The sequence below is a fragment of the Equus caballus genome, chromosome 13 (assembly GCF_041296265.1).
Source record: "Equus caballus isolate H_3958 breed thoroughbred chromosome 13, TB-T2T, whole genome shotgun sequence".
NCBI classification, from domain to species: Eukaryota; Metazoa; Chordata; class Mammalia; order Perissodactyla; family Equidae; genus Equus; species Equus caballus.
The window spans coordinates 30,165,905-30,369,081 of record NC_091696.1 but is presented as its reverse complement, the minus strand read 5'-3'; the positions used below and the strand labels follow the sequence as shown (position 1 = coordinate 30,369,081).

General features: G+C 47.4%; 12 protein-coding genes and 2 long non-coding RNA genes across 38 annotated transcripts; 6 read left to right on the top strand and 8 right to left on the bottom strand.

Moving 5' to 3' along the window:
• The first annotated feature begins 4,632 nt into the window (after positions 1-4,632).
• Positions 4,633-7,142, top strand: C13H16orf54 (chromosome 13 C16orf54 homolog). Its single transcript, XM_001501595.7, has 2 exons — positions 4,633-4,775; positions 5,307-7,142. Exon 2 carries the CDS (start codon positions 5,307-5,309, stop codon positions 5,979-5,981), a length of 675 nt encoding a protein of 224 aa, XP_001501645.4. The 5' UTR covers positions 4,633-4,775; the 3' UTR covers positions 5,982-7,142.
• A 14,764-nt stretch (positions 7,143-21,906) lies between these two features.
• Positions 21,907-36,502, bottom strand: QPRT (quinolinate phosphoribosyltransferase). Of its 5 annotated transcripts, none has more exons than XM_005598783.4 (5): positions 36,383-36,502; positions 35,728-35,782; positions 23,119-23,654; positions 22,408-22,539; positions 21,907-22,334 (listed from the first exon to the last, which is right to left on the bottom strand). In XM_005598783.4, the coding sequence occupies exons 2-5, from the start codon at positions 35,738-35,740 to the stop codon at positions 22,116-22,118; spliced, it is 900 nt and encodes a 299-aa protein (XP_005598840.2). In that variant the 5' UTR covers positions 35,741-35,782; positions 36,383-36,502; the 3' UTR covers positions 21,907-22,115. The 5 variants fall into 5 exon arrangements, with proteins under 5 accessions (XP_005598840.2, XP_070088042.1, XP_070088043.1 ...); XM_070231941.1 differs by lacking the exon at positions 36,383-36,502 and adding an exon at positions 27,962-28,054 and having other exon boundaries at positions 35,728-35,797; XM_070231942.1 differs by lacking the exons at positions 35,728-35,782; positions 36,383-36,502 and adding exons at positions 27,962-28,054; positions 30,091-30,146.
• A 3,646-nt stretch (positions 36,503-40,148) lies between these two features.
• Positions 40,149-45,076, bottom strand: SPN (sialophorin). The gene is made up of 2 exons (XM_005598780.3): positions 44,971-45,076; positions 40,149-44,585 (listed from the first exon to the last, which is right to left on the bottom strand). Exon 2 carries the CDS (start codon positions 44,567-44,569, stop codon positions 43,178-43,180), a length of 1,392 nt encoding a protein of 463 aa, XP_005598837.2. The 5' UTR covers positions 44,570-44,585; positions 44,971-45,076; the 3' UTR covers positions 40,149-43,177.
• Positions 45,077-72,174: 27,098 nt separating this feature from the next.
• On the bottom strand, positions 72,175-77,216 carry CD2BP2 (CD2 cytoplasmic tail binding protein 2). Of its 4 annotated transcripts, XM_001501545.6 has the most exons (8): positions 77,081-77,169; positions 76,582-76,717; positions 75,960-76,063; positions 75,591-75,726; positions 75,310-75,467; positions 74,766-75,201; positions 74,577-74,683; positions 72,175-74,491 (listed from the first exon to the last, which is right to left on the bottom strand). In XM_001501545.6, the coding sequence occupies exons 3-8, from the start codon at positions 76,035-76,037 to the stop codon at positions 74,381-74,383; spliced, it is 1,026 nt and encodes a 341-aa protein (XP_001501595.1). In that variant the 5' UTR covers positions 76,038-76,063; positions 76,582-76,717; positions 77,081-77,169; the 3' UTR covers positions 72,175-74,380. The 4 variants fall into 4 exon arrangements, with proteins under 4 accessions (XP_001501595.1, XP_070088036.1, XP_005598835.1 ...); XM_070231935.1 differs by lacking the exon at positions 76,582-76,717 and having other exon boundaries at positions 77,081-77,216; XM_005598778.4 differs by lacking the exon at positions 77,081-77,169 and having other exon boundaries at positions 76,149-76,650.
• Positions 76,699-78,457, top strand: LOC111767510 (uncharacterized). Its single transcript, XR_002799226.2, has 2 exons — positions 76,699-77,355; positions 77,670-78,457. It is a non-coding gene; the product is annotated as an uncharacterized lncRNA (long non-coding RNA).
• On the bottom strand, positions 78,448-89,217 carry TBC1D10B (TBC1 domain family member 10B). Its single transcript, XM_014730018.3, has 9 exons — positions 87,964-89,217; positions 84,880-84,979; positions 84,458-84,565; positions 84,256-84,362; positions 81,124-81,238; positions 80,932-80,997; positions 80,554-80,743; positions 80,063-80,217; positions 78,448-79,968 (listed from the first exon to the last, which is right to left on the bottom strand). Exons 1-9 carry the CDS (start codon positions 88,914-88,916, stop codon positions 79,336-79,338), a joined length of 2,427 nt encoding a protein of 808 aa, XP_014585504.2. The 5' UTR covers positions 88,917-89,217; the 3' UTR covers positions 78,448-79,335.
• Positions 89,218-91,645: 2,428 nt separating this feature from the next.
• MYL11 (myosin light chain 11) lies at positions 91,646-94,839 on the top strand. The gene is made up of 7 exons (XM_001496195.6): positions 91,646-92,681; positions 93,323-93,418; positions 93,664-93,739; positions 93,924-94,028; positions 94,124-94,202; positions 94,508-94,556; positions 94,641-94,839. Exons 1-7 carry the CDS (start codon positions 92,679-92,681, stop codon positions 94,743-94,745), a joined length of 513 nt encoding a protein of 170 aa, XP_001496245.2. The 5' UTR covers positions 91,646-92,678; the 3' UTR covers positions 94,746-94,839.
• Positions 94,840-95,003: 164 nt separating this feature from the next.
• Positions 95,004-98,913, bottom strand: SEPTIN1 (septin 1). Of its 2 annotated transcripts, none has more exons than XM_023616881.2 (11): positions 98,589-98,913; positions 98,327-98,417; positions 98,147-98,233; positions 97,778-97,901; positions 97,325-97,459; positions 97,110-97,227; positions 96,367-96,468; positions 96,147-96,246; positions 95,786-95,951; positions 95,458-95,548; positions 95,004-95,353 (listed from the first exon to the last, which is right to left on the bottom strand). In XM_023616881.2, the coding sequence occupies exons 1-11, from the start codon at positions 98,589-98,591 to the stop codon at positions 95,267-95,269; spliced, it is 1,104 nt and encodes a 367-aa protein (XP_023472649.2). In that variant the 5' UTR covers positions 98,592-98,913; the 3' UTR covers positions 95,004-95,266. The 2 variants fall into 2 exon arrangements, with proteins under 2 accessions (XP_023472649.2, XP_070088035.1); XM_070231934.1 differs by having other exon boundaries at positions 98,744-98,867.
• A 6,636-nt stretch (positions 98,914-105,549) lies between these two features.
• ZNF48 (zinc finger protein 48) lies at positions 105,550-110,354 on the top strand. Of its 3 annotated transcripts, none has more exons than XM_003362739.5 (3): positions 105,550-105,690; positions 106,230-106,323; positions 107,484-110,354. In XM_003362739.5, exons 2-3 carry the CDS (start codon positions 106,245-106,247, stop codon positions 109,283-109,285), a joined length of 1,881 nt encoding a protein of 626 aa, XP_003362787.3. In that variant the 5' UTR covers positions 105,550-105,690; positions 106,230-106,244; the 3' UTR covers positions 109,286-110,354. The 3 variants fall into 3 exon arrangements, with proteins under 3 accessions (XP_003362787.3, XP_023471761.2, XP_023471763.2); XM_023615993.2 differs by lacking the exon at positions 105,550-105,690 and adding an exon at positions 105,733-106,062; XM_023615995.2 differs by lacking the exon at positions 105,550-105,690 and adding an exon at positions 105,853-106,026.
• Positions 110,355-113,106: 2,752 nt separating this feature from the next.
• ZNF771 (zinc finger protein 771) lies at positions 113,107-123,687 on the top strand. 2 transcript variants are annotated; one of them, XM_003362744.5, is made up of 3 exons: positions 113,107-114,217; positions 114,879-115,031; positions 122,613-123,687. In XM_003362744.5, the coding sequence occupies exons 2-3, from the start codon at positions 114,888-114,890 to the stop codon at positions 123,423-123,425; spliced, it is 957 nt and encodes a 318-aa protein (XP_003362792.2). In that variant the 5' UTR covers positions 113,107-114,217; positions 114,879-114,887; the 3' UTR covers positions 123,426-123,687. The 2 variants fall into 2 exon arrangements, with proteins under 2 accessions (XP_003362792.2, XP_023471764.1); XM_023615996.2 differs by lacking the exon at positions 113,107-114,217 and adding an exon at positions 114,391-114,516.
• Positions 116,843-119,536, bottom strand: LOC138917133 (uncharacterized). Its single transcript, XR_011424660.1, has 2 exons — positions 119,404-119,536; positions 116,843-119,198 (listed from the first exon to the last, which is right to left on the bottom strand). It is a non-coding gene; the product is annotated as an uncharacterized lncRNA (long non-coding RNA).
• A 2,116-nt stretch (positions 123,688-125,803) lies between the features above and the next one.
• Positions 125,804-128,660, bottom strand: DCTPP1 (dCTP pyrophosphatase 1). The gene is made up of 3 exons (XM_001501399.5): positions 128,440-128,660; positions 127,609-127,719; positions 125,804-126,659 (listed from the first exon to the last, which is right to left on the bottom strand). Exons 1-3 carry the CDS (start codon positions 128,643-128,645, stop codon positions 126,362-126,364), a joined length of 615 nt encoding a protein of 204 aa, XP_001501449.3. The 5' UTR covers positions 128,646-128,660; the 3' UTR covers positions 125,804-126,361.
• Positions 128,661-128,823: 163 nt separating this feature from the next.
• On the top strand, positions 128,824-202,814 carry ITGAL (integrin subunit alpha L). Of its 14 annotated transcripts, none has more exons than XM_070231912.1 (33): positions 128,824-129,108; positions 132,891-133,044; positions 166,130-166,250; positions 167,365-167,467; positions 168,114-168,208; positions 168,321-168,388; positions 169,610-169,727; positions 169,852-169,982; positions 170,425-170,570; positions 173,960-174,092; positions 174,254-174,404; positions 176,518-176,591; positions 176,670-176,802; positions 179,693-179,844; positions 180,185-180,322; positions 181,039-181,236; positions 181,397-181,527; positions 182,684-182,844; positions 182,950-183,101; positions 185,195-185,284; positions 188,163-188,216; positions 188,307-188,380; positions 188,735-188,876; positions 190,758-190,868; positions 191,296-191,375; positions 191,486-191,572; positions 193,231-193,306; positions 197,760-197,873; positions 198,111-198,167; positions 198,255-198,362; positions 199,002-199,097; positions 199,838-199,948; positions 201,321-202,814. In XM_070231912.1, exons 3-33 carry the CDS (start codon positions 166,196-166,198, stop codon positions 201,492-201,494), a joined length of 3,513 nt encoding a protein of 1,170 aa, XP_070088013.1. In that variant the 5' UTR covers positions 128,824-129,108; positions 132,891-133,044; positions 166,130-166,195; the 3' UTR covers positions 201,495-202,814. The 14 variants fall into 14 exon arrangements, with proteins under 14 accessions (XP_070088013.1, XP_070088010.1, XP_070088014.1 ...); XM_070231909.1 differs by having other exon boundaries at positions 188,160-188,216; XM_070231913.1 differs by lacking the exon at positions 132,891-133,044 and adding an exon at positions 160,626-160,674 and having other exon boundaries at positions 128,878-129,108.
• SEPHS2 (selenophosphate synthetase 2) lies at positions 136,839-139,103 on the bottom strand. Its single transcript, NM_001170339.2, has one exon. It carries the CDS (start codon positions 138,946-138,948, stop codon positions 137,596-137,598), a length of 1,353 nt encoding a protein of 450 aa, NP_001163810.1. The 5' UTR covers positions 138,949-139,103; the 3' UTR covers positions 136,839-137,595.
• Positions 202,815-203,177: the final 363 nt, after the last annotated feature.

Here is a 203,177-nt window from a genome sequence, read left to right as displayed (position 1 = left end):
AAGTAACACAGTCTCATGTTCCAAGGAGTGGCTCCATCCCGTGGAAATGAGAAAATCATAAAATTGCTAATTACTGCTCATGTTTTAGTTATAAACCTAAACATATATTCCTAGAATTCCATACACATGCTTCAGTTTTGTTCTTTTCCTTCCCAATTGAATACACTGCACACCAACTAAAACCCGGTGTGTGTCCAGACTCACTGATTTTAGCATCCACAGTGCTTCTCAACTTTGTCCCTATTGTGCCAAGTTTATGAGGTCTCACATCTTTTCTCTAGTCTCATCACTTTTACATGTCCGCTCATTTTATAAAAGAATAAGGGCAAAATGCTCCACTAACCACAGAGCGCTGACAAGCAAGCAAAGATAGCTTGAACTTCATGTAACCAAAAGCGTTTATAGCGGGCGCTTGGAAAGTGGAAACGAAGTTTCCTGCCTAGGAGGGGCCCACAGCCTCTTGAGGGGCAAATGTCAATGAACACTTCCTCACTGCACATCTGAGGTGTCAGTCTAGTAACTCGAGGCCAGGTGGAGGGATGACACTGTAGGAACGTGACAGCTCTTACTGCAACCATTCAGAAAAGACAATTTCTCAAATGGTGGCATTGGTCAGATAATCTAACAGGTGCCCACTACAGAGAAGAAGCTCTTGGACCCCCCAGAGGATATGGACTAGAGCAGTGGTTCTTAACCTTGGCTGCACATTGGAATCAGCTAGAAAACCTTAAAGACGACTCATACCTGGGTCCCACCCCACAGACTCTGATTTACTTGGTCAGAGGTGCAGTGTCAGCATCAGGCATTTTAAAAAGCTCCCCAGCTGCTTCTAACAGACAGCCAAGGTTGAGAACTTCTGGCCAGTGCAGTGCTTTTCAAACATTCATGTGCCCACAGATCACCTGCGTAACCTGAGAAGATGCAGCTTCTGATCCATGGATATGGGTGCAGCCTGTGAGTCTGCATTCCGATGCACTCCTGGGTGATGCTGGCCTTGCTGGTCCTCAGCTGACTCCGGGCAGCGAGGTTCTAATGCAGCACTGTCCAATAGAACTTTCTGTGGTGGTGGAGATGTTCTGTAGCCACACTGTCCAATACAGTAGCCACTAGCTGCATGTGCCTATTGAGCACTTGAATTGTAATTAGTGAGACTGAAGAACGGAATGTTTCATTTTATTTGAATTAATTTGAATTTCAAGAACCATATGTGGCTAATGGCCACTGTATTAGACAGAGCAGGTCTAGAGGGATTTCATAATCCACTCAATGCTCTTGTTACTGCCACATCCTTCCCCACCCTCCCGAATTCAGGCTGTAAAACAGTGTAATAGAATGGGGTGGGGCAGAGGGAAGCTTAGGAATAAAGAGTGAACTCTGGGGAAGGCCCCACAAGTGGCTCTGAAGCACTGTCCTTACTCACCTAGTGAAAATCATTGACAGAGTTTCCAGATATCTATTTCTGGATATAACGTCGTGACCTAAGACAGTAATTTATTTTTCTCATGAATCTCTGTTTTCAGCAGGGCTCAGTGGGGATGTCTCATCTTTGCTCTGCCTGGCATCAGCTGAGGTGGCTTGAAGGCTGGTGCTGGAGCCATCTGAAGAGTTACTCACTTATGGCTCAGATTGTTGGCGTTGACAGGTAGTTGGGACCCTAGCTGGGACTTTAACCAGAACACCTACATGTGTCTTGGGTTTCCTCCCACACAGTGACTGCGTTCCAAGGGTGAGGGGAGAGAGGGAGCAAGGAGGGAGAGAGAGCTCCCAACCAGGTGGGAGCTCTGTCCCTTGTTTTTGACCTAGCCTTGGAAGCAAGCCTGTCACTTCTGCTGTGTGCCATTCGTGAGAAGTGAGTCACCGAAGCCAGTCCATATTCAAGAGGTGGGGGATTAGACTCAACCTTATGATAGGAGTGTCAAGAAATTTGCAAACAGGTTTTAAAACCACCGCATAGACTTAGGAGCAAGGAGCACCAAGGACAGAACTCTGCATATAGGAGCCCACAAGCCAGCTGCCTCGTCTGTGAGAAGTCAAGTTTTCTTTTGCTCGTTCCAGGCCCAGTCAGGCTCATCCCTGAACACCTGGCCGCAGGAGCACCCCCAAACCCAGAAGACACCCACCAAAGTCCTGTTTTCTACATTTCTGACTCAGAGACTTCTCTTCTGGACACTCTCCTTCAGTAACTTCCTGACTCCTTTTTTCAGAAATTCTAGAGTGGTGGAGTGGGAGGAACCAGGGAGTCAGAACACCTGGGTTCTGATCCCCACTCTGAAAAACCTGTGAAAAGAATGCAGGTTTATTTGGGAGTGAGGAAATTACATGGAATAATTTTCTTGTCTATGTCTCAATTTTCTATTATTTAAATTTTTTATTGTGGTAAAATATATATCACATAAAATTAATCATTTTAACAATTTTTAAGTGTTTAGTTTGGTGGCATTAAGTACATTTACATTGTTGTGCAACCATTACCATCATCCATCTCCAGAACGTTTTCATCTTCTCAAACTGAAATTCTATACCCATTAAACAATAACTCTCCATTCCCCCCTCCCCCATCCCCTGATAACCACCATTCTTTCTGTTTCTATGAATCTGACTACTCTAGGAACCTCATTATAAGTGGCATCATACAGTACTTGTCCTTTTGTGACTGGCCTATTTCACTTTAACGTTTAATGTTCAATGTTATGAAGGTTTGTCCACGTTGTAGCATCTGTCAGAATTTCCTTCCTTTTTAGGGCTAAATATTATTCCATTGTATATATATATATATATATATATATGCCACATTTTGTTTATCCATTCATCTATTGATGGACATTTGAGTTGTTTCCACCTTTTGGCTGTTGTGAATAACGCTGCTATAAACATTGGTGAGTATCTGTTTGAGTCTCTGCTTTCAATTTCTTTGTATATACATAGAAGTATAATTGCTGGATCATATGGTAATTTTGTGTTTAATTTTTTGAGGAACCAGCTAAAAATATTTAGGCCTTTTTTTAAGTGATGAAAGATAGTTAAGAATCAAAACAAGGGGCCCCAGGGCCGAGTGGTTAAGTTCTCACGCTCTGCTTCTGTGGCCCTGGGTTTTGCCGGTTTGGATCCTAGGCGCGGATGTGGCATCACTCATCAGCTGAGGCAGCGTCACATGCCACAGCTAGAGGGACCCACAAGTAAAAATATGCAACTGTGTACTGGGGGGATTGGAGAGAAAAAGCAGGAAAAAAAAATAATCAAAACAGCCGGTTTGATACCTTAGGAACAGAATAGGCATGTCTGATATTTCTGGTTTTTAATAAAGTTTACTCTTCTAGTGTTTTTTTAAAGCAAGAGTAATTAAAAGAAAACATATGTAATTTTCACGTTTTATTTATTTGGTTTTTTTATGCAATAGTTTTTTTTTTTAAATTAGGATTATGATAGATTACAACCTTGTGAGATTTCAGTTGTACATTAGTGTTCGTCATGTTGTGGGTACACCACTTCCCCCTTTGTGCCCTCCCCCCACCCCCCCTTTGCCCTGGTAACCACCGATCAGTTCTCCTTGTCTATATGTTTTATTTGGATTTTTTAAATAAAATTTTTTTATTGTCATAAATGCATATAACTAAAATTTACCATCTTAACGATTTTTAAGTGTGTGATTCAGAGGTACTAAGTTCAGGTTTTCTTTCAAGGTTTATAATCTCATCAAATTCTAATCTCATCAGATTTCTGCATATGTCGAAAGGCCCAGAGCCTCAAGACTCTCCATTTTCTCCTACGCCCACCCCATGCCACACTTGGTGCTCCTTCTGGCCCTTTCCTCAAAACCACCAGGACAGAGCAATCTGAGTCAGGCTGCCTTGTGACCATATTTTGTAAGATGCTAACATTTCAACATATTTTTGGAGCCTTTCACATTAAAGGGCTGCCATCCTGCAAAGCAAAATACTAATACGTAGTAAGAGTTGTGCTGTGTTCAGGTTACTTGCCAGATGGGGAATTCATATCAATGCTGCCCCGTCCCTCCCACACACTTGGGTTGTTTGACTTTGAGCAAGACACCTCCCTTATTTAGAGCTTACTTGTCATCTGTCAGTGAGTGAGTCAAACTAGACCATCTCTGACAGAACTCCATCACACCCTGCCCCCGGGCTCCTCCGCCCCTCAGCATCAGGAGAAAGGATCGAGATGGCAATGTTCCAGACTTAAACCTGGTTTTTACCCTGGACTCTTCCTAGAGGCCTCACATGCTGGCTACCAGGCCTCACCACACAGATATTTTCCAACCAAAATCAGGGCTGAATGGTGTGAAGACAAGGAGACATATGTTCATCAGAAGGCTGGGTCAAGCAGGAGGGCATGTGGGGGCTGGATGGCAGGAGTGGGTTTGACGGGGCCCAGGGAGCAGGACGGGGACAGAGCAGCCACCAGGGAGCAGGCAGAGCGAGGTGCCTTGGCACTCTGGGAACTGACAGGCCAGAGTGTCTGTCTCCTCTTTCTTGGCCTCCAGGTGAATGTTCTGGGCCTGGTGCCTGGCTATAGGGTGAGGCTGAGTTGAATAGAACCACTGCCCATTCCGGCCCCACCTCTCACCAGGAAACGCCCTCACCGCAGTGACCACATCCCCCAGGTTGCCTTGGAAACACTCCCCAGGCAGAGGGAGCACGGTTGGTGGTGCCTTCCCTTCCGCCTCATCTGCCTCATCTGAGGCACCGGCCCTGCGGCCTCCCTACAAGCACAAGGAGGATCAGCTCCAAAGGGAGAGAGGAGCCCAGGACTGACCCAAGGTGAAGTGAGGCATGCAGGAGTCTCCTGCAGGTTGGGGTCCTGGGAGAGAGAGACAAACAAGGCAGATAGAGTCGGGCCAGAGACTGGGCAAAGCCGGAGAGGTGGGGACAGGGGCAGAGATGGCACCTGAGACCTGGCAGGACAGCAAACTCGGTGGACCCTGCCGAGAGCAAGACCAACTCCAAGGAGAGTTGTGTGGGCAAAGAAGCAGCCAAGAGGCCAGCAGAGGCCACCGGGAGGGGGCACACAGGCCGGAGAAGGGCAGGGAGGGGACGTTCTCATTTCCTCACCCAGCACTTCCTCTCTAGGTCTGAGCAAGATCTGAGGGGGCCGAGAGGGAGGCACCCTAACATCTGGGAGGAAAATGGGGCTTCAGGAAGGGAGCTGGGATTCTGAGCAGGAAAGCCTGGCTGCAGGCCAAGGGGGCCCAGAAATGGTGAGAGGGCATCAGAGAGAACTTGCTGCCTCTCTCTCTCTAGATTGTGCCAACCCTGTCTCATTTGTTCCTCTCCTGACCCCTGTCTCTCCAGATGCCTTCTACTCCAGGGCAGCCCTCTGAGCACATGGAGGGGCCTCCTGTGTTGGAGGCAGCCTCATGGCCTCCGCTGCCCTGCGGGCCCTGTATCCCCATCATGCTGGCCCTGGCCTCTCTCTCCGCGCTCTTCCTCCTCACAACAGCTGTGCTGGCCGAACGCCTGTTCCGCCGCTCTCCGCAACCAGACCCCAGGCACCAGGCGCCCACCCTGGTCTGGCGCCCTGGAGGAGAGCTGTGGATTGAGCCCACGGGAACCCCACGAGAGCGCTCAGAGGACTGGTATGGCTCCGCGGTCCCCTTGCTGAGGGACCAGGCCCCAGACCCTCCCACCCCTGGAGGCACCTTGGAGGCCCGAGCAACAGCCCCACCTGCCTCTTCAGCCCCTCACTCCCCTCCCAGATCCTTGGTCCCCCAGACACCACCCAAGGTCTTAGCCCACAGCACCTTTTGGGGACCCCAGGTCGGGGAGGAGAGACCCCATGCCCCAGGCCTAGTGAGCTGGGCTGAGCCTGAACAGGGACCAGTTGCCAGTGTGTACTTGGGGAGCCCCCAGTCCAGGAGGCAGCGGCCAGGAAGCCCTGATCCTGAGTGGGGTCTCCAGCCTCGGGTCACCCTGGAACAGATCTCAGCTTTCTGGAGGCGTGAAGGCCGGACAAGTGTTGGGTTCTGAATCCCCAGCGCCTGGAGGACTGCCCTCCCGGAGACTCTGAGGAAGGCCCTACCTCAGAGGGACCTTAAGACCCTGGGGCTCCAGCCTGGGAACCCGAGCTGGTACTGAAGCCCCCCAGAGAAGAATGCCCCTGCCAGGCCTTTTACCTCTGGATTTCAATTCCCCTGGCTCTAGGTCGGGGCAGATTGGTTGCCCATAGAGCCTGTGCTGCAGGGGAAGCCGAGAGGGGCTTCTGCCTCGCTGCCTGGGGCTGTGGCGCAGACAACTGGAGGTGGGGCCGACTCTGGGCCAGAAGCCACCAAGATCACAATCTGGATTAAGAACTCAAGGTACCAGACGGGCAGGAAATAGCATCAATGCAGTGGCTTCCACCTTCCTTCAGTGTGCACCTAAGATGTCCATATCAAAGTGGAGGAGTCTCGTGGATGTGGAAGGACAGACTGAGGGTGCTGATGATGAGCGTCAGTTGTGCCAGCAGGAGATGACAGGAATCCAGCTTCCCAGAGCCACAAATCATCCCTCCAGGAAAACATACAGAGAGGTCAAGACCAGGCAAAGGAGCGTCTTACTACATACAGACTATGGCTTTGACCCCCAACTGGCAACAGGGAACTTGGTTAGCCAACCTGCGGAGCCCCTCTCTTGCCTGCAGCTGGGACCTAGAGCCAAAGAAGACCGATGGGTGCCCTGTCCTCTTAAGGCCAACACACCTCAGCTCTCTGAATCTTAGCCCTCGACAGCGAGGGAGGCTGGGGCCAAGGAGAGGTGAGTTTGATCCAGTGTGGAAAGGAGCACTGTCCCGGGGCAGGGTAGCTCCCAAAATGCAGCCGCCAGCTATCTTCCTCCTGGCTTGCTGGCATGGTCCAGAGAGACAGATTTTCTCCAAGACAGACTTACTTATAATGCTCCATCCCAGAGAAATGGAGTCTGGAAATGTCCTTGGCCCTATAGTCACCTCTATCAGCTGACCTCACTTTGGGAGCAGAGCCAGGGGCTGGGGAGAGGGAAGGAGTTTCTGTTCCCTGGGGGTCTGATTTCCCGAACTTCAGTCGTGAATGTTAGGATTTTTGCCATACCAACTTACCACCTGTACTATTATTTACTTTATATTTTTCTTTACATTGGTTTACTATTTGCTTAATAAATTTATTTTAAAAGGAATCTTTTTTGTATCACTACTGTAAATGGAAAACCAGTATCACTTGCCAGAAATAGAAGATAAAATATGCAAATAAATACAATATAAACAAAGATATTAAATTCTGGGGGTCGGCCCCGTAGCCGAGTGGTTAAATTCACGCACTCTGCTTTCGTGGCCCAGGGTTTCACCCAGTTCAGAACCTGGGGGTGGGCATGGCACCGCCCGCCAGGCCATGCTGAGGTGGCGTCCCACATAGCAGAACTAGAAGGACCTACAACAAGGATATACAACTATGTACTGGGAGGGCTTTGGGAGAAGAAGAAGAAGAAAAAAAGAAAGATTGGCAGCAGATGTTAGCTCAGGTGCAAACCTTTAAAAACAGAAGATACTAAGTTCTAAGTAGACATTGTTCCCTGCTGGACACATTGACCCAAAGATCTGCTCTTTCTTTGTTCAGAGAAGGGGGATGAATGGATCAGCAAGTATTAGACATTGTAGCGCCACCCTGAGGCCTTCCCCAGAGGTCCTGAGACAGCCAGAGAGCCCTGCCCCGGGATCAGCCGTCCTCTGCTAATTGATGCCAGCCACAAACCTCCTGAGCTCACCCACACCCACACCCAGGAAATCCTTCCAGGCCGAGGCCAACACTCAGCTCTCCCTGCTCAGGAGGGCCGGGGAGCATTTGGGCCTTGACCTCCCCTCTAACCCCTTGGATGCCAGAAGTTGAAGGAGCAGTCGGGGAATGAGAAGTCTTCAGGCTGAGGGACCTCTCCCCCGGTGCACTCATCCAGCAAGCGTTCAGAACATCTTCCCTGAGCCAGACCCCGGAGTTGGAGTCTTAAGACCTGGTCTCTCAAGGAGCTCACAGTTTTTCTAGTGGCAGGAGTCGGGGGTGGAGGCGGTGAGAAAAGACAGGGACATGTAACTGATACAAGGTAGGGATCAGGCCTCCTATCCCATCTCTGTCCCTCAGGAGCTAGGTAACTATGTCACTTCTCGTTGTCACCATCATCTGACTGGACTGGGTTGTGAGGACTCTGGCCACGAGGAGTGACCAGTCTATCAGGGAAACAGAACAGAGATACAGTGTTCAGAGCTTAGATGTCCGCACTCCAAGTGCTCAGTGGAGGCAGGACATGCAGAAGGGACACCAGGGGCAAGGCCCGGGCTCTCGCTCTGGCTCTGCCACCCACTCACTTGGAGACTTCAGAAAAGTGAGTTTTGTGTAACTGGGCCTCACATTCTTACTCTGTATGGCAAGAGAGTAGAAAGCTGAACAGGATGCTCTATTGGGACTTTTCTAGCTGTGACATCTGAGGATGCTATAAAATGAAAGATGGATGGATGCGTGCATGGATGGCTGTGATCTCCCTGAGGCAGAGTCCAACTTGTCCGCAAAGTCGTCTTTATATTCCCAGACCCAGAACATGGTCTAAAACATAATAGGAGCCCAAGGAAAGGGGAATGAATAGGCGAATGGATTAATAGATGCATTAATTTTTACCCTTTCTCCTTTCTCTTTTAAACCTCTCCCTCTCATCCTTACCACCATCTTATCATTTTCTAACGTTGAGTCCTTCTTTTATGTCTTTAGGCATTTAAAACATATTTACTGTATGGTTCTTTACTCAATAATTCTGTCGTGGTTCTAGGGTGCTCACTCTCATTCATGACAGATGGCTTCCTCTTAGGTTTTCTAATTTAGGGTTGTGACCTCAGCTTTAGCAGAGCTGTAGCAGTGGGAATCCGTGTGACTAGGTTTGAGGGTATGTCTCTCTAGAGAAGTTTTGTGTTTGCTCCTGCCAAGGATGCTTCTGGGGTATTACCAACCCTCAACCACATTATTTGTTAATTTTATTTGGGCTTCCGAGACCATGCAGATGGTGTAAATTTGAAACCCAAATCTAAATGAGGGCAAGCCTTTGGTTATGAATTTTCTGGGGAGACTTTCTATTGCCACCAGATCTCAGGGTGAGACAGACAAGGTTCTTTTGCGCTCCCTGAGCTGATAGGAAGAGTTTTTTTCTAGTCTTCTCTTTCATTGAGGGTATCATCTGTTAGGGGGCTGAGCTTTATGTGAGGGTCTCAGTTTTCAGTGCCTCCGGCAAGGCTTTATCTCCAATCTCTAGGTGGGTGTAAAACCCAAGTCCCTTCATTGCCGAGATCTACAACCTGCCAGCAACTCGCACATCTCTGGTTTTCAATTTCCTCTTTGTGTATGGCTCCTGGGGATTCCCCTTACTTTCTTGAAAGCCATCAGTGCATTTTAACGCATATTTGTTTGATTTTATGCAGCATTTCTAGATGTTTCATGGTGTAAATGTATTACTGGGTCATACCATTCACAATATCAAAAAACCAGACTATTTCCTCTATAAACGAGTTCAAACTCTCCCACCGGAAAACAACCAGCCAACCGAGAACTAATTCTCCATCCTTCACCATGTAACATGACCTCTCACCTTCTTCACAGCCAACTGTTGGAAAGAGCTGTCTGTCCTAGCAGTCTACATTTTCTCCTCTCCCCATCACTCTGCAACTGGCTGCAGCTTCTGTGTACTTCCAGCACTGTACAGGAACTGCTTACACCAAAATAATCATCTGCATATCTTTTTTTTTTTTTTTTTTTTGGTGAGGAAGATTGGCCCTAAGCTAACATCTGTGCCAATCTTCCTCTATTTTATATGTGGGATGCCACCATAGCGTGGCTTGATGAGCAGTGTGTAGGTCTGTGTCCAGTATCTGGACCTGCAAACCCAGGCCGCTGAAACAGAGTGCACTAACTTAACCACTAAGCCACCAGGCCAGTCCATGCATATCTTAATCAAAGGACACTGTTCAGCCTCCTATAGGCAGCATTAGACGTTTGATTCCCTTCTTGAAACTTTCTCTTCCTTCAGCTTCTGACTCCACAAACACCTACCCTCTCTCTGGCCATCCTCTCTGATTTTTTTGCTGGCTCCCTTCTCCAGAGGTCCAACCGGGACTAGTTTTGCTCTCTACACAATCTTCCTGGGCAATCTTACTCATGTGCATACCTTCAACAGCTCTCATGCCCTGATGATCCCCAAGTCTCTACTTCCAGCTGTGGTGGATCTGGTTCTCCTGTATATATTCTCCTATTATTCTAAAGTAAATAGTACAAGCTGGAGTGAAAACAAGATGATCAACGAAAAGGTTGTCTCAGAACCATTCCACGGCCATCCCTGGGTACAGTCAGTATTTGTCCCCAGGATAAAACCAGCCAAAAGAAAAAAAAAAACAAACGCAGGGGTCATGAACTCACATGCACAAAGATGCCAAACCACGGACATAAGAGAGTGATGTGAACCAGGGAACAGAGACAAAAAGAGACCACATGCCCATCTGTAGGGGCAACTGCCACTGAGCTCTACCAATTGTGTCCATCCTTCTGACTTTCCAGCTAAAGCTAGAAGTCTGGGTTTTTAGGTAAAATCAACCAAATTGTTGACCACTGTGTGAGTATGTGTGGGTATTAATTTGTATACTTATAAAAGCCGAATGAAACAAGTCTGTGGGCCACATGTGGCTCATAAACCATCAGTCGGAGATCTCTTCTAAACAAACGAACAAATTCCTGGGAACGCTCCTGAAGTGGGTGTGCAGAGTTCCTCCTTGTCTTGGCCTTTGGCAGTAGTTAAGTGGGGCAGCGTGCTCTCAGGTTTTCCCCACTTTCACACTGCTGATATTTGGGCCAGATAACTCTTTGTTCTCAGAGACTTTCCTGTACATTGCAGGATATTTAGCAGCATCTCTGGCCTCTATCCACTAGGTGCCCGTAGCATCCCCCTAGTTGTGACAACCAAAAATGTCTCCAGGCATTGTCAAATGTCACCTGGGTTGGGGGAGAGGAACAAGCACATTTGATCTAAGTGAAGCATTTTTATCAATTAACACACCTGTCACAGAGCTTGCAGCCTGTTCAGGGTAGGGCCTACTGGGGAACCAGACCCACTCAGCTGCCAAGGAGAACCATGGGGGCCTCCTCATACTAACTTTCAGTGGTTCCAAAAAGGACTAAGATGAAGAGACAAAACAAATAAATAGAAGAGGAAATAAATAAATAAGACAATGCACGGCACCACGAAACAAAAAGAGGCTTGTAGGAAGACATTGCAATTGGAGAACAAGAGAAAGTTCTGGAAATTACAAATCATATTTGTAATTAAATTAAAATTAAAAAGTTAATCAAAGGAAAGTATGAGAGGAAAACGTTTTTAAACACGTCTCAGTACGTAGAGTAAAATGGCAAAGAAATGGAAAATATGAAAGAAAAATTAAGAGATGAAAGATCAATCCGTTCACTATTTGTCTAACAGAAGTTCTAGAAAGAAAGAATAGAGGGGCTGGCCCCGTGGCCGAGAGGTTAAGTTCGCGCGCTCCGCTGCAGGTGGCCCAATGTTTCATTGGTTCGAAACCTGGGCGTGGACATGGCACTGCTCATCAAACCACACTGAGGCAGCGTCCCACATGCCGCAACTAGAAGGACCCACAGCGGAGAATATACAACTATGTACCAGGGGGCTTTGGGGAGAAAAAAAGGAAAAAATTAAAATCTTTAAAAAGAATCTAATAGTCACAGCTAACATTTAAAAAAAAAACCGAAAGAATAGAGGAAACAGAGGGAAGGAAATAATCAAAGATTCTATTTGTTAGAGAAAAACATTTCAAGCAGAGAAAAGAGGTTTGTGCAAGTGGCTCTCACCTGGCTGTGCAGCGGACTCACCCGGAGAGCTCTTAGAAACATGGATGCCAAGACTCCTCCTTCTCCTTCAGGTGGAATAACAGGGACCAGGTTTAACCTTCCACCTGAAACAACCACTACCACCACAACAAAACCAGATAAAATACATGAAACAAGTTTCAAAACACTGGACACCAAGCAATGAAACCCCAGAGAAAAGAAAACAAGGAAGGCTAGTTCTTTTAGGATTGTCCAACTCACTGTTTTGAGAATTTCCAAACTGTGGGTGGAGGAGGTCAGTGAAGTGGAGCCCAGAGGACTTCCTGAGTTGAGGGAATGGAGCTGAGAGTCCAGAGAGACCACAGCAGCTAGAGCTTGGAGAGCAGAACACAAAGACGAGATAACTACCCAGAGAGAGAACCCAAGATCTGCAGAGGGGCCCCTCGAGTATTCAGCAGAGAAGTGATCAGCCAATGTGTGTGAAGAAACCACCCGTGGCCAGGTGAAGGGCCATCTGAAAGGATTAGAGGAAGCAGTGCCCAGGGTCTTTTCCCATTAGCCAGACTGGAAAACATCAAAGGGCACTGGGCAGAGGACTCAGGAAGGTCTTGGCTTAGTAGTGGGGAATAATCAAGCCTAGATGAGCACTGCTCTGGACCTTCCTAACAAATCATACAGATTACAAAAACATCTGGCACTCAGCAAGGTAAAATTCACCATGTTGGTCAAGCAATCAAAGGTTACCAGGCATGCAAAGAGGCAGGAAAACAAGACCCATAATGAGGAGAATAATCAATCTAGTGGAACCAACCCAGAACTGACACAGACGTTAGAATGAACAGAGAACGACAATAAAACAACTACTATAACTGTATTCCATAGTTCAAAAACTTAGGCAGTGACATGGATATATAAAAAACATAGGTCAAACTTCTAGAAATGAAAATTACAATGTCAGAGATGAAAAATACACAGAATGGGGTTAACAGTAGATTAGACAGTGCAGAAGAAACGATTAGTGAAGGTGAAGGCATACCAACAGAAATTATCCAAAATGAAACTCACAGAGGAAAAATAAGTTTGAAAATGAAAAGCTCATTAGTGAGCTCTGGAACAACCTCAGACAGCCTAATATGTGAGTAATTGGAGTTGAAGGAGAGGAAAGACAGAGGCACAGAAAAAATATTTTAAAAACGAATGGGCTGAAATTTCCAAATTTGATACAAATTATAAATCTAGATATCGAAGAGCTCAACAAATCTCATGCACAAGAAACTACAGCAAAACACATCATAATCAAATTGTTCAAAGTCAGTTATAAAGTGAAAATCTTAAAAGTAGCCAGAGACAGCTCAACATCACTAATTATCAGAGAAAAGTAAATCAAAACCAAAATGAGAGGAGCCAGCCTGGTGGCATAGTGGTTAGGTTTGCCCACTCCACTTCAGTGTCCTGAGGTTCACTGGTTTGGATCCCGGGTGCAGACCTATGCACTGCTCATCAAGCCATGCTGAGGCAGCATCCCACATAGAAGAACTAGAAGGACATAAACTAAGATGTGCAACTATGTACTGAGGCTTTGGGGAGAAAAAATAAAAGAGGAAGATTGGCAACAGATGTTAGCTCAGGGCCAATCTTCCTCATCAAAAAAATGGCATACCTTTAAACAACAACAACAACAACAAACCACAATGAGATGTCATCTCACAGTCATTAGGAAGGCTACTATCAAAAAAACAGAAAATAAGTGTTGGCAATGATATGGAGAAATTGGAACCCTTGTCTACTGTTGGTGGGATTGTAAAATGGCGCAATCATCATGGAAAATAGTATAGAGGTTCCTCAAAAAATTTAAAATAGAACTATCATATGAGTCAGCAATCCCACTTCTGCATATATATCCAAAAGAAGTGAAAGCAGGGTCTTGAACCGCATGCATGTTCACAGTAGCACTATTTACAATAGCCAAGAGGTGGAAGCAACACAAATATCCATCAACACATGAACGGATAAGCAAAATGTGGTGTATACATACAATGAAATATTATTCAGCCTTAAAAGGAAGGAAATTCTGACACATGCTATAACATGGATGAACCTTGAGGACATCATGCCAAGTGAAGTAAGTCAGTGATGAAAAGACAAATATTACATGATTCCACTTACATGAATCACCTAGAGTGGTCAAATTCATAGGGACGGAAAGTAGAATGGTGGTTACTAGGGGTTAGGAGAGGGAGAAAAGAGTTGTTATTTAGTGGGTATAGAGTTTCAGATTTGCAAGATGAAAAAGTTCCGGAGATCTGTTTCACAACAATGTGAATATACTTAACACTGCTGAACTGTACACTCAAAAATGGTTAAGGTGATAAATGTTACGACTCGTGTTTTTTACCACAATTTTTTAAAAAATAGCCAGAGACAAATCCAAAGAGACAGAAAGTAGATTAGTAGTTGTCAGGGCTGGGAGATGGGAGGTGGGAACGGGCAGTACCTACTAATAGGTACAGAGTTTCTTTTCGGAGTGATTAAATGTTCTGGAGTTAGCTAGTGTTGATGGCTGCACAACTTTGCATACTAAAAATCACTGAACTGTACATTTTAAGTATGCTTTTTTTTTTTGGTGAGCAAGATTGGCGCTAAGCTAATATCTGTTGCCAATCTTCCTCTTCTTTTTTTCTCCCCAAAGCCCTAGTACATAGTTGTATATCCTAGTTGTAGGTCATTCTAGTTCTTCTATGTGGGATGCTGCCACAGCATGGCTTGATGAGCGGTATGTAAGTCTGCGCCCAGGATCCGGACTGGCAAACCCCGGGCCGCTGAAGCAGAGTGCATGAACTTAACCACTCAGCCACAGGGCTGGCCTCTGAACTGTACATTTTAAAAGGGTGAAGTTTAGGGGCTGGCCCCGTGGCTGAGTGGTTAAGTCCGTGCGCTCCACTGCAGGCGGCCCAGTGTTTCGTTGGTTCGAATCCTGGGCACGGACATGGCACTGCTCATCAAACCATGCTGAGGCAGCATCCCACATGCTACAACTAGAAGGACCCACAACGAAGAATATACAACTACGTACTGGGGGGCTTTGGGGAGAAAAAGGAAAAAATAAAATCTTTAAAAAAAAAAAAAAGGGTGAAGTTTACAGTATGAAAATTACACTCAATTTTTTAAAAAGCAGTAAGAAGAAATACATGCTACTACAGAAGAACAGAGCTAAGGATGCCATCAGATTTCTTGTTGGAAACAATCCAAGTGAGAAGGCAGTGAAGCAACATCTTTAAGCATTGGAAGAAAAAAAAACGTCAACCTAGGATTCTATACCTGGCAAAATATCTTTTAAAAACAAAGGCAAAAAAGAGACATTTTCAGATTTACAAAAGCTGAACCAGCAGACCCACACCAAACAAAAATGTTAAAGGATATCTTTCAGGCATCAGGAAAATAATCCTAGAAGGAAATCTAGATTTACACAAAAGAATGAGGAGCATCAGAAGTAGTAGCTATCAGAAATACATGTCAGAAATATGTAAGATTGTTTTCTTATTATTTAAATACCTTTAGAAGATAATTGTTTCAACAAAAATAATAACAGTGTACTGTGGTTTACAATGTTTACACACGTAAATGTTAAATGCATGACAATAACATAAAGGCCAGGAGGGGAGAAATGGAAGGATACAATTGTAGGGATTTTATACTACAGATGATGAGGTATAATAGCCCTCAAAGGCAGACTGAGACAAGTTAAAGATGAATACTATAAACCCTACAGCAACTACCAAAAAAAAAAAAAAAAAAGTAAAGAGGAAAAAGGGAACAAAGAACAGATAGGACAAATAAAAAACAAATAGAAAGATGATAGACTCAAATCTAACCATATCAATAATCACATTAAATGTAAATGGTCTAGAAAAAAATGCAACCAGATTGGAAAGGAAGAAGTAAAACTCTATTTTTCAGATGTTATGATCTTGTACATAGAAAATCCTAAGGAATCCACAAAAAATCATCATGAATTCAGCAAGGTTGCAGGATACAAAGCAATCTACGACATATAAGCACATGAAAAGATATTCAACATCATCAGTTGTTAGGGAAATACAAATCAAAACTGCAACAAGACACTACTCCACACCCAGTGGGATGGCTATAATCAATAAGACAGACAATAACAAGTGTTAGTGAGGATGCAGAGAAATTGGAACCCTTGTGCATTGCTGGTGGGATGTAAAATGGTGCAATGGCTTTGGAGAACAGTTTGGGAGTTCTCCAAAAAGTTAAACATGACCCAGAAATTCTATTCCTATGTATATACCCAAGAGAAATTGAAAACATGTGTTCACACAAAAACTTGTACATGAATTTTCATAGCAGCATTACGCATAAAAGCCAAAAAGTGGAAACAATACACATAACCACCAACTGATGAATGGATAAACAAAATGTTGCCTATTCACGCAATGTAACACTCAGCCATAAAAGGGAGCGAAATACTGATACATACTACAACCCGGATGACCCTTGGAAACATGCTAAGTGAAAGAAGCCAGACATAGCAGACCACGTATTGTATGAATCTGTTTACGTGAAATGCCCAGAATAGGCAAATCCATAGAGACAGAAAATAGAATAATGGTTGCCAGTGTCTGAGGGGAGAAGGGAACGGGCAGAGACTGCTAATGGGTATGGGATTTCTTTGGGCGTTATTAAGACGTTCTGAAATGATATAGTGATGATGGTCTCACAACTCTCTGAACATACTAAAAACCACGGAGTTGAACACTTTGAAAGAGTTTTATAGTGTGTAAATTATATTTCAATTTCTAAAAATTAATGCATCAAGAAGAAGGGACTATACATATTATTTAAAGTTATAATGACAGCCAATAGAAAGACTACTAATAAAAATATAACTAACAAAAGTAAAGAAAAAGTGTGAGTGAGCTAGAACCTTTGTCCTTCACCTAGGGAGTCAATAGAACTCAAAGCTATAAATGGCCACCTTGGCAATTCAAGAGGGAGCGCCAGGAAGAATTAAAAACTACTACTTAAAAACGATTACCTCAGGAGGATGGGAGTGACTGGAGATTTTTACTTTTTCGTTTTATACCCTGATAACTAAATTAATTAACAACTGAAAAATGAAAAAGGAGAGGATAAAGGTCAAAGGTAAAAAGGTATAAAAAATCTTGTTCTCTTGTCAAGTCTTTTTGAGGCTCTAATAGTGCTTAGTTTCTTCACATGTAAGATGGAAATGTTAATAATGACATCAGTAATAATAATGAGAGTTCTCACTAATTGAATATTTACAATGAGCCAGGCACTCTGCTAGGCACTTCACATTAAAAAAAGAAAACAGAAGAGAGAGAGAGAGAGAGGGAGGAAGAAAGGAGAGGATAAATTTACTGTCAGAGAAGATGTATGGATCTTTTTTGGGATCTATTTTAATTATTCAAGGCAGAGCATCGTCGAATTGTTGCCACACAAAGGTCACGGGAACACTTCTTCTGCATCTTCTATGCTTTTCCCAAACACAGGGAATGGACTTTTCACCCACTGGAATTAATTAGATTGGAAACAAAAATGCAAGGCTTGGTTTAACCCTTGAAATTGTTCATGTATTTGGGAAGTTACTACATCAATAATACAAAAATGTGTTTAGGACAATTCTTTACCTAAGAGACTGCCAAGTCTCAATGAATTACACTTCTGGCTCATAACATTCTGAGCAAACAAAGCAACTCATATAAAAAAATAAAATTGAAATATTTTTGGTTCTTGGTGAGATTACAGTTAAGTGGCTTTTATTGCTGTTGGGTTTTTTTAATGTGGGAAGCATGATTTTATCCAGCCTTTAAGAAATCAGCATTGTCCTTTATATTTTGATATATTATTCCAGCAAAACTGCTTTCCTTTGGTGAAAAAGTAGCCAAATATCAAGAAGCAAGTGACTTGCGGGCTAAGTCTTTGTTGGTCCTGTCTAAGGCTTCTGCATCTTTCAGCTGCAGAGCTGCGAGGTAGGAAAGAGGTCACCCAGTGACCCACCAAACTAGAGGTATATACAAGGGTCTCTTTGCCCCTTATCATTTTCTGGGTGTGCTGTACAGATTCCAGTGATTGAAAGAGCGCCACTACCTGAAATAAAGAAAGCCCCCATTGTCTGGGGTAAATCTGACATGCACAGCGATTGATGGAGATGTTATTCACAGACTCATGGTCAGATCCTCTTCAGCACTTTGTTGTTTGGTCTTACAAGCTCAGCTACTTGGGGCCTCAGAAAGCAGGTCTTCAATGTTACTGAGTAACTGCCAAAATGATCTGTTATTTCTCAAGAAGTGATTGGAACAAAGCTCAGAGGTGCTGACACATTTATGGAATTTTACATACTGTATTGTCTTGAAGGGCTAGCAGTAAATTAATATACGTATCCACACCGCATAATACCACAGTGGGATTTTTTAAAGATCCAAAGTTGAATTGTTTTTGGATACCATTTGGTTTGCTGATGATGTCTTGCCATTTTTAAATGCTTTCAGCTTTCACTGGCCTTGGCTCGCTAAAACTCACGCCCATTGAGTTCACTGGCTCTGTCAACCTGGTCTGACCTCTTGCCTTCTCTGCCCTCTAGACAGAGCGCCCCAATGGTGGGTGGGTGGAGGGTGGGAAGAGGGATGGGTTGACGGAAAGGGGATGCATGGATCGGGTGGGTAGGTGAGAAGGAGGATAGATAGAAGCTGAGTGGGTGGATAGGGTAGGCGGGTGGGCAGGTGGGTAAATGGAAGGATGGGCTGGTGAGTGAATGTGAGTCTTGGTGATCTCTGGAGTACTCAGGGCCTTGAAAAATCACTGAGATGCCTTGGGCACTTAGATGGGGATCTGATGAGGGAATTAAGCTGGAAAAGTGGGTGAAAAAAGGAACTGCTGCACACCCGTCCTCAGCTTGCCTTCTTAAGCTGATGCTACTCTTAGCTTTCACAGCCTCCTGGGCTGTTATCTTTGGAACCCAGAAAGGGAGATGGACTTTAGAGGGGAGTGGAAGCTGGTGTGATTGCAGTGCCCTCTGGTGGCCAGGAGAGGATTTGCCATTTAGTATTAGGTATTTTTTCACTGTTTATTCTCCCGACCGCCACCTCACCCCTGACACTAGAATATAGACAGGAACTTTTGTCTGTTTCCTCCCTGTTGTAAATCTGACATCTAGAATAGAGCCTGGCACATAGTAGGCATTCAATAAATATTTATTGAATGAGTGAATGATACAGATTCAAATTCTGCTTTACTGCTCTATTGATATGTGATCCTGAGCAGCTCTCTTAACATCACAAAGCCTCAGTTTCTTATGCGTAAAATGGAGATGCTAACACCCACTCCCCAAGAGTATTAATTGAGGGACAGGGACCTACACCTGCTGAGCAAGGGCACTCAGTCAACGCATGTTCCCTTCTCACCCACCAGCCAGCGTTGCTGATGCATTATATGCTGACAGCAGCACCCGATTTGTTCGGCACATTTGCCGTAATCGGCATGGGCTTTAAGCTGGGTGTGGGGCAGCCTAGAGAAATCATTCAAGCCTCATCCCAGGCTGGCCAGGCGGGGAGGAAGTGTAGCCAGATAGATAGGGCGTTACCAGGTGAGGTATCAGATTCCTCTTCTGCCTTCCACACCCCTCTCTCTCCATCCCCACAGCCATACCCAACTCTTCCCACTGCCCTGAACCCATCAGGTTCCAGCTGTGCTCGAAGCCTTTGCAGATGTTTCCTCCGCCTGCATTCTCTTCTCTCCAACCCCACTGCCAAGACCCACATTCAACCCTCTGAGTGGCTGCATCAGCCCCCTCCTGGTCTCTCTGCAGCCACTCTGACCCCCTCAAATACATCTTCCTGGAGTGGACTGGACCTAAACTGCAAATATGCTTATCTCACTTTCCAGCTTCAATCTGACTGTTCTTGGGACAGAGTCCGAGTCCTCTGACTTACCATTTTGTGGTCTGGACCCAGGCCAGCTCCTAGCCATCTTGCCTCTCCTGATCCCAGCTTCAAATCAAACAATCCAAGCCATTTCCTACTTCTGAGCCTTTGCCAATGCAGTCTCCTCTGCCTAGAAATCCATTCCCCAGCGAGGAGGGCACGTGTTGCTTTTGCCTGACCAGGATCCATCTCCTTGCATAATGGAATCACCGCCCAGCTCGCAGATCTGGAGGTTCCTGTAGGGCTAACCCATTTCTGGGTTCGAGGGTGAGCTTGAGACTCAGCCTGGTAGATTTCTTTCCTAATTGGAATACTGTGGGTGCAGCATACATTCTCCAGTTGGCCACAGCCTGCTCCCCTTTGTCTTATTCTGGCTTCCTCCATTTATTTTATCTGCTTGGGTCCTGGAGGCATTTGAGTTTGTGACTCCTGGTACACTTCTCCTTCTGGTCTGTCAGCCTCTGATTCCCTCCTAGATCCCAAGTGTTTCGCCTTCCAGTTCCCAGCTCATCCATGGGTCCCAACTTCCTTGTCGTGGCATCCAGAAGTGCCCCTCGTTCTATGGGGGTTCAGTTTTCCCCCTTCAGGTCTGAGGAGCTGCAGCTCGGAGATCCAAGTTCCCTGGAGCAGGGAAGGCTGCCTAGCTGAGTGTGTCCGTGTTTTCCCTGGAGAAAAGGCAGAAGGACGCAGGGGTGGAGGTGCGTATTAGAGAGAACAGATGCAGCCCCAGGTGGCACCGCTAGGCTGTGTCCTGTGAGAATGGCCTCTTTAGTTCAAGGTATCACCAAAAGCGGCATCCACTTCTGCTTGGCACCTCTGTTAGATGAATCTCTGCTGTGTGCTCAGAGCCTGGCCGTGGCAGGTGCCCAGTGCATGTTTGGTGCATGAAGGACAAAGGCCTTGGCCTGTCTGGGGCTTTGACATCTGAGATGAGCTTGTTGTTTTCTTGATCTGCCCCGTCCCAGGCCCCTTGCTGGTCTCCAGGGTTGGGGAAGGAGCAAAGGAGTAGGATACCTCCCTCAAGGCAGACTGGGACCCTCAGAATCCTCCTGGGGAAGGAGCCTTTGTGGAGGAGAGTTGTTTTTCTCTCCTGCTGGCAAAGGACAGAGAAGAAAGTGGGTTCTCAGAGGGGAGAGGCAGCTCCAGACTGGGCCCTTCTGAGAGGAGCCCTTCTGGGAGGTGAACCTTCTTGAGTCACCTTGGGGACCACCTTTACCCTAGGGAACCCTCATGTCCTGGTTCCTCTCAGAGATACCCAGGAAGGGTTAGAGAGTGGGCCCCCAAGGCTTGAGGTGATGGTAGGGGCAGGTGAGTGAGACCTCAGGTGTGTTTGGGGGACTGAATTTAAATCCTCTCCTTAGATCCCTGAGTCCTGACTTAGCATGGAAGGAAGTTTGACATCTGAACCTGGACCCCCAGCCACTCATCCCTTCCTCCCTCAACTGAACTTTTCTCTGGTCCCATCTGCTCTGTACCTACCGTCCTCTCCCAACTAATGAGAGCCCCATGGAACCAGACCCAAAAAGGATTTCAGCACCAAGCGGAGGTCTTTCATTTTGGGGAGGATGCATAGTGGAGTCTAATGGGGACCCCAGAAGTGAGGAACGGACAGGTTCTCGCCTCTACCAAAGAGGTATAACAGTAGCCAGAGGTGAGAGGCAAAATACTTAAGAATCGGTACAACACAGGCATCGACCAAGTGCAATGTTCCAGCTGAATATCAAGGCTGATGCCATATATCCTCAAATATAAGATGCCATTGACTGTAACACGCATACCATTACTCGAAAAGAAAACTGTCAAACTATGACCGATGCTTTCTTATCACTTACAATTCCTATTTTAAGCTTGTTGAAAGAGCTCTTTTGGACTTATCTCAACATAGATTGTTATCATATTTTATCTACAAGCTGCATGCACAGGCCGTGATGGCTACATGACCACGACCAATGCCTGGCTGACGGTAACCATTAGACACCATTGACTAAAGACCTGGACTTCAGAGAAGGTAATGTGTGAAAAAAAAGTGCATCTTAGAGTAGATGAACCATATATGGCAATTTCTAACTCTTACTGAGCACTTACTATGTGTTAATTATCACTGAAAGAAATTCATTAGGTCGATCATTTATTAGGCTAATTTTACAGATTAGGAAACTGAGATGAGCAGAGATGAAGCCAGCCCTTTGAGGTCACATGAGCAGCGAGTGGCAGAGCCTGGACTTTCGCCCAGGCTAATGTCGAGAATGTCCTGTTGGCCACGTATAACCTTGAGGGTCCCAAGGAACTATGTTATCCCACTGGCAGGGTCATCTTCTTTGGCTTTAGGTCCGGTGGGTGTAGGGCACTGGAGTGGCCCCTTCAGCAAACAGCTTGAGGGAGAAATCGAGGGCCGGGGCAGCCTGGGTCAGCATCCCCAAAGAGATGACATCGATGTGGGGCCCACAGAACTGAGGAAGGTTGCCCAGCGTGATGCCCCCGCTGGCCTCCACGCCCACACCTGGGAACCGGGCCTTCAGTGCTGCCGCCGTGCGGTGCAGCTCCTGCGGAACACAAGCCAAGGGAAGGTGAGAGCCACCCACGTGGCCCCTTCCCAGGAAGCGGACCCTGCCTCACCTCAGGCCTGAAGTTGTCCAGCAAGACGAGGTCCGCACCTGCTTCGGCCGCCTCCACAGCCTCCTGCAGGCTGCTGCACTCCACTTCCACCTTCAGGGCAAAGTCGGCTGCCTGCCGGGCCCCTTGCACCGCCTGTCAGGCAAGCCGAAGGGCGAGAGTGAGACAGGTGGCACCTGGCACAGCGTCACAGTGAGGGGCACAGGGGACGGGCATTCGAAAGGCTCCAGATGGATAACAAGCTTGGGGTTAATGAGGAAACCAGGCATCGGATGGTTTCTTTCATATTAGGTGAAACCACATGAAATTACTACCTCTGTGGGTCAAAAAAATGGCCAAATATCAGCAAGATTTGGCATTTGGACCTGAGTTCAATTTGACTCAGAATCTTAAAACTGGAAGGGGTCTTCAAGAACATTTTCACAGATGGGAAACAGGTCTGAGGAGTTAAAGTGACATGCCCAAGGTCGCAAAGCCATCAACACTGGCTCCCCATGGTTTGTCCTTTGCTTCTGAACGTCATACCAAGAAGAACGCTGGTAGGAAAGCGATCCAACCCCTCGTTTCACAGATGGAACGTCTGAGGGGTGGAGGAGTCTTGCTTCTCCTGACATCACTATTCGCCAGGAGTGGTTGGGGGTCTCTGGTAGAGGAGAAGGGCTGTGATGGCGGGGTGGGAGCAGGGCCAGGGCAGGGGCTCAGTCAGACATGCACCTTTTCCACACCACCAGCTGCCATGACGTGGTTGTCCTTCACCATCACCAGCCCTCCCAGGTCATAACGGTGGGAGGCGGCCCCGCCCACTAGGAGCCCATACTTCTCCACCAGCCGGAAGCCTGGTGTGGTCTTCCTCGTGCCCGCCACGTGCCCGGCCCAGCCGGTTCCCCTGGCAGCTTCCACAGCCGCAGCGGCAGCACTGGCAACTCCACTGCAGCGGGCCAGCATGTTCAGGGCCACCCGCTCCCCCAGCAGCAGGCAGTTGGCAGGGCCCCGGACCTCTGCCACCTTGGCCACAGGCACCAGCTTTGATCCCTCGGGGAAGAGCCAAGAGACCTGGCAGTTGACGTGGGCAAAGATGGCATCAAAGAAAGGCCTCCCAGCCAGTATCCCTGGGGACTTGGCCCACAATGCTGCCTGCGAGGGGGCTGCCCCCGTGACCAAGCCTGCATGATTGAAGCTTGGGCAGTCTTCTCGGAGCCAGCCATCCACCAGGGTGGCCAGAGTGGCAGGGGGCAGCAGGAGTGCCAGGCCTGGGAGGGAAAGAGAGACAACAGCATTATATTTGGGCTGCCTTTCTTTTCTTTTTAAACATTGGCACCTGAGCTAACAACTGTTGCCAATCTTCTTTTCTTTTTTTCCTTCTTCTTCTGCTTCTCCCCAAAGCACCCCCAGTACATGTTGTATATTCCAGTTGTAGGTCCTTCTGGTCATTGGCTACCTTTCTTATAGTCAGGGGTGATTGTCAAAATATTTAACAACCAGCAAATTGGGTACTAGCCAATCAGGGTGAAGATCTGGGGGGCCAAGGAGAGGGGCTGGGGTGCTGGGTGGGCCCTGTGGGCTGGACAAGGTTGCCAGATTGAGCAAATAAAAATACAGGAGGCTTGAAGCCGGCCCCATGGTCCAGTGGTTAAGTTCACGCGCTCGGCATTGGTGGCCCAGGGTTTCACTGGTTCGGATCCTGGGCGCAGACCTAGCACCATTCAACAAGCCATGCTGAGGTGGCATCCCACATAGCAGAACTAGAAGGACCCACAACTAGAATATGCAACTATGTACTGGGGACTTTGGGGAGAAGAAAAAAAAAGAGGAAGATTGGCAGGACGCCTAATTAAATTTAAATATCTGACAAACATCATAGATATTTTTAGTATAAATATATCCTAGGCGATATTTAGAACATACTTATACTTAAAAATTATCTGTTGGGGTCGGCCCGGTGGCGCAGCGGTTAAGTGCACATGTTCCGCTTTGGTGGCCCGGGGTTCGCCAGTTCGGATCCTGGGTGCGGACATGGCACCGCTTGGCAAGCCATGCTGGGGTAGGCATCCCACATATAAAGTAGAGGAAAATGGGCACGGATGTTAGCTCAGGGCGTCTTCCTCAGCAAAAAGAGGAGGATGGGCAGCAGATGTTAGCTCAGGGCCAATCTTCCTCAAACAAAAGAATGTTATCTGTCGGTTACCTGAAATTAAAATACAACTGAGTGTCCTGTATTTTATCTGACAAACCTAGTGCTGGGTCAACAGTTATTTACCAGCCAGAAGAGACATGCACACTGCCAGAAAGGCACCCTGCAGCCTTTCCAGTTGGCCTGGCACAGGATTAGTTATTTACGAGCTGAAGCCCCCAGTAGAATGTGAGCTGTGTGTCTTTTTCATCCCAGTCTTCTCTCTACCACCAAGTACTTTAAAGCTGGAAGTTCAACTTTTCACAGATGTGGAGACTGAGGACCAGAGAGGAAAGGCAAGCTGGCTGAGGTCACACAGCAAACGGGTGGCAGAGTTAGATTGGCCAGGCCTTGTGGTCATGGCCATCTGTCCCTCTGCCTTTGCCCCCTAGCTTGCAGACCCCTCCCACAGCGGATGGTTCCACAAACTGTCCTCTCTCCAGAGATGGGGGCTGTACAGGAAGGGAAAAGCACCCAGAAATTGGGTCTGAGCCCCTGCTCAGAGAAACACAGCTTCAGGAGTATGGGCGAGTCCTTCACCTGTAAAATAAAAGTTACAGATGTGATCTCTAAGGTCCTTCCCACCAGCGTGTAGCGCCTAATGGGCCACTCAGCACTCAGGCCTGGCGAATGAATGGGGTGACTGCAGAGGCCCCGTTCAAGCACAAGTACTATATCGCCATCTGTCGGTCAAGGGAAGACCTGCAGCCTCTATGGCGCGTGCCACAGATGGACTTAGCTTCCCCCGGGGAGGGAGGAGACACTTCCACCGCATGTGAGGGGTTTTTGTTTTGTTCTGTTTTGTTTCCCCCACTTTTGTTCCAAGTTGAAGTTAAGGCCAGACTCTCTGGCTTGCTCTGTTCTCAGCTGCAGGCCCTTCTTCTCCAGCCCTTCTTCCCCAAAGCCAAGCACCCAATTTTCACCCCCTACTGCCAGACACAGTCCTCAGGGAAGGCACGTGGCCCTCCTTCTCCACATTGTCCTCCACAACCGCTCCAAGTGGCTCCCATTCCTCACTCAGAGCCAGCTGTGTCCTGGCTGGGTGCCGAGAACAGTCAAAGGACAAAGACATAGTCTTGGTCTCCACCCTTCACAGTCCAGCCAGGCAAAGACCTGAGAGCAAATGGCAGGGATGCGAGGCCTCCGCTCCGTTTAGACTAGGAGCATGATGGGGTGCTTTTTAACATGAATTTGGACCCTTCAACTGGTGAGCGTGGGATAAACAAACTGTGGCTATATGATAGAATTCTACTCGGCAATAAAGAAAGGAACCAATTACTGACACACACGATAGGGACGCACTGCAAATGGACTATTCTAAGTAAAGAAGCCAGATTCAAAAGGCTACATGCTATTTGAGTCCATACATATGACATTCTGGAAACAGCAAAGGATTGCAGCAGAGAACAGACGGGCGGCTCCCTGGGGGTCAGGAAGGGGCTGGCCACACAGGGGCAGCAGCGGAGTTTTGGGATGTGGTCAAACTGTTCTATATCTTGTCTGTGATGGCGGCAACATGGCTGACGCATTTATCAAGACTCGTAGAACTGTACACAGAAAAGGGTGAATTTTACTGTCTGTAATTATAACTCATTAAACCTGACTTTAAAATAAAAGAATAAAAAAGTAAATTCGAGCAGACCACTCTCCTGCTTAAAACCTCACTTTCACTGTATTAACTCCAGCTCTTTTGACTTCTTTCTGTTTTGCATTTATTCTCTTGACAAATCCTTATCGAGCACCTGCTCTGTGCCAGGTACTAAGTTCTGGGTGACAGAGTGGACAGCTCTTTCTCTTGGCTTTCAGGCCTCAGCCTATGCTGTTCCAAGGTTGCGTGGAAGTCCCTTCCCTTAACCTCACCTCCAAACTCCCCCTTCGCCTCTCACTCCTCTTGCACGTCTTCTCCTAGACAGCACTTCCTCGGCAAGGGCTCTCACAGACCCGCTAACTCAGGTCACACACTCACTCGACTCCTTGTTCTTCCCCCATCGTCACACTCTACTGTTGTTTCCTCTCTGGAGGCAAAGATGTGTCTGTCCGGTGAGTTTTCTGCTGTATCCCAAGTGCCAGGACACTGAACGACACAAATGCGCTGCTTTTATAGGTCAAAAATGGTCAAATAATGGTAATTTCATATTGTTTAGCTTAATACTAAGTGTTCAATGACACTTATTCAAGCAGAGAGGCTGCACAATGGGATGAATCAGAGCCCAGACTCTGGGGCCACTCGGCCTGGGTTCCAGTGCTGGCTCTGCCACCTTTAGCTGAGTGACCTTGGGCAAGAGACTCAACCTCTCAGGAGCCTTAGGTGCCTCCCCTGTACCAGGGATAATGAGAATAATCACCTTGGGGCCGGCCCTGTGGCCGAGTGGTTAAGCTCGCACGCTGTACTTCAGCAGCCCGGGGTTTCGCCGGTTCAAATCCTGGGTGCGGACATGGCACTGCTCAGCAGGCCACGCTGTGGTGGTACCACACATGCCACAACTGGAAGGATCCACAGCTAAAAATATACAGCTATGTGCCGGGGGGCTTTGGAGAGCAAAAGGGAAAATTTTAAAAAATCTTAAAAAAAAAAGAATAATCACCTCATTGGTTTGTTATGAAAATCAAGTGTGTTAATATTTGCAAAGTGCTGGGAACACTCTCAGGCACGTAGTAGGCGTGTTTGCTAAAGGAAAGACTGAGGCATCACCACGAGTCATGGGAGCTTAGAGGGAGAAGTGACTACATGTCCCTGAGGAGGGTAGTTTTAGTGGCCTTGAAAGATGACTAATGTTTGCCACGCAGAGGTGTGGGGGGCAGCGGAGGGGGAAAAAGACATTTCAGGCTGAAAGAGCAGGTGTTTGAGGCTTAAAAGCAAGAAAATAGAGAGAGAGGTGAGGGAGGGCTGAGCAGGATTCACCGGAGAAATGGCGGGAGGTGAGGCCAGAGCGAAAAAGAAAGAAACTATATGGCTGAAGAATTTGGACAGATCCTAAGAGCTATCACAGAATTTTAAGCAAGGGAATGATATGACTATGATTTTGTTCTAGAAGGGTCACTTCAGCCACCACGTGCAGACAGGTTGGGAGGCAAACGGAGGCTGAGGCGATTGGCCAGACATAAGCTGACGAAGCCCTGAATCGGGCGGTGACTGTAGCAAGAGCGAGTAGGAGATGTGTGAGCTGTTTCTGAGGCGGGGCTTACCGGAATTAGCAGCTAATAAGATGCAGAAGCCTTGGGTTTGTGTCCTGGGTGGCTGAAAACTGGCATAGGAGTTGTTCAGGGAGAAGTAGGCTGGGTGGAGGATGGCGACAGAGGAAGGCAGCAACCTGCACTGCCTGAGTGCCTGTGGTGTGCCTGCCATGGGCACCACAGCTCTCTCACACTCGCTCATCTGAAACTCACCACAGGGGCTCATTCCCACGTACAAGTACAGGAACTGGATCTCAAACATGTTCCTATATCGCGCCCTGGTGACACAGCTTATAAGCAGCAGAGCTGGGGGGAAAAGAATAACTTTGGTTTTGCAGATGTTAAGGTTGAGATGCCAGTAGGAAATGTGGATGGCCATGTCCTGATGGTGGGTAGAAGAATGGTTCTGGAGTTTGGAGAGATATAGGAGTAAGAAATGGAGATTTCAAGCTGTCAGCATAAATGGACGAGCACAGCAGTGCATAAAGTGACCAGGGACGGGAAGAGGAGGCTCTGAGAAACAGCAGTATTCAAAGGCCACAGAGGCATGGCTGTCAAAAAGAGAAACAGCGGGGGCCGGCCCTGTGGCTGAGTGGTTAAGTTCTTGCACTCCACTTTGGCGGCCCAGGGTTTCATCGGTTCAGATCCTGGGCGCGGACATGGCACCGCCTGTCAGGCCATGCCAAGGTGGTGTCCCACTTAGTACAACCAGAGGGACCTACAACTAGAATATACAACTATGTACTGGGGGGCTTTGGGAAGAAGAAGAAAAGAAAAAAAAAAAGAAGATTGGCAACAGATGTTAGCTCAGGTGCCAATCTTAAAAAAAAAGAAGCAGCATCAGAAGGGAATGGGAGTCTGGAAGGAGAAGCGGGTTTCCAGAAGTAGGTGTGAGCAGAAGCAAGTAGAAGGAAGGCTGAAAATGGGCCTTAGACTTAGCAACTGGGAGGCCTTGGCCAGAGCAGTCTCAGTGCCCGTGCTGTGGGGGCAGAAGCCGCATTGTCAAGATCAGGGAGTATATGGGAAGTGAGGAAGTGGAGGTGGTGGGTGTGGACCACTCCTCTCAGCAGACGTTGAGAAAGCAGGGCCCTCCACCTGGGCTGCACAACCTGGGCTGCACATTGGAATCACATGGAGAGATTTTCAGACTCTCTGCTGCTCAGCCCCGTTTCAGATCAACGCAATCAGAATCTTTCAGAGGTGGTTCCCAGGCATCCAGGCACTGGAAGAGGTCCCCCTGTACTCAGACGCACATGAGGGTTAAGAATCAGTGCTCATACCAGACCACATGGTGTATGTCTCCGTTTATATGAAATGTCCAGAGAAGGCAAATCGAGAGAGACAGACATCAGAATAGTGATTGCCTGGGGCTAGGAATTAATTCTAAACAGCACAGGATCTCACTGAGGTAATGGAGATGGTCTGTGGTGATGACTGCACAACTCAGGAAATTTACTAAAAATCACTGAATTGATTAAAACCGCTTAAACAAACAAACAAGACCCAATGCTCTGCTGAAAGGCAGGAACCATTTCTGCAACCCTCTTGAGCCTGTAGGTCCAGGTATTGAGCATCAAAAGCCAACATCAAGAAGAAACACAACCAGATGCTGGGCACCCCTGACGGGAGAACTCACCGCCACTCAGGCAGTACTCTTGCCAAAGCAGCTGACCCAGAGTCAGATCAGACTTCTAGCTGAAACCACCAATTTACAAGAAAACCAGAGGACACAGGAATGTGTTAAAATGTACCACGGGTACACAACCAGAGAAATTCTGACCACAGGAAACTCTACCAGAAGATAACCTAATTTCTTCAACATATACATTGCACAGAAAACAAAAGATTAAAAGAACCTGAAAATACATACCAACCAATCACAATGTACGGATCTTATTTGGATGCTAATTCAAACAAACAAGTTGAAAGCAAATTAGAACATTTATGAGACCACTGAAGAACCGACTGCCGACTGGATATTTGATCACATTAAGGAAATTTTCAAAAATTTAGCTGTTGATCATTGTATTGTGGTTGTGACAAAAAGAAAAGTCCTTATCATTTAGAAAATAAAAAAAAATAATAAAATGGTGAGACGTTCATGTATGAAAAGATTTGAGAGCTGGTTTTACTTTAAGGTAATCCTGGAAAGTAGAAAGTAGAAGGGGTGTAGATGGGGCTGGACTGGCCAAAAGTTGATGGTTGCTGAGGCTGAGTGATGGATGGGTCCATGAGGCTGCATCATACTTTTCTATCTACTTTGGTGTATGTTTGAAATTCTCTATAATAAAAAAGTAAAAAAAAAAAAAAAAAACAAATAAAGGGAGAGAGAGAGCCCTTACCTGAGATGGGGTCGAGGAAAGTTTTTTCAGGATGGTAGAGCCGTGGTTCTCAACCTTGGCTGCACAGTGGAATTATCTGGGGAGCTTTGCCAAACTCTAATGCCTGGGCCCCACCCCCAGAGATTCTTACATAACTGGTCTGGAATGTGGTAACATAATTCTAATTTGTGGCAGGGTTGAAAGCTTCTGAACCGCAGGAAGAGCATAATAGCTACCACACCTTCGTGCCTACCGTACGCCAGGCACTTGCTATCCATTGTCACAAGTCCTTCCTGCACTTCTTCAAGGTAGATATCATTTATATTTAGAGATGGAGAACTGAGACTCAGAAATGAACAGGGAATCCCCTAAAGAGCGGAGCTAGAAAATGATCAAGCTGGAAAATGATCAGTGTGAGCCCGGGTCCTCCCTCCCCAAGGCTGGATACTGCCTCCAGGGCAGGGAGACTCCCTTGCCCCCATCCTTGCGATCAGTTGTTCTGATTGCCTATTGTAGACGCAGAATGTTACACGCTCCACGTTCCACTTGTCAAAAATAAATAAATACGTCTGGTTTTCTTTAGGCCCCAACTCTCCCATGCATTTCCAACAAAAGGGATTCCTGCGGGTTGTTTTGAAAACGCGGGCTCTCCTAACTAGCAGCTGTTACTGAAAGGAATTTGAGAGAGGGAGGGCTGTTTTTGCAGCTGCCTGAGGAGAGCTGGTTCAGAGAGCCTGCCAGGAAGCTGCTGCACCTCGGGAGCAGCTGGAACGTCCTGTCTCTTTTGCATCCTCGCAATTGTGACGTGTCAACGTTCTCTCAAGATGCCCGCCTTCAGAGAGTATAGTTTCATCCTGTGGAGTGTAATCTTGATCTCTCAAGGCAATGCTTTCTTTTTTCTTTTTTACTTTTTATTGAGATTATGATAGTTTACAACCTTGTGAAATTTCAGTTGTACATTATTGTTTGTCAGTCGTGCTGTAGGTGCACCACTTCACCCTTTGTGCCCACCCCCGCTTCCCCTGGTAATCACTAATCTGTTCTTTTTCTCTACATGTTTAACTTCCACATATGAGTGGAGTCATACAGAGATTGTCTTTATCTGGCTTATTTCACTTAACATACACCCTCAAGGGCCATCCATGTTGTTGTGAATGGGACAATTTTATCCTTTTTTATGGCTGAGTAGTATTCCATTGTATACATATACCACATCTTCTTTATCCAGTCATCAGTTGCTGGGCACTTAGGTTGCTTCCACGTCTTGGCTGTTGTAAACATGCTGCAATGAATATTGGGGTGCATGGGACTTTTGGAATTGCTGATTTCAGGTTCTTAGGATAGATACCCAATAGCGGGATGGCTGGGTCATATGGTATATCTATTTTTAATTTTTTGAGAACTCTCCATACTGTTTTCCATAGTGGCTGCACCAGTTTGCACTCCTACCAGCAGTGTATGAGGGTTCCTTTTTCTCCACACCCTCTCCAACATTTGTTACTTTTTGTTTTGGTTATTTTTGCCATTCTAATAGGTGTAAGGTGATATCTTAGTGTAGTTTTGATTTGCATTTCCCTGATGATCAGTGATGATGAACATCTTTTCATGTGCCTATCGGCCATCCGTATACCTTCTTTGGAGAAATGTCTGTTCATGTCTCCTGCCCATTTTTTGATTAGGTTGTTTGATTTTTTGTTGTTGAGTTGAGTGAGTTCTTTATATATTATGGAGATTAACCCTTTGTTGGATATATGACTTGCAAATATTTTTTCCCAATTAGTGGGTTGGTTTTTTGTTTCAGTCCTGTTTTCCCTTGTCAAGGCAATGCTTTCTTAATCAGTTATCTAGAATTTCATTAAAATTGGCATCTTTGTTTTTGAGGGGACCCAAAGCATCTTGGGAGATTTCCTGCACATCTCTCTTTACAAATAATGTAAAAAGATACAGATAAACTGAAGATTATGACAGAATATATGGAGACCTCCTCCCCGCCCCTGGCACTTTTGTGATTCTCATCTAGATTGTCAACTGATTTTTACTGTGTCTCTGTGTTGCCCTCACTAGACAGGGGCTCCTTGCTGGGAAGGACTCGCCAGAATCAGAACCTGCATCCCTTCTTTCCTTCAATAATTGGACACGCACTTGTTCATGCCTTTGATGGATGGACACAAAGGGAGGCTCTTTGAATGCACTTAAATTAATAGAACAAGCCTTTGTTCTTCATTGTATGTGTAACGACGTGGCTTGTGCTGGCAGCAACAGTGGTGTACATGAGGCCGACAAAGTCTTCCAGCTAAAACCAAGTCATAATGGTTTCCCCAATTTACAGGAAAAAATTAACTTAGAAGTTGTCAATTTTAAAGGTTTTGCCTTTATAAATTTTTCTTAAAACGCTGGTGTCTACTACCACTTGTCTATAATAGAATCTGGAATGACATAATGTGTAATAATAACTGTTGAGGGGCCGGCCCGGTGGCGCAGCGGTTAAGTGCGCACGTTCCGCTTTGGTGGCCGGGGTTCGCCAGTTCAGATCCTGGGTGCGGACAGGACACTGCTTGGCACGCCATGCTGTGGTAGGCGTCCCACATATAAAGTGGAAGAAGATGGGCATGGATGTTAGCTCAGGGCCAGTCTTCCTCAGCAAAAAGAGGAGGATTGGCAGATGTTAGCTCAGGGCTAATCTTCCTGAAAATAATAATAATAATAATAACTGTTGACACTTTTACAGTCCTTCCTAGGCACTGTTCCAAGCATTTTATAGACATTAACACATTTAATCCTCACAACAACCCTAGGGGGGGGTGCTATTATTATCCCTATTTTACAGATAAGGAAACTGAGGCACGGAAAGGGCAAGCAACTTGCCCAAAAGTCCACATAGCAGGGAAGTGTGGAGAATCATAAGCCCAGGCAGGCTGTCTCCAGAGTCCCCTCACTTATTCTATCCCACCACACTGCCGTTTAATCAAGCACTAAGTTGTGTCTTTAAATTATTATATGTTTACTATGTTAATATTCACAGAATTCTGCAAGCCACAGTCGCTTCCAGGGCTCTGTCCCTGGCATAGTAGGATCAGCCTGGATTAGGAGTCAGAAATGCCTGGGTTTGAATCCTGTCTATACCACCTACACGGTGGGTGACCTTAGGCAATTTGCTAACCTCTCTGAGAGTCAGTTCCACAAGGAAATCACAGGGCTGCAATGAGGAGGGAACAAGATGCCTGAGCCAAGGCCTGGCCGCGTGCCTTTGAACCCAGGGGTCAGCCTCTGGCAGCTTTGTTCTTCCATCTATTTATTCGTTGATCCATTGGGCAAACACCAGATGGAGACAGAGGCTGTTTAGCGGCAGCTTCCAGATAAATGTTCTTTCTTTCCCCCTTCTCTCCCTAGAGAAGAGAAATTACCTCTAAATAGGGCCAAAAGTGATTGCTCATCACACAGGTGGTAAAACAATCTACAGAATTTCAGGGCGGGGAGGCATGACCTGTCCTTAAGGTATGAGAGCAATTGGAGAAGGCTCAGAAAGGTTGGCTCTGAGAATAGGTTGGCACTGGACAGGAGAGCAAGGTGTGCCAGGCAGAGAGAATGGAGAGAGTGAAGGCCTGCCAGTGAGAGGCACTGAGCATGTGCGGGTGAAGGTGCACAATCTCAGACACGCAGAGTAGCAAGAGAAAGGGCTCATTGTAGGATGGGGCCAGACTGAGCAGTCCTTGAATGACAGGAAAGAGTTAGGGTTTTGTTCAATAGGCAATGGGAAATCACTAAAACTTTTGATCAGAGGTCATCTGATCAAAAATGCACTTTGAAATTTAGATTGTGTCTAGGGTTCTTGAAAGATATAAGTTGGGAGACTGTTGCAACAGCCAGGGCAAAAAGCAGTGAGCCAGGGTGAAGTGTAATGGGAAGGCAGCCCTGCCCAGGCTGTAAGAAAAGGGCATACGACCTCCCCTCCACGCCACAGACTTCCTGCCCTGGCCTCACCCCTCACACCCTGGCCAAGGCTGACTGCTCGGCCTTTGCCCACCAGCCTGCCATCTGCTTCTGCCTCAACTCTGTCCTTGTCCCTTCTTTATTCCACCTCCCCAGGCTTTGCCTCCCAGCTTTGACGTGTCTACTCCACCTGGCTTAATCCTGTGTGGTAGTGATACCGGTGCCAACCCTTCTGGCTTGGCCCAGAGTTAAACATCCTGCCTTGTCATGCACATAAAGGCAGCGACACAATGGCAGCCTCGACCAGGCTGCTCCCCAGAGGGTGGTGGGAACAGAGAGGGAAGAGACTCAGGTGACACTGTGAAGGTAAGTCCATAGGATGTGGCAACTGTCTGGATATTGGGGTGCGAGCAGCTAAGGTGACCCTGAGGTTTCCAGTCTGAGCAGGAGGATGGTGAGGCATGAAGAGAAATGGCGCTGGTGTAGGGGAAAGACTTTGAGTTTAGCATAGGGAGATGTCCAGGTGGAGATGGACCCACAGGGCTTCCAAAAATGGAACTGGAACCTGGGGAGGGCTCAGAGCTGGAGAGAAAGATGTGAGGAATCAACTATGTCACCAGCATAAATCACCGCTGAGGGGTTTCTGTGTGCAGGCACTTCACACATACTCTCTATTTAACCCTCACCACAACCCAAGGAGAAGGCACTGTTCTTACTTTATCAATGAGGAAACCAATGAGGAAAGCACAGCAAGGCTAAGCATCTTGTCTGAGGTTACACAGCTAGCAGGCTGCTGGGATGGGATTTGAACCCACGCTTTGACTCTGAGGTCATTGCTAAACCAAGAACTGGTTTGGGCACCTAAGAGCTGGTTCCATGGCCAAGACAGAGGGGCCGAGTGCGTGGGGCCAGCAGAAGCCCCAAACTGGGAGAGGGAAGTGGGAGCTCAGGAAGAAGCCCAGGGAAGGGAAAGTGAAAATGCAGAGAACTCAAGGAGGGGCCTCCTGTGCTCCAGGCACTAGCTGGGCATCTTCCGTGCATCCTGTCATTTGTTCTCCCCACAACCTTGTGAGTAGGGAACTGTTAGAGTCATTTTACAGATGCAAGGAAATGAGGCTTTGAGAAGTCAGGTGACTTGCCCAAGGCCACACAGCCTGTTCCTGGCGCAGCCGAGATTCAAACAGGAGCCTGTTGATTCCAGAGCCTGGCCCCTATCATTCTGCATACTGCCTCCTCAGCGACCTCATCCCTCATGCCTGGCAGAGAATCATCGGACTCAAGCCCCCTCCCCCGCCCTGCTCAGATGGACAGGACTTTGCCTCTGCTCTTGCTGAGCTGCCAGCCAGAGGCAAAGTCCAGAGCTACTCCTCATCCAGCCTCCCACTACCTGTCCCCTTAGCCCCCAGGAGGCGCACCCTCCTCCGGGCCACCCCTGACCTTTCCTGGGGCTCAAGCCCCTTTCTTCCCACAGAGCTCACTGGGGACCCAACATAGAAGGAGAAAGAAGGGTGAGAAGAGGCCTTTAGGGGACAGAAAGGAGTGTTTGGGGTTCAGAGAGGTTGGAGGGAGATGGGGGAGGTAATAGAGTTAGATGGAGACCAGAGGACACTTAGCCTTTTGGTGGGGGTGCGGGATAAGGGACTGAGAGAAGCTGGGATGGAGAGACGAGCAGGAGAGGGCGGGAGGGTGGTGCAGGGACACCGAGAGAGGTCCGGGAGGCTCCTTTACCTTCAGGGTCCATGACAGCTCGCAGCTGCGGTGCTGGTGTGTCCACTGCTCAGATCTAGTGTTTGAAGAGACCAGGGGTTGGGGGTGGGGCTCCCAGACGAGAGGAGGAGGGGCCAGTCTAGCTGGCCCTTCCCAGGTTCTCTGGGGCTCCCTCCTGCCCTCCTCCAGGACCCCTGGGGCTGTGCCTACCTCATCTGCTTTCCATCGTCAGAGGAAGTGCTCTCAGTTCCCTAACTCGGAAGCCCTCTCCTCTCTGAGCCAGCAGCCCTGTTCTCACCATATCCCCAGCCCTCCTCAGTCCTGCCCCAGCGTATGAGGCTGTAAAAGTAAGAATGTGCTCCCTTGTGGGGGCTGGAAAGCCTCTTTGATGGTAGGCTGGGAAAATCCTAATTCTATCCTTTTTATCTCAAGCACCTTGTTCTGCGCCTCAGTTTCCTTAGCTGTGACGTCAGATAAGACCTACCTCGTAGGTTCAACCGAGAATCAAGTGAGAAAACTCTGCGAGTTACACAGAGTAGAAACTCGACAAATGTCCGCTTCTCTTCCCTTCCCTCTTCCCAAGGTACTTTAAGGGCACAAGCAGATCAGAACCGGACTTCTGAAGGGGAAAACTGGGAGGCTGCCAGTAACCTGTACTGGGATGTCAGGCAAGTACCCGTCCAACTGCCGAAGATTCCATTTCTTCCTGGGAAACTTTGCTTGCCGGAGTGACTGCCTGCCAAATCCGCTGGCATCTTCCCAGCCTTCCTCCATTTCTTTCTCTGCAGCAGGTGACCTTGCCAGAAATGGGACTCAGGTGAGGCAAGCAGGGCTCCTGGGGTGCAAAATTTAAGGAGGCCTCTCTCTGAGCTTCCGTTTTGCACCTCGGCGCCTTGCTCGCCTCCCTCTAGTCCGGGACTGCTCTTGACAGCCATTCGCCAAACTGTGTTCTCCCTTTCTTTCCTAGACATCATTTTCTCTTGATTCTCTCTTAAAGGCTCTTTCCTGCCTCTTGCAGGTCCTTCTTCCTACATCCAACCCTCAAATTATGGTGTTCCCTCAGTGTGACAGGATTGTTTCTCTTTTTCTCCTGGGCACACAGCTAAACTACATTTCCCAGCTTCCTTTGCACTGAAGCTACCACATGACAGAATTCTGTCCAATGGGAGGTGGACAAAAGTAATACATGTCAATTCCAGACCTGGCCCATGAAAGTCTTCCCATGACCCCCTCCACTCCCTCCTCCCTAGAAATTGACAGAGCCACAGAATGGGCGCTGTGTCCCTGAACGACCTTATGGGAAGTCACCCTCCAAATGCCAGCATTGAACTGTTACATAAGCAAGGGAAAAACTTCTCTTGAGTTATACCCCTGAGATTTTGGGGTTGTTTGTTATAGCAGTTAGCCTGCCCTGACTAACATACTAAGTTTCTCTCCACAGCTCTCTCCTTTCTCATTCTACACAGTAAATGATACAGTTTATGCGTTTATCCACCTACACCATTATTTAAATTGCTATCTAAATCAGATGACTCTTAAATCTATATCTCCAGCTGTTTTGTGTCAGTCTCAGCCCATCAATAAGCAATGTCGTGGCTGGACCACCCCCTGTGGTTCTTAGTATGATTGCAAGATGTCCTTTAGCAATAACCATCAGGAAACTTTGAAAAAATAAAGGTTTATTACTTACAAGACCTGGAAATTACATAGCACACCTGGGACCACACAGCAAGGTTGTGAGGGGAGAGAGAAAGAATGCAGAGGTCCAGGGTCCTGCTTTTACTGAAGTTGAAGGTGGAGGCCTAGGGTTTTGTGGGCTCACTCTTTATTGGTGCATTTAAAACGTAAGAGCGGGAATTTAAAGCACAGGAAGAGAAAAAAAAACAGCACCTGATGATCAGTTATTGAAATTAACCGAGACCTCTAAAACAAAGGAGCCTCAGTGGGCGGAGGTGGCCTGGTTCTTTATCTGGTTGTGTGACTGGCAGCCTGTTTATTTGAGATAGCCCTCTTTGAAGTGGATGTCTCTTTGAAGTGAATGCCTTGGCAATCAAAGCTTAAGTCAGGCTCTTGCATTACAAAAAAGAAAAAAACAACAATTGTCAGGGCTTACACTACAACAGTTCTGACCTCCCTCCCAAGTTCCAGGTCTCTACTCTAACCATCTCCAAAATGTCCCTCCAGACAGTTCTAAAAATGAGCTCATTTTGTTTTCCCCCAAAACTGCTCGTCTCTCTGCATTTCCACATAATGATGTCAGCATCTCAATTTCCCAAGATAGAAACTTTGAAGTCTGATCTCATTTTCCCCCCAATCACCTCAACAGCCAATTAGTTCTAAAATCTTATTCTCTGAAAAAGAATTTTTTAGTACATAAAATAAAATAATATGTAATTTTCAAAAAGTCTTATTCTCTGAATAAATACATTTCAAATCTGACCTCTTCTTTCACCTTAGGCCAGACTCCCACTATATCTAGAATGACTCTCATCTTGGGCCACACTGCTGGATGCCAGGTTCGCTCAAAAGATAGATCTGATCTTGTCATACGTTTACTTAAAAAACGTGGTTTGTTTATTCATTAATTCATCTATCCCTCCATTCAGTGAACACATATTAGATAGATACTCTGTGCCAGGCCATGGACTCTGGAGCCCCAGGGGTGACACATGTACTTGGAGGGGCTACACTTTCACATAATTGCAGCCAGTTGTTCTGTCACATAAGGCACTGTAGGAGTGGACAAGAAATGTTTGGGGTGGAGGCAGCAAGGGCAGCTTCTCAAGGTAGTGACATTTGAGTTAAATCTTGACTGTTGAGGAGGAGTTTGGCGGGACGTCAAGATGTGTGTGTTGTAGGGCAAGCTGAGGGTGTACTAGCTTCAGGCAGAGCTTGCAAAAGTGCAGGAAAGACTATGTGACCCTCTCTATGGCCAACACCTCTTGGGATCTGGGCCATGGTCCAGCTTGGATGTCTAGATGCCACAAGCTAGGCAGGCAGGTGCTGACCACCCTAGGGGGCTGAGATGCACGGGCACCCATTGGCAGCTCACTGTCGGGAGCAGGTAGATTGTCTCCAAATTATCCTGGGTTTCTGACGTCTAATGGCTCTACCCCAAGCCACCCCAGAACAGGACAGTCACCCACTGTTTGGGCTCCTCCACCAATACCCTCTTGGAGTTTGAAAGCTTTCTCTCTGGTTTTGATTGGGGTCTACTTTTGTTACTACTTTGGGAATCTTCCAACCTTCTGATTGTATTCCTCTCTTGTCCTGTTAACAGTCCTGGCTTGATCTGCCCTCTGGCACAGCGGCTGAGCTTGGGGCTCAGGAATGGGGTCTGTTTCCCATTCCCTCAGCCCAAGTGGTCAACTCTGCCTATGGCCCCCAGCTAGCCCTTCCTTCACAGGTTCTTCCTGCCACACTGAATGTGAGTAAGGTCAGAAACGGGGATGCAGAGGAAAGTTAGATGTAAATGTCCATTTTTAGAAATGAAATGTCCTTAGAACCATGCCTGGAGGCCCTTTTCCTGTCTGGAAAAGTGAACCACATTAATAGATTTCTCAAGGCCTCCCCTGTCCAAATCCTTCTTCCATCTGGAATTTTCATTTTGGATGACAAAGCTTTACTTGTAACCATGATCTCAATGTGCGCTTTTGAGAATAGAATGGAAATATATATTTTAAAATGAAAGATGAAGTATACTTCACTGTACATGCTTGTGTGTGTGTTATTTAAGAAACTAGAATGTGCCGGTAATTAACTTTTGCAAAACAAGTAATTAACTTTTTATTGTCCAGACAAGATAAACATTTTCAACTATACTCCTACACACACACCAAGAAAAACACATGGCATGTTCAGGAAGCCTACATGGAATCCGATGAGGGTGGAGGGCGTAGAGCATTTGGGCCAGGGCCTGAGCTGGCGGGCCAGGTCTGGAAGGGGGTCTTATCCTCCAAGCTAAGGAAGGTGGGCTCTATCCTGATGGCCTTGGGGGCTGCAGGGGTAATCTGGACGGAGTGGTCTTTTAGAAGGGGCACTGGGACCATCATGGGCAGAGGATAGATCGGATTGGGGGAAGGAAGCTGAAAGGGAAGTCTCGGCAGGATCAGGCAAGGTGTGATGGGGCCTGGAGAGAAGGAAAGACGCCCAGGGGCTGTGGAAGAAAAATCAGCTGAACTTGGCATCCAGGGAGCGAGGACAGGGGAGAGAATGGGGCTTGATGGTGGTTTTGACGTGTTTTGCCCCATGATAGTGTCTACCACTTGCTGAGACCCGGGAAGAGAGGAGAACAGACATGGTTTGCTGACTTCCCCACTGCTGTTAGAAGGGAATTCAAACTCTGGAGCTCTCATAGCATGGCTCCCATCTGCCTTTCCATCCTCATGTCCCACATCCCTCCTGGAACCGGACACACACCCCCGTTAATACTTTTGTTAATATTTTTTCTGATTGTAAAAGTGGTAGATATTTATTTTATAAAATTTGGAAAATACAGAGAAGTATAAGCAAGATAAAAAAATAAAAATCACCTGTATACCTATTACCTTACAGACAATCACAATAAACATTTGGGATATTTCCTTCAAATCTTTTTTTCTATAAAAGTCTAAGGTTTTGCATTTTTATTACAAAACTAGAATCATATGGATTTGTAGATTAGTAACTAACTAGCTTTTTTCCCACTTAACATTATATTGTAGACATTTTTCAAAGTCATTAAATAGTTTTTGAAAGCATGACTTTTAGCAACTACAATAAGTTTAATAAGCCATTTACAATTATTTTCATAACTAATATGTTTGGTCCTCACCATATTTTACATTTCCTTATTGTTTCTCTCTGGCCTTTTATTTTTCCTTTTGGTCTTACAAAATCTACTGATTTCTTTGCTTTTTTTCCCTCTAGAGAATTGAAAGGCATCCATTCTGTGTTTGTTCAAAGAAGAATCTACATTGAATTGCTTGTTCTTTCCTCACTGGGCCTACGCAAATCCCCTCCAATGAGGGTGCCCTGCCCCCCTTTCAGCCTGACAAAGTCCTTCTCAGCCTCCAGAATCTCTGAGGAGTCATCTCCGTTCATTCATTCATTCATAGGAAAATTTACTGAGGACCTTCTCCATGCCAGGCACCACAGCCACCAGCACATCAGTGAATATGACAAAGACCCTGTGCAACTTAAACTCTTGGGGGCAGCCTCCTACCCTATCCCCAGGAGCAGTGCAGCACTCCCTTCTCTTTTTTTTTTTTTTTGAGGAAGATTGGCCCTGAGCTAACATCCGTGCCCATCTTCCTCTACTTTATATGTGGGACGCCCACCACAGCATGGCTTGACAAATGGTACATAGCTCCACGTGTAGGATCAGAACCAGTGAACCCCGAGCACAAAGCAGAGCGCACAAAATTATCCGCTGTGCCACCAGGCCACCCCGGCACTCCTTTCTGTCGATGCACTCATAAAATTTTTTTGGTGCCTCTATTTGAACACTTTTCACATATTTTGATATTTTCCGGGCTATGAGACCCCTAATGGATGCCTTACCCACTCCCACCCCATTTCCTTCAGGATTCGCCCAGGACCCAGAAGCCAGTCATAGTTCAGAAAATGACTGCATGCATCTATTGAGGGGGAAAGGAGGAGCTGATGGCCTCTGAGATCAGCAACAATATTTTCTATGCCTGAAATTAGGGCACTTGGTCTGACAAATCTAAGACAACACTTGTGGTGTCCACAAGGGACATTTGGAACTCACTTGTGCTATGCCGAGGCCACAGTTAGCCCTAACAGTGCCTTGTGAGAAGTGGGAAAAGGTGCCCACACATGCCCCGTGGGTGCCTAGCCTGGCTGGTGAGAGCTAGACTTTCACACCAGCTCAGCCTGTCCCACAGACCAGGCACAGGTGGCACAACTGCATGGTGGCCAGGTGGATCTGTGGCCACTTTCTGCCTCTTCTGTCCCTCATCCCCCACCATGAACGGACTCACTTGGGCCCTTCGCCTCTCTCCTGCCTCCCCACCAGTCCAGGCCACACGGCAGTCACACTCATGCAGTTCCCATTGGCCTCTCTTTTTGTAGGTCAGTCTGTCTGCTCTTGGCCACTGCACCCTCTGACTCAATAACTTCCTCTTTGCAAATTTCCTCTTTGCCTTGAGGAAACACCAACTGCCAATGGCCCCTGTGGCCCCCTGGGCTCTGGCCCGGGCTGGGCTCAGAGACAGCGCAGTTGGGTCTTGTTCTCTCCATCCCAGAGCCTGGAATATGGAATATGGAATATGGAAGTGTCTGGTTCTGCAAGCCTGTCACTGCTTCTCATTTAGCTCACTCACTGATTCGCCTTAGAGAACGGAAGAGGAGATATAGACAAACAGATTAAACATGTCACAGCGTCAGAAAGACCCTGCTATTGGGTCTCCCCTCTTGTGGGTGCTGGGGTGGGGGAGGTTTGAGGGAGGGACATAGCGGCTGAGCTGAAGAGCCACACTCAGGTCACACATGCAGTCTTTCTGTCAAACTGGCATTCTTTATTGGGCTGCAGACAGAGTTAAATGCGCTACTTCTACCCCAGCTGAGCAAGGATGCGGCACATGCTTTCTCAGGAGTTCCTCAAGTCAGCAACTGCTCAGCCTCTGCAGCCCTTCCTGCCCCCTCCCCCATACCGTCTGTACTCACCACTGCCCTTCACAAACATCGCTAAATCCTTGCCTCTTGTGCACAGACTGCACCCATGAACGGACACATGCAGGTGCTGGGGCTTCTGAGAACTAGACCTGCCCAGAAACTCTTCTTACCTCTGCCCTTGGGAGGAGAAATAGCTGAAGCCTCTGGTTGCCTCAGTCCATAGGTGGGGGAGAGTGTGGTGGCTTGGGCTGTGGGCAAGCCTAGAGTCCACGCGCTCTCACAGGCACATCCGAGAGCACACCTAGAGATGCCACTCAGCCCATGCTCCAGACTGGCGTGGCACAGAGCACTGGGGGCCAGGGTTAAAGGAGGTTCATGAGCTGACCCAGTAGGACTGTCCTAACCTATGGGGCCAAATGCACTTTCCAGAGTAATCCTAGAAGAGAGTTTGCTGGGTTGTCATTTCCTTCTTCTTCCCAGACTCTGGTACCCCTGGGGAATCCTCTGAGAAATCATAGGTCAAGGAAGTTTGGCATAATGGAAACTCAACTGCTGGTTTCAGAGACAAAAACATGGAGAAAAGGCGATTGGGAGAAGTAGTGGTTGATGAGGCAGGTTTGCACATTCCGTGGGTGTAGGCCCTGACGTAGGTGGTGGTTCAGATGCTGGCTGTGGATGCTGGCTGGAAGGTCCAGGGTCAAGAAGCTGGATGAGGATTCAGCGTGAAGATGCTGGGTGAAAATCCAGAGGACGCTGGGTGACAGTGGCTTGGAAGTGATGATAGGAGGGAAGGTGATGAAAGCTCAAATGATTCTGGCCTCCGGTCTTGTTATTTGCAAGCTCTAAGAGGTTTCTACAACTCCTGCTTCTGCCCATCAGAAGTGGGGGCCTCCACAGCCCCATCTTCGCTGCCCACCAGTGGCTCCTCCTCTCCCTTTAGGCTGCAGGCTGACCCAGCCTGGAGCTCCTCCAGTGCCAAGGAGCCCTGATGAGACTTCTTCCTACCGAAGAAAGTGGTGAGTGTGGGCCGCCGGCTAGATCCCTCCCCTTCGGGGGCCACAGAGCCCTTGTCCCCCTCAGATACTCCTGCTGTTGCTGTCATGGCCTCCTCATCATTCACCCGGGCTAGCCCAGCCCAGGCATCCATCACCCCATTGCGCTTTCCACTGCTGCTCAGCATCAGCTCCCCTGTCCTCCGCTTCCGCCGCTGGTGCCACAGCACAAGTAGTGCCATGAGGACAATGACCACCAGCAGGGCCACAAGCGCAGCCACCAGCAGGGTGCCATTTTTTCCCTGACTTGAAATTGGCGGGGTGCTACTGCGTGTGCTTGTGGAGGTCTTTGGGGTAGTCGTGGTGGATCTTTTTACCCTGATGTTGCTGGTGTCACTGGTCCCCTTGTAGGTCTCCAGAGACCTAGTTGTCGTGGTGACAGGAAGTCCACTGGTTTCCTTGGAGGTCTCCAGAGAGCTAGTTGCCATGGTGACATGGGGTCCTCTGGTCACACTGGGGGTCACCAGAGAGCTAGTGTTCATGGTGACAGGAGCTCCACTGATCACATCAGATATCTTCAGAGAGCTAGCTGCTGTGGTGACAGGGGGTCCACTGGTCACACTGGAGGTCACCAGAGAGCTAGTTTTCATGGTGACAGGGGCTCCATTGATCACACTAGATATCTCCAGAGAGCTAGTTGCTATGGTGACAGGGGAAGCACTGGGTACACTGGAGGTCTCTAGAGGGATAGTTGCCATGACAGGGAGTCTACTGGTCCCACTGAAGGTCTCCAGGAAGCTAGTTACTGTGGTTCCATCTGTCGTAGCATGGAATCCCAGAGAGTTCATTGCTGAGACAGCAGGGTTACTGGCTGCATTAGAGATTTCCAGGAGCGTTGATGACTTTTTGGTGGAAACTTCATCGGAGGTTGTTGGCTCAGGTACAGAGAGGCCACTGGTGGCAGCAATGGAAGTCTCAGGAGAGGATACTTCATTGACTGTATAGGGAGTTGAGGAAAGAGGAGAGCTCTCATGCCTGGTGCCGTCACCTTCATCTGGGTCCCTCGTTACTGTAGTGTTGGAGGTCACTGAGTTGAGTTTTGGGGCCTCTGTGTTATCTGAGGCCAAAGAAACAGAAGACTGTCTGGGTGCAGATGTCTGCAAAGTAGTTGTAGTCTCCAGAGAGTTCACCTCTTGAGTCCAGAGGCCCCCAAGGAGGAGGAGAAGCAGGATCATTTTCACAGCAACAGGCATGAGCAGGAGTTTGGACCTGAGGGTGAGGAAGTTGGAGAAATAGAACACGCAAGGACCTGGGGGAGGATCTAGCCGGGCTCTCCCCTCCTGCCCACTTCCCTGCCAACTGCCGGGCCCAACTTGAGGTTTAACGGCTTTTTCCACCCTTGCTTTTTACCATTATCAGAAATAACAAGGGAACAGATGCTGGCAGCTCCCCCATCAATTCTATCCCATGGCCCCAATTTAGGCCTTGACAGCTTGGACCCCAGCAATGGCCACCTCTTCTGGCCTTCCCTGACCCTGTTCAGCCCTGGTGGCTCCTGATCCTCTTTTCCCATCACCTATCAGGGTCTTTCCAAGCCATAGGCACATTCCCAGGTTTGCTGAAGCCCTTGCCCCACCAAGCTGGACCCACTTACCAGCTCACTTGATAAGAGCACAGGGCTGGGGCCAGGTCGCTCCAACTCTTTCTGAGGCTAGGGCAGGAGTGGGGAGACAGGGCCCCAAGGGTAAAGGAAGTGGCCCTGGCTCCACCCACCCCACCCCACCCTAGCATCCTGCTCTACCCGCCCTGCTCCCACAGCTGCCATACGATGAGAGCACCATTACTATCTCTTTCCGGGGTCTGAGATGGTGCCAGGGGCTCTGGGGTCCCAGCTGAGGCAGGTGGGGGTGGGGGGGTCTGGAATGCGGATTCCTGGGTCTTAGCTGGGGAATGGAATTGCAAGGGGTGAGGGTGGGTCAGAACAGGGGTGATGAGAATGTATGCTTGAAAACTAGGGGGTGTGGGGGAGGAGATGGGAGGGGAGAGTGGTTTCCTTTGCATTTGCCATCCCCAAGCTGTTAGGCCAAGACCCAAGGTGGCACTGCCCCAAAAGTTCCCCGGAAGTCCCAGTGCAAGAGGAAGCCCCCGACTCTGGCTGGGGGCAGTGAAAGCCTTTGCAGGCTGCATGTGATCCCTGCTGAGTTCTTCAGGACTTCTCAAGGAGCTGGGGGTCACCACAATGGCCCCCAGCTGTGAGCTGCTTAACTAAGTGAAGGTGGTAATTAAACAGTGCATACACTATGATCTTATTTTTGTAGAAGACTAATAAAGATGTGGGAACCTCTATGGAAAACAGTCTGGAAAGACAGTTCCCAATCCAACAGACTAGAAAGATGGAAACAGTCTGAAATTAACCAAGTTTCTTTGGATAAATATGAGTAGTTCATTGTCTTTTTTGGATGGCTGCTGTTTTCTGACTTTCTTCTAATTTGTAAGCTATGACTTTTGGTGCATGTGTGGTTTTTTGGTTTTGTTTTATTTCGTTTTTTGCCTTTCCTTAAAAAAAACCAACGAACTGATTTTTGTATTGTAAAAGTGATAATACATGTGCGTGATGGAATACTGAAACACACCAGCGTCGGGGCCCGGGCTCGTGCCCACACACAAGCCAATGAGTTAGTCTGACACAAAGATGTGAGACCACAGGCCAGGGAGGCAGGACACCATTACTCACCACACAGCAAGAGCAGTACGAATGTTATGTTTGCATCAATTCTCCCTGCCCTCAAGTCTCACAGGGGCGACACAGAGGGGCTTGTCCTGCAGGCGAGGAACACTGAGCTTGGGGGACTCCCTCTTTCAAGCAGGTGGTAAGCAAGCCTACTCTTTGTCCTGAAGGGAGGCATTACTTCATCCCTCACCACCCTGAGAAATAGCCTGGATATAGAGTGGTCAGGACCTTCATTCTTGGCTTATCAGCAAGTTGCGCCAGGATGCTCAGGGCCGTGGGTAGACACCTCTCCCAACAGTCAGGAGATATAACGGGAAAGGCTTTGTACCGCCACCACCAGATAGACACACCGTAACAATGGCTGGTAGACGCGTATATGCATGTATTTTATTATATTAGATTTTATTATCCATACTGTTCTGCACTTTTCTTTTTTGAGGAAGATTAGCTCTGAGCTAACATCTGCCGCCAATCCTCCTCTTTTTGCTGAGGAAGACTGGCCCTGGTCTAACATCCCGTGCCCATCTTCCTCTACTTTATATGCGGGACGCCTACCACAGCGTGGCGTGCCAAGTGGTGCCATGTCTGCACCCAGGATCTGAACCGGTGAACCCCGGGCTGCCGAAGTGGAACGTGCACACTTAACCGCTGCTCCACCGGGCCAGCCTCCGCACTTTTCTTTTTTTACTGAACAAAAGAAAGGAAGAAAGGAAACCACTCCATTGTCAAATATTTAGGTTGTTTCAACATTTTGCTATCTCAAACAGAAAAGTAGGAATAATTGGCTGCAAAGTAATTACAGGGTAAAACAATTTTTTTTTTTGGAGGAAGATTAGCCCTGAGCTAACTACTGTCAATCCTCCTCTTTTTGCTGAGGAAGACTGGCCCTGAGCTAACATCTATGCCCATCTTCCTCTATTTTATATGTAGTACGCCTACCACAGCATGGCTTTTGCCAAGTGGTGCCATGTCCACACCCAGGATCCGAACCGGTGAACCCCGGGCCACCGAGAAGCGGAACGTGCACACTTAACCGCTGCGCCACCGGGCTGGCCTGTGGGCGTTTTGGATTAATGCATTGAATAAAGAAAGAACCTATGGGTTCATACTGATTCTGAAAATATTAGAAAGAGACAAAGAGTGAAGGAGGAAGGGAGAGGGTGGGAGGGAGAAAGAAGAGCCAGAAATGTTCTTTTATATTAGGAAAGCTAACTGACAATTGTAGAAGGAATGTAGAGTTTTAAAATGACCAATTTGCAACCACCATAATAATCATTTATTCAGATAAGAATGGATGTTAAAACCATTGGGTGAAATTGGGGTGACGGGGAGGGGTACAAATAGGATATTTTTATAGTTTTAAACTATCTCCCCACAAGGTATGTATTCATTACCAAGGAAAGGCAGCAACTTTTCAGTGGAGAAATCTAACAGACACCATCTTAACCAAGTGATCAATTAACATCACCAGTAATGGGGCAAGCCAACATCAGGTGGCTCCAGATAGGACACACTGAGAAGAACATGACATCGCTTTTGTGGTAATTTTAGCAAAAAATGCAGAACCTGAATCTAACTGTTAAGAAATAGGAGGCAAACCCAAATTGAGGGGTGCTTTACAAATTGATCTGTACTCTTTAAAAATGTCAGAGTCAGGAAGGACAAGGAAAGTCTGAGACATTCTTCCAAATCTTAAAAGAGTAAACAGATGTGACAACTAAATGCAATTCGGGATCCTGGATTAGATCCTGGACTGGGAAAAAAGTGCTGGAAAAGATACCATGGGAATAAGCGGCAAATTCGAATACAGACTGTACAGTAGTTAAGAGTATTAACGTTAACTTTCCTGAATTTGGTGAGCATATTATGGTTATGAAAGAGAATGTCCTGGTTCACAGGAAATGCATGTTTGAAGTATCTAAGAATGAAGGTGTACAATGCGGCAAATTCCTCTTAAACAGTTCCACACAAATAATATCATAAGAGATAAAAATAAAGCGTATGTGGCACGATGTTAACAGGTAGTGAAGGAGCTTCCGAGTTGGTGGACCGGTGGAGATGCGGGGGGAGTGGCGCGCTCAGAGAGGGCATGGAAGCTCTGCATACCTTGCCCTGTACCTTGCTCTCTCCATCTCTTCCATCTGGCTGTTCCTGAGTTATATCCTTTTATAAAAAATCAGTAATCTAATATATTTTAACATTTTCCTGAGCCACCATTTCCCTCTATTTAGCACCTGAGCTGATATTTGAGAAGAGCTCAACCATAGAAGGGAAAAGCAGGAATGCATGTCTTGCAAATCTTAATTCTCTCCTCAGGTGCTCATAAAAGAGAAAAAGGCCTCTAGTTACTGACCATTAACAAAAACACCGAATGGAGTCATCCGTTTGGCTGTTTCCCAAAAGCCAAGAACAAAGAAGACCCAGACAAAGCTTCTGAGAACTAGTTTTTAGGATGTATCCAGATGCCATACTGAAAATGTAATTCTACCACCCACCTATAACTTGTTTCAGCATATAACCACAGGACACAGGACATGTTTGGCATTGTTTTTTTTTTAAAAAAAAAAAGGTAGTGAAGCCATGTAAAGGGTCTATGTGTGCTCATGGTATTATTTTTGCAACTTTTCTGTGTTTGAAATTTTCAAAATAAAACAACATACGAAAAAATAGAAAGATCCAGAATCTGACCACTCTTTCCCACCTTCACTGCTACTCCTCTGGCCCAAGCCTCCTCTTTCCTCACCTGGAACGTTCACCAGTCCCCTCTGTGTGACCTCACCTCCTTCAGGCTCTTTTCCACAGAGCAGTCAGAGGGGCCTGGATCAAATATCTGAGCCTATCCCTTCTCTGCTCTGAACCCTGAGACAATGCCCACCTTACTCAGAGTGAGAGCCCAAGTCCTCAAAATGGCCAATAAAGACCCCCAGGATCGGACTCTCCCTCCCTCTCCTGCCCTCGTTCCCTTAGCTTCTGCCACCCAGGCCTCCACTTCGTTTCCAGAGAATGCAAGCCTTGGGGCCTTCGTGCTGTCCATGGCCCCCTCAAACGTTACCTGCTCAGTATGGCTTTGCCTTCCCACCCTGTTTAAAATTGTACCTCGTCCCCCTGGCCTGCCCGCCACATCCCCCACCCCTGCTTTCTCTCCATCACTTCCCACCTTCTCAAAAACTGTGTCATTTACTTTCTTATTCTGTCTTTCTGTCCCCACTGGAATGTAAGCTCTGTGAGAGCATGAGTGTGTGTCTGCTGGCCGCTGTACCACCAGCATCTAGAAAGTGCTTGGTACACAGTGGGTGCTCAGTCGTGTTTATTGGCTGAAGAGGGGTTCTCTGGCTGAAAAAAGGAAGAGGGTATCAGGCTGAAGAACTGTACCAGCGCCAGAGAAGGCAAGGAGGCCTGAGACGGAGGAGGCAGTGGTGGGAGGCTTCCAGCACTGGGTGTGCCCTTGAGCTGTGAGGCGCCACCCAGCCCGCAGACCTCCAGGAGGTCATCAGAGGTTTGCATGTTCCGGAGTGATACGACCAACTTGTGTTGCCTCTCCAGGCCCCGCCCCGCACCAGGGTTCAGACTTTCAGCTCTGACCTTCTGCAGATCTTTGAGGAGCCATTTCCTGCCAGACACCAAAGCACACAGGAGCTGGCAGCTGGGAGCCTGCCCCTCCTTGCCCCTGTGCACAAGCCCCGGGAAGCCACAGAAGAGGGGTCAGGGCTACCTGAGCTGTATCACCTACTGTCCATGTGGCCTTGGGTTGGTCATTTCATCTCTCTGCCTCAGTTTCTTCATCTGTGAAATAGGGATAGTAATATTACTTTAAAAGTTCTTGGAGAATTAAATTAGGTAGTGTAGGGCCCGTAGTAAGAACCTAATAAGTAATAGCTGATGTAATAAGAGACTGCTTGTTAAGCCCCATTCTGATCCTTCAGGTCAGAATCCAGGGCTACAGGGATGGGCTGGCTTGGAGGCCTGGGGCCCCTTCTTCGCATCCACAACCCTCTCCAGGAACAGGACTGACAAGGCAGGCAGCCCTGTCCTCTGGGGAATTTCCATCTAGTCAGATGTTTTTGTACAAGTTTATTCACTGAACATAATTTTATCAAAGTAACGCATATTATGAGCACAAAGGGCTCATCATGAATGGTAATACCCCTCCCTTCTCCCTCCCAGGTCATGCTCCTGGAAAGGAACCATTTTTAATTCTTTTAACTTATTCTAGTTTCAGTTCTCCTGGTGAGTCCGTAAACAAGATGCTAATTATGCTATTTCTCGATGTATTCATTTTGTTCTGCCGTAAGCTACTAGCCTCCAGCTGTAATAGAAGAGCACCTGACCCACTCCGCCCATCCCACCTCCCAGGTCAGCTACCTCTCTCTTTTTAAGCCCTTGTAACTAAATTTGCTTTTGTTACTTTAAAGATTGGCACCTGAGCTAACAATTGTTACCTATATATATATATATTTTTGTTTTTTCTCCCCAGACCCCCTAGTGCGTAGTTGTACATTCTAGTTGTGGGTCCTTCTAGTTGTGGCATGTGGGATGCTGCCTTAGCGTGGCTTGATAAGCAATGCCACGTCCATGCCCAGGATCCAAACTGGCCACACCCCAGGCTGCTGAAGCGGAGCGCGCGAACTCAATCACTTGGCCACAGGGCGGCCCCTAGCTTTTGTTACTTTAAATAATAGCTGTCTATGGTCGTGTTCAGTGTCAGTCGTCAGGCACAGCCAGCTGCACAGTAGTTGAGGGAGTAGACTCGGCAGCCAGGCTTCCTGGGCCAGCCCCAGGCTCAGTCACTGACTGAACGTGTAACCCCGGGCAACAAATGTAACCTTCCTGGGTCTCTGGCTGCTCATCTGTGAGGAGAGCTTAACACTACAAGTATCTGCCAGGCAGCCTTGTCCCAAGATTGAACGATCTAGGCCAGGCAGAACAGCACCAGAGCCCCAAGTGCCAAGTAAACAGAGGTGGGCGGTTGTAAATTCTGACTGTCACTTTGTGGCTTCCCTTCCTTTATCTCTCTTCTGCCCAATTTCTGTTATGTGTACATTTACTTGTATAATGCTCAAGGTAGCTAACGCTTGCATTCTCTTCTTTGCAGTGTCTAGAGCTGTACTGACACAGCAGCCACTAGCTACATGGGACTATTTTAAATTTAAATTAATTAAAATTAAGTAAGATTTAAAATTGAGTTCCTCATTTGCAACTAGCCAGCCACATTTCAAGTGCTCAAAACCACTTGTGGCTAGTGGCTGCTGTACTGGATAGCACAGAAGTAGGATATTTGCATCATCTCAGAATTCCGAGATCAGCACTGTCTGGTCTGGAGTTTGAGTCTGAAAATGGAAAACAAATAATTTTCTTTCTTTTTAAAAATTACATAATTTTGTTCAGTGTGCAGCCAATAATCTATTATGGCTATCTATACTTAATTATACATCTTTTATTTTTTCCTGGAGTTTCTAAATGCTTTTCATAATTCCTTCCTCTGAGTGCCTTACCTGTCCCCTGTCTCTCCCAGTTGCTACACAGCTTCAACTTGGGACTGCTGGTTATTTTGCTCCCAGATGAGGTCCTCTATTTCTCGCACCCCACATCCTCCTCTTTCATGGCTTACCCCCTCATTTTTGCTGGAGCACATCCTCAAGTCACTTCCTAAGAAAGAGACCTTCCTGAGAAGAAGGTAAACTTTCTAAATAATCTTGCACCTAAATATGTCTTTATTTCATAATCATATTTGCTTGATATAGAATTCTAGGCTAAAAATAATTTTTCCTTAGAACCTAGAAGGCATATCTCAGTTTCTAGAATCTGGATACTTGATTTTGCTGATGAAAAGTTTGATGCTAATCCAAGAACTTTTTTCGGGAAAAAAAGGAAAAACTTGAAAGTCCAGCCTTCAAATTGGAAAGCCCTACACCAATACCTAATGTCCCAATTAGCTTTTTATTAGCTCCCTCTAACGTACGGACTTTAAAGAAATACCAGACATTCAGAAAAGCTCTGCAGCATGACAGGAAAGCACCCAGATAAACCTACCCCATCATCCATTCTGACTCCCTCCTTCCTAACAGAACCCCAGTTTGTTCAGAGGCCCACCCTCCATGTGCATCAGGGACACTGCCTCCTCCTTAGCTCTAGGAGAAAGTCTGATTACCCCAAAGTCACCATCCCACCCCTGTCCAGGATTGGGCCCATGGGATCCAATTCCAGCCACTGAGATGCAAGGCTTCTTGGAAAGTTCTTTCTTACTTTTTTTAAAAATTAAGATTATGACAGTTAACAACCTTGTGAAATTACAGTTGTACATTATTGTCAGTCATGTTGTAGGTACACCACTTCACCCTTTATGCCCTCGCCCCACCCCGCCTTTCCCCTGGTAACCACCGATCAGTTCTCCTTGTCTATATGTTAACTACCACCTATGAGTGGAGTCATACAGAGTTCATCTTTCTCTGTCTGGCTTATTTCACTCAACATAATACCCTCAAGGTCCATCCATGTTGTTGTGAGTGGGACAACTTTGTCCTTTTTTATGGCTGAGTAGTATTCCATTGTATACATATACCACATCTTCTTTATCCAATCATCAGCTGCTGGGCACTTAGGTTGCTTCCACGTCTTGGCTATTGTGAATAATGCTGCGATGAACATAGGGGTGCATGGGACTTTTGGAATTGCTGATTTCAGGTTCTTAGGATAGATACCCAGTAGTGGGATGGCTGGGTCATAAGGTATTTCTATTTTTAACTCTTTGAGGAATCTCCACACTGTTTTCCATAGTGGCTGCACCAGTTTGCATTCCCACCAGCAGTGTATGAGGGTTCCTTTTTCTCCACAGCCTCTCCAACATTTGTCACTCTTGGGTTTTGGATATTTTTGCCATTCTAACAGGTGTAAGGTAATATGTTAGTGTAGTTTTGATTTGCATTTCCCTGATGATTAGTGATGATGAGCATCTTTTCATGTGTCTATTGGCCATCCGTATACCTTCTTTGGAGAAATGTCTGTTCATGTCCCCTGCCCATTTTTTGATCAGGTTGTTTGATTTTTGTTGTTGAGCTGTGTGAGTTCTTTATATGTTATGGAGGTTAACCCTTTGTCGGATAAATAACTTGTAAATATTTTTTCCCAATTACTGGGCTGTTTTTTTTGTTTCAATCCTGTTTTCCCTTGCCCTGAAGAAGCTCTTTAGTCTGATGAAGTCCCATTAGTTTATTTTTTCTATTGTTTCCCTCGTCTGAGGGGTTATGGTGTCCGAAAAGATTCTTGTGAAACTGATGTCAAAGAGTGTACTGCCTATATTCTCTTCTAGAAGACTTATTGTTTCAGGCCTAATCTTTAGGTCTTTGATCCATTTTGAGTTTATTTTTGTGAATGGTGAAAAAGAATGGTCAATTTTCATTCTTTTACATGTGGCTGTCCAGTTTTCCCAGCACCATTTGCTGAAGAGACTTTCTTTTCTCCATTGTAGGCCCTCAGCTCCTTTGTCAAAGATTAACTGCCCATAGATGCGTGGTTTTATTTCTGGATTTTCAATTCTGTTCCATTGATCTGTGCACCTGTTTTTGTACCAGTACCATGCTGTTTTGATTACTGTAGCTTTGTAGAATACTTTGAAGTCAGGGATTGTGATGCCTCCAGCTTTGTTCTTCTTTCTCAGGATTGCTTTAGCAATTCGGGGTCTTTTGTTGCCCCATATGAATTTTAGGATTCTTTGTTCAATTTCTGTAAAGAATGTCATTGGGATTCTGATTGGGATGGCGTTGAATCTGCAGATTGCTTTAGGTAGCATGGACATTTTAACTATGTTTATTCTTCCAGTCCATGTGCATGGAATGTCTTTCCATCTCTTTATGTCGTCATCAATTTCTTTCAGGAAAGTCTTGTAGTTTTCGTTGTATAAATCTTTCACTTCCTTGGTTAAATTTATCCCAAGGTATTTTATTCTTTTTGTTGCAATTGTGAATGGGATTGAGTTCTTGAGTTCTTTTTCTGTTAGTACATTGTTAGCGTATAGAAATGCTACTGATTGATGTATGTTGATTTTATATCCTGCAACTTTGCTGTAGCTGTTGATTGTTTCTAATAGTTTTTCTATGGATTCTTTGGGGTTTTCTATATATAAGATCATGTCGTCTGCAAACGGTGAGAGTTTTACTTCTTCGTTGCCTATTTGGATTCCTTTTATTTCTTTTTCCTGCCGAATTGCTCTGGCCAACACCTCCAGTACTACGTCGAATAAGAGTGGTGAAAGTGGGCACCCTTCTCTTGTTCCTGTCCTCAGAGGGATGGCTTTCAGTTTTTGTCCATTGAGTATGATGTTGGCTGTGGGTTTGTCATATATGGCCTTTATTATGTTGAGGTACTTTCCTTCTATACCCATTTTATTAAAGGTTTTTTTTTAATCATAAATGGATGTTGGATCTTGTCGAATGCTTTCTCTGCATCTTTTGAGATGATCATGTGGTTTTTGTTTCTCATTTTGTTAATGTAGTGAATCACGTTGATTGACTTGCGGATGTTGAACCATCCCTGTGTCCCTGGTATAAATCCCACTTGATCATGGTGTATAATCTTTTTGATGTATTGCTGTATTTGGTTTGCCAAAATTTTGTTGAGGATTTTTGCATCTATGTTCATCAGTGATACTGGCCTATAGTTTTCCTTCTTTGTGTTGTCCTTGTCAGGTTTGGGGATCAGGGTGATATTGGCTTCATAGAGTGTGTTAGGGAGTGCTCCATCTTCCTCAATTTTCTGGAATAGTTTGAGAAGGATAGGTATTAAATCTTCTTTGAATGTTTGGTAGAATTCTCCAGAGAAACCGTCTGGTCCTGGACTCTTATTTTTGGGGAGGTTTTTGATTACTGTTTCTATTTCTTTACTTGTGATTGGTCTATTCATATTCTCTATTTCTTCCTGATTCAGTTTGGGGAGGTTGTAAGAGTCTAGGAATTTATCCATTTCTTCTAGGTTGTTCAATTTGTTGGCATATAGTTTTTCATAGTATTCTCTTATGATCCTTTGTATTTCTTTGGTATCTGTTGTGATTTCTCCTCTCTCATTTCTAATTTTATTTATTTGAGACTTCTTTCTTCTTTTCTTAGTGAGTCTGGCTAAGGGTTTATCGATTTTGTTAATTTTTTCGAAGAACCACCTCTTTGTTTCATTGATCCTTTCTACTGTCTTTTCTTTCTTACTTTGGAAAGAAAATCAGGGGCAGTGACTTCTCTTTCCCATCAGACATGATTAAGGACACATCGTGCAAGTCTAAGAGGAACCAGCCATAGGATGATGACAACAGTGTGGGTGGCAGAGCAGGGAGACAAGAGGAGGGGATACCTGAGGCATTGTAAAAGCTGAAATCCCACTTAGCCCATTCTGTGAGTGTCCTATAAGCTGGATCTTTAGTTTTTTGTATCCAAAAGCATCATAAGTACATGAACAAAAGGAAAAGCAATTCTTGAGGAAATAATAGAATTTGTATAAGGAAAAAGAAAAAAAGAAAAATCTGATATTCTTAGAGAAATTTGAGAAGATATTGCTTCCTTAAAATAAGAACAGGATGCTAAGAAAAAGAAGAAGTACAATACAAGACCAAATTCTTAGGAATTAAAACCACGATACTGAATTTATAGAAGTGTTAGAATATAAAATCAAGGAATTATCCTAGAAAATAAAATCCCCAAAAAGTGGAAGACGGGGGAGAAAATATGAGAGACAATATATGAGACTGCATTATTTCAGGTAAAGCTATACTGCTGTAACAAAGAGATCCAGTAATGTGGCCTAAAGAACAAAGTCGATTATTTCTCTTTAATGGAACATGTCCAGGTTAAGTGGCGGTAGTTGGTGAGGCAGCTCTGCATCTCACATCATTCAGGGACCCTGGCCCTTTCCAGGTCATTGTTCTGCTATCCATGAGGATGAATCTGCTGTTTTAAGTTCTAGCAGAAAGGAAAAGAGAGCATGGAGGAAGCACGCCTTGTCCACTTCTTAGGCCTAAGACTAGAAGTCCTAAACACCAATTCCATCACATTCTTTGGTGAAAATTTAGTCAGATGACCATGCCTAACTGCAAGGGAGGCTGGGAAATGTAGTTCGGCCATGTTCCCATGGGGAGAGGGGATCACTGGATTTTGGTGGGCAGTGAATAGCCTGCAACACAGCAGATCAATCCAAGAGGCCCAAGCCAGCAGTGCCAGGAAGAGAGAACCAAAAGAATGAAAGGGGAAATATTATCAGAGAAATGACGTCAGACACTCTCCTTCACCTGGAAAACATGCATCGTGAGACTGAAAAGCCCAAGTAGTGCCTTCCCAATAAGAGAAGACACATGCCCAGGCACACTGCACCCCAAAGATGTCATTTATGACTTACCTCTTTCCTAAGGAATAGGAGGCAGCTGAGTCCAAAAAACATACATGAAATCAGAATGAAAGAGGGGGTGCCACAACTGATACCACGGAAATACCAAGGATCATGAAAGACTACTATGAACAATGATATACCAACAAATTGGACAACCTAGAAGAAACGGATAAATTCCTAGAAACATACAACCTACCAAGACTGAATAATGAAGAAATAGAAAATTTTTTTTTTTTTTTTGAGGAAGATAGCCCTGAGCTAACATCTGTTGCCAATCCTCCTGTTTTTGCTGAGGAAGACTGCAGTGAGCTAACATCCGTGCCCATCTTCCTCTACTTTATATGTGGATGGATGCCTGCCACAGCATGGCTTTCCAAGCAGTGCCACGTCCACACCTGAGATCTGAACTGATGGACCCCGGGCCTCCAAAGTGGAACGTGCGAACTTAACCACTGTGCCACCAGGCCAGCCCCAGAAATAGAAAATTTGAACAGGCTGATTGATTACTAGTAAGGAGATTGAATCATTAATCAAAACCTCCCAACAAACAAAAGTTTAGGACCAGATGCCTTCACCGGTGAATTCTACCAAACATTTAAAGAAATATTAATAACAATCCTTCTCAAGCTCTTCCAAAAAGTAGAAGAGGAGGGAATATTTCCAAATTCATTCTACGAGTCCAGCATTACTCTGATACCAAAATCAGACAAGGACACCAGAAGAAAAGAAAATTACAGGCCAATATCCCTGATGAACATGGATGCAATAACCCTCAACAAAATATTAGCAAACCTAATTCAACAATGTGTTAAAAGGATTGTGCGCCATCATCAAGTGGGATTTATTTCAGAGGTGCAAGGATGGTTCAACATCTGCAAATCAGTCAATGTGATATGCCACATTAACAAAATGAAGGATAAAAATCATATGATCATCTCAATAGATGCAGGAAAAGCATCTGACAAAATAAAGCATCCATTTAAGATAAAAACTCTCAACAAAGTGCATGTAGAAGGAATGTACCTCAACATAATAAAGGCCATATACACAAGCCCACAGCCAGCATCATACTCAGTGGTGAAAAGCTGAAAGCTTTTCCTCTAAGATCAGGAACAAGATAAGGATGCCCATTCTCATCACTTTTATTCCACATAATATTGGAAGTCCTAGCCAGAGCAATTAGCCAAGAAAAAGAAACAAAAGGCTTCTAAATTGGAAAGTAAGAAGTAAAACTCTCTCTATTTGCAGATGACATGATATTATATATAGAAAATCCCAAAGATTCCACCAAAAAACTGTCAGAATAAACAAATTCAGTAAAGTTGTGGCATACAAAATCAATACACAAAATTCAGTTGCATTTCTATACACTAACAACAAACTATTAGAAAGAGAAATTAAGAACACAATTCCATTTGCAACTGCATCACAAAGAATAAAATACATAGGAATAAATCTAACCAAAGAGGTAAAAGACCTGTACACTGAAAACTATAAGACACTGATTAAAGAAATTGAAGATGACGCAAATAAATGGAAAGATATTCTGTGCTTATGGATTGTAAGGATTAATATTGTTAAAATGTCCATACTGCCCAAAGCAATCTATAGAGTCAATGATCGCACTGAAAAATTCCAATGGCATTTTTCACGGAAATAGAACAAACAATCCTAAAATTTGTATGAAACTATAAAAGACCTCAAGCAGCCAAAGCAATCCTGAGAAAGAAGAACAAAGCTGGAGGCATCATGCTACCTGATTTCAAATTATATTATGAAGCTATAGTAATCAAAACAGTATGGTACAAGCGTAAAAATAGACACACAGACCAGTGGAACAGAATAGAGAGCCTGGAAGTAAACTCACATATATACGGTCAATTAACTTATGACAAAGGAGCCAGAATATACAGATGGGGAAAGGATAGTCTCTTCAATAAATGGTGTTGGAAAGAAGGGACAGCCAGATGAAAAAAAAATGAAAACAGACCCCTGTCTTACACCATACACAAAAATCAACTCAAAATGGATTAAAGACTTGAATGTAAGACCTGAAACCATAAAACTCGTAGGAGAAAACACAGGCGATAAGCTCCTTGACACCAGTCTTGGCGATAATTTTTTGAGCAGAGACCTGAGGGAAGTGAGGGAGCCAATTAGGCCACCCCCAGAGAAGGGAATTCCAGAGGAGGACAAAGCCAAGTCAAAGGCTCTAAAGCCAGATCATCCTTCTGGGAATCTCATGGAGGCCAACGAGGCTGGAGCAAAGCACACAACAGGCAGAGGGAGGGAGGGGAGGTCACAGAGGAAACAAGGCCAGAGTCTGTGAGTTGATCTTAAGGCCTTTTGCTCGGAGTCCCTGGAGAGTTGTTGAAGAGTTTTCCTTTGAAAAGGCTCCATCTGGCTGCTTTGGGGAAGACAAACTGTGGGGCTGAGGGTGGGGGCAGGGAGACCAGTGAGGAGGCTCCTGCTCCCAGGCAGGTGAGAGATGACCAAGTCTGAACGAGGATCATGGGAAATGTGGTCAGTTGCTGAATATCTTCTGAGGTAAAACCAACATGGTTTCTTAACATATTGGGTATGAGGTATGAGCGAGAGGATGGAGCACAACACCAAGGTTTTTGGCCTGACTAACCACAAGAACTGAATTGTCATTTTCTGATATGGGGAGGTTGGGGTGGAGTAGGTTTGAGGGAGCAGATAAAGAGTTCATCTGGGAACATGTTAAGTTTGAGATGCCTATTAGACACCCACGTGGCGGTTTCAAGTAAGCAGTACTGAAGCTCCTAGAAGAGGTCCACACTGAAAATGTAAATTTGGGGGACATCAGCATTTGGATGGTGTTTAAAGCCATGAGTCTGGATGAATTTACCTCAGAATGAGTGTTCATTAAGGGAAAAGTTCCAGCACTGATATGTGAGATGTGTGCTACTCCAATTAGAGAGGGCCTTGGTGGCTCAGAGAGGTTAAGTGACTTGCCTTAGGTCACACAGCTGGTAAGGAGTAGAATCGGATTCTAGTTCAGGTCTTTTTGTGCTCCACAGAGTCGTCTCTGTAGGCTTCTGTTGATCTGATTTGACCCATGACTATCATTTAAACTACTTAGAGAATTTAACTAGCTCTCATTCAGGCTCTGAAGCCCTAGGTGGTTTCTGAGCTGAGTGTTGAGAAGATCTGGAGAATCAGGAGTCCAAGTTTGGCCCTGGAGCTCCGACGGGATTCCCACACACTGAAACAAGGCAGATCTGTGTGCTTCGCAAAGCCAGAGGTGGCTGTTTCCTGCTGGGACTGACCAGTACATGCTCCCACGTCCATCAGCACCAAGGAACTTTTATCTGGTTTACATATCTGGGAATCCAGTTTAATCTGTCATTGATCTTCAACTGTTCTAACAGGCACTCAAGACATAACGTTTAACCCACATACACTGCGGATGGGAACATGTAATACTGCTGTTGCTTTGGGAAAGTCTGGCAGTTCCTCAAAATGCTAAATGCTTATAACCATATGACCCAACAATTTCACTCCTAGATATATACCCCAAAGAACTGAAAACATAGAAATTTATACACACGCAAAAATTTGTTCACGAAGCAATATTTATTTATAATTGCCAAAAAGTGGAAACAAGTTACGTGTCCATCAACTGACAAATGGATAAAAAAAATGAGTATATCCATACAATGGACTATTATTTAGCTCTAAAAAAGAATGAAGGATTTGTGCTACAGCATGGATGAATCTTGAAAACATTATGGCATGTGAAAGAAGCCAGGCACAAAGGACAATAGATTGTATGATTCCATTCATTTGCAATTTCCAAAAAAGGAAAATCCACAAAAAAAGAAGTAGAGGACCAGCCCTGTTGCCAAGTGGTTAAAGTTCCATGTGCTACACTTTGGCAGCCTGGGTTCAGGGGTTCGGATCTCGGACACAGACCTACACCACCCATCAGCCATGCTGCGGCAGTGGCCCACATACAAAATAGAGGAAGATTGGCACAGATATTAGCTCAGGGCTAATCTTCCTCAAGCAAAAAAAGAGGCAGGTTGGCAACCAATGTTAGCTCAGGGTGAATCTTCGTTAGCAAAACAAAAACGAAGAAGAAGAAGTTATTTAGTATCAGCCCCCTGGGTTTGGAGGCCTATGTACTCAAGACACTGATTTTCATATAAATAAGCTGGCTGAGGCAGTTGTCTGCCCTGCTTCCATTGAGGGACAAAAACAGTGCTCCATGAGCCCAAAAAAGGGTCAAATCAATCCTCGTGGGAGGGGTGCAGAGGGAGAAGAAGTGGGAAGGCTCTGTGGAGGAGTCTGGAGTGAGTGTTCCAGGAGGAGGGGACAACCCTGAACTACAGAGAGGCAGAAAGGAGCCAGGGCTGGCTGGGCGTGAGCATCGGATAAGAAGGTAGCATAAAGAAGAAAAGGTTGGAAGCTAGGGCGGGGCTCCTAACTCAGGCGTTTGGAACAGGAATAGTCTTGTTGAGACCCCATTGTACCCCAATTCTCAATTTGTCGAGGTCCCTTGGATCCCAGTTTTCAACTTCTTCTCTCCGACCATCATCAATCCGCTGAGACCATGGGGCTCTAGCAGGCCTGACCTCCATCTCAGATCACTCTTCTAAACCCTTTGCAACAAGTATTTATCGAGTACCTGATGTGTGCTGGGCATGGCCCTCAGTGCTGGGGATACACGGGCTCCCCATGGTTCCCACTGTCATGGAACCCACCGCAACATCAATAAGGGTTATGAAGGGGAAGCACAAGGACCTATGGGACCACATTACAGGAGCCCCTGCTGAAATCTGAGGGGTCAAGAAAGGCTTCCTGGAGGAAGTAATGCCTACGCAGTTACCTAAAGGATGAATAGTAGAAGTTAGCCAGGCAGAGAGAAGAGGGAAGAGAACTCCAGGAGGACGGAAGAGCTTTAGCAAAGGCCTGGAGGCAGCAAAGAGCTGTGGTGTGGAAGTTGATGGGAGGAGCTCAACGTGGCTGGAGTGTGGGGCCTGAGAAGTGGTGACAGAAGTAAACATAGGCCTGTAGGCCCTTGTTAAGAAAGGTGATAGCAAACCTGCCAAGCTTCCTATTCTGTAGCAGCCTCAGGGTCCACGTACAGTCTTGACCATAATGGCACCACCGGAAGGATCATGCTGATGCCCTGCCACCTACTGCCCATGCTAGAACTTGCAAAGACCATTGTCTCCCTGACATCCTTATAGGAGTCAAGTTCTGCCGGCACACATTGGTACAGCTGTCCCAGTTAAGATATTGAAATAGTTCTGGCTCAAGCAATCCCTGCAGTACCCCCCATGCCAGTCACTCTGGCCACTCCTTCAGGAAACCTCAGAAGGCCCCACATTCCCACTACTGATGGGTTTACACCTAAATAACAATAGTAGCCCCCCCCCTCCGTGTTATCTTGAGGACTAATGTATACGTCGACGAAAATAATCCACAACCAATCTATAAATGACAATTGGGGTGAGTTTATTATGAGCCAGATCTGAGAACTAGCTTAGCCCAGGGCTTTCCTTCCCCAAGGAAGGAATGGCACCAAAGAAGCAGGGGTGTACAGAGTGGTTATATACCATCAAAGAGTATGTATCACATATGATTGAAATGTCCCTTTTACAATAGTCACGAGATTGCCCTGTCGGCACAGCGATTGATGGACACGGCAGGTAGTAGGTCTGCTGTCTTGGTGGACACAGCAGGTAGCAGGTCTGTTGTCTGGAGCTGGGTGGTCACAGGGTGGGTGCAGGAATCAGTTCCTAGTCTAGGAAGAGATGCTTATCCTTAGGGAAATGCCAATGTGGGGGAAGCTGCACCTTTATCTTAAGGGCATTTCTTCTTGTCTTTGGGACACAGGAAATGCTTAAAGCAGATATACAATGCATGCTCAACGGCCAAGGCAGTGCCATTTGGAAAAAAAAACCAAGGTTGGGCCAAATCAGGTTTACACCAAATGGCTTCCTCATATACTTCAATATCCTATTGCTTGCCATTTGTTTATCATATATAAAATTTAGCCTAGTGCCTAAATGCACTTAATAAATGTTAGATATTATTGTTGTCACGAAGGCAACTTAAGGAACAATCAGACCAAAGTTCATTTCCCAGAAGACACACCTCCATAGACTTCAGGTAGATGTCATATGTCCTACTCCCCATGGATCTCAGATTAGTTGGTGGCAGTAGGATCACAGGGAGCCCATGGCCACGACATTCAAGGCCAGGCTCTTTCCACCACCCTGATCCTCCATGCCTGCCTCTGGCCAACATTTCATGAATGCTCATGAACACATTGCTGACCTCCATGGAAAACTTTGGGGACAATTGTGGAAAGCTAGAAGCTGCCCTCTAACGTCTATACTGCCAACTGATACTAGGGCACATGTAGGTCTGGTTTAGGATCCAGCATAGTGTCGACGAAAATAATCCATAACCAATCTATAAATGAAAATTTGGGTGAGTTTATTCTGAGCCAAAATGTGAGGACCATGGCCTGGAGCCTTCCTTCCCAAAGGAAGGAAGAGCACCAAAGAAGTGGGGTGTACAGAGTGGTTATATACCCTCAAAGAGGATGTTTCACGTATGATTGAAATGTCCTTTTTATAACAGTCGTGAGACTGCTCTGTCGGCACAGTGATTGATGGACACAGCAGGTAGCAGGTCTGTTGTCTCGGTAGACACAGCAGGGTAGAGCTGGGTGGTCACAGGTGAGGTCAGCAATCAGTTCCTAGCCTAAGGAAAGATGCTTATCCTTAGGCAAATGCCAAATTGGGGGCGAATTTGCACCTTTATCTTAGGGGTCTTTGTTCTCGTCTTTGGGACATAGCAAATGTTTAAAGCAGATATACAATGCGTGCTCAATGGCCATGTCAGACCCTTTTGGAAAAAACAAAGTCAGGCCAAATTAGGTTTACACCAAATGGTTTCCTCATATACTCCAATATATCCTATTGTTTGCCATTTCTGTTTGTCACTAGTGTCATCAAAGAGCCTGACTGAGGCTTCTGACCAGAATGGAGTAATAGGGGCCAGATGGACTTGCCTATCCTTAAAAAAGAAAAAGCCACACAAAATCTAGGATTTTCAAACATTGGACAACACTCAGTGCAGGACAGTGAGCCCTAGGACTGCCCTAGCTTACTGCCTGGAGAGAACTTCCAGGGAGCACAGGAAGAGAGAACCCAAATAGGCTCCAGTGGTCTCTGTGAGTTAAGCAGACAGAATTCAGAATCTAGGGAGGCCAAAGCAGTCAGCATTCACGGGGCTGAGGAATGAGAGGAGAGAACAGCATCAAGAGAGAACTCTAGACACAGGGAGAGGGCTGTCACAAGTCTTCAGCTGAGTGCTGAGCAGAGGAAACAATCCCCAGGGCTCGCACAGGCAGGGAGTACCTCATGGTTCCTCCAGCCAGAGTGATAAGACCACCAAACACACGGGCATCTAGTAGAGGACTCAGAAGGGTGTTGCCTCAGCAGTGGGGCCAGATTTACCTTAGACTAAAGGCTATTCTGGTCCTGCCTAACAAAGTGAAAAAGCAAGCCTTGAAAGAATCAAACTGCTTCCAAGGCATTGTTGATGCAAACAATCCATAACCAACCTATAAATCAAAATTGAGGTGAGTTTATGTGAGCCCAATCTCAGGACGATAGCTCGGAGCCTTCCTTCCCCAAGGAAGAGGCAGCAAAGAAGTGGAGCGTACAGAGTGGTTATATACCATCTTGGAACAAAGAGCACACATCACATATGACAGGACTATCTCTTTTACTACTGTCACAATAGGTTGGTGGTCACAAGGTAAGCATAGCATGTTGGTAACTAATCCTTAGTTCCCAGGAAGAGACACTTGTCCTTAAGGAAATGTTGATATGGGGGGAAGCTACATCCCTATCTTTAAGGGCATCTTTCTTGTATCTGGGACATAATAAATGTTTAAAGCAGATGTACAATGCAGGCTTAACAGGCCACGTCAGGCTCTTTTAGAAAAACAAGCTCAGGCCAAATTAATTTTAAACCAAAGGCTGCCTCATATACTCCAATGTACATTAATGCTTTTCATTTATCAGCATTAAGACCCCCCCAAACTTCTCAGCCAAGTAACGTAACTATTTTCCAGAACAAAGTTCAAAACATTTAAAGCAGATTTCCACCTATGGTTGAGTGAGGAAGTCAGCAAATCTTTTTCCCAGAAAGCAACTATCAAGCTGAACAAAACAGTCATTTCAGTGCTCTGAAATCTACCAAACACATACCACAATCCAAGAAGCATATTGAGGTGAAAACTGTTCAACTTTGAGTTAGGACAGTGGGAGCCCATGGTGTTCTTGCTTGGGGCTGCTCCATCTCTCCCACTTCCCAGCTCATTAGGTGCAGAGGTTCTGCCAAGGTGGGGCAGACCTTAAGGACGAGTAGCTTCATTGCTGAAAGGGGTTCATTTGACTTGGAGATGCAGATGATGCCCATACCCAGTGATGTTGCCAGTGGAAGTAGTCATCTTAGTGGCAAGCAAGTGAGGAGAGCCAACGGCTCTACTAGCCTGATGCTGTAGTTGTGGTCGAGGCAAGCATATTCCTAGCCAAGGCTGCATGGATTTACAGCAGAGAGAGCCCATGTTACTCATATACTCTTGGCCGACCCTGGGGCTACACGCATAGAGAAGACTGAAAAGGGCTCAGTGAAAAGTAAAACTGGGGCTGACTTGAAAACAGCCTGAACTTTGTGCTCTTCTGCCCACACTCAGATCCATTGGCAGAGGACAGAATTCTCACTGGCTCAAGGTGACTGATACAACTTCTATCCAATAATTGGCTGACGATTAAGCTACACAGACACAGGGTAATTCCCAGGAACCCAAGCTTAACAATGAAAATGAGAATTGTTAAAAACAGGTGGAGACATCAGTAGCCACATATCACAGGAGAGGCAGATTTCACGTGTTTCGCCTAGGCAAATCATTAAACAAACAAAAAGTAATGAGCAAACAGCCTGTACGGGGCATTGGAATCGAGTCCAAATTCAGGAAAAAAAGTAATCAGGAGAAACCGAGTCTCCCCAGATGTTGGATTTAGCAGACAAAGACTTTGAAGCAGCTAAAATAAATATATTCAAATAACTAAATTAAACCATATTTAAAGACTCAAAGGAAAGTGTGTCAACAAAGAATCAAAAATTGATCATCTTGATAAGGGGATAGAAATCATTTTTTTAAAAAGGAATGAAGTTCTGATACCTACAGCAACATAAATGAACTTTCAAAATGTTATGCTAAGTGAACTAAGCTGGACGCAAAAGGACAAATATTGTATGATTCCGTTTATATGAGTTACATAGAATAGGCAAATTCATAAAGACAAAAAATAGAGGTTACCAGGAGCTTGGGGGAGAAAGGAATGGAGATTTATTCTTTAATAGGTACAGAGTTTCTGTTGGGATGATAAAAAAAACTTCTGAAAATGGACAGTGATGATAGTTATACAACATTGCGCATGTACTTAAATGTTACTGAATTCTATACTTAAAAATTGTTAAAATGGCAAAAAAAAAAAGCAAAAGAAAAAAAGGAATTCTGGAGTTGAAAAGTACAATAACAACTGAAACAAAAAATTAACTAGAGGGGCTCAACAACAGATTTGTGATGACAGATGACAGAATCAGTGAACTTGAAGATGGGTCAACAGAAACTATCCAATCTGAAGAACACAGAGGAAAAAAGGCAAAGAAAAATTAGTCTTTCCTCAGAGACCTATGGAACAACATCAGATGTCCCAATATAAGCATGATAAGAGTCTTAGTAAGAAAGGAAAAAGAAAAGGGCAGAAAAAATATTTGAAGAAACAATGGTAGAGCTTCCATAGTTGGTGAACGTATCCATATACTGGGAGGGTGGCATGCCCCAGTTTCATGGGGACAGCAGCTCCTGTGCTCAGGACCCTTCCAGACACTGCCCTATGTACTGCTTTATCTGCCTGTTCATCTGTATCCTTCATAATATCTTTTATAATAAACTGGTGAACATAAATCGAGACACAAAGTGATGGTGTGACTAAAGGGCAGAACTAGGATTCAAACCCACGACTGTCTGGCTAAGACACAAAAATCTTAACCTTAACCATTTTGCTCACAGAATATGTCCTCACAGGAACTAATAGCATAAAGTACTTTATCAGGGAAAAGAAAAAAAAGAAACAATGGCCAAATCTTCCCAAATCTGATGAAAAACTAATCTACATAGCCAAGAAACTCAATATATACCATGTAGGATAAATACAAAGAGACCCACAGTCAGACACACTGTAGTCAGCTGTTGAAAGACAAAGAGAAGATCATAAAAGAAGCAATGAAAAAAGGCTCACTATGTACAGCAAAACATCACTACTGATATATGCTGCCTTTGCACCTGAAACAATGGAGGCCAGAAGGCAGGAGAATGACTATCCAATGTGCAACCAGACAAAATGAAATTAAGAGAGCAATTTCATGAACGATGTTGTGCCAGTAAATTCAACCACGTAGATGAAATGAACAAATTCCTTAACAATAACAAACTACCAAACTTACTCAAGAAGAAATAGGACACTTGAATAGCCTTACATATAATTAATGAAACTGAATTTGTAGTTAAACCTTCCTATGAAATTAATTTGAATTTTGTGCCTAAAATAAAAGCTTTATCTTTGAAACTAGCATGTACCTCTAGGCACTGAAAGACAAAGTCTTTCTTTTTTATTCCCAGGAATAATCTTTCTCTATACGATGTTTCAGTGTGTTTTTGGTTTTTTATTTTTTTGGTCTTTACATGAGCTGACTTTCAAAATATTTGGAAGCAGAAAGGATTCACTCTCAGATTTCTCACCTTTCTTTGCTGTGACCTTGACAAAGTCAATTGAATAACTTTACATTCCTCATAAACTGGAGGTAATAAATGGAAATATTCAGGAAAAAAAACTTTCCTATAAAGAAAACTCCAGGTACAGATGGCTCCATTGGTCAATTCTACCAAATATTTAAGGAAGAAATAAATAATATCAAGGAGTATTATTAGAATAAATAAATATCAATTCTACATAGATTTAACATTATCCCAATCAAATCCAAACGTTTTTTGAGAAATTGACAAGCTGATTCTAAAATTTATATAGAAATGCCAAGGACATAGCCAGAACAATTTTTTTAATGCTCCTAAAACATTTTTTTATTTATTTCATCTTATTTATTTATTTTTAAATTTATTTAGTTGACATACAATACCACATTAGTTTCTGGGATACAATATTTGATATTTATATACATTACAAAATGATCACCTTGGTAAGACCAGTAAGCATCATCAAGCCATGCTGAGGCAGCGTCCCAAATGCCACAACCAGCAGGACCCACAACAAAGAATATACAACTATGTACCGGGGGGCTTTGGGGAGAAAAAGGAAAAATAAAATCTTTAAAAAAAAAAAAAGAAAGTTTGTACCTCTTAGTCCTCTTCACTTATTTTACCCATCCCCCCATACCCTTCAAAACAATTTTTAAAAAGAAAAAAGTTAGAGGATGTACAATTTGATGTCAAGACTCACTATAAAGCCACAGTTATCAAAACATAATGGTATCAGTGTAGAGATAAATATATAAATCAATGGGATAAAATAAATAATTTGGAAATAGATGAACATAGGGCCGGTCTGGTGGTGCAGCGGTTAAGTTCGCACGTTCTGCTTCGGCGGCCCGGGGTTCACTGGTTCGGATCCCGGGTGCGGACATGGCGCCACCTGGCAAGTTATGCTGTGGTAGGTGTCCCACATATAAAGCAGAGGAAGATGGGCACTAATGTTAGCTCAGGGCCAGTCTTCCTCAGCAAAAAGAGGAGGATTGGCGGCAGATGTTAGCTCAGGGCTAATCTTCCTCAAAAAAGATTAATTAATTAATTAATTTTTTAAAAACTTTTAAAAAAAGAAGAAATAGAGGAACATATATGTGGTCAGTTGATGTTTGGCAAAGGTGGCAAGGCAATTTGATGGGGGAAAGGATAATCTTCCCAACAAATGATGCTGAAACAATTGGATAGCCATATACAAAAAAAGTGAATTGTATACAAAAGCTGACTTGAATGTATCATACACCCAAATGTTAGAGCTAAAACTATAAAACTTCTGGAAGAAAACATAGGAAATCTTAGTCATCCTGGGTTTGATGAAGCTTTCTTAAGTAGGACACAAAAAGTACAAACTATAATAATCAACAAATTGAACTTGATTAAAATTTAAAACTTTTTTTCAGGGGGGCACAATTAGCCCTAATCTAACATCTGCCTCCAATCCTCTTCTTTTTCACTGAGGAAGACTGGCCCTGAGCTAACATCCATGCCCATCTTCTGCTACTTTATATGTAGGATGCCTGCCACAGCATGGCTTGACAAGCGACGCATAGGTCCACACCCGGGATGTGCACCAGCAAACCCTGGGCTGCCGAAGCAGAACGTGAGAAAACTGCTGTACCACCAGACTGGCCTCTAAATTTAAAACTTTTGCTCTTCGAAATACGCTGATTTAAAAAAACGAAAAGACAAGCTACAGCCTGAGAGAAAATATTTGCAAAATATGCATCTGACAAAAGACTTGTATCTGGAATGTATAAAGTTCTCTCACAACTCAATAATAAGACCCAATTTTAAAAATAGGCAAAAGTAGTAACAGACATTTCACCAAAAATTCTGGCTGGACTTTAGAACCACACAGACCTGGGTTCAAATCCTGACTTTACAACTTTCAAGCTGTGTGACATTGGGCAGGTTACTTTGCCTCACCTCTCAGCCTCGTTTTTCTCATCAGCAAAATGGAGAAAATATGTAACGAAATAGTAGGTAGTCTGGAAAATTAAACATAACATTCTTAACTTGTTTAGATACTTAAGACATTCCAGTTGCCTCCTCTTCTCTTTGTCAAATAGAGAGGGTACTATGTCTTAAGCCTGGGAAGACTAGGCTAATAAGAGGCAGCAGTGCCTTAGGCCAGAAGGTAAATGCTCACATTGTTTCCAAGCAAGTATGAAGAGATTGAGACAGAGAAATCTGTCCAAAACCGGGCCTTGGAGCTGTAGAGCCTGACACCACTGAGAGCAGCAGGGCAGAGATATGTCAGGTAGTGGGTGGGGAACAGGAAAGTGAGAGCAAGGATGATAGCATCAGAACAGGAAAACCAGAGGCTGCCGGAACAAATCTCAAACAGCATCAGCGTTTGCAGCTGGATGTTACAGGCTTGTCACTCGCAGTGTTTATGCAGATAGAAGTGGTTTACATAAAGGGCAGGCTGGGCCAGACAAGCCTCTTGGAGAACAGGGGTCTGGTAGGGACAGGGTAGCAGCAGCCTGCAGCCAGCCAACTGGAGATGTGTGCTGGGACAGACACCCAGAGGAGGCTGAGGTGGTCTGGGAGCCACGGAACCTACCACTGAAGAGCACACCCTTGACCTTGGGGAAGGGCTGAAAAGGACCAAAGGGCAGCCCGGCCTCCATGGGTTGTTCTGAAATAACTACTGACTTGAACATTATCCTGTCTTGGGCCCTGAACAAAACATCTGCTTCTAAATTCACTTGCATGAAATTCCTCTTGAGTCTCAGCATCAGGAAGAGCTGGACATCTGCAGGGTTCCAGCTTGGTTCTGGCTGGAAGAGAGTGGAAAGCAAGCTGCCAGTCTCAGGTCTGCCCGCTGCCTGGGAGTCTGGGGTTTAGTGACTACGCAAAGAGTCATCAAGCCAGCTGGGTGGGTCTGCAAGGGGCAGCAGATGTGTCAAAGGCATAAGACACCCCCAAAGTCCACAGGCTTTGTGGAGCCTGACCCTTCATTTATTTTGACCCCTTTCTGGGCTCCCCCACATTCCTCGTCTCCCCCAGGACCCCACCAGATGTCCAGGGCAGAGTGTGGCACCCCAGCCCTCAACCAGGAGCGCCCAGACTCCCCTTCCCCACTCCTGCTTCTCTTCTGGAAAATGGCCTGCCAAAGGCAAGAGGCTGCATTTCAGAGGGTCTGGTATCCTGGATGCAGTGATGACATCTGCAGCTTTGTCCTCGGGCCCCTTCTATAAATTTTCCCCTGGCTCAGTGACACCCCCAGGAGTTAGAAAGACTCTAATGACCCTCAGCCCCGCCCTCTGAGAGACTCTTGGGTCTAGACAACTGTATGCTGCCCATCCAGGTCACACCTCACCCCTTCTGGGGCAGCAAAGAGAAACAGCCCCACAGGCCCCCAGTTTCCAGTCTGGCTCAGGAAGGGATTGTCCCCCTGACACACAGGAACAGGAAAAAATTGGCTCATTCCCTACTCATTCATCAACACTGATCCCCTGCCTCCGGCTAACTGATGGAGACAGATCCAGGAGAAACTGCTCCAGGTGTGTCAGACATCGGTGCTATTGGGCACCGGAAGAAACGATGACCAGCCTGGAAGCTGGGAGTGGGGGTGAGGAAGAGTTTAGGAAAAGGGAGGCCTACAGCCAAGTCACAACAGATCCGTTAATTGGTCTTTCCCAGATAGACGGAAAAGAGAGAAAGGCATCACTGGCCAGCCCTGGAGAAGAGCAATGATCTGCCCTGTTCTGGGAGCAGGGTGGAGCCTGGAGTAGGGAGACAGAAGCGAAAAGGAAAGCAAGGCAGACGTGGAGCTGAAGGGGCTGGCTCAGACTGGCCCACGGAAGACCTTCTCAGTCAGCTTCAAGCTTTTGCATTTTATCTTAAGGGCAACGGGGAGCCATTAAAGGTTTTCAGCAAAAGGCAAAGGACTTCACCTCTGTGGTCTTCCTCCCAAACACATATAGTCCAAATCTAATGATGAGAAAAATACCAAACGAGCCCAAATTTTAGGAATATTTTACTAAATACCCAACCAGTACTTCTCAAAACTGTGAAGGTCAGCAAAAACAAGTCTGAGAAACCAAGGAAGGTAAGGAGACATGACAATTAAATGTAATGTAGTATTCTAGAAGGGATTCTGAAACATGAAAAGGACATTAGGGAAAAATTAGTAAAATCCAAATAAAGTATGAGGTTTAGTTAATAGTAATACACCATGTATCCATACAATGGAATATTACTCAACAACAAAAAAGAATAAAGTATTGCTACATGTTACATGGATGAATCTTGAAAACATGCGAAGTAGAAGCAGACACATAAGACACAAAAGAGCACATATCGTTACGATTCCATTTGTACGAAATGCCCAGAAATGGCAAATCTACAGAGCCAGGGAGGAGGTTAGTGGTTGCCAGAGTCTGGAAGGTAAGGGGGGCTGGGGAGCAACAGGGAGGGACTGCTAACGGGTAGAGTTTCTTTTAGGATAGACAAAAATGTTCTAAAATTAGATTGTAGTGATGGCCGCACTGAAAACCACTGGTGGGTTATATCTCAATAAAGCTGCTTAAAAACAGTATAATATTGCTTTTTAGCTGTAATGAATGTACCACTGAAAGATGCTGACAATAGGGGAAACTGGGTGAATTCTCTGGACTAGTTTTGTAAGTTTTCTGCAAATCTACAGAACTATTGTAAAACACAAAAAGCTTACTTAATAAAAATTATATACATGTACATACACATATATATACATACAGCTTAAGAAAAGGCAAGGGAGTTAAATGCTGATAGGGACTTGAGATGGGGACATGGCCACATGCAGAGAACTTAATGATGTTCATGAGGGGGAGAGGCATTCAGCTGGATGGGGTCCGTGTTAGTTTCCTATTGGGGCTGTTAACAAATGACCATAAACTTAGTGGCTTCAAACAACACTTTATTATCTTAACGCTCTAGAGGTCAGAAGTCCAAAATGATTTTCACTGGGCTAAAATCCTCAGTGAGCCTGCATTTCTTTCTGGAGGCTCTGGGAAGAATCAGTTTTTTGCTTTTCCCAGCTTCTACAGGCCACTGCATTCCCCGGGACATGGCCCTTTCTTCTATCTTCAAAGCCAACAGCAACATCTTCACCTCCCTCTCTCACTTTGACCCTCTTGACTCCCTTTTACTTTATAGGATCCTTGTGATTACATTGGGCCTACCTCAATAATCCAGGATGATCCCACCATCTCAAAATCATTGATTTAATCCCATCTGTGAAGTCTCTTTTGCCATGTAAGGTCACATATTCACAGGTTCTGAGGTTGAGGACATGGACGTCTTTGGGGGCCATTACTCTGCACACACAGGGTACCATGAGGGAGATGAACACAGGAGACTATGAGAAAGTGAGGTCAGCTTTGGATAGGTGGAACCTGGGGTGCCTATGGGACATGCAGGGGAACTGCCCCCTTGGCTTCCATCTATTCAACAAACACGAGGCACCTCCCATGAGTCAGTCACTGCAGACACAAAGGTGAACACTGTATTTTACTGGTCCTAAGAGATCTGCTTTTCAGTGCTGAACATTTCTGAAATCAGAATGTTGTACCTTTTAATCAATGACATCTTATATTTGTAATTGGTGGGCTTTTCTTTCTTAGTGACACACAAAGTAAGATATCTTAACAACCGAAGGCATCTTAAGAATCAATGAAAACCAGGTCTGGACTAGCACTAGAGTGGGCCTAATTATACATAAGGTGGGAGACCTCACAGAGAATCAAATATCCCCACCCTGCCCCCAAGTCTTTCCTAGTTCCCAGCCTGGCTCCTTCCACTCTGGCGCTCCCATGTGTCCCACAGCTCTGGCTCCTATAACAAACAGACTTCCCCAGAGCCCTGGCCACATACATGCTCAGCTCTGCTACCACAGCAATGTCCAGGAAGCAGCCCCTCTCCCCAGGTAGAACCTCAGTCATGGGAGTCAGGCCCAGTGGTTCTCCACCTGGCCACACACTGGAAACACTTGGGGGTTTTTAAAAGACCCAACCACCAGGCCACTATCTAGACCAATTCATTTGGAATTTCTGAGGAGTAATTTTACAGCTCCCCACGAGATTCCAAGGGACAGCCAAGATGGGAAAGTGGAAGAATGAACTTAACTTGGTGCCAGTGAGGAGAGGCATACTGGCAGCAGCACTGGTGGGAGGTAGGGGAGCGTTAGGTCCAGACTATACAATTATACCTGTCTGTCTCCCTGCCAATTGCCACCAGACTCTGAATTCCTGGAAGGGGACCAGCCCAGTTACCTCAGTTCCCTCAATGCACTAACTCTGTGCCAGGCACACTGTGGGAGCCAAGAAATCTAAGCTTCAGGGCCTCAAAAGCCAGGCAGAAAAGGCCTGGTGCCAAGAAAGGTCTGGGAAGGGAGCCCATTGGGTCTGGGCCAGCCCTCTGATTCACTGTGTGACCTCCAGCGAGGCACTGCCCCTCTCTGTGCCTGTTCAATGCATGGTTAGCCCAGGTGGCCTTGGAGGATCCTTCAAGTGCTAACGCTGAGTCTGCACTTCACTGAAAGAGCTAGAGACAGTGGAGAGGTAGTGAACAGCAGGCTTCCTGCTTACCCCTAACAGATGTCCCAGCCCTTCCAGGCCTAAAATCTCCATTTCCGGGGCTCTATGCTGTACTGGCTGCAAAGAAAGAGACTCTAAGGTCCTAAAAGTCTAAAGACCTCAGAATAGCAACACAGGAACCCCCAGAGGATATCGGAGAACCTCAGGTGAATTGAAGGATTTTTAGATGACGAGCAGAGTCCAGGTGGAGAGACCACAGGCCACCTGACAGCCCTGGCTCTGCCCATAGGCAGTAAACAAAGGTGAAGTGGTTCAAAGGAACAGAAACTCCCAAGGAGGAACTTCACGAGGAAACACTCAAGGATGGAGGTGAGTCCACGGGAGCTGTGAAGAAGGTTGTGGCTTTTGGCCCTCAGCACAGCCAAGGCCATAATACACAACTAAAGGCTTTTATTGGGAAAGGAAAATTGACTGAAAAGTGGCCCCCAATATCCTCACTGCCTGAGGCACGTGGGGCCTCCTCCACAGGGTCCAGGAAAGAAGGGGCCACCAAACCGGGCCCTCAGCAGGCTCAGGTGTAGAGATCAAAGTCAATACGTTTGGAGTTGTAGAACTGTCCACCGGGCGGGTCCAGCTTCCGGCAATAAACACCATCCGGGAAGTAGCCTTCATTCACCCAGGTCTACAGGAAGAGAGGGCAGAGCTGGGAGAGAACTGACAGCATAAGGGAGGGAAAGAAGAGGCCGAACAAAGTAGAAGGGGCTTACCTGCATCTGGGTGCTGGTGAACGGCCCGTACAGCTCAGCATCCCCTGTGTTCTCCCACTTATACTCCCACATCACATCCACCAGACCATCTCCAGGCGACTCTGCTTCTAAGATAAGAGGCAAAGCCATTTGGGCCTTAAGTGCCCTGCCCCCTGCCCACAACACCCTTCCTCGGCCCTTCAACCTTACCTCCTCTCTGGGCAGTGGTTGGGGTCTCCAGCTCTTCCTCTGCCACTTCCTCAGCAAACATGTCAAGAGAGGGTGGGGGTGTGGGGTCAGGGGCTCCCTGGGTCCAGCACCCCAATGCCTTCAGCCGCATGGCCAACCGTTCCCTTGTCTCCTGATATACACCAAGGTTGCCCCGGGCCACCATCTGGTCAGCCAACCCAGACAGCCGGTCCAGGCGCTGGGGGGAACTGGGCCGCCCAGGCCCTTTGCTGCCCCCTTTGCTTCCTCCTCGGGCCCCTAGACGCCTCAGTGCCCCAGCCACCGTCTCCCTTGGCAACAGCAGCTCCAAAAGGCCCTCCAGGAGAGCTTGGGCACTCATTGGTGTCTGGCCCAGGCTGTCCTCTTCCTCTGAGTCTGACAGTGGGTGCTGATCAGGTGGCCGCTCCCTGATCTTCACCTGTAATGTGAGAATAGGAGGATTTATTTCCTACAAACTGCCAGCAGAACGCAAGGCCAGCACACTTGCTGCCTCCAGGCCCCAGCCATGCCAGCCCCTGGGCCACACCCAGTCAATGTTGTCCAGCCAGCTATCTCGGATCTGAGCATCCCGGTTCAGGAAGTAGTTGCCATCAGCATCAAAGTGGCCTTCCTCCATCTCTTCCTGCAGGTTGAAGGGTGTGATCCGCACACCTCCCTCACTGGAGAGTGTGGCTGCTTCCTGACCTGCATCAAAGACACAGGTGTCCCACGCTAGGCATGCAAAAAAGAGGAGCCTCCCTCACCACATATCCTCCAAAACTCCCATTTGTTCCTTCAGCAGAGAGTCAATTCTTGGGTACAGCTCACCTTCCACATCCTCTGAGGCCAGGATGTCATATTTGCTGGAACCTTCCTCCTCATCCTCCTCCTCATCGCTGTCCAAAGAGTGTTTGCCTTTGAAGCGGCTCCCAGGACCCCCTGCCCCAGCCACAGGGTCCACCAGCTGTGAGCAGGAGCCAGCAAGTCGAGAGATGCACGTTAGTGGCTATTCCTCAAAACAGTCTAGCATCTGGACTGAAACTGAAAATCCTCCAAACCCATTTCTCAGAGAACACAGAAAAGCTAGCCTTTTCCACCCTTTCTTTGTTCCTCCAGCTTTTTTCTTCTTCTGGTTTCTAGTTCCTTTTTTCTCCCCTCATTTTCTCTCCCCAGAACGCAGGAGTCTAGCCCCCTCACCTTCTTCTTAGGGACACCGATTTCATCCTCATCATCCTCATCTCCCACGCCTTGGAAGGTCACTTTCCTCTTTGGCATGACTGGACAGAGGGGCCTTCCCCAAGCTGAGCCGAGGGAAAGGGAGCAGATTAAGGGAACTGGGCTAGGATACTCACCGAGAGAGGGCCCCTAGCACAAGAGATATTTCACCTGGTACTATATCCAGTTTGAGAGGGGAGGAAGCACAGAATCAGGGGCCAAAAGGGATGTTAGCAGTCAGGAGGCTCCCGGGACTTGTTTTGCCATGTGAAAGAGTTGCTGGGGAGGGGAAGGAGAGGCGGACGCGCGCAAGAGCTCCCCATGGGCGCCCCGACCCCTGACGAAAGGAGACAGGCTCCCCCACGTGACTATCCCCATTTCCGGACGCCGCAGTCCTGGGCGCGACGGGGCTCCGCCGGGCGACACCCACTTCTCTACTCCCGGCTCCCTCAGAGCCCGCGGGGCCCGGGCGGACGCAGGACCTGGCGCCCTGTTCGCCCTGCTCCTCCCCATGCCGAATTCCCAACTCCACGGGGTGACTCCTAACTGTCCCTGGCTATGTGTACAAACCAGGGAGGCAGCAGAGCCACCGGTACGCGCTCACCTAAGGATCCACGGGAGGCGGGGTAACAAAAGGAAAGATGCTTTCACCAGGGCTACATCCGGGCCACCCACCGCCATCACCCGGAAGAGAACTGCGGCGGGCGCCGGAAGTGGCTTCACTCGGGTTAGAGGACTAACTGGAAGAGCGGGCGGAAGTGCGCGATGAGCCGGGGTGGTGGGCGAAGAAACACCTCCCTCCCAGAAGTGACGTGACCCGTGTGGGGCCACAATGGCGAGAAGAGGGGACGTGTGAACGTCTAGACCACGATCGGAAGAGAGGAGTATCCGGAAGTGGCTTCGATTCCCTCTTACAGCAGTAGAGGCTCTGGGGTGAAAGTGGAACGCTCTACTTAAAGTGACACCCCGGGTCACGATGGAGGAGCAAAGTCCGAGTAACCAGTGGGCTACTGCTCTAGTTTCCCTTTCTAGTGTTGAGTCATCAAAGGTGACTGGCCAAGGGCTCTGCGCCCATCACCATCTCATCAGAAATCCTCCCTTACCACTCTTAGCGTCCAGTTGTGTGCCCTCTCCCGGTCCGAAGTGCCGCCTTGCTCTTCTCCCTGAGGGAAGCCCGGCTCTCCTGATGGCCCGCCTGGAGGCCTCCGACTGCTCTTGGGACACTTTCCGAAACCAGCTCCCTTTAGGACCCAGGGAAAGTCATTTACCCCGCGCCAAGCCCCTGGATTCCCAGTTCTGAGATGGGAAGAGCCATCACTGGAGAGTGGCAGTGATACCTGTGCCCACTACCCAGGCCAGAAGCCCCTTGTGCCATCAGGTAGGCCTGGAGAAGGGCAACAGTGCCTCTCTTTCTTGAACCAAAGCCGCAGGATAAAGCCTTCCTCTTAGCAAACGGCCCCAGCCCAGCATCGTCTGCCCAGGTTATCTGGCGCAAGGGGCAGAGCTGGGGTTGGGAGATGGGAGGAGTGGGTCCCAGTGCTGCGGGGACAGGACCTCCAGCTCCTGAGGACACAGAGTCTGACTCCCACTAGGCTAAGGCTGTGCCCAGGAGGAGCCTACTGGAGCCAGAGGAGGGCAGCATGGGCATCCCCTGGGTAACAAGACAGACCTTCCCCTCTTTACTGCCCGCAGGATTTCCTCCCAGATTGGACTACTATGAAACTGCACCGAAAGTCTGTGCTCAGTGTCTTCCGTGAGTACAGAGCACAGGCTCCAAACCAAGAAGGCATCTTGCTAAATGAGTGGACCTGAAATGCCACTACCAGTACTGCTCGTTCATCCTTCGGGAAAATCTCTTCTACCTGGAGCACCAAACCGCACACCCCTAGGCCTCATCCTCTTGGAGAACTACCAGGTGGAGCCATGCCGTGGGGCCACAGAACCCTATGCCTTTACCATCCTGACTCCCAGGGTAGAGGGCACAGAAGGTGGGCGGGTCTACAAACAGCAAAAAATCAGGAAGAACTTGGAGCCTGGCTCCAAGTGGTGAGCTGGAGGCAGCTGGCTGTGCTGCTACCTGCCCTGGAGGCCCAATACCAGGAGCTGTGCCAGGCTGCTGGCCAAGAGCCCAGCTCACTCACAGAGGACTATGGCTTTCTAGCCACCCTGAGTGCCCCTCCGGCTTCCAGGAGTTGCACGAGCGTTTTGGGAAGGAGTTCCGGGCACTGCAGGTGGTGTGCAGAGGATTCCAGGCCAGTAACAATGGAGGCAGCAGATCCCAGGTAAAGGTGAAGCAGGAGCCTAACCATTGTTTGTTGATGAGTGACTGAGAGATGGATCAAAGGTCAAGAGGCACCTACCTGCCAAGACCAGCCAGCTGCTTCAGTAGACACCCAGGTTCTGGCTCACTCTGTCCCTCCCTAGTCCTTATTCTAACCCCTGTCATCAAATAACAAAGCAGGAGACAGGCCCAGGTACAACAGCAGGTTCTTTTCTGGTTCCTCAAAGCGCCACACAGGGTGGGGGCAGAGACAGAAGAGAATGTAAACATTGGGTTCCACCCCCTGGAGCTCAGGCCCCTTACCCAGATAAGAGGCTGGAGGGTTGGAAGGGAATAGGTGAAAGGTGAGGACCCTGGTGAGACAAAGCAGGGGAGGCCTGAGAATACAGAGGAAGGTGGGTGAAGAGGAAGGAGAGCAAGGAGGGTGGTGGGTGGGAAGTGAGGGACATTTCCTGTTCCAGTGCATGTCCCCCCTTAAATAAACCAGAGTGCAAGAACACTGCAGGAGAACCAAAGGACAGAAGATAAAATGAGCACCCCCACCCTGGGCCAACCAGGTCCTCTGTATATCAATAACACAGAGATGTCAAAAATAGAATGAGGAGAGCCTTAGCCCCCAGCCAGGAAGTGGGGGAGACAGGCAGGACTGAAGAAGGGAAAAAGGAACCCAGCTCCACTTCATGGGTAAGAGGAGCAAACTGGAGTGTGAGAATCTGAAAACTGCTGACACCCATAGCCAAGAGTCACCCTGTAGTGACAAAAGGCCAATCAGGACAGCACCTGGGAAGGGACCCCAGAGGGAATTGGGGCAGGAGTGACAGAGACCCAAGCTGGGCCTAACTGGAGGTGAGGGGCTCTAGACTTGTTCACGGCTGCCCCAGGGAAATGCAGCTGCCCCATGCACTCCAACTGTCCTGGCTGTGCAGGGATCAGCAGCTGGCAAGGAGATGGGGAATCAAGCCACTCCCCTCAGAAAGACGGACAGCATGGCAAGGGAGCTGAAGGCAGCACCCCAGGCCAGGCCTGCTCTTGGCTGAGGGAGGAAGGGGGCCATGCAGTCCAGCCCCAGGGCAGAGGTCAGAAGTAAGCATCCTGCCGGGCCTCAGATGCCAAGGACCTGTCCCCACCATCCTGGGGGGCGGGGGACCCATCTGCCTTTCGACGCAGCGAAAGCTTCCTGCCTTGGGCCTTCTTCTCTTGCTTCTGTCGCTCCTTCTCTTGCTTCTGCCGCTCCTTCTCCTGCTTCTGCCGTTCCTTCTCCTGTTTCTCCCGCTCTTTCTCCTGTTTCTGCCGCTCCTTCTCACGTTCCTTTTCCTGTTTCTGCCGCTCCTTCTCCTGCCTCCGAGTCTCCTTGCTGGGACCCAGTGGGGTGCTATTGCCAGTAGGCGAAGGAAGGGATGGATGCAGTCCCTCAGCAGTGACCACAGGCCCTGGGGCAGGCCCAGCACTGGCCCTGCGGGCAGGAGGAGGTGGGGAGGGGGCCCCTCCAGCTGCCCGGGAGCCACGGCTCTTGAGACCAGGGAGGCTAAGGAGGCTGGAGGAGGGGCCAAGGGGTGGCTGCTGCCTCCGGCGCTCCTCATGGATGGCCCGGGAGCCATGTAGTCGCCGTGAGGGTCGATATTGCAGCTCCCCTCGGGTCTCCCGCCACTTCTTGAGCTGGGCTGCATTCTCTCGCTCAATCAGTGCTTCTGTCACTGGGAGGGTGGTCACCTAGATGGAGAAGAAATGAGTACCAGAATGAAGATGAGGATGGGGATGGGGATGGGCTGAAGCAGGTGTGAAGTGTGCTAAGGCCAGAGCCTACCTCATGCACCAGGAAGTCCTCCTGCATGCACTGTTGGGGCAGGTTGCGCAGCTGCTCCATGGTTTCATACATGCCTTGGCAGGAGCGCAGCTTCTCCACTGAGCCCAGCGTGTGCCGCAGCAGCACCAGGGCCACCCGGAAGATGATCTTGACGCCTGCAGGATCAGAGAGAAGACAGCATGGGTGACCAGGCCTGAGATCTCAGCCGGTCCCATTTAGAAGGGACTCATAGCTGTCATCCCTGTCTACTGCCAACTTTACAGATGAGGAAACTGAGGCCCCAAGAAGGGAAATGAGCTGCCATGGGTTTCAGGTTCCGGGGAGGGAGAGCAGACTCTGGGTTGGTGGCAGAGCCAAGACCAGACCTCAGTTTCTCTAGCCCCCCAGCCGGCTTACAGTGAAGCCAAGGCCCAACAGTGTCAGGGGGCCACCCTCTAGCAGCCCGCATGGAAACCCCAGTCCCCTCACGGCCTGAATGGCTACAGAAGTACCTTCACAGAAGAACATATCCCAGACACGCAGCACTGAAGCCCAGGGCAGGGTGCGGGCAAAGATGCACATGAACCATTCTGTCATGTAGAGCACGGGGTCAATGCGTTGCCGCCGCAGGTGCCGATGTGCTAGTGGGGAGGCCCGGCGCAACAGTGCAAAAAAGATCTCTCCATCCAGCTGAATGGCCTCCTGGAAATGGGACGAGCCATGAAAAGATGCCTGCTGTACCCACCTGGGATAGAAATGGCCCTGGTAGGGGATCCTCACCTCAGTGGGAGAGGCCCAGAGGAGAGGGACAGAAGGACACAGGATTGGGCAGGACAAGGACCTTGGGTAAAAGTCACTGCCCCAGTTGCACCCAGTCTCTAGACACTCACCAGCCCTGCACTGTAGTAACCGGGGAGGTACTTGTCGCAGATTTGCACCAGGCACCAAAAGGCTTGCTGAGAAAGGCAAGAACAAGAAAGGAGGGATGAGGCCTGAGAAACAGTAAGCAGAGAGCTCCCCCATCACCAGTGTAGGCCAAGATCTTCCCAGCCCCTCCCCAACCAGGACCAGAGTCTGCTGACCTCAGCAGGCATGTGCATGAGCAGCACTGCAGCCACTGGGGCCTGGGCCTGGCAGTAGCCCTCGTCAGGCCGGTAGATAGTGTAGGCCTTCAGGATTCGATACAGGTCCTGTTGCCTGTGGGTATTGGGAAAGACCATGAGGGCAGTCACAGGAGGTGGGAGTTCTCTGACCCAAACTAAACCTGCACCCCGCCCCAGCCCCAGCTCAGACCCCTCCCAGATCCAGTCCCAGATTAACCTCAGAGCTTTACCACCACACACCTCCATCCACCTTCCCAGTCCTGCCTATCAAGCTTAAGCCAAAGACTCACACCATAATCAAAGCATTCGAGGCTCCAGTATTCCACCCTTGCCAGCACACCCCACATGCTCCCTACCCATTCCCAAAGGCTGTGTGCTCTCTCCCTCCTTCATCTGCCACCATCTCATAAACCTTGAAGGTCCTCTTCTCCAGGAAGCATTCAATATCCACAGCATCAGCCCTCCTCTAACACTGTCTGAATACTTTTATCACCCCAGAGCAGGAGCTCTCCCAGGGCAGGGCCTGCCTTATCTGTCTCACTGGATTTTGTCAGTTCCCCCCAAGCATGTCCAAGGGCCCTTGTTCTTGGTGAAGGCTTGGGAAGCCAGCTGTTCCTCAGACCTTTCTCTTGTCTCTTCACCCAAAAGAATAAAATCTCTGCCCTACACCTGCTCCTCTTCCTTGAGGGGGGCCCTGTCGTTGTGTCTGGGAATTCCATCCACTCAGCCTCATATCAATAAACCGAGTGTCTTCCTTCACTCCCCATAGCTAATCACCAAGTCTTATCAATACCACATCCTGATTTTCATTCATGTCTGTTTCCTCTCTCCACCTCCACAGTCACTTCACAGCTCAGACCTTCATCTCTTACCCAGAAAATAGTTCTGACCTCCCAGATCCTCTCCCTGCCTCCAGTCACCCACATACTCCTGACCGTGCTTATAATAGTGTTTCCCAAAATTCAGACATTGAAGTGTGATCTTCATTTGTGCTATATACCACCCCTACTATTATTTACTTAATATTTTTTCTCCACTTTGCAAGAGCATCCACAAAATGACAGGTTTCATATACTAGTTATTTTACCAAATACATATTAAAATAAACATGTAACTTCTACAAGCTCTCAAGCTACATTCACCCACCTGCCTGCTTCTGTGCGCCTGCCTTCTCCCATTGCTATGGTGAACTGTCTGTGATCCTGGCCAACCACAGCCTTTCCACCTGGGCACTTGATCCCATCACCTCTCACTTACACAGGTTATCACTCCAGCAACCTTCCCATCTCTCCTGCATCATCAATTTTTCTCTCTCTACTAGATCATTCTCATTGGCAAACCAACATCTGTTATTTCCTCTAGCTTAAAAAAGTCTCTTGACCCCACTTTCCCCTCCAAATACCACACCATTTCTTTCCCTACCTATTCAGTAAAACTCCTCCGGAGTATACACTCACTGTCTTCAAGGTTTTTCCTCCCATTCTCCAGTCAGGCTTTAACCCACTGCTCCACACAAAATTGCTTTTACCTAAGTCACCAATGACCTCCACAATGCTAAGTCCAGAGATCAATTTGCAGATTTGACTTGACCCATCAGCAGCATTTCGTACAGCTGATCCTGAAACCCCTCTTTGCTTTGCTTCCTGGAATCACAATCTCCTTGTTTTCCTTCTACCTCTCTAGCTTTTCCTTCCAGCCTCCTTTACTGGTTCCTTCTCATCTTCCCATTCTTGAAATGCTGGAGCTGCAAGCTCAATATTTGAGTCTCCTTTCATATCTACACTTACTGCCTTGATGACCTCATCCAGTCCCACGGGTGAGATTTAGTCCCATCTAGAGGCTGACAATTCTCCATTTCCAATTTATCTCCAGTTTAAACCTCTCCTCGAAATCCAGACTTGTTTATATCTTACATTCAACTTACTTGACATCTCCATCTGGATGTCCATTAAGCATTTCGAACTCATGATCCAAAACTGAGCTCCTGATATACTCCCCAAACCTACTTTTCCTCCAGTTTTCCCCATCTGTATCAGTACATAGCAACTACATTCTTCTAGTTTCTCAGGCCAAGAACCTTAAGAGTCACCCTTAACTCCTCTCTCTCACACTCCACATCTAATCCATTGGCAAATCCTTTTGGCTCTACCTTCAAAGTATATCCAGAATCCAACCGCTTTTCCCCATAGTTCCACTGCTACCATCCTGGTCTATCTATCATCATCCCTCTCCTGGATTATGGAAAGAGTCTCCTGACTGGTCTCTCTGCTTCTGCTCCTGTCTCCTTAGAGTCTATTCTCAGCACAGCAGCCAGAATGTTCCTTTTAAAACACAAGTCAGATCAGGTCACTTATAACCCATCTCCACTCACATTCTCTATTCCCCTTTCTTGCTTTAAACTCCTCTTTAATACTTACCATCATTTCACATGCAACATACCTTCCTTTATTTTATTTATTGTCTATTCCCACTAGAATATAATAAGCCTCACAAGGACAGGAGTTTTGTCTTTTGTTCACTGCTGTTATCTGTGACTAGAAAAGTGCCAGGCAGATAGCAGATACTCAATAAATATTTGCTGAAAGGATGAACTTATTGATAAAAAATGTTCATCTAAGAACCACCATCTTGCATACTACTAGGGAGCGGTATCTCTACACCTTGAGGAAGCCTGGCATACAGAACAAAAATCCAAGTGCTTTGGAACAGCATTTAAGGGCCCTTGGTGACCTGGCCCTAAACTGCTTTTCCAGCCACATCTCTACCCAACCCCACTGCCCAGACACAGCTCATATAAACCCCCAGCCAGAAAAAAACCTGCCCCTTGCTCTGCTCCCATCTATCCTTCAAAACCCAGTTCAAATGCAACCTCTTCAATGAGCCCTTGATGTGCCTCCCCTTCCCCCTTCCCAACAGCCCAACTCACTCCCCACCCGGAGTCAGAGTCTCCCCACCAGGACACTTTCTTCAATATGGCTTGACACTCAATCCATTAAGGACCACTCTTCTAGAAGGCCTAGAGGGCAAGAACTGCTTTCAACCCAGTCCTGTATCCAACTGGAGCCTTCAACAAATGTTTGCTGACTGACCCACATGGTCAGGCCACCTCACCCATGCCCTCCTCGAGCAGCAAACATCTCATGGAAAGGGAACTGGCGGTGCAGGTCCTTCTCAATCACATCCAGCCACTTGGGGTCCCCCGGAGCCCGTTCCAGCTCCTGCAGTGGGACAGCAGGGATTATCTCCAGATCTGGGGAAATTGATGACACCTTTCACACAGACACTGTCACATGCCCCCACATTCTGGACGCACCTCAAACTTGCCCGGGTTTTGCTCCAGAAGTTCCTTGCTATTGGACAGGTACTGCCAGGCCTTGGCTCTGAGGGAGGAGGGGATCCCCTTCCGGCAGCGCAGCTTCACCTAAGGCAGAGTGGCAGGCAAGGACAGCTTCAGGGGTTGGCACAGCCTCCAAGCTCTCCCGAGCAGTCCTCAGGCTCCCTGGGACACTCCTCCCAAATCTCAGAGGCTTCACTCCACTGGACCTGGTGTGGCCTTCTATCTCTCAAGCTACTCTTCCCCCCAGGCCCATGTACCACCTGCCCCCAACACGGTCCAGAAAGCAGATACTCTCGTGCTCCTGGGCTTCCCTGGAGCACATGAGCCCACCCTTCCCCCCTCCCCCCCTCCCCCCGTGTCCATTGCCCTGCCTTGCCCACCACTCAGCCTTTTCAAACCTTCTGGAAACGCCGTGACAGCCACTTATCCCAGTTACTGAACATCTCCAGCCACTTGAGCTCCCGCTGCCGAGCCACATCCACAGGAATGGAGCTCTCTCTGAAGGATGGAGGGAGCATGGAAGGGGTCAGTAGCAGCAAAATAAAACCTGGATTGCTGGGGGAACTGAGGCAAGCAACCTCCCCAGGCTCAAATGAGACTGACATAAAAGCATTTTGTGAGCTACCACACATCAGATGTCTGGCCACTTGGCCATCCAAGGCCCTAGTTCATCACACTGAAAGGACTTCTCTTTGGAAGGAATCTGTGTACAGAGCTTGTGTTCTCATATTGGATTTCTATACAGAGGTGTGTTCGAATCCCATTTCTGACACACGTTTGGGGAGACAGTACAGAATATTTAAAAGCCACAGTCTGCATTAGACCTGGATCCAAGTTCTAGCCTTACCACTTATTCATTGCATGACCTTGGGCAAGTCACTTAATTCCACTAAGCCTCAATTTCCTCATCTGTAAGATGGCGAGAAAAACAACATCTACCTGAGAGGTTATATGAGATAACATATACCAGGGGCTCAGTAAGTAATAGCAATTATTATCCATAAAATAAAATACGGAACAAATATACTTCTCTGTCTCCTTAGAAGCAACCATCTGAATTTCCTATTAGACTCTTGAGATCCCTTGGGCCATCTGCATGTCCCTCTACCTCCTCCTCCCTGAAATCACCCCAGATTCCCAGGCAAATGAAGCTTTCCTTGAACTGTGTGCCCACTGATCTGTCAGAGCTTCACACTCAAGATGCCGCATCAGTCTTGAAACAGTTACTTGTAAGGAGCTAGAACCATGAGGTGAGTGGAATGGAAGAGCAAGCTTGGGTTTCCAGACAGACCTGAACTCAAATCCCAGTCTGTCCCTTAGAAGTTGTAGAGTCTTGGCAAGTGATAACCTGAGTCTCTTCCTTATCTGTAAAAAGGGATGTCACCACCTACATCAGAAAGTTATGAGATGACTGTTGAGAAACTGTGTATGAAAGACTGTTAAATGGAAGGGCTCATTAAATATTAGTTTGTTTTGTCCTAGAAGCTCCTTAAACAGAGACCATCTCTCATTAATCTCTATCGTCAGTCAGTTCCAAACTCTACTAAGGACTAGAAAGAATAAACTACCTTTCCTGCTCTCGAGAAGGTCACAAACTAGCAGGGGATATAATTGCAAAATGGTACGGGAAATGAAGTAACAAAAACATACAGAAAAGGCACCTAACTGGAGTAGGGGCAGTGGATATCAAAGAAGGCTTTCAGGAGGAGGGGGCATCTGAGGTGAGTCATGAGTAGAACTTAGCAGGAAAAGAAGGGGGAGAAAGGCATTCCTGGCAGGTGGGACAGCCTGAATATGAAGGGGGAGAGACTACAATCAGTTCAACAGGATCATAGCGTTAAGTGCATGGTGAGGAGTGGTGGGAGAGAAAACCAGAGAGGCTGGCAGAGCCAGGTAATAAGGAGTCTATATGCAGGCTAAAAAGCACTGGGACGTTACTCCTGTGGCCAGTGAGGAGCCGCTAAAAGCTTTTAAGGTAACGTGCCCCACTCAGCCTTGCCTCAGAAGTAGATCCTCCACCATGGAAGATGGATTTTAGAGGAACAAAATTACAAAGCAGAGTAATAGCATCCAGCTTGGTGCCTGGCACACAAGAGGGGCTCAGTAACATCCAATTCAATCCAAGTTCCTTAGAGTAGCATGGTATTGAGGAGAGAGCCGTTGGTCACACAGATCTGGATTATTTGAGGGGGACAATTCTCTCAAGTGCAGTAATCCTGTTTCTTCACCTATAAATTGGGTACAACAATGCATCCTTCCTGCATGGGAAAGCACCAGCGTCAGACTTCAATTGCCTTCCCCTCATAGGATCACAAACGTTGGTGCTCGAATGTTTTCAAATTTTTTGTTGGGTTATAAACCCTGCCTAGAATACCCTCCCACAGGGCTTCCCCCCAACACCACGCAGGTCCCCCCACCCCCCGCGCCGCCCCAACAAGCACAGCCCTGACTAAATTCTACTCATTCTTCACGATACAGATCAGCTTCAGCTGAATTCTCAGACTGGGCAAAAGATCTCTTCCCTAGGTGATCACAAAATCCTGTGATGATCTCTAGGCTAAAGCTAACTAACATCTTAAAATCAACTGTTTAAGGATTTGTTTCTCCCTCGGGATGATGAGCGCCTTGAAACAACTATGTCATCCTTAGCACCCAACACAGGACCCGGCACCTGGGTGCTCAGGTGATGCTGTTGGCTGAACTGACCAGCAGATTAAAGGGTACAGGAACCATGGGCAGGATCCAGAGAGAGAAAAGGAAGAAGTCAAAGAAGATCACACCCCCACCTCAGGAGTGACTCAGGCCCCTGGAGGGAACTAGGAAAGAGTAAGCCAGGCCAGGGAGATGAGGAAATGGTGAAGAGGCCTCCCCCACCCCCTTTCCTTCAGTGAAAACATAAGACTGCCCTTCTTTGTTTCGCAGAGGGGCCCAGCCTTCAGGGTCTCCCCTCCATCAACCAGCCTTCCCCACCCCACCACCCCATCAGACCTAGGGCTATGGTGGAGGGGAGATGCCTGCATCCCTCCCAGACTCTTTCCCCCAAGGTACCAAAGATCTCTACCAGAACCCCTGCCCAGCCAACCCTCCTGCATATCCTGCCCATAGCTGGAGCTTCACATCGAAGAGCTGGTACGATGGCAATCATCTCATTCAACCTTTCACTTCATAGACAAGGAATCTGAGGCACAGAAATGGGGAAGACACTACCTCAAGCGCACATAAACACACCACAGGCAAGGCTTAGACTCAAACTCAGAACACCTGACACCTGGTTTGAAACTTTCACTAACATTCAAGTGCCACAGACACCTCAGGATGCTCTAGGCATGATGGGGGTCGCCAAGAATCTCACTCATGCTAATCACCCTCCGGATCCTTAGAGGGGGCTGGGCTGCCAGAGTCTGGGCAAGGTGTATCAATACCCCCTCCCCCAACATCTGCTTTCCTGAAGCAGTCCCACTGGGTGCCCACTGGATACTCACAGGCTGCCTGAATACTGGCTGCCCCCAAGGAAGCCATACTTGTCAGTCTTGCGCAGGGCCAGCCCATTTATCTCCGAGTCTGAGCCCATGGAGCTCACATCATCCGCCAAGGACTCCAAGGTCCCAGACATGAGGCTCACGGAGTCCAAGTAGCTCAGAGTGTCCGGGGCCTGCCCTCGAGGCCCAGAGATGCCCGGTCCTAGGCTGGACGTGGAGCCTAAGTCCTGAGAGTTTTCAGCAGGCTCCTGGGCGGGGGTCACCGTCACGACCGCCACCAGAGGCTCACATGTCCCTGGAGGGCCTGTACCAGGCCCCGAGGGGTCCTCTGGAGCCTGTTCTGTTGATGCTGATGTGGTTGCTGCAGCTCCATGTCCACTTGTCACCTGTCCTGTTGTCACTGCTGCAGCACGTGCAGTCATTCCTGAGGCCACTGTGGTTCCCGGCTTGGGGGCAAGCGGGGGTTTGGCGGAGAGGGCCCCAGGAGTCGTTCTGGAAAGGGTCCTGGTGGGAGTCCCGGTGGGGGTACCTGGTCCAGAGGCGGGTGAGGTTCTAGCCTCCCTCGTCTTCGGAGAGTCTGCCTCTGGGGCCAGAGCCATCGACCTCTCGGCTCCTGCCATTGCCGCGGGCACGAGGGGCTCCGGGCCGGGGGAGACCGGCGCCCTCGGGGCTTCGTGTGAGGCCTCCAGAGTCAGCACCACCACCGTGCTGCCTGTAACCGTCGGGGCAGGGGCTGGGGCCGGGTCCGAGGTCTGGGTCGATTCCGGTACCCAGGCGGGCTGCGCCTCCCCGGGGGCCACGAGGGTGACCGGGGCCGAAGTGGCCGTGGTCACTGGCGGCCCCGAAGCCACCACCACGACGGGCCCAGCCCGGGAGCCGCGAGGTGGAGGCGAGGGGGCCGCGGGGGCGCCATGACGGCGCGGCGGGGCCACCAGGGGCGCCGGGCCCGTCTCCATGGCCGCGGGCCGGCCCTCACATCCCCCCGCCGGGGCGGCCGCAGAAGGCGCCGCCCCTCAGGCCGCTCCGCGCCGCCCGCCCAGGAAGGGGAGAGGGCGAAGGGCGCGGCCCGGCGCGCGCCGGGGCCACAGGCGGCGCACGAGCGGCTGCCGGGCGCGCGGAGGCGGGGCAGGGGCCTGGGGCGCCAAGCGCCGGGGTCTCGCTCGCGCCCTCTCACCTCTCGCGCTCTCTCGCCGCCGCCCCCTCCCTCCAGCTTAGGGCGAGCAGCGAATCTCGCGCCTGCGCACATGCCCCAGCGCCGGCTAAGCGGACTGCGTTTCGGCGTTTTACGCCTGCGCGCGGGCCGCCCCATCGCGCTCCTTTTTTCTCCCGCCTCGTCAGAAGGCTTGGACGAATAATAGGAGAGAGGGAACCGGGTTTCTGCCAATCGTTGGAAGGGTGGGTAGGGTCTGCGGTGGGAAGTGGGTGGGTAATTTGGAAAGAGGAAACGAAGAAGGCGGAGGCTTATAAGACCAATTGAGGGGGCGAGTGACAGCAGGAGGCGGGGGAACGAAAGAAGTAACTAATAGAAAAGCGGGAAGCTGAACCTCCTGGCCAATAAAGATGGCTGAAGAGTGAATGACCGCGGAAGGAGGCGGGTGCTGTGCGAGAAGAGGCGGGCCTGGCTACCAGGAACGGCAGAAAGGGAGCCAATGAAAAGAGGAGTAGGCGGAGGTCAGCTGACAGATAGTGACGTCTATTTGGGAGGTGAGAGACAGCATCTGCAGTCAATAGGAAGAGCTGTGGAATTCTTAGGTCTCCCGAGAAGGTCAGAAAGGAATGATAGAGGGGGGGCGGGCCAAATTTACAATTAATTTGCCTCGTCAGCCAATGAGCGCATTCTCTCACTTTAGCAACAGGGGAGGAAGATAGACAGCTCAGTCTCAGCCAATGGAAGCATCCAAAGGGCAGGGGTGCTGCCGGGAGGCGGTGCCAGCCCAGGGATATCGGTGACAACTGTAGACAAACGCAGGAGGAGCGTGACAGTTGGGGACAGCGCGGAGAGGGGGCGGGGGCCGGAGGCATTAGTGCAGCACTTGGCCAATAAGAGCGCCGCGCTGCCCTGCCTGAGTCCTTCCTGGGCCCCCATTCTCCATCCAGCTCCTGAGCCCCGGCATTCTGGTGGTGTGTGAGACCCCGAACCCCACTACAGATCCAGAGCCCTGCTCAAGTACTCTCGAATTCCACTCTGTCTCTAATTCTCATCCCTGCCCGCAACCAACCCCAACACTCCAATCCCAGACGCCTATCACCAGAGTCCCCAAATCCTCTAAGCAACCCGTCCCTCTGGATCTGCCATTTCCTGCGAGAATTCCAAGCCCCAAGTGCCTCTCCACAGCCGCCCATCTATCTGAACAACTCCTCAGAATCCAGGCTTCCAGTTCCTCAGACCTCATCCTCTCAGTGCCCTCCTCCATTCTATTGGGGAATCCCAGACCCCAAACCATTAACTCCTAATACCATGAACTCCCATATCTATATTCTTATTCTTTGGGGGACCCAGGACCCCTCCCATCAATTCCTTTACCCTCATTGCCACACCGCTCTGTGCTCCTCATTTTCTGCTAAGAAACCAGACCCCAATCTCCTGAGCCCCCTGCAGGCTTCCCTAGACCACAAACACAAGGCCCTGACTTTGTGAGCCTCTCTCCTCTTTGACCTTCATTCCCCTGAATCTCAGGGTTAGAGGGCCCCAGTTTCCATCCAGAGTCCACCATCCTGAAATTTCAGTCAGGCCTAGCTCCTAACTTCCCAGTTCCTTCTTGGTTTTCTGAGTTCTCTGAGGCTCCTCACTCCCAGCTCAGACTCAGATCCTGTGAACTTCCATTCACTGTCTGACATAGACTGCTCCTGATCTCCTTCTCTTCAACTTCCCCACTTTCCATTTGACCCAAGCTTCCTGAGCACTTCCCCCATTCCTCTCTTTGGAGTTTTCCTCCTTCCCAGAGCCCAGTAATAAGTGGGCTCCTCCCTAGGCCTGGATCCCCATGGTAACCGTATAAGGTGAGGCAGCTGTCAACTGAGGCAGGGAGGGGCCAGTGCAGGAGGCCAAGAGCAGTTGCTAAGTTTAGGGTGGCTCCTTCTCTCTTCTTAGAGACAACAGGTGGCTGGGCCCCACTGCTCAGAAAAGAAAATGTCTTAGAGACATTGGCATGAGTCTGAAGGAGGGGGAGGGGAGGAGGCACCTTCCTCAGGACATTGGGTCCTAGAGGGAACAGAAGGAGGAGGAGATGGGTGTCCTTGCCAACCTTGGGCCTCCTGGGGCTTCCTCAGCTACTATTTCCCCAGGCCTCCACTGTATAGAGAGGACTGGGGCACAGATGTCCAGAGGGGTGGGAGAGGGTACCTCAAAGTCACACAGTAAGACAAGCTGGTTCTTGCCCAGAATGGAGAGAGAAGCCACTGGTTATCCCAGCCACCTAGGAGGAGGTGACCAACTAGCTTCCCTCTTGATATCTTTGACTCCCCTCCTCTGAGTTCCAACTTTCACACCAGCATCCAAAGAAGTGATTGTAGAGTCACACTAGACCATGTTCTTCTCCCGTTTCAAATCCTTCCAAGGCTCCCAAGGTCTCAGCCCTTAGCCTGGCATTGAAGACCCTCCAGTGTCTCCAGCCCCTTGCATCCTCTGCTCAAGACCCATCACAATTCTGGCAACCTGAACACTTGTCATCTTCCACTTCTCCAGGCCTTTGCCTATCTGTGCCCTCTGCTTAGCACACCTGCTCCTCCACTTTCACCTGAGTCACTTCTACTGGCCTTCATAAAGTTATTCCCAATACTCCTAGACAGGACTGCCATGCCCTCTACTTCCGCACTCCTCACAGGTGGGTATGTCTTTTTCTGCATTTATCCCATCTCCACAGCTACCCTGTAAGTTCCACCAAGGCCAGGCCTAAATATTAATTATAATGATTATACTTCACTAAACTGTTTCCAAATAGTGTTCACATCCAAAGTTCCGTGGGATGGGAATTACATCCCCATTTTATAGAGGGGGAAACCAAGATGGGGAGTTGAGGCACAAAGCCCAAGATCACAGAGCAAGCTTCTCTGCTCCAGGCTCTCTGGTGTCTTCATACCCAGGAATTCCATCTTTCCTCACAAAATCCCCCCTTTCCTTGAAGGGGATATAGAAGAACTTCCTGATCCTTCAGCTTCCCCAGACTGCTCTCTCCCACCTTTAAACTCTGCCACTATCCCTACACATACACATTCTTGACTGTGAACTCCACAACGTGGGGGGTTTGTGTTTGCCAAAGTGCACCCACAAAGCACAGCTCAGCGCCTGGCATACTGTAAGTGCTCAATAAATTTGCTGGGTTTAAATCTGGGCCCACCCCATGGGGAGCAGGGGCCTGGTTGATCTCTCTCCCAGTACTGTGGCTCAGCTTGGGCCCTCTCTGAACTCTGGCACATTCCAGCCCCCTTTTGGGAGAAAGAACATCCCTTTTTGCCCAGGTCCTAGTGAGACATGCATCCCAAGACCTGCTCCCTCCTCCCCCCTCCCTGGGCTCCAGCTGCTGCCAGCCCTCCAAGAAAGGAGAGGCGCTGAGCCGGCTATTTTGGTATCTGGGGTGGGCACCCACAGGGCTAAGGTTACCCTGGTATGTTAAGGGCTCCCTCAGGCAGGACTATATAACCCCAGAGGGACCTCCCCAAGGCGACTCTTTGCTTCCTTCCAGCCAGAGCCACTGCCTTGCCCCCAGGAGACGAAAGACATGGTGAGTGAGACTCCCCCAGCCCCTGCCCAGATCCCTCAGACCTCAGAACAGCCTCACCCTTTGAAAGAAGGTAGCTGGTCCCCAGTCCAGCAAGAGGAAAAAAGATGAATCCTCCCTTCCTAGTATCACTAATGGGGAGCATACAGAATGATGGCCTAAAGGACCCATTCAAGGATAATCTGCCCAGACACTCCACTCACAGAAGCTCAGTCCCTCTCTCAAAGCATGTTCTATACCTTCCTGCGCTTCATCTTCCTAAAAACCTCTGAGACTGGCCAGGTGAGGATTCCCACTCCTATTTTACAAATGAAAGGCAGAGGTTCAGACAGGGTGAATGAGTGGATCAAGGTCACAGAGCAAGTTTGGGACTCAGAGGAGGCAGGCTTAGGGCACTGAGGAGGAAGGAACCTTCCACTTGTTGAGTAGGATGGAGGGATAGGGACTCAACGTCTACAGATAGGAATTTGGGGATGCAAGTAAAGCAAGTGCCCTCAGCAAAGAGGTCATAAGGAGGGGGAAGCCTGGAACCAGAAGAGTTGCTTTAGAAGAATGGACTCAAAGAGCACTGAATCTAATCCATCGCCTCCAGAGAGGAATAGGGATTGGCCCATGGACCCCTTTGCCCAACCTTCACCCCCCAGGCACCCAAGAGGGCCAAGAGAAGGGCAGCAGCAGAGGGCGGAAGCTCCAATGTCTTCTCCATGTTTGACCAGACTCAGATCCAGGAGTTCAAGGAGGTGAGTGAGGGGAGAGGAGAGACTGAAGGCTGACCAAAGCCATCCCCTGCTGCCCCTCCCCCCACCCCTTCCCTGGAATGTGCACCTGTTTGGGGGGAGGGGAAGAGTTTAGAATTCCTTGCTTCCCTCCCTGCTTGGGTTGTAAGAGGACAGCTGGCTGGGGCCAAGGATCTGATCTGCCTCGGGTAGGGATGCTGAAGCCTGGCCATGCGGACATAACCCCTCCTTGCCCCTGCCCTCCACAGGCCTTCACGGTAATCGACCAAAACCGTGATGGCATTATTGACAAGGAAGACCTGCGGGACACCTTCGCAGCCATGGGTGAGCCCCCCATCCTGCCTGTAAAGATTCAAGGATGCAGAGTCCTGGGAATTCAACAGCCGTGGGTTCCAGCCCTGCCAGCTCCACCCTGGGCCTCAGTCTACCCAGATGAAAAATGGGTGGGATGACCTGAATTTATGAGAAGAACCCCACTCCAGCCCATGTTTCCCCGACCCTGCTCCAGGGCGCCTCAATGTGAAGAATGAGGAACTAGATGCTATGATGAAGGAAGCCAGCGGTCCCATCAACTTCACCGTCTTTCTGACCATGTTTGGAGAGAAGCTCAAAGGTGAATGAAGTGTTCTGGGTCCAAGCCCCCAGCTGCCCCTCCCCAGACCTTTCAGGGACAGACCCTTCAGCTTCATGTGCCCTCTGACCCCCAAGGTGCCGACCCTGAGGATGTGATCACTGGAGCCTTCAAGGTCCTGGACCCTGATGGGAAGGGCACCATCAAGAAGCAGTTGTAAGTGACCCCCTCCAACTGCTCCCACACAGAAAGCCTCCTTAAATTCCTACCAAGGCTTAGCCACTGCCAGAGGTAAGGTAGAAATTAGGTCTGTGGAAATGGGCGATAGGATTAAATTTTCACAGCACATATAGGGAGAAGGGGAAAAGCGGGAAGCCAGAGTGTCTGGGAGACCAGTGAGGGATCTAGAATGCCCCCAGTTTTCAAGGTGAGACGAGGAATGGCAACAAGGACGAGGTAGGAGGCAGTGGAAAGGAATCACAAAGCCCAATCTCAATTCCTCGTATGTCACCTCTTTCCAGCCTGGAGGAGCTGCTTACCACACAGTGTGACCGCTTCTCCCAGGAAGAGGTGAGTGGGGGAGAGGCCCGGAAGAAGCTAGGGGTAGGGGGCGCATAAGGAACCGGTAGGAGATGCTCCTGTGTCTTTCCCCAGATCAAGAACATGTGGGCGGCCTTCCCCCCCGACGTGGGCGGCAACGTGGACTACAAGAACATCTGCTACGTCATCACGCATGGTGACGCCAAGGACCAGGAGTAGGGAAGTCACTCAGGCCTCTGCTGGCTAATGCGTTCCTGCCAGTCAGACCCCGCGCCTCAACTCCTAATAAAATTGAACTGGTCTTTGTTTCTTACCGGCGGGTTCGTGCGAGAGGTGCTTAGGCCGGGTTGAAACACTGGCTGGCACAAAGCCAGTACCCAACAAATGAATGAATAAATAGTAGCCCGGAGGCCTGGGCGGGGCGGTTCCACTGGCTACGCCCGCTACTTATTTCTGCCGAGAAAGAGAAGACTCGCGTGGCCTCAAGGAAATCTTTTATTGAAATCACAGCTTGGATGAAGAGGCGCGGGAGTCGGGGGGAGTCAGGGAATCGTGAAGTGGGCGGAGGGCGGATTGGGGGCGGAGCCAAAGGCGGGCCTACAAAGTCCGGGATCCGGAGAACACGTTAGCCCAAGAACCCAGGGCAAATCTAGGCTGGGGCGCGGGGGAGGGGGTTTGTGGATTGGAAAAGAGACGAACGGAAGGGGGAGCAGAGGTAAAGCAGGGCCCCGGCCAGGACCTCAGAGAGCGTCCGACTGCTCGCCCTGAGCCTGGCTCTGCTGCATCTGGGCCTGCATCTTCTCCAGCATCTCTTGCATGCGGCGCAGCTGTGTGGGGCAAGATTGCAGGCAGTGGGACCGGGCCAGGCCAGAGAGGGACTTCGAAGAGGATTTAGGGCTTTGGTCGCGGGGGAAGCGAGGTGCTTGCTCACCTCTTCGTCTTTCTCGCGGATCAACTTCTCTGTCTCGGCCAGAGGCAGCATGGGCAGCGGGATCTCTGTGGCGCTCTGCCGGGAAAGCTTACTGGGGGGTAGGGGAAAGGGATAGGAATCAAGGGTGGGACCTGTGGTTGTGGGTCACGGTCGCGAGGCAGGGCCTGGAGCCAGGTCGGGGTCTGAGAGGCGGAGCCATGTTTTTGAGGTTAGGGATGTAAGCCAAGAGGGTGGGGAAAGACTGCGAGAGAGGTCTGGATGGTGAAGGCGAGGTCATAGATGGTGAGGGCGGGGCCTTGGAAGCACCTGAGTCAGCTGCGGCTCTTACCTACGGCTGGCTCGATCACGCGCCCCAGGCCGGGCCAGGCTCTGTAGGCAGCGGGCCCGGTAGCCCTCGTAGAGCAAGTCGTGCGTCACCTCCTTCAGGTCCTGCAGGTGTGTCTGCACCAGCATCCGTCGCAGGTTCAGGAAATCGCAGTGATGGGGGTTCTCCACTGGGGGGCGGACCGGCGAGCGTCAGGGAGCTTCGGGTCCAGCCCTGGGTCGGGTCTCCAACCCAAGGACCCCTCTTTTGGCTGCTAAGACCCTCGGGACCAGAGCTCGCCCCAACTTCACATGTTGGCTGCTGTTGACTCAGAGGTGGCCTTGGCTCCCTGACGGCCTCAGAACGGGTGCCCCGCCTTACTCACCCTCCACGGTACCCCAGGAGTAGCGGCGTCCCCTCACCGGTCGGATCCCGCCTGCCCTCACTACCTCGCATGAACCGACGACTGCAAAAGGGATGCTTTCCTAGAGGGCAGGAGTCCAGGGATCACCATTGCCCACTGCTGGGCAGAAACCTCTTTCTTAGCTTCCACCTCCACATCTACCTCCCCTGTTTCTCTGCCCCTTCCTCCTTTGCCGCAGCACCTTCATCTCTGCATCCTGCCTCTTGAAGTCTTCATCCTCATCAGAGTCACAGTCCGGGAACTGGTAGATGTTGATCTCCTCCTCCTTCAACTGGTCCCGGATCTCAGAGAGACAGAGGCAAAGACAGTGAGAAACAAAGAGGCTGTGAGCAACAGACACTGATGGCCAGAGACAGTGAGGTATAGGTACAGATACTGGGTGGTCAGAGACAGGGAAGAAGACATGAAATACAGAGATGGTGAGAGATGGACATACAGGATGACCAAAAACAAAATCTCAGACAGTGAGAGACTGAGACATAGATTGTGAAAACCTGAGACAAAGACACTCTAACAGGAAAGGCTGAAGCCTTGTAAGATTCTAAGATGAGGCAGACACCAAAAGACCAAGAAAGAGAGAGAGACATAGCAAAAACAGTGGGAGAGGGCTCTGAAGACACTGGAGGGGGCGTCATCAGCATCCTGGTGCCAGAGGGATATCAGGGACCATCATAACTATGCCCCTGCCCTCAGACAGGACTTAGCCAAGCATCTAGTCCAGGAATTCTATGCTGAGCCTCCAGAGACATGGCTCCTTCAGGCAGCTTATTACCCACTTTCTTCAGAAACTCTTTCCTACAGTCTTGCCTGACACATCATGCTCTGAAAAGGCTACCCCAAGAGCAAAGAAGTCAAAGATGAGTTCACATTTGATGATGTCTTTTGGCTTCATGTGGGCCGAAGGTCAGAGGTCACCACACATACCTTCTGCTTGAGGGCCTGGGTTTCGTTAGGCATCAGGGCATCTGCTTTCCCAATGACTGGGATGATGTTGACCTTCTGGTGCACCGCTCGGAGGAAGGCCACATCTAGGGGCCGGAGCCTGTACCCAGGGATTAGTCAGGGCTCAGCTTCAGGGCTCACAGACCCCCCTCCCAAGTCCTCGCCAAATGCCCCAACCCCCAGGGTGCCCCTCAGACCCTCGGCCAAAGGGTGAGATGAAGTAGAGGCAGCAGTGGACACGGGAATCCTGGATGTTCTTCCTGTTCAGGCCGCTCTCATCCCTAAGATACTGCTCAAATTGCTCCTCAATGAAGTGCACCACAGGCAGCCAGCTGGGGTGTAGGGAGAGAACATGTGGTCAGAGATCAGGGGCCACAGGGCAGGGAAGAGGGCAAGGCTAACCAGGACTGTGGGGGTGGGAAGTAGTTTTTTGGCTCCAACCAAAGACATCAGAGGAAACTAGCAGAGGTGTAGGCCAGATGTTGGGAAGCACAGGGCACTTTGCGCCACAAGGCCACCAGAAACAGGCCCCACCTTTTGGGTCAGGGTGGGTGGGGGTCAGGGCAGACCAGTCCCGTAACTGACCCCTCAGTCTCCACAGAGTGCCCACATGGGGAGCCTTAGCTGTCATCCCCTCTCCCACTCCTCACCAGTCTGAGCAATCCAATGAGTCCCCAAAGCCAGGTGTGTCCACCAGGGTCAGCTTCACCTTAATGCCCCCCTCCTCGATCTCCACACCCCGGCGCTCAATGGTCAGCGTTTGTGTCAAGCGAGCTATGGGGTGGGGAGAGGTCAGGGAGCTGGGTAGGGTTCTGAGGCAGGACTAATTTCCTTTCTCAGTATCAGTTGTCCCCACCCACTTTTCCGGGGAAGAAACTGAATCTCAGAGAAAAGCAGTGAGCTGCCTGAGTACCCCACGGAAAGTCATGGGAGACCCAGATGGAAAGGAAGAGAGTGCAGCCTGGGAACACAGAGTAGGGATGACACAGAGTGCCTGGAGAGGATGGGGAGAGTCTTACCACTGGCCTCTGGCAGTTGCCGATCCTCATAGAGGTTGGTGAGAAATAGGCTGTTGATAAGGGTGGATTTCCCCAGGCCTGACTCTCCTGTGGATAGGACACGTCCAACTGGTCAGGTGAGGGGACAGCCAGGATCTCTTGAGGACACTCTCACCAGCCCCCTCTCCAAAACAAGCAGACCTGCCACCATGAGTGTGAAGTCAAACCCCTTCTTGACGGACTTGCGGTGCAGCTGGTTGGGGAGGGCAGCAAAACCCACATATTCCTTGTCCTGTTGGTGGGGGGTGGACAATATGAGGCTGCCGGGAGCAGCAGGCAGGGCCCCCAGTATAACCTGGTTAGCTAGGAGAAGTCAGCCTACTATGGGTTGACCTGGGCCTGGCTACCCTGGAGGTTGGGGGCTAGGGGCAGAGAACCCGGATTCCTGGGCATAAGGACTCACCATGGCCCTGCTAGCTGTCGCTGCACCTGCTTTCGATCCCCACTTCCTCTGATGGGGCAGGAAGTTGAGTGCAGCAAACAAGGGGGCGGGCAATGTAGGAAGCTGAGATGCTCGAACTGGCCCAGAGAGGTAAGGAAAGCCAAGACCAAGAATACCTGGTGTCCCCACCTCCTGGATCCCTTTGTGTATCACCCCTATGGGAAGCTTCAATCCGTCTTCTCTGTACACCTTTATTCCAAGCCCCACTGTAGCCGCATCACCCTGATGGGAGGTGGGGTGTAGGCAGAGAGGAAGGAAGCAGTCTGGTCTCTCTAGCAAGTGAGATGAAGGCCTTGTCAGGGATGAAAAAAAAGTTTCCAGGGTCTGAGTGAACCAAAAGCCATAACAGAATTAGGCGTGGGAGGAGCCGTCAAGTTTTCCTTGTCAACTCATGCAGAGGATTCTTAAAAGGACTTCAGATCTTTGGACATCCTTGCTAGACAGACCTTCCTGCAGAATCCTGGCTAAGGCACTCCCCTGCACAAACCATTTAGGGACCCCCCAGTGACCTCAGAATCAAGTCTGAATTCTGGCATGGTGGCCAAAGCCTCCCCCATCTGACCTCATCACCCCATCTCTCACTTGCCCTTGGCAAATGCCCACATCCGTGGCTCTGCCCACATTGAGCTTTTCCTTCTTTTGCATCAGGTGAAGTCCTCTTCACCTGGCAAAGGTTTGATTCAAAGGGCTCTTCTTCCTCTATGAAAGCTTCCTCCACCACCCTAGGCAGAGTCATTGTCCCTCCTCTGGACTCCCCAGCACCTTTCACAGACCCCTTCAATGCCCACATGTTCTTACCTAGCTGTCTCTCCCACTCCTGGTTGAGCTCTGAGGACAGGGAATATGTCTTCCTAATTTCTATATCCCCAGTGTCTTGCACAGGGCCTGACACAAAGAAGGTGTCAATTGGGGCTGGTCCCATGGCCGAGTGGTTAAGTTTGCATGCTCTGCTTCAGTGGCCCAGGGTTTTGCCGGTTCAAATCCTGGGCATGGACATGGCATCGCTCATCAAGCCATGCTGAGGTGGCATCCCACATGCCACAACTAGAAGGACCCCACAACTAAAAATATACAACTATGTACCCGAGGGCTTTGGGGAGAAAAAGGAAAAATAAAATATTAGAAAAAAACAAGGAGGTGCCAATTAATAATATACTAGGTGAGGGGCCAGCCCTGTGGCCTAGTGGTTAAGTTCAGCAAGCTCTGCTTCAGGGGCCCAGGTTCGGTTCCCAGGAACAGACCTACACCACTTGTCAGTGGCCATGCTGTGGTGGTGACCCACATCACATACAATGTAGAGGAAGGTCGCCACAGATGTTAGCTCAGGGTGAATCTTCCTCAGCAAAATAAATAAATAATAATATAGTAGGTAAATAAATACATGAAAGAATGAAATTAGTCAAAGGGCTGAGAGGCTACATACCACGTAAAAGGAGCCTTGCTTTGGAGTCAGAAAGAATTCCCCAAACCTCAGCTCTACCACATAGTGTGTAACCTTGGGGAAGTCACTTGACCTCTCTGAACTCCAGGTTCCTCATGTTACACACATTTCTACTTTGTTATCAGAATTCAGAGTGGTTCTGGATGACAATGGGCTCTGGAGTCAATCAGTCATATATACAAACTCTGGCTTTAGCCTTTATGAGCTAGGAGACCTCGGGCAAGTAAATTAACTTATCCAAGGCTTTAAAGCTAGTCTCCTTACTATGGCCTATGAGGCTCTGCTTGATCTGGATCCTGCCTACCACTCCAAACCCATTTTTTTTTTCTTTTTTTTTTAAAGATTTTTTATTTTTTCCTTTTTCTCCCCAAAGCCCCCCAGTACATAGTTGTATATTCTTCGTTGTGGGTCCTTCTAGTTGTGGCATGTGGGACGCTGCCTCAGCGTGGTTTCATGAGCAGTGCCATGTCCGCGCCCAGGATTCGAACCAACGAAACACTGGGCCGCCTGCAGCGGAGCGCGCGAACTTAACCACTCGGCCACGGGGCCAGCCCCACTCCAAACCCATTTTATTTCTCCACTCCTTTTTATTCTGTTTATTATTTCCCTTTTAGCCACTGTTATGGACTGAATTGTGTCCCCTGCCAAATTCATGTGTTGAAGCCCTAACCCTAATGGGACTATATTTGAAGATAGGGACTTTAGGGAGGTAATTAAGGATAAATGAAGACAAAAGGTGGGGCCCTGATCTGATAGGTCTGGTGCCCTCATAAGGAGAAGAGACACCAGCAATCTCTGTCTGTGCGGGCACAGAGGATAGGTCATGTGAAGACACAGTGAGAAGGCAGCTGTCTACAACCCAAGGTTCCTCACCAGGAACCAATCCTGCTGGCACCTTGATCTTGGACTTCCAGTCTCCAGAACTATGAAAAAATAATTGTCTGCTATTTAAGTCTCCTAATCTGTGGTATTCTGTTCTGGCAGGCTGAGCAGGCTAATATAGCCTCAGAGCTCAGTCATTTCCCTCCTCACCCTAAGGCAACCACTCTAACGTGCTAATGTGTAATTTCTGGATTTGTATACATTTTTTAAAAGGTGTAGTATACAGTACATGTTGACACAAATGATTTTATTCTTTCTTTTTCTCCCAAAACCCCCCAGTACATAGCTGTGTATTTTTTATTGTGGGTCCTTCTAGTTGTGGCATGTGGGATGCCGCCTCAGCGTGGCCTGATGAGCGGTGCCATGTCCATGCCCAGGATTCGAACTGGCAAAACCCGGGGCCACCGAAGCAGAGCATGCAAACCTAACCACTCGGCCATGGGGCCAGCCCCAAGCACTATTTTTTAAGATCCATCCTTGTTGCCATGTGTATATCTTATCCTTACTTCAACCTTCTTTCTAGTACCTTCCCTTCATGTAACCTTAGGAAAGTCACACCTCTGGGCTTTACTTTCTTTATCTATCAAATGGGATTAGAAGCTCCTCCTACACTGAACTCACAGAGGCTGTGTAAAGTTGATATGATTATAGGGACGTATAGTGATTAAGAGCTATATGATCTTATTAGCTGTGTCACCTTGGACATCTTACTTTAACCTCTCTGTGACTTCATCTGTTTATCTATTAAATGGCGCCATTAATAATTCTACCTCATAGGGTCATGATGAGGTCTAATACACATAAAGCTCTTAGTACAGTGCCTGGCATTTGAGATGAGCTCACACAGAATGCTAGTTATTGATATTACAAGAGCAGAGGGGGTGTGACAGTGCCACCAGCTCAAATCTAGTGACTGGTCTGCTGGATTAGTTGCTGAGGATCCAGACAGAGTGAATCAGGGCTGTGGTCCTCTGGGGAGACAGCCAGCCACAAGTAAGTGTGACACACAGTATTGGTGCTAAAACTGCAGTGTAATGTAGATAAACAAAGGACTTAGAGAAGCCAAGGGAAGGGATAATTATCACCCCTCCCCGCCCCCATCCCTCCTCCGCAGCCCTTCCTCCTGCATATCTCATCAGGCTGAGCGGCCCTACGGTCTTAGTTAAAACTCAGTTAAAACTCGAACTTCTCTGTCCCTCCCTCTCCACAAGCATATCCAACTGGTTCGGAAGTCCTTCCTATCGATCAGAAAAATTGGTCCCCTTCTCTCTACACCTTCCACCCTACGACCCTGTCCAGGGCTCAGACTCTGATCAGCTTCTGCCTGACTTATTCAATAGCCTTTAAGAAAATAACATGTTTATTCACTTATTTATTGTATAACCAACATATATTCTCATAGAAAAATTAGAAAACACAAATGGATTAGAAAAATTTACATCTAATATCACTACCATTATAGAACCCCGTTTGATTTTTATCCTTCTAGATTTTCTCCTATGTTTATACATATAAATATTTACAAAACTAGGGTCATCCAATAACTTTGCTTGGAAATCTGCTTTTTTTTTAAAGATTGGCACCTGAGTTAACATCTGTTACCAATCTTTTTTTCCTTCTTCCCAAAGACCCCCAGTACATAGTTGTATATTCTAGTTGTAGGTCCTTCTGGTTCTGCTGTGTGGGATGCCTCCTCAGCATGGCTTGATGAGTGGTGCCATGTCCGCACCCAGGATCTGAACCAGTGGAAACCTGGGCCGCCAAAGTGGGGCACGCGAACTTAACCACTTGGCCATAGGGCGGGCCCTGGAAATCTGCTTTTCTCACTTCATATGTTCTCTGCATCTTTCTATGATAATAAAAACATATCTAAATTATCATTTTTATAGATTCTTAGTATTTAGGTTGACTCCTAATCTTCTCTGTGATAAGCAACGCTGAGCTGGGTGAATATGTTTGTGGTGCTATTGTACACTTGTCCAACCATTTCCTTGGGCCTAATTTCTATAAGAGGAATTATTGAGTCAAAAGAAGTCACACATTTAAGGCATTTGTGCATATTCACAAATCACCCTGGGGCTGGCCCCGTGGCCTAGTGGTTAAGTTTGCGCACTTCCACTCCGGCAGCCCAGGGTTTCACTGGTTCGGATCCTGGGCGAGGACATGGCACCACTCACCAAGCCATGCTGAGGCAGCATCCCATACAGCACAACCAGAAGGACCTACAACTAGAATGTACAACTATGTACTGGGGGACTTTGGGGAGGAGAAGAAGAAGAAGAAGAAAAAGATTGGCAACAGATGTTAGCTCAGGTGCCAATCTTAAAAAAAAAAAACAATCACCCTGTAGAAAAGGCTCTTGGCTGGTCTTTCTGTTAAGTGCAGCAATGACATGAGTTAATAGTGACACAACATTCCTTTTACATGCTTATTAACTATAACAAATTACACCCCACTATTTATGTGATAAGGCTTGGGGCCTGTTTGCTTGAAGAAAGGTCCCACCTTGAGCTTCCTATGGGGCAGTGTATGGTGGACAGCAGTTTTCCCATTTAATAATCATCTGGATTAGTTCTTTTTCATCTCACCACCATGTCTTCATAGTTACCTATGGCCCTACCAGACATCCCTGGAGGGGCTTTTGCATCTTTAGACCTGAGTTCAGATTCAGACCCAATAACTCCAGGCTTTGTCTTCTTAAAGTCAGAGCTAGCTCTGAAAGTAAGTATGGTGTGTGGGCTAGCCAGCCTTTGGGGGAAGGTTCCTCCAAGGGGAGCTGGCTCTTTGCCATTTGGTACCCTCTTATCTCTGTTTCCCAGCACAAGTGCCTGCCACATGGTGGATTCCCCAGGAAATGTTTGCGGAACAAATGAATAAACTTACCATTCTATCTCTAGCTTGCACTGCTTTCCTATTATGTAAACTCATAACACATTAAAACATAACTATCCTATAGTTTCCTGAGGATAGGTCTTAATCATCTTTGGATCTTAAGCTTCTAGTAGTAGGTTTTCAATTAGTATGTGGGCTGCTGTTCATTTCATTCCCTCTGCCTAGAGGTCTTCATCAGCCCTCACTTCAGCCAGGCTCTAGACTTTGCTGAAGTCTTAGCTGCCCTGAAATGATCAGCTCAAAAATGCTACCTTCTTTCTTGGTTACTCCAGCCAAAAGAGTAATAGCTGATATTTTCTGCTATGTGCTTTACACATATCAATCCTCAACCATTCAAGTTAGGTATTGTCATCCCCATGTTACAGTTCAAGAAACAAAAGTAACTTCCCCAAGGTCAAACAAACAGTAGTAAATGACAAGGCCAGGAATCAAACTGAATTAATGACCTTAAAGACGGTGTCCACAGCCACTAAACTCTACAGAAGGTATCTTTCTCTGCACTACACTCCTGGCATACCTTTCTCATAAAGTCAGTATAGAATCTGTCACATCATCTGCACATCTCTATATTCTACAGGGCTGACAGCTCCCTGAGGAATTTCTCTGTATTTCTAGGGCATAGACAGTGTCTAGATATTTCTTGGTGATCAATAAGTATGTGCTGATTGATTTATGGTCCCTGTTTCTACCAGTGTCTAACTTCTGTACATACCAGGCACACAGAGCCATGCAGGCTCATTCCCACAGAATAGAACCCTTCCTGCTCTCCCACACTATCTTGAATGAGTCCATGTAACTCTTATGCCCTTACAGTTCTCAATTTTTCAAGAATTGTGTGCTTGCCCCTTTAAATTGGTAGCAGTCCAAGAACAAATCTTCCATGTGTTTCATCTCTTTATCCCAAACCCTTGGCTTAGCACCGAGATGCTAATAAATGTGAATTAATATATAAACCTCTGTCACCCCTCCTCATCATCAGACGGGCTGCAGACACTTCCAGGCAATCCCCTCTCCCCAAAGGCAACTTGGCATCATGCCCCTGATCTGCTGCAACACACCCCAGCCAGGGCCCCACCAAGCTGGAAAACAGGATTTCATGTTTCAGCCTCTCCCAGGGCTTGGCCTACGTAGGATGGTCAACCTGTCCCTAGTCTCCCCATGGCCTCTTTGTGTCTCTCGTCTCTGCCTGTTTCACTGTCTTTGTTCCTCTGCCTCTGAGCTTATTTCTCTCCAGGCCTCCCTACCTTTTCTTACAGCTCCTCCGACTCTGCTTTAATGACTTTATCTGTTTCTACATCTTTGTCTCTGGTGGCCAATCTTTTGTTCTTCTATTTTTAGTCTGTCGCTGTCTCTCGGTCTCTCTCTGCCTTTGCGTCCTCTCTGATTAAGGGCTTCTAGGTTATGACTTTGTGTCTGAGTCTCTGGCTTAGGGTCTCTGTTCTGGGCCCCACTTCTGATTCTGTCTGTCCGCCTCTTGCCAGCATTTATCCGGCGCCCTCCTCTAGCCTCCGCTCCAGCCTCGGTCTCCCCTAGCCCAGCCCCCAGCCCCACGCCCCACCCCGAGCCCTCGGCGTCTGGCTTCTCGGACCGGCCCCGCTTTGTTTCCTGCGTCTCGGTGCCCCGCCCCCGTCCCGTCTGGGGGCTCCGCCGCCCTCTGCCGCCCTTTGTCTGCCTTGGTCTTTCCCCCACCCCTTTCTTTGGGTCCATGTTTGGATCTCTTTGTCTCTCAGGGCTGGAGTGGCTGGCGCAGTTGGCCAGGCGGGGAGGTCGGCGCAGGTGGCCCAACACGGAGACAATTAGGAAGAGTCTTCGGTCCTCATCACCCAGCTCCAGCCCAGGAGGCACACGGTTAATACCACCGAGTTCGGGCAACTGTCCTCGGCTTAGAGTAGCCCTCTCCGCGGCACGCGGCCGCCCGCCGGCCACCGAGCTAGGGAGGACGCGGGCGGCCCCCACAGGCGTGCAGCTCCTCCGAGGTCCTAGAGCGGCTCGGTGCGGCCCAGCGCTTCCGCTTCCCGTCCCCGCCCCCGGCGGCCGCCCCCGGGACTCCTGGGTCCGAGCCCCTTCCACGTTTGGCGCGGATCCCGGATCCCGTATCCCACATCCGTCAGTGGCTTGGGCACCGGAGCCCCGCCGAGGAGCTCTGGAGGGCGCCGGGATGGCGGAGCCGGTGATGGCCGGGAGGTGAAGGGGGCAGCTGCGTGCCGGAAGGAGCAGCAGGTGCAGGGGCGGCCAGCGGCGCGGGCGGGGGTCACCAAGAGCCGCGCCCCGCACCTCGGACCCGGACGCTGCCCGGTGTCCGCGCCGGCCGGCAGACAGCAGCGGCAGGGCGCCGCGGGCCGCACAGGACTGTGTGACCGTGGGGTTGTATCTGTCCCCTTGCTCAGGGCGGCGTGCTGGCGATGGAGCGCGCAGTGGAGCCCTGGGACCCGGATCTTCATGGCCCGGAGGAGAGGGAGCAGCTGAGAGGCGCCCGCACAGGTGAGGGCCCTGGCGATGCGCCGCCGTGGGAAGGTAATGGTTGGGTGGGGACTCCGGTGCTGGGATCAGCCTGGCCGAGACCCGGAAAAATAGGATATGAAGTCTCCTTCCAGGGAGAGAGTGGGAGGGGACCCAAGGCCGAGGGAAAAGAGCCAGTGTTTCTGAGCACCTTCTGTGCGCCAGGCCGTGAGGAGCATCATCTCATGGTCTTTCTTCCCTTCCTGGACAGTCATCACCATTCTCACTGCCTCTGTCCTACTTCAAGCCTCATTCTGTCTCATCCTGGCAATAGCAACAGCCCTTTGGCAATCCCCTCAGCCCTTTTCTCTTCAATGATGCACTCTGCAGCCACATTGATCTAAGTCCAAATCTTATCCTGTTTCCTTTCTGAAAAACCTTTCCTAGCTCCCTTCTGCCTGCTAATTAAAAGCCTTAATCTAGTGTTGAATGCAGACAGTCCCAACATCCCTTTCCAGCTTAATCTTCTATTCCTCTCAATGGTTACTCTTTTCTTTGCTGTTAAAGACCGGCCCTGTCTCCTTATTTTCTCTCTCTGTGACAGCACAGTTATTCTGAGCCCACAGTTATAATTATTTGTGCTTTATCTTATCTCCTACCAACCCTGAGCATCTTGAGGGAGTGGTGTGTGCTGGGTCCTCTCAGGTACACACAAGATGATTGAAGTAATAAATTACAGAATGAGCTAATATGAAAAGATAGAATAGAAATAGCAAATTCTTGGTTTTCCAAATAGAGACAATATAATGTTGTGGGTAAGGCAAACTTGGGAATCAGACAGACCTGAGTTAGAAACCTGGCTTTGCTGCTTTCTAGCCTTTATAACCTTGAGCAAGTGACTTAAATTCTCTGAGTCTTCACATCTGTAAAATAGAGACAGTAATAGTATTACCTCATATGATTGTTTGCAAGGATTCAATTAGGCTTAGTTCAGTGATTGGCACATAATAAGGGCACAGTAAAAGGAAGTTCCTATTATTAATGAGATGCACAGACAATAAGTGCTCTAGAAGTTCAGAGGAGAGAGAGTGAGAGAGATGCTCGTGACCACAGATTGTCAAGGAGCCTTCCTGGGGAGGTTGCTGTTGAAGATAGAGGCTGAGCCAAAGGGCAGGGTCTGCAACTTCCTTTTCTTTCCCCAGGTCTAGGGAGTGAGAATGTGGAGATTTCTCAGCCAGATGAGTTTCAACATACCCCACAGGAGGATGACTTGGGGTTCAAGGAAGAGGAAGATTTGGCCCCAGGTCATGAAGTAGGAAATGCCTCTCTCAAACCCGAAGGCATCCAGACTTGGGATGACTTGTGGGTGCAAAGAGAGGGGCCAGGAAAACCTCAGGCTCGGGGCAGAGGTCCCCGGCTCCTGGGAGAACCACGCTGGGGCCAGGCTAGTGATCGGGCTGCTGTGTGTGGCGAGTGTGGTAAGAGCTTTCGGCAGATGTCGGATCTGGTGAAACACCAGCGGACCCACACAGGGGAGAAACCCTACAAGTGCGGGGTCTGCGGCAAGGGCTTTGGGGATAGCTCTGCCCGTATCAAACACCAGCGAACTCATAGTGGTGAAAAGCCCTACAGAGCCCGACCACCAGCCCAGGGCCCTCCAAAGATTCCTCGATCCAGGATCCCTGGTGGTGAGCGCCCTACTATCTGCGGTGAATGTGGCAAGAGCTTCCGGCAGAGTTCTGATCTCGTGAAACACCAGCGGACACACACCGGCGAGAAGCCCTACAAGTGTGGCATCTGTGGCAAGGGCTTTGGTGACAGTTCTGCCCGCATAAAGCACCAGCGGACACACCGGGGGGAACAGCCCCCTCGGCCTGTGATGCCCCGACGGCAGCCATCTCGAGCAGCTACGGCAGCTCCAAAGGGACCTAAGGCCCAGGACAAGCCATATATCTGCATCGATTGTGGCAAAAGATTTGTGCTCAGCTGCAGCCTTCTGAGCCACCAGCGCAGTCACCTGGGGCCCAAACCTTTTGGCTGCGACGTGTGTGGAAAGGAGTTTGCGCGGGGCTCAGACCTGGTAAAGCACCTCCGGGTGCACACAGGAGAGAAGCCCTACCTGTGCCCTGAGTGTGGCAAGGGCTTCGCTGACAGCTCTGCCCGGGTCAAGCACCTCCGCACCCATAGTGGCGAGAGGCCTCATGCCTGCCCGGAATGTGACCGCACCTTCAGTCTCAGCTCCACCCTTCTCCGCCATCGCCTCACTCACATGGAGCCCCAGGACTTCAGCTTCCCAGGCTACCCCCTGGCCCCCCTGATCCCCAGCCCACCCCCCAGCTCAAGCCCACCCCCACCTCCTCTTGGCACTAGCCCCCCGCTGACACCTCGAAGCCCCTCACATTCGGGTGATGGGCCTTTTGGCCTGCCTGGTTTGGAGCCAGAGCCCGGTGGCCCACAGGCTGGGGAGCCACCCCCACCACTGGAGGGTGACAAGCCCCACAAGTGCCCTGAGTGTGGCAAGGGCTTCCGCCGAAGCTCAGACCTGGTGAAACACCATCGTGTACACACGGGGGAAAAACCCTACCTCTGCCCTGAGTGTGGCAAGGGTTTTGCTGACAGCTCAGCCCGAGTCAAGCACCTCCGCACCCACCGTGGTGCACGGGCTCGGCCACCACCACCATCCACTCTCCTAAGGCCACATAACCCCCCTGGCCCAGCACCCACAGCTCCTCGACCCCGGGTCCAGGCCCAGCCCTCTGGACCCAGCCAGCCCCATGTGTGTGGTTTCTGTGGGAAGGAGTTCCCTAGGAGCTCAGATCTTGTCAAACATAGGCGCACACACACTGGGGAGAAGCCATACAAATGTGCAGAGTGTGGCAAGGGTTTTGGTGACAGTTCTGCCCGTATCAAGCACCAGCGTGGGCACCTGGTCCTGAGGCCCTTTGGGACGGGGGATGGTCGGGCAAGGCCCCTCAAGGGAGAGCCACCAACAGAACTGGAATGATGGGGTCCAGGGAGGGTGGAGGCCCAAGAGACCAAAGGGAGGTGTCTGCTGCTTAAGCAGAGAAGAAAGGGTCTGGGAGGTGGTGGGAGGGAGAAGGATGGGAAGAAATGGGAGAAAGGAGTGAATAGATAGAAATAGAGATTGGAGACAATGACCTTGAAGCTCAGGAAACTGTCCTGCCTGGGCTCAGAACCTTACCAGTGTGGTCTATACCCCCAGCTTCTAGAGCACTGCCTACTACACAGTGGGCACTCTAATACTTGTTGAATGAATAAACTGGCCTTAACCTAAGGGCTCTTAAAGAACCCTAAATTCCTGCTGTCTCTTAACCTGTTAAGAATTGATCCCTGGGCTGGCCCAGTGGCGCAGCGGTTGGGTTCACACGTTCCGCTTGGGTGGCTCGGGTTTCACCGGTTCGGATCCCAGGTGTAGACATGGCACCGCTTGGCAAGCGATGCTGTGGTAGGTGTCCCACATAGAAAGTAGAGGAAGATGGGCACGGATGTTACCTCAGGGCCAGTCTTCCTCAGCAAAAAGAGGAGGATTGGCAGCAGATGTTATCTCAGGGCTAATCTTCCTCAGAAAAAAAAAAAGAATCCCTCCCAATCTTGCCCCTAGGAGACCAGCATCCTGAACCATGGTTTGTTTGACTTTATGAGCTGCAACAATGAGACTTCTGGAGTTTAGAGTGACAGAATGAGGAAGGGGCATCTTGATCATCCTTTTGATGGAGAGAGTATTACTGTGTGGCAGGCAGTACCCAGCCTCAGGCTACTGGATATGGTCTTAGCCGGGAAGGGCACTCTTGGACAGAGCCCAGACCTATCTGCCCTGGAGAACCCCAAACCACCTTGACACCGGCAGACGGGACACTGGCAGAATAGATCATAGACAGCAGAAGGAGCACTCATCTGCTCTGGATGCTAAGCCCAGGTCCTGGTGGATATCAGTAGAGACAAACTGGCTGGGAGAAGGGCAGGACTGGAGTAAGGAGAGGCCAGGGAAGCTCCAAGGCCTGACAGCCACATCTCCATGTGTCTTCTCACCAATAAACAACTTCTTGTCTGAGGCTTGGACTCTATTTGTGTGCCTGTGAATGTGCATGGTGAAGGGTGAAAAAGGTGTCGAATGGTCACCACAGATGAAACCCATAAGCCGTATGTAAACTTGTGTGGGTCCCTTGCCCTCTTTGGGCCCAAGTAAAGAAGTTGGCTTGGCATAGTCAACCGAGTTCTAACTGGGACATCTGGTTAAAAAATGGCCACCAGGCCTGTCAACTGTTACCCCAGACCTGAGTTCTGGCTGCCCACAGCAATGAGAGCGACCCTTAAAAGAGAAAACACGCGACCCCACGGGGTGGGAGGGGTGTTCAGCGAGCGCTGTTGCTATGGGGACAGGTACCGGGAGAAATGCAACCGGTCGGTCTCGCACGGGCGCGAAAGGCGCCGACACTGATGCTCTGCGTATGGGAAACTCAGACAGGGTCCCTGAGACCCTTTTTATTTGTCGAGAAACAGGTCATCTGGCAGCACAGCCCAAAGGGAGGGCAAAGGGAATGCCTCAATCCCCTGGAAAAGGCAACCGTATTTCCCAGCCACCCGTGCGTCATCAGGAGGACTCCAAATCCTAGCTTCTTCCGAGGCGGGCGCCAATAGGGAGGAAGGGGAAAGAGGAACTGACCTGATTGGCCAAGGACAAAGAAGGCTAGGGCGGTTCGCCGATCTAGGAAATGAAGTACATGGCTTTGCAACTTCTCGGGTGGGGGGGGGGGGGGTGTCTCAGCTAATCTGCAGGAATGGTCCCGGAATAGAAGCTCTCGCGATATCTTGACCATCGGACGGGCTTCCCTAGAAACCAATGAAAACTTGCGACGGTGCGGTTCTTCACCATCCTCCCACCCCCGCCAAGTCGTTATACACACTAGAAACCTGGAATTTTGCGTTCCGGCCTGGGGTTCTCGACGGTTTCGGTCCTTAAGTGCACACACACCCATAGGCCTGAATGGAGGCCTTTCGGGCCTTTGGAAGATCCTTCTTGCTGGTTTTCGTGTCTCCCTTCCCTACCAGGTCGGCCTTCAAGCCGGTCTGCAGTGAACTTCGTAAAATTACTTCTGACCATGTCACTTCCCTTATTAAAAATCCTGCCGTATCTCCGCATATCTTCTGTGTAAAACGTAAGTCCTTAGTTGGCATTCAAGGCCTTCCACTTGGGTGGTTTCAGCCCTGTGCCTCTTAAATGTTTCCTTTAAGTACCTGGAATACTAACACACACTTGTCAACCTTTCCAGTCAAAATACCTCAAGCATTACTTCCTCCCAGGAGCCTTCCCTGAACCTCCAACCTGGGTTGGAATCCCCTTCATCGGAGCACTCAACACACGAAGACTTCTTGAGGATAATTAGTCATTCATAACAGCATTACCTACTGTGTGCTGCGTACTGAGGATACAAGGATGGATAAGACAAAGTCCTTACCCTCAGTTTTTATACAGAAGATAGACACTGAACAAATCATTACAAGTGTAGTAAGGACTATGCAGGAAGCATACACGGAGGAGAGAATCCTACCTGATCCAAAGGCCTCTCCAAAGAAGTAGCAATTATCTTTAGACCTAAACACTAACTTGGAGTAAGCTAAGAAAGGAGGAGGTGGGGGGTGGGACGCGAGATGGAGGGTTCTAGGCAGAGTGAAGAGTATGCACCAGATCCTTGGGGATTGAAGAGCTGAAGTAAAGTTCTAGTGAGGCTGAAGGCAAATAGTGAAACGCAGAGTAATGAGGAGTGAGGTAAAGACTTTTCCAAATTCAACTTTCTACCTCCCAGTCCTAATAGGAGCCTGGCACACAATAGGCCTCACTAAATACTTTGGTGAACAGTGTCCTTGGAACATGATGTGCTCTTCACAAGCTGTTACTTCCTTGTCAATCTGACAAACTCCCACTCATCTTTGAAGGTCCTTCACATTTATCTCCTCAGTGAGGCCTGCACCCAATATCCATTCCCTTCAACGGAGTTATTCAGTTATTCACTCATCCCACTATTCTCCTGCCAGAACATCTATTTTCATATATTTCATATATTTACTTTTATCACAATCTTCTTTACTAAACTATGAGATGCTCAAGAACAGAAACTAGATCTGATTCTAGGTGGATTCTTGTACATGTTTGTAAATGGATGGAGTCCTTTTCCTCCTTTTGCAAGCATCTGTTTCAAAGTCCTCCCACAGCAGGAGGACCTTCCAGTAGGGACTTTCAGTGTTCCCAGCTGAGTCTCCTCACTGATTCTCTGAATCAGGGCAAGAAGGCCTTACTTTTTGCTAGAGGTGGGGCTCCAGCCATAATCTGGCCCCTGCCTACCTCTCCTCACCTCCCACATTACATTTCCCCTTGCTAACTCACTTGGCTCCAGCCACACAAGCCTTCTTTCTGTTCCTCAAAGATGCCAAGCTTATTCTCACCTTAAGCCCTCTGAAGTTCTGTCTAGAACACTTTTCCTCTAGATTTTCAAATGGCTAACCCTTTCTCATCAAAGTTCATCTCAAATATTGTTTCCTCAGAGATTCCTTCCTCGACCACGTTAAAGAAGCCGCCCCAACCATAACCACTCCCTGTTGCATCATCTTGCCCTATTTCCTTCTCGCACATAGCATTATCTGAATTATCTTGTTTATTTACTTGTTTACATTTTTTACACCCTTAGATGTGCCATAATAGCCAAGATTTTTGTCTGTTTTGTTCACTACTGCATCTGCAATACCTAGAATGGCGCCAGACACATGGCAGGGCTCAATATATACTTGATGAAAGAATGAACACAAGCAAAGTGGCTTTTGGGGATCTTGAGTGTGAGTATCCAGGCATTTGCCCCCTTTTCCCAGCTCTGGGGAAGAGCATCAATTTGACCAGATGTAATCCCAACATCCAAATTATGCCCTGGGCTCTGCAGACTGAGACTCAGGTTTAAGTCCTGGCCCTGCCACCAATGTCCTTATGTAACTTCATTTCTGAGAGTTTAGTGCAGCAGAAAGAGCCTGAGCTTTGGAATCTGCTACTTACCAGCTATGTGACTTTGAGCAAACTAATTAAGCTCTCTAAGCTTTAGTTCCCTCCTTTGTCAAAGGGAGATAATATTATTGATCTCCACATGGCTGTTGTAAAGAGACTGTGGATTGTAAGCACTTACTGAATGTTGTTTCTCTTTTCTTTCATTTCTGAATCTTAGTTGCCTCGTTCATAAAATGGTAGAATTAGTATCTTTTTCAAGAGAAGTGGAAAATACATATCTTTATATGACATATCCCAATTTTTAAATCTTGGAAATTAAAATTTGTGAAAGACTGCTCTTTTTTTTGAAACTAATTTTTAAAAGTAAAAATACCCTGAGGGTCAAATAAGATACTTCTGCGGCCATGGGCTACTAATTTTCTACCTAGGGTTGTCAAGGTTCTTACCTATCTACTGGTTGTCAAGGATGCTATGACAACCCTTACTGTATAGTAACTGAGGCAAATCGGTTTACCTCCCTTAAGTTTAATTAGTTCATCTGTAACATGGATCCACCTTTGTGCGGATCTAAGGAGATCAGGTGTGTAAAACGCTTAGCACAACGCTGGCATACAGTTGGCATACCACACAACAAGCGGCAGCGGGGGCTTGGGGGCTGTTGATTTGGGAAGCATACATTCAAGGAGCAAGATATCCCAAAGACCAGGAGACCGGGAAGGCGACGTCAGGAAAGAAGGAGAAAAGACGGGAGAGGAGGAAAAAAGAGGGAAGGGACGAGGTGAGGAGGCAACAGGGTCCGCCCTCCAGGCGGGGCGCCAGCGAGAGGGCGAGGCCGGACGGGAGTGCACGTGGCCTATTTCGGGCGGAGCAGACGCGCTTGGCCGCAGCAGAGACCTCCGAGCTGGCCACAGGAGACGAGCCTTGAAGGTAGGTTACAACCGTGCTGCGAGGACCTTGAACGCCGGGATGGGGCAGCCACGGGCCCCTGGGAGTTGTGGAACAGCGGAGGTTGCTGGCTCTGGGCTCGCCACCCTCCTGGGGCAGTTTGGACCGGACGCCTGGGTCCTCTAGGCCCTTCCTCCTAGGGGGCGGGGTTAGGTGTTCTGACCAATGACCGGCCGTTCTAGAGGTCCCGCCCCTCCCCGCCCCCAGAGCCGCGGCCTCCCAGAGTGCCCAACCGCCCGGCGCTCTGGCCTGGGGCAGCACGAGCGGCGAACCTGCGGCTGGTGAGTGCATTACCCACCCAGGGTCTCCGCCCCGATCCCGCCTCTATCCCATGCCCTAGAGCTCCGGGCCGCCGACTAAGGCGCTGAGGAGTGACTCAGCGCAGGGAGGGTGGCGATTCGCCGGGGCTGGAGATTCGAACTGTTCAGGGCCTTGAATGCCGGGATGAGTGGGGTGAACGAGTGTCTTTGGAACTAGCCCCGGGGCAGTGCTGGGGCCTAGAGCCGGGTTGGGATGGAGGGGAGAGGGCCAGACCTAGAGACCAGGGCAGGGCGGGAGAAGCCACGGCTGCACCACCTTGCCTGGGCCAGGGCCATAGTTGGGGGGGCAGGTCCTCAGCTTCTGATCCAGCTCCCCACCTCAGGACGCCAAGATGCCTGGCGAACAGCAGACAGAGGAGGAGGAGGAGGAGGAAGAGATGCAAGAGGAAATGGTGCTGCTGGTGAAGGGTGAGGAGGATGAGGGCGAGGAGAAGTATGAAGTGGTGAAACTCAAGATCCCTATGGACAACAAGGAGGTACGTGTCCCACACCCTGGTGCCCCATTGCCCCTACATCTGGTCCAGGTCCAGCCTCCCTCAGACAGAAGCCAAGGGAGTCAGCCCCTACTTTTCTCTGAATCTTAAGACCTAGAATCTCAGGGTTGGCCACCCATTTTTCTGCCCCACTACCCATGCTGCCATCATATGGATGTCACACCTACTGTGCCAAGCTCCGTGCTGGGTGCTGGAGAGTAAACACTATCCTTGGTTCCCCATAGAACTTGACGTCTACTGGGGTTAGACTGACAAGTAACCACCCAGCCACAATCCTCTGTAATGGGTGCAGGCACCGGGGGTGTGGAAGACCAGAGATGGGAACTTATCACAGACTTACGTGTGGGGAGGAGGTCAGGTTAGGTAAGAGCAGTAGTGACAGCTGACTCTTGGGCAGCATTTACTATGCACCAGACAATGCTCTAAGTACCTCAGTTCTATAACATTGGTAGTATTTGTTCCATTTTACAGGTGAGGAAACTGAGGCCCAGGAAACTGGAGTTTGGTGACTGGCTCAAGGTCTCAAAGCTGGTAAAGGGATGGCTTATCTGAGGCTGAGGGGAGTCTGAAGGGAAGGAGGTTTGGCCCTTTCAGTGGCTCAGAGGAGTGAGTGGGGCGCTGGGAGAGGTGAAGGCAAGTGGTTCAGTTGTCCTGAAGCCTGGAGGAGAGGAGGGTGATTGACGGGCTAGGTGGGTGTCTGGGTTTCATCCTGAGGGTGTTGAAGGTTAAAGAAAGGAGTTTTAAGGAGATCAGAATATGAGTTAGATTTCCCCATTCAAGGCCCTAACTGCCACCAGGTACATTTCCACTTCCCAGAACCCTATAGGACTCCCACGCCAGCCAGAAGAGCCCCCAGTCCAGCTGGAGGGCTCAGGCTGGCCAGGGTTTCTGGACTGCCTCCGGCTGATTTCTTCCTGCACACCGGCCAGGTCCCAGGGAAAGGAAGTTGTGCTGCCCCCTAGTGGGTGTGGTGCATCCTAGGGGGAGGGGGCTGGCTGCTTTGGCCTCCTCTTCCAGTCAAAATAACTATTTAGTTTTGTTTTTGTCAGGCCTCCTTGGCCTATCATCCGAGCTCCGCCTGCCTCTTCTGGCCCTGTGGATCCCCTGATCTCCACCTTTGGCCTCTAAGTTAAGAACCCAGATTCCAGAGCTTAGGGTCGACTTCCAATTCCATCACTTATCAGCTATGTGACCTTGGGAAAGTTTCTTAACCTCTTTGTGCCTCAGTTTCCTCGTTTGTAAAAGGGAAATCATAACAGTACCTACTTCTTGCGGTTGTGAGGATTAAATGAGTTAATACATGTAAAGAGTTAGATGTGTCTGGCATATCATAAACACTATGTAAATATTTGCTGCTATTCATTATTCTCTTGAAAGTTCAGGACCTTAGGCTAGGTCATCCTTCTGGAGATTTTTCAACTCATTTAAAAAAAATTTTTTTTTAAAGATTGGCATCTGAGCTAACAAGTATTGCCAATCTTTTTTTTTTTTCTGCTTTTTTCTCCCCAAATCCACCCCCCAGCACATAGTTGTGTATTTTTAGTTGTGTATCCTTCTAGTTGTGACATGTGGGATGCCGCCTCAACGTGGCCTGATGAGTGGTGCCATGTCTGTGCCCAGGATACAAACCAGCGAAACCCAGGGCCACCGAAGTGGAGCACGTGAACTTAACCACTTGGCCACAGGGCCAGCCCCCTCAACTCATTTTCTTTTTTTTGAAGATTTTATTTTTCTCCTTTTCCTCCCCAAAGCCCCCTGGTACATAGTTGTATATTCTTCATTGTGGGTCCCTCTAGTTGTGGCATGTGGGACGCTGCCTCAGTGTGGCCCGATGAGCAGTGCCATGTCCGCGCCCAGGATTCGAACCAACGAAACACTGGGCCGCCTGCAGCGGAGCGCGCGAACTTAACCACTCGGCCATGGGGCCAGCCCCTCCCTCAACTCATTTTTATCAAAGGCCTTTCTGGGAAAGGCTGAACTCTGGGGCTGGGAGTGAACAGGGAAACCAACACAGAGGCCTATACAGAGGACTGAGGGCATACAACTCAAGGCAGTGGGAAAGGTGTCATGGAGATGACTTTTGCTTGGGCCTTGAAGACTTAGTGGGGAGTTGGCAAATGGAGGAGGAGGAAGGGCATTCCAGGGGAGAAACAGCAAAAGCAAAGGCTTAGAGATGGGGCCAGAGAAGTAGGTGTGGCCAGAGAATAAAAGGTGTTGAAAGCCAGCATAAGAATTTGAACATACTGTTAGATTATGCAGTGCCATCAGAAGCCTCAAATCAGAGGGTCAGGATTGGATTTACTATTTAGAAGAATCATTGGCTGCTGTGGGGAGACAAGGCCGGGTAGGGCTGGTGGCCTGCTCTAAGGTAGTGGCAGCAGTGGAGAGAAGACGGAGAGAGGGAACCCTTGATTGGATTGGCTGGAGCTAAGGATGGGAAGGTGGGGGGTGGGCATGGTGAGTCATGAAAGGTATGTAGGCTGTCATGTAGCAGTTAAAAGCATTGGTTTAAATCCTACTTCCACCATTTACCAGCTTTGCCTCAGCTTTCTCATCTGTAAAATGGGATAATGAAAGTTCAGATCCTTGGATACCAGCCTAAGAAGTATCATCTGGGGGACTGGATTTGGAGGAGGCGGGTAGAACTGAGGATTACACACACATCCAACATTTAGCACTGTGCCCACAAGATAGCTCGTTAACTTGCTGTGTGGTCTCCCTGAGTCTCAGTTTCTATGAAATAGTGATCTCAAAACTCCTTCCAGTGCTGACATTCTGTGACTCTTAGGTGTCACCCAATCCCATGGCCAGTCCTTGTCCAGAACAGGCCTTAATTATGCTGCCCTCGGGCTGGAGTATTCTCTCACTGCCTATCAGAATCCAATCTATCTTTAATGAATAGAAAGATTTCCTCAGAGGGCTCTATGCACATCCGATCCCATCTCTCCCTGCTTAAAGCCTTGAGTGGTTTTCTGTTTCTCTCAGGATAAAGCCTCATCTCCTAAGCCTGGCATTCAAAGCTCTTCACCGCCTGACCTCATGTCCTAGCTTCGTCTCTAATCACTTAACACCCATTCCATGCCCAAGCTTCAAACAGATCAGGCGCTTTCTCACCTCTGAGACTTTGCCCATGTGGTCTTTCAGCCTGTAAAACTCTCTTCACCTTTTCCACCTGCTTTCTCCAGGAGAAGCTCTTCTCTCTTCTAGGCCAGGTTTCTTAATTTTTATCATGCATACAAATCACCTGGGGATCTTATTAAAATGAACATTTTGATTCAGTAGGTCTGGGAGGGGACTTGAGATTCTGCGCTTCTAACAAGTTTCCGGTGATGCTGATGTTGCTATCTGTGGACCACACTTCCTGTAGCAAGGAGCTCGAGGGGAGGGATCATATTTTATTATACTTTCTACCAAAAAGAAGGGAGATTCTGATGGCTGCAAGAGTCCAGGGGCAGGGGGTGGGGAGATAAGCTGTTGTAGGTAACCTCAAACTTGGTCAGTGAGATAGAATTGTATCAAGATGAAGAAAATACATGTTTTGGACAATGACAGACTTCGTTTCAAACCCTGACTCTGCTATTGAATAGCTATCAGGCCTTGGGCAGTCACTTCTGAGTCTTATTTCCTCATAAAATGGAGCTAACGATACCATACTCAAAGTGTTGTGAGAATTTAAAACGAGAACATGGTGAAAAGCACTTAGCACACTTCCTGGCACAGGGTGAGTGCTCAGTAAATGGTAGTTGTTGTTATTAATTAGAAAACTAATATCTGAGGAGGAAACTGTTAACGTTTGCCCTGGTGAGAAAAGAAATACTTAAGCAGGAATACAAAAATCACTTAACTTCGAATACTTGGATTATTGTATTATGATACTACACTGTATCCCCATAGTACCTTCTCGTTACAATGTAAATGCCATTTATTCTGATTTTTAAATCTAATAGTTGTAGAATCTAAGCCAGGGAAGGGCCTTTAATGATCACCTAGTCTGGTCTTTACCACATGTATCGCTCACCTCTGGTGCTCATTTATTTAATGCTTTTCTTCACATAGATTCACGCCGTTTTGTTAAAGAAATTTGCCTTCATCTAAACAAGAATATTGATGAAATTGTGGGTTTCATGTGATCCATTGTTTTTCTAATATCTGTGAAAATAAATACATAATAATTACAATAAGATAAAAATTTGCCTATATGACACTTAGTATCCTCTTGCATCCTGTGATGTGCGGACCTCAGGCTGGGAAATTTTTCTCTCTCCTAGACTACCTTGCCTGCTTTGGTTCACTGAGACAAGGGAAGGGAGTGACTTGCTCAGGGTCTTAATGAGCTAGACTCAGCCCCTCTTACCAAGATTCTTTGTGGGGGCACCCAAGGCCCCTCCTCCTGGAGCTGGAGATACTTGTGTGTACTTGTGTGAAGAATTTCTTTTTTGTAAGTCAATGAACCCAGCAAAGGAAGTCCTCAGGCTGGTCAAAATCATCTGAAAAGAAGGGTGCCGAAGAAAAATGGGCCAGAAAAAGGTAGATATAATGAGAAAAGACCTCACCACAATGGCTGACATATTGAAACAAACCCAACAGATTTCAAAACCAAGGCAAGACTGCAAAGTGTGACCTTGAATTCAGATTGTGCCAGACCTGCCTGTGGGGAGTTCCTTGATTTAAAGTATCAAGTTGTGTTTTAACTTTGAATCTCTCTTGGAGAGTGCCAGGGACTTGGAGTCCAACGCCAGTCACATCTCGGCTATGCGAGTGCCGGGAAGCAGTGTAGCCTAATGGTTAAGGGCGAGCGCTCTCGAGTCGGTCCTGACTCCCACTGCTTATGTGAATTGAATCTCCCTGAATCTCTGTTTTCTCAACTATCAAAAGATAGTTTTGACACTTGACTCAAGGGGGTATCAGGAAGATTTAATACAATAATGTCCACAAAATAGCATTGTCAAAGCTTTACACTACAATGTCGTTGTCACTATTATCATTATATGTACTGTTTAAACCAGAGTTCCCTCAGCTGGTCACTAATTTCCCAAACCTTCTTATTTTCTAATTTCTGTGTTGGTTACCAAAAAACTGCTACCTTTTTTACAAAGGATCTTGAGGGCCTTGAAGTTGCCCTCCTTGCAGCCTGAGAAAGAAAAGGCTTTACTGCTCCTTAGCTGCCACTTACCCTCTCTTAACCTGTTGCCTTATCTCTAAAATAAGAAAAGTGATAACTACTTTGTGGAGATCGAATATGGGGAGAAGCTAACACGGTCTTGTCCTTAATATGTGCCAAGTATCTCATTAGGGACCTGACTGCTTGGCCCACAGCAGATGCTCACCGTTACTTTTGGTGGAATGAGCCTTCTGTTTTCTAAGAAAGGAGCAATGTGCCCTCGATACTCTTCTTCATTCTACTGTTAATATAGAATGTTTCCCTTCACCTGCCTCTTGCAAAGCATTTCTTTTTCTGATTTTTATCTCTAGAAGTCCAGACTTCATGAAACTGGCTCATTTTCGGCCACAGAGTAGTATTTGGTTTTTACCCTTGCCCTCTTCCTCATAGCTTAAAAAATAATAGGTGCTTGGGGGCCAGCCCAGTGGTGCAGTGGTTAAGTTCGCACGTTCCGCTTCAGCTGCCCAGGGTTTGCCAGCCCGGATCCTGGGTGCAGACATGGCACCACCTGGCAAGCCATGCTGTGGCAGGCGTCCCACATATACAGTAGAGGAAGATGGGCATGGATGTTAGCTCAGGGCCAGTCTTCCTCAGCAAAAAGAGGAGGATTGGCAGCAGATGTTAGCTCAGGGCTAATCTTCCTCAAAAAAAAAAAAAAAAGGTGGTTGCTCTTTTTTTTTTTAAAGATTTTATTTTTTTCCTTTTTCTCCCAAAGCCCCCTGGTACATAGTTGTATATTTTTAGTTGTGAGTCCTTCTAGTTGTGGCATTCGGGGCACTGCCTCAGCATGGCCTGATGAGCGGTGCCATGTCTGCACCCAGGATCCGAACTGGTGAAACCCCGGCCGCCAAAGCGGAGGGCACAAACTTAACCACTCTGCCAGGGGACTGGCCCTAGGTGCTTGCTCTTAAAAGTTTATTAAAGAGGGGCCGGACTGGTGGTGTAGTGGTTAAGTTCATGTGCTCTGCTTCGGCAGCCCGGGGTTCACAGGTTTGGATCCTGGCCGGGAACCTACATACTGCTGGTCGAGCCATGCTTCGGCAGCCTCCCACATACAAAACAGAGGGAGACTGGCACAGATGTTAGCTCAGCAACAATCTTCCTCAAGCAAAAAGAGGAAGATTGGCAACAGATGTTAGTTCAGGGCCAGTCTTCCTCACCGAAGGAAAAAAGAAAAAAAAAAAGTTTATTAAAGAGCTTGGACTGGGTGCTGGCCTGGCTTCTGAGATACCATGCTCTCCTGGCTCTCCTACCTCACTACCTCACAGACTGCCTGCTTCTGCTGTCTTCTTTGCTGGCTGTTCTTCATCTTGCTGCCCCAGGTTCCCTCTGCTCATTCCCTGGGTAATCTCATCCAGTCTCAAGGCTTTAAAAACCATAGATAGGTTGACGGCTTCTCAGTATCTCCAGCCTAGGCCTCTGTCCTGAGCTCGTGTCCAAGGAGAATTGGAGGTAACATCCAAAACATCTCACCTACCAACTTGCTCCTCCCACTGTTTTCTCTGTAGATGGCAACTCCTCCACCTTTGCAGTTGCTAAACTCAAAATCCTTGGAGTCATTTTGACTCTTTCTTTACAGCTCATTTCTAATCTACTATCAAATCTGTTGTCTCAAACTGCAAAATACATCAAGAAGCAGACCCCTTCTCACCACCTTCGCTTTGCACCTCTGTCACCTGGGTCTGGGCCAGTCTTCTCTTGCCAGATGACTGCAATACGGTAGCCTCCTCACTGGGCTCCTGCTTCTGCCCTCTCCCCTTCTTCATTCTGTGGAGCCTTTTAAAACATGAGCCTAATCTGTTCATGTTCCTGCTCAAAAATGCCTAACGTCTCCTCTAAAGGTTCCTCATCTTGTTCATATTACAAGGTCCTAAGCTAAGAGATCCCCTCTAGCACCACCCCGTGTCTTTTCTCCTCCTCATGCATTCTGCCCTAGTTACTTTTTCTTACTATTCCAGAACTCAACAGGCAAACTCCTGCCTCGGTTCCCTGTGTAGCCTGCTCTCTCACCTCCTTTAGGTCTTTGCTCATGTTCTATCAGTAAGGTATCTTAACAACTCTAAATTTACAGCATCCTCCTAATACCAGCACTCCTTACCAATTCTTCCTGAAAGAAGGAATTTTTTAAGTTTAATGCTGAATCTCCAGTGCCTAGAGCAGAGTCTGGTACATTGTTTGCGCTCAATAAAAATATTTGTTGAATTAATAAATAATAGCTAGAATGACACTAGGCATTGTCATATGTGCGTTAATGTATTATTTAATGCGCACAACCTGAGGCAGGCACCTTTGCTTTTCCTATTTTACAAACGGGGAACTGAGAGGTTGCAGCGTGTACAGACCCAGAACTCTGGCTCTCGGGCCTTTCGATCCGGGCTGACCTGTCCCCCCTCTCCCCGCAGGTCCCGAGCGAGGCGCCAGCGCCGCCGGCCGACCCGGCGCGCCCACACGCGTGCCCGGACTGCGGCCGCGCCTTCGCGCGCCGCTCCACGCTGGCCAAGCACGCACGCACGCACACGGGCGAGCGGCCCTTCGCGTGCACGGAGTGCGGCCGGCGCTTCTCGCAGAAGTCGGCGCTGACCAAACACGGCCGCACGCACACAGGCGAGCGGCCCTACGAGTGTCCGGAGTGCGACAAGCGCTTCTCGGCCGCCTCGAACCTGCGCCAGCACCGGCGGCGCCACACTGGCGAGAAACCGTACGCATGCGCTCACTGCGGCCGCCGCTTCGCGCAGAGCTCCAACTATGCACAGCACCTGCGCGTGCACACGGGCGAGAAGCCGTACGCGTGCCCGGACTGCGGACGCGCCTTCGGCGGCAGTTCCTGCCTGGCGCGCCACCGACGCACGCACACGGGCGAGAGGCCGTACGCATGCGCCGACTGCGGCACGCGCTTCGCGCAGAGCTCTGCGCTGGCCAAGCACCGGCGCGTGCACACGGGCGAAAAACCGCACCGCTGCGCCGTGTGCGGCCGCGGTTTCGGCCACCGCTCCAACCTGGCGGAGCATGCGCGCACGCACACGGGCGAGCGGCCCTACCCGTGCGCCGAATGCGGCCGGCGTTTCCGCCTCAGCTCACACTTCATTCGCCACCGTCGCGCGCACATGCGCCGGCGCCTCTATATCTGTGCGGGCTGCGGCCGGGACTTCAAGCTGCCCCCTGGTGCCACTGCCGCTACAGCCACCGAGCGCTGCCCCGAGTGTGAGGGCAGCTGAGCCACCGTTACTGTCTATGCGGGATGCAAGCGTTCGGCTGAGCAAGGGCACGGTGGGACCCGCGAACTGGGGTTGCATTAACCTGGACTGCTCCTCCCTGCCCTGCCACCCGGGTCTGGGAAAGAGTGGGACGGCAGGCCTGGCTGCCCTGGAACTGGGAGACAGGGAGAATCACCCACCAGGGTCCCTGGAAATCGTGCCCACCTCCCCGTCACTACATCCCCTTGGCCCATGTTAGTGAATAAAATATATCCTCATCCCACCCGTGCCTGTGAATGAGGTGGGTGGGGAAAGGAGGAAAACTGGGGTTTTCCCCAGACTTAGGGGACTTGAGTTGTCACGGAGCCAAGTGGGGCTGTAAGTCCAAAAGGGTTCCTGGAACTGGGTTTGTAGTTTGGTTGTGTTCTCAAATCTGGTATAGCACGTTCTAGATCAAACAGGCACTGCATTCTGCAGCGCTTTGGTGAGCAGCCATGTACCTCATAGAGCTCAAGTCTAGTAAAGAAACAAGAAATAGTGGAAACCTTATAGCACTATGTTAAAGGCTTTAAGGCTTCATTATTATCATTAGCTCATTTTCACCCCCAAAGCACCCCAAAGTTAGATAAATCTTTTATCTCCATTTCTGCAGATGAGTACATAGTGAACAGCAGGGCAGGGACAAGTGAAGAGGCAATTGCTGTCCATTGTTATTGGACCTCTGATGGGGGGAAGTAGTTGGACAGGAAAGGTCTTTAACGCAGTCTTATAGTTGAGAGGCTCTTCTCAGAGGTGATGTTTAAGATAGTCTTGAAGGCTAAGAGATGGGGTTGGATAATTATGGAGAAAGCCCCATGCCAGAAAGCCAACTGCATGCCAGACTTGTTAGAGCTTGCAGATGTCCCCTAGGGTAGAACGTAGGGACAAAAAGCAAGGAGGTTGGCAGCAGCTAGACCACTAGGGACCTTGGAAGCCAGGTGAAAGGGTCCAAGGCAGCAAAGAGGGCTTGAGGGATTAGAGGGGAGGGATGTATCTGACATTAAGGAGCTAAAATTCACAGGAGTTAGAGTGGCCCCGAAGATGAGGGAAAGGAGAGATGGGGGCTAACCTTATTTCTTAGCTTGGGTGACTGCAGGCCATGAGGTAGGGGCACAGGATGAGGTGCAGGAGAGGAATTGAAGTGGTAGCAATTGGCACACCCCAATCTGGACATTTTAAGTGAGGTACATGTGGAGGGGTTAAGGAGGTGATTAGAAATACCAGCTTGGACACCAGGTCTGGAGTGCCTGACACCACGTCCAGAGGAGGGTACTCGAGAAGAGTCTGAAAGAACAGCTGGAGGTAGAAAGCAAGCCTGAAATGTGCTGTCTGGAAAATCTAGAGGAAAGTCTCAGAGGGAGTGGTAGGCTCAGTCAGATGCTACTCTAATGTCCACTGTATTTCTAAGAGTTCTGGGAAAGTGGTGAGAGCATTCAGTGGAGGGGAGGAGATTAAAGCCAGCCTCGAGTGGGTAAGGGTATAAATGAGAGAATGAGAAAGCAGAGTAGATGGGTAGACAACTGTTTTGAAGAGGCTTGGCCATGAAAAGCATGAAGGGAGTAGCTGGAGAAAGTTTGCTGGTTTTATCTTGTCAATAGGGAAGAGACTCAATTGCGCTTTATATGCTGACGGGGAGGGTTAACGGAAAGAAGAGAAGTTGATTAGAGAGGGGAGAGAAGATAGGTGATCAAGGAGAGGGAATGAAATCAGAGCTATCACTGGTAAGGAGAGGAAAGGTGGGTTTGGGAACACAAAGCTGAAGCATTTCTGGTCTGAATTCTGTTTTACCTGAGAAGTAAAAGAAGTAACTGGTTAAGAGGGAGTAGGGTCATTAATAAGAGGAATGAGGCCAGTAAAGAGGAATCCCTCGCTTTACTGACGTGGAAATAGGCTCAGAGGGGCAATAAAAAAATAGTTTAAAGGTCTTTTCCCCTGCATTACCCCACCCTGTGAGTGAGGCAGGCCATGGGTGTCTCAGAAAGGGAAGTGATGTGCCCGAGGTCACACAACAGGTAAACCATACACACCCAACTCTATCTTTAGGTGTAGAGGTAGAGTGAGAAATTGGCTTGAGGAGAGCAAGGGAGAGGGCAAGGGGCCCAAGCTCAAGAAGAGAGAAGCCCTATTCTCCACATCAGAGACCTGATCCTGATTTGTACTGGGGAACTGAGACTGGATTCTAGGCCCTGGGCTTGCTTTAACTGTTGACATTTCCTGCTCTGGGCCTCTGCAAGTTTTGAGTTGAAAATAACTGCAAACTTATAAAGTCCCTACTATGTGCAAGGCACTGGCTTAAGCACTCTACTTAGAATAACTCACTTAAACCTTACAACCCTATCAGGTAGATACCATTATTGTCATTTTAGATGTTTCATTTAGATTTCATTTTATTTTCATTCCACATCTAAAGGCACAGAAAGATGAAATAATTTGATGAATGTCATCCAGCTCATAAGTATCAAAGATGGCATTTGAACACAGATAGCCTGGCTCCAAAATCTGGGCTTCTAACACTACATACAGCCTCCAGTCTCCCTTAGAGGTCCCAGCAGGGGGAAGCAATTTGCCTGAGATCCCGCGGGGAACTTGAAAGAAAACAGATCTCTCTGCCTTGCAGGTGGGAGGTTCAATAGAGAAACATGGGAGTTGGGCTCAGGTATCCCAGTGCCCCTCTCCAGCACCTGAGACAGACCCTCCCTGGCCACCCCAGGAAGAATCTAGAAGTTGCTAGCCAAAAGTTTTATTAAAGGAGAAAATACCAGGAGGCTGTCTTCTGGAGGTTCTTGGGCGTCAGACCTCAGGAAGTAGGGCCTCCAGGCCCATGATCTGTTAGGAAAGGACTAGAACAAGGTTTCAAGGCCAGGCCACCGTCTGCTCCTCAGATGCCATGCTGAGTTGCAGGTCCTGTGTCCATGTTTCTAGGTTGAGGCCTGGCCCATAGACTCACAGGCAAGGTCTGCAGGCCCCATAGCCTGGTCTTCAGAGGTGGCCCCGTGGGGCAAGTCTGTATACTTGCAGGCAGAGCCGCGGGACAGATGTGCTGGGTAGCGTTGCCGGTTGGTGTCCATCTTGGAGAGCACTGCTTGGGGCAGATCCACACGGCAGCGGGCTGCTAATGCTACCAGGTAGATGAGGACATCACTAAGCTCCTCTTGAAGGGCTGCTCGTTCCTTGGGGGGCCAGGCTTGGGGGCCAGCCTCATCAGGCTTCCACTGACTGGGGGCAGAACACAGGTAGGGGCACACACACAGATGCTAGCTAGGACAATGGGCTCCGCCTCTCTTAGGAGCACCCCAGTCCTTGCAGCAATAAGCTCCCGCCTCTTGGGAACTTCCTCCAAAGACAACTCAACCCATTTGGGCCCTGGGTAGAGTCAGGGTGGGGAAGAGATCCCAATAGATGATTCACTCAGTGTCCCTACCTGAGCAAAGGAGTGGCCAAGAGATCATTTCACTTCTCCAGACCCAATTCTACTTCTCTCTAGCCCTAGCCACTGCCACCCTAGACTAATCCTCAGACCTGGACCACTGTGGAAGCCCACTGACTCATCTACTCTTGCCAAGTACCATCTTTTAAAAGCACACATTACATTTTGTCCCTTCCCTGCTAAAAGTCCCCCAGCTGTGCTTGGAATAAAATCCAAACTCCTGACCATGCCCTCCAGGTCCTGCATGAGCTAACTCCTCCTCTTCCAATGTCATTATCCACCACTCTCCTTCTCACTCCCCACCTGAAGCCACTCTGGCCTTTTCTGTCTTGCCAACAGGGCAAACAGTCACAGGGCCTTTGCACTTACTGCTCCCTCTGCCTTGAGTGCTCTTCCCCCTGTAGCAGGGGGAACACAGTTGTCCCTGTCTGGAATGCCATAGGCAGATCTTCTATAGAATACCTTCCTTTCCACTCCAGAGGCAGAGGTAAAGGAAGGTTGCCACCACCCCTTCTTAGATGGGGATCTGCTTGCTGTTTTCACATCTTTCTCTCCCAGAAGACTGGGTGCCCAAAAAGGGTAGGGACTGGTGAGTCATCTCTGTATCCCAAGCCATCAGGCACAAGAGCCTAGCAGTGAGGAGGGAAAACGAAGCCATGGATATCTGATCATCAAATAAATGTTCCCCTCCCATCCCCTACAACACAGATTCTTCCAGGACTCTTTTCATTTACTCACAAGAGCTCTGCCAATTCCCCTACTTCCCCCACCAAGGCCAGGAGGAGGTTCCGAGGTTGGTGGAACTGGTCCCAGTCTCGTTCAGCAGCAAACTCCGCATGGAGGCGGCGGCTGGAATAGAAGAATGGGGTGGAAGCCCAGGTCTCAGGGTTAGGCGATGCAAGACGAGACGCAGGGCCCAGGCAGGTATCTGTGATGTAATGGGGGCATTAAGTATCAGGGGACTCTGCAATTCCTTGGGCAGTCTGAAGCAAATCATTTCTTCTCTGTGGGACTTGGTCTCCTCCTCTATAAAACGGCGCACCCCTACAACAGACTCTAAACTCTACCGACATCTAACAATAGCTTCTTTCCCATTATTCCATCTCCTGCTGCTGCTAGTTTCCTCCACTTGGAATATCCCTATCTCTGCATATCTAAGTCCTACCGATTTTACAGAGTGCAGCTCCACGGGCACTTCCCCTAAGAAGCCCCCCTTGACTTCCTCCAGCAAGAAATAATGTCTCCCACCTCTTAGTACTGCATTTGCACGGGTCCTAACACCAACTCCTGGAGGACGGAGGCCGAGCGGAAGCAGCATCGGACTCGGTATTTCCCCAGGGCTAGTTCTAATATTACTCACCGAGCGTCACCATTTCCGCAGCCTCAGGTGTACATTGCTAAGCCCATTTTGCAGATAAGGAGGTTAGAAGGTTCGCCCGGGGTTAGCCACCAGAGCTGGGACCCACTCACAGCTGTTACCCTTCTTCCCGACCACGTGAAAGGACCTTTCCCAACAAAAGGGAGAAAGGGGGCTATCTCCCCAGCCTAGGCTGGGCAAGGACGGCTTACATGTCCTCGAGCGTAGGCTCCGGGCTGAAGCTGAAGGGGCCGGCAGCGGCAGTGCCCTCTGCCCCCGTGTCCCCACGCGTCTCCCCACACGCCATGGACAAGCCGCTCTCCGGGCAGCAGCAGCGACTGAACTGGAGAACCGGGCGCAAGCACGGAGCCCGCCTCCAGAGGCCCTGGCCAATCACAGACGTTCGTGGTTGCTTCATGGGGCGGGGCCAACAGGAAAGACCAATTACTTATGTGGAGTTTACTACTGCCCGCCTCTTACCCCGACTGGACCAACCGGAGAGAGCTTCAAGCGTGTACTCTTACGTCCAGGCCCTGGAATTCTTCAGCCTTGGCCAAGCATCTTAAAGGTATAGGTACCAGATTCGACCAGGGGAAGAGACAGAGGGCAGAGGATGGGGAGAGCGCAGGCGCGTCACTTCCTGTGTGGGCGTCAGATGGCGCGAAGGCGAAATGACCGGGCGGGGAAGGGTGTGGCGCGCCGTTTAGAACCCCAGACATGGAGAGTTTAAGCAGAAAGGAGAATTTATTGTAAGGATACAAGAATGTCTGCAGGATACAGCTGGGCTTTAGGAGTGAACTGAAACCAGGGTAGCAGTTTAAAGTATTTTACATGTTTAATCCTTGCAGCAACTCATCTAATCCTCACGACAACCTTATAAGGTAGGTAATACTATGATCATCATCCCCACTTTACATATAAGGAAACCGAGAAATTGAGTAATTTAACTCAACAGCTAGTAAGGTGGTAGCCAGGTTTCAAAATCAGGTAGTTTGGCTTCAGAATCTGTGTTATTAACTTCACTTTTCAAATGATGATAAATACTATGAAATTTTTTTTTAATGTTACAGTACTTAAATACTATGAAAAGTGGTGGCAACTTTAGATTGCATGGTCCAGGGAAGATGTGGTAAGCACTGTTGGTTATCTACTCAACTGCCCTTTCCCCTCATCCATTCTTGTAGAACTTTGATGTTGTTCTGGGGTCTACATTCCTCTACTTGTGGCCCCATTGCCCTGGCTATTGGTCAGGTTATGGGTGAGCATGTGGCCCAGTTCTTGACAATGAGAAGTTAGGAGAAGTCTGTTGGAGACTTCTGGGAAAGGTTCTTAGTTCTCTTTTCAAAAAAGACACAGGATGTTTCTCTCTTTAGATGTTGGTATGTGAGGATCAGGTTGTGAGGAGAGCTAGCTCATAAGCTGGGATTGGTGGATAGCAAGATGGACAGGACCTGGATCCTTGATGACATTGCTGAGGCAATTATTTTTACAAGTTCCAGAAATGCCTTAATTTAGGACTCTGGTTGTATAAGATGATAAATCACTTTATTGGCCAAACCACTTTTAGTTCGGTTTTCTGTTACCTGTCTTTGAGAAAGTGACATTTAAGCTGAGCAAAAATCAAGGGGGATAGAGCTCTAGGTACAGGGAACATCAATGCTTAAAGCAGGAAAGTCCTTTCAGATTCTAACAAGAAGAATTCCAGTGTGGCAGGAATGTAGTGAGAAAGGAGCATGGTTGGATATGGTGTTGGAAAAGTAAAGAGAGGCCAGATCAGATCAATCAACGATGGATTTTATTTTATATTTTATTTTATTTTGGATTTTAACTGTTATGGAAACCCTTTGGGAAGTTTTAGACAGGGGAGTCGGTTGATCGTGTTTCATATTTATGAGCCCTCTGGCTACTGTGTTAATGAATTGGAGGAGGGCAAGAGTAGAAGCAGGGAGATGAGGTACTCAGTTGTCCAGACAAGAAATGATGGTGACTTGGGCCAGGCTGATGGTGAGTGAAGATGGAGAGAAGTGGATATGTTGATTTATTTTGGAGGTAGATCTATAGGCTTTGTTGGTTTTGAAGGAGGGGGATGGGAGAAAGGGTAGAATCAAGCATGGCTTATAGGTTTTGAGTGTTGAGCAACTTGGTGGATGGATGGTGACTCATACTGGGATGAGGAAGATGAGGTGCCAGATTGAACACATGTGGCATCAGGAGTTTGGTTTAAGCAAGTTGAAGATGCATATCAAGTTGGCAGGTGGATGTATGAGCCTGAGGTTTCGGGGAGAGATCAGAACTAGAGATTCATATTTGGTAGTCTCAGTCATTTAGATGGTACTTAAAGTCATGGAAATGGAGAAGAATAACTAATACAAGAATCTAGGTGGACAAGACCAAGATTTGGGGTACTCCAACATTTAGCAGTTGAGCAGAAGAGAAGAGGCAGGTGAGGTAGGAGGAAAATTGGCTGAGTGTGGTGTTGTGGAGGCCAAAAGAAGAAAGCGTTCCAGAATGAGTGGACATCTGATTTGGATGCAGCTGAGCTTCCGGGTAAGATGAGAGCACAGAATTTGCTGCTGGATTAGGCAACATGGAAGTTGGATATGAGAGAGGGGAGAAAAGAGAGAGTCCTGGGTAACTCCTGGGTTTCTGGCTTAAGTAAGTGGATGGATAATTTTGCCATTTGCTGAAATGAGGACACAGAAGACCCAGGAGTTGGGGTGGAAGGGAAGGTAATGAATTCACTTTGGGACACGTTGAGTCCAAAATGGCTCTGGAACATCCAGATAATGTCCAGCAGGCAGGTGGACATACAGGTCTGAAGTCCAGAGCATTGAGCTGCCTTATAGATCTGGGAACTGAAAGTTTCAGGAGCCAGGTACCTCCCCTAGCACCTTCCCTTGGTGTTTGCTACGCTTCTTCAGACAAGAAACCCAAACTCTTTTACTGGAATATAAAACACCACTTGGAAAGCAGGTTCCTTGGGAGTCCACTGCATCTCAGATTTTTGAAAGTCAAGGCCCAGGACTTCTAGAGCTCACCGGTCAGATGACCCTTGGAGATTGACAGGAAGGAGGAGGCACTCTCTCTGGGACTGCCTCTGCCCTCCCCCCAGGAGATCCCTGGCTGAGCTGTAAGCTTCTTGCAAAGCATCCTGCAGGGACATCCAAGTTCTTGGCTCCAAAGCATCATCCTCTGAAGACCAATCAAATCCAGCTCTAGCACAGCACAGAGTTGGGTGTTGGGGGGGCGGCCTTCATGAGAGAGAGAAACAGCCCCATCATCTGGACTCCTCATTCCAGGCTCTTCCTGCACCCGCACCCTCACCTCCAGTCAGTTTTCTCCATTCTCCTCAGACACATCTAGGCAACCCAACCTCCCTGCTTTAGTCAGGGCCTCGGTGTGCTTGGTTTTGTCTTCTAGTCCATGTTTGTGATTGGCTCTTTATGAGCCTATCCTCCCAGAAACTGGGTGCCGTAGTCTTTTCAAACCAAAGGTGTTTCTCCAGTGCAGTCTATCAAATGTTTAATGACACGACGGACAGGCTGGGACAGGGAGACATGCACATGTACACTGAGGCCCTTCTGCTACTCTTCTTTTTGTTTGGCCACCTTCTCTACAGCCAGGCTGGTACAACTAGTCCCAGTAAGGCTTTTTTGGAAACCGTGGAGTCGAGGAGGAGGCATCAGCTGGAGAACCAAGTAGCAGAGGCCCATAAAGCTGGGTGGGTAGGGTCAGCATGTGGGAATCTGGGCCCGTCAGAGGTCCCAGAGACAAGTGAGTGTGATGGGAACCTAGGAGTCAGGTGATTGAGAACCCATCCATCAATGCCCTTGGGAAGATTGTTTCTCTTCTCTGAGCCTCAGTTTCCCTATCTATGTCATGGGGATCTGTCCTAGGTGGCTTCCAAGTACCCTTCATGTGTGTGCTGGGAGGACCAGGACCATATGCATTTTGTTCATGGCTGTATCCCCAGCACCCGCCGCAGTACTGTGCTTATTGGAGGTAGAGCCATAGGCCTTGTTGGTTTTGAACTGGGAGATGAGAGAAAGGGTGCTAGTATAATTTAAAATATTTGTTTTTATTAAATTTTTCAGGAGGAGTCATGACAGAGGCTTTTGGCAATCTTTACCCTCACCCATTCAGACCAGGGAGTCCCCAACACCCTTAGAAGTCCTTCTTCAAACTACTTATCCAGCCTTATCCCCCTACAGGCGTGCTGAAATCCAGCCAGACATTCCCCACCCTCCTGTTCCCTGCCTTTGCTCACACAGTTCTCCCTTTCTGGAATGCCCATCCCCTTCTCTGCTTATCCAAATCCAAATTCCACTCATCCTGCAGAGCCCTGCTTCAAAGCCACCTCCTCTGGGAAGCTTTCCCAAACTTCCTCCAAAAAGGAAATAATTTGGCTTTCTATAACACCTCGTCCACTTTAGCCTTCGTGGCACTGACTACTCTTCATCTTAATTTTGGGGTGGTTAGTGTCTCTGTTCTAGATGTCCCCCTAACTGGCTCTCCTGTAGAACAGAAGCAGCGTCAGGCTCTTGTGTCCCTGGGCCTGGTTCTTGAGTAGATCTAATAAATACTAATTTACAGAAGCACGTCTCATGGGATCCCTTCCATGACTTCCCTGCCATAGTTGGGTATGGCTGCACCTGTTTTACAGAGGAGGAATCTGAGGCCTGGAGACTTATCTGGGATGAGATCGCCTGGAAGGGTGAAGGCTGAAGGTCACCAGTACTCCCCAGTGCTCCTCAGCAAGTGAAAGCAGTCTCCCCACCTGCCACAGGGGAGTAAAGGAGGCAGCTTATGTGTGTGTGGTATGTGCTGTGGTCACCTTGCTACTGCCTTTCCTCTGCCCTTTTGTCCTTTGTCTTCATCTTCCTCTGGCTTCAACTTCCTCTCCTTTTCTTTTCTTCCTTTGGCTTCCTTGTCCTTTTCTTCCTCTTCCTTTTCCTCCATCACCTTCCTCACATCTGTTTGTACCTGTGATTCTTGCTCTGGTTTCCACCCAAGGCCCTGTCACCTCTACTACTTGCTACCTCCATTTTGCTGCCTAGCACTTCCCCAGGGAAAAGTTGGATGCCTACCTTGCTCTCAACCTCTAACCTTCCTGGGTTAACTAAGAGGCCATGGAAGCAAGCAATCATTTTCCTCCTCTTTTCTTGGGCCAACCCCAAGCTAGAAAATGAACCAGTTAGAGAGCTGTGTAAGTGGGCAATCAGGACCACGTCCTGAATTTCTTCTCCAAAGCCTTAAGAGATTGATAGTACGAGCTTCCACAGCTAGGAGACACCAAGAGCAAAGAAAGTGTGAAAGTAGAGGGTGCTAGGGTCCCCAGTACATACCTCACTCTCACTCACTCATTCCTTCCTTCGTTCAGTATACTCTGAGCACTAACCACGAACCAGACGTGTTCTAGGTGTGAGGATATAGAACATCCCCTGCCACCTTGGAGCTTACATACTAGCAGAAAGGACAATTATAAGGTAAACTAATAAATTCTCAAGATAATTACAGATTAGGATAAGAGCTATGAAGCCAGTAAATAGGGTGATGAGTTGGAGAGTAGCTAGGAGTTGGTTGAGGTCAGAAAGGGCTTTATGAGGAGGTTTTTCCTGAGCTGAGACAGGACTGAGAGTGAGCCAGCCAGGTAGAGAGCCTGAGGTGTGGTTCCAGGCAGAGGGAACTGAAAGTACAGGGGATTTTGATTTGTTTGAAGCACCATGGGAAGGCTAATGGACTAGAGTTTAGTGAGAGAAGTAGGGAGAGTGCCATGAGATGAAGTGCCATGAGAGGGAGCAGGGATTTCATGGAAAACTATCTTAGAGCTTTGAGCAGGGGAAAAACTGATCAAATTTGTTTGTTTATTTATTGTTAGTATTTATATTATTAACTATGTAAATACTCATTGCGGAATACTGTATATGATTACATTTCATTTGTTACACAAGATTTTATTTTTAGTTGGAGTTGATAACTGCCTCATTGCTTTTTTTCTTTTTTCTTTTTCTTTTTTTTTTTTAAGGAAGATTAGCCCTGAGCTAACATCTGCCATCAATTCTCCTCTTTTTGCTAAGGAAGACTGGCCCTGAGCTAACATCCATGCCCATCTTCCTCTACTTTATATGTGGGACACCTACCACAGTGTGGCTTGATAAGTGGTGTGTAGGTCCATGCCCAGGATCCGAACCGGCGAACCCCGTGCCACCAAAGCAGAGCGCGCAAACTTAACCACTATGCCACCGGGCTGGCCCCCTCATTGCTTTTTGCCATTTGCTGTTTTCTATATAGTAATTATCACTAATTCTTTTTACATCTTCCATTAACCTTCCAATACAATTTTTCACACAATTAAATGTATCGATATTCTGTCATTTCCTTTTCCTGGAAGCCATCCAGTCTCCTGTTACAGCACAGACTGGTTGCTCTCTAGGCCTGCTGTACAGCTGCTGCCTGAGACTTCCCTTCACCTCTCTCCTGTGCCAGGTTGGGTTTCCCAGACCCCATGTTTTTCTCTTTCTCAGTTTGCTCCCTTGTTTTGCTGGAACATGTCTTCCAGTAGTTTCTTGAGAAAGAGTGAATGAGATGAAAGCACTTTGATACCTTGCATGTCTAAAAATATCCTTACTCTATTTGTTTGAAAAATGCAGCTAGGTGTAGAATTATGCATAGAAAATCATTTACCCTCAGAATTTTGAAGGCATTGCTTCATTGTCTTTTAGCTTCCAATTCACTCTTGAGAAGGCTGATAGCATTTCTAGCCCCAAACCTTTGTTTGTGATCTTCCCCTCCCACAGATTTTAGGAGGGCATGGTGATTAGCAAATGGACTCTGGAGTCAGACTGCCCAGAAGACTGCCTGTGCAACCTTGGACACATTTCTTCATCTCCCTGCACCTCAGCTTCCTCATTTGCAAAATGGGGTTAGTGGACGTTTAAATGAGTTAATACATAGAAAACACTTAGAACAGTGCCCGGCAGAGTATGCAGTATATAGATACTTGCTATTATTATTGTTAGGATCTCTTTATGGCTGCTGTGTTAAATGTTAATAATAAAATTAGTTTGGGTCTTCTTTCATTCACTATGCTGGGAATTCGAGAGGTATGTGAGGGGCCGGCCTGGTGGCGCAGCGGTTAAGTTCGCACGTTCCGCTTCTCAGTGGCCCAGGGTTCACTGGTTTGGATCCCTGGTGCGGACATGGCACTGCTTGGCACAGCATGCTGTGGTAGGCGTCCCACAGAGAAAGCAGAGGAAGATGGGCACGGATGTTAGCTCAGGGCCAGGCTTCCTTAGCAAAAAGAGGAGGACTGGCAGTAGTTAGCTCAGGGCTAATCTTCCTCAAAAAAAAAAAAAAAAAGGTATGTGAGACATCTTTTAAGTTTTAGAAAACTTTCTTGTATTATTCTTTGATAGTTTTCTTTCTTCCATCAGCTTTAGTAGGTCTTTCTGAAGGAACTCCTCTTAGACGTTGAACCTCCTGGCTCACCTCTGATTTCCATACTCTTTTTCTTCTATTGTGCGTCTTTTTGGTTTTCTTGTTCTCCTGATAAATTTCCTCAACTTTACCTTCTAAGTCTTCTACTAAATTTTAAAATTTTAGCTATATTTTTATATTCTAAGTGATTTGTTCTTTATCTTTTTATTTCTGCTTTCTTTTTTATTTTTGCGTCTGCTCCCTGTATTGTCTCTTTCCTGAGTTTTTTGTTTGCTTTGACTTATTTCAGGTTGGAGGCTTGCCTCAAATGTTTGGTGATCCTTGACTACTCATATTTAAGAATGAGGCATTAAAAAGTGTGCTTGAGTGAAGCTTTTCAACTGGGAAGCTTCTTGGTACAGAAATTTTCACTGGTGCTCCCTAAATCTTTATATTATGGGTCTTTTTTCTGGGCAGATTTATTTTCTCCAGAGGAATATTCTCCTGTCTTCCACTTGCACCAGGCAGGGGCACTATAAGTTTCCTGGATACTGTTTTTAATAGCTAGGTGGAGGAAGGGGCTGAGACAGTCTCATTTTTCAGTCTTTATTCTTCTGTTTTTGGACAGGCCCCCTGTCCTCTGCTGTGTTTTTTTTAACTCACATTTTCCAGAAAATAAACCTCCATTTACCTGCAGAGGCGAGAGGTAGTCATTTGGCTGTGTGACATCGGGGAGAACTTCAAAGCTCTAATTACCCTGTGTATAAACTTCCAAACCAGTTATCCATTTTTATCCTCCCCCTTGACCTCACCTTCTTCAGTACCTCCAGAGAATATCTCCTTACTTCCTGGTAGTATTCCTCAACCCTGAAGGCATTTACACTTAGGCTTTCTTTATTCTGCTAAGTCAGTCACCCCTTTTCCCCCTGGTTTCCACCTTCCAAGAATTGTTGACACCTTTTTTTTTTGCTATTTCCTCCCCCACTTTCTAATCTTTGGGGTTTATGCCTGTTTTGAGTCTTTCATTGTTAACTCAGGGGGATGGTGAAACCTAAATCTGGGAGCTAAATCCCCAGGTCTAGGATCAGGGAAAACACTCTCTCTCCACTTTGCCCGACTCTGAATGTACCAATTGCTTCCTTTTATAAGACTGTAAAAGATTCAGCATTCCAAGGATCCAAACATTAGCTGGAAGAATTTTTCAACAAAGTCCTTTTTATTTATTTCCTTAGAAATTAGTCTTTATTGATTAAATCACTAGGAATTTTCAGCACAAGATTTAACATCTTATTGACCACCAAGGCCTGGGCTCTGGGGCTTGCTCTGCCTCTCCCAGTCCATAACGGGGTTTAGAGGGAGAGACGTCATTAACAGAGACCAAGTCAGATGGCTGCAGGTCCTCCTTTCCCAGTTATTGGACAAGCTGCTCAATTCTTGTCCAGAGCAGGAAAGAGCCAATATTTCAGAAAAATCTAATAAAGAATTTGACATTGCATTATAAGATCTCTCTTAACAATTTAGATTTCTCAACAGTATTGGTCCAAACTTATTTGCTTCTGATTTAAACGTTTTTCATTTTGCAATTTACTTTTTGTGTGTGTATGTAATTTTAATAAAAACTCTCACTCCCTGTGCAGAAATAAATCAACCCAGTGCCAAGAAAAATCCCTCAAACCAGAATAGCTTCATCTTGCTCTTGGAAAAAGGAAACAGGTTATTTTGTTCCTCTTCCACGCAAGACATGAACAGACATCCCCCCAAAGTCCAAAATGTTTCTTCTGGCTGTGGAATGTGCAGCTTTTGACGGACTGACTCAAATCACCTAGAAAGGGCAGCTGGAACTACTATGCAGGCAGCCTTCTTTGGAAATTTCTTCTTAAAATCAACTCTTGAGAATCGTCCATGGTTGTGTACAAAGGCTCTAAGGTCCAAACAACTTGTGCTATTCCATCTCAAGAGCTAGGCTCAGAAGAGGCATTGGAACTGTCAGGAGCAAGAGCAGTAGCAGTGGCCCCACGAGGTAGGACCTCAATAACCCGAGGCTTGTCAATGATCCGGGCCGTCCGGTTTCCCTTTTCCACAATGCCAACGATCCATGCTTGGTGACCCTCTCCATACTTGGAAGATTTGATTTCAGAACAAAAGCGAGCTGCCTGTTCTCTTGGCAGACAAATCAGTAACCCCCCGGAAGTTTCTGCTGAGGTTCCTTGAAGGAGCCCAAAGCGTCCACTGGCCTTGCTGATGGCAGCCATCTTGGCAATGATTGGCAGATTATGTATGACAAAGGACACCTCATTTCTTTGTTGTTTTGCAAGGTTCTGGGAATGTCCTAGAATGCCAAAGCCTGTGATATCTGTGGCTGCATGGGCATTAAACGTGTGCATTAATCCAGCAGCAGTTCTGTTTAGGGTAGCCATATTGAACATGGCTTCCTGATAGGCCAGCTCTACCTCTTCCCTGGAGACCACCATCTTTATCTTATTCCATCTTTCAGGGTTATCCAGCCATTGGTGGGCATTCACAGCAACCTGGGTTCCTAAGGGTTTGGTTAACACGAGCACATCCCCAACAACCGCACTGTCAGGCATTATAAATTCATTTGGCTGACATACCACAGTGGCAACTCCACCGACGATAATCCAGGGGTTTACCACAGTCTGTCCCCCAGTCACTGCAGTCCCTCCTTCCTCGGCAGCGTCCCGAAAGCCTCTGATCATCAGTGGTGTTATCTTTTCTCTTTCCTCCTCAGTCATACTCTGGCTGACGCTGAGCAACATCAGCATGTTGTCACATTCAGTAATGCCCATGGCGTAGAGGTCACTCAGCACGTTGGCGCAAGCTATGCGCCCCATCATGTAAGGATCTTCCACCAAGGGGTAAAAGAAGTCCGTGGTCTGCACCAGTGACAGGCCCCCGTGCCTCAGGGGTATGACGCAGGAGTCCATCCCAATGCCCAGGGTTGGGAAGGTCGGGTTGGGTTCCACCCTGGCCGGCAGGCCGGCTTCCTGGGCCGCCTCTTCAAGGTCTCCGACCAGGCCCCGGCCGAGCTGGGGCCGCGCGTCCGGCCGCGTCAGTCCCGCCAGGAGTTTGAGCAGCGTCTCCTGGGGGACTTTGCAGCCTCAGCCCTTCATGCCGGAGAAGCCCGTGAGCCGCCAGCTCGGGCTGAGGCCCAACGCCTGGGGCTCGAAGGGCCGGTAGCTCGAGAAGCCCCGGCCCAGAGACAAGCCCGCTGGGCCCGCGGAGCCTTCTGCCGCTGCCGCCGCCATCGCCTCTCCGCTGACGCCTGTCACCGCGGCTTCCGCCATCACGCCTGCCCGGCACGGAGGGGAAAAGGGAGGGGAGAGGTCCCTCTTATTCTGTACTCCAGTTAATACCGAGTAACAGCTTTTACCGCGGAGTTTCTCCCCGGCACGACTCGCGCCAGCGCACTCACGCCCCGTCGCGCGCTCCCGGCCTTCCTGAAGGAGGTGCAGCCGGCCTCCCCTATTTATAGCACTGGTGATTGACAGCCGTACCATCCAATGATGACTTTGCCACTTCCTTAGGTCACAAATCAACCAGCAGTTTACGAAATTGGTCTCCGCGAGATTACAGAACAAGTGCTTTGGTTAGTTCCCCTTGTTGTAATTTAAATACTCTCTTGGGAGTGGCTGGCGGACCTCCGCACCCCTAGAGGCAGTTTGCAACTCTAGCATTTTCCAGAACGAGAGAAGGTAGGTCACTGGGCAAACCTCATGCAGGTCAGAATTGTCCAAGGGTTTCTTGTAGGAAAATAGCCGATGGAAAAAATCGGAAAGAATAATGACTAATTAGATTTTAAGTTACTACAATTAAGTAAGCAAACTGCAGCATCAAAATAATGACACGTTAAAATGGACATTAAAGAATTTTAAGACTCTAAGTCCAGGCACCTGCATGGGTTCTGGTGGTGTTTCCACCAACTGCCTGTGTGAGTCACTTTCCCTCCCCGCATCAGTTGACTACCTGGACAGCAAAGGAGCTTGGCTAGGTCTCTTCTATTCTAAAGTTTCTCTAGCTCTTTAAGTTAGTATAATGAGAATCGGTGATATATCCGTGAAGGGCAGTTTGCCAGTATCTATTTAAATTATAACTGTACGTAATACCTTTGACCCAGCAGTTCCAATTCTAAGACTTCATTCAACAGATGTACTCGCCAAATGTGAGTGGGAAATGAGACATTATTTATTGCTGTGCTATTTGTAGTACCGACATACTGTAAACAACTTAAATGTTTATCAATTATGATTAAAATAAATTATGGTACATTTATATAATAGGCTACCAAGCAAGCATAAAAAAAGAATGAGAAAACATTGATGTAATTGTATTGATAATAGTTTCAGTTCTAATAGGCGCCGTTTTAAATGCTTTCCCTGTATTAACTAATTTAAGTCTCATAAAAAACTTATGAGTTAGGATTCTTTCCGCATTTTCAGATAAGGAATATAAGGCACAGAGAGATTAAATGACCTGTACAAGGTTACACCCAGTTTAGAGTGGAGCTGGATATGAATCTGAGCAACCTTCTCCAAGACCACCAGGTTAGACTGCCTATGCTGCTTGTTAGGAGAAGCAAGCAAGCTTCAGAACAGCATGTATGGAGTGCTACTATTTGCTGTAAAATGGGGAACTATGTGCAAAATCATATTTCTGGAAGAGTAATCACAGGAACTAGTAATACTCATTGCCTCTGGGGAGGGAGTGAGGTGGTTAGGGGATGGGAGAGTTTTCATTGTGTTGTCTTTTTGTTCCTAAACATTTGGAACTTAAGAAAAAATTTTTTTAAAGATTTGAATGTATTACATACTTAAAAAAGTAACTGCCTATGGAAGTATAAATTGGTGCAACCATTTTGGAAACAGTTTGGCCTTAACTGATAAAGTCAAATATATGCAAAGCCATGCATTCCACCCATAGGTGGAACTCCCCCACAATTCTACCCACAGCGCATGCCCTAGAGAAACTCAGGTACATGTGCCCCAGGAGACATGTACAGGATGTAAGCGCTCCGGAGAACGATTGCACAACAATGTGAATGTACTTAACACTACTGAGCTGAGCACTTAAAAATGGTTAAGATGGTAAATTTTATGTTATGTGTATTTTACCACAATTAAAAACATAAAAAATGTAGGAGATGCTTAAAGATCTTGTACATCATTACATTTGCTTTTTATTACTACACAATACAGTATTAAGGCGTGGAGTGAATTGGAAGGCATTTGAACTTTAGAATTAGACTCGGTTGCAATCTTGGCTCTCCTAATGACCTTGGGTGAATTGTCTAACCTCTAGGAAACTCAGTTGCATTGCCTATAAAATAGTCCTATCACTTGAAGATAGTAATACACACCAGATAGGAATGTTATGAGAATTAAATTTAAAAATGTGTGTAAAACACCTAACAGTTCCTGACTGACGGTAAACTCAAGATAAATGATAGAATACAGCACTGTTAAGGTGGATGTAGGGACTGGACTTTAAATTCACAAAACTTATAACATCCTGGAAAGCTTTGTATAAAAACAAATCCTGTTTATCTTCCTAAAAAAAAGAACTATAGGGCCTGGCCCCGTGGCTGAGTGGTTAAGTTCTCATGCTCCACTTCGGCGGCCCAGGGTTTCGCCAGTTCGAATCCTGGGCACAGACATGGCACTGCTCATCAGGCCACGCTGAGGCGGCGTCCCACATGCCACAACTAGAAGGACCCACAACTAAAAATACAGAACTATGTACCGGGGGGCTTTGGGGAGAAAAAGGAAAAATAAAATCTTTAAAAAAAAAAAGAACTATAATTGCAAAATGCTGAAAATAACCCAAGCGTCTGTTGACAGGGGAATGCATACAAAAATTGTGGTGTAATCACACAGTGGGATACTATTTATCTGTGAAAATGAATTATAAGTATATGGATAATCTCAAAAATAAGATGTTGGGAGTAAGAAGCAAGTCACAGAAGAACGCATCAGTTAAGATGCCATTGAACTTTGTTCAACACCAGGCAAAGCTATAGTATATTGTTAAGAGATACATAAATGCTAAAAACTTTTTGGAAAGGTAAGAGAGTGAATGATTAACAAAATTTAGCTTAGGGGTTCCTTCTGGGGAAGAGTACATAGGGGACCTCTGGGCTGTTAAATTCTGGTCCTTGGGCTGGGTAGTAGTTACATGGGTGTTCTTTAAACTGTACACGTAGATTTTCTCACACTCTTTTTGTGAGTAAGCTATATTTCCAACATTACGAAAAGAAAGTATGCTATAGTTCAGAATGAAAAATACAAAAAGTAAAAATGAGGTAGTGAAAAACTAATAGATGTGGAAGCAGAAGGCTTCTGGGTTTTATCTGACCTCTGGATTTGCTGTCAGTGGGATTTTCTGGATTTGCTGTCAGTGGGCTGTCTGGCCTTGAGGAAGTTCTATAACCTCTCGACACCTTAGTGTCCACTTCTGTAAAATGAGGGTCACAATCTCTGCTTGGGATCTGGTGTAAGGATCACATGAAAATCTCAACTGTGAAATTTTGTTTGCAAAATGTTCAGCCTATTGCACATGTGAAGCATCCTCATGTCGCTAAGGGAAACACAAAAACACTCTATTACATCTGTAGTCACCTCACCTGGGTTAAAAAGTGACTAGATCAGGTGCCCCTGCTTATAGGCTCTCTTAGATCTTTGGACTTTGCCCTCTCGGCATTTAGCACTATTTGTGGTTCTTTTTTCATGTGATTATACCATAGCTATCTGCCTGCCCCCCTGGTCTGTAAGGTCCACAGGGCAGGGCCTACTCTGTTTTGTCCACCCTGGTTTCTCTAGCACTTGACTTGGCAATAAGATTTGTATAAAATACATGATTTTATAAAGTACAATTTGCTGGGGCTGCCTGGTGGCACAGGGATTAAGTGCACACATTCCGCTTTGGCGGCCCGGGGTTCACCAGTTCGGATCCCAGGTGTGGACGTGGCACCGCTTGGCAAGCCATGCTGTGGTAGGCATCCCACATGTAAAGTGGAGGAAGATGGGCACGGATGTTAGCTCAGGGCCAGTCTTCCTCAGCAGAAAGAGGAGGATTGGCAGCAAATGTTAGCTCAGGGCTAATCTTCCTCAAAAAAAAAAAAAAGAAAAGAAAAAGAAAAGAGTTTTAAATAAATAAAGTACAATTTGCTGAGCACATATGATAAGCCAGGCATGCTGCTGAGCATTTTGCATTTATTTATCTCGTTTAATTCTCATAGCAGCCCCAGATAATTGGCATTATTATCTCCATTTTACAGATGAGGACACTGAGGTCCCTGATTGCTTAGGAGTATTGCACAAGGTGACCAGCTGGGAATCCACCTAGTGAGAATGCAAACCGAGGTGTGTCTCACCTGAAGGCTGCTGCATGACTCCTCATCCTGGGGGCCCCTTTGATAATACTGACAACCCCTACATGCCCTGTTGAAGAAGCAGCACTGTTTGGGGGGAAGATTTTTGTCCATCTAGTTCCTTGTCGCTTCTACTTGGGAGCAATGTTCACTTGGGCCAGTCCAAACAAATTCGTGATTTGCCTTGGCCTGTGACCAACCCACTTGGCCAGAACGACAAGCTCAGGTGCCTCTGTGTGGGTGGTCCACATGGGCCTCTTGAGGGTGATCCTTCTGACTGCGTCACAAGCATTTGAAAGCATCCTTTTTGTTTTTTTCTTGTTTTTCACTGAGAGATCCATTAAACTACATTTACCATTTGGTCAAAGATGTTGGTCAAAGCTGGCAAAGCTAAAAACCTGCAGGTAAGATTGGGAGAACAGGCAAAGGAAAAAAAAGGGAGATTGTAAAGAATAAGAGGATCTGAGTACCAACCCTCGTTTGTTTTTCACATACAACAAAAGCAGTGAGGCTAGGGCTAGTCAGTGTTTTCCCCTTATGATAATAATTGAGTTATAACACTACGCTTTAAAGCTCAGTGCACTTAAAAAGTGTTTTATTAGGATAAAATATATACTCAGTATATTTTCAGTACACTGAAAATACTTCAGAAGGTTCAGTACACCTTTTTGTGTGTGCATGAGGCAGATTGGCCCTGAGCTAACATCTGTTGCCCATCTTCCTCTTTTTGCTTGAGGAAGATTAGGCTTGAGCTACCATCTGTGCCAATCTTCCTGTATTTTATGTGGGACGCCGCCACAGCGTGGCTTGACGAGTGGCACTAGGTCTGCTCCCAGGATCCAAACCTGCAAATCCCAGGCTGCTGAAGCAGAGCAGGTGAACTTAACCACTACGACACTGGGCTGGCCCCAGGTTGAGTACACGTTTTTTTTAAAAGATTGGCAGCTGAGCTAATAACTGTTGCTAATCTTCTTTTTTTCTCCTTTTTCTGCTTTTTCTCTCCAAATTCCCCCAATATATAGTTGTATATTTTTAGCTATTGGTCCTTCTAGTTGTGTCATGTGGGACGCCACCTCAGCATGGCCTGATGAGTGGTGCCATGTCTGCGCCCAGGATCTGAACCGGTGAAACCCTGGGCTGCCGAAGCAGAGTGTGCAGACTTAACCACTCGGCCACGGGGCCGGCCCTGAGTACATTTTAATTCAAATTTTTTCTTATTACAAAATTATTCTATTGTCATTGTAAAAAAAATCACAAAATGCAGCTTAGTAAAAAGTAAGTTAAAGTAACTTGAAATTCCTCCTCCCAGAGAGAAATACCGGTAATACCTTAGCAGAATGTGTTTTAGACATTTTTCTTCATGTATGTGGAGGGCCACCACCTCACAGTGAACCCCAGGGGGCACCCTGTCACTCCCTCCAGGCTGTGTGGAGAAGTGTACTGTGTGCTCTGTGTATGACATATACATGTTTTTCTTAAAAACAAAAATAAGATCATCCATTTATTTCTTTTTGTTTTTAAAGATTTTACTTTTCTGGTACATAGTTGTGCATTTTTAGTCATGGGTCCTTCTAGTTGTGGCATGTGGGACACTGCCTCAGCATGGCTTGATGAGCGGTGCCATGTTCGCGCCCAGGATCTGAACCGGTGAAACCCTGGGCTGCCGAAGTGGAGTGCGTGACTCAACCACTTGGCCATGGGGCCGGCCCCACGCCATTTATTTCTAGTAAGAAAAAAAATTGTGGCTGAAAAATATTTGGCATGTAATGGATGTTCAACACTCCCCTTGGGTTCATTCACAAATATTTATTGAAGACCTCCTTTGTGCCGGCCACTGCACTAGATACTGGGGCTATAGCAGTGAACACACAGACAAAAATCTCTGTCCTCATGGAGCTGACATGCTAATGGAGAGAGGTAGCAATAGATAAGATCAATCACTTGCCAGGGAGGAAAAATGAAGTCTGGAGAGAGTGGCATAGGGAATCTGATATGTGAGTGTGTGTTGTGTAATTGTGGCCAGGGAAGGCCTCGCTGAGAAGGTAACTTTGAAGTAAAGGCCTGAATGAAGAAAGGATATGCAGATATCTGGGAAAGAGTGTTTCAGGCAGAGAGAATGGCAAGTGCAAAGGCGCTGAGGCAGGAGTGTACCTGGGGTGTTGTAGGAACAAGGAGGCCAGGGTGACTGGTGCATAGTGAGTGAGTAGGAAATGAGGTCAGACAGATGTGGCACAGGGTGGGGGGAGGTGGCATAGGACATGGAGCCTCACAAGTCACTGTAGGACTGGCATAATCTGATTTTGCTATAGCTTTGAATGTGCAGTCAAATCCCAGAGATCCAGGGGCCAGCCCTGTGGCCGAGTGGTTAAGTTTGTGCGCTCTGCTTCGGCAGCCCAGGATTTTACTGGTTTGGATCCTGGGCGCAGACATGGCATCACTCATCAAGCCATGCTGAGGTAGCGTCCCACATGCCACAATTAGAAGGACCCACAACTAAAAACATACAACTATGTACCAGGGGGCTTTGGGGAGAAAAAGGAAAAATAAAATCTTCTTTAAATCCCAGAGATCCAAAACCTTTCCCATTGGTCTGAGCCCTCACCACTCTGGCCCAACACCCAGGTCATTGTCCCCATTGCTGGTCCTTGACCTGGGCCTGACCCAGGCCAGGCACCACCCCAGTTGCCAACCCTCACCTCCCCTGAGCTTGCAGCAACAGTCAGGGCTTCCAGAAACAGTCTCTGCCTAAAGAGACTTGAGAAATGACACCCATGGCCACAAGCTCTCACACTCTTAACCACCTTCCAGCATCCCAAGTGACAGGAAGCTTCATTTTTGTATCTGGGGCAAACGTGAGAAGCCTTAGAGAGTCACCTCTTGTCATAAGAACAAGAGAGAGAGAAGAAAAAGACTTGGAGTGATGGCGGAACTCAGAGAATGGAGGACTCAGAGATGGAGGAGGAGAAGATAGCTTTGAAGGTGGTGAGGGAGGGAGTCACGTGATGATCTGGGCCAGAGAAACACCCATGGCAAAGGCCTGGAGATGGAGCAAGCCTTATGTGTTGGAAAAACTGTAAGGAGGTCACTGTGGCTGGTGACAAGTGGGTGAAGGAGAGACAGGAGGAGGTAATATCAGAGAGGCAATGAAGGACCAGATGTGCAGGGCCTGTAGGCCACTGTAAGGTCTTTGACTTTGGCCCTGGGTAAGATAGGAGCCACTGGAGGGTTTAGATCAGAGGAGTGACATGATCGCTCTGGCTGTTGGGTGAGGGGAGATGAGTTTGGGGGAGTGGAAGCAGAGAGACAGTGAGGAGCCTCCTCCAAAAACCCAGGGGAGAGGCAATGGTGGTTTGGATCAGGTGGTTACATTGGAGATAGTGAGAGGTGGTCAGATTCTGGATAGTTCTTGAAGATAGAGCCAACAGATTTCCCGAAGGATTGGATACAAAATCTGATAGGTCATGTGAAAGATTTTTGGACTTTTTTGTCCTAAGAGAAAGAGGAAGACACAGAATTGGCTTTAAGCAGAGGGATAACATGGTTGTATTTGTGTTTTTGAAAGATCTCTCTGGCTGCTAGGTCGAGAATAGTCTGGAGGTGAAGGATGCAGAAGAAGACCAGTGAAGGAAGGTGGTGGCTTGGACTAGGGTGGAGTAGGGTGGGGAGGGTAGACAGAAGATAGCATAGCTCTTTCCACCTCTGGGCCTTTGCAAAGGCTGCTCTCAGTGACCCAAAAGCCCTTTATGCCCAACAAACATAGAGTTCTTATAGACTCTAGGAAGTCCCTCCCCTGTGATCTCATAACCCTGGGGTTCCGTCTGTTATAGCATTTGTCACACTAGGTTTTCTTTGACACCTGTGAACTCCTCATGGTTATGACCACAACTCACTGGGTTCCGTGAGCCCAGGGCCCAGAATGGGGTCTGGCGCAAGGAAAGCCCTAGAGAGCATTTGTTGAATGAATAAATAGAATGTGAATGAGGGAAGAGACCAACAGCCTGATTTCTGGAGCTCACCAAAGCATTGCAAATGCTTTATTATTATTGTTTTCTGATTATAAAAGTAGTATGTGCTCTTTATGAAAAAAACCCAAACACTATATGATATATACTTATATCATATCGTGAAAGATCCCTGAGCCTCATCCTCTATACTCTAGAAATAAGACATCTCTAGAATCTAGAAATAACAACTATGCAGAGTTCAGCAAATATCCTCCCCCCCAATCACTAAAAAATGAAATGTTGAAGAGGCAGAGATGTGTGGGAGAGAGAGGCTGAGAAAGACAGACTTCCTGCCTAGCTGATAAATAAGATGTTGCACACACTGTTTTGTAATTTGCTTTTTTTCTACTTGCATTATCGTGACAATCTCTCTATGCTAGTACTTGTAAATCTGCCATATTTTGTTACAAGTTGAATAGTATTCTATAAAATAGATGTATTTAATCGATATAACCAATTTCCTGTTATTCCTGGGTATTTAATTCTTTTCTTTCTTGTTTTTTTTAAAGATTTTATTTTTTTCCTTTTTCTCCCCTAAGCCCCCCCGGTACATAGTTGTATATTCTTAGTTGTGGGTCCTTCTAGTTGTGGCATGTGGGACGCCGCCTCAGCGTGGCTCAATGAGCAGTGCCATGTCCGCGCCCAGGATTCAAACTGACAAAACACTGGCTCACCTGCAGTGGAGCGCGTGCACTTAACCACTTGACCACGGGGCCAGCCCCCTCTTTCTTGTTTTATTAAAAGATTTCCTTGAATTTTAAAAATCCTTTATTAAAAGATGCATCCTTGTTGCATTTATTTTGAGGCACCAGATTTTAGGAAGGTAGTTGAAAGAGGTGTCCCTCCTGGGGTTGTCGGAGGACTTGAGACTTCGTCTTATGGAGAATATTAGATAGAACTGAGGATATTCATCCTGGAAGAGACAAGAGCATGGAGTGAGTGATATGAGCCCTGTCTAAATTTCTGAAGGGGCTTTCAGATGAGAAAGAGAACAGACTAGTCCTGGGCGTTTCCACAGGGCAGAATCAAGTCTACAGCATGGAAGCCACAAGAAGGCAAATTGGCATGTAATGCAAGAAAGCATTTTCCTACAGGCAGAGCTGCTGGAGGCACAGTGGCGTTTGATGTCCTAGAGAAGTCATGAGCACTCCGTCTCTGGAGGTGTATAAGCAGGGCCTGGATGAGGAGTTGGTATATAGGGACTTGTGTGAGGTCGGGGAGGGTTGACTTAGGTGACATTCAGGAGTCCTTTCAAATTTGAAATTTTGTTACTATACTTCTAGTTCAAGGTATCATAAAGGATGGCATTGAAGCAGTTGGCGTGGTACCTTAGAAGGCTGGGAAGATTTTGATAAGTGGTGATGGGGAATGCACATTCCAGGCAAAGAAGATAGGCTGATGAGAGAATGAGGAAGAAAAATAGGGTATGAGGCTAGAGGAAGTTACAGAGTAAGATTGAGCTTTACCCCAGGTAACAAAGAACTTTTGACATTTCTGCCTAGCCCTACAATCTCTACTTGAGAACTACTTTCCCCATCCAGGAGTTGAGAGTGAAGTGGGATGCTGGTTTGTGTTTAGAGGTGACCCTGTTCCCTTGGCCATATCTGATCACTGTAGGGTAGACATTTCACTCCAGCTGGGCCAATCAGATTCTCCCTCCTAAGAGTGTGGAAATTTAGAGATCTTAGCCTGCGTGGTCTTTTCAATTAAGTATGTATAAAGCTGGGATGATTTGCCACTGAAGGGCAACCACTTTCAACCTTTGTTGAAGCGGTGGAGAAAGATGGCCTGCAGAGAGAGAGAGGAATGGAGAGATGTGATGTCCTTTCTTGCCACCTGGGAGACCTGATTGTATTTGAGTTCCCCTAAGGGCTTCGTGATATCCTTTAAACAAATTTATTCTTTTATAAGAATAAATGAGCTGGTTTTAGCCAGCTCAAATGGGCTCCTATTACAACCAGACGAGATGTGGCCAAGACCCTCTGAATTAATAGGGAGTCAGCCTAGTCTTTGAAGGGAGTCATCCACGGCTCTTGAAGGAGCTTCAGGAATATTCAGCTGGAGGAGGGTTGTGAAGGGTCTGATAAGTGGTGAGGTCAGGAAGGAGGCCTTCCTCATCATTTAGATATTGGGGATAGCTGCTGCTCCCCCAGACCCTTCGCCTCGTTACACAGCGTAAAACCATCTTCCAATAACCGGTCCTCCAGGTTCTGTTTGCTTTCTTTTCTAAATGACTGGTTTCTGTACTCAAGCTACCTGGTCAAAAGATGAGAAATGTTTTCCTTTTTCCCACCGAGGTAGAGTGATAGCAGGGAGTTTGCTTTCCTTGATGTAACAAATGAAAGAGATGGGGGTTACTATCATCCCCACTGGATGTGTAGCAGGCCAGACTTGGGGTTTGGCCACTTCGGAAATTCAAGCATGACCGGGCATGTCTGGAGAACTAAGGAGGTGACCCTACAGAAGACCTTTTCAAGAGGGAGCAGAGGACCTTCCTGAGGGTGGAGAAGACTCATAGCCGAATGAGCTTGACCCAGGAATGAAGTCTCAGTTGTCAGAGGGGAGTGGTGATCCTTCTGTGAGTAGTGGTTGTTATTCAAGCATTTGTCTGGCTCGGCCCCCTCAGCATAAATCAGGGTCCGAGAGAGGGAGAGGCTGAGAAGGAGTATAAGTGGAACCTGGAGGAGCTGCTTCATGAGCCAGGCAGTAGAGCTTGGGGACACCTCTACCATGATGTAACTCAAAGCAGAGAGAGAGACTCTCCCCAACTCCAGCACAATCTCCCCTCAACTTTGGCATTTCGAGGGTTTGGGGCCAATAGCCAAAAATTGTTGTATCTAAGATCTTGGCTATAGAACGACAGCCAAGGTGTGGAGCTGGAGCAGCTCACATACCAGGGAGTGGAGCACAAGTGAAATGCCTCTGGAGACTTTCTGAAATAGCACAGGGAATTTGCAGGAAGCTGGGGATCTTGTACTAGCACGTAGGGTAATAAGGCAACAACATGGAAGGATTAAGATTAATACAGTCCTATTTAAATTCACAGACTGCTGAGTCCTGTAGAAGTCTGACCTACGTGCAGAAAAGGAACCAAGGCCCAGAGAGGTGAAGAAATTCATTGGTACAACATAGCAAGGCAGGACCGCTTGGAACTGATTCCAAGGTCTATGTCTCTGAACTATATGCCGTTTTGGCCACAAAAATCAACCGCACACCTAGAGGCTGGAAATGGAACCCCTAGAGTCAGGTTACCCAGTGACAACAGGGACCTATGGACTGCATGTGAATACCCAAGGAGTGCCATCCTTATGAAATTCCTACCTGTGGTGCACTCGGCTCAGCCCTCCCTCAGAAAATCCAAGTAGAGTTTCTAGAACTTTAGAATGCCCTAGCCCTCCTAACCATGAGATCATAGGGTCCTTGGAATAGAGTGGTGGCCTCCAAAGCCCCACCCACTGTGGGCCCGCTGGGTCTTAGTGACCAACTACCTCTCCCCTGAGGCCCAGCCTCCTGCTGTGGGTAGTCTCTCCTCCTCCTAGCCTCCTGGCAGGTGGGAAGTAGGGGAAGAAGCACTCTGGTGACCCAGATATTTCTGTCAGCACCACCCTGACCAAAGCAGTCTGTGTCACTGCACCCAGGAGGAAGTGGTGGGTGGGGAGCCTGGGCCAGGAGACAGCAGCCGATACAATCAGCAGCATTGTGTCAGCAAATCTGTGTGAATCTGAAGAGAGAACTTTACCTTGAATTGTCCTGGGTTTCTAGGCCTGGTGGATTGGTGTAGGGGGCAGGGAGGTCCCAGTCTGCTTTTCCTGCCTCATCCTCATGGGCCAGAGGCCATGGTCCCCAAGCATGCCCAGAGGCTCCCTGCTGCCACACCCTTGCTTATTCAACATTTTATTAATTTAAGAGCTACAGAGAGAAAGGGTTCAGTGTGAGAGTACTTGTGGACTGGAACTAGAGAGGCCATTAGGAATTAAGGTAGCCCTTGGGGCCAGCCAAGTGGCGCAGTGGTTAAATTTGCATGTTCTGCTTCAGCGGCCCAGGGTTCACCGGTTTGGATCCCAGGTGCGGACATGGCACCGCTTGGCAAGCCATGGTGTGCTAGGCGTCCCACATATAAAGTAGAGGAAGATGGGCACAGATGTTAGCTCAGGGCCAGTCTTCCTCAGCAAAAAAAGAGGAAGATTGGCAGCAGATGTTAGTTCAGGGCTAATCTTCCTCCAAAAAAAAAAAAAAAGGAATTAAGGTAGCCCTTCTAGTTATCACTGTTTCTTGTTCATAGATCTCACGATTTATCTCTCATGACATCTATTTCTCTGCATGTCTGTACCATTCGCCCCTCACTTATAACTGGCCAGTCCTCTCTATGTTCTCCAGTTCAAATTCTGGTAGGAGCTAACTGACTGCTTACCTAACACCAGCTTATTATTTAATTTTAAATATTTATTAAATAAATTCTTGGCTCTGGGAATTGAGCCCTCTCCTTTCAACTCCTTCAAACTCTCCCTTGTGGACATGCAGCTTTTTGCTTCTAAGAACCTAGACCTTGGAAAGTAAGTCTCTTAACTATCCTTAGGGGCAAAGGTAGCCCCAAGCATTCACTCATCAGTAAATATTTACTGATTAAATATTTACCTACTATGCTCCAGGCACTGTTTTAGGTACTGGGGATGCAGCAGTGAATAACAACAACTAATAATACTGCCCAGTGGGGCCCCCCGGTGGTGCAGCAGTTAAGTTTGCACGTTCTGCTTCTCGGCAGCCTGGTGTTCGCGGGTTCGGATCCTAGGTGCCGGCATGGCTCCGCTTGACACGCCATGCTGTGGTAGGCATCCCACATATAACATAGAGGAAGATGGGCATGGATGTTAGTTCAGGGCCAGTTTTCCTCAGCAAAAAGAGGAGGATTGGCAGCAGATGTTAGCTCAGGGCTAATCTTCCTCAAAAGAAAAAAAATAATAATACTGCCCAGTGGAGTTTACATTCTAGTAGGGAAGATGAACAATAAGTTAGATGAATCAGTAAATTAGATAGGCTAAGCAGAAGTCTATAAGTGCTAAGGAGCAAAGATCTAAAGAAGATGAGGGAATGAGCCATGAGGCTGTCTTGGGAAAGCTAAGCAAGAGAACAAGTGCAAAGACTCCAGGGGCAGAGGTATGCTGGAATCATCAAGGAGCCAGGGAAGCAGTGTGGCTGGAAAGGAGTGTGCTAGAGACAAATTTAAAGAGATAATGAGAGTGGGGCCTGGCCCATGGCCAAGTGGTTAAGTTCGTGCTCCACTTAGGTGGCCCAGGGTTTTGCTGGTTCGGATCCTGGATGCGGACATGGCACTGCTCATCAAGCCATGCTGAGGTGGCATCCCACATGCCACAACTAGAAGGACCCACAACTAAAAATACACAACTATGTACCGGAGGGGCTTTGGGAGAAAAAGGAAAAATAAAATCTTTAAAAAAAGAAATAAAAGGAATCCAAATAGGCACTGAAGATGTAAAACTCTTGCTGTTTGCAGATAACATGATTTTCTATATAGAAAACCCTAAAGAGTTCATCGGAAAACTATTAGAAATAATCGACAACTACAGCAAAGTTTCAGGGTATAAAGTCAACTTCCAAAAATCAGTAGCATTTCTATACTCAAATAACGAGCTAACAGAACAAGAACTCAAGAATACAATTTCATTTACAATTGCAACAAAAAGAATAAAATACCTAGGAATAAATTTAACAAAGGTGGTGAAAGATCTATACAAAGAAAATTGTAACACATTACTGAAAGAAATCGATAATGACATTTAAAAAATGGAGAGATATTCTATGCATATGGATTGGAAAAATAAACATAGTTAAAATGTCCATACCACATAAAGCAGTCTACAGATTCAATGCAATCCCAATCAGAATCCCAATGACATTCTTCACAGAAATAGAACAAAGAATCTTAAAATTCATATGGGGCAACATAAGACCCCGAATAGCCAAAACAGTCCTGAGAAAGAAGAACAAAGCTGGTGGCATCGCAATCCCTGACTTCAAAATATATTACAAAACTATAGCAATCAAACTATAGCGATCAAAAGCATGGTAGTGGTACAAGAACAGACACACAGATCAATGGAACAGAATTGGAAGCCCAGAAATAAAACCACACATCTATGGACAGCTAATCTTTGACAAAAGAGCCAAGAACATACAATGGAGACAGGAAAGCCTCTTCAATAAATGGTGCTGGGAAAACTGGACAGCCACATGCAAAAGAATAAAAGTAGACCATTATCTTTCCCCATGCACAAAAATAGACTCAAAATGGACAAAGACTTGAATGTAAGACCTGAAACCATAAAACTTCTGGAAGAGAATATAGGCGGTACACTCTTTGACATCAGACTTAAAAGGATCTTTTTGAACACCATGTCTACTTAGACAAGGGAAACAAAAGAAAAAATAAACAAGTGGGACTTCATCAGACTAAAGAGCTTCTGGAAGGCAAAGGAAACCAAGATCAAAATGAAAAAACAACCCACCAATTGGGAGAAAATATTTGCAAATCATAAATCCAATAAGGGGTTAATCTCCATAGTATATAAAGAACTCACACAAATGAACTACAAAAAAAACCAAAAAACCCAATCAAAAAGTGGGCAAAAGACATGAACAGACATTTTTCCAAAGAAGATATACAAATGACCAATAGGCACATGAAAAGATGCTCAACATCACTAATGATCAGGGAATGCAAATCAAAACTACACTTAGATATCATCTTACACCTGTTAGAATGGCTATAATCACCAAGACAAAAAACAACAAATGTTGGAGAGGGTGTGGAGAAAAGGGAACTCTCATCCACTGCTGGTGGGAATGCAAACTGGTACAGCCACTGTAGAAAACAGTATGGAGATTTCTCAAAAAAATTAAAAATAGAAATACCATATGACCCAGCTATCTCAACTACTGGATATTTACACAAAGAACTTAAAATCAACAATTCAAAGAGACAAATGCACCCCTGTGTTCATTGCAGCATTATTCACAATAGCCAACACGTGCAAGCAACCCAAATGCCCACTGACTGATGACTGGATAAAGATGTGGTATACATATACAATGGAATACTACTCAGCCATAAAAAGAGATGAAATCGTCCCATTTGCAACCACATGGATGAAGCTTGAGGGCATCATGTTAAACAAAATAAGCCAAACAGAGAAAGATAAACACCATATGATTTCACTCATATGTGGAATATAAACAAACTCACGAACAAAGAGAACAAATTAGTGGTTACTGGGGGGGTGGGAGGTGGAGGGGTGGGCACAAAGGGTGAAGAGACACATTTACATGGTGTATGACGAATAATAATGTACAACTGAAATCTCTCTCTGTTAAAAGCTATTATGACCACAATAAAAAAAAAAAGAGTAAGCCTGTGAAACCCTAGGCCCCCACCCTCCACCACAATAAAATCAGAACCACTGGCCTGTGTGCTCTCTCTACCTGCGACCTTGCTGTGTGGCCCCAGGTGTGCTATGTAATTTCCAGGTCTTGTAAGTAATAAACCTTTATTTTTTCAAAATTTCCTGATGGGTATTGCCACGGGACATCTTGTCATCATAATAAGAACCACAAGGGCTGGTCTGACCACAACACTGGTTATTGATAGGCTGAGACCCACACAAAACAGTTGGTGGAGTCAGCAGGATCGTACGACTGCCCTTGCAGTTAACCAGGGGAAATGCCCTTTACTTGCAACTTGCTTACTAACCACCTAACTCAGGTGGATAACACCATCTGGGAAGGGAGCACGGCTTGCTGAGGGTCTATCACACTGCTGTGTGCTTTTGCATATTGCCTCTATTATGTGTTGCCTGTGATATCCAGTCCAAAAGGTCATGGCTGCCGTGATAATCCAAGGATCTCTCCAGAGCAGTATGATAGAGGCCACATGGTCTAAGAGAGGATTAGACCACTAATTATAAAGGCCTTAATTGACTATTAATGTGCATAAGGGTCTCCCATGCCTCAAGGCCAAGGAGAACCAAGGAGGGTGGATTGGATCACAAGGCTATTGTCACCACCCAAGCAGAGCCTCTAGGCTAAAGGCATGAGGAAAAGATTCCCTTAGGTGAGGAGGATAGGAGACCTCGGCCTAGGTGACCGCTGAGTCAGTGGGTGGTGCCCAGACTACATGTTCTAACCCAGAAGAGTGAAATAGCCTTGCAGCTGGAAACCCATGGCACCAGAGGGAAAATACAACAGAGGCCTGCAGGCTCTGTGTCATCACTTCGCTCACTACTGTTGCTCTTTGTCCCCTGACCTGATGGGATATTATGTGTCCAATCCCTAGTGTGATATTACTAAAAAAATAATGGACAAACATAAATGTCCTGAACTTCTGGTGCCAGTGCCTCCTAAGAACCCTGAGGAAGCACGTCAGCTCCTTGATAAATGCAAAACCCCATGGAATCTTCCTGAGCGTGACTCAGTGACATGGCATAACCAACGTGCCAAGAAGCTCCAGAGGCCTAGGGGCTTTCCCCAAAGACCCTGTGCATATCGTGCTAGTGGAAGCAAACCCCAATCCTGGAGATGTCTCTTGGGACACCCTGGAAAGGAAAACGGCCACCTATGAAGAGGGCTCATAGTGACATCATCCAAAATTTTCCAATAACAACACATAAGATTAAGGTAACAAGAAAATCAAGAAATGGAAACTAAGATCAGAAGTTATACCTTAACTGAAATTCAAACCTTTCTTAAAGATTTTATGCAGCAGGAAGAGGAAAAGGAAACTAATTGGCTATTGTGGGGTTTGTTTATTTGTTTGTTTGTAATGGGCTCTGAATTGTTATTTATGGCTGCCAAAACGTGTCAACTGGCCGGTATCTCTAAAGACCCTAAACTCCATAACTTTCTTAAAGATCCATCCAGGCTATATGCTCGTTTCCTCAAAGATACCACAGATCCTAAGCCCCCTTGGCTTTCCCCTGAACGAGAAAGAACTAAGAAAGACCTCTCGTGGGGTGTCCCTGCCATCAGGGAAAAGCTGACAGGGTTATTGAGGCCTCTAGTGAAGAGGAAGAGGGAAATGGGAGGGCAAAGTCCTCTAGAGCCACGGATATTTGTACTAGGACCCTCCATCTCCTCACGTGGATATTTATTGCTGGTGTGATGCCTATCCTTCCATCACAGTGATCACCGCTCAGGCTCACAGTGAATGGAAAACGTTAAGATGAAGCCATCTCCTGCAGCGAGCAACTGGTGTGGTCCAATGGGCTTATCATTTCCACGACCACAGTGACCCAAATGACCCCTTCTTCATTTCCAACTCTAAAGAGGACCCATTTGACCCTAAGTCCAGAGAATTATTCTTTACATGGTGCTCCCTCTAATTATAGTGTGGCACTACTACATTTTAATTAGGACTGCCAAAAACATCTAAAAGTCTCTAAAACTCCTAGGAGAAACCTTATATTTTCTTTCTCTGTCTGTTGAAGATGTAAACTTTACTATGTCTTTGAAATGTAAACACCAGGAGGTAATTAAAACTCTGCCCATACTGAAGAAAAAAAAAGAGAGAGGGAGACCTTTGAAAAATACAAACTGCTGTAAAGGCTCCCTTGCCATAGCCTCCATAAGATTACTTGTCAAGGGAAAATACAAACCTTAAAAGTCTTGTCCACAAATAGTAAAAAACTTTAGCCATCTGAGCAAGTAAACTTAATTTATTCTAACTGTTATTTATAAACTACTGGGTTTTATATTGTTTCATAATGGAAGCTGTAGGGTCTCTCTTTGTGTCTGTCTTTGGATATATGCTATATATGTGATATTTTTCTACTTTTTGATGGTATAGCCAAAATTAATTTGTAAAGATCTCTAATTAATTGGCTTGAAGTAAATTAAGCACTTATATACATTAAGTATATAATAGAAACTAACCCAAATGCTTTTCCGTTTCATGTGATCTGGAAAAATACTTGGTATTAAAGCTAGTTTAGGGAGAGGGGAGGGCAAAAGGGGTGATTAGGCTCGCATGTGTGGGGATGGACTATAATTAGTTTTTGGGTGGTGAACATGATGTAATCTGCACAGAATTCGAAATATATTACAATGTACATCTGAAAGCTGTATGACGTTATAATCCAATGTTACTGCAATAAAAAATAAATAAATAAATAAAGCTAGTTTAAGTTTATTGGTTTAATTAATATAGACATGTCTTCAGAGTTAATAGGATTAAATATGATGCAGATGTAAACAACTTTTAATCTACCTGGGTTTACTAGTCAAATAAATTCATGTTATCTCTATTACAAAATTTTTCTTTTAAGATTTTATTTTTCCTTTTTCTCCCCAAAGCCCCTCGGTACATAGCTGTGTATTTTTTTAGTTGTGGGTCTTTCTAGTTGTGGCATGTGGAATGCCACCTCAGCATGGCTTGATGAGCAGTGCCATGTCTGCGCCCAGGATCAGAACCAGCAAAACCCTGGGCCACTGAAGTGGAGTGTGCAAACTTAACCACTTGGCCAAGGGGCCTGCCCCAGTCTATTACAAAATTTCTCAGCAAGCAAGAAAAATAACTTAGGATGAGGCCTGACATTATCTAATGTCTAATGAAGTTTTTGTAGGTAATATAAACATAATTGTTAAGAAGAAATAAATTATATAGATGTAAGTGAGATAGGGGTTTTTAGGTGAACCTTTTAGTGTTGATTGTTTTATGATATGTCTACTTAAATTGTTTCCCAAATCTCTATGGTAACTTCCACCATTAGAATTTTGCTAAGTTAAAGTAAATGGTAGGAATTTATTGAATGTCTAGATAATTTCGAAATAAGATAAAATACTGAAACATTAACTGCTAAACAAGTCTAAGTTTACCTACTTTCGACCTCTTATTACAGAGGAACTAAAGACATTTGGATCTATTAGTAAGCACGTTTTATGCCACATTGAAAAATTGTATTATGAGGAAGCATATATCTCTAGAAATTATTAAATATATTCATAAATTTGCAAATCTAAAGAATGCTGGTGTGGCAGATAGTTCACAATTGCCTACTTCTTAGTTTTCACTGTAAATTAATGTTTCTGAGAGTTGAAAATTCTATTTAATATATGTGGTTAAAACTACCAGAAATATGGGCCAGCCCCATGGCTGAGTGGTTGGGTTCACGTGCTCTGCTTTGGCGGCCCCGGGTTTCGCTGGTTTGAATCCTGGGCGTGGACATGACACCACTCGTTGGGCCATGCTGAGGTGATGTCCAGCATGCCACAACTGGAGGGACCCACAACTAAAAATGCGCAAGTATGTACCGGGGAGCTTGGGGGAGAAAAAGGAAAAATATAATCTCATAAAAAAAAAAGACTACCACAAATAATAAGGAACACATCTCTGTGTGCAAGGAAAGTTGGATATGTTTTTGGGTAAGAAAGGTACAAAGTATGGAAATGCATTTTTGTTAAAGGAAGGGAAAATGATTTTGTCCTAAAGTCAGGCTAATTGTTCCATTATGGAAAGAGGAAAAAACATAGGACAAAAAATCTGAATGTAAAAAGAGGGTTATGGGGGCCAGCCCAGTGGTGCAGCGGCTAAGTTCGCATGTTCCACTTTGGTAGCCGGGGGTTCGCAGGTTCTGATCCTGGGTGCAGACAAGCAACTGTTTGGCAAGCCATGCTGTGGTGGGCGTCCCACATATAAAGTAGAGGAAGATGGGCACGTGTGTTAGCTCAGGGCCAGTCTTCCTCAGCAAAAAGAGGAGGATTGGCAGCAGGTGTTAGCTCAAGGCTAATCTTCCTCAAAAAAAAAAAAAAGAGGGTTATGGAAGGTTTGTGGAAAGGAATCTTGGGAAAGGAATTTTATGTGTGGTCAGGCTGGCTAAGATTAGAATGGATCTAATTAAGTTAAAAAAAAAATAATGAATGAATGAAATTTAACATCAAAAGTACACTGGTGTAAAATTAGAATTTGGCTTTCTCTCTGTTGGAAAGACAGAGTTTTCTTGGATTGTTGGTCTGTTCTTAAGAAGAGATTATGAGTTTTTCTTTCCTTTTGGGTAATCTACCTGGAAAGGAAAGATTTTGTGTCTTACCAAAATAACTTAATGTGCTTCATATTATTTTTATCATCAAGTCTTTGAGAACTTAAGTAAACCAAGTCTTCTTGATATTCAAAGAGCTAATTTTTGCTCAGAAGCATGTAACTTTCTGTATTTGCCTTCAAAATCTTTTAGTGTCATTTTGGTTAAATGGATAATTAAGTATTTTTTCTTAATGATGTGTGATTCTTTTTAGTCGTGTCCAAAACTTTTTGATATTTTTGACAAACTTCTCTAAATCAAATTATAAATGAAATCTTGTGTCTGTGTGTCTGTGTGTGTGTGTGTGAGGAAGATTGGCCCTGAGATAACATCTGTTGCCCAATCTCCCTCTTTTTGCATGAGGAAGATTGTTGCTGAGCTGACATCCATGCCAATATTCCTCTATTTTGTATGTAGGGTGCTGCCACAGGATGGCTTGATGAGTGTTGTGTAGGTCTGTGCCCAGGATCTGAACCTGCGAACCCCAGGCTGCTGATGTGGAGCGCACAAACTTAACCACTATGCCCCTGGGGTGGCCCATAAATGAAACCTTTTTGACTTGAAAATAACTTTGAGGTTTTTCAGAGGGTCCCTGGAAAATTGCAAAAGATTTGTCTTCTCTCTTTGTAAAGAGAAAGACATTAAAATAAATAGGTTTACTTGATATGTTAAATTACATGGAAAGCATTGTCAAATAAGAAATAGTACTACATCTGTATGGATATTCTTGTATGGATATATGTTGTTAATATAAATGTTCCAGAAATTATATGAAATTCCTAAAAATCTGATATGTATCAGTCATAATTCTATTATCTTAAATGTGTGTCACAGAAATAACCACCTTTTCTTATCAATTGCATTATAATGAACTCTAACCAGATCTTTAACCATGCTGTTTTTAAGCCTTTTATCATTTACAGACAGTTATTGTTTTGCTCTGATACTTTTGCAAAAATGTTCCTGCAAAAGTGATTCATCTTAGGGGCTGGCCCCGTGGCCGAGTGGTTGAGTTCGCGCGCTCCGCTGCAGGTGGCCCAGTGTTTCGTTGGTTCGAATCCTGGGCACGGACATGGCACTGCTCATCAGGCCATGCTGAGGCGGCGTCCCACATGCCACAGCTAGAAGGACCCACAACGAAGAAGATACAACTATGTACCGGGGGGCTTTGGGGAGAAAAAGGAGAAAAATAAAATCTTTAAAAAAAAAAAAAAAAGTGATTCATCTTCAGAGAAATTCTTCCATGAATCTGACATAGGACTCTGACAAGTACTCTTTACACAGGTCTCCAATAATTTTCAGAGCATACTACTGAAGTGGGTAAGAATTTACAGAACCCTGATGGAAAAACTAATGGCTTCATAAAACTTGTGACAAAAGATCAAGATCAACAAGAATTAATTACATGGGGCTGAATGAACTGATGAGGACGATTATAATTTTTTATGACTTTTTGTTTGAAACATTGTTGGTTCTTTAATCTTTGTGTGTGTTTTTTTTCTTTTTCCCAGTTTTAAGGAAACCTCCTCTCTTAAGCTATCTATGACTTCCAGCAATTTGGTAAGTATATCTTTATGAACAAAGATGAAACAAATACTTTTTCTCCCTACCTGATCCCTTGAGAATTAAAAAACTTTCAGTGAGTATTATTATTTTCATGGCAATATAGTTATTTGCATAAGTTCAATAAGAATCTGTTCTCCTTGTAACAAGACACAATTGGAAACATTGGTTGTATTACCAAGATTTAAACTGGAATTTCATATTTAAGAGAGACGTACATAAACTCAGATATTACCAGACAGCTTTAAGGAAGCTTTTATAGAACCAATAAAACTCCTTGGAAAAATTGGCCTGATACCTTGCTTACAGGATTTCCAGCAGCTTACCGGCTGAGTAAGGAAGGTTACTTCCTTGCAGGCCTAGGAACCTCAGGATGTTTTGGGGACCTCAAGAAGAGAGGAATTCACCTAAATCTATAGAAATTATAGGCAAAGTCTGATGGCAAGTATTTGGTTTGGCTTCTTAGCCTCCAGAGGTCTTTTTTTTTTTTTTAAAGATTTTATTTTTTTCCTTTTTCTCTCCAAAGCCCCCTGGTACATAGTTGTGTATTCTTAGTTGTGGGTCCTTCTAGTTGTGGCATGTGGGACACCGCCTCAGCATGGCTGGATGCCCAGGATCGCGCCCAGGATTCAAACCAATGAAACACTGGGCTGCCTGCAGCAGAGCGGGCAAACTTAACCACTAGGCCATGGGGCCGGCCCCTCCAGAGGTCTTTAAAAGTTCAATCTGAGATTCCTTATGAAAAGTTTCAGCAAAGCAGACTTAAAAGAGCCCATTCTTGCTGTACTTTTATGAATAACCAGGCCAAGTTTAATGAGACTAGACTTATTTTACAAATTAGTCTTATTTTGATTTTCCCTGATAGAAATGGGAGTGATTGTAGAGAGAAAAAAATTATATTTCAGTAACACACCCTTGTGCATTCAAATTCTAGTGCTGTTAATTGCTCTTGAGGTTTTGTTTTCTATGTGTAAACTGGACTAGATACTGAATTTGTCTCATTTCCTCTGATATCTGGCTACAACTCTTCAAGCTAACCTTTTGAATTTTTCTCCCACCTTCATGACTTGGAATCATTGAGAACTAAAACTGCCATTTCCCCAAAGCCGTGCAAGCTAAAGTGGAACAACTTGATACGAACTTCAGAGAAATTACAACAGCTCATGAAAGGACAATCTTTGTGCTTGTTGCTGTGTGGGCCACTCAGAAAGATCATCAGAGACATTCAAACTACAAACCAGGAAAATCTATCAGATTGCCCCTGTCTGCGCTCACCCCATCTGAAGATGCTTTGAGCCTGAAATCTAGAAATTCTGAATGACTGCCTTCAAAATTCAGAAACTGGAATTATAGTCTGCTCCAATTACTAACCATTGTTTTTCTTTTATTTCCATAGAAATTCCTCTTATTATGTACTTGATGCAAGTACTTGCACCATATAGGCCTAACTTGGGGAGCCCACCTACATCACCAGCTCCTGAAATGGAACACGACCATTTAACTGAACTGACCTGTTATCGGGACTAAGAGACTAATTCAATGAGATATAAAGAAATCTACCAACCCAGGACAGGTTCAAACCTGCTTATGCTAGATGGCCCAAGATGTTGAAATATTTTGCAGTATCACCCAAATCTTTGAAGAGATTTCTAGGGCCTTGAGATCACTGACTTAGTTTCATTACAGGACCCTTTCAAGTTTGGCTTATGGACTGTATTTCAGGATACAGTATTGCTTGTGTTGATGCAAATAATCCGTAATCAATCTATAAATCAAAGTTGGGGTGAGTTTATTATGAGCCAGATGTGAGGACCATATAGCCCGGGAGAGTCCTTTCACAAAGGAACAGAGCACTCCAAAGCAGTGCGGGTGTACAGAGTGGTTATATACCATCAGAGAGCATGCATCACATATGACTGAAATGTCCCTTTTACAATAGTTACGAAATTGCCCTGTCAGCACAGCAATTGATGGACACAGCAGGTAGTAGGTCTGCTGTCTTGGTGGACACAGAAGGTAGCAGGTCTGGTGTCTTGAGCTGAGTGGTCACAGGTGAGTGCAGCAATCAATTCCTAGTCTAGGGAGAGATGCTTACCCTTAAGGAAATGCTAATGTGGGGAAAGTTGCACCTTTATCTTAAGGTCATTTGTTCTTGTCTTTGGGACACAGCAAATGCTTAAAGTGGATATACAGTGCATGTTCAATGGCCACTGTCAGGAAAAATAAGGTCAAGCCGAATTAGTTTTACACCAAATGGCTTCCTCATATGCTCCAATATGTCCTGTTGCTTACCATTTGTTTATCATTTGTATAATTATTATAGGATTTGCTACTATAACCCTTTTCAGATATGTACTTTCTGGGTTACCATGTGACCTACCCCTGACTTTTAGTGTATCAGCTACTCAGGCAGCTAATGTCCTCACTATTGACTCTGATGCCTCAGCCTCACTGGGTGGATCGTAAGGTGAGCTCTGACAGGTTTTTTTTTTTTTTATTTTTTGTAATGCAAGTGCCTGACTTAAGTTTTGATTGTCAAGGCATCTACTTCAAAGAGGGCTACCTCAAATCAACGCATTGCCAGTCACACAACTAGGTAAAAAACAGGCCGTCTTCCTCCACTGAGGCTCTTTTGTTTTAGAGATCTTGGTTGATTTCAGTAACTGACAATTTGGGATACGTTTTTTGTCTTCCTGCTCTTCAAATCCCCACTCTTGTGTTATAAATTCACCAATAAAGAGTAAGCCTGTGAAACTCTAGGTCCCCACCCTCTACCCCAATGAAAGCAGAACTCCAAGCGCATGCACATGCTCTCTCTCTCTGTCCCTCTACATGGCCTCACTGTGTGGCCCCAGGTGTGCCATGTTATTTCCAGGTCTTGTAAACTTTTATTTTTTCAGTTTCCTTATGGTTATTGCCAAATGGCGTCTTGCAATCATAACAAGAACCACAAGGGCCAGTCCAATCACAACATTGGTTGTTGATGGGCTGAGATCAGCACAAAACACCTTCGCACTCGAGATGGCTGATTTGACTATTAATTCTGGCTTAGATGTTCTGTGGTGAGGTAATTGGAGTTTTTCCAAACAGGTCAAACCTATACGGTTAACTACTAGGACTAACTATTTTTTGTCATGAAGAATGTATGGCTCCAAATTGTTAACCATAATTATTCTTGAGATTTAGGAGTGTGAGGTAGATGTTAAAAGAGAGTCTTTATTCTTTTACTTTACACACTTTTGTAATGTTTGAATTTTAAGATGTATATTCTTTTTGTAATTTCAGAACAAAGCAAAAGAATTTGGTTAGATGTAAATTGGAAATACTGGAGGGAGAATCAAAGAAATCAGTCTGAATTATCTGATTTTAAGTGAATTTGAAAAAGACTATCTGACATCATCTAATTACTGTGAGCCAACTTGTCACGTTGTAGCTTCCTAGCGGTAGGTTATAAATAATCTGCCTGCAAAAGCCTTCCCTGTGGCAGCGGCATTGGAAGTGGCCTTGCAGGTTGAGCAGGATTTCCTCACAGCACAAGGAGAATCTCAGTGTCCTTCTCACTTTCCCAGAAACAAATACAGTTCCTCTATTCTGTTGTGTTTTTAACATTTTTTATTTTGAAAAAATTACGCAAGTTATACATCCTCATTGTAAAAAAAAATTCAGACAATATAGAAATGTATAAACCTTATGCTGTTTGGAGTGTGGTTGTGTGTCCTTTCAGATTTCTTACATACACACACACACACATAATTTCAACTTTTTTTTTTTTAAAGATTTTATTTTTTCCTTTTTCTCCCCAAAGCCCCCCAGTACATAGTTGTATATTCTTCGTTGTGGGTCCTTCTAGTTGTAGCATGTGGGACGCTGCCTCAGCGTGGTTTGATGAGCAGTCCCATGTCCGCGCCCAGGATTCGAACCAACAAAACACTGGGCCGCCTGCAGCGGAGCGCACAGACTTAACCACTCAGCCACGGGGCCAGCCCCACATAATTTCAACTTTTATTTTTCATTTTTTATTTTTTGAGATATAACTCACATACTATAAAACTCATCAGTGGTTTTTTAGTATATTCACAAAGTTGTGCAGCCATCACCACTATCTAGTTCCAGAACATTTCATCACCCCCAAAAGAAACCCTATACCCATTAGCAGTCACTCCCTATTCCCCACTCCCACCATCCTGGTAACCACCATATCTACTTTCTATTTCTATAGATTTGCCTCTTCTGGACATTTCACTTAAATGAAATCATACAGTATGTGATCTTTTATGCCTGGCTTCTTTCACTCAGCATAATGTTTTCAAGCTTAATCCACTGTAGCATGTAACAGTACTACATTCCTTTTCATGGCTGAATAACATTCCATTGTATGGATATACCACATTTTCTTTATTCATTCATCAGCTGATGGACATTTTCATTGTTTCCAGTTTGGGGCTAATATGAATAATGCTGCTATGAACATTTGTGTGTAAGTTTTTGTGTGAACATATGTTTTCAATTCTTTTGGGTCTATACCTAGGAATTGCTAGGTTATATGGTAACTCTATGTTTAACTTTTTTGAGAAACTGTCAAACACTGTTTTCCACAGCAGCTGCACCATTTTGCTTCCCTACCGGCAATGAACAAGGCTTAGTTTCAGTTTCTCCGCATTCTCACCAACACTTATAATTTTCTTCCTTTTCTATTCCAGCCGTGCTCATGGGTGTGAAGTGGTACCTGACTTTGCTTTTGATTTGCATTTCTCTAATGACTAACGGTGTTGAACATCTTTTCTTGTGCTTAGTGGCCGTTTATATATCATCTTTGGAGAAATATCTATTCCAATTCTTTGCCCATTTAGAAAGTCGGCTTATCTGTCTTTTTATTGTTGAATTACAAGAGTTCTTTGTATATTCTAGATACGAGTCCTGTATCAGCTATGATTTGCAAATGTTTCCTCCCGTTCTGTGGGTATTATTTTTTGTTTTTTAAATTCAGAATGAGTTACTAGCTATGCTGTTCTGTGACTTGCTCCTTTTCTTCAACAGCGTATCATGGATATCTTTCCGCTGTCTTATTTTCTTCCTTCCTCATTCTTTTGTGGCTACATAGCATTCCATTCTGGTTGTACCACAGTTTATGGACCAGTCTTCTACCGAGCTTTAAAGAACCTCAAGTTCCTATGTCAGTAAAAGACTAAGACACAGCACCTCTTGGGCTGGAGAGGTAGTCAACTCATTACTGTGCTATCTGCACCTGGGTGAAATGAAAATGCAAGCAGGCACAGGAAGTGTCTCTAACCCGCTTACATTTCCTCTTGACTCCTGCGGTTTCACAACCCCTACAGGCACAAACCCTCCACCTCCCAGTGTCACCCAGTGTCATCAGCCTGGCGCCTCAGTGAGAAAGTTTCACTGCAAGAGGCCCTGGGGTATTATCATTTCTCTCTTTCACCCTGTCTAGGTTGCCAGCAAATCCTAAGGGCCCCCTGAGGCTGAGCGTGAGCCGGGTCCCTCCAGCCCTTGAAAGATGAACTCCTGCATCATCGTAATGAGGCTGCTGCTGTCTGGGCCTTTTCTCTTTGGTAGGCAAGGGAGGAGGGGAGGGAGAGGGATGTGTCTGTGACCAGGGAAACTGCAGGGCTTATGGAACTGCAGTAAACAAGGAGCTGCCTTAAGGGTGGGATTGGACATAGGTAATGTGGAGCCCAAGAATCCTGGAAAAGGGGGAAAAGGAAGAAAGAAAGTTAGAATCCAAAGTATAAGTAAGGTATGGAGGAAAAGACAGAGAAGGGACAAAGGAGGCAATAGTTAGAGATGGGCGAGTGGAGTGGGCCTTTAAAAAATGCAGATGGTTAACGGGTACCTAGAGGTGGCCTGGGGGCTGGTCCTACCCATGGTACTACCTTTCTGCACCATCTTAGGCAAGTCCTTTCCTGTTTCTGGGCCTCAGTCTCTTCATCTGAACAAACGGTGGGGCTGGCATGTCTGACATCTTAGGTTGCTATGAAATAAGCCTGATGCCTGGAAGGAAAGAAGGCCCAGAAAGGACAGTTTGGTGTTTGCAGATGATGCCTAGGCTGCCTGAAGTGGGGCATGGGATGGGGGAATCTGAGATCTAATTGTTAAGGAAAAGCCTGGTCCATGGTGGGGTGGTGTGGTGTGGAAGGGAACATTAGATAATTGAGGAAGCAGCCTCCCAGGGATCAGGGGATCTTGAAGGCCTAAGTCTGTGAGAGGAAGTCTGAGGCTAATTATTTGAGTTCTCAGGGTGCCTGGGCCCCAGGCCCAAGAAAGAAGTGGGTGTGTGGGGAGATGAACCCTGCCTTGGGGCATCCCCATCGCCTTGGGGGCCCCTTCTCTCTGCTCCTGTCCCAGGCCTCCGCCTTATCCTTCCTTCTTTGCTGAGAGGCCCAACCGGAAGTTGTTTTGTCCTTCCCAGGCCCTGGCGCTGTCAGAGCTCTGGGTTGCGTAGGGAGGCACTGCTTCCAGATTCGCAGAGTCAAGGCTCTCAGGGGAAGTCCAAGGAGGCAAGTTCTAGCTCTGTCTCGGGGTGTAGGTGGCCTGGGAAGGAGAGAGCTGGTTTCTTGGGGTCGGCTGCTTGGGGCACATGAGCGGCGGCCAATCAGCGCACAGGGCTCTGGGGGCGCGGGCAGGCTCTCTGGGGGCAAGTAGGTGACTCACCCTGGTCTCCCTCAGCCCCAGCCTCAAGCTACAACGTGGACGTGCGGCACGTGCAAAGCTTCTCCTACCCACACGCCGGGAGGCACTTTGGGTACCGAGTCCTGCAGGTTGGAAACGGGTGAGCTGCTGCCCGAGGCCCTCCGCGTCCTGCAGAGCCTGGGACACCCCAGCCCCAGGGTTAGCCAGACCGTCAAATGGGCAGTCGTGGTAGGATTTCTCGGAAACAGGAGCAAGGCTAGCAGATCGTTAGGATGAAGACGACCCATCACTGAAGTGCCACATAAGTGCCTAATAGAAGGGGGAACATATCACTGCCCCTAAAATGCTTTGCAGCACTTCCCAGATTCGTGACTCTCTCCCCGACTAAACAGTGAGCTCCCTGAAGGCAGGGATTTTGTTTCCCTCTTTTCCCCCCTCATCCCTAGTACATACCTCAGCCTAGCACATGGTTGGTATGCCATAAATGACTCTTGAATTGATGACTGATGGGATGAACTCATACTGTGATATTCTGGCAGATCATTCTCGGCCTTAGTTTTTCTAGACGGTAAATGGAAAACATAATTAACTTTCTAGAATTCTGGCACATTGGATTATTTATCTGGGATTCACTAGGGAAGAGATGGGTACTGAGGAGCTTCCCTGAAGAGGAGTGGCTGTATTGCTTTGAGATACCTGGTGGGGAGTCCGAACCCGCTTAATAGGTAGGAGTGGGTGGGTAAAGACCTGGGCGACTTCGTCTCACAGGTGAGATTTCTCATCAGGGTTGTCGTGGGAGCTCCAGGTGAGGGGAACAGCACGGGAAACCTCTATCAATGCCAGCCAGGCACTGGACACTGCCTACCAGTCAGCCTGAGTGGTGAGTAACTGGTGAGGGATCTGGGAGGAATGGTTTCTCAGGGAAATTGAGGCTGGCCCCACCACGCTTGGATTACCTGAGTTCCTCCAGACCAATCTACTGGTGCCTACAGGTTCCAACTATACCTCCAAGTACTTGGGAATGACCTTGGCGAGAGACCCCACAAATGAAAACCTTTTGGTAAGAATTTTGTATAGTGTGATATCAGAGCCTATGAAGCTCGATTCTAGGAAAGAGAGATTGAAAAGAAGGAAGAAAAAAATGGATTAAAGATCCTATAGAAGGTTAAGGCATCAAAGAGATTCAGATTTAATCTGTGTTTATTGAGAACTACGAGCCAACTTTTTTCAAGACCTTACCTACCTCAGGGTTTTTTTCCAAATATGAAATATCTATGACCATTGGTATCTAAGATGATTATTGGTGGTACACAAACTTTTATTATTTTAATAGCTATATATTTATTTAATGACAGAAAAAATATACGATGAGCATATCAAATTCATGATTTCTTGGCTCACATTGCTTAGGATGGGCTAAAGTTAAAAAAAAGGTCAATAAAATATTAAGTAATTGGATGATATGCCTATATGGCAGAAATTGTGAAGTGGTACACAGATGCCTAAAGTTTGGGAAGCATTGCTTTACCTCTTTTAACCCTCAAGACACTCAAGTGAGATAAGGATCAGTATACAAATTTTATACATGAAGAAACAGGACCAAAGGGATGAAGAGGCTTGGCCAAGGTCAAATGATTTTAAAGAGGCAGAGCCAGGATTTGAATCAAATTCTCGTTTGATTCCAAGTCCGTGGCTCTTTATAATTCATCATAGCAGGATCCTTCTGACACAGCTGGTGAGAAATAGAAGGCTAACTGAGTGAACTATTGATCCAGTATTTAATTGGGGCTTGTTTACTTAGCTACCGTTACATGCCAGACATTGTGCTAGATTCTGAAGGGGAAAGGGGAGTGAGACACAAAGACGACTGTGACATGAGCCCTGACTTTCAAGAAACTGCAATATGGCAGGAAAGATAGTCACAAATGAAAGAAACAACATTGTGTATTCTGGCAATAGTGAGTGATTTGATTTGGCTTGAACATAGATTGTGTGATTGGGAATGGAAGGGGGTGGACCTGGAAACGTAGGATAGTGCCCAGCTGTAAACAATATGAACGCCAAACTAAGGAGTTTAGACTTTATCCTATAGGCAATAAGCGTCCATTGGTATATAGCATTGGTAGCAGGAATGATGTAGAGGCAGAATTACCTTGCCTTGCTGTTGGCTGTAGGGAGTGAGGTTGGGGGATGATGACTCTGAAGGTTCTTGTTCTTGGCTGATGCCCAGAGGACACACAACAAGAGGAAGGCCAAACCGTTTCACCTTTGCTTCCTTCAGGCCTGTGACCCTGGGCTGTCTCGGACCTGTGACCAGAATATCTATCTAAGTGGCCTGTGTTACCTCTTCCACCAGAATTTGAGGGGTCCTGTGCTGCAAGGGCGCCCTGGTTATCAGGGTAAGGAACTGGGGATCCAGTGGGTAAAAATACCTCCAAGTGGCTGCCCATACGTGGGAACCAGCATGGGCAGGCCAACCACTGGAGACACTTCACCAAATCTCTTTGTGTCTGGCCTCTGCAGAATGTATAAAGGGCAATGTAGACCTGGTATTTCTGTTTGATGGTTCAAGGAGCTTGCAGCAAAATGAATTTCAGAAAATTGTGGATTTCATGAAGGATGTGATGAAGAAACTTAGCAACTCTTCCTACCGGGTAAATATATTAGTTAGGATTCCTGGTTGTAGGCAATAGATGCCTACCTGAACTAGCTTAAGGCATAAAAGAAAAATTTAGTATGAAGTGTCTCTAGAACCTAAGGACGTGGCTGTAACTGGACTTCTGGAAGGGACAAGAAGGAGGGAGTAGAAAGCTTCTCGGGTTTGCTCTAGTTCTCACTTCTTTTTCTCTTTGTGCTTTTACTTCCCTCTTTTCTTCCTCTCTCTGCAGACAGGCTCCCTCAGCTTGTTTGGATCACATGGGCCTGTGGGAAGCCCATGATTTCTGTGTTTGTTTATATCTTGTCTCATTTTCAAAAGAACGTTTTGAGGCAGGAATGTGGAGTTGGGTTGCCATGTCCTGGATAAGAAGTAGAGATTGGAGCAGACAAGTGGGGAGGGAGGCATAACGACATTTCATTTCTTCCTCCTTTTTCTAGTTTGCTGCTGTTCAGTTTTCCACGACCTACAAAACAGAATTCACTTTCTCAGATTATGTTCAGTGGAAGGACCCTGATGTTCTGCTGGCCACAGTAAAGCACATGCGCCAGTTGACCAACACCTTTGGTGCCATCAACTATGTCGTGTGAGTTCCCTTTTGCAGGAGAGAGCCTGTCCAATAGTTGTTCTGTGTGCACTAGCTTCTTAAAGTGGCAGTGTGTAGGAACTCAACAGGTGGGTCCAGCGAGGAGCACGTTAGTGTAAGAATTCAAGTGAGACAATTTTAGTCCGGGTTCTTTTGATTGCAGGTAACAGAAATCTACTTTATACTAACTAAATCCCAAAGGGAAATTCTTGGGAGGATGCAGGGCTAACTCATGAACCTTTGTGACACGGAGTATTGCTAGGCCCCATGAGAGACTAGAACTAGCACTTGAAAAGTGATTGTGAACCGTGGCAGCCACAGTAAAGTCACATCTTAGATGGGGATCAGCTTTTGAAGTCAATGTATAAACAAAAATCTCAAAATTCAAAATTGTTTTTGAAGAATTCATTCAGTTGTTCATAAAATTCAATACATTCAAGTCCCACATTGGAAACTAGCATATCCTGATTTCCTAAATCTGCTACAGAAATTTGTTTTCCCAGAGTTGGATCAGATCACCGTGTTTAAATTGAGACCTAGACAAACATAGTTGGATTGTGTTGAAGGGCCATACTGTATATTTTAAAAATATCTATCTTGGGGGCCGGCCCCGTGGCCGAGTGGTTAAGTTCGCACGCTCTGCTTCAGTGGCCCAGAATTTCACTGGTTAGGATCCTGGGTGTGGACATGGCATCGCTTATCAGGCCATGCTGAGGTGGCATCCCACATGCCACAACTAGAAGGCCCCACAACTAAAAATACACAACTATGTACCAGGGGGCTTTGGGGAGAAGAAGGAGAAGGGGGAGGGGGAGGGGAAGAAAAGCAGATTGGCAACAGATGGTAGCTCAGGTGCCAATCTTTGAAAAAAATAAAAATACCTATCTTTAAATATTAGAGTGGCCCTGGAAACTGAGGCCAGTTTGGAGAACAAGAGAATTATATCTTCCATCTCATACTACCCCTGGACATACACTCATATTGATCTCCTGTACCATTACACTTATTTTTCTCATTTTCATTTCTTTGCTAAACATGTATAGTTGAAGTTGCATAAGTTAAGCATGCATGTGATATGTCTTCTCAAGACTCTGCATGTGTGTTTCCCGCTCTTTTCTTCTGGGTCTCACTTGACCCATCATGTCCACTTCATCCTTCTCTCTCTGTAGACAGCTTTGGTGGGTACATGGTCAAGCTATGTCTACTAAAAAAAAATGACAGCCTCATTTCCTCAATTCAAATGAACAACGTAAATTCCAGCTTCCAGGAGAGAAAATCTGATTGGCCGAACATGGGTTAGGTGTCCACGGGTCCACCCAGCTGTGGCCTGGGTCTCCTTTGTGGCATAGAGTCACATTGCACAAACATGGATTCTACAGTCCCACCTCTGTGGGAAGGGGGGCAGTTCTTAGAGAAAGGGGTCAACATAGCGTGGGAAGACACCCCAAAAGATGTCAATTGTGGGAGCAAAAAGGAGCAGTCCTGAAAATGTATTTTATAAATACTTCTTGACTACCTGCCTGTGTGCCAGCCAGTGTTCCAGGTCAAGAGTTGGCAAATTTTTTCTGTAAATGGCCAGATAGTAAATATTTTAGGCTTTTTTGACCACATACAGTATTTGTTGCATAGTCCTTGTTTGTTTTTGGAACCCTTTCAAAAATATGAAAACCACTCTTAGCTCATGGGCCATGCGAACAAAAGCCGTGAGCTGGATTTGGACTGCAGGTTGTTGTCTGAAAAATCTCTGCCCTCTTGAAACTTTACATTCTAGTAGGAGAGAGAAATGCAATAAACAGGATAAATAACTAAATTAAATAATATAGTAGAAGATGTAAGTTTAATAAAGAAAAATAAGGCAATATTCAATAAGAAGATCAAGGAAGGTATTTGAGCAAAGACTTGGAGGTGAAGAAGTGAGCCGTATGGATGCCTGGGTGAAGACCATTCCAGGCAGAGGGGCTAGCAAAGGCCCTGGGTTGAGAACACGCTTGGGATGTTCGAAGAAGAGCCAGGACATCAGTATGGCTGGAGAGAAGTGCGTGAAAAGGGAAAGTAGGAGATGAGGTCAGAGACATCTTGGGAGTTTGCATGGGTTAGGGACTTGGAGGCCAGAGTGAGGACTTTGGCTTTTCCTCTGAATAAGATGAGAAGTCATTGGAGATTTTGAGCAGAGGAGTGATAATCTGATTTTGTTTTTGAAAGGATTCCTCTGGCTGCTGGGTTGATATTAGACTATGGGTGGGGGGAGGGGGGAAGGCAAAGCAGGGAGGCCAGTTGGGAGGCTATTGAAAAATCTAGATGAGAGATGATGGTGGAAATCCACGAACAGGAACCGTGATAGGCCATGTCTACGTGGATGGAGGTTAGAGAAACATTTCGCATCCAATATAGAACTAGAGGCCCTGACAGCAGGCGTTTTCGGCACCGCCCATCAGAGCTCCTCTGTCTTTGGCAGCTTCCGAGTAGCTTTCCCACCCACCTCTCTGTATCTCACTTCCACCTCCCACTGTGGCCTCTCCATGTGACTTTCAGCTTCTGCTCCCAAGGCAGGTCACATCGTAAGTCAGGGGTTGTGAATTGGCTGCTTTTGGATTAATTGTCTATCTCTGGTTAGCTGTGGGGTGGGGAGGGAAGGCTCAGATAGTTCAAACAGAGCTGCTGTCCCAGCAAAAGCGGTAGGCACTCACTTCAGAAGGAGGGTGTGGACAGGGCAGGAATTTGGCCTGTCCAGTGTTCAGTTCTCTCTGCTTTCTTTTATTTCACGTGCATTGAGCACATGTTCTGTGTCAGGAACCAGAGATACAGCAGCAACCAAACATAGTCCTTTCCTTGAGGAACTCATGGTTTGGAGGAAAATTGACCCAGAAACAGGTCATTTCAATTCCCTAGGACATGCTGTAGCAGAGATCTACAGGCAGCCTGGTGGGGGAGGTGGCAGAGGAGGGGATATATGAACTTGCTCTGGAAGAGTAACTTTCCAGTTTGCTTCAGCTGTGGAACCCATTTTTTCCGTTGAAATCTTACCAAGATCATCAGCAGATCTACCTCATTAAAGGGTAGTTGTGGTTTAGTTGAAAGGAATGGTAGGAAGCCTGGAGTCTCCCCTTTCCAAACCTCCCCCTCACTGCCCATGGACTCTGGGACAACCTCCTGGCTGCCTAGAATTCAGGTGAAGACCACTGGTCTAGAAGGAGAGATGTGGCGGCAAGAGTGAGGTAGGAGGTTCCTAACGAAGAGAACTTTGAAGGCTGGGAGTACCTACCTGGGGAATGTGAGCAGGGCTTTTGCATAATCAGCAGGGTGGTGACTTAATGAGCAGGGTGAGGGGGTGGAGGAGACCTCAGATGATTTGGGAGGCATCTCTCACACCCACCGCTTCCTGGACACAGGACAAATGTGTTCCGGCAAGACCTGGGGGCCCGACCAGATGCCACCAAAGTGCTTATCATCATCACTGACGGGGAAGCCACTGACAAAGGCAACACTGACGCAGCCAAAGACATCATCCGCTACATCATTGGGGTATGGTCCCCAGACCCCTGGCTTCTTCCTGTGTCTCATCTTCCCTCTCCTGTTCCTGAACCCCTCTTGTCTTTCTCCTTGGGGCCAGGATCTTGTGAAATAATAGAAAATTGGTCTGTGATTCTGGGGATGCCAGCTTTTCTCTCTTCACTTCTTCACAGATTGGAAAGCATTTCAAGACCAAGGAAAGTCAGGAGACACTCCACAACTTTGCCTCCACACCCACGAAGGAGTTTGTAAAGATTCTGGACACATTTGAGAAGCTTAAAGATCTATTCACTGAGCTGCAAAAGAAGATCTATGTCATTGAGGGTGAGTGGCATCCCCTAGGAGTGAGAGCTCAGGAACTTGTACACAGAAACTGGTCTGGGACATTAGATTAGAGACACATTGAATAATAATAACAAGCAATTACTCAGTGTCTGACACTGTACAACGAGCTCTCCTGAAAAAAGGCCTCTTGTAGGAATTTAGGAGGCGATGATTTAGGAGTAGCCTCTATTTCCCTATGAAATTCATCTTCCTCTTGAAGCTCAGCTTGATCCGTTGTGGGGCCCAGAACTCACTTGTATCTTGCTAGTGTCAACTGAGCCCAGTGGAATGACTATAATTCCCTCCTCCCCTCACCCAGCTCCCTCCTTTTCACTTATCCTAGGCCTCAAATTACTTAATATGGGCAAATGGGCAAATGGAGCCCCTTTTTATAAGGACACCAGTCATATTGGATTGGGGCCCACCCTAATGACCTCATTTTAACTTGGTTACCTCTATTTCCAAGACCCTATTTCCAAGTAAGATCACATTCTGAAGTACCAGGGGTTAGGACTTTAATGTATATTTTTTAAGCAACACAATTCAAGCCCTCACAACTGCTTAGTTGAGTATTTGTACCTTGTGGGCTCTCTGTAAATCGTGGCTCTGATTATCTGTACCTCTTATCCTCTGTCCTGCCCTTCCTTCACTCATCCTTCACATCACAGTTTAGATAAGTGATAAGTTTCCTCTGATAAGTTCACACTGATCCCATTCTGGGTTCTGTGTGCTGCTGGAACTGCTGTGTGTTCACTGTCATAGCCCCTGTGACATACGTTGTGTTATAATTGTCTATCCACTGTCAGTCTCCCACCCTAAACTCTGAAGTCTCCTATGGCAAGCATTGTGTCTGCTTTTTCGTCATTGTATCTCTGGCACCAAATATTTAGTTACTCTAAGTATTTGTCCAGTGAATGAACAAATATTCATAACAGTTGCTATGTTTCTTGAAAGCTTACAGGTAGCAGGCACTTTATATCATTGTATTCTTTCCTCTCAGCATCCTTGCAAGGCTGGTGGTATTACTGTTATTTAATTTATTCATGCTTGCAACAACCATGTACCAGACCCTGTGAATAGGACACTCAGGGATATTGCCAACCCAGAGGTCATATTCAGGTTGGATAAAGAAAGACAGCAAACAAGTAAACAAACAGGATGATTAAAGATTATGATAAGTGCTGTAAGGGAAATGAATAAAGTGATGAGAGATTTAACTGGAGGACACGACTTTAGAAAGGGATTTCAAGGAAGACGCCTTTTTTAAGTTGAGGTAAATTCACTCTGAGATGACTTTTGAGCTGAGGCATGAACAGCCACGTGAGGAATGTGGGCAAAGAGCACTGTAGTCAGAGAGGAGAGCAAGTGTGAAGGCCGGAGGTGGGGAAGGTCTTGGCAGTGATAGGAGCGTGGAGAGGAGAGGAGAGAGAAGGTGGGTGAGGGAGGCAGGGGCCTTCCTGCTCCTCAGAAGGAGTTTGGATTTTAGTTTAAAGAGCAATGGGAAGTAATGAAGGGTTTTTAAGAAAGGGAAAGATGCAGTCTGATGTACATTTTTTAAGATTACTCCTGCTTGCTGTGTGGAAAAAAGGCATGGAAAGAGGAAGAATGAAGTCAAAGAGATGAAAATCTTAAGCTCCTGCATTAGTCAGGCAAGAGATGAGGATGGCTTGGACCATCCTGATGGGTGTGGCAATACAGACTATTCAGAGAAGGGGCAGATGGATTTTGAAGGTAGGACCATCATGATTTGGTGATGTGTTGGAGGTGCCACAGGGGGAAAGGGAAGATCAAGGTTGATTCCTGGGTTTTTAGCGTGATTCACTAGGTGGATGTGGCACCATTCATTGAAGTGAGGAAGCCTGAGTAGGGACAGAAATCAAAGCCGCATCCTAGACAATGCTGAGCTGGAGTAACTGGATATCCACATCTGACACTCTTGGAGTTTTACATGAGAGTGAAAGCATAAGTCGCTTTCCAGTCTGACTCTAAAGTTTGTGCTCTTTCTACCTTGCCAAAAGGTAAATTCTATGCTTCTTTCTCAGTCCTTTCGTGAGTATCACTGTTTCTACTGCTCCTTGGGTCTTGGCCCATTCTCCTCTCTCTTGTCCCTCAGGCACAAGCAGACAGGACCTGACATCTTTTGACATGGAGCTGTCCTCCAGTGGGATCAGCGCTGACCTCAGCAAGGTGAGTGGCAGGCCTGAAGTAATGGGCAGAGGGCTGCTGTGAGAATGCAACTGACTGCCCCTCTCCTTCCCTGGGCAGGGCCGTGGCGTTGTGGGGGCAGTTGGAGCCAAGGACTGGGCTGGGGGCTTTCTAGACCTGAAGGTAGACCTACAAGATGATGCATTTGTTGGGAATGAACCACTGACAAAAGAAGTGAAAGAAGGCTATTTGGGTGAGTACTTCTCCTTTCTGCTGAGTTCTTTCAGTTTTAGGGGCCAGAGAATCGCTCTGACTGACTTTCAAAATAATAATGAAAGCAATTTAGCAACCGGCATGAACAAACTCAGAGTTTAAATACAGTTATAACATTCTTAATTTTTCCCTTAATAGCCCCTCGCCTGTATATTAATCATGTTTTTATTTTCTGTGTTTTATGATGCTTCGACATTGTGAGGCTTTGCTAATCCTGGAGAGACTCCCCTCCCAGGGCTAGCTAATTCCTATGGAGAGTTCACAACTTGCTGGTGGGCAGGCGTTCCATATGCCAGCCAGACAATCCAGAGCCTGTATCCAACCACCAACTTTATCTAACTTTCACACACCAAGCCAGTATTCCCTCTGACCTAAATCACCCCTGGGCCAGTACTAGACGACTAAGACCACCCCTATAGCCCAGAGCCTACCGACATTATTCAAACTGTCCAATCCTGAGCTTGCTCCTGCTTGCCGACCCTGCCTCATTCATTTCTTCCCACCAAAACCACAATAAGGGCTCTGGGCCATACTCTCCCTTCTCTCCTCCCACCTCCTCAGTGATGCCGGTGCTTCCCCCAGGTGGCCCTGTGTAGCCTGCCTTGCATCCTGCTTTAGGGAACTGTGAGTAATAAACTTCTTTCAACGCAGTGACCTCTCTGTGTCGTCACTCAGTCATACCTATACATTAAATCCTGAATACGTTTTCAAACAACCTGCCTCATTAGCAGGTGGACCAGCAGCTCCTCCTTGAGGCTTCCTCCTCTTGAATTATCCAGGAACTCCAGGGTTGGTTCAATCTCAGGAGATGTTCTGATGCCAAACGGAGGAAATGAGGCTGGTCAATCCACAGTTGCTATTGCTTCTCTCTGCCTCATGGCGTCACTGTTGCGGTCTTGTCCTGCACAGGTCTCTGGATGCCTGTGCACCCACGGTGATGCCAGTTGCAGGCGGTGGAGGGACCTCACCCTTGTACTGCAAAGTTATAGCTCTTTTAACTCACAGCCATGTAGTCAGCCTGTCTCAAGGTACAAACTGGCTCCTAGAACCCTGGGATAGGACTGCTTCCAGGTTCTGCCTTCTCAAAGATCTAGAACCAGCACCCTCCACCCTGCCTCATCCATGACCCCTGTATGGGGGTGGGCCACTCCTTTAACAAACTCTCAGAATACGAGGGTCTTATTAAATACTTTCCTCTGGAAAATTGGTGCTATTCATCTTGCATCTACCTTTCTTTTATTTTGACTTTTGGTGAGGAAGATTGGCCCTAAGCTAACATCTGTTGCCAATCTTCCTCTTTTTTTTTTCTCCCCAAAGCCCCAGTACATAGTTGTGTATCCTAGTTGTAAGTCATTCTGTCACTCTAGTTCTATGTGGGATGCGGCCAAAGCATGGCTGGATGAGTGGTGTGTAGGTCCATGCCCAGGATCCAAACCAGCGAACCCCCAGGCCACCGAAACAGAGCTTGCAAACTTAACCACTGGGCCTCGGGGCCGGCCCCTGTGTCTACCTTTCTAAGGGAGGCTGCCCTCTGTGATTTTTTTTTCTTTTTCTTTTTTTGACGATATTTGCTAAACAAATATTATGTGCCAGACACTGTTCTAAGTGCCTGACGTGTATTAACGTATTTTATTTCATCTTATCCTCACAACAACCCTGTGAGTAGCTATTTTTATTATCTCTATTTTACAGATGAAGAAACTGAGCCCAGGAGAGGTTAAATAACTTGCCTAGGGTGACAGAACTGGTAGGTAGAGCCCAAAGTCTGTGCTAGTAACCACTACACGTGCACTGTGGTGCCTGCACCTCTGCCTTCAAGGTGCTTATCTGTTCTTCAGCATGCTGCAAAATAGCTGACAATGCTACTCACTAAAGAAGAAGAGAGAACCTCAAAGTTTCATCTCTAATTAGGTGCCCACCCCTCTATACACACACACCCCCCTACATTCATATATATATTTTTAAATCCATGATTTTATTTAATCCTCAAAACCACTCTCTAAGGTTAGTACTATCTCCATTTTTTTAGATGAGAAGACTGAGGTTCAGAGGCATGAAGTAATTTTCTCAAGATTGCACAGCTTGGAAGTAGTGCCACTAGGATTAAAACCTTGTCTCTCTGATTTCAAAGGGCAAGTGTTTCACCCTGGGGCTTCAGGAATATACATGAACCAATAGGAGCCTCTCCATCCTTCCTTTCATGTGCTGTCGACTCTCAGACATGGCTGTTTTTCTCACTTGCTTTCGACTGCTCTAAACAGAGAAGATCAAGTTGGGTCGGTTAGTTATCTTTTTAGTCAGCATTCCTGTTGGGTGGCTGCTGGCTCTAGCCCAGTCCCTCACCCGGTTTCCTGCAGCGTTTCCTTAAACATTCCATCAGTGCTGGAGGGGAGAGACGCTCACCACAGGAGCTGTGAAGTATGAAGATAGCCTGAAGGGGGATCTTTAAGCAGGAAGTTTTTTCAAGTCTCATGCTGTATTTTTAATATTTATGCAAACTTTGCATTCTTCTTACTAATATATCCCATTTTAGTTTATTACTTAAAAGAAGTGTAGTCTCCCTTAACAACCCTCAGGTGAACTGAGCCTCAAGAGGGTGCACCATATTTGCCCCGTGGTACGTGGCTGCTTTTTCCTGGGCATGTGTGTTGTCCACCGTTTCAGAAACGCAGCCTTGGACCAAGATGGCAGATTTGTACCACTCAGAGCCTGTGGCTCCTTTTCTTAGGAGAAAGTCTTCTGGCTCTTTCAATGCGTCTTTGCTACTAACCCAGTTTCCCAGGTCTCTGCCCCCTTTGCCCCTGGATTTTACCGTCTTCCAGCAGCCACTGTGTTTCTAACTCCAAGCCCCTTGATCTCTCTCTCCTCAGGTTACACCGTGGCCTGGCTGCCCTCCCGAGGGCTCCCATCACTGCTGGCAGCTGGAGCCCCCCGATACCAGCATGTGGGGCGGGTGCTGCTGTTCCAAGAGTCAGAGAACAGAGACCACTGGAGCCAGATCCAGAAGATAAATGGGAGCCAGGTGAGCAGGGCCCAGGGCATCTGCAGATCAGGGGCTGGTAGAACACTAGTTATGCTCCCTGTGTCTCCTGAACACTTACCCACTTACTGGGCAGCAGACCCTGTGCCAAGCACTGTCACATTTGTTCCTCACAAAACCCTCTGAGGTAAGCTTTGTCATCTCCACTTGCCTTTAAGAAACGGAACCTCACAGAGCCCAACTTGTCTTAATTCATATCGGCTCTAAGTGGGGTCCAGGACTTGAGGCTTCGTTTGAGGGATTGGAGTAAGAGGGCTGTGGTGCAGCTGAGGGAGGGGTCCTGCTCATGGGCTCTTCCTCCGATGTCTTCCTCTCCCTGCAGGTCGGCTCTTATTTTGGTGGTGAGCTGTGTGGCGTTGATGTCGACCAAGATGGGGAGACAGAGCTGCTGCTGATTGGAGCTCCTCTGTTCTATGGGGAGCAGAGAGGAGGCCGAGTGTTTGTCTACCAGCGAAAACAGGTGCAGACCAGGACATTGAGCTGAGGGGGTGGGAGAAACATTCCCAGGCCTATTCAGGTCCCACTTATTCTGAAAGGTTGACCAGCTCAGTGGCACAGCAGCTAAGTTCACACATTCTGCTTCGGAGGCCAGGGGTTCACGGGTTCTGGATCCTGGCTTGTCAGGCCATGTGGTGGCAGGTGTCCCACATATAAAGTAGAGGAAGATGGGCACGGATGTTAGCTCAGGGCCAGTCTTCCTTAGCGAAAAGAGGAGGATTGGCAACAGATGTTAGCTCAGGGCTAATCTTCCTCAAAGAAAAAAAAAAGTTCTGAAAAGCTATCCCTGTCTGATCATGTGTTAATCAGACCTTTAGAACAACAGACAAACAATGACTAGTAATCACTGGGGGTGACTGTGTGCAAGGTCCCATGCCAAACCTTTATATATATGAGACCTCGTTTGATCCTCACAATCACCTGAGATACCGTGAGCTTTACCTTACAAATGGGAACGCTGCAGCTCAGCAAGTCTGGGTAACTTTCCAAAACCACGAGGCCACACAGATGGCAAGAGGTGGAGCTGGGACTTGAACTCAGGTCAGTCTGAGGCACCATTCCAATTCTGTGAGGGACCACATGTGACATTTCTTTAGCGTTCTTCACTTACACAGTGCCTCACCCTGTGAAAGCTTGCTGAGTGATTGAGGTGGCACCTGTCACCTTGCTTCTTCCCAGCTGGGGTTTGAAGTGGCCTCAGAACTTCAGGGGGATCCTGGCTACCCCCTTGGGCGATTTGGAGCAGCCATCACTGCCCTGACGGACATCAATGGGGATGAGCTGATGGACGTGGCTGTGGGAGCCCCTCTGGAGGAGCAGGGAGCTGTGTACATCTTCAATGGGCGCCATGGCGGGCTGAGCCCTGAGCCAAGTCAGGTGAGGTGCCTTGCCTCCCAATAAAAACCCATTTCCAGGCACCTGGAAGCCTCCAAACCCAGCTTCTCTCCCCAGCCTGACTCTGCCCACCCTCCAGCCTGTCCTCTCCCTAGCTTAGCGTGAATTTTTCTCTTAGCGTGAATTTTTCTCTTGGTCTCAGAGGATAGAAGGAACCCAGGTGTTATCAGGAATTCGATGGTTTGGACGTTCCATCCACGGGGTGAAGGACCTTGGAGAAGATGGGCTGGCAGATGTGGCTGTCGGGGCTGAGGGTCAAGTGATCATGCTGAGGTAAGACGGGGACTCCTGAGTCCCGCCTAATGATAATTTCAGCTCCCATCCTTTGAACAATTACTGTGTACAAGGCATTGTGCTAAGAACACTTATAGGCGTTAGCTCATTTGGTCTCCCCGACCCCTGTGAGATAGGGTTATACAGGCTCCTGTCTTAGTCCAGGTGAAACAGCTGCTATTCAGTGACAGACTGGGATTTGAACCCAGGCCTGTCTGACACTAAAACCTCCTAGAGAAGCAACCTCACGTGAAGGCTTTAGAACCTGGTAACCTGGATTCAAGTGGAAGCTCTCTCATTTACTTCTTGGGTGATTTTAGCCCAGTCACTTAGCTTCCTAGGACCTCAGTTTCCTCATCTTTGAAATGGTGGTGACATTTCCTGCCTTACCCATATCTTAGAGTTTATTGGAAGCATCATGTGACAACATAGAGTGAAGAGATATTTCTTGAGCACCTGCTATGTCTTAAACACTGAACCAGGCACTAAGTCTAGAGTGTATGTGTGGGGACAGACATAATAAAAGATTAAACAACTAAAATGGTAATTACAAGATGTGACAAGTGCTGTGAGGGGAGTGAACAGGGTACTGAGAGGGAGTAGCAGGGGAAACCCACTATAGATTGGGAGGCCAAGAAAGGCCTGTCTGAGGAGGTGATATTTGAGCTGGGACTTGAAAGATGAGAAAGAGCCCAGCTTGCAGAAATCTAGGGTAAGAGCTTTCTATGTAGAAAGCCCAGGTTGTGCCAAAGCCATAAGGCAGGCAAAGATTTGACGTGGCTGGAACGTGGTCAGCCGAGGGAGAGTGTGCTAGGAGATAAGACTAGAGAGGCTGGCATGGATAGGAAAACATTTGGATTTTATTCTGAATATTGTGTGGCCTCAGTGAAGGGTTCTAAGCATGGAAGGAGCTCAATATGATTTCTCTTTTTAAAAGCCTGCTCTTCTGTGTGGAAAATGGGTCAGAAGGCTACTAGAATAATTGGGGAGCTGCCCTAAGTCATTCTCATTATTATCATCGTTGCAAGGAGACAGTGACATTGAGGTCTGCTTTCGGGAAAGAGCGTCCTCTGGCCTCTGACAGATGGAGCCCCGTGTCTATGTGGTCCTGGCAGTGGAGGCTGAGGGGGAGAGTTGGTTGCGTTCTGCCCTGCAGCTCGCGGCCTGTGGTGGACGTCATCACTCTGCTGTCCTTCTCCCCGGCCGAGATCCCAGTACATGAAGTGGAGTGCTCCCCTTCAGCCAGCAACAAGAAGAAGGAAGGAGTCAACATCACAGTCTGTTTCCAGGTCAAGTCTCTCATCCCCCAGTTCCAAGGTCAGTGCTGTTCTCCTGCTCCCTGGAGCAGCTGCTCGCCCCAAATCCAGGCTGATGATGCCAGGCTCCGCCACCGTGCAACTCCTGCCTTTCCGCTCTGCCCAGGGCTCCTGGTTGCCAACCTCACTTACACTCTGCAGCTGGATGGCCATCGGACCAGAAGCCGGGGATTGTTCCCCGGAGGGAGAGATAAACTCAGTGGGAACACAGCTGTCACCCCGGTCAAGTCCTGCACTGAGTTTTGGTTCCACTTCCCGGTAAGGGAGCCAGTGAGATTGCTCAGGGAAGTGAAGGGGCAAGGGAGCTGACTGCAGTGAGAGGCAGCACCGGCTGCAAGGCTCAGCAATGTCACTGTCCAGCTGCGTCACAAGTCACTTTGATCTCTCCATACTACCGTTTCCTCTGCTGTACGCTAGTAGTTATAATACCTTTAGCATATTTTCTTCTAGTCCTTAATCTATCTACAAAAGTGGTTTTAACATGATTACAATTGTAAAGTACTTATTTTTTTTCCTCCTCTTTTCATACATCATATATTAATGCTGCTACCCAGCTTTCATAATTTTTTTTTTGAGGAAGATTAGCCCTGAGCTAACATCCACCACCAATCCTCCTCTTTTTGCTGAGGAAGACTGGCGCTGAGCTAACATCCGTGCCCATCTTCCTCTATTTTATCTGTGGGACGCCTGCCACAGCATGGCTTGACAAGCAGTGCATATGTCCATGCCTGGGATCTGAACTGGTGAACCCCGGGGCCGCTGATGAAGAGCACACGAACTTAACCACTACACCACTAGGCCAGCCTATAATTATTTTTAATGGCTATGGAATATTCAGTCTCAGTGGTATATCATTATTTGCCAGGTACACATGGTCATTTATTATTAACATCCATCCCAGAAAGATTTTTTTTTTTGAGAAAGATCATCCCTGAGCTCTGCCGCCAATCCTCCTCCTTTTGCCGAGGAAGACTGGCCCTGAGCTAACATCCGTGCCCATCTTCCTCTACTTTATACATGGGACGCCTGCCACAGCATGGCTTGACAAGCGGTGCCATGTCCACACCCGGGATCTGAACCGGCAAACCCAAGGCTGCTGAAGCAGAATGTGCAAACTTAACCGCTGTGCCACTGGGCTGGCCCCAGAAAGATTTTTTTTTTTTAAATGGTAGTTTAAACAATTGCTAAAATACCCAAATTCAGTTTGCTTTTAATAGTCCTGTGCAAAATAGGATTGATATTTACTAAATTATCCTGGTCTCATAAATATTTCATAAGAGACTGAGTATATGATTGGTGTATAAGATTTTCAAGTTTGTTTTATATTCTTTTTTTTTAAAGATTTTATTTTTCCTTTTTCTCCCCAAAGCCCCCCAGCACATAGTTGTGTATTTTTAGTTGTGGGTCCTTCTAGTTGTGGCAAGTGGGACGCCGCCTCAACATGGCCTGATGAGCGGTGCCATGTCCGCACCCAGGATCTAAACCAGTGAAACCCTGGGCCGCCGAAGCGGGAGCACGCAAACCCAACCACTCGGCCACAGGGCTGGCCCCTGTTTTATATTCTTTATTGTGGGAAATTTCAAATACACAAAAGTAGAAAAAATACTTTAATGAACCCCTAAATACTCATCACTCAGTTTCAACAATTATCAACTCACAATTATTTCACTCATACCTCAACTCAGTGCCCCTCTGCCTCTTCGCGCCACCACCTGCCATTACAAGATTTGGAAATTTTAAACATAAATTTGCCAGAGAACAGCCTCTGCGACATGATGGAAAGACTCTAGACTTGGAAGTTGGACGGATTTGGGTTCACTTACTAGTTCTAGTCCTTAGGAAAATTCCATCAACTTTTTAGACCTTATTTTCCTTGTCTTTAATGTGGGGATAATAATGCCTACCTCTTGGGGTTAGTAGAAACTTTAGGTGAATATGATTTGAGTGTCTACAAAGTGCCAGTGTCAGGCACTTGTAATGACATAAAAGACTAGGACCTGTCCATAGTTATTCTAGAATATTCTTTTTTTGTGTAAACTTTGATAATGGCTGCCTAGAGCAGTGTGACAAAAATTCAGGGGCTTCTGTTAGGACTCACTGGGAAGAAGTCCTGTGGTTGATTAGCAATATCTGCCATGGAATGGGGGCTGAGGACTGACACTTGTGCTAAGCAGCAGCCCTGGGCAGATTATGAACATCTGAAATGTAGTAAACATACTTCCAGTACTGGTACGGAAGACAACTAATGACTGGAATTTCATCATTTGTAAAGTATGGACGAAGTGTGCATTTAACTGGAAGTGTGCTAAAGGCTAAACTCATGACATAGGTTGTATTCTTTTCACCCTCAGGTGTGCATTCAGGACCTCATCTCTCCCATCAATGTCTCCCTAAATTTCTCTCTCTGGGAGGAAGAAGGGACACCGAGGGACCAAAGGGCGGTAAGAAGAGATCAGCTGAGGGAATTGATAGGAAGTAGGGGAGAGTAGAAATTCAATTTAGCAAGACTGTATTACATAGGAGGCTTTTGTTTTAAGCAGTAGAAATCAAATATGGCTTACTTAAGCAGGAAAGGAATTTATGCGAGTTTGTATTTAAGAGAAATTTGGAAAAGCAAGGCTGGGAAGAAGGGGAATGAGGGTGGGGGCTCTGTGCTCTGAGAGGAGGGAACAATGGATGGCCTCCTCAGGGCACAACCCATTCAGCGAATCTGCTCCAGGTCCCCGCCGTGCAGCAGCTTCAGACCTCATCAGGCTCTTAGCGCTGCTCAAGATGCAAATTCTGGGAGAACACTTCAGAAGGCCGTGGACCACCCCTTATCTGTGGAAGGACAGGGCACCCTGATTAGCCTTCTTGCCCAGGTGTATTCAGTTGAGAGCAGGTAGTTCCTTCAAAGGCAAATTGGGGTGCTATTATTATGTGAAAGAAGAAAACAACATCTACCCTAGTCTACCAGACCACATACTCCCCACCCAGTGCCAAAAGTCTCATTTCCTTTTCCGAAATCCTGGACATTCAGCTGGTAGTTTGACTTCTGTTGGAAAGCAGCAAGGTCTGGTGGAAAGAACCTGGGCCTGGAAGCCCAAAGATGTGGTTTTTTTTTTTTTTTTTCTGGCACGAGTATGAGCACATTCTGTCCCTCTCTAGGACTATGTCCCCATCTATAAAATGAGTTCCGACATCGTGAGGCCTCTTCCAGAGCTGGAGCATGCTGACTGCTAAGTGCACTCTTTCTTGTGGCTTTTGGCAGCATGCAATGAGTGTGCACCCCTCCCCCCCCACACATGCTCACGCTCCTGAGATTTGAAGATAATGATGGGATGGTGTGTTTGTGGAAAATTAAAGCCCCTGCCCACTAGATTCTCATCATGCACTTAAGGAAAGTTGATTGAGCACCTGCTTGGGCTAAGCCCTGTTCTGGATACAGGCTCCACTAAGGTAAATAAAACTCAGTCCCTCCCCGTAAGGGGCTCACAGGCTGCTGCTGGAAGTCAAGAGACAGTTACAACATGCTGTGATAAGGCCACAGTAAAGTCAGATACAGGGTGGCAACAGTCTTATGCCACATATTTGGGAGATAAGGAAAGCCTTCCCACAAGAGGTTATTGACAGTCCCCAGGTAGGGAATGGCAGGTGGGCATTCAGAAAGAAGGCATAATGTGAGCACAGGCATAAAGATGCCAGGGGGTTGGTGTGATGGGAGCACAAAGCGAGGGGGAGGTAGAAGAAGAGCACATCCCTTCCCTTTAAGAACATTTCCTGAAAATCCACATGATGCCCACTTACATCTCATTGGTCAGAACTTAGTCACGTGGTCACACCTGACTACAAGAGAGCCAGGGAAATATAGTCTGTCCACGTGACCATGTGACCAGATAAAAAGTGGAGGCTCTATGTTAAAGGGAGCAGGTGAGGAAGGATATACAGTCGGGAGACAACCAGCAGTCTCTACCGTTGGCACTAATTAAATGCCGAACTGGGTGATGTAGGAACTCCAGGTAAAACAGAGACCAGAGGTCACAGTCATCAAAAGAGGCTTCCTGGGGGAAGTGTCATTGGCTCGGGATCTTGCAGAATGAGTAGACTTTGGGTAGGTGGAGACAGGAGAGGCCAGGGGAAGAGCCTGAGGAAAGTTATGGTGTACGTTCAAGGGAAATGGGGAGCTGGGCGTAGCTTTGGCAGGACAGCTGAGCAAGACAGAGGCCCTGGATGGCCATCTGGAACTGGCTGTGGTCCAGTGGGTGATGGGAATCTGTGTAGGAATGTTGAGGATCAGTGGTCAGCAGTCAGCAGAGGCCACCAGGACCCTTGCCCCTCAAGGAAGAGTCTGGAGGATGCTTGGCAGATGGCCTGGAAGCAGAGGAGGCAGGAGTCTTTTTAGAACATACAGCTGATAACCTATAAAATACTTCTGTGACCCCATCACCTCCAGGATAAAGTCCTAACTCCCTAACATGGCCTGCAAGGCCCAGGGAAGTCTAGACCCTGCTTCTCTCTCCTGCCTGTTGTGACACACAGCACTCCAGCCAGTCTGCACATCTTCCTGCTCCTTGTACAGACTCAGTCTCTCTTGCCTTGGGCCTTTTGATAGGCTGTTCTTTCTTCTTCCATCTCCATTCTCCTCACCAGGCCTCCCACTCATCCTTTAGATTTCAGTTCAGATGCCATTCCTTCAGGAAGCTTCCCTGATCCTCAAGTGTGAGACAGGATTCTCTTCTAAATGTTTTAAGTATACCCTGTACATTTCTGGAGGGAACACTTGAAGATTTCCTCAGATTGGGAAGGCAGGCAACGTGTCTGTTTTGTTCTCTAGTGTATACCCAGTACCCAGCATGGGGCCTGGCCCAGAGCAGAAGCTCTGGAAATGTTGAAAAAACTGGCCTTGATCTGATAAGAGATGGAGAGCTTTTCTAAAGGGGAGATGGGGTGGGCAGAGGAGAAGCACAGTGGAAGCTAGTCGCAGGCAGGTGAGTCCAGAGGCAGCGCAGCAAGGCATTTCTGCCAGGGGAGGAGACAGGCTAGGAGGAACTGTGGGAGCTGCTTTGTCAAGGCCCAGATCTTCTGTCCGGGAGAGGGAATAGGCACCCTGAGCCTCAGCCTCCCTCAGGGAGCTGCCACTGCAGGAGGGCTACACAGATGGCCTCGGGCTGAGTCAGGAGGATGGGGCCTGCCCTGGGAAGGCATTGGCTCCTGGGAGTGCAGACCACAGCCAGCCATCTGAGCCCCAAGCCCTGAGCCCCTCTAGCTCTCTTCCACGAGTTCTGCTGCCTCAACTAACCTTTCCTGTCTCCTGGCCCTCCACTCGACGGTGCTCAGCAGGGCAAGGACATACAGCCCATCCTGAGACCCTCCCCACACTCGGAGACCAAGGAGGTAAGAGGGGAAAGGGGGCAGAGAGGTCAGGTTCAGGCCCTCTGGGTCTGGGGGCCTGAGCCTCCTAGTCCTTTCTTCTTGGCCTTTTAGATCCCTTTTGAGAAGAACTGCGGAGAGGACAAGAAATGTGAGGCAAACCTGGGGCTGTCCTTCTCCCCTACAAGGTCTGTAAGGCTTCCAAGCCTCCCAGCCCCTGGGCCCTCCTATTCCACTCTGTGTTTTTCTGAGGTATCTCCTGTGCGCTAGAAAGAGTGCTGGGTGTGGAGTCAGAAGACCCCCGTCTGTGCTCACTAGATGTGTCACCTGGGCCTTGGTTTCCTTCTCTGAGACATGCAAGGCCCTTGTGGCACTCCTGTCAGGATTAGATGAGATCACAAAACTTAAAGCCTGTGCACCGGAGCATATTTTTTTGTACTTACTTTTTCTGGCCTACCAGATCACTCAGTTCTGAAATTCCCTGACTCTGATCCTGCTTCCTTCACTTTGGCCTCCACAACTTTTCTCTGATCTTCCCCCAGATCCAAAGTCCTGCGTCTGACCCCCTCTGCCAGCCTCTCTGTAGAGTTGACACTGACCAACTCAGGAGAAGACGCTTACTGGGTCCGGCTCGGCCTGACATTGCCCCGGGGACTGTCCTTCCGCAAAGTGGAGATGCTCAAGGTGAGCGAGGAGGCAGGGCCTGCCCACATGCCACGCTTGACTTTGCAGCTTCTGCTGGACTGTAGAAGACTCAGGCAGCCAAGACAGCCTGAAGACGTGGGCAGCAGCTGGCATGCAGAGGACTTAGGGCCATCTGGGTTTTCAGCCTGATAGCCACTGTTGAGCTATGTGACTTGAGATGCAAAATTCCCTCTCTTTGGGTCTCAGATTCCGCAACCAAAACGTGAGGCTGGGGACACTCGCAGGGTCAGTGAGAGGGTCATGTGAAATAGAGGGTGTGACAGAGGCTTGTGGAGCTGGCGAGTAAGATGTGCACAGGTTTAGTGAGATCGAGCTGTCTCTCTGCTAGTGGTGACCAAAGTGTTTTGAGGGATGGCCTAGGTTGTTTTAAATACAACTTTTATTTTTTAAATTATTACTACAAAAGTAATACACGATCACTACAGAAACTCGGAAATTACAGAGAAGTCTAAAGAAAAGACAATGAGCTCTACTTCTACAACTCAGCAATTACTACGTTTAATATTGTGGTGTTCATCTATACGCATATGAACAATTACATTGTATGTTTACTTATTCTATATTTGTTTTGACCAATTGGCATTTTGCTCTCCACATGGTTGTTTTTCCTACATCTTGTTTTAAAATTTTTTATTGTGCTAAAATATACATAACATAAAATTTACCGGTTTATCATTTTTAAGCATACATTTCAGTGGCGTTAAGTACATTCACAATGTTGTACAACCATCACGACTATCTACTTGCAGTACTTGGAGCTCTCTACTCATTGAGCAATAACTTCCCACTCCCAGCCCTTTGCCCCTGGTAACCTCTAATCTACTTTCTGTCACTATGAATTTGCTCGTTTTAGGTATTTCGTGTAAGTGGATTCATACAATATTCGTCCTTTTGTCCCTGTCTTACTTCCCTTAGCACAATGTTTTTGAGGTTTATCCATGTGAAAGCATGTATGAATTTTGTTCCTTTTAAAGGCTGAGTGCTATTCCATTATATGGATCTACCACATTTTGCTTATCTGTTCATCCATTGATGGACGCTTGACTTAATCTTATACAGCAACATCAAATGCTTCCCTCGGGGGCATCAGAACTTGACATCTGGCATCAGACCTGCATTCAAGTTCCTGCCAGATCCTGCTGTCACCCAGTGATGAGACCTTGGAGAAGTCTCTTAACTTCCTTGAGCCTCTTTTTCCTTCTCTAATTCCCTTCCCAAGTTGAGGCTGAAGTCTGACCCTCACAGATTGTGATGGAGATGAATGGCTTCATGCTGCTCAGCCCAGGATCAAGCTCCTTTCCAAAATGGTTGCGGACTGTGGAGATGTAGCAGCATTTTAACGATCTCTGCGTGTTCTCTTCTGTGATTTTCCCGCAATTTACCGAACCATTCCTATCTCTTTGAACTGTTTTATTATTTCCAGTTTTTCATTATTATAAATAATGTTGCAGTGGCCGGCCCTTTGGCTGAGTGGTTAAGTTTGCACACTCTGCTTCGGCGGCCCAGGGTTTTGCTAGTTCAAATCCTGGGTGTGGACATGGCACCGCTCATCAAGCCATGCTGAGGCAGCATCCCACATGCCACAACTAGAAGGACCTGCAACTAAAAATATACAACTACTGGGGCGCTTTGGGGAGAAAAAGGAAAAAATAAAATCTTAAAAAAAAAAATAGTAATGTTGCAATGAACATCTTTGCACTAAACCTCTGTCCATGCCTCTGGTTCTTTGGCCCCACTTCTCTGAGAATGGGCCCTGGCAGGGACAGAGCCCTGCAGTAGGTAGGCCCTGAGGGTTGGTGGCCCCTGGGAACTCTTGGCCTCACCCACTAACAAGCTTGTTCTCTCTCTTCTCCCGGCCAGCCTCACAGCCAGATACCTGTGAGCTGCGAGGAGCTTCCTGAAGAGCCCAAGCTTCTGACCAGGACCCTCTCTTGCAACGTGAGCTCTCCCATCTTTAAAACAGGCAGTTCGGTGAGTGCTTTGAGCCCCTAGAACCAAGCAGCCCAGGGACTGTGAACTCAGGAGCGGAGGGAGCTCCTGGCTCTGGGGAAGTGTGCAGGTGATTGGCCAAGAAGGGCCTTCCCTGCCCACTGTCCCAAAGGGAATGTGGCTAGAGCTGCTTTGAGTCATGTTTGAGAGCCTGGACTTTGGAATCAGACAAACCTGGGGGTGGGTTATTTATTTTGTGAACTTAGACTCATGACTTAACCATTTGGGACCTCAGTATCCTCATCTGTACCTGGGGAGAAAACACCTAGCCCAGTGTTTGAGATGTAGTAAGCACTCAATAAGTGGTCGCTGTTATTATGGCTATTGGACAAGGGGGCTGTGAGGAGCTCAGGCTGCCTCCTGAGGTCCAGGCCCTTTCCTTCTTCATTCTCCTCTCCTTCCCTGCCAGGTTGTTATCCAGGTGATGTTTCATACGCTGATGAACAGCTCCTGGGGGGACTTTGTTGAGCTGCACGCCAATGTGAGCTGGTGAGCAGGCCCCAGGACGGCCCCTGCCAGCATCTCCGCCCTGGCCTCAGACTGTCACACAGTCGTGGCCAAGCCCTTCTAACACTGCCCTCTACCTTACCCAAATGCAGTGAAAATGAAGACTCAGGCCTCCTGGAGGACAACTCAGCCACCACCAGCATCCCAGTCCTATACCCCGTCAACATCCTGACTGAGGAGTAAGTCCTGAGCAGCCGTCCAACCCTCTCTTCCTATTTCAGCCTCTCCACCCAGGGCCCCAGCCTTGCTCCCCAGGGCTCTCCCTCAAAGCCCTCTCCCTTCCCAAGAGTCCCCCAGGGATAATTACAACTGATTCCAGCAGCATTTACTGATGGAAGAAAAAGTACATTGAATGCTGACCTTATGTGAGACTCTGTGCCAGCTGCACTGCACAGCTGATGGCTTTCCCTGGAGCTTTCAACACCTCACAAGGATGCTGTGCCTCTCTCTGTTTTCCTAATGAACAAACTGAGGGTTTTACTAATGAACTCTCCGTTTTACTAATGAACAAACTTGCTCAAATTTGTACTGCTAGGAAGTACTGACACCAGGATCTGAACTTAAGTCTGACCCCAAAACCCCAGCCAAGCTCTTTACTGTTTTCATCTGGGCTAGATTTCCTCCCTTCCTGGGGCCAGCAGTGCTAGAAGAGAAGGGAGGGAAGTTTCCATGAGGGCCTTTGCCCACAGAGAGCTGATGGTCACACAGGAGAGCCCAAACTCATGCACGTAGAATCAGTGAATCTCAGAATGTTGTGGCTGGAAGGACCCATGGGGATCACTAGTTTGATTTTCTTATTTACAGAAAAGGAGATTAAGCCAGAAAAGTGGAGTGGCTTTTTTAAGTAGGCTCAGTGAGATGAGGACAGGGACAGTGTCTGAGCCAGTCTCTAGTGCTTTTGAACACAAGTGCCAAACAGAATGATATTGTCTGGCACAATCAGAGGCACTCACAACTAGAATATACAACTACCTACTGGGGGGGCTTTGAGGAGAAGAAGGACAAAAAAAAGATTGGCAACAGATGTTAACTCAGGTGCCAACTTAAAAAAAAAAATAGAATGATATTGTCTGAAGTGTGATATGAGATTAGAGCCAGGAAAGATGATACAGGTCAGAGGAGAGATGGAAGGGGTCACGGAGATGTTGAGGCTTAAACTAAGCTCTAGAGGATGAGGGGGTTCAGGTTAGGGCCAGGAAAGAGGGAGGACATTCTCATCAGAGAGAACAGCATAGGTGAAGGCAGGGAGGCAGCAAACAGTGGGGCAGATCTGGGGAGCAGGAAGTGGGCAGGCTCAGGAGAGGGCAAGTATGTGCCAGGAAGCAGCATGCAGGCAGACTAGGAAGTGGGCAGGTCCAGATATAGGGGGCTTTGGATCTGACCTTTGTGGGCAGCAGGGAGCCATTGATGGATTCTGAGTGGGTGAGCGGCTGAGTTACTGAGTAGTAAAGGGAGGAAGGTCAGTGGAAGGATGGGGTGGGAGAGGGAGCCAGAGGCTGAGCAGCCATCTAAGAGATGAGCAGTGGGGCCCAGAGTACAGTGGAGACTGGTGAGGGGGTACGTAGTGGGCGGACTTGGCTCCAGAGGCATACCGCCTGGTTCCGGTCCTGGTCCTCCATTGCAGGACTTGGATAAGAGGCTGCCCCCTTCCATGAGCCTTAGTTTCCAAAGGGAAATAGCAGGGCATCGTAGGGGTGAAATGAGATCATGCCTGTGCAGTCCCTAGCACAGGGGCTGGCAACTCAGAGGCTGTGCCTGGCCCAGGCCGCCCTGTCCTCCTGGAGACTGGGTTCCTGTCTTCTCCACCTTCTACCTCTGCTCTTCTCTCTCTCCACAGCCAAGAAAACTCCACACTCTATATCAGCTTCACCCCCAAGGGTCCCAAGATCCACCATGTCAAGCACATCTACCAGGTATGAACCTCAATGTGAAAAGATTCTTATGTTCATTTACACATTCATGCAGCCCCATCCTGGGGACCAGGGATGCAGAGACCAACCAGACACAGTCCCATTCTCGAGTCCAGCCCCCCACCTAGTTCATGATCCTTTCCATACAGCCTCACAGCCTCCACTGAAATGCTTCCGGGGTGGCATCCTCACCAACTCCTACCCACCACTGGATAAATTATTTATAGACTCTCCGAACTTGAGAGCCAGAAGGGCTCTGAGAGAGAACCTTGTTTTTCATTCCAACATTTAACGAGCCACTGTTTACTTTGCTAGGTGCTGTGGCAGCAGCAGATAAAACAGGGTCCCTGACCACTCAACTAACCAAGTCCTGTGTCTGGTTCTTTATATACTGAGCCCCCTACAAGTCTCACATCAGCCTGTGAGATCCCTATAGTAGGCACTGTGGTTCCCATTTTACCTATGAGAAATCTGTGGCACAGACAGATTGGGTAACTTGCCCAAGTTACACAGCTAATAAGGGGAAAGGTCAAATTCAATCACTTATTTGAGTACCAAAATCCATGTGTTTAACCTCGAAAAGAATCTGTCACTTCTCATGCCGTACACTCAGTTCTATAATAGCACTCTTCATTATGGGAGCTCAGAAGAGGGAGAATCTAAGGCTTGAGGAGTCTAAGCCTTTCTGAGAGGTCATCTCTGAGCCAAGAGTAGGCATGGACCAGGTCAAGAGCATTGTCATTTTACTGTGGAGGAAACTGAGGCCCCAAAGAGGAAGTGTGTCACTCAAGGCCTCACTGGAGTTGGGGCGGACTGGGAAAGAAACCCAGCAGTAAAGGGACCCCAAGCAGTTTAGGGCCCTTTAGGATAGAGGCTGGAGCCATCTCCTCTTGATACTTCAGTGAGGGAGAGTGGCCTTTGGGAAGGTCAGATGCCCATTTGCATTGAAATAGAATGTTTTGAATGGCCAGTTGAGTTGGCTTCTAATGCTGTTCACTGGGATGGCGCTAGGTTCCCTAGGGAGGTTGGCCAGGCCAGTCCTTTTACAATAGAATAGTGGGAAGGAGTTGAGCAGACATGGATCCAAACTCCAACTCTGCCACTTGTGCTCTGTGTGACCTTGGGCCAGGGACTTACCTGTCCATGCCTTAGTTCCCCCCTGTGACAAATGGGGATTTGGAATAAGAACTTGACAGGTGGTCCTGAGGTTTAAATGGGTTACTTACTCCCTGTAGAGTTCTGGGCACGGTGTCTTGGGAGCTGAAGGTGGTTGTAGGAGCGAGGTGGGTATTGTGTTGTGGCCCTGAGAGTCCCCAACTCCTTTGGAAGCCTCCTTACGTTCATGCCTCCTGCAGCCTGGAACCAGCTCAAACTCTTTGAGCTTCTTCTCTCTCTCTCCCTCCCCCACCCCAGAATAGTCATCAAGGCTAGATGCCTCCATCCATCTCACCACCCTCCGGCATCACAAGCTATGTGTTTGGCTCCCCACTCTCCTCCTCCAAGCAGCCACTCTTGCTAAAGGCCCTAATTGTTTCCATTTTAACTAAACCCAACACGGCATGAGACACTGGTGATCCATCCCTCTTTTGTAAGTCTGCCCTGTTAATCAGGCCCTTTTTGCCATAAGGAAGTTAGCTCTAATCACTGAGGTTTACTGTAAGCTAAACAGGCATGGACATCCAGTGAGAGCTGGACAGCTGGGCTACAGGCTCTCCTTCCTCATTGTCTCCTGCTCCCCTGGCTGGTTAGGAGCTTAGGCTTTTTGAAGCCCTGCCATTTAAAGCTGTGGGGCCTTAGGCAGTTTACTTACCCTCTCTGAGCCTCAGTTTTTCAATCTGTAAAATGATGAAGGAGATGACAATAGCACCTACCTTATGGGGTTGTTATGAGGAGCAAATGAGAAAATGCATGTTAAGTGCTTAGCATAGTGCTTGACACATAGGATATCAGTCAACATTGGCTGTTTTTATCATTATTATTATTATCACCATGATCCAATGAAGGTGATAGAGCCTAGTGGTTCCAGTCTCTGGAGTCACAGCCTAGATTAAAATGCCAGCTCTACTTCTTGATAGCTTCAGACAAATTAGCTAATCGCCCTCCCTGAGCCTCAGTTCTCTCATCTGTAAAATGGGGATGTCAGTCCTACCCACTATATCAGAATGTTGAACGAGCTAAATGAGATCATGCATTTAGTGAGCATCAGAGGAGACCCAGCCCACGGCGTGTTCAGTAAGTGGTGATAGTTATTAGCTACCTGTTCCAGCCCTGTGTCTTGTGCTCTGTCGCCATCACCATTCCCTCACAGCAGGTTCGTGGCTCTGGGCTTGCGCTACTGCTTGCTCTGATTCTGTTAGTTTCCACCAGCTGTGTCTCACTTCCCACAGTGTGCATGTACCCCTTCCAACCGACAACTCCAGACTGTCCCTCCTGCTCCTCCAGTGAACCTGTCCCTGCAAGTTGGGACTCATCTCCACTGGGATGTCTTTACAGCATCTTTTTTTTTTTTTTTTTGTCCTCTAACAGCTTTATTGAGCTATAGCTCGCACCATGCAACTTACCCACTTAAAGTGTACAATTTCAGTGGTTTTTAGTGCCTTCACAAAGTTGTGCAACCATCACCCTAATCTAATTTTAGAACATTTTCGTTACTCCAAAAAGAAACCCTGTACCCATTTGCAGTCACTCCCCACTTCCTTCTCCCCCAGCTCCTGACAACAACTACTTTGGTCTCTCTCTGCAGATTTGCCTATTTTGAACAGTACATATGAGAGAAATCATAAAATATGTGTTTTTTTGTGACTGGCGTCTTTCACTTAGCACAGTGTTTTCAAGGTTCATTCATGCTGTAGCATGTGCCAGTATTTCATTCATTTTTATTGCCAAATAATATTCAGTTGTAAGATAGGCCACATTTGATTTATCCATTCATCAATCAATGGACATTTGTGTCGTTTCCACTCTTTGGCTATTATGGATAATTCTGCTTGAACATTCCTGTTCGAGTTTTTGTGTGGACGTATGTTTTATTTCTCTTGGGCATGTAAGTAGGAGTACAATTGCTCCTCTTGAAGCTTTGGTCTCAACATGTTCTAAACTAAATTGATCATCTTCCCCTAAGCCAGCATCTCCTCTGACTTGCTTAGAATAGTTTAAAAGTACCTTTTCCTCAAACAAAACTTCCAAGTCTGGGCGAATTTTTCCCTCCTCCGTGCCTGGTCCCACTGCCTCCTCACATTCTGCTGTCTGCACCCTCTTCTCTCTTTTGTCCCTGCCACTGCTCAGACTCAGTTCCTCATCTTCTTGCAATGGGACTGTTGTCTCACGCCCCCAGCATGGGCCTTGACCCGCCCTTCCCAGCTTCCTTCCATTTCCTGCCTGCAGTCGATGAAGCCCCCTGGAGCCAGCCCCTCCTCAGCTGCCTTCCATGGCTCCTCATTGCCTTCTCAGTAGTCCCCTGACTTCTTGCCCGCAGGCCTTCCAGGTTCCACAGCCTCACCTCTAGTCTCCTTCCCAGACTTATCTCCTCTCCCCTCCCCGTCACCCTGCCGTCTGGCCACATCACACCTGCTGTCCTGACTCCCTCATTTTCTCTTTCTGGATGGCTTCGCCCCGTCTTCATCTGTTAAAGTCCCGTCTGTCTTTTACAGTTAAGTTGAAATGCTGCCTCTGACATAAGGCCTTTTTAATTTTTTTTAACTGATATTTTAAAAGTGTCCACAAGTGTTTGTGGAATGCGAGAAGCCCTCACACTGGATATTTATCTCCCTGCTTGACCTCCCTGAGACTTTCACTCGTGCTAATCCTGTGTCACTTTCTTATACATTTCTGCGTCTTCCAGCACTAGCACAGATAGCTCTTTTGTATAAAAAGTATTCAAGAAATGTTTCTTAAATTAATTCAATGCACTTGCCAAAATTGGGTCTTTCCCAACCTACGTTATGCATATAATTTCTGCATCTATCCTTGTTAAATGTCATTCATTCTCACACTCATTCAAAAAACTACTTTTCTTGAGGCTTGTTATATGCTGTTCCGTGTCAAGCAGTAGGGAATTGCAGGTGAAATAAACCATAGTTCCTGTGCTCCTGCAGCTCTCACGGTCTAGTGGAGAGACAGACACGGCAGATACTTTGCCATCCTGCTAGGGAGGTAGAGTGCTGTGGGAACACACGATGGGGAAGCTGCTCTATCCTTGGGGAGTCAGCCAAGCCTTCAGAGATGATATCTGAGCAGTACCTTGCAGGATGGGTGAGGGTTTGCCATGTGGAGAAAGCAGAGAAATGTACATAACCCACACTGTAAGGCTTTGAGGACAGGGCCCGGGTGTGGTTGATCAGTGCCCACTGCCTAACAAAGAGTGGGCTCTTGGGCCTCGGCTAGTGAAGATTGGATCTGGGGTGCAGTTGGAGTGGCTGGCATTCCAGGCTCTGCAGCCCCTTTTCCTCTGTACCAGGTGAAGATTCAGCCTTCTGTCCATGACCACAATGTGCCCACCCTGGAGGCTTTGATTGGGGTACCATGGCCTCACAGCAAGGGGCCCATCATGCACAAGTGGAGAGTGGAGATGGTGAGTGCTGCACACCTGGGTGAGCTCATAAAGGGTATAGGTGTGTGAGAAGGGAGTGAGGACGGATGAATTCTGTCGGACTCAGTGATATCTGAATCCGCTAAGGGCCAGTCGGGAAGAACTGGGATGCCAAGGTCTTATCTGGGGAGTAGGGAGGAATGCCAGGTTCCAGCCTTAAGGGGCTGGTGTCCTCTCTCAGTTCTGGACTAACTGAAGACCCCACCTCATCATTCCTAGGAGCCTCCTAGCACCTGCTACCATGAGGATCTGGAGATGCCACCCAGTATGGCTGAGGTATGGGCATATGAGCTAAGAAATTGGAATAGGGGCTGGACAAAGTGCAGGTGGGAAGACAGGCTCTCTGACCCCTGCTTTCTTTAGTCCCCTCAGCCTTGTTTGCCTGGAGCCAAGTTCCGCTGCCCACTTGTCTTCAAGCAGGAGATTCTCATCCAAGTGATCGGGACAGTGGAGCTTGTGGGGGAGATCGAGGTGACACATGCTGGAAGCAGATGCGCAGTGGTTTTGGGGGGCCTAAAGGGAGGGGGGTAGGCATCCCCACCATGTAGTCTTCCTGCATTTTTCTGTTATAGCTTGATGAAGTATCCTCAATGTTTACACCATTGCAGATGAAAGAGAACCATGATTTGTTTGAATTTTGCAGGGCTGTTTTCATGGGCCTACAGATAGTTCTTCTATGTTCTTTTTGTGTGTGTGTGAGGAAGATTGGCCCTGAGCTAATATCTGTTGCCAATCTTCTTCTTTTTGCTCAAGGAAGATTGTTGCCGAGCTAACATTTGTCCTAATCTTCCTCTATTTTATGTGGGACGCCACCACAGCATGGCTTAACGAGCAGCACTAGGTCCACACCTGGGATCCGAGCCTGTGAACCCTGGGCCGCTGAAGCAGAGTGCACAAACTTAACCACTGCACCACCAGGCCAGCCCCTTCTATGTTCTTTATAGGAAAAATTTCCTTCCAACAACGTGGAGTGGTACATTAGATGCCACAGTAGAGAACTGAGTAGAAGTGGTGCACCCCACTAGAACCCATTCACCTTTGCTCCCCATTGAGTTGAGGTGGGGGCAGCAGTGAGTGTGTTCTTAGTCCTTGTTCTCCACCCTCCCACAGGCCTCCTCCATGTTCAGCCTCTGCAGCTCTCTCTCCATCTCCTTCAACAGCAGCAAGCATTTCCACCTCTATGGCAGCAATGCCTCTCTGGCCCAGGTATCTCTCTGCCTCCTCAGTAGACCCTGGAACAGAGGTCAGCAGAGGGATCTGAGGAAGCCCAGGGTGGAGCTAGAGGAGCTAGAGCTGGAAGTGGGAGAGCCACACAGGAGAAGGGTGGGCATTGCATAGTAAGAACCACCCCACAACCAGAACCATCACCCTGGGCAGAGGCTTCCTGGGAAGCCGTGAGCTCCCCACCAGTACTGGTGGGTGAGACCACAAGGTCACCTGTCTGAGATGTGTCAGGTAAAGATCAGTTTGATGGCAGCTCAGCAAAGGGGTACCCATCTCACAGGCAGAGTGTGAAGGGAAGGTGCTCTAAGCAGAGAGAGCAGCGAGGGCAGGGCTCAGAGTCGAGAGAGTGGGCAAGGCAGGTTTAAGAGCAGGAAGCTCACAGGACTAGAAGGGAAGTGGCGCTTTTAGCTTTTTACCTTTTTAAGGTAAGCAAAAGCCAGATTCTGGAAGGTTTGCATGCTGAGCTGAGATTCTGGCATTTTATCCCGCAGCTGAGGGGAAGCTATTTAAGGGTTTAAGGTGGGCCATGGTGCTTGTTTGCCAGTTGGTTCCAGTGCCTGCAGTGGGAGATATACTGGAGAGAGAGGATCTGGGCCCAAGGCCGGTGCCATGATACAGTCCAGACCGGAAATGCTAAGACCTAGAGATGGAGACCGGATTCATAAGAACTGTTAGGAGTGGGAAAGGTTTCTTCCCTGCTCTTCCCTCCTCTCCTCCCTCAGGTCATCATGAAGGTCGACATCGTCTATGAGAAGGAAATGCTCTACCTCTACGTGCTGAGTGGCCTCGGGGGGCTTTTGCTGCTGTTGCTGATTTTCATGGCGCTCTACAAGGTGGGAGCTTCTGGGAGTAACGGGTATTGCTGAGATAGCCAGGCTGGGGAAAGGGGAATGGGCAGGAGTCAGGGAGGAGAATGCCATGATCAGGGAGCTTTAAAGCTAGGAGGGGCCTCAGCTTACTTCCTCCTTCCACAGATAAGGCTACTGAGGCCCAAAGAGCAAGTGAGACTTCTCCCCCATCCTTCCAGCGAGCACTGGCAGAGCCAGGACTAGGTACCCAGGAAAAAAGACTCTCCCACATACAGAGGGCCAGGCATTGGGCTGCAGAGGCGCATACCACAAACACCATCCCTGCCTTTGTGGAGCACACAGTCCAACGGGGGAGACAGACAGGAACACACAAGATGAGGGCTCCACTAGGGGGCCTGTGTGCTCTGGAGCCTATAACACAGGAGCCTAACTTAAGCTGGGGAGTCTGGGAAGGTCTTCCAAGAGGTGGTTGTTGAGTTGGGATTTGAAGGATGGGTAGAAGTTAGCCAGATGAAGAGGGCTGGAGGGCAGACATTCCACGTGAAAACCTCAAATATTCCAGAAAAGAGAACACAGAAAATCAAAGTTTCTTCCTGTTGCACCCAGAGGGTTGTCATTATCAACCATTTTGTTTCTCTTCTTCCAGGTTCTAAGTTTGTTGTTAAAATATGAGTATACGTGTGAGCGTGAGAGAGAGAAAGACAGAAAAGTCAGCATATGTGTGTATATGTAGAAAATGTCAATGGCATAATACCACATATACCGGTTGAGCACTTGTCTTTTCCCTGGATATCTTGATGTCTTCCCATCTGAGCACAATTAGGTCTACCTCTTGTTTTGTAACCTGGGTGGTTTTCTGCTGTCTGGATGCCCCGCCTCTTATTGAACAAGTTCCCTATTGATGAGCATTTAGATTGTTTGTAATTTACGTGCATCTCTTTCAAACAATGTGACCAAAAGGCTCTTGTTACCCACTTCTTTGTACACTTGTCAAAATATTCTTTGGAATTAATTCCTAGAGCTGGAATTGCTGAGCCAAAGAATAGATATATATGTTTTGAGCTTTCAACAGAGAGTGCATGGCACAGACCGGGCACTAGCTAAGTGTGGGCTCTTACTGTTATTATTACTAGATGTTGTCACATCACTCGCCTCAGATATTGGTACATGACATTTTGATGAGCCTAAAGAATGAGTTATGAACCCTACAGCTTTTTAACATGTTGCCAAGAACCAGGTGCAGCAGATAGCCTTATCCTATCCCTGGAGCGGAAACTATGGGTCTGTGGCAAAATATAACTTATTAACATAAAGGATTCTGTCATGTTTTTCCGGGGCCAACTGGTGCAGTGTGCTCCCGGGACTTTCTGCTCACTCAATTTTTGTCTTCCTGTAGGTTGGCTTCTTCAAACGGAACCTGAAGGAGAAGATGGAGGCTAGCGCAGATGCCTCAGACGGAATCCCTGGGGAAGACTCCGGGCAGCCGGCGTCTGAGGAGGAGGCTATGGATCCGGGCTGCCGGGATCCACTCCACGAGGAAGAGGCCCAGGATGGAGGTGGCAAAGACTGAGGCCTAGGCCTGAGGCAGAGGGCCCAGGACTGGACTTGGGATGCCTGGTGCCGGTCTGCCGCTACCTACATTTCACTGTGTGTCTTCGAGCAAGTCACTGCCCCTCCCTAGGCCTGTTTCCCTGTCTTGAACGTGGAGCTCATTCCTCCCTGCCTGCTTTTGCAGGCTAATGGTGAGGAGCCACTGAGGGATGGGCCAGGAAGGCTACAGAGGTGAGGCCTTGTATCAGATGGCCCTGGCTTCCAGCAGTCCATCAGTCCCTCCTAGTTTCCTCCCCTGGAAGAGAACGCCTGATCTAATCTGGAGAAACTGTAGTGTCAGGACGCTCCAGGCCCTCACATCCACCTGCGCTTAGATGTCCATAGAGGCTTCAGACTCCCAGAACCTTACCCTGCACTATCTCCTGCCCGGAGTCAGCTTTCCATTCTGCGGCCCGAGAACAAATCTGATCCGTGTCACTACGTTGCTGCTGCAAACCCCCTGCCCTTTGCTAAAGACCAAATTCCTTAATATGCCTTCCAAAATCTGGAAAACTAGGCCCCTGTTGCCTTCCGAGCCTTCTCTAGAGACATCCCCCCTCCCTTTCTAACCTTCAGTTACATCAGCCTTTTTCATTTGCCAAGGTCCTTCCTGTCTCGCTGCCTTCACTCAGACTACTCTCTCTGCCTGGAACATTTCTCCTGCTTCCCTTTCCTGGCTAACTCTCACTCGGCCTTCAGCTCTCAGCTCACACGTCACTTCCTCAGGGCAGCCCCCCGGCCCTGACTCAGGTGGGCTCCCATGTTGTACACGCTTACACGAGCCTGCACTTGTCTCTCATCGCACAGATCATACTTGTTCATCATCAGATGATTTACTTAATATCCATCTCTCAAATTAAACAGTGAACTCCATGAGGGTAGGGACCATACCTGTCTTGTTCACCTTGGGATCCCTGGTGATACCACAGAGCCAGACACTAGTAGGTGCTGGAACAATTGCATTGAATTAGTGAGGGAGCCTGCAGGAAGACAGAGAAAAAAGTTTGGCTGGGCCGTGGCATCCCCATCCTTCAAGGCTCAGTCTTTCCCAGGCTCCTGGCCCCCTCCTGCCACAGCCCCACCAGGACTGCATCACAGCCCCCCGTGGTTCCCACTGTGAGACTGTGAGCTCAAAGCTGAGGACCATGTCTGTTCAGCTGGCTCCCCAGTGCCAAGCACAGTGCCTGCGTATATTCATCCCATAAGTGTGAAATTCAGTCCAATTTTGTGATGTTTTCATGCTTGGTGTAACATTCCAGCCTGGCTCAATTAAATCAGCATTTCCTTCTCAACCCTTTCACTAAGTGGGAAAACAGCTCTTCATTTTCCTTTCTTTTCTTTATTATTATTATTATTATTATTATTTTGCCATGATGACCATCAGAGACTGACCTGCACCTGACATTGTGAGTTAATTCAAAAGAGAAGCAGGGAGAGACACACAGAAAGTGAGAAAAGGTTAGGTAAGCATCGACAATTCATTAAGACATGAGAATACACCCTCCCTGCCCTGCCTTTTTAGAGCAGTGATTGGAGGGGCCGGACCCTCAGGCCTCCCCATAGAAGGGACAGAGGGGACTAGTCAGTGCTGCCCTCTTGTGGTCGGTAGGACCCCGGGGGAATACTGAGTAAGCCTAAGCCAGCTCAGAGTGCAGCGCCAGGA

Excerpts from the sequence above, each read along its gene's own strand:
- C13H16orf54 (XM_001501595.7), top strand. The coding sequence starts at position 5,307 with ATGCCTTCTACTCCAGGGCAGCCCTCTGAGCACATGGAGGGGCCTCCT.
- QPRT (XM_070231940.1), bottom strand. The coding sequence starts at position 28,127 with ATGGCCATCCACATTTCCTACTGGCATCTCAACCTTAACATCTGCAAA. Across the intron at positions 22,540-23,118 it reads CAGCTGGTGGTGTGGAAAAG|GCGGTGCAAGGGGCCCGGCA; the intron begins GTGCATGTCTGA and ends CTTGCCTGACAG. Across the intron at positions 22,335-22,407 it reads TGGACAACTTCAGGCCTGAG|GAGCTGCACCGCACGGCGGC; the intron begins GTGAGGCAGGGT and ends TGTGTTCCGCAG.
- SPN (XM_005598780.3), bottom strand. The coding sequence starts at position 44,569 with ATGCCTGTTGCTGTGAAAATGATCCTGCTTCTCCTCCTCCTTGGGGGC.
- CD2BP2 (XM_070231935.1), bottom strand. The coding sequence starts at position 76,037 with ATGCCAAAGAGGAAAGTGACCTTCCAAGGCGTGGGAGATGAGGATGAT. Across the intron at positions 75,202-75,309 it reads GGCTGGACAACATTGACTGG|GTGAAGATCAGGGAGCGGCC; the intron begins GTGTGGCCCAGG and ends CTCACATTACAG. Across the intron at positions 74,492-74,576 it reads TCACCAGCACCCAGATGCAG|ACCTGGGTGAATGAAGGCTA; the intron begins GTAAGCCCCTTC and ends CTCTTCCTGTAG.
- TBC1D10B (XM_014730018.3), bottom strand. The coding sequence starts at position 88,916 with ATGGAGACGGGCCCGGCGCCCCTGGTGGCCCCGCCGCGCCGTCATGGC. Across the intron at positions 80,218-80,553 it reads GGATATGTTCTTCTGTGAAG|GCGTCAAGATCATCTTCCGG; the intron begins GTACTTCTGTAG and ends CTGATCCTGCAG. Across the intron at positions 79,969-80,062 it reads AGGACTTCCTGGTGCATGAG|GTGACCACCCTCCCAGTGAC; the intron begins GTAGGCTCTGGC and ends TTCTCCATCTAG.
- MYL11 (XM_001496195.6), top strand. Across the intron at positions 93,740-93,923 it reads GGACACCTTCGCAGCCATGG|GGCGCCTCAATGTGAAGAAT; the intron begins GTGAGCCCCCCA and ends ACCCTGCTCCAG. Across the intron at positions 94,029-94,123 it reads GTTTGGAGAGAAGCTCAAAG|GTGCCGACCCTGAGGATGTG; the intron begins GTGAATGAAGTG and ends CTGACCCCCAAG.
- SEPTIN1 (XM_023616881.2), bottom strand. Across the intron at positions 97,460-97,777 it reads TCATTGGATTGCTCAGACTG|CTGGCTGCCTGTGGTGCACT; the intron begins GTGAGGAGTGGG and ends CCTACACCCCAG. Across the intron at positions 96,469-97,109 it reads CCCAGGCCCTCAAGCAGAAG|ATCCGGGACCAGTTGAAGGA; the intron begins GTATGTGTGGTG and ends TGTCTCTCTGAG.
- ZNF48 (XM_003362739.5), top strand. The coding sequence starts at position 106,245 with ATGGAGCGCGCAGTGGAGCCCTGGGACCCGGATCTTCATGGCCCGGAG. Across the intron at positions 106,324-107,483 it reads GCTGAGAGGCGCCCGCACAG|GTCTAGGGAGTGAGAATGTG; the intron begins GTGAGGGCCCTG and ends TTCTTTCCCCAG.
- ZNF771 (XM_003362744.5), top strand. The coding sequence starts at position 114,888 with ATGCCTGGCGAACAGCAGACAGAGGAGGAGGAGGAGGAGGAAGAGATG. Across the intron at positions 115,032-122,612 it reads TCCCTATGGACAACAAGGAG|GTCCCGAGCGAGGCGCCAGC; the intron begins GTACGTGTCCCA and ends CTCTCCCCGCAG.
- DCTPP1 (XM_001501399.5), bottom strand. The coding sequence starts at position 128,645 with ATGAAGCAACCACGAACGTCTGTGATTGGCCAGGGCCTCTGGAGGCGG. Across the intron at positions 127,720-128,439 it reads GAGCCTACGCTCGAGGACAT|CCGCCGCCTCCATGCGGAGT; the intron begins GTAAGCCGTCCT and ends CTTCTATTCCAG. Across the intron at positions 126,660-127,608 it reads GGGGAATTGGCAGAGCTCTT|TCAGTGGAAGCCTGATGAGG; the intron begins GTGAGTAAATGA and ends TTCTGCCCCCAG.
- ITGAL (XM_070231909.1), top strand. The coding sequence starts at position 166,196 with ATGAACTCCTGCATCATCGTAATGAGGCTGCTGCTGTCTGGGCCTTTT. Across the intron at positions 179,845-180,184 it reads AGAAGATAAATGGGAGCCAG|GTCGGCTCTTATTTTGGTGG; the intron begins GTGAGCAGGGCC and ends CTCTCCCTGCAG. Across the intron at positions 182,845-182,949 it reads TCTCATCCCCCAGTTCCAAG|GGCTCCTGGTTGCCAACCTC; the intron begins GTCAGTGCTGTT and ends CGCTCTGCCCAG.